Below are 274816 nucleotides of genomic sequence, written 5' to 3'. Positions count from 1 at the left end.
CATGGATTGCGAAAACTTCAAGCCTTCGTTCGAGTAGGGACTGCACAGACTCACCTGTCTCACAAATCTCACCTTGGTTGTCAAGGACTGGTGTCCTTCCCAGAGGATTGGCTGTTGCCTGCTAGTTATCCTTTCTTCAACTTCAGCGACTGCCGAAGCTCGAGCTTCTTCCCAAAATACTGAACAATCTCACCTCTCTCGACAATATAGAAATATCGGAATGTGACAGATCACTTCAAACCTTTTCTGAAGAGGAGGAACCAAGGATGCTTCAAAATTTTGAAGTTTTGGGATGTCCTCTCACTGGTGGTTTTGTGTAAATTTACAACTCTCTCTGTTCGTCAATGCAAAAGATCCATTCACTTCGATTTCTTAACAGTCGGATATATGTCGTTTAAGTTCTAGCATATAGCATTCTGGTCAATGGGGAACCTTCAGGATATATTCGAGGATTAAGACAAGGCGATCCACTCTCTCCGATTTTGTTTTTAACATGTGCAGAAGGGTTTATCGGTATGAGAAAAAAAAAAAAAAAAAAAAAAAAAAAACCTTAAGAAGCGATTGGTGGAAGTGATGAAGATTATCTTGGATTGAAGGCGGACTTTTGTGCTTCAAAGAGGAAAGTATTTGACCGTGGTGTGTAGGCGAGGGTTCATGGCTGGGTGCAACATTTCTTATTGCCAGCGAGTAAAGAGGTTCTAGTGAAAGCTGTGGCCTCTGCATTGCCCGATTTTGCAGTGTCAAGCTGTAAACAGCCAGCCAATCTATGCAAGGAAATACAAAGACTTCTATCAAGGTTTTGGTGGAGAGAAAAAAAAAACTCAGAAGGTAACAACATAGCAAATGCTTAGCAAGATTTGGATGGCGTGTTCTACAGTGCCCGGAATCTCTCTTGGCGCAGCCACTTAAGGCCAAATATTGCCCGGACCACTCCTTTTTTATGTCCGGAATCTCTATTCTGTTAAGTCGGATTATAAAAAAGCAAATGTTTTGAGTTGCAATGGAGAGCTAGCTAGGAAGGAAGGGAGGGAGGTGTGTGTAGGTGGAGGTGCCAAATAAACATCGACATTTAGCTTGAAAGCATTACAAAGCATTATGGCGGAGGCAGAAGCTGTGCTAGCAGCCAGTAATGTGTTTCTTTTGGTTTATTTAAAACTTTTTCTCTCTTTAGTTTTAGTCCATTTTTAACTCTTTTATTTTACGAATTAACGAAATTTCGATGTCTACAGACTGAAAAAGGCAGATTGAGTACTAGACTTTCGAGAAGTAGAATGTAGTTTTAGGGTCAAAGTGAAACTATAAGTTTTGAAAGGTATGTTCGTAATTAAGCCTCATCAGAATGATTGGAGCAGAGCCTCAAATACATGTAGTTTTGGGCGGCCTAATATTTGATACACAACGGTTAGCACAATATTCGAAGTCATTGGTGTTTTATTCAATGCAACATTGTGTGATGGAGCCACACACTCAATGACTTCTTATGCTTTTTAGGTTGGAATCTTATAAATATCGAATTTAATACTAATTTATTCCTCCACTTCTACGGTGGATAAAAAATAAAATAAAAATAAAAAGATCATCAAGACACATACATGGGATAATTTTTTGAGCCTATTTGGTTTTTTCAACATCTTGGTTGTTGATGCAAACGTTTCTTTTCGTATTTAATTAAATCTCAATTTTTTGAAAACAAAAATCTCTACTGATTACAAGAACATGGCCACTGATTTCTTTTTCTGGTCCAAATTTCTCATTCAAGAAAAAATAAATAACAACACAAAAGCCAAAACGAGCATAACAATTTTAATGAATCTCTTGTTTGCTCCAGCAAAACGATCTCGAAGAGTCGATTCTAGGCCGCAGTACATAAACAAAAACGAACAAAAGACGCATATCCATACTCCAGCTTCAAAGGAGCTTCCACTCTGCCGGGATTAACCTGGGATTTTATGGCAGACTAGAGAAGCCACCAGCAGACGCACAACGCTAAGTGCAACATTTCTGTTTGCTCGACCAAAGCTATCTCAATGATTCAATTATATGCTGAAGTAAAAGACTACCAAGCCGAATGACATGATTTACATGTAAATAAGCTGGCCTGAAGGGAGAGAGGAGGTACGGAGGCTTAAAGAAGCTAAGGCCGAAATAAAATGGTCTACTGAGGTGTTTGTCCGTGTGGAGGTGGCCCTGGTGGAGGTTGGGGCATACCAGATTGACCCCTAGCCTGCAATACGCAAGACAAGGACACATTAGCTTTTACCCAGTTAATGATGAGATTTATGAAAATTTCTGTACCACCGAGGTATAAACTATTGTCTTCTTACCTGGTAAGGATTATACCCCGGATGCATGGGAATTTGCCCAGGTTGACCCCGATTGAAGGTGCCACCCTGAGGATACATTTGAGGTCCACTGGCATTTGTTGGACCCTGCATGTTTGGCATACCATTTGGAAAACCTCCACTGCTTGTAGGTAGAGATCCCGAGTGCATTGGGTTCATGCCCATAAAATGACCTTGTGGCAATGGGTGACCCATCTGATTCATTGAACCTTGAATTCCCTACAGAACCAAACTATTAATTATCACCGACTATGAGATTTTCCAGGAGTACATAGTCAACAAGGATCGTTCTGAAACCGAATGTAATCTTTCCCCATTTCTTGAAATAAGAATATGTCTAACTTTTATGGCAATATTCCAGGCAGATCCAACTTATAAAAATAAGATGTGAATAATGTAATAAATAATTTTGTGAAAAAAAAAAAAAAGGCATACCATTGGCATTGAATGTGAGGTAGGAACCGATGAAGGCATAGACAAAGATCCCGGCCCTGAAGATGGCATACCAAGTGGGGGCATTTGGGGTGGCGGTCGATGTAAATGAGGATGTGGCAGCAAGGGTAAATGGGATGGAGGCTGCAGCTGTGGCATATTTGGAGGTGCCATAGGCATAGGGGGCATTTGTTGCGGGTGACCTTGGTGTTGGTGTTGCTGTTGTGGCATCTGTTGAGGATTTTGCTGATATTGTTGCTGCTGATTCACAGCAAGAAGAGAGGGGTGGGGACCAGGTGGGAGAGGAGGAGCACCTAAAGGCATCGAAAGTGCATGAGGTTGTTGCTGCTCCCCCTGATTTGATGCATCAAGAGAGAATGGCATAGCAACTCCAACACCAGGAATAGTTCCTTCATTTCGAGTCAACCCAGGAACAAGTGGTCCAGGAGTTGGTGGTCCTTCGGGTACTGGAAAATTACCAGTCATGCGACCACCAAAAGCAGGGTTTTGCTCACCATAACCTGAGAACATAAAAATGAGATGATGCACTGATCAATTCTGGATACGTTTACCTTAAACTACAAATTCATATGCAGGGTGTGGGCGGGTGAATTTTTGTGCGTGCACGCACTTATATGTGCATTTTTCTCTATAATATCACCCTGTGTACGTAGCATATAGAGTGTTAAGAGCATGACACACCCAAACTTGAAAAAAAAAAAAAAAAAAAAAAAAAACATCCTAATATGCTGACAACATTAGTTATTTTTTTAAGTGATAATAAAATACCCTCAAAGGGAAATGTTGAATCAAGCTTGGTATTGCACAAGTCAAACTTAAAATTCTTAAAATATGACTTCTATTTGATAAGATAACGCTATATAGTTTCCCATTTTGATTTTGGGGTAGGCATGCAAAGTACTACCTTGATTTTGGCCGGGGTTAAATTTATCCCGACCAGTGTCTCCTGGCCTATTTCTGCACCAAAACTTCGTAGTGTGGTCATTGCTACCACTGCAGAAGAACAATACAAGTAAATGAAGCCACTCCCAATCCAAAATAGTAATTCAGATAATTGTGATACTAGCTTGTTGAAAGTACGTCAATATTATTCCATTTCACAAATCCAAAACATCAAGATCCATATGCTTATTGGTCCTTGACCAAATATTAGACACATCTAAACAAAGCCCAATCACTACAGAATTCAGACTTTGGTAAAGGTCGACAAATACACAACTTATGCTAAACAAATAAGAGCCAATCCATAAGTTAAGCAAAACAACTCAGGGCACAAAGAATGTTCTTATACCAGAAACATGCCTCCTCTGACAAATCACAAGGTTTCAAAATAGGTGGTTCCCATTGATCTAAACATCAAGCAATTTTTGTACGGAATTGCATTACTGTCAAATAGCAAACTCACGTTATGATGTGTTATGCTCCACTTTCATTTAAAAATTCAAAACAGCAACCTCACAGCCAGCAAAGTGATTAAGAACAAACCCAATAAAGTTTCTGCTCTTCAGCAGTTTCCTATATGGTTAGTTCCCTTAAGATTCATTAACACAGAAAAAGAGAAAAGAAAAAAAAAATCACCTGAACATCTTTGGATTACCACTAAATCCTAGAACAAAGAGCTATGTCAAAAATTGAATGCTGTAATGAGATAGCTTTTGAGGCATCAGTATTCACCAATAGAAAATCAAAGGTAGGCCACCTTAGAAGATCATTTATAAGTAAAAAACCTTAATTTGTAAAGTGAATTGGTTTTGGGAGCATTCCGGTTTTGGCAATTTTCACAATTCACATCTATAACATAAAGTTTTGAAAGGGGGTAGATCTTAATAATTAAAGAACGGAAAACATGTTAAGAACACAAGTAACACATACCTGCAGAGAAGATAACCAATAGGATGCCAAGCGAGATCCCACACACTATGATCATGTGCATTAAGAATTTCAACCTGGGGAGTTTCATGCCTGTGCATCAGGATAGTTTAACTTTCAGAAACTTCCAAGTTATAACAAAGATCCATATGAACATAATAATAGTAATTCATACTGAAAACTTGAAGATATCGTCATTTTCTCCAGTCATCTAAAAGGACATGGAATGTAATACGGCTCTGCAATAAAGCAATTTATATTTCACTATTATTAACTCATAAAATATTTTACTAATATTTTCCTTCACTTAATTACTTCCAGCACTTTCTGTGATACTTAAGTTCCAAGAAACAATGATACTGTCTGCTCTCCCCTCAAGATGGATCAGTTACATATAGGCTTCTTGAAAAACAGATTACAGTTTCCATATATATGACTAATTTGGTTCAAATGGTTGCTCATAATCTTATAGAGTTAAAAGTTGGGTTTCGTTACTTTCCAAATCATTCATTTCCTTCTAGAAAATACATACGTGTTGCAACAAAGACAAGTAGATAAAATTAAGAGGTTTAGAAAATAAATACGTGAATCATGATGCATGGATTAAAAGTAAATTATAAATGAAACTGAAAAGATCACAGAAGGTACTAGAATTGAGCATATAATTTACCCAACAAGCCAATGGTAAATGGATCCATCAGAACTCCCACTGACAAAATATTCTTCATGAAACGGATGCCAAGCCAGAGCTGACAAAATTTCAAAGAATGATAACCATAAACGTTAATTAATATATTGAACACAATAGCTTTGACCCTCCATCGACAAGGCATGAGCATTATAAAGATGCAAGGGAAATGGAGGAAGTTATCCAGACATGTAAGTTGCAACCGACAATAGCTAAATCACTATGAAGCTCATCCATGAGACATTTAATACAAGTCAACAATAATGACAAACGGTACTTATAACAGAATTACAAATAATACAAGCATTCAAAGGGGATGAACAAAATGGGATACTTGGGACCAATAATGCAAAATTTTGAGAAAATGGATTATAAGAGGTTGATGGACGAAATGGAGGTAACCTATAAACGATAACATTGGATGAAACTTCCCAGGTTCAAATTCCTAACATTTGGGCCTGAACATCTCTTCCACTGTTTTCAAATGTTTCTCTCTCTATTTTTTGTGAAAACTACTTCTTTATCTTTAATGTCATGTGTTTCCTAACAAGAAAAAAAAAATGTATACAAAGATAAGAATATTAAGATGGATTGATCAGGATAACTAAAAAAGATAACTTGAAACACCAAGATATTCAGGAACCATCGAAACACTTATAAATGAAAAGATAAAACGCTAAGGTGATATGAGAAGAAACTTCACTGACCAGTCACGTCCTTTCGATGCCCGCGGAAGGATGCAAGTTCCTTCATGGCCCTTATGTCATAAACCTGAGAGCATGGAGTGCAGCAATATCATCAGCCATAAAAGGAAATTATAAATTTTCAAAGAACAAAAAGATCCATTATCAATTTATGTGACAGTGCAGAAGAAAAATAAAATTGGCCACCAACCTTGATGATTTGATCCTTCGAAGCAGTTAGAACCCAGTTACCATTTTGGTTCCATTTAACGGAGAGCACCATATTTTTATGGCCATGACTGCAAAGACATGCATAACATTTTAAAAGAAATTTAAATAATAAATAATTCACAGGTTTAACTGCAATATTTCTCTACTTAGTACTTACAATGAACAGAGTTCTCGTCCTGACTTAGCATCCCAAAGTTTAACAAGATTGTCTTTCCCACCTACAGTATAACCCAACCATATTTAAGTAATCAAACACTGACTTACAAAAAGGTCGGAAGAGAATTTTTGCAAATACCTGAAACTAGCAGAGATTTAGTAGGGTGCCAGTCAACACTCTTCACATCCCAACCATGGCCTGCCTGAGTTCAAACCACATAGAGAAATTCTAAGGTTACTCCATGCACTTCTTAAGCACGCAAATCCCAAGACGTCAACAACTTTATGAAGAAGCAAACTCAATGCAGTTATGAATCTAAGATAATCTGTTCTCAGATTTTCTGCTTTGAACCCAATAAAGTATTCTAATAATAGATCAACAATGTATCCCGGGTACTGAGAACGCGACATGCTTTATGCATTTAGATGAAACTAATCAAAGCAGTCCTAAACTTACAGACTGGGGATCGCTTCTTAAACAAGATTTTGTGTCATTCGAAGTTAAATTTTAGTCAAAACCCCTTATGTCTAGCTAACCCAACTTTACACCCTAGTAATACTTCCTGATGTTTAAGAGGGAGGGAGGGAAACAGCCATATTGGCCGTTCAAACAGCTAGGGATCCTGCAATGCAAGATCCCACTTAGAAGCTTTATTACTCAAAACACATACTGAAATAGGTAAGCATGCTCTCCATTCACAAACATTTGAGGAATGCACTCTTCATTTCACGAACTTGTGATTTTCAACCAGCCATACTATATGTTTAACTTGGTTGATATGATGTATCTCAACTCAAATCATACTAACCAAAATTATTTAAACATATAGCAACTCCCACTTATCAACAAAACAAAATGTAAATAAATAGACAGGTCCTAGCAAACGTCAGTTTACTGGGTGTCAAAATACGTAATCCGGAAAACAAGAAATCGCCAGAAACAATCTAACAATTCGATGTAGAGTATATTTCTATCACAACATTCCAATCCACTGTCAAAACCAGAAAATTTCTGGCAGACAACCAGGGCTACCAATTATGATAAAGCTGTAGGTTGAAAAGGACATCTAGATCCTAAGGTTTTCCTTTACTAATCAGAATGGGAAACGTATATAAAATAATAAATAAAGATAGAAAATATTAAATTAAGAAGAATTCACATAAAAAATGGATGTCTATGTATTTAGAGCTTTGGATGAAGGGTTTGCATGTCTTTTATTGTGCAGATAACAACATATCAATGACCTCATACAGAAGTACTTGGATTGAACTAGCAAACCATGATCAACAAGCTCAGTCTATATCCATTGTGTAGTCAAAGCACTTTACCAGTCAATGTGCGCTCTTCTTGGCACCGTGCAAAGTCCCAAACTTTAACAGTATTATCATCAGAGCAGGAACAGAACTTCAAGTCAGTCTTGCAGAAGCTGTTAAACCAGCCCAGTTAACACATGTCTCGAGCAGAATGAATAATATTACACATACGTGAGAATTTACCTTAAGTCACGAACAGATTCTTTATGAGCAGATTTATTGGCCTTTACATTATTCATGTTGTTCTGCCAGTACCTAAAGAGTACAGCCATATTCATGAACACATTAAACTATCACATTAAACTATCATAATTTTCATTTAATGGAACTTATTAAAAATTAAAATCTAATCTGTAATTACTTTATTGCACCGCCATCATCACCAGATACCATCCAATTGTCATTATGACTCCATACCATAGACCTGATTGCTTGATCATGAGCCTAAAGATCGAAAAAAAATAAATCAGCTCTCATTCTGCCATCCATTGGACAGCAATTAAAAGAAATTGACATCTAATATTTTCTTATTTCTTTTTCTTTTTCTAGAAGAAATGATAGAATTGTACTAAAACAATAGAAGGAATTACAACAAGGGGATAAGAAATCCACCAACTAGCAAAACTAGTTATGACCTCTCAAGTAGGACTACTTTAAAAGCAACTAAAGCTGAACCAAATTTTTTTTACGGCTGCTAACACATTCATCATTATATAAGAAAGAGAATAATCCCTGAACTCATTCGAACTGATGCCCAGAGGGCTGCCCAGTATCTTACTTTACCCCATAGTTCCTCTATACTCCCACTCCCTTATAATCCTCAATAATTCATCTATTAACCTCAAGAATTTAACCTGAAGAATCATTTCAAAATTAAATGACTGTCCATTCCAAAGAGTGAATTCCCCACTTTGAGAGCCAGTAATAAGACGCCTTCCTGTAGGAGTCCACTGGGGAAAAAAAAAAGACGGGACGAGGTTAGCAAAAATTAGAATGAAAGCTCAACAAAAAACCAATAAAATGACGTAAAAAAAATTCTATTATCCACCAACCAAGTTGAATATTATAAACCCGTTATCTTCGAAATATGAGAACACTAACGGTTTTTTTTTTTCTTTCTGGTTCATGGCCCCAAAAGGAAGACAGTCTAGTTCTTTTACATAGGAAAAATAACTGGATAAACCACCACCCATTTTAAAGTCTTCACCCACTAATTTTTATATTCCTTGCATTGTAACGGTAGATAATAATGTGATGGATAGACTTGAAGCTTAGAGAATTAGCAACAGCAAGTAATGTTACTACGTTACTTTTTTCTACACAGCCAAGACAGTAGCATGCAATCCAACATGCAAATATTCAGAAATTAGTATCAAGCATTTCAAATCAAGTGGGGTCTGTTGGAAAATTAATCCCCATCATTGTAGCAGGCAAACCCGATGGAAGAAATAAAATGGAACCAAGATGACAAATGAGTAAAATGCAGCAAGAAAGAGCACCAAGATTTTTGTGGTCGGCAAAAACCGCCTACGTCCATGGAGAGTGTTTCCATCTTCACTATAACCAGAGGGAAAATACAACCATAAAAGTAAAACAGTTCAAACCGTAAAAGTAAAACCGCTCAAGAGTTTAACACCAAAGCCCATATCCAATAGGATACACCCCTTGTACGCCCTCTGTAAAACCCATGTAGATCACTTTCACCCTAGAGAAATACCCTCTCTAGTAACCCAAGAGTAAACCCACTCTTGTAACACACCCCAGAGTAAATCCATTTTTGTACCCCATGCACTCAAATAATTCCCATCTGAGCCATACTTCAAATGACCAAGGCCTCCACTTTTATATAGGCCTTAAGAGAAGCCTCTGGAAATCGCTAGCCACTTCCTTGCACCAATGAACCCACTTGCTTTAGATACATGAAATTTAACCTAGTTGTTCCACTAATGGAACTCTCTAGAGCCACCCATAATTATCCGCCAATACACCAATGCATCAGTCAAATAACCACTGTATTAATTACAGTGCAATGCCAAGAACCAATCACGGTACCACATGCATTTACCACGTCTAAATTCAAGGGAATTTCAAAAGTCATGCACCGCCACTAAGGAGGGACGTCATTCCCAACAGGGTCTACATGTCATTGATGTCAGATGTCAATCAAACAACAATACCGCAGAAGTGATAGTTGAATAATAAGATTATTCATTATTCAAAAGTGGTTTGACAAATCCCAGCTAGTAGTCACACCTCCATCCACAATGGGGACTCCCAAGTTCAAATCTCCCTCCAAACAATATAACTCCAAACTCAAGTAGAAAACATCAACACGCTCAATGAAGGATGGAACAGGAAAACAAGACAAATACAGAAAGAGAATTTAGATTTTCTTTTGACCAAATCTGAATCATAGTGAAACTTACCAAAACACGATTAATAGAACAACGATTCTTGTTTAAAGATGTGTGCACAAACTTTGCAGCAAAGCTAGTGGATGGATTATCTGTGTAGGCAACTGGTGGCAACATCTGCACCGAAAACACAATATTCAAGTAATACGAACATATAAACCAAGTTCAGACAAAAATTGGACTACCATCACGCTTCCAATTAAGAATTTCTTAAACACAGAGAAAAAATGAAATAGAAATAACAAGGACTACTGACATCAATTGCTGCTGCAGGTGTGGGTTGCAATACCGTTCTATCCCTTGCATCACGCTGCCACATTCGAATCTGAACACAGTGACAAATGATTTTAAGATACTTGATCGCTAATATAATTTGCAAGTTGAAGAGACAATGACAACCAGAATCCTTAAAGGCTCTCGACACCTAAAAATGAAACAGATATATCCAAAGGACAGAACGTAGTGATATTTTGTGAGTTTAACATCTGTGTAGGAGTTTATTAATTTTAGTGTGGTGTTTGATACTCTGATATGCACTTCATAGGGATTCTGGTTGGGTCGTTGCAGGGAGATCTGTTGGACCATTTTCTTGCCCGGAACAGATGTTAAAACCATGGTCATTTTAAAACCTTCCTTAGCAGAGATACCACCATATCGCAGGACATAACTTTTAAGATAATTGGTTTGTATAACATAGAAAAATTAACATATAAATGCACACCCAAATTACATGTACCGGTCAAATTAAAGGATGACTTCTTGCTGAAATGATAACTGTAGGAAAGTCAATGAGAGATGAACAAAAGATAATGCAAAAAAATGAAAACTTTACCTGCATATATCGCACGACAGTGCTAGTATAATCAACTGCCCTCCTGTGTGTAAGCTTTCTCATCCTTTTTCCAGGAAAACTATCACCATGAGCTGCAACAAACAAACCATTTTCTCACTAATTTTAAACAAATGGAATTTTGATTAAATTCTGCACTAAACCTCTAACAAAATTAAACCACTAATTTCAAATATTGTTGACGCCTTCGGCCTCACTGGGGCACCCTTGTAAATTGCAAACCCAAAGAACTTCGGGATCCAAAACCATTTCTAGGGGTTTAATTTACAGATTATTTATTCAAAGCATGTAGCTTTAAAACCGTAAATCCAAAGATGAAAAAGTAAAATGCAACCAAATTCTTGTTTAGGTGCTTCCATACCCTTCAAATTCTTTTATTTTCTTCTCCATTAATGTCCAACCGGAAACCAAAAAGAACCACAACAAAATAGCAAAAGATAAAGGCACAATTTGGTACCAACCATCATAAGGAGGAAGAGGAGGAGCCAGCCCAGGTTGGTTGTGATACTCTGGAGGCATATTAGTTGAAGAGGCCGACGGCTGACGCATCATTGGGGCCGGCGGCGGCGGGCCCCTATGAAATTCTCCACCTTGCTGCGGATGTTGCTGCTGATATTGCTGGTGTTGTTGGGGATGCTGCTGCTGCTGATGTTGTGGGTGCTGCTGCTGAAGCTGCTGTTGGTGGTGTTGCTGTTGTGGATCAGGGTACATCATTGTCGCCCCAATTCAAAGAACTAACCCTCTGCAGACGGAAAGTACGAAGCTGAGAGAGATAGAGAGAGAGAGAGAGATCAAATTTGAAGGAAGAAAGCGAGAAATTTGAGCATTCCGAATACGAAAGCGAGAGCTTGTTGTGCTCTTCAGGCGGGGTTAGGGCAGTGAGGGGTTTTCAGTTAGGTCTCTCTGTTCAAGCGGGTTCATGGAGTCAAATTGGGCTGAGTTTTGCCTTCACAAACATCCAGAGCCGTTTGGTTCCATCCAACGGTGGAAATTACTGTTCGACGCGGAAAATGAACATACGCGTGGATGTACGTCGCGGGAACTAGGACCAGAGATTTTTCAATGTTACTATAATACATAACGGTAAGTTTCTTTTGTAAGTGTTCATTAATTTGTATAATAACGTATGGTGTACGTGTTCACGTTTTAGGTACGCTAAAACATTTCTCTACTAATAGAGATCGTTAGTAGACGAGTTTCGAATGATGAAGAATTGAACCTACTTAACTCTTAATCAAATGATAGCGTAATTGAGTGGGGAGGCTCAACTTTGAGTTCTTTTACTTCTTTTTGCCTTGAATGCTAAGGACTTCAATTTTTTTTTGTAAGTAGAAAACTAACTCACAAAATGAAAATGATTCAAAGAGAGGATTTTGTATTGAAATACTTAATAGCTATTATCCAAGGGGAGGAATTTGTAATGAAATACTTCGTAGCTTTTATAAGAGAAAATTATAAATGGAAAGCTACGTAAAAGGAGAGAGCAAATAAAATCAAGAGCTTTGCCAAAGAAGACTTGCTTTGTTTCTTTAGAGATCTTGGAGAAGGTATGGTACTTCTTCACCAAAACTATTTGGTATGAGAGATATTTGGAGAAGGAATGATACTTCTCTTTGAAATGCTTTTAAAAAAAGCTTGCTTTCTTTGTAGAGGTTTGCTCTTTGAGAGACTTTGAGGGCTCATTTGGGGAGCTAAAATGGGATTGAGCCTTTGATTTGATTAGTAGAGACATATAAGACGCAACTTGCAACTCATATACAAGGTTAGGCTAAATAACTCACTATATTGTAGATTTATAACTCATCATGTTTAGTCTTCACATTTAGACACAACAAACAATAAACTGGACTCAAGTCCATTTTAATTGGTTACTACATATTCTAACCAGTCCACCAAACAAACCTTGAGAGAATTTATTCGTAGAGAGGCTGGGCTTTCTCCTTTGCCCATACTCTTTGTTATACAATGCTCCATGATGCCCTAGGTCTTCACCTATCTTCATCTTTTATTTGGTGTCCAAAATGATAAAGCTCTTGCATTCACATGATTTTTACTGCAAATTGATCATAACAAACTAATATGGGCTATCTCACAACAAGACAAAGTGGCTTTGCAAAATCCATGTGGACCATATATATTACAATAAGCTAAAAGCTTAAGGCCCGATGCCTTCCTTGATTACATGAGCAAGTCCAGCAACAACAACTCTAGAATTGGAAGACAAATGCTTCCACCACAGCAGATGTGCCGTCATTGCAGATCCACCACCACCATCAAGAGAAAGAATTCATGAACAATTTTCGTTTATTGTCAATAATTTTGGTTATTTTGAAATATTCGTTAAATTGAGAATATTTTTGTCAAGTCAACTTCTCCTTTGAACTGGTGGTTGATTCAATTTAACGGAGATTTTTCACATAAATATCAAAATGGTTGAAGGGGGATAATTTCAGAACTAAAGTAAAGAATTATGACAACTTCATAGATTATTTTAGCTAAAAAGCTTTTCTAAAATGCATAAACCATCTCTTTGTGTCAGATATCCAAATAATTGGAGATGGTTAACTTCTTGTGTCTTGCTTAAGCTAGTAGACAGCTGGACTTATATTTTCTTAGATGTAGATAAATTGTTAAGATTACAATTCATTTCAGCTGGATTTGTTGATGAAAGATCTTCATGATCTCTTCACCCAAAAAAAAAAAAAAAAAAAAAACGATCTTCATTAACACAAAAACATTGGATCCAAATTCAATTCATTTATGAGGACTGGTGACAGCTTGAGTCCACCATGCCCCACCTCAACAATAAAAGTGAATAAAGTGATAGAACGAGAAATGTTAATGGAATTTTTTCGAAAGTGAAACTTTTTATAAATTTTTTGTCATTTTACATATTTTGCATAATGTTTTATAAAATTGTAGAAAAATAACGTTAAATTGTAAGACCATCTTCAATGGTTAGGCTAAAAGCTAAATTTTTTAGCTCGGAAAATTTAGTTTTTAGCTCAGAAACAGTTTTTCTGCTCCAACCATTTTAACCTAAAATTTTAGCCCGGGATTATTAAAGAATGAACTTAGGCTATTTTTTTTGTTAAATTAATTTTTTTTAAATAAATATGTAGACCATCGTAAATTAATTTTATAAACATTTTAATCTAAAAAAATTTAAATTCCGATAAATATTGGGTAGAGTCCACTCCGATTTATGGGCTAAATTTTGGGGGGAATTTGGCATTGGTTTAGCATTTAGCATTTAGCCCAAAATTTCCCCTTGGGTTGCAGTGCAGTGGGTTTGGGGAGAAAATTTGAAGGGTAATTTGACTTTTAACCCACCATTGGAGTTGGTCTATGTGACAAAAAATTTCACTTTAAAATAGTCTTTTTAAGCATTTCTCGTGACAGAAGATTGGAGCAAGCACACTAAATTCTTTATCACAATGTTTCTCTTTCATGGATTTAATCAAGGAAGTTTTAACAAAACACTTCCGGTACTGTTCACTTTTAACAAAAAACCACATTTTTACCTTTCCCTGGTACTATTCACTACACTTTTATTTGTCATTTTTCATTAAAACTAAAGTTTTTTTGGGACTTTTTGTTAGTTTTCCTTTTAATCAACGGCAAGATTAGGATTATTTTTTTGAAAAGTTAAAAGTTGTTTCAAACAATTATAGGCTTTTTTAATTACGCTTGATAAGAAATTAAAAAATGCTTATAAATTAGAAATGCGCTTTTCAAAAAGCACTGCCAAGTTTTTTCTTATTAAGAGCAGCTCCAGCGGGAGGAGCTGCTGAAGGGACGGGCTAAGGAACAGTGGGCCATTGCCCCAGGGAGGAAGTCCAGCGGGAGCCGGAGCATTGCTTCTTTCTCAAAAAAGTACTTTTCAACCAAATTAGCAAAATTACTTTCTAGAAAAGCAAACAACAAAGGGTCCAAAATCATAATGGCTGGAATATTGTTAATTCAATATTCATTTTCATAGAATACCATTATTTTTAAAATTATAACCTCCATTTTTTATACAACAATATTTTAATTACATTGATGTAAATGCCTAAACGGGAGATTCAAAATTAAGTACAAAATGGAAGCACATTGGCTATGGTAACCAAAAATCACATACTTTTGTGTTATGTTCTTGCATTGTTGTTTTGGTTTGGACAAACCACTTTGGTTATCCATTGCATTGATCATAGAGGAAAAAAGTGAGAGTCTTTATGGATTCTTTGTCAATGTCACCTCATAATTTAACGTTAATTCTCTTGTTAATATTATAAAATATTATGTCAAAAACATGATGTGGCAAAAAGTCTATGGAAAGTCACATTTTTAAGAAGGTCTCATTAGACCATATCCAAATAGAATGTCAAATTATAATAGTCAATTACAATTGATAATTGATGTGGCAATCTGGGTCTTATGTCAAATTTTGCACTTCCAAATCAAATTGTCAAATGTTATATCTTATTAACATAGAGCTTTAAAAGGTTGATTTATTAAAAAAATTGTTAAAACAAAATTTTGATCAGTGAAATGTTAGTGGAATAAGGGACTCCCTTATTAAAATGAATTAAAAATAAATTTGATGTTGATGTTAAATTTGACTCTTATTCACAAAAATTTCAAATTCAGTCAGCAAATAATACTGATTGAAAAGAATTTTTACGTCAAATATGTACAGTGACATTTCCACTTAGAATTTGACATCTTTTTTAGATATGCTCTTAACATTTTTCTTGAAAAAAATATATTTTCATAAAAAATAAAATAAAATAAAAAAGCTTACTTACACAGATGACTTGCATACGACAATAATTATATAAACCATTAAACAACAGAGCAAGACTAAACAAATAATAATATAACCCAAAGAATAAATGATAACCAATAAATTAACATATCATAGAATTTGCCAGTTTTTGTTTCACAAATTAAAAATTGCTGGAACCATAACAAGAATGACACGAGCATAAGACACACGCATACAACAATTATCAAATTCTCATGCTTATTGAAAAGAAAATTAAAAATTTTGGGAAGTATCGAATTGCCTCATTGTTAAGGTCTTTCTTTTAAGAACAATGCTTGACTATTCAAGAATGAGAAGAAACTTTCGAATCACAGAATTTCGTGCTTATGATTAGAACTGTTCATATATAAATCATTTGTAAAGATAAAAAATGAATTAAAAGTCAATCTATTGTTAGCAAATATGTAGTTTGTAATGTTTTTACCAATTCGTTCATTTATTTTATACAGTTAGATGACTACCTTAGTTTTAATTGGTTTTTTTTGTAGAGGTAATCTTTGTAAAACGGTTTGTAATATGAATAGTTCTGATCATTAACATAAAGTTTTATGAATCAGTAACGTAAAGTTTTAAGCGTGAACTCTTAGAGTTAATTATTGTTTTTTTTTTAAATTCATTGCACTTGCTCGGTTTAATATAAATTAGCATATAATATCGTTTTTAATAAAATATTGTGATTCTGAGTAAGTGAAAAAAATGAAGCTACAATAAAAAGTCAAAAGTTACCGGCGTCTTTAGACTTTAGGGTTCATACTTTGTGAAAGTTAATCGCGTCTTTTAATCAAATCAAGATGGTGGGCCCCAATGTCAGCAATCAGCGATCACTCCTCATTTCCACCCCCCACCCATCTTCTTCTACCTACCTACCTACCTATATATCTCCTAATCGCCACCGGTCACTCCTCATTTTCCACCACCGCAATCCGACGGTCATCTTCTTTTTCCCGATCAACCCATTTATTCTCCGATTTTTCCACCACCGCAATCCACCGGTCACTCCTCATGTGTTATGGCTGTCGCCTGCCATTTAATTTTAAAAGAAAAAGACACAGTTGTGATAATTGTGGACTTGCGTTATGGCATTCATGCAGCAGCGAAAAATGTCTCAAGGCTTCGACGGCACCAAACCCAAACAAACCTTATCGTGTCTGCGACAACTGTTTTGCAAAACTTCGCAAGGCCACTGAAACCAACTCTTCATCTGGGTCTGCTAGTAGTAGAAGAGCAAGTATGAATCAGGGATTCAACGAACTGATTGAAAACAATTTTAAAGAAATGGAAAGTGAATCTTCCAAAAGAAACAAGAAAATGGATTTCAGCAGCAATCGTGTTGTTCCCATTGCAAATGGAGTTTCTGAGAGTCGAGCACCCAATGGGACTAAATCTTTCAACCCAGTGTTCCGATCATCCAAAAAGTTTTTCTCAGCTCTTTCGGGGTTTACTCTTCCAAAAGTTGCTTGTCTCAGTCGGAGGGAAGAAGTTCTAAAATTAAAAGCTCAGGTATGTTGCTTGTCTTTTTATAATAATTTGTGTGTCGTTACTTTGTGGGCGAATGAGATATTCTCTTATGTTTTCTTCCAGTTATCTCCTTCATTCTACTTTACCATGGTGATTACCTTTTTATTCTGTTTTTTTCTTGCATTCACTGTGCAAAATTACATGGATGAGGTTCTGACTTCGTTCTTTCAACTAATCGATCTTATGGTGTAGGTTGAAGATCTTACTCGTAAAGCTCAACTTCGAGAAATTGAGATGGAAAAAACTGCCCAACAGTTGAAGGAGGCTCTGAAAGTAGCAGGGGAAGAAACTGTGAAATGCAAAGCAGCAAAGGAAGTAATTAAGTCGCTCACAGCCCAAGTAGGTTTCATTCTCATGTTTATAGTGAGCATGCATTCTGCATTTAAACAGTTAAGTGTTTGCAAGCACATGCACATGCACTAATTTATCTGAATATTAAGACCATCTTAAAAAGAGATGTCAAATTTTGAACCTAAAATTTAAATTTGATAGTTTATATGGTATTTTGACATATTTTCATGTTTTGTTCTCCATCAGATATATCAAATTAAACTATTATTTTATTACATTATTTTATTTTCTTAATTTTTGTCTTATACTTTAAATTTTACATATACATAATTCATAATAAAAGTCATATTAATTAATACTAATACAACAAATCCAACAAAATGCAACCCCTTAATTGAAAGTAGAAGAAATAAAAATCCAACTCAATAATCATCACCTCTAAGACTTTTCATTTTAAGTTGGGAATAACGAATCACTGTATTTTACAAAGCAGAAGATGAGTTTGAAAAAATTTGGGGCATGTTCACAAAATAACAAAGGATACCTGTTGAAGAACGAATCACTGTATTTTACAAAGCAGCAACGTTGATTAAATTGAAACAAATTTGCTGATTAAAAAAAGAAGAAATAGGTAGTGTTTTAAACAAACTCTACCGTTCAACAATCAATTGCTTAAATTGAAACAAATTTGCTGATTAAGGGTGATGTGCCTAATATGGAAATATAAATGTAGGATCGGTAATGGAAGTTAGAATTATTATGTCGGTTGCAAGTCTTCTATTGAATGCAATCTGAATTAATACCTTGTTTCATTTATCTTTAATATTAGAAAGCCAAAAGGAGGGTTTGGTATCTCAAGGCTTCACCAAAAAAAAAAGGGAAAATTTCTTTACCAATTGGAACAGCAATTGTATCGAGCAGTGAGAAAATTTCTGACGTGCCACGGGCCACTTCTAATCACACTGAAGTGGCACATTCAGAAGCAACAGCTAGGCATAAAAACAGAGGAACAAAAACTGTAACAGCTGAATGGATTGAGCAAGATGAGCCTGGTGTATATATTACCCTAGTTTCCTTGCCTGGAGGTGTCAATGATCTCAAGCGTGTTCGCTTCAGGTATGCCCCTTTTTCCCGATTACTTCATGCAACCCAAATTTGAACAGAACGTTCTCAGGTATCGAAAATAAATGTGTTTGTGTTTTCCAGTGTGGATTGAATGTTGATATGTATTTCAATCACATGTCAGTGTTAATCCATCGTTTATTTTCCTCTTCCTAATAGTAACGTTACTTCAAGGGATCGTATATGTTATGTCCTTTGCTTACAAGGCATGTGTGTTCCAAACTATATTTTTAGTACACTGTCAATCATATTTAATTGACGATGACTAACTTTCAAGTGCCTCAATTCTGTCAGTCGAAGGCGGTTCAACGAGAAACAAGCAGAGCAGTGGTGGGCGGCAAATAGGGGTAGAGTATATCAGCAGTACAATGTTCCGGTGGTTAAAAAATCCGGAGGAGCAAAAGCTGAAACAGCACAAGGGGATGAATGGGTTGAGCAAGATGAGCCTGGTGTATATATTACCCTAGCTTCCTTGCCTGGAGGTGTCAAAGATCTCAAGCATGTTCGCTTCAGGTATGCCCTTTTTTCCCGTTTACTTCATGCAACCCAAATTTGAACAGAACGTTCTCAGGTATCGAAAATAAATGTGTATGTGTTTTCCAGTGTGGATTGAATGTTGATATGTATTTCAATCACACGTCAATGTTAATCCTTAGTTTATTTTCCTCTTCCTAATAGTAACGTTACTTCAAGGGATCTATATGTTATGTCCTTTGCTTACAAGGGCTGTGTGTTCCAAACTATATTTTTAGTACACTGTCAATCATATTTAATTGACGATGACTAACTTTCAAGTGCCTAAATTCTGTCAGTCGAAAGCGGTTCAGCGAGAAACAAGCAGAGCAGTGGTGGGCGGCAAATAGGGGTAGAGTATATCAGCAGTACCATGTTCGGGCGGTTCAAAAATCCCAGTATTCCGACGAGGAGAGAAGGGTTAGCTCATTGAGCTGCTAATATCAGTCATATGTTATTATTACATAAGTGGAGAAAAGTTTCTTTTTTTAAGTGTCCATTAACTTGCATAATAACGTATGGTATACGTACTTGTGTTCCAGGCACGTTAAAACATTTCTCTACTAATAGAGGCCACTAATAGATGAGTTTAAGATAATGGAGGATCGAACTACTTAACTCTTAATCAAATGATAGCGTACTTGAGTGGGGAGGCTCAACTTTTAGTTCTTTACTTCTTTTTGCCTTGAATGCTAAGGACTTTAATTTTTTTTTTGTAAGAGCATCTCTAAAGGAGATGCCAAAACAGCCGCGTAGGCATATAACGGTAAAAAATGACATCAAACTCTCTTCAACCGAGCCTTCAATTTCTTACGTGGCGTTGAGTCAATTGAAGACAAAACATTTTCCTGTTAAATTTGACAACATATGTAAAATTTATTAAATAGTTTTTTAATAGATTAATATAATATATAATAAATGTTGTGTTTTTCAAGTTTTTGATTGGTTGTGTCAATCATTGAACCCCACAAAAGATTAAAAAATTTAATAAAGAACATTATTACTTGACATATCGGATGAAACAAAATATTATATAAAATGTCAATTTGCCACATAAGCTATTAAATATCATTTTGATGTTTAAAATTTGACACATCCTTTGGAGATGCTCTAAGTAAAAAACTAACTCACAAAATGAAAATGATTCAAAGAGATGAATTTGTATTGAAATACTTAATAGCTATTACACGAGGGGAGGAATTTGCAATGAAATACTTCGTAGCTTTTATAAGAGAAAATTATAAGTGGAAAGCTACGTAAAAAGAGAGAGCAAATAAAATGAAGAGCTTTGCCAATGAAGACTTGCTTTGTTTTTTAGAGATCTTGGAGAAGGTATGGTACTTCACCAAAACTATTTTATATGAGAGAGATCTGGAGAAGGAATGATACTTCTTCTCTTTGAAATGCTTTGAAAAAAAAGTTTGCTTTCTTTGTAGAGGTTTGCTCTTTGAGAGACTTTGAGGGCTCATTCGGCGAGCTAAATGAGATTGAGCCTTAGGGATAAGATTTGATTATTTAAGATATGTAAGATGAGACTTGCAACTTATATACAAGGTTAGGTTAGATAACCCACTTTATTGTAAATTCATAACTCATCATGTCTAGTCTTGTCTATCTCACATTTAAACACAATAAACAATAGACAGGACTCAAATTCATTAATTGGTTACAATATATTCTAACCAGTCAACCAAACAAGCCCTGAGAATATTTATTCGTAAAGAGGCTGGGTTTTCTCCTTTGCCCATACTCTTTGTTATATGGTGCTCCATGATGCCCTAGGTCTTCACATATCTTTATCTTTATTTTGTGTCCAAAATGATGAAGCTCTTACATTCACATGATTTTTACCGCACATTGATCATAACAAACTAATATGGGCTATCTCATAACAAGACAAAGTGGCTTTGCAAAATCCATGTGGACTATATATATTACAATAAGCTAAAAGCTTAAGGCCCGATGCCTTCCTTGATTATATGAGCAAGTCCAACAACAAAAACTCTAAAATTGGAAGACAAATGCTTCCACCACATTAGATCCGTCATCACCACCAAGGAAAAAAAACCCACGAATAATTTTCTTCTATTGTCAATAATTTTGGTTATTTTGAAATATTCGTTAAATTGAAAATATTTTTGTCAAATCAATCCCTCATTTAAACTGGTGGTTGATTCAATTTAACGGAGATTTTTCATATAAGGACCAAAATGGTTGAAGGGGGACAATCTCAGGACTGTCCAACAACAAAAACTCTAAAATTGGAAAACAGATGCTTCCACGACAGTAGATGCACCGTCATCATGGATCCGCCACCACCACCAAGAGAAAGAAGCCACGAACAATTTTCGTCCATTGTCAATAATTTTGGTTATTTTGAAATATTCGTTAAATTGAAAATATTTTTGTCAAATCAACCCCTCCTTTGAACTGGTGGTTGATTCAATTTAAAGGAAAAATTTTCACATAAAGACCAAAATAGTTCAAGGGGGACAATCTCAGGACTGAAGTGAAGAGTTAGACAGCTGGACTTATATTTTCTTACATGGAGATAAATTGTTAAGATTACAATTCATTTCAGCTGTATTTGTTGATGAAAGATCTTCATTATCTCTTCACCAAAAAAAGAAAAAAAAAAAAAAAAGATATTCATGATCACAAAACATTGGACTCAATCCGTTTATGAGGACTGGTCACAGCTTGAGTCCACCATTCCCCACCTCAACAATAAAAGTGAATAAAGTGATAGAAGGAGAAATGTTAATGAGACTTTTTTAAAAGTGAGACTCTTCATGAACTCGTTATCTTACATATTTTGTATAATATTTTATAATATTGCAGAAAAAATAACGTTAAATAGTAAGACGACAAAAAATTTATAAAAAATTCCATTTTAAAATAGTTTTTGTAAGCATTTCTTGTGATAGAAGATTGGAGCGAGCCCACTAAATTCTTCATCACAATGTTTCTTTTTCATGGATTTAATCAATGGCATGATTAGGACTATTTTTTGAAAAGTTAAAAGTTGTTTCAAACAATTATAGGCTTTTTTAATTATGCTTGATAAGAAATTTAAAAATACTTAGGACTCGTTTGAATGTATTTTTAAAATAATTGAAAAAGCTTTTGATGAAAATATTTTTGGAAACAATCCTTAGTAAAAATTTTAGTAAATTCTGGAAAACCACATAACTGGTGCTTTTGGAAATAAAAAATATTTTTTTAAAAATCGTTTTTAATCATTTTAAAATCACGTCCAAACGAGTCATTATAAACTAGAAATGCGCTTTTCACAAAGCACTACCAAGTTTTTTTTTTTCGTATTAAGCATTGATTCTTTATCATAAAAGTACTTTTCACCCAAATTAGCAAAATTATTTTCTAGAAAAGCAAACAACAAGGGGTCCAAAATCATAATGGTTGTATATATTGTTAATTCAATATTCATTTTCATAGAATACCATTATTTTTAAAATTATAACCTCCATTTTTTATACAACAATATTTTAATTACATTGATGTAAATGCCTAAACGGGAGATTCAAAATTAAGAACAAAATGGAAGCACATTGACTGTGGTAAGCAAAAATCACATACTTTTATGTTATGTTATTGAATTGTTGTTTTGGTTTGGATAAACCACTTTGGTTATCCATTGAATTGATTATAGAGGGAAAAAGTGGGAGTCTTCATGGACTCTTTGTCAATGTTACCTCACAGTTTAATATCAATTCTCGTGTTAACATTATAAAATATTGTGCCAAAAACATGCTGTGGCATAAAGTCTATAGAAAATCCCACTTTTAAAAAGGTCCCTTTGGACCATCTCCAAAGAGAATGTCAAATTATAATAGTCAATTATAATTGATAATTGATGTGGCAATCTGAGTCTTATGTCAAATTTTGCACTTTCAAATCAAATTGTCAAATGTTATATCTTATTAACATAGGCTTTAAATGGTTGATTTATTAAAAAAAAACCGTTAAAACAAAATTTTGATCGTCGAAATGTTAGTGGAATAAGGGACTCACTTATTAAAATTAATTAAAAATAAATTTGATGTTAATGTCAAATTTGACTCCTGTTCACAAAAATTTCAAATTCAGTTAACAAACAATATTGATTGGAAAATATTTTTATGTCAAACATGTACAGTGACATCTCCACTTAGAATTTGACATCTTCTTTGGATATGCTCTTAACATTTTTCTTGAATAAAATATATTTTCATAAATAAAAAAAGAAAATGCGTGCTCACACATGACTTGCATAAAACAATAATTATATAAACCATTAAACAACAGAGTAAGACTTAACACATAATAATATAACCCAAAGAATAAATGATAACCAATAAATTAACATATCTTGGAATTTGTCAGTTTTTGTTTCACAAATTTAAAATTGCAGGATAAACATAACAAGAATGACACGAGCATAAGATACACGCATACAACAATGTTCAAATTCTCATGCTTATTGAAAAGAAAATTAAAAATTCTGATAAGTATCGAATTACCTCATTGTTAAGGTTTTTCTTTTAAGAATAATGCTTGACTACTTAAGGATGAGTAGAAAATCACAGAGTTTCGTGCTTATGATTAGAACTATTCATATTATGAATCATTTGTAAAGATCAACTCTGTAAAAATCGAATTAAAAGACAATCTATTGTTATCAAATATGTAGTTCGTAATATTTTAATCAATTCGTTTATCTATTTTATACAGTTAGATGACTAAACGACATTAGTTTTAATTGATTTTTTTTTGCAAAAGTGATCTTTATAGAGAGGTTTGTAATATGAACGGTTCTTATCATTAACATAAAATTCTATGAATTAGTAACGTAAAGTTTTAAGCATGAACTCCTACTCATCCTTTAAATAGTTAATTATTGTTCTTCTTTTAAATTCATTGCGCTCGTTCGGTTTAATATAAATTAGTATATAATATCTCTTTTAATAATACTGTGATTCTTAGCAGGTGAAAAAAATGAAACCACCCTAAAAATTCAAAACTTACCTGCGACTTTGTGATAGTTAATCGTGTCTTTTAATCAAAACAGGACGGTGGGGCCGAACGTCAGCAATCAGCGCTCCTTTTTTCAAAAGTCCAAGCCTAAAATTCAAGTAAAGCACAATGTTTCTCTCTCTAAACAGAAAATGACATCCACTTCCCCCAAAAAAAAAAAAAAAAATGACGTAGATGATAATTTTGTAAATGAAACGAATTTGGAGAGTTTTTTTTTTTTATATATTTTTTTTCAATTAACGGATATTCAAGCCTACATTATTAGAGAAAGGAGAAGAAAAAAGTAACTTTCAAAGAGAATGAGTTGTCGTTGTCACGTTTGGAGTATAATTGTAGTTGTTTAATCTGAATTGAGCGAGAATATTTGTATGTGTTTAATTTTCTTAAACTTTTAAAAATTAGTCGTTCTTTAAACTTATTTTATTTTAAAAATTAAGATTATTAAAGATATTTTAGGAAATATATGAGAAGATAGTAATTGTCTTTTAAATTATTTTACAGTGAATGAAAATTAAAAAATATAAGATGGGTAAGAAAATAATAGGGAAACAGCAGCACCTAGCTTTGCAAACAAGCCTCCGTTTTAAAAGCCATTTTCTCTGTCACAAACAAACACAACAGAATAAAAAACAAAAACGAGAAAACACTCGCTTTTGTCAACACATCCAACAAACCCCCATTTCCCTCATCTTCTTCTACCTGCCCATATATCTCCCAATAGCCACCGTCACTCCTCTTTTTCCACCACCGCAATCCGACGGTCATCTTCTTTTTTCCGATCAACCCATTTATTCTCCGATTGCTAGAAAAGAAACAATTCATTCTTCGACATTTCTGATTAGCCCTAATTTGTACGGTCAGTTCTGTCCATTTCTTTATCGAATTTGAATTCAAACCCTAGCGTTGCAAAACCCCCCGAAAGATATCAAAGAATTCAAATTTCCGGTGATTTTTCATCTGGGTCGATGGCGGATCTCGAAAATAGGGTCGAATTGGCGGGTAAGCCCAAACCCACCTACTTCTTCAATCGATCGCTTACCATGTACCCAACCACCATGGATGCCCCCAAAAAGCCCCATTTGCAGGCCTCCATCGATCACCACACCAATTCTTTCAAGAAATTCTACAATTCAATCGAGACGGTGCGGTCCGCCAGCAGCTCCTTGAAAGGGAAGGTCAAGAAGCTCTGCAATTTCTTCGAATCGGAGAAACCTATGTCTCGAAACCCCGATGAATCGCAATCCCTGACGGTCAAGCTAAGACCGTCGAAATCAATGGCCATGCCAAAATCCATGGCGCCCGATTTCCGGATCCTGTCAATTTGGCTGCCGGGCACCGATGATCGGATTGTGGTGTATTTCACGAGTTTGAGAGGAATTCGGAGGACATATGAAGATTGTTATGCTGTGAGGATGATATTCAGAGGGTTTGGGGTTTGGGTTGATGAGAGAGACATATCAATGGATTCGGCTTATCGAAAAGAGTTGCAGAGCGTTTTGGGTGAGAAGAATGTGAGTTTGCCACAAGTATTTATAAGGGGAAAGTATGTGGGAGGTGCTGAGGTGATCAAACAGCTGTTTGAAACCGGTGAATTGGCAAAAATTCTTCAAGGGATTCCCACTCGGAAACCCGGGTATGTGTGCGAAGGTTGTGGGGATGCACGGTTCTTGCCCTGCGTGAATTGCAGTGGGAGTAGGAAGGTGTTCGATGAAGATGAAGGAATGCTGAAGAGGTGCTCCGAATGCAATGAAAACGGTTTGATTCGGTGTCCCGATTGCAGTTGTTAAATTGTCAAATGCCAGTTTACCCCATAATCTAGACGCTCCTCTGTTCATGAATAAATACTCGAGAATAGTTGATGGTAATGTTTCATGATTTGTGGTTTCTTTTTTGTTGGTTGATTGTGCATCTGTGGGGAATGGATGTTCATTCACTCTTTGAACTGCATTTTGAATAACAGGGTTTATTATCGAAATGCAAATTGGTATGGGTATGTCTGATTGTAATATACAGTGGGGCGAGGTGTTTCTGCCCTCCCAAATGCTAATGTAAATATTTAGTATTGTGCTATCATCGCAAAGGTTGCGATGACTGATGAAATGTATTGAGATTGGATTTATTTATGTCTTAATTATTTACTCTTGAATTTCTTTGGCATTTAATAAAATCTAGTGTACATGTATATGTGTTTTTTTTTTTTTTTTTTTTTAATTTGTGGATGTGTTGATGATGTGATGATCTATACTAAATGGAATGAGGATTTGGCCTTTGTGTTTGGATTCCCATTTTATTGTGAATTTATTCACTCAGTTGCAATGGGTGTGATACAGAAAGAGTTTGAAATTACATAAATGTGCACACTAATCTCGCAGATATATGAGTCCAGATATCAAGGGTACTTATGTTGTTCTTAGACTGTCAATCAAAGACTGTAGAGAGAGTATGACACAAGAAATTACCTGTGTAGGGTAAGACTAGGGTGGTGTTTTTTTACCAGATTATTTCGCTATCAATCATGAGCGTACGTTGAGAGTGATTTTACTTGATTAGGGGTTTCGATTTTAGTAGATGACTGTATATGGGGTTACATTTACTTTGTGGTATGTGTATCTGTTATTTTCCATCTAAGATTATGGGTTTAAGGTAGGCTAGGGATTTGATCGGGATTTTCTTGCGAGTCTCAACCCCCTCCACCGATGACCTCGAACCGCACTTCTAATGAGCAAGAGGCCTTCAAGGACCGTTCTTCCCATACTGCTGTGTATGAAAAATCATGTAACGGTCTATGCTTTTGTTTAGGATATCCTGACTTCACAATTGTGCTTGTTGGAGTCTTTGTTATCTAATTTCTTTACCTGTTTATGCGCATATTTCTGGCCGAGGTATGATTACTTTTCGTTCACCGGATTCCGTGGTTGTCATTTATAATTTAAGTTTGTTCATGACATGTATGCAACTGTAAATTTTGAGCGTTCATCTTATCTTATGTTCTTTGGTTTGCTGGCATTTAGAATGTATCTTTTGGACATCCAAACTATGCTGGCATTTGGTTTGGATGTGGTTTTAAAATATCTGAAAACACTTTTGGTAAAAATATTTTTATAAACAATCCTTAGTAAAATTCTTAGTAAATCTTGGAAAAATACTTAAAGTGTTTTTGGAACCCCAAAACATTTTTTTTTAAATGAGCTTTTACTCATTTTAAAATTGGACCCTCAAAACTCTTTTACTTCTCTTTCCCTTTTTTTGTCTCTCCTTCCTTTTCCTACACTTTCCCTCCCTCCCTCCCTCCATCGGAACCAGTAAGGCTGGTGAACTTGCCGGCCTCCGAAAATGCTATGTATTTTCCCCATGAATTTTAACTTCTAGATCTACCAGTATGTTTTTTGAGATGGAAGATAATTTTTCTACGCCCATGGTTACATTGAGGGAGGGGGAATCAAAGGATCTAAGTGCAGTTCAAATGCAAATGATGTTCACTACTAAAATTACAAGCTACAAAATTTAGATATTTGTCCTCCTTAGAAATTTAGCGTAACTAGAATGTGGCTATGTAAGATCCCATACCGTCCAGGGATGAGGATCCTGTAAGCCTTATATGTATATTCTCATATCTACCTAGCACGAGGCCTTTTGGAAACTCACTGGCTTCGGGTTCCATCGGAACTTCGAAGTTAAATGAGTTTGCGCGAGAGCAATCCCAAGATGGGTGACTCACTGGGAAGTTCTCGTATAAGTTCCCAGAAACAAAATCGTGAGGGCGTCGTCGGGTCCCAAAGCGGACAATATCGTGCTACAGTGGAGTAGAGCCCGAAATGTGGTGGGGGCCCTGGTCGGGATGTGACAATTTAGTATCAGAGCCAATCCCTGGCCGGAAATGTGCCGACGAGAACGTCGGGCCCCTAAGGGGGTGGATTGTAAGATCTCACACCGCCTAAGGGTGATGATCCTGTAAGCGTTATATATATATTCTCATCTTTACCTAGCACGAGGCCTTTTGGAAACTCACTGGCTTCGAATTCCATTGGAACTCCAAAGTTAAGCGAGTTCGCATGAGAGCAATCTCAGGATGGGTGACCTACTGGGAAGTTCTCTTGTGAGTTCTTAGAAACAAAACCGTGAGGGCGTGGTCGGGGCCCAAAGCAAACAATATTATGCTACGGCGGAGTCAAGCCTGGGATGTGGTGGGGGCCCGGGCGCTATTAGTTAGTTTTGTGTTGTTTTTATAGTTTCTAAATGTATGGATGATGGTGGTATTTATCTTGTTTTGTTTGTGCCTTTGGGGACTTCTTATCCGCTTTTGTATTTTTATTGTTTCTTTCCAATAAAAATTTGTTTCTTCATAGAATAAAAAAAAATTACAAGCTACTAACGGTGATACGTGGACAACACTTCTTTCTTGCGTTTGATGAGCATATGGGCAACAATCTACGGGTTTTATTTTGGGTGTTCTATTTTGAGATTTTGTGTACAAACATTGAGTGTTGCATGATGATATTAACTTCTCACGAGAATTGCAATATGCCAAGAAAATGTGCTTCTTGTATTTTAGGCTATTGTTTAGATTCTTTCTAATATCACTCTTTTATGCTTTCATAAATTCTTCGAAGATGAAGAAGAATAGAGAATTATGAGCGTTCTGAGTTTGAGATTACGTGAGAATCTTAGGGCATGTTTACTCAACAAGAATGAGAAATGAACTGAACATGAGAACTTAGAAATACGAAAAATAAGGCAAGCGGATATGATCAATTAGCTCCCTTAATTGATGTGATTCTTGAATTTTATGTACTTTTGTTACTGATTATAAGGGAAAGATAAAACTTTTCTAATTCCTTGTTTGTTAATAAACATAGGAGAAGGTTAGCATCAACTTGTTCGATACGGTGACATATTGTTTAATTGAATAAAGATTTATTATCTAGACCCAGCGTAACATCCTACCCTCATTCATGATTTGATAGAATTATAATAAGCCGTGTTCAAGCGTTTATCATTCTGCTCAAGCTTGACATAATTAACTTATTTTGAGCTCGAGTTAGGCTTAGCTTGCTTCTTATACAACTAAACTCTAGCCAACATAAAACATTCAAGCTTGATACCGAAATAAAACTGTTTTGAGCTATCTACTATAGTAAGTGCGTTCCGCCTTGTAACAAAATATCGCAACCTGGGGACACATTTTAGTAATAAAACTAGCAAGGGTGCCCGCGCATTGCTGCGGGAATGAAAATTGTATAACACATAGAAGTTCTAAAAAAATTATATACGTATATACAGTAGACAATACTATTTACATACATGTGCAAATTTATTTACAACTCTATCAACAATAAGGAACAAAATAGGTGTCCATGGGCAAAATGAAGTCTATGGTTGTAAATTGTCAAATTCCATACATGTCAAACTTCATTTAGGAAACTGAAACCATAAAGAATAAAGTGATAAACACGCAAAACAGTTCACAATATGAAACCGTTGCTTCACTAAATAAGCAGTACCAACAAAATCATGCTTGTTTTGCTGCAAAAGAATAAAGTAGAAAAAGGGAAACAAAATATTTATTTGTTGTTTTATTTTATGTGGAAAAAACTTGGAAGGAGAAGCGATAGTGAAAAGATCATATTTATTTCAAATTTTTAGACAGAGAAAAATAGTACAGAAACCAACAATAAAGGCACATTCTGAGAAAGTATTGATGAAAACACACAGTACACATACCTGCTTAAACCTTTCCTCCTTTTGCTCAGCCTGTCTTTGGAGTAGATTAGACAAAGGGAAAAAATTGTGTTGCGCAATTTAGAACCTGATATAACAAAAGCATAACAAAAAAAAAAAAAAAAAAAATTCCAGAACCTGAAGTGCCTTTTGAAAGCTTGGTCCTGCTTTGAAAATCTACAAAGGGAAAAATTGTAAACCCAAATTAAAGCTTCTTCTCTTACTCTAAAGAAAAATGGAAACTTTATATGAAAAAAAATTGAAATTCTGCGTAATCAAAAGTGGATCAAAACTCTAAATAGATTATCTTAACGTGTAGGAGATCATTGTTAGAATTTGAAAACAATTGAAACTTCATTTTAAAACACAGACTTAATCAATTGATTTATATTTAAATGGAAAGAAAGTAGTGGTTAGTTTTACCTACCATTTGTTTAGTGTCGCTCAATTTCCAATTTGTATTAAAAGCTTGAATTTTTACTTTCCTTCCATTCCCCTATGCATAATAGTCCAGTAGCTCTTGTTTACCTACAACAAATTGAAAACCATTTGGGGAAAATAACTAAGCCTTCTGTTATTAGATTCTTGGTAGGCAAAGCAAGAAATTTACACACAACAAAACTATTAAAACTTTAAAACCCAATTCCCAAATTAGGTTCTCGACTGGCTAATGATCATATTGGATATAAATTATCATCCCAAACACTGCAATGCTTGATTTTATTTTTTTATTTTTTTATTTTTGGAACATTCTAGTTAAATCATTATTTAACTGAAGAATACAATTCGTAGAACAATAATTAGTAGATAAAACTAAAGGGAACAAAATACCAAAATTTGCAGTTAACAACATAGAGCTAAGTGAAAAATACAAAAAATAAGGATAGGAAAGCAACCAAAATGTGACTCTTACCTGGGTTTGGTTATGCTTCTATCAACTGCTGCCCTTAACTAACGAAATAAGCAATCTCTTAACGTAACACATTTAGTCATCAATCCCTTACACACACACACACACACACACACACACACATACACACACAAAGATATTATGTATTACATTCTAATTTTTCTTTACTCACATTTTCATTCTATTTCTTCAAGTGTGTAAACTTACACTAATTCTCCATAATTTTCAGTCAATTCCATTGTAATTAAAATAAATATTGATTATATATGCACTTATAAACACACAAAATTCAGTTTTTCATACGAACGCACATACATCAAATCAATGTTCCTACTGTATTCATTTAATCAAATGACACATCAAATATAATAATTAAATTATACCTCTAATTTATAACCTTTTTATTTTGCTTCATCTGCAGCTAAAACCAAAATTTAGACAATCCCCAATATAATTCTATCAAATACCAGATAGCAACACCATGTAAAAGTTATATTGGGTGTCCACACCCACACTTATACTTTACAAATAAATTTGAACTTTGAATCACTTGGGCTTCAAAAATATTTGCACATAAATTTGAAAGAAGATGAATAAATTAAAGAAAAATCATATCTACTGGCAATTCAGACTGACCAAGAGTTGTTATCGAGCTCTGCCGAAGACAACTCTGCATTGTTGACAAAGTCTAGAACAACCTGGAAATTTAAAGAGATCAAATTTAAAGCCAAATAAGCAATCATTTACTAAAAATCTTCACAAAAAAGTGCTAGTTTCACAAATAAATGAAACCCAGATTAAATTTCTTGATAAAAACTAAGAACTTCAAAGCTTAAGAAAACCCATGAATCCAACCATAAAAAATATGCAAACTTTCACACTGGCAAACCATTCATAAACCAAAAATGATATCTTAAACAAAACACATGAATCCAACTCAAAAATGCTCAAATTTAAAACAACCGACACAAATAAAATATCAAACATCGTTCATTGTCTCTCTTCGCATTTTAAATCACATAGTGTTGCCCAATATATTATCATATTAACATTTCATATACTCATGCATTAGATAAAAAATTATATCTATGTTAAAATTACATGGACTGCTTTATCATGGTTTAAGAAAGCAACCACAAATCTTAGTATCTACATGTTCCTCAAATTATCTAAAATACTAAAACAAAACCCTCACTTCTCACTACATGTTTAAGATACATGAACCCATACAAACCTCTTCACCATTCACCAATACCATTAGTGCTCAAAAACCAAAAGAAAAAAAAATCATTAAATAAGATGGCTACTAACCAAAGCATCCTTTGAACAAATTAAGAAATTCAAATAAAATTATTAACGAATCTCCGATAATATCCCGCCAAACCAATGAAACTTCTCACCTCAGTGACGGTTCGTGGTTGCTCCCAACTCTCCACAGCTGCAACCTTCTGAGGATCAACAAGAATACCTTGAGCAGAAATGATGTGCCCCAAAAACGCAACTTGATCTAACCAGAACTGGCACTTGCTAAACTTAGCATACAATTGGTGTTCTCTCAACCTCTTCAACACCAAAGTAAGATGTCGGACATGCTCCGCTTTGGACTTAGAATACACCAGAATATCGTCAATGAAGACAATGACAAATCTATCCAGGTAAGGCTGGAATACCCGGTTCATCAAATCCATAAAAGCTGCTGGTGCATTCGTCAACCCAAATGGCATAACCAGAAACTCGTAATGACCGTAACGAGTCCTGAACGCCGTCTTAGGAACATCATCCCTACTAATCTTCAGCTGATAGTACCCAGACCTCAAGTCTATCTTAGAAAATACACAAGCACCTCTCAGCTGATCAAACAAATCGTCGATACGAGGCAATGGATAACGGTTTTTAATCGTCACCCGATTCAATTGTCTGTAGTCGATACATAGCCTCAAAGTCCCATCTTTCTTCCTCACAAACAACACTGGAGCTCCCCAAGGTGAAGTACTAGGCTGAATGAATCCCTTATCCACTAATTCCTGTAACTGCACTTTCAATTCCCTTAACTCAGCAGGAGCCATACGATAAGGAGTTAAAGAAATAGGATTGGTACCTGGAAGCAACTCAACATTGAAATCTACATCTCGATCTGGGGGTAAACCAGGTAAATCCTCAGGAAAAACATCAGGGAAGTGTCTAACCACTCTCACATCTTCAATTCTGCTAGGAACGGTCTCCTCTAGCACCACATGAGCTAGATACCCCTGACAACCTTTAGACAACAACTTCTTTGCTCGCAAAGCTGAAATAACACCGTGTCTTACCCCACTCTGCTCACCCACAAAAGTAACTTCAGGTAATCCAGGACGGTGAAACGTAACTACTTTCCCGTAACAATCAATGTTGGCACGATAGAAGTGCAACCAATCTGTGCCCAAAATCACATCAAAATCGACAATATCTAACGGGATAAGATCAGCGGGCATAACAACACCCTCTACTATCACTGGACATCCTGGGTACATACAATCTACAACACATCTCTCTCCTCTAGGCATAGCGAATTCTAAATCGTACTCTAGAGGTGTGGGGTGAGGTTGCGTTACTTGAGCAAATGTATGAGAAATAACGGAATGTGTAGCTCCACAATCAATTAAGACTCTAGCAAAATAACCAAGAATGTTTAACGTACCCATTATCAAGTCCGGGTTGTTCTGAGCATCCTGCAGGGAAATATTGTGAATACGCCCCTGGCCCTGCTGTCGTCCGTCGCGACCTCTGCTCGCTTGAACACCGCGACCTTGAGCTCCACGCCCCTGACTGGGCTGACCCATCTGTCTCGAAGACCCTGCACTACTAGTGGCATTCTCACCCTGTTGATACTGTCCTCCCTGGTACCACTGAGAACCACCTACCGGAGCTGGAGGATACGACATGTAGTTGCTGGGATACGGGGGATAACCACCTTGTGAATACGGGTCCTGGGGGTACTGATACAGTCCCGGGGCATAGGGAACAGCATCACCCTGGTAGTGGTAAGCACCACCTCTACCTGCTTGACCATAATTACTCGGACCCTGGATTTGCCGAATCGGTGCAGGTGGCGGCATAAAGGTCTGCTGCGGCTTCTGCTGCTGACTCTGGGGACAATTCACAGCTATATGTCCCGCCTGTCCACACGTGAAACAAACACCGCTGCCACGCCTGCATTCGCCGAAATGTCGGTTATTACATCTACGGCAAACTGGGGGTCGGTTTCGGCCACCATCACCTTGTCTCTGGCCTCGAGCACCTCCATAAAACCTACATCCACGTCCTTGTCCAGAGGCACTGAAACCACCACTAGATGAACTTGAACTTGCACCACCCCTTTTGAAGTTCTAAGTTTGGCGAGGTCCAAGCGACACTTGACTTTTCCCCTTGTCATCTTTCTTTTCATCACTGTCACTCGACATATTCTCAGAGTCCTCTACCCTCAACAATATCTCATAGAACTCCTGGTAGGACTCACAGTGAGTAGTAGTTACCATAGAACGCCATCTCTTCTTAGTGCCTAATCGAAAACGACGAAGCATCTCCGCCGGATTACCAGCGACATCAGGATAGTAACGAGACAAATCAGTGAACTTACGATAATACTCGTTAGCCGTCATCTTTCGCTGTTTCAACTCAGTGAATTCCTGTTTCTTACGATCGATATACTCAGGGGGTACAAATCTCCTCTGAAACACATCCTTAAAAACATTCCAATCGGTCCTCTGAGCTGGAGTCAACCTACGAAGTTCTTGCTCCCACCAAGCTGCAGGCTCCATCTCCAGAAACCACGAGGTTGTCTCAACCCACCTTTCCATAGGAAGGTTCCCCTGGTTATGCAACACACGGAAAGTCTTCTCTATGTGTTCCAACCAACGTTCTGCGCCTTCATGACCCTCGTTACCTTTAAACTTATCCAACTTCAGGTTATACATAGTCTCCAGAGGAGTCCTCTGGGGAGGGCGCATCACTGTTTGAAGGGCTGTGGCAATCACTTCCCCCAACTGAGTAAGATCAGGGAAACTAGGCTCATCTGAGTGACGTGGTTCCCGACGAGGCGGCATGATTCTGACAGAAGACACCAACTATTAGAATACTCACAAAGACACAGGACTGCCAAACCTAGGCTCTGATACCAAGCTGACACACCCCGACCGAGATCAGGGCGTGCTGGCCGTCACACGAAGGTGACGTAGCCATGTGCGCGTGCGGAAGCGATTAAGATAGTAATATAAAAGTACTAATAATTAAAAACCTAATAGCATACAAAGTACTAGTGTATGTGAGACACAATTCAGAGCAAGTCTACAACAGTCCAAAGGAAAAGATACGACATATATACACCCGAAGGTGACCCTACAATGGTGAGTGTCTGTCAGAAATGCCGGGACGCCCTCTGGGATAAACCACCGAACTTGCTAGACCACTAGAACCTGGAGGGGCGCAAAAACAAAAGCGTGAGTGGGCAAAAACAAAGCTCTTTGAAAACTCTTTAACAAAATACATTCTAACCCCTCGCCGTAAAACCTGTATACTTCCCAGAAAATGAACATATATACATATGTATAGGTATGTCAATCATGCTCCACATATGCCATTCATGCTCACAATATGCCATTCATGCTTGAGAATATGCCACAACAAAATCTCATCATCAAATATAAATACTCAAGCGTAATTCACATCAATAACATATAAACTGGCAGCCGGGAGTCACCTAACGTGACATGTACCGCTGCATATAGAGCTCCAATCTCAACTCAACATCTGAATCTGCACACGAGTCGGAACCACCTAACGTAGTCTGTCCGACAGGACTGGGTGTAATATATACGCTCTAGTGCTACGATCACGTGAAGACTGTGCGAATAATCGCGGGTCACCTACGAGTCGGAACCACCTAATGTAGTCTGTCCGACAAGGCTTGCACCTAACTTGGATCCAAGGCGAGCGTGTGGTGCGGGTGAACATCACGTGAAGGACTCTGCCCCTCTCTGGGCGGGAGCACTAACACCGAGGGTGCAGATTATGAGCTCTCTAAACATCTCAAATTACTATTGCATAACAACATGAATACCGCTTACCTGGCACTTACCTGTGCGTCCACAGCACCAAATACACATTTATATATATGTATGCCACTACTCATACATGCGATGATGCGTAAACAACATTCATATGATGCATGGCATAAAGCAAATAACCTTTTCTATTTAATTTCTGGGAATTAATATGTATATAGGTATATACGGAAAACAAAAGCCCACTCACTGATAAATAGAAGGGTCGTAGCCCCCCTGCCTTGAGTGTGTACGCTCGTCCTCGGAATACGTATCACCTATACGCGACAAAGTTATGAAAACATTAATTTAAAAGCACCTAAGCAACTTCTCGTAATAACTTCTCATATATTGCTCAAAATGGACAATTGAATATACCAACGTGATCTACACAACCTCAGGATCACACCCATATTTTTAAAATAATTTTTTGGACCACGCACGCGCCCCCACGCGCCTGAATAGGCACGGACCCACGCGCCCCCACGCGCGGCCACGTGCACTGCACACTGACGGCGTCAACTGACGCCGTCAGGAATATTCCGTTAACTGACGGAATATTCCGTTAACTGACGCCGTCACTGCCGTTAGGAATATTCCGTTAAACTTAACGGAATATTCCCCTTCCTTCTCCGGCCAGTCGCCGTCGCCGGCGCCGTCGCCGGCGCCGTCGCCGGAAAACTGGGAATTTTTCAAACTTTGTTTTCTCCTTCGTTTTTCAACCATTTTTCACGATCTTTATACCAAAATGAAGCTTAGGACTAGTAGAACAACGTTAGACTAGTTTTAAGGCCTAAAAACCATGAAATCTCACCTACAACAACGATCCAAGTTCGGCCAACTTTGCACAGGACGATCCCGACGTCCAAATTCACCCAACGAACCACTCCCAAGCTCCTGGGAACCTCACAAACACAACTACAAGCTTAGAATCTCCTAAAACAAGCTAGATTAATTTTGCATGAACAGTGTTCAAATCGGCCAAGGCGATATCGACGTGAAAACGTCAAAGTTCTTACCTGGAAATGGCACCACTGGACTCCTCTAAGCCTCACGAGCACGATGATGGTCTTGGTTTCTCGATTGGTGGAGATTTGAGTATGTTTGTATGTGTGTCCGTGTGTAGAGGAAGAAGAAGAAGATGGACTCGGGGGAGAGAGAGAGAGAGACAGAGTGAGACAAAGAGTGAGGGAATGAGGGAGGGAATCCCGGGAGAAAAGAGAGTGTATGAGTGTGTGTGGTCCCACCACACCACACAACACACACTAATGGGATAAAAACGAACTAGGGGTATAATCGTAATTCTCCAAGTACGTTAAAATGAAATTTGGGACGGGATGTTACAAAAAAACTCACCAGAGATCGTTAGTTTTCCGAGAAGAAAACGGCTGTGAATAATCGGTGAGACAAAGACACGAAGGACAGATAGGGAGAACAACGAAAGCGTGGGAGAGAGAAAAAACCTAGGCTCCAAAATAAGGAAAAGCTGAAAATGGTGAGAGAGAGAGAGAGAAGGGAACCCAAAGAAAAGGCAGAGTAGAACTGGAGCGAAAGAACCACTGATGACAGACGCGTGGTTTCCAAGGGTAGAATCGTCATTGTACTGTAGAAAAGCTAAAAGATACAGCTGATGGGAAAAAATTTGGAGGGCATTTTCGCCACTCCACTGTCCGTGAACAGTACACTGGCGTTTGGGTTTTAGTATAGAAATAATATGTCATGAAATTTTCAAACATAGTTCTTTGAGATGATCACGTAGTCGTTTATTTTTTTCTTATTATTGTAACTTGGTAAGATGCTAGGGCTGCTACTGCCTGTGAGACCTGATTTCTCTCTTTAGTTCACCTTCAAGAATCGATTTTGTGTTGCTTATTTGGTGTAAATAAGTTGTAAAATAGGTTGTTTTTTGCTTTCTTCTCTGCTACTTTGCTGCTTCTGTCGAAGTTGCGACTTCACGAGCAAGTGAATGTGCGACTCTTCAAAAACAACCTTGTTGAATAAAATCTAGTTATGCATTTTCGTTTTAGGCCTCAGTTTGTATTGGGATGATTTTCAGTTTAGTTTGAGTTGTTTGGTAAAAGGTAACAACTTCTCACGAACTTGAACGGTCAGATACACTAACGTTCATTGCTTGTTTCTTTGACGAGCCGAGCTTTAACTAATCAAACAAAGATTAAACCTAGTGCAAGTTCAAGTTGTTTCGAGCCGATTTACAATCCTAATTTTTCACGTTTTGAATGAATAACGATAGCAAAGTATTTAAATACAAGATTTTACACATCAGTTATATATAAAAGGAAATTGTTGCTATGAGAATCAAGTACGAATCCCTCTATATTATTTGGGTAGCACCATTTAAACACCAGTTTTATCATATATCCTTAATTAATTTTTGTCCATCGATCTTATTCAATGAATTCGATATAAGGCAAACAAGCTTCTAGAGTTGAATCTATACTGCATTGGGAAGTTCCTCCTCCAATTCAGTGTCGTTAAATTTCCTTCTCCTTAATTATTTCGTACTTTTGTACACTTCTGTGTAGTTAGCCTGAAAATCCATACCAAATTCAAAGAATTTGCAACTATAGAAATTAAAGAAAACTAATGAAAGAGGTTTGAAAATTTTGAGTTTTAACGATAAAGACAAAATAAAGGGTAAAATGAATAGTATCAGGTTTGACTTTTTAGTGTAAAAATATGGTTTTTCATTAAAGTGAACAGTATCGCGAGTTTTTCGTTAAAACTCACTTAAAAATTATTAGTGCTATTATTTCGCTTTTAAATTATTTTTATTATCTTCAGTTCGTGTTTTGTAGTTCGATTAATATTATGCTTAAATTGAAAATTGATTTTTGTTTCTTGGAGTTAGGTACATGGATGGATCCATATAGAGACCCGGGAGGTCTTGAGACCCTCTGGAAACCTGAAGAAACACTTGTGATCGATGTTCGGGACCCTTCAACAATTTGGGCAGGTGCAGCGGACAGGCTAGTTGCCTCTATGGATGTGCATGCAGTGCTTATAAAGAAGAAGAAGAGGTTTCTAATTTTTGTTATCCACCCTTTCTAGGGGTCTAGAAAACTCACAGAGGCATTTCAGCTTTCTCCTGGCCACAGTCAAACAGACTCACTAGCTTGGAGCCCGGGACCTCCCTGTTTTTTGTATTTTAAGAGCCGAAATCTGCGCTCTTACCATTTGGTCACTTGATGTGATTGATTAATTTTGATTATTCAATGAACCAAATTCAATAAAAAATAGTGTTATGGAACCAAACTAGTCTAATATTTTTTTTTTTCGAACTTTTATCTTGAGACCCTCCGATCTTGAAATTCTGAATCCGTCGCTAGTTAGGTATACTTTGGTTTTTAAATATACATCACAAATGTTTTTCTATAATATAAATAACATCTCAACGGAAAACTCGTGGACCCGCAATTCCAAAAGAGATTGAAAAACAAAGGGTGTGCTAGCAACACATCATTTTTTACTTCTGATACATCATTGTTAATATTTTGTAAATTGATCTTTTTAATTTATCTAATTCGATGATCGAAAATCCAAAAAACATACAAAAAAATAAAAAGAGATGTTTGAATATCACGTCTCAAAAACAAAACAAACTTGTTCATTTATTATCCAGGGCGCTGCACTTGATACAGTACCCAGGGAAGGACCACTGTTGCCCCGCTGATTGTGCAGTGAGTATCCCTGTCTTCATTGCATGAAAAGATCCAATTGATATAGTGTCCAGGTTACAAGCACTGGGGAATATAATGTCAACTCCATCGGCAATAGCGCCATCAAAAAGCTCGAATACATAAATATTTTGAATCGGTGGTGTGAATTGGGTAGAGGGACGTCAGTGGGTGACAGTTGGTGTCAGTTTTTATTAACATATATTAATAGCTGTGTGTCATTGAGGGGTGTGTCGGTTTTAAGCGACGTGATCAGTAATTGCAGTGAAGAGCGTCTGTTTTAAGCGACGTGATCATTAAGTACAGTGTGTCAGTGAGGTGTGTTGGAATTGCTCAGTGAGGAGTGTCGGTTTTAAGCGACGTGATCATTAATTGCAGTATGTCAGTGAGAAGTGTCGGTTTTAAGCGACGTGATCGTTAATTGCAGTGTGTCAGTGAGGGGTGTCGGTTGAGCAGACGAAATAATGAATTGGTAGAGAGATGTCAGTGGGTCACAGTTGGTGTCGGTTTTTGACGACCGACGGAAGGTTTTCTCCCGTAATAAAAGTCCTGTCATCCCCCATTTCCTCTGTGCGCCCCCTTTCTTTCCCTGCTTATTTTTCTTCAGTTCTCTCTCTCCTTCTGCTTCCAGGAGCCTTTGTCATGGATGAATATTCGAAGAACAACATTTTTAGGAACAACAATTTGAAGAGGAAGAGTTCGAAACTGGGTCGTTTTTAAATTATTTTTATTTATCTTCAATTTGTGTTTTGTAGTTTGGCTAATTCCCTCTTCGCCGTGCGTCCATTTCTTCTCCAATTTCAGTCTTTCTCCTTCTCTTCCTAGTAACTTTTGCTATGGATCAACATATCGAAAATCAACTTTACGAGGAACTCCAATTCAAAGAAGAAGAGTTCGAATCTGGTTTATTTTTAAATTATTATTATTATTATTATTATTATTAATTTCAGTTTCTGTTTTGTTTTATTAACTAGTATTATGTTTAAATTGAAAATTAATTTTTGTTTCTTGATTTTTAATTGTTTGTTCTATATTAATAAGGGACACCTCAACAGAGACGCGGACCCTTAATTCCCAAATGGATAGAATAGCCTTGTTCATTTGATTCGTCTGGAAAATGCATTAGTGATAATTATAGTGTTTTTTCAAAATATGTACCGACGGAGTTAGAGATCACAGAAATCTTCCGTTCACAAGATATTGACGTTTGATTAAGAAACATGACAATGAAGTTTTCTGGAATAGAATAAAGATATATATATATATATATATTTTTTTTTTATTTTACTTGAAAATAGTAGAATAAGTTAATGATTATAATAATAATTAATTAGTTTGAGTTTTTTTTTTTTATGAATTTAGAAAAGTTTTTTTTTTTTCAAGAAGAAGATGTAGCGAAAATGTCTATGATCCGTCACATGATGTTTCAGATTGCGGAGCATGAGCACAAAGAACATAGAAATAGTTAGAAAAAATTATTATACTAATAGAGCAGTCGATGAGTACTACAACCCTCCTCTTGATATGAATCTTGCATAGTGGATTGAGTTGCTGGCATATTACAATAAAGAAAAAACAAAGGTAAACGTTTTATGGTTTATTTTGTTATATCTTTAAATTTGTTCAATAAAGTTCCTTATTTTTTAGGAGATTGCCGAAAAAAATAAGATTAATCGGCAGTTGAAAACAATGGACCGTACAACTGGTTCAAAATCTTTTGCAAGAGTGCGATGAGAATATATATGAGTTGTACATTTAAAAAAAAATGTTGTTAATTTTAAATTTATTATATAGTTGTTAGTAATTTTATTTTTAATGTGAAGTTTGCTTAAAATTGTTTGTTTTTTCATTGACTTATAATTAAAGCTGAATAAGCATGGGAAATAGATAGATCTTGTTTCTTTTTTTTTTGTCATTGTCATACACAAAAAAATAGAACTTGGATTGATGAAACATCTCAACGTATAGGGATTTTTTTGTGTTAATATTTCATTGTTATTAATTTTTAATATCTATAATTAATTTTTCTGTTTTATGATTGTTAAATTTTTATTTTTAAAAATTGTATTGCAAGAGAAGCATGGAGAGTAATATTCTATCTTTGATTAAGTCTGACTAATTAGACAATGCTGAACTTAAGATCCGAGTTTATGTCGAGACGATGGGTCTTGAGAGTCATAATGGAGTCAGAGGATTTGGGCATGGAGTGACTCTCAGGACCCATCGTCTCAACATAAACTCGGGTCCTAAGTTCATCGTTGTCTTCTTGGCCAGACTCAATCAAAGATTGAATATTGCTCTCCATGGTTGCCTTGCAATATAATTTTTAGAAATAAAAATTCAATAACTATAAAATAGAAAAATAAACTATAGATATTAAAAATTAATAACAATGAAATACTAACAAGAAAAAATTAATTACCCCTGTGCGCTGAGATGTTTCATCAATCCAAGTTCTATCTTTTTGTGTATGACAATGATGAAAAAAAGAAATAGGATATGGCTACTTCCCATGCTTATTCCGCTTTAATTATATGTCAATGAAAAAACAAACAATTTTAAGCAAACTTCATATTAAAAATAAAATTTCTAACAACTAGATAAATTTAAAATTAACTACATTTTTTTTAAAAAATGTATAACCCATGCATATTCTCGCCGCACTCTTGCAAAAGATTTTGAACCGGTTGTATGGTTCATTGTTTTCAACTGCCGATTAATCTTTATCTTTTTCGGCAATCTCCTGAAAAATAAGGGAATTTATTAGACAAATTTAAAGGTATAACAAAATAAACCATAAAATGTTTACCTTTGTTCTTTCTTTATTACAGTATGCCATCAACTCAACCCACTGTGTAGGATTCACATCAGGATGAGGGTTGTAGTGCTCATTGATTGCTCTATTAGTATACTATTTTTTTAATTTATTTCTATGCTTTTTGTGCGCATGCTCCGCAATCTGAAGCATCATGTGGCGGATCATAGGCATTTTCGCCATATCTTCTTCTTGAAAAATAGTACTTCCTTAAATTCAAAAAAAAAAAAAATCAAGCTAATTAATTATTATTATTATAATCACTGATTTATTATACTATTTTCAAGTAAAAAAAAAATATCTATACCTTTATTCTATTCTAGAACACCTCCTTGTCATGTTCCTTAATCAAACGCCAGTCTCTCGTCAATGGAAGATTTCTGTGATCTCTAACCTCCACCGCTACATATTTTGAAAAAGCACTAGAATTATCACTAATGCATTTTCCAAACGAATCAAATGAACAAGGTTGTTCTGTCCATTTGGGAATTGAGGGTCTGCGTCTCCGTTGAGATGTTCCTTACTAATACAAAACAAACAATTAAAAACCAAGAAACAAAAATCAATTTAAGCATGATACTAGTTAAAATACAAAACTGAAACTGAAATTAATAACAATAATAATTTAAAAATGAACCAGCTTTGAACTCTTCCTCTTCGAATTGGAGTTCCTTTGAATGTTGATCCATAGCAAAAATTACTAGAAGGAGAAGGAGAAAGACTGAAATCGGGGAAGAAAGGGACACAAAAGGAAGATGGAATTAAACAAAAGTGCTTGCACTGATGAAATGGGGAAGAAAGGGAAATGAAAGCACAGATGAAATGGGGATGTTAGGGGTTTAAATATGGATAGTAAGTTGGCGTCGGTTAAAATCGACAGTAACTGTGCTGACGTCGAATTAATTGTACGTGGCGCCGAATTAAATGAAACTTGTGTCAGTTTCAACTGACACAACATCTGACACACTTGATTCGAAATAAATAGAAGTCACGTCGGTTAAAATCGACACGTTGTCTGACACACTTGATTGAAATGCACGTGGCATTGAAATAAATGGAGCTTGCGTCGATTAAGACTGACATGATTTTTCATTTGAGGGATTAGAAGAGGATTAGACAAGAAGAAAACTCATCCTTTCTAATCTATTATTTTGAGGAGGATTGAAATGGATAAATTTTCTTCATAAGTAATCCATCTGCTACGTTCTAAACTGTCATAATTTTTCATTTCTCACCTCAATATACCTTCAAACTAAGGAGTTATTCCTCCAATCCATTCCAGTACAATCTTACAAACCAAACGAGCCCTAATGACCCTTTTGGTGGACCGGATCGGACGGGACATGAGCCATTAAATTGAATACGAGTCCATGCCGTTCATTGATGGGGTCAAAATATAATTTGGACGTACAAGATGGGTATCCTAGATACCAATATCGTAGATACGGTGGGATATGAAACCCATCCTCACGGGTTACGACTTACAAGCGAAGGATGCAAGGCTAGTGTTTCCTTAAGTAATTAACCATTGTTAGTTAATTAGAATGTTAGGAGAAACTAAATAGTTATTGGAGTCTCATTATTTACCACTTCACCATACTATGTATCATTGTATTCAACTTCAACACAGAATTATATAACCAATGAGTTAAAGCAAATAAAAATGAATTGTGATAGATTTTTACTTCGTTTTAGCGGTGTTTTCTTCGATTCTTGCAAAGCGGGAAGTCTTTTATCATTGCTTTCCACTAAGATCCATAAATTCTAATAATTACAAATGTAAAAATTAATATTTAACAAACAATATTAACTATTAGAGAGAGGGATAACAGAGGGCCTTTGACAAGGACTAGTAAATACTTTTAACCACTTGAAATACAAATTTCGTTTGTCACATTTTTAGTTTAGAGATAGATGTTAAATAACAAGATATTTGATTCAACAATTTTCATGTGAGTAGGAAAACTAATAAATCTGCATTTCCAGTAAATCTTTTGAGTATACGTAACCTAGTTATCTTCAAAGATATATACATATAACCAACTCACTACATTTTTCGTCAGCAACCAACCAAGAAATTATCGATGAAGAAATAGCCAAAAACTCCCTCTTTCCACTAGACTACTTCCCTATAAATTGAAGTTTCTTCCAAAATAATCTTAAGGTTTAATTTATCTTTTTGTCAATAATGTTCTTTTGATTATATGGTTGTTTTCTCAGTAAGAAGGGCATTAAATTGATTATTATTATTATTATTAAAAATGCAACATAAACTACACCACACTATTTTTCAAAATAAAAAACGAAGTTAAGACTTGAAATTTGACAAAAAGAGAAAAACATAGAAGTTTGAACAATAAAAATTACCAAGAGGGTTAGTGAGCAATCTAATATGCATGCAAGGTAACACAGCAACAAGGAGCAACTTTGTTAAATGTGTTTTGGTTAGTAGCTAAACATGCGATTAAAGTGAAATCGGCAAGGTCAAGATGTCATATAATAGTAGAGTTTTTTATCGCAAATGATCTCAAAATAATATTATAGATTATTGACAACAATGGAAAACGAAAAACAAATTGTTCACAAGTTGTTTGGTATAACCTTTCCGGTGATAGCTAGCTAGTAGGTGCCCATCTACGATGCCTTCCGATATTGCAGCAAATCCAGCTAACATATGTAAAATCTGATACAATTTTTATAAGTGTTCGGATATTGATCAGTGCAAGTAATCCGGGTTTGGCGTGTAAAACGTGGGTTGATGCCGATATTTGATGCCTTAGTTTGTACGTAAACCAGCCAGAGTTGGCAAATCTTGGATTTTTGCAGCATCTTTAGAAATTATTCGGGCGAGAAGCTAATCCAAATCTGTTAGTGCGCATGAAATGTGCATAGGATCCTACGTGAGCTTGGAAATTGTGGTTAAGGTATCGAATTATGTTTAGGTTAGCTGAAGCTTGTAATTTGTAAGGTGCAGTTAAAAAAATGGAGGGGAAAAAATACACCAAGGTAGGTAGCGGTGAAGAGATTTCGAGTATAAATTAGTCCTTGCTAGTTATGATTGTGATCATCGAAAAAAATGGCTAAGCATGGAGCTCTCTTGTGTTCTTATGCTTTCCCTATTCTTATACTCACTATCAGCTTCTTCTGCAAAGCCATTGGTCAAGAAGATAGAAAGGTTCACATTGTGTACATGGGGTCACTTCCGACTGTTGAATTGTACTCATCGTTGTCTCACCACCTCGGTATACTAGAAAGAGTTGTCGAGGGAAGTTCTGCTGCAAATGTCTTGGTCAGAAGTTACGGAAGGAGTTTCAATGGATTTGCTGCCAAGCTCACCGAGCGCGAAAGAGAAAAGCTTGCTAACATGAAGGAAGTGGTCTCTGTGTTTCCAAGCAGAACTTACCAACTTCAAACAACAAGGTCTTGGGACTTTATGGGTTTACCAGAGAACGTCGCTCTAAATACCACCGGTGGCAGTGAGAGTGATATTGTTGTCGGTGTGATTGACACCGGAATTTGGCCTGAATCCAATAGCTTTAGAGATGATGGTTTTGGTCCTCCTCCCAAGAGTTGGAAAGGTGCTTGTGAAGGTGGCCAAAATTTCAATTGCAACAACAAGATCATCGGAGCTCGATATTACACATTAGAGGAGTCTGCAAGGGATGTAATAGGTCATGGAAGCCACACTGCCTCAACGGCAGCAGGTAGTGCCGTGAAGAATGTGAGCTTTTATGGACTAGGCAATGGTACTGCAAGAGGAGGAGCTCCTGGTGCAAGAATCGCCGCGTATAAAGTCTGCACTGATCAAGGATGCACTTCGGAGAATATCTTGGCTGCTTTCGATGATTGTACTGCTGATGAAGTCAGCATCATTTCAGTTTCAATTGGATCTGCTTCCGCGCCTCCTATGGAATATGATCCTATAGCCATTGGCGCTTTTCATGCAATGAAGAAGGGGATAATGACCATACAATCTGCTGGCAACAGTGGCCCTGGAGAGGGTACTGTATCAAGTACACCACCATGGATTTTTACGGTTGCAGCATGTAGCATCGATCGTAAATTCATTGCCAAGGTTTTTCTTGGAAATGGACGTACATTGGATGGGCTAGCCGTGAATGCTTTTGAATCAAATGAAACAAGTGCACCTTTGATATATGGAAGAGAGGCTTCGAGTCAATGCTCAGAATACCCTGCACAGGATTGTGCAGATGGCTGCCTAGACCCTGACAGAGTCAAGGGAAAATATGTGATGTGTGATAACTTTGGAGGACTAATTGAGGCTGATCGAGCTGGTGCAAGGGGTGCAGTTTTAAAGAATGCAAGAGATGATGTTCCTTTTGTTCTCCCACGATCTATGAGCGGTGTAAACAACAATGATTATAATCTGGCCAAATCCTACCAGAACTCCACCACAAATCCTCGAGCAAATATAGTAAAAAGTGAAGTCATAAAAGATCCTACTGCACCGAGGGTCGCTTCCTTCTCTTCGCGTGGTCCTAATCCAATTTTACCAGAAATTCTGAAGCCGGATATTTGTGCCCCAGGAATAGCTATTTTGGCTGCATATTCTCCAAATGCTTCTGCCTCAGCCAGCCCTTATGACGAGAGGCGCGTAAAGTACAATGTACAATCTGGAACCTCCATGTCTTGCCCCCATGCTGCTGGTGCTGCTGCATACGTTAAAGAATTCCACCCGGATTGGTCTCCAGCAGCCATTAAGTCAGCTCTTATGACTACAGCTTGGCCCATGAATGATACAAGCACTTCCCCAGGCGAATTTGGTTATGGAACTGGACATCTCAATCCTGTAGGTGCTAAGCAGCCGGGACTTGTGTACGATGCTTCTAAAGAAGATTACATTAAGTTGCTTTGCATGTTTTATAAGGATGAGACTCGAGTTAGACTCATCTCGGGAGATAACAGCACGTGTCCTACTGGCTCCGACAAAGGAACACCAAGGGATCACAATTACCCTTCAATGCTTGCTAATGTAACATCAAGGGCATCATTTAAGGTTGAATTTCCTAGAAGAGTTACGAATGTTGGCCATGCAAACTCCACATACAAGGCAAGTATCTCCAGGAATTCTGAAAATGCCGACATCAAAGTGGTGCCTGAAGTCCTTTACTTCAAATCCTTGAATGAGGTGAAAAGTTTCGTTGTGATCGTTGCTGGACCAGGCCTGTCCGTGGCTGGAATTGTGACTGCGTCACTGACTTGGTCTGATGGAAATCACCACGTTACTAGTCCAATTATTGTATGGGGAGTGTAGCGCAATCTTGGCCTTAACTGCACTGTTTGTAGTAATAATATTCGGGACTTGATTGTTGCATTGCATAGCAAGCAAACTTTCTGATTGTATGCGAAACATTCTTCATACTAGTCAAGTTCATAAAATAAAGCCAAACAATGAGAATTTTACGAGAGAGAATCAATTATATTTGAATTAACATACGAAATTTGAATGTAGAATTTCTGTTTCTGAAGTGTAGTTAAGCGGCCAGTTATTATGTGTTTCAGAAGGGAAGTATGCTCATGAATCATGATCTCTCCTCTACCGCAAACTTATTGAACTCGAGAGCAAGTTTCAAATCTTGATCTTACTTCCGTTTCCGATATAATCTTGATCTTCGATTATATTGCAGTCCACATATTTCTTGTGTAACCATACAAATTTATTCAATTATATGAATTTGAACAAGGAAGATCTATGAAGATGACTTAAAAAATGAACATACCTAAAAGAGTAGTTAGCGCCGTATTAAGTTACCAATTAGTTAGCGCTTGAGTGCTCTTGTATATTAGACATGAGTTTTAGTTGAGAGAGAGACACCCTTGTTGTTGATAAACATTGCAATGTTCACAATAATAATCTTTTTGAAAGTTGTGGTATATTATTGATGACCACAAATGAACCGGTAGGATCATGAAATTACTTTGTGAAACGGGTCTATACAAGTGATTAGTGTCATATTAAGTTACTAACTGTTTAGTGTTTACTGCTTAAGCTCTGGTGTGTGTGGGAAAGACTTAATTTTAAATATAAAGAAAAATATCAGCATATCAGCGTATAACATATACACATGATCTCGATAGTTAATGGAAATCCATACAGCTGCAATTCAGATGGAATTGACCTTCTTCTTGGATTTAGTTGCCAAGTATAAACTGTACACAATCTGAATTGTATTCAACATTTGGATTTTGTTCATCCTGCGTGTAGAAAGAAAGAAATTTTCATGTCCATAAAAACTGTGGTCAAGGGATAAAATCCATTCCTATAGGAAACAAAATCTGGATGTTAGTGCAATCGAGACTTTCGTTGTGATTCATCAAACCATAAATTACTCGTCACTGGTTAGAATTGTCATCATCGAAACAAAAACAATGGCAAAGCATGGATCTCTCCTGTATGCTTTCTCCATTATTCTCGTGCTCGCTGTGAGCTTACTGTCTGAAGCCACTGATCAGGAAGATAGAAAGACATATATTGTCTACTTGGGATCACTTCCTAAGGATCGGTTGTTCTCGCCATTGTCTCACCACGTTGGTATTCTTGAAAGCATTACAGAGAGCAGCTCTCCATCGAATCTCTTGGTCAGAAGCTACAAAAGGAGTTTCAATGGATTTGCTGCCAAGCTCACTGACCGAGAAAGAGAAAGGCTTGCTAACATGGAGGGAGTCGTCTCTGTGTTTCTGAGCACAACTTACCAACTCCAAACAACACGTTCTTGGGAGTTCTTGGGTTTCAGTGAGAAGGTCAAACGAAACCCCACTGTCGAGAACAATGTTATTGTTGGTGTCATCGACAGTGGGATTTGGCCTGAATCAAATAGCTTTAGTGATGAAGGTTTTGGGCCAGCTCCCAAAAAGTGGAAAGGAGTTTGCAAAGGTGGCTTCAATTTCACTTGCAACAACAAGCTCATTGGAGCACGGTATTACATTGATTCCACCGCTAGAGATGAAGTAGGACATGGAACTCATACTGCCTCAACAGCAGCAGGCAATCCCGTAGAGCGTGTGAGCTTTTATGGACTAGCGCAAGGCACTGCAAGAGGAGGAGTTCCCTCAGCGAGGATTGCTGCATATAAAGTTTGCGGTTCAGAAGGGTGCAGTGTAGATGGGATCTTGGCTGCTTTTGATGATGCCATTGCCGATGGAGATGACATCATTACAATTTCAATTGCAAGTGAAACTGCTCCCCCGTTCCATGAGGATCCTATAGCAATCGGTGCTTTTCATGCAATGGAGAAAAGGATACTTACCTCGAATTCTGCAGGCAATTATGGCCCTGCAGAGCGTTCTGTATCAAGTGTAGCACCATGGATTCTTTCAGTTGCAGCAAGTAGCACAGATCATCGAATCATTGACAAGGTTGTTCTTGGAAATGGAAGGACACTTGTCGGTAGTTCAGTGAACACTTTGGAATTAAATGGAATGAGTTATCCGTTGATAGAAGGAAAGGATGCGTTAAGATCAAGTGGATGCGTGGACTGTGAAGACGGTTGCCTAGACCCTGATTTAGTTAAGGGAAAGATTGTGGTATGTCGCCAGGCAAATGGCAGCATCGAAGCTCATCATGCCGGTGCAATAGGTGCAATTACAAGCACTACCGGATCTGATGTATCATTCATTGTCCCACTACCTGCCACAAGTTTTAGGAGCAAAGATTATGATGTGGTGCATTCCTACCTCAACTCCACAGCTAAACCTCTAGGGAACATACTAAAAAGTGAAGTCATAAAAGACCTTGCTGCACCCACTGTCGCTTCCTTCTCTTCGCGGGGGCCTAATAATATTTTACCCGAAATTATCAAGCCAGACATAACTGCCCCGGGGGTTGAAATTTTGGCTGCATTTTCACCTGTTGCTTCTCTGACAGATAGCTCTGAAGACCTGAGGCATGTAAAATACTGTATACTATCTGGAACCTCCATGTCTTGCCCGCACGTAGCTGGTGTTGCTGCGTATATCAAGACATTCCACCCCAACTGGTCTCCAGCTGCCATCAAATCGTCTATCATGACCACGGCTGGGCCTGTGAATAACACCAGCAATTCCACCGGTGAATTTTTGTATGGTTCTGGACATATCAATCCTCTAAAAGCTGTAGATCCGGGGCTTGTGTACGAAACTTCTAAGGATGATTATATTAAGTTGCTCTGCTCGATCTTGGACGAGGCGAGTGTTCGACTTATATCAGGCGATGACCACCCTTGCTCTGCAAAGACCGGGAAAAAATCTCCTAAGGATCTCAACTACCCTTCAATGGCTGGTACTGTTGCACCAGGGACTTCTTCGTTTTCGCTTAAGTTTCATAGGACAGTTAAAAATGTTGGCCTTGCAAACTCGACATACAAGGCAAATATCATCTCAAAGTCTGGAGTTGACATCAAGGTGGTGCCTCAAGTTCTTTCCTTCAAGTCCTTGAACGAGGAGAAGACATTCGACGTGACAGTTTCCGGAAGAGGTATGCCATATGGATCACATGTATCTGCGTCGCTGGTGTGGACGGATGGTACTTACAGTGTTCGAAGTCCAGTTCTTGTATTCAGCCTCTAAGCTTCGTCACAAGTGATAGCTAATGTGGATTCACTGCTCCAAACAAAATATATTTTCTGAATGTATTTCATACGTTTTCATCTATTTAGGTTGAAATAAACATGCCTTTGTTGTAGGCCTATTTTACTGATGAAAAAGAGGGAAAGAGGGCCGGCGGCAAGGAGAGGAAAAATAGAGAGTTTAAGAATTATGTGGTATGATTTCTCACCCCTTTTGCCTTTATTTATGGTGACAAGGAAGAGAGGATCTTTGTGCCCTTATTTATGGAGACAAGGAAGAGAGGATTACACAATCACACAACTAATGGAATTGGAATTACAACACTCCCCCTTTGAATGTGTAAATACTCAAATAGATGACACATCAGGTCTTCAGTGAATGTAGAAATAATTAATTAACTAATAATAAAATTAAGCACAAATTATTGGCACAGTCCGCAACAACGGCGCCATTTTTTTGGTAGCAAGAATCTAATCTCTTTAGTCTTAACGAATTTGTATTTACAAAACAATTAACACCTTTAATCAAAGAGTCACACACGCCCACGGGGTGAGGAGTTTGACCAATGGCTCTCCTAAGAATAACTCTAAAAAGAGCGAGTGTTTAGGGTTTGTATGAGTAGCAAAAGCTTACCAAAGTTTGGTAGAGATGAGATATTTATAGGGAGGTGGCCAGCCTAGGTGGAGGGTTTTGCCCTACACGTGGTGGTTTCCCATTATCCTATGTTGTGTTGTCCGTGGGATCGATAAGGAAATAATATTCTCAAGATATTAATTAGGAGATAATATCTTGGGATGATGATAGAAGCATCCTTGATTGGTTGCGATGAGGATTTCTTGTTTGAGTCAATCTTCAATTGAGAATGTATTAAAAATGGGATTTGGTGATTAATCCTATTAAGCACTGTAGCTTGAAAACCTGTTTGTAATATGTAATTTGACTTTCTGAATTGCTGAGATTTCTCTACTCTAACTCGACGGTTGTTCGAAACGAAACTAATGTCTTGGCCACGGTAGTATGCTCGCCCTTGCACACAAGTCTGTATTCCCTTCTACTAAATTATTGTCTTGTCAAGGTATATATTAATGCCAACGTTCTTTTCCCCTCTAGTTTCCTAGGAGCTAGAGGATTCAAATTGTACAAGTCTTTAAACTTTTAATGTTGCTATCGGAAAATTAACAAGGAAATGTTAGAAAAACAGGGAAGTTCTGTGCCTACAAGTAGGAATGTGTTTCGATTGGCATCAAAGTTTCATCATCTTTTTTTTTTTTTTTTTTTTTTTGGGAGAGTGATTTCCAACATCGATTTTCACGTTCTACACACGCCTCTTAATTATGGCCTCGATTCTCTTCTGATATGTTTGATCCAATGCCTTGAAAAAAGGGACGGTGTGCAGAAATCCTGTCCCTTTTTTTCACTTGCTATCACATTTTCGACAAGGGTGGATGTTTTAAGGCTCTTGAGTTCTGGGCACCAAAATTTCATGTAGAACCTTATATCTAAGAGAGTCTATCGACGAGTACGAGAAGACACGGAAAAATTGCACTACATTCGCTTATGCTTCCATCCAAAGTTCTTAAGAGAAGATTACCAAATACGAAATACCAGAGCAATGTAAATGTTGATGGATGAACTCCCAAATTTCCCAAACTGGACACTGCTTTAAGTTTCATACATAAAAAATGAAAAATAAAATCGAATCCATCTGCATGCCACGAAGTTAAAATCCTAAATTTTTTACCTACAGATCAAAAAGAAAAAAACTACAGTAATATACAACCGAGACTCGCTTGACAGAGCTATCGATATAATGACTTCTACGGTATAACATACACACAATCGATCATGGTGAGTTGCAAACCTCGGCATCATAAAGGTCACGTAAGTTTCATTTCCTTAATGCCGGCTATTGATTAAGAGGCACGCATTCAAGCTCAATCTCCAGTATACCCCTCTCAACATTCTGCAGCCTGAGAGAGATCTGCTGTCTTACTCTCCCGTCTACTAGGTTGATGACACCATCTTTTACGAGTGTGTTTTCTTTGCTGGCTACCCACTTTCCAAGCTGCATCGGCTCATTGATCGTGGATTTCTCATAAGCTATAGCAGCACTCACCAGAGGTTGAATATCAATCTCGGCCTCACCCATATAATCATCAGCTTTGAACGTATCTTTGTCATACACCAGCTGAACGTAACGATAGAAACATTACTAGAAAATTTTATACAATACTGAGATGCAAAGCACATAAACATCTTCATCGATAGTAAGGGAATGCTAGTATACGACTCTATAGATTATGCGTATATAACAATAATAAATCAAGTCAAAAACAAAAGCAGAGAATCTTATCAGTTTCTTATGGTAGGCTATGACTTTTATACGCTTTCTGTAACCGTGGAGGAAATTTTGTGCACTGGGGAATTCAATTTTACAACCGTCCCAAACTAAAGGGGAAAAAAAGTTTCTGAAATTTATTGAACGCTTCCTTTGACATTAGTGCTCAATATACAATTAATTTATGTACGAACATTTTAGGAGAAAATCATTTTTAGTTTATCAACTGCAACACCAGAAAATGTTACCCTGTTTAAAAACTTCACAAATCTGGGCAACTAATGAACTACGTTATTAAAGTTGGCCACCTGATGATGCACAAAATTGAATCTGCATAACTTTGCTGATTAAAACACAAACAAAAATATAAAACAGCTCACCACGCAATGAAGGCAGCACATCTTTATCATTTATAGGTAAATAACCTACTGTCTTGCATTAAATAGCAATCTCAACACGATACACATGAAATTTGAATCTATAATGTAAAAAATAGTGCATGGGGCGGACTCGATGTCATAGTAATTTCATAGGAACCAAGTAAAACTTACCACTTTTAGAGGAGGTATGTGATCAGGAATTGACAGCATCAGGCTCTCATTCCATACGGGATTAAGATTGTTCTTTATGACACGCGTCTTCACTGACTGCAACAAATATTTAGGGAAAACTGCATTTTAAGTTTATTGACAAGGTTGAATTCATGTCAAAACTATAGCTTAAGTAGAAGAAACTTACTTGGTGACCCAATGCAAGGATGACGTAAGGGTCACTTGTCATCATATCCCGTACAACTAGGTTGGTTCCTTTAACCACATTCACCTTGATTAATCCAACAAATTCGATCATACCTGCCTATAATGTACACTTGAAGCAGTAAGATTATATGCATATCAACCAAAATTTCAAACTTATACAAAAAACTTTGATTCCTCCTTTGTGATTGTCATGGATTAAAACTATGGCACAACTATTTCTGGTTCACATTTAAAAATAAAAATCCTTTTTTTCCAAATAAAGAAAATAGACATGGTACTATATAACCTCGCTCCAAAGGGAGCAAGGGCATCAAAACGACTGAGAAATAACAAAATAAAACAACACAGTAATCAAACAAAAAGGCCATTACCATTGGCATTGAGTAGCCCTTCTTTGCGGTCTTATGTTCAGAGTCTTTTCTTCCCCAACTGTTACGAAATGCCTGCCCAATACGGTTTTTCGTTGGTTGTTTCTCATACTGTTTCTTATCTTGGGTAGAACTAAAAGTTGAATTGCTAGGAGGTGATCTCTTATTAGGTGGAAAAGGACATGACAACGGTTCATTGGGGTTCAAGAAGTCTAGCAGCTCATATTTTCTCCTGCATATTCAAGAATTAAATCTCAGATTTAGAATGGTATATGTTTCAAAACAAAGTAATGAAAAGATTTTACTTGAATTACCTTATAAAATAAAAGCGCTCCTCTATAGATGAATCTGGTTTTGGTTTACAGAAATTTTCTGGCAAGCAAGCCTCATACTTCTTGTTTACAGTAGTATTTCCTCCCATACTTGCCAAGATATCAACTTCATCGTCTGACCATTCATCTAGCTTCACTGATACAACCTATCATATTTCCAGATCAGATTAGAATCTCCAAATTCCAATACTCTATAGTCAAAGTTTCGCATCATACAGTCTTTCTGGTAAATCCAGAACAAGGTACAATAATCCATACCTTCGAAATATGCACTCCAAGGCTTCTATGTACACCAGAACACTTTATACAAATAAATACTCCAAAGCTTAAAGATCTGATATTGAACCAATCAGTACAGTCAAAATACAACGTAAGCAACCAAAACAGTCATAGCTTACATACATCTAGGAAGAGGCAGTCAAAGTGAAAAACTCAAAACATGAGGTTGTTTCATTTACTAAATACCAATATCATCAAGAAAGTTGGGGTTCCACCATAAAACTAATTGACAATATGGCGAGTTGCCCAATTACTTGTAAGCACATGCAAAGTCCCTTTCTTTCCTAATGTGGGATTCATACTCTCAACAGTATCATCCAACTCATAAGTTGTGAATATCTCAAACCTCAAATTATTGCGCAAAAGATATCAATATTACCAACAATTCTAAAATCAATCGTCAAATTCACAACTACTCATTAAGCATCATTGTGAAAACATGTGTCATTACTCATCACAAATTTTCCTTCAATCCACGTGCAGGACCCACTCTCAAACAGTGAACATGCATGAAATTTGCACTGTCCGCATTGGGATATATACTTAACTCAAAATAGAGCTCAATAGGATGAAAAGAAGATTGTACAGATAATAACATAATTAATGGTGGACAGGAAAAGGACCATGTAAGATACTTTTTTATTGAATACCAGGTAAGACACTTAAACACCTTCTATTAGTTCGAAGTAACTTCATAAAATGTTTTCTTCAGTTTTTATTAAAACTGGAACAGGATAGATGGTAAAACATTCTCTTCATGCAAATATGATACTCACACCCATTTTGGATCTAGAGCTCCACAATCTGCACATGACCTGTTGGCAGATTGGCGCAACAAAATCTCCAGCCTTTCTTGTGGACCTGTTCAATGAACTATAACGGTTACAAAAGATACGATGTGCTCTTATTACAATGTCACAGGGAGACCCACAATAAAGAAAGGAAAATCATCCCAAAAAAAAAAAAAAAAACAAATCGGTACATCAGATAGTAGAGAGCTTGGTTATGCAGAACTTATTTTTCAGGATTTAATTTTACTGGTACATGATTTTTAGGTATTTATAACCACAAGTTGGGTTCTCAAAGGCTGGACGTATCCCCCTCATTACCAGTTACCACTAACACTTTTCACATAGTAAACCTTCTATTTGAACTTCATATTCACAGTCTTTTGTCTGATCTCCATGAAGGTAAACTAGAGGCATCAAATAACAGGATAGAAAATGGAGGTATCGGATATCCCCGAGCTATCCATATACTATATCTGATCCACTGCAATTTGAAATGTTTCTTGGAGCAATCATGTTGTATGTTAAAAGCCAATATCATAACTTTGAGTATCATCTATTCAAATGGCTTACTGCAATTTTGAGTGAATAGTGACACGCCACTAACAGTTAACTACACTAACATGTCATGAAAATTAAAATCTTTGCAAGTCAGAGCACACACGCATTCTTAAACACGCATTTGATGTAAAGGATAAAGAGTACCAGATAATGACCGTTGATCACTAGGGCATCTCCAAGCCGGTGCGTCTGAACATAAGAGATCATACAGGCAAGAACCTGATCCTACAAATGAAACATGTTAATTTATTGATGAAACGCAGTATAAATTCATCTGTGCAACACCGTGCAATCAATTCATCAAGTTTTGTACTCTTGAAAAGTATGTTTAACATCAAGAAGGTACAACATCACCAAATGTTGCCATTAAACAATTTTGAAACCACGTAAAAGCATCAAAATTCTGAGGAATTAATGTAGATTTTCACTTGAAAGTTCCAATATAAGATATGACCTGACCAAAACCATTTGTTTCATTTCAAAACACAAATTTATTACTTTTCTTTAGCAATTAATTATCCTGCCCTCACAAGGTAATATATCATATCTTTTCCAAACGCTTTAAATTTTTATGAAGGTTATAAATGCAGCTGCAAGATAATTCTTCTCAACTATTAAAAACCATTCCTAAAATATAACTTATACCTGAAACTTTGTTGGGAACAGAATTATCTTGCTGGGTAGACATCTCCATCCTCCAATGATTCAGACCCAAATCATGAAAAAAAGTGCTACTTTCTGAGGATACCCATTTAATCAATCAGCAATTCCTCTGCATCCAATTCCACATTAATTAAATATATATACCCATTTAATGAAAAGGGGAAATCAAAACAGATATGAAACAAAGGATTTAAAAGGGTTCTTACAGATTGAAATATAGGCTATCAAAAGAAAAGGTGGAATGGGTTTTTATCTGAAACAAAAAGGGGCTCTTATAGGCAAATTGGTAGACCATACATACAGTTTTCAAAAACAATCCACCAAACAAAAATCTACCCAGATGGGTCTTCACAGATTGAGAGAAATTCTTGACATCAAACAGATTGAAGCTCAAAACTTTGGGTTATTTGGATTGAAAAACAAAGGGGGAAAAGGGAAGAAATTGGTGGGTGGGCCAAGAAAGTGAATAATATTATCTTTTGTGATAGGATTTTGGAGAAAAGCCAAAGCAGAGATTGAGGGTAAGAGGATGGAAATGATGGGAACAATGTGCAAAGTGGGTTTTGCCAAAATATTGTCAATCCTTCTATTTTCTCTCTTTCTTTAATTTTGTATATAATAATTACATTTGAAAGATACAGTTTTTTGTTTTTTTTTCTTGGTAAATCAGAACGGAGCCTCTAAACTGAGTCTGGCATGGAAAACAAATAAAACAAATAAAACAGAGTTTGGCCTATCTTCTAAAAAAAAGAAATATAAAAAATGAGCATCGGGAATGAAGCATTTTGTGGTAGTTGGGTTGTTTATCATGCATTCATGAGGCAAACATGTATCCACGTTTGGTCCTACCAAAAAGATCCAACGAAAAATAAATAAATAAATTGTCCTATCAAATCAGGTGGTCCAATGGTTAATGTGAATTTTAAATCCGTATTACACACGATACATTTTGGATTTGATTTTTGACGCGTGTGAATTACATGATGGCCTTCAATAGAGACTAAAATGCCTCTATGAATCTCCAAAAATGATAAATTACAATAACAAAGCCGTTAGTTGACCTTTCTTTTTTACAAAAATAAAAAATAAATAGTCCTACCACATGGACACAAAAATTAAGTGAAACAACACGTTTATATTAAAGACCGAAAAATATGGTAACGTTTTTCTTATTTTTGTAAAAACGATATTGGGTAAAGGAGAAAATCGAACTCCGAACAAAAGAATCGAATGCCAGGATAAATGCTACTAATGCTATTAATAAGGAAATTAAGTTTAAAATTTAAAGTATAATACTTGGTCACTCAAATGATGATGAATATGAGTTTTTACTCAAAATTCTTCGTTGCTAATTCATGATTTTCGTGTTTATGATTAAAACCGTTCATATTATAATTCATTATATAACTATAGCCTTTGCAAAAAATCAATTAAAACTAAGGTCAGAGGAAAGGAATTTTTAAAAGTATTATGAACATTCAATGTATTTGCTATAATAGATTGACTAAATGACCTTAATTTTATTTTGTATTTGCATTACATGTTTACTTATAGTTGGCTTTAGTTTTGTTTAGTTTATCTTTATTTTTGTTTATGTTTGTATATTTAGAAAATTATTTCGTATTTTTTGCTTGCAGGATAAGATTGCAGACGACCAAAATGCCGAACTACCGAACTAAAGGTACTGTTTAGTACGCAGACGGGACAAGACAGAGGTTCCGTGTATGTTTGGTACGTGCAAGGACGGAACAAAATGGTTTTTCCGCGCCTGCAAAAAATAGAAAAACCCAACCCAAAGTAGACAAATAAGAAATCTTTCAAACCGATTTCGAACAAATCGTCGGGAAAAACCAAGTGGGTACCTCTCGATTTCGAAACTTTTTCAGTAAATTTTCGTTCTTTCCGGCCTTAAAACCAAATTTATCCCAAATATTTTACAGCATAACAACAAATGGTAAAGGAAGAGTAATTAAGTAGTGAGCTCACGAGATGTTGTACCTTGCCATGGAAGTGGTGCTTGTTCTTGAAAACGGCGTTGTAGTAAGCGTCCATGCGAACTCGATTGGAGAGCTTCTCCTTCTGGTGGTAGAGGAAGGCGTAGGTGCAAAAGTAGTTGGTGAAGTCGACGCCTTTCTCCACCGGGGTGCCGTCAGCGTCGCCATTGCTGGTGCCGCTTTGGTCCCCGCCACGGGCGCCGTTTCTGATAGCTCCCCATGCCCTCGGATGGAAGCAAGGAGGAAGAAGAAGGAGACAGAGAGGTTATAATTTTGTGTTCCACGAATGTGAAACGAGTCGTTCCAGAGGGTGAGGCGGAACGAAAATTCACCCAAAACTCGTCCCGTGGAACAACACGTTCCACCCGTTTTAGGCGTACCAAACTTGAGACGAAACGCCTCGTCCCACTCTGTTCCGTCCCATCCCACGTACCAAAAGCTCTTATTCACTGCATATAAAAGATTACAACCTGAAGTTCCACTACTCGTCTAAGAACAAGAGATTTTTCAGCGGTACACAAGATAGTACACCACATGTCAGTATACAAATAATGAGATATGTGTGTTAAAAAATTAATAACTTAAAAAATAAAATTTCTCACCACCACTCCTATTAAAATACATGATGTACTGTTTATGTTCCCGTTGCAACTAAAAATTTCTCGTCTAAGAACAATGTTGACCTGGAAAAACTGAAGGGGAATTGAAGATGTTTGGAGACATCTTTTGACCCCCAATGTTGAATAAGAGTAAAAGGGGAGAAATGTTGTACCGCTACTTCTGCCTGCCCCCAGGTTTCAACCGCGTCCACCGGTGAAGAGTCGGAATAAAAGTCCACCCGTTACTTAGACCTTATGCGGCATGGCCTACTTTAATGCACTTCCATCGGTGCCACTTAGTACTACAGCCTAATTGTATTCCTCTTATCTTATAAATAAGAAGTCTTAGGTTCGATTATCGTCTTGAACCACATTATTGCTAATCTATTATGAGGCTAAATCCACCCTTTTTCCCCCCCCCCCCCTCTCTTTTAATATAGATAATTCACTTGCTCAACAAAAAATTATGGACGAGCTGTACATTTTGTAGCGACTGCCAACAGCAATGAAACCGATTCTAATCTTAGAGCCGTGCAGAATGCCGGATTCAATCATTCTGGTCAATTCTCGCCCAGCCTTCGATGGACGTTAAACCTAAAACCTTCGGCAGATCCTAAATTGAATCACCCCTAATTGTATATGTGTCGGAAATTTTGCAACGGTACGAAACCAATGTTACAGAACACACCAGACTGCGAAACCAAATCTGTAGAACACAAGGGCTTATGCATACTCATAGGCTCATAGCACAGGTGTTGGGAAAATAATTGGGAGTTTTAACAAAATGCCCACAGTATTGTTCACTTTAACGAAAAACCACATTTTTACACTAAAAAATCAATCCTAGTATTATTCACTTTACCCTTCATTTTGTCCTTATCATTAAAACTTAAAGTTTTCAAATCATTTTTATTAGCTTTCCTAAAATAATTTACGGAGATCAAACTGGGATATCAAGGAGAGAGATAACGCTGGAAACAATTTCAGACATGAGCGAAAATACGAGGACTTGGAAAAGCCGCAATCATGGCGGAATGAACAGTCACGACTCAGAAGAAGATTTCTTTTCCTCGGCTCGCCTGCTTTCTAAGAAAATGATCCAAGGATCATTGACAAATGCAGTCATCGCATTTGAATTCTAAATAATAGATTCGCACCAAATACTGCTCTTCAATCCCTTACAAACCCGCCTACACTTGAAGTACTATTCTACCACACTCCCACTAACGATCCATATTCATCTTATCGGCATTAAATCATTACACAAGACACGCATTACGCTCGTATCCAAATCAACGTGTCCCCAGAAACATTTTACATAACCACAACTCCAACAACAACAAAACCTTTTCTCACCAAGTGGGCTCAGCTACATGAATCCTAGAATGTCATTGCGCTGTGTAACCACAACTCCAAGCACAGAAAATATATAACACAAAGAACGTCAAATTCAACGCATAACCCCATCGGCAGAAGATCATTTCCACGGTATTGGCTGATCAACATTAGCGACCATCAAATTTGTGCTCAAAACAAATGCAATCGTGTTTCATGCCTCAAAAGTCAAACCCTAAACACTACAAATATTGGAACACCGACGAGTAGTCGAGGATCCTACGCCTGAAAAGCCTACTATACGAAAACATAACACATTTTCGATTGAGCCTACTAACTACAAAAACACAAGACATTTTCGATGGTGAATACCCGAAAAGCATTATATTTCATTACGATTAAAGTGAAAAATCGGCATATATAGAACAGGCAAGTAAAAAAACAATTTCAACAAATAAGAACCGGGCATTGGCTGAAGCATATATTAGGTGAAAACTGGAAAGTAATTCATCAGGCCAAGAAAATCTCTAGGTTTCCATAAAATTGTAGATTAAACAAAATAAAATTGTAGATTAAACAAAATTGAAACTAAATAGTCTGAAACCACATATAACGATACCCGAAACGACAATTAAACACGAAAGAGCAAAGAGACCTAGGTGTTGGTAGCCCTGGTGTAGATCTGCTGGCTGGCGTGGGCAGAGACCATCCTGATCGAGCCTCTAGCCATCAACTCCCTGATGGCCTTCCTGGCCAGGGAACCGTTGATCCTGAGACGGTCGGAGAGAATGGACGGTGTGATGAGCTTGTACTTGGGTGCCTCAGTGAGGAGCTTGTCGTAGGTGCCCTGGTCGAAGAGCACCATGTTGTTCACCTTCTCCTTCTGCTTTCCCTTGCTCCACTTCTTCTTCTTCTGCTTGCCTCCTCCGGATTTCGCCGGCTTCGACGACGGCGGCGGTGCCTTGTCCTTCTTCGGCGCCTGAAAAATCAAAAACGAAAGATTGTCAGAGGCATTTACACAAACAGATGGTTGGCAATCGGAAGATGATTGGGTACGTGCTTACCATGGGATTGGATTACAGCGACAGGGAAGGGAGGAGAGAGGAGGGATCGGATTACAGCGGCGGGGGAAAGCGAGAGAGTGAATGAGGAAACGATGCGAGTGGGGAGGTTTTATGACTTAGGGTTTCATTGGGTTACATGCCGACGACGTCGTTTGGGTATTTTTGTTGTGGGCTAGTGAGTGATGGCCCACTTGTCAAAGTTCAACATATTTAGGCCCAGGTCTTTTTTATTAGAAAAAAAATAATTGAAGAGAAATTAAAGAAAATAATTTATTATTGCTCGTTTGAAGACAAGTAATTAAAATACGGATTCTCACTCAAGCTATTTTCTTAAAGGAATTTAGAATGGCATAGATTTCATAAAACTTGTTCACTAACCCCATGAACTAAACTTGTTAAGAGAATATGCAAAGCATTTGTATCTTAGTTTGTTAAAAGTTATCCACACATTCGAGCTCTCGAATTCGATTTTCTCTCTCTCAATAACGCTAAACATAGCATATTTATTTTTATCTTTTATTTTCACGTGTCTAATTTTATGTTCAGCTACTACTTGTCAATGTGATATGACAAGTGTCTAATTTTCACGTGTTTAATTTTCACGTGTCTAATTTTCACTTTTTAACTTACTACTTTTCTTAGGCTTCCTAAGATTAAGTGGGCCATTAAAATTTAACCCTTAAGTGGAAGAAAGAGGGAAAAAAAACCCAATTATCCTTGGCAAAACTAACCTAGAATAAATAAGAGAAGTTACTGCTAATTTACCATTTGAATAGAAGTTGGCAATAGTAATGGTAATTGGAGTTAGCCTGTTAAGTAAAGACATGAACAATTATATCCCCTTAAAACAATTCAACTATATTCATGTGATAATAATAATAACAGTGTACAATATGTACAACAATATTTACGTAATTAGGCAAAGTTGCGCCTATATTTTGAAAGTACGTACTCTACTATGATATAATAGATAAATTAACTTGTGCAACTAATTTTTGCGCAATATCTAAGCAAAGTTATACCTACATTTTATTTCAATGAAAGTAACTAGCATGACCTATTTATTTATTAGTCAGATTCACCTGAACTAACTTTAATTGTGTCGAGCTATGCCAGAAAAATAAAGCATGACCGACTTATTATAATACAAGGCTTTATGATAGGGATATTTCGCCATTGACACATAGGTCCACGCTTCATAAGCAATGACCATATCGCGAAATAATCGGCATTCTTGCCATGTTTGCGAGATCATCCCCGACGACATCTTTGCCACAAACAACATGACCTTGAACCATGCCAACTCAAGGATGATGTCGGGTGGTGATATAGGATGTGACTCTCCCATGGTTACAAATGAGATTTGAGAATGAGATATGTGAGTGACTAGCACTATATATAAGATGTATTTATATTAAGAATGTGTTGAATATAGTCGAAAAGTATGTGGAATTTGATAAGTGAATGACCAGCATGGCCTATTTATTGATTTGGTTGGTCCAGACACAACTCAAACCCATGTGAGCTGACTTTAAATGAGCTGAGTCGGGTTAGAAAATAAAACACGATCAGCTCATTTAATACCAGCCTTTATGATCAGGGTATTTCGCCATTGACATAGAGGTCCACACTTCAAGAGCAGTGGCCATATCGCGAAAAAATCAACTTGTAACATATATTAATGAAGAAGAAAAACAAATGTTAGAATAATTTGAGTGACCACTACTAGTGCTAACAATGCATTACATTGAGAGGAAAAAAGAAAGTTATGTAATTGTAATCCTCAGTTAAAAGTATGTTCGTTTACACTCCCTTCAGTGTTTATGTTGTGATCCTCCTTTTGTTTACTCAATCATTCAAAGTACAACGAAAACGAGTGAAACAGAATAAAATGAATAAAACGGAAGTGTGAAATCACCACCCGAAAGGAATCACAAAGATATTGGAGGTTTCTTTGATAAAACATACAACTTATCCAACCTCTTGATCTGACACAATACCAAACAACAACAGTTTCAACAGCACAAGCACAATACACCGCATCTGATTATGTATAACGATACAAAGCAAACAGTTTCGCGGAGGTTTTAGATAAGACGCTCGTTTCTTTTTCCCTTTCTGCTCTAGTAGTTAAAATGCTAGGTTTTTCCGTACGTTAGAAGCAGAATTAAGGACCAACATCCTTTATCTGTAGTTAAAATGTTAGGTTTTTCCGTACACCAGAAGCAGAAATAAGGACCAACATCCTTTTATCTGTAGACCTCGACCTATTCCACGATTAACAAGTTATTTTCTGTTAATCCCTCACCAACTGTCGGAAATTCTGGTGATAGCTTCCATTCTCCATCAACCAAGAACTTGATTTCATACCTTCAAAATAAAATTACGGGTCGGAGTGAAGAAAGGGAGGAAGAGGAGGAATAGTTGAGTGATCAGGTAGGTACCTTCCCGGTCTCAGCATTAATGTTGTTGAGAATGTAGTGAAAGAACCAGTGTACTCTGGAGATAAATCCTCTCCTTGACTCCATCCATCAAAAGTGCCCATAACTTGCACACTCTGTTATCAAGACAAAAACACTCTTGTCATCATTTTCTTTGCAATGAAGAAGAAAGTGACCCGAATCATCGTATTCCAGAAATTCACTCATCTTTACCACACCCCGTTAGTTGAGGAAAAGGAATTACCCAGTAAAAGGTTTATATTTACCTCAGCCATGCCGCACCAGAATAGGGGAACCTCCTTGGATTGTGCAGCACCAACGCCCTTTATCTGTTCCTTCAACTTTTCATGTACAGCTTCACACATGCAAAAGTACTTTGGGTTAAAACAACGACATGACAGCGTTTTCAAAGAACTCCGATATAAGTTGGGAAACAACAATTCTGAAGTTAAAGCAGGGGCTCCCCACCCAAATATCTTGCCAATGTTTATCCTACTTCCAAATACCAAAGTTCAAAAGATAAGATGAGAACATAAGGAATAACCCATGTACTATACAGGATAAAAAAAATAATCTCTTTCAACTTAAGAATCCCAACCATTTGCATGAAAACCGTATTGACTCCAAATGACTAATGCCCAGGAGTTTTACTCAAGAGGTAATCACCACCACCATTACCAAGTAAAGCCTATTTCTTTTCCCCAAATGCCAAGAGTTAACCAACCTTCTTCCTTAGGTTTCCGCTCTGAATCTTAACTATTAAGTAGTCCTCTCTCCCTTTGTCACTCCTCACCCAAGTGGTCTTTGTTCCTACATTTATGTTTCTTATTACTTTTCACTAAATGATTGTAACCTGTATATGACTTATTTAGATTGTTCAGATACAGATGGTCTGAAAATGAATTTAAATATTGATTACAAATATATTTTTGGGAAAAACAGAAAATCAGAGAGAACATCTCAAGGGACGTATTCATGCAATGGCTCAATTACATTGGTGGAGGAGATGCACCTTAGGAAACATCATGCTATTGAAAGAGAAGAAAATACATACTCATCTTTGTGCGGAATCATTTGTTTCATGCTATATAATGCTTCTTAATAAATTTTATCAGTTATCAGAAAAGGAATAAAGTTTTAGCAGAAAAAGGAAAGAGAGTGAGTAATAAGGAATAAATAAATCAATCTAGAGCAAGTTACCTTCTAAACGGGAAAGAAGGTGGGATTGAATGTATTTCCCATTAATCTTTCTTGAACCTTCAGGAATGACAGATTTGGTGTTTTCTTCTGCCAATTTCACCAAAGCCTGCCCATTAGAACAACTGAAGGAATCATGCCATCACAAGTCTTCGACTTTATTGAATCATGGGGACCGTAATGCATGATAAAAAAATGTTCAACAAGTGCTGATGGGTATGTTATTAACTTATTAGTAAAGCGGTTGTCGTAAAGGTTAAAGGTTTATGATATATAGATCCTATGTATTGATGTTTGAAATTCTTAAAGATTAATTTATTTTAGCAGAATTCAATCAAGATGGCTTTTGAAATCAAGCAACTATAAACATCTAACTAAATGCATTTTGGCAGCGGATATGACTTCAAAACCGGGACTGGAACTACTTGCTCCTTCCAAATAGTGCTTGACCTACAGCCATATTTTGTATCAAAAAAAGGGATTTGTAGAATGTTAAAGAGGCCAAACATGAAAGAAAAAATGCCTATCTTGGGACTCAGATGACTCACATGTGATAAAAATACAGATCTCTAGGGACTTAAATAGTTAAATTAGTCACAAGTGTTAACATATGTTCATGCAAGATGTGCAGACAACCAGCACTTGTAAAATATGTTACCTGAATTTCAAGTTCCAAGACAGCAAGTTCACTTTTGAAGTTAACCAACGCATCCTCCTTTATATGCAACTGTATAAATGACAATCAATCTCAGATGTCAAATCTATGACACATGATAGAACAATCTAGACTGACAGACCAAAGAAGATGTATATGATGATTGATGATTAAACAAAATAACCTTATACACGTCCAAGATGTCTCCATTTAACAGCTCCATGAATTATAGTTATAACTTATATGCACATTAATTTTCTCGAAGAGCTTAAGACGAGCTATTGGGTGAAGAAAATAATTGGAAACAAAAATTCATGCAATATATTTTGTGTCATTTTTCTCATAACCCAAATGATGAAAGTGGTGGAAGCATCATCACCTTTCAGTATATTCAATTCAACTACCTTCAAATTTAAAATGAGATTATGAATAGGTGAACCTTTATGTATAAATTTGTTAATACTCATATGCTAATGCTAAACAAGTCAACAACTCAATTTTAACATTCACGCTTCATCTCTCAGTTATAATTTCTTTTCCTCCAGTAATATGGTTTTTATTTTAAATGGAGTATTTACTCATAGCCATGGAGTGTCATTGAAAAGCACTGGACTCAACAAGTTTTTAATCTACTTTCCTGTTTTGTGAAAGAGTCTTTCACTCTTCAGTAGAATTAACGCATACTGCTGCTAGAATGCATTCCTAAATGCATATTATTAACCCCATCAAATCAATTAAGAAATCAACACAGATGGCAACAGCATAAAAGGTAGGCCACTCCCATAAAATGATGACGAAGAATTTAAATGACATATTGAATCAGATGTCAAGTTATAGAAAGGCCAATGCTACGGATACATACAAACCTGTCGTTTGAGAAACCGATTTTGTTGATTGGCTTCACTTAGTTTTTTGACGAGCTTTGTTCTTTCAGAATCAGCTAGCAGTGACTGCAACTGATAGAGTTTTAAGATAAGTTAGTTCTTGAGATCTAATATATTCCTGAAATATCAAACAAATTTATGCCCAAAGTGAAGTCCAAGATCTTAGTATTCCCCAACCTTCCCTCTAATAATATTCAAAAGTCCTTTTATTTCTTTCCAGCCTTAACAGTTAACACTACCATATACTTAAGAACAAACGGAATCTAGGTAACTATTGGAGTTAACACCTTTTCAATCATGTGTTGACATTAACAATCTAACAATTTTTCCTTTAGCAAAAAGCAAACGATGCGCTATTTTCATTTACTTCTGAGCAACAGAAGGGTTGAAAGCATGAATCCTTAACCAACACTGGAAATGGTAGGAAAATCAAACTTTATCCAAAAATCAAAGTATCAAAATTTTTAGTGTAAGAAACGCCTAAAAAAACAGATACCAAATTATATAGAACTTTAACAACTAATTTAAGCTGCAAACACTTTATTTTCTTCACACCAATCCAAATTATCAGGATAGTTTGAACATCTGAAATTCAAAAGAAATATATATTTTATATATGGAAATTGAAACAACAACAACAACAACAAAGCCTTTTCCCACTAAGTGGGGTCAGCTATATGAATCCTAGAACACCATTGCACTCGGTTTTGTGTCACTTCTCCCATTAGATCCAAGTACTCTAAGTCTTTTCTTAGAGTCTCTTCCAAAGTCTTCCTAGATCTTCCTCCACCCCTTCGGCCCTAAACCTCTGTCCCGTAATTGCATCTTCTAACTAGAGCGTTAGTAGGCCTTCGTTTCACATGTCCAAACCACCATAACCGATTTTCTCTCATCTTTCCTTCAATTTCAACTACTCCTACTTTACCTCGGATATCCTCATTCCTAATCTTATCCTTTCTCGTGTGCCCACACATCCAACGAAGCATTCTCATCTCCGCTACACCCATTTTAGGTACGTGTTGATGCTTTACCGCCCAACATTCCGTGCCATAAAGCATTGCCGGCCTTATTGCCGTCCTATAAAATTTTCCCTTGAGCTTCAATGGCATACGACGGTCACACAACACGTCGGATGCACTCTTTCACTTCATCCATCCAGCTCGTATTCTATGGTTGAGGTCTTCATCCAACTCTCCGTTCTTTTACAAGATAGATCCTAGGTAGCGAAAGCGGTCGCTCTTTGGCACTTCCTGATCTCCAATCCTCACCCCTATGGAAATTGAAAAAGAAAAAACTAACTATATCTGTCTATTATCTAGTACTAACAAGTGTGGGTTCATAACAATACAGATAAAGCCACCGGTAGCCAAGAATTCTAAAAAAATAGAAAAGGAAATTCATGCATTTAAATGCTATCAAGGATTTATAACACAAAAAAGATTGGACCAGTTCCAAGATCCATAGTGAGAGATTATATCCAATTCTAGATATTATCACGAACCTGTGCTATAAAAAGTTATGGATTTTGATGATGAAAAATATAACCATGGAATTTAAGGGTGGGAACATTTTCCTTTACTGCCCAATTTACCATGTTAAACTAATTAGTGGCATGAGTACCTCATTACTTCTCAAAGGCTGAGAAGGAAGTTCCTCCTGCAAATCTTTATTCGCACATTCATCATTTTCGCTAAAGGTTTCTGCATGTGCTGATGATGATTCATCCAAACTAGTGGGAATTGAATGTATTCTCCAGAAGACATGGTTCAGGGGATGCTTCCCAGTAGAAACTTCAGAACCCATCAAGATCAACCTCTGATAGCTCAACTTTAATTTCCCAGTAGTTACAATGTGTGGAAGTGGATGGATATTTCTCCATTCCAACTTTCTTGAATCTTTTCTTGACATCCACAGTACTCGGTTGTCAAGGCAACACCTGTCGAGATTATGATGAATGATGATAAGAAAATGAAATTCATAACTACTTAGCGACATCATCAATGCCATGAATATGAAAGACTACGGTGGAGATTAAGTTATCAATATCATCAATGCTAACTAAGTATATTGATAGTGCAAGAGTAAATCATGCACAATTAATGTTTCCGATAAGCGTCAATGCAAATGATCTGTAGGTAAAAACAGTGCTTGTTTAGTGATTTTTCAACTACCACATGGAGGAACCAACTGAATTTATCCATAAAAGTGAAGAAAGCTTACCGCGCGGTGCCTATCTCCATGTTGATTGATTCCATCTGGAAAACCGTTACAACGAAAAAACACGATCATAATTTTTGCTAGAAACTTGAACAACTCAACAATTCTCTAAAATCAAAGAATTAATACTTCTCTGTCAAAGGAAACAATAACCAATGACTGTAATTCGTGTCCAATTGTTCTAACTTTAACAGCACAATCTAATCAAATTAAGCAGCACACTGTAGAAAAATGACAGTACTTGAACCAACACCCACTACCCACAACACAATTATGGCTCGTTTACTAATCCGTAATCTCGAAATGCGATAAATTCATATAAAATAGTTTCTTTACATGAATTAGAGAAAACCCATCAATTGAATAATGGAATTGAGCTCAAATTTCAACTTTGGAAAATCTACACGTAAAAATGAAAAGAAATTGATAGGACTTACTGTACAAAGCTGGCGCGAAGAGTAGCAACTCCGGTTGAAACTAAGGCGGAGGTGGTGGCGAGGTAGCCGAGAGACGGTTGGAGGAGAAGGAGCTAAATTGAATAATTAATGGGGAGTTGGATTGAAGAGACGTTCTGCGACCAATAAAATGAGGCCACACATATAATCACAACATCCTAATGACAAAAGAATAAAATTACTAAACTCCACCTATTTACCTGAAGAATTGTAGAGGGAGCGAGAAGGGTGGCAAACGGAGGTAAAAAGCGAGAATTGAGTGAATTGTGTGGTATAATTTCTTATCCTAGGAGGATTTATTAAGATTAACAAAATTACATTCTTAAAATTAAATTAAAACAGCAACATAAACTGTTATTTTAGAGAACCGTGTTTGTTGTAGTTAATATTGTTTAGAGCAACTCCACTCCATTACGATAATAATTGCCCAAGCTATCGGGCAATAAACAATTAGTGCTTCTGTGAATACTAATTGTTTAGTGCATCTCTACCTCGTAAATAAATTGTCTAGACAATTGGCATTTAAAAATTATTTTTGTTAAAAAAATTATGTTTAATTTTGGATATGTTTTTTTAACCAATCTAATCACACCACTTGTTATTGTTCAAAATTGCAGTTTTTCTGAAACAGTATGATTGGGTGTGTATAGGAAATATTGTTTTTAAAAAAATTCCATTTTTCTGTATTTTTAACATTATTTTCTAACCAAATTAATGTGGATAGTTGGATACAGATTTTTTTTTTCTTTTTTTTGTAATCGAACAGTTCAGATTGTACCACATGGTTGCAAATTTTTTTCCTTTTTTAAATAATTTTTTATCTCTACAAAGGACGGATTAATATGGACAGTGAAAAAGTTTTGGTCTCATACACTGAGAATTCATCGACGTCGTCGACGCCGACTCATAGGAACACCACCACCAACGCTCTGACTCCGAACAAACGGATAAAGACGAGCATGTTGGTGGCCGATCCGATACCCGCCACCATCACTGCCGGTAGCAGTGAGAGGAAGACGAGCATGCTAGTCGCGAGGGTTACAAGATTTGCGCTGATTGGGAGTAGAAAGGATCCGAATTCGAAGTGAATTGATCCAGAGAGGATCCTTACCTCAAAATTAGTGAATAAAGTAGTTAATTGGTTCGAGAAGGGTCAATTTGACGTTGCAAGTACAAGTACGCAACCCCGCACCCCATCCACTAGGATGTTAGACCACAATAATCGGGGTATTATCGAATCACATTCTTCTTCCGTTAAATATGTGTCTTTGTGTATCCACACAAAAACAAGTCTCATTTGCAGCATGCCATACACAAGTCTCATATGCAATTAAAGCATGAACAAGCAAAGAGAGTTTGCTTCCTACATTCCCTAAACTACATGGCCAGAAGAGACTCGTAACCACGAAAAGCGACTGACCTGCTAACTAGATAAGATGATCGAACGAAAGAGTTGAAGATGACAGATTGCTGTCACTGTTCCTTCCATATCCTTCCGGTCACCCTAAGCTTCAATTCCTTTCGGTCTCCCCCTGAGAAGAAGAGAGCCATGTTGCGCTGAATAATGAGACCATCAAAACTGTCACGAACCTTGCGATGGCTATCCCTAATGCTACGCGGCACCCCCTGCCAAATCATCTTCCTCCCGTTCCCACCTACTTCTAGACTGTAGCTGTAGTTCTTTGCCTCATTATCATCACCCATGAACCGCAAGAATGCTATGTAGACGGGAGCCATCCCGAGCTGGAAAGCTTCAAAATGTAGGCAAAAATACTGGTTGAAGCAACTAAAAACCTGCAGAATGGAAAAGATAGCAAATTTCTAGTTATGCTTTGTTTGTGTCAAAGACGGATTTTGGAAAAGATAGCAAATTTCTAGTTATGCTTTGTGTTAAAAAGGGGACCAGCTGGTGGCTTCGCCATGACAGTCCACCCTTCCAAAGGCTGGGAAGACTCAGAGAGCATTTCAGAGACAGATTTTTCACTCTTTGTTTTATCAATCATCAAAGTTTTTAAGCTAAATGGTTTTGAGTTGGCTGAGGATTAAATTGTAAGGGGGTGAAGAAGGATAATGGAGAACAGGAAGAATAAGGCAAAAGTGAATAATACCGTTAACATCCAAGTGGCGTTTTCAACTTCTTGTGGATTTGATTTTACATAGCGATGGTTGAAAGTGCTGCCACTGTGCATGTCGACTTTGTGATCATCTTTTAAATGGGCCACAAGATGAGGAATATCTCCAACGACGGAGCATTCAGAACCAGCATAGGGGCAGTTATAGGGTCTATGGAGACACTGAGATTCATGCTTTAGCTTGCTGTAATAAGGGTATATGCCCATGCAACCAAAACTCTGGTATTTACAAGGAAGTTCCAGAGAAGCAGCCACCTTCTCCAACGCAAGACATCTGATATTACCAAGCTCATGCCGGCAAGTGGGGCACCGGTTGTGAACCCTTGGTTTGCAACCAGAACATAATGTGTGACCATTTGAACACTGCAAAAGGCGAGAAAGCCAATTAGGTAACAAACAACAAGCATCTAATTTGGAACATCAAAATACTTGTTAGTATTTTGATGGTATAAGCATTGAAAACACACAAATACAATTTGACGGAATGGATTTAGAAACAGTCAACTGGCAATAAATCCACTAGTGTTGACTAATCGACAATTATTTCCAAAAGTAGTCGCTACTAACGCAAAGAACAAAGTTGGGGTTCTATTGAAAAGCTTCCCATCCCTCAAAAGAACAATTTTTCTGTTTTTTTAATAAATATTGTAAATAAATTTGATAAAAACCTATGTTACATGAATAAATAAATTCAAACTTTCCAAAGGAAAAAGTTAAAGAACAGAGAAAAAAATTTACATCAAACGAGGGACTCCACAATAAAATTATGTAATTACGATATAGGTAGACCAAGATACATAATTCCTTTTTCATTTTAAACTAGGGCCTTCTAATATGTTATTGCTTAAAAATACTTACATCCACCAAAGACCAAATAGATTTGAAGGAAAAAAGCGAACTCAATAAAATCAAACAGCTCAAGAATATGCACTTGGTAAGGGTTAGTAAGGAGTGAAACAAATAGTGGCATAGCAGGAACCTGTCCACAAAGTTGCAAATGATAGCACCTCGTCTACCAGTTTCCCAAGAGAACCCCTCCCACAAATTCAAAACCTCACGCTTGACGCTACTTTAAACTAATGAATTATTAGCATCGGTCAGGGATAAGTGAAAAAGCACGCTAGTTTCAGCTACAATATCGTGAATGAGTGAGTAGAATTAATACTAGAATGAAAACGAAGGGAGTGGGTTTGACTTCATAAGAAGCAAAATTATTAAGTAATCAAACCTGATGGATTGGGGGGTACATAGCATTTAAGCACACAGGGCACTCCAGCAGCTCGCGAACACTGCTAGAAACCGTCACATTAGGTTTTTGGGGCATTACAGTAGCATCAATTACACTTTCTCCAACATCCAGCATGTCCTCACTTTGAGGAGGATCAATAACCTCAGATTTGGTCCGGATGTCATCAAAAAATGGACTACTGGATGCCATGCTGGCACACACAGCTACTTATCTGAGCCAAACATACAAAAAAAAGTTAAATATATAGGTGATGCAAAACAATAAGCATTGTACGATACACCATGTTTAATTCATGCACCAAGTTCTAAATGATCCAATCTAAAGGATAACCATAAGTAGAAAGAAGTACCAAGTGTGTCCTTAAAAGCAAAACTTTTTTCCCATTACACTTTCTGATTTTCTTTTCAAGCTCCGTCCACATGCTATCAAAGAAGTCCAGACTAAACTCAAAACACGACAAACATGACTTCTTATATTCGAATCCAAAGTTTAAATCGCAATGGCAGACAAGAAACCCTTTTAAGACCGAGGTGTAAATACCATAAAGATTTATAACCTTCACCCTTAGATCAAGTGGCATGTGAAAGATGAGGGAGAAGTAAATGCCGGTTTCCTTATAACGATTAACACTATGTTTTTGGTGTTTACATTTCACACGAGTGAACAGCGCTCGATTGGACGCCTACTATTCAAAACATGAATGAGAAAAATCGACAACAATTATGCATATCGTTCTTAGGATGTAAATGGAAGGAACCTACCTATCAACCTCCCAGTTCTCATATATCAGAGAATTGAGAGCCTCAAAATCCTGAATATATTCAAGTAATTCAACTACTTATGATCAAGCAGATCGAATTCAAACTTTCAAAACTTAAGCAAATACAGAAACATATATTCTTCAAGGAAATGTACATCGCCACGATTCAAAATTCTAAAACTTTAAAATTTGTAAAATCATGAAATAATTCAACAAATTAACTGATCAATGCAGATCGAAACAAAATCAAAGCAAATGGGTTCGTCTAAATGCTACAATCGGACTCCAATATCGAATGCCCACATTGATATTCAACGTCAATTCCACAATAGATCTAGAAAATTCCAAAACATATTCAGAGAAAAATACAAACTTTTCCACCCTAAATTACATAAATTTTAAATGGGTAACCATAAATTAAGAACCCATTAGAGAAAACTGAAAAATAAATAAAACCCAACAAATTTAAGCTGGAAAAGATGAAAATATTATACCTTTGAATTATAATCAAACGCCCAATGCAGAGAGAGAGAAAGAAGGAGAGAGGAGAGGTCTGGTAGGTGGCCGGCTATGGGGAGTTGTCCCCTGCAGGCTGCAGTAATATAATAAGGGGGGACGCGGAAATGGGCGTTTGCGAGTTCAAGGAATTTCAAATTAAAGACGTTTGAGAGAGACAAGAGAGAGAGTGGGGGACGGAGAGGAGCGTGGCGTTCAGTAGAGAGAGAGAGAGCGATTTCTCGAGGAAATAAAAAAGGGTAAGGTCAACTGTCGAAGTCGAAACCGGAGGCGAGTGGGTCCCCGCTGACTGTTCTCGTCTTATTTCCAAAGCATATAAAAGTTTTTCCGGAAAAAAAAAAAAAAAAAAAAAAAAAGGTCCTTTCAAATTGGGATTTAGTTGAAAGAATCAGCAGGTCCTCCAGCTGAAAGCCTATCATAGCATGACATGTGTTTAAGATGAAAGAATCAGCAGCTTCTCCTGCTGAGAGCCTATCACGGCATGACACGTGTTTAAGTCTTAAACACGTGTCATGCCGTGATAGGCTCTCAGCAGGAGGTGCTACTGATTCTTTCAGCAGCTGAGTCTTGTTCTTCAAATTGGGTAAGAAATTTGTGCGAATGTACTCATTTGTTTTTTGTTTGGTTTTCCTGGGACAAATGTTCATTTTGATGAAGGAGAAAAACTTCAATAAAACTGTTTGATTTCGAAAATTACGTCGTGACGGGCTAGTTTGAGTCTAGTGAAACAAAAAAAAAAACACACACACATAAATCTCATGCATGCTTTTGTAATTATCAAGGTGAGAATTTTATAAAATCTCCTTTATCAACATTTCATGATTCATTCTTTATTGACTTGACCTCAAACATAGAGATCATTTCAAAACACTCAAACATAGTGATCATTCACTCATATATATAACCCAAGGGGCTTTACATTATTGAGTGATAAATAAGGAAATTCCCTTTGTCAACCATCTACAAAAACTTATCAAAAGTACCTAGAGTAACTAAACAATTTTTTAATGATTGATTTTAGAATTAGAGACATAATGGTAATTTTATTCTATTTATTTATTTAATTTTTTTTATACATAGATAATATTTTATTGAAAGTGATCAGAATGTAATATTATTAAGCTCGTCATTCATGAAACTCAAATATAAGACCTCTCATTTAACACACATTTTTCATTTTTGAAAGGCTTTTTTAGCCAAAATGATGCATGTGATTGTATAACTACTTACTTTGGTCTTTAAGATTTGAAATGATAGAAGTGGTCCTAAGTTTGTCTACCATCAATCATTTTGGTCATTCAGTGAAAAATCTTTGTTAAGTAAAGACCAAAAATACCCTTAATTTAATGAACTATGAGCCAAATTGATATGACAAGTTTGAGGATATTTTTGTTATTTTCTTCTTATTTAACAGAGATTTTTTTATTAATGGCCAAAATGATTGATGATAAATAAATTTATGCACTATTATTATTTTAAATCTTATAAATCAAAATGAAGAGTTATGTCAAACTCAAAAGTTATCTTCTTTTTTTTTTTTTTTTTTTTTTTGTTTTTTTTGGAAAAAAGATAATAGTGTATATAGTATACTACTGAGGAATGGCAGAGTATTTCAGTTTCCTTTTTTCAAACTCTGATGGTTGTCCCTGGAAATGCAATTTGAACTGCAAAGGGTTTCATGGCCACACAAACAAAAAGAAAAAGAAATGAACTTTTGAGGGTATGCCCGTCTGAACTGAATCCACTTGTCATATACCACCTGGCTGTACGTGTTATATATATAGGTAAAGAGGGTTATCATGTTCCCCATTCTCTGGATTGAATCATGTTGGGCAAGAAATATCACACTATATGAAGTTTAACCTCAAATCAGAGAATCAATCTCTGACTAATTACATAACATACATGAAAGAATGCAGCAGATGCACTGAAAAATCGTAATCTGACAAACAAATCATAGTTTGACAAGTGCGTATAAATTTTTCATTTTTATGAATTTAATAAGTTATATTTGCATACGTGTTAGACTGTGATTTGCAGTTAATGATTGAAGAATGACTCTTTACATGTAAGGAGTCAGTATTTATACGGTATATCGTACACACACAATATACAAAAAGTGCAGATTTGACTTGTGATATATGTGACTTCCTAACTACACAAAGTGTTGGTCAATCTACAATCGAAATTAGGTCATATCTTTCACTTTTTCAGACTGCCAAAGCTCGTTTAAGTCCAGCTCTTTGCTCTGGGGTCAGTCTTGTAGGAAACCTGATCTCAAATATGATCTTCAAATCACCTCTATTGCCAGGCTCTTTAGCTATTGGCATACCCTCCCTGGAAACGACGAGCTCGTAGCCGGGGTTCACAATGTTAGTAACCGGAATTGATAAATCGCGACCGTCAAGCGTGGTGAGGTGCACCGTGGTTCCACCCAATGCCTCGGCCAGTGTCACCTTTTTGTTCACAATGAGGTCATTGCCATCTCTCTTGTAAGTGTTGTGTGGTTTCTCATCAATCACAAACACAAGGTCAGCTGGCAGGTGACCTAGCTGCTCATTTCCTTTATCTGGGAATGTAATCTTGGTTCCTTTCTTCCATCCTGGCTTCACATCAATCGTCAATATTTCTTGCTCCGGCACTTGGCGCCTGCGATTTTCATTGTCCCCAATGGAGGAAAAACGAAAAGCAAAGCAAGTCAGCTGATATTTACGTAGAGATTTCTACAAAATAATATCATTGACACTCTAAAATAGTTGGTCATGCTGATATTTACGACCATTTTGAAGTGCTAATTACAATCCCGTTTAGTAATAACAACGACCATAATCGAAACTGTATCAGTTGGGAATAACATATTCAACTAACAAGCAATGAATCTACAAACAAAGAAAATATCGATTGTAAAAAATGGTTACCCATTAGCATCAACCACACTCCTTGAGATCTTCATCTTCCTTGTTGATCCGGAATACAGCTCCTCAAGGCTGCAGGGCAATTTGCTCTCAACTGCTTGTGGTTTCTTTGGTGTGACACCTTCACTATATGACCGAAAAATATTTTCACCTCCACCAAATCCTCCGAACGTCCCCCCTCCATCGGATGAAAACCTCTTGGATTTTCCAGGTCCCGATGACCCAAATCCGAATGGACTACTTCCGAAGAATTCTGCAAAAATGTCCTCCGCGTTCCTAGGATTAAATCCATTGGATCCACCTCCATATGAGAATCCACCACTTCCAGGTGGTGGCATATCTTTTAAACCTTCTTCACCATCTTGATCATAAACTTGTCTTTTCTGAGGATCACTCAAGACCTGAATTCACAAACCCATTTCATTATTTTATTCACACTACTAGCTAGGGCGAAATGAAATCTTAACTGCTTGCATATATAGATGAAAGAGCAAAGACTGTTAGATACTATTAAAAATGAACCACTTAATTAAAGAAAATGATTTCCGCACATTTTTTTTTATCTTTCTACACACGCTTGTTCATGTTCAATTTGAAATCTAGAAATAAGTTGAAGTGTGTAGGATGAGAAAAAAACATGTGGAAATCCCTCATATATAACTAAGCACAATTTAGGCTAATGCCCCCATTTGATTGTAAATATATGCAGATGTTGAAATGATCATCTTATGTTCTTTACACAAATTTATATTAATCATCGTTCATATTACGTTCTTCTTTAGCATAAATACCCGTCACTATGTGCATAGAGAAGTTTTGTGTGCATGAATCGACATTGTCAAAAATGTATTTGACATGTTACGGACACAATTTTGTTGGTGAATATGATACTGTAACCTTAAAATTGCATATTGACAATAAAGAAAGGACATCTCTTTTCATAGACGGATTGTAGAATAATCAAACAAATGAACGTGTAACATGCAGAAATAGGAGAAAGGAAGGAAGGAGAATGAATAATTACATGCCTCATAAGCCTCAGAGATCTGCTTGAATCTGGTTTCTGCTTCATTTTTATCATTAGGGTTCTTGTCAGGGTGCCATTTCATGGCCAGCTTCCTATACGCCTTCTTTAAATCATCTTCTGTTGCGTTCTTGTTCACCTTCAATACGCTGTAATAATCCACCCCCATTCTCTCTCTCTCTCTCTCTCTCTCTCTCTCTCTCTCGCTCTAAAACAAAATTACATAAAGATTAATTGTGAGAGAGTCGATCTGCAGAGAGGAAAATGGTTAGGTGATTGGTCTTCTTCTTGAGAATTCAGAAAGAGAGAATATGACTGTTATGTCATGGTTCCTGAGGAACTTTTTCCCTTTTTTTAGGTTGTAATGACATATTAAGGATATATTTTGTTAAGACAATGTTTGATGGATGTCTTCCAATGTGCCTCACATACAATGATGGCTAACTCCTATTTACAAGGAAGGAGGATGTGGATCATTTTTTGTTCTTTGACCAAATTAAAAAAAAAAAAAAATCGTTTTGTTTATGTTTTATTCTACTTAACATGGGCTCGAATTGGTTGGAGTAAGCTATCTTGATAAACTGTTTTGTCCAAACTGTCTTTTTGCCAAAGATAGATTCGAGACTCAAGAGCCGTGTATGTGAGCGTACCGCTATTAGATGCTACCACCAAATAGTGTGAATGTGTGTTAGTGTATGTAGATTGTGCCTTTAGCTAACTTCTCGCAATTAAAAGCCGATTACTCTACCATTGAGTTGGCAACCCAAATAAAATACTTAGAATGTGTGAATACAATCGGAATCCTCAAATGCTGAGAATTTATATTCTTGTTCGTTATGAATAAACATAGGTTTCGATCATTCCATAAGCGTACAAATCTTGAAATAGAGAGTAAATGTCTGAAAGCTAACGCAAATGCTTGTAAAAAGGAGAAACGTACACTTAAAAGCATTGGGAAGCATTGGAGAAGACAAAAGCAAACTATCTCAAGCCAAAAATTTGGCATATCGAACTGGGGACATGAGTATCGGGCTAAACTTAGAAGTTGGATTTCTGGGGAAGAATGATCAGTCGGGAAGACACCAACCAACCGGTAATCATACTACAACGTAGCTCGAAGGTGTTTTTTCGAAGAAGAGTGAAGGAACTTGACTGCAAAATCACTTACTAATTTGTTGAGAGAGTTAGAGGTCTTGAATAGGGAATGTTATACTAACTTGGCTGTGAGGTTACTGTAAAAAACAGTAAAATTTATGTTCATGTAATTATTGAATTGCTCATAGTTTTTATTTAAGTTCAGTTTTGATGAGGGGGTTAAACTGGCAATTTCCTAGTATTTTGGTTGATAATAAGAATTTTATTAATAGGTAGGTTAGATCAATACTTTTGCATACGGAAAAAAATATAGGGAGTCGCTAATAGGGAACAAATATTGAAGGGGTACTGGCATATATAAGCTTAGTTGTTTTGCGGTTTGGACAAATAGCGAGGGTTTTTGGTTATATCTTATATAAAAGTTCTCAATAATGGGTGTTAATAGGTTTCGCAGGTTGATCTAAAATAATCCGTTAAATAACCGGTTCACTTATTAACAACTCGACCTGTTAAGAGCAAATATTAATTTTAACGTATGAATCATGTCTTGTTAACGAGTTGGATTTGAAATGTCAGGTCTAATAGTAGCCCATCATCACTACCAAACAGGGCCGCCACAGTAGCCCAAACATGTTAAGTCCCAACCACCCAATCCAAGTTTCCAAGACGTAACCCTCCCCCTCTGGTCCCTCTACTCTCTCTCTCTCTCTCTCTCTCTCTCTCTCACAGCTGCTGCCTTCTCTCTTCACTCTCTCCTCCATTTCCGATTCCGCAAATTCATCCTTCTCCGATTCCGCAACTTTGCCTTCTTCTCGGCGTCATCATCTTCGGTCCCATCTGCTTGTTCTTCTACTCCTCTTAGCCTCTCACACTCGCAGCACCACTCGCACACTCACACCAGGTACACCTCTTAAACCCCTCTCTGTATTTTTATCTTTCCTGATTGATAACTTAATTTGGGTATTATTAATAGTTTAATTTAGATTTTGATTGAAGGTTTAACTCAGGTTTATAATTGGGGTTTTACTTATGTTTTGAATTAGTTGGGTTTTGGTATTTTCAGCTCCCCAAGTTTTTCACTTTCGTTGTGGATTGTTGTTTTTTGGAATTAATTAGCTTTGGGTTTTTCATTTTTCTCAAATTCCCACCTGATTTGGCTTCCATATAAAAAACAACAAATCACCTAAAAAAAGTAGCTCCCATTTGTATTAACTTCAGGTGATTTGTTGGTTTTGTTTGGTTGCCCGAGACGACGGAGAATAAGGGTTCTATTTGCTTGTTTCTTTTTAGTCTTTCTGATTTCCATAGAAATGAAATTGAGTGTGATGATTTGAAGTTTATATCTTTGACATTTTCAGGTTAAATTTGGTGATAGCCATGCCGGACGTGCACTCCCTTGTGAATGATTTCCTTATTAAGCTTAAAAAGCGGTAAGTTGTTCTTTGGCGCAAATTCATAGACTACACTGGCGCAAGCTGCTTGCTCAAGAAACTATACTGGTTAATAGGTATATTTCATGATTCAGAATTTGATTGCAAATTTTTGTGGTTGCAGTAAAATTGAGGGCTCGCAGGCTACTGCAAAACAGACGGCTGAATTGATTCGGTCGGTAATTTCAGCACAGCGGGTGCCCTACACAAATCAAGCTGGAGCATTGATTGATGCTGTGAAGGCTGTTGGGGAGCAGCTGATTGCTGCAAATCCTATTGGTAATGTTTTAAGGAGTAAATTTTTTTCATTAGTACAAAGGTCATTCATGTTACTTGAACATCTTCATCTGTAATATCTTAAAAGACACAGGGCTGTACATTGAGATCTCATCTGAAGAACTTGTTACTGTTTTAAAAAAGTTGTGCTTTGTGCTAGTCATTTTGGAGGAAACATATAGCTTTCAAATTGTAGTAAGATGAACTTCAAGTACTTTTGCGATCATGTTCTCGCCACCTGTCAAATTAGACTTTATCTTTGTTAGTGATATGAGCATCAGGTTTGAAATGCAGATTTAACAACAAACTGTATTCTTTAAGTAGCATAAATGCAGATATAATATCAAACTGTCTTCTTTGTGTAGCATAAATCCAGTGAGTGGTAGTGAGTATAACTTATGTTAGCTAAGTCTAATGATCAAATTTTCTAAAATTCACTGTGCATTCAAAATTTTATTGTGTTGCCATTTTTTTGGTGTATACTCATGTGTTATGAAATGAGATGATATCTCCTTTTAACCAAAGAAAACAAATGATATATCTCCCAGGTATATTGAGGAAAGTACATGATGTATGCATTTGATTTTAGATATATTTATCTTAGGAGTTAGGATATACGGAAAAATCTTTTTCTTATAATATGGACGTAGAGCTTTATTTATATATTTTTTTCTTTTCATAATAATGTTTTGCGCATATGATTGCAGAGCTTGCTGTGGGTAATATTGTGAGGCGTGTTTTGCACATTATTAGGGAGGAGGATCTTTCTCTCACTACTGCTGCTATGGCTGGGTTGAACATGACAACTGTTAGTGATGATGAAGATGATGGTGACCATGACAACCATTCAACTCTATCTGCTGCTGTTGTTGCAGCTGCTGCAAGAAGCACACTGCGTCCACCATCTTTGCAAACACTGCTTGAGGACATTCCTGATGTAGCAGCTGTTCCTCATACTTCTTCATCTGGGGGTGATTCTGAAGAAAAAACCAAATGTATGATTTTCATTCTTAGCATCATTGAGAAACTTCTTTAGATACACCTTTCATTTTCCCTTTAGAAATATAAATTTAAAAAAAAAAAAAAAAAAAAAAAGCCTGTTTACAGGATATACACATTTGATATCTATTTCTGATCATAAATGTGGTATTTGTGTTTGAAAAGTAGTCAATGAAAAATTGGTTTCCCTAGCCGTCGGCCTGTGGTGGTGGAATTGAAGTTATTACCTTTTAAAGGCAGATTACACTGCTGTATGGCTTATAGATATTTGTTTTCTTTCACAGCTGCTGATAAAAGTTCAAGAAGTCGGAAGCTGAAGCATGATGTTATTGAAGCAGTCAATGAACTTATACAAGATATTGGCACTTGCCATGAACTGATAGCTGAGCAAGCAGTAGAGCACATTCACCATAAGTATGTATTTACCCCAAGCCTACGCTATTAAGTTTGTTTCACTGTTACAATTCATTTTTTGCTTTCAAATATAAAAGCATCCTTCAGTCAATTTCACGTAAAATATGCATATTTAATATAATAATGATTTTGCGTGAGATTGCTTTGTGCTAATGTTCTAACTTCTAACATGCATATAGTATCTCATTCTCGCATATAAGTTGGTTAAACTTTTTGGTGATTTAGTTTAGGGTCAGTATGGTTGATGCTCTAAAATTAACTTCTCTGGTGTTCGACATAGCAGCGGTAGAAAACTTTTCAAGTTTAGCTACTAAGCATAAATTAGTTTGGATCCCGAATGTGCTTCCATCAGTCCTGATCTTTCAAGCACCCTTGTGACTGAGTCAGTCACATTTTATTTCATTAGTTTGTGTTCATACTTTGTATGAGAAACGCAAAATTACTTTATTCCTTCAGTTGGTGTTTATATTATCAATTGCATTTAGTCTCTAGGATATAGGCCTAAATCTGAATTCCTGAACCCTTAGAAACCCCATAACCTTATGCACTCCAGTGGCACTCTTTGGTAATCACAAAATTTTGACTGTGGGGCAGTTACAAAAATATACTAACCATGAATAAACACTACCTACTGATTGGTAGACCAGCCGATTATCACCACAAATGAAAATCTGGGTCCGACAAGTTCTTATGCTCCAAAAATTCCTGCCTCTTTTAGTCAGTACTTAGAATTTAGTACCATTTCAAAACTTTCTATTTCTCTTTTGGCAAAATTGAATCAAATATATCTTTTACATAGTTAAACAATTTGAATAGAGTGAAAAGCTGAACTTAGAGACAGTAGCATAATAAAGTTTGGGGTTTTTTATTGGGATGGTATGAAAGATTTTTCCTCATGATCAATTTTCTCGTCATATGAAAAAATATAGTTATATTTCTCCAGAAAATAATTGGACAGGGCAAAGATTGTAAATCTTGACAAAATAGGAGATTGCAAAAACTTGAAAAAAATGAGACCTCAATGAGAATATTTGCTAGTGGCTTGTGATTGATTTTAATTGATGTTTCGTTGTGGCTATTTAAATCATGCTGCTAACTGTGTTTCTTTTGCAGTGAGGTTATATTGACTTTAGGTAGTTCAAGAACTGTACTGGAATTTCTTTGTGCCGCAAAGGAGAAAAAAAGATCGTTTCGGGTTTTTGTTGCAGAGGGAGCTCCAAGGTTAGTGTAAAAGTCCGCGTATTTGTTACAGTGGATAGGATCCGTACTGATGATTTTGATATTTTTATTGGTCAGCATTAATGTTGTTATTAATTCCTTTGTATTAGGTATCAGGGGCATCTTCTTGCTAAAGAACTAGTTGCAAGAGGTTTGCAGACCACGCTGATCACTGATTCAGCAGTTTTTGCCATGATATCCCGAGTCAACATGGTATGATGTGATCAGTGATCGTAGTATTTTTTTTCCCCATATGAAAATCTACATCCTTGTTCCAGCTTCATATTGAATTTTGTGATGTTAAAGGTTATTGTTGGCGCTCATGCTGTCATGGCCAATGGAGGGGTCATAGCACCTGTTGGGTTGAATATGGTAGCACTTGCAGCGCAAAGGCATGCTGTCCCTTTTGTTGTACTTGCTGGCAGTCACAAGGTAAGTTAATTCAATCACTGTTTGGCGTGACTTGGAGATTTTAGAGACTTGCTGTCATTCATAAATTGGGTTTCTTTTAAAATCAAGACGAGAAGCTGAAGAAGTGGGTTCCACCATTAGAGAATTTTCAATGAATAGATTAGCACAAGATAAACATCTTTTGCGGTTCTAGGAAATAGAGACAATTAAAGGAGAGACAAAATTGATGTTGCTGTCACAGGGTTATTTTTCTAAAGTCGGCTCTGTTAAGTATTAGTTAACTTATTCAAGTTTTTAATGGCTGCTTCCTAGTCTATTGTTAGCCTTGTGTTTGCTTGTTTATACTACTGGGGATCAGATCCTATGGATTTTGTATGTGGAGTTGGTTTTAACTGAATTATTAAATCATTGAACTTGGCGTCATTTCATCTGCAGCTCATTTCTTGAACTTTAGCCTTAAACGTTTTCTTACTCCAAGTCTTTGCATGGTGGTTTACATGACAGTTGTGCCCTTTGTATCCTCACAATCCTGAAGTCTTACTGAATGAGTTAAGATCTCCTTCTGAGCTGTTGGACTTTGGAGAGTTCTCGGATTGCATGGATTTTGGAAGTGGCACTGCTTCTTCGCTGCTTCAAGTTGTCAATCCTACGTTTGATTATGTGCCACCAAAGCTTGTCAGTCTATTTATCACTGATACGTAAGTCGACTAATTTCATGGACCAAGTGGAACTGAATTCATGCAAGGTTAAAGATTTCACCTATTGAATTTCTAGTCTATTGTTTGTAGGAACCAATTGGAAAAGGGAAATTAATATTCTGGCCAGATCTAATCATATTCTAGTCTCTTGAAGAAATTTAAAATTCTCATCTTGAGTGTTCCGCACTTAATTTGTTTTCTATTTCCCTACCTCCTAGCTAGTTTGTAAATTACTACTGTTATTCCTTCACAGGGGAGGGCACAATCCGTCGTACATGTACCGGCTCATCGCTGATTATTATTCTGCTGATGATTTGGTGGTCCAACGAAGGCCTGTATAGGCAGTTGAGTTCAGCTCCCACATGTTTATCATATTCTTGGGTAAGTTTTGAACTTATGAGTCTAACTTTAGTCTCACAACCATTGGTGGGTATCTGGTTTATTCAGGTAAAGTAGAGCACTGATCTAAACTGAAATTTTTAACAGAATAGCTAACAGTAATATGAGGAACCTGATCTAAACTTTTTGTTTTTATTTTTAAAAATGGTGCCTTCTGGTGTGTGTTTGAAAGTTCGCTTATTTTCTTTCTTGGGTTGAGGAAAAGATGCAATCAAATTAGGACAATTTCTGATGTATGGACCGGCTTAAATGTACTAAATCTTCGCAGATATTCCTGTTGGGTGTGCCTCGAGTTTCTTCACGAATGTTTATTTACTGTATATTGAGCTAACATTGTACCTGTAAATTCTAGTTTCAGGTAGTACAGAAAGCTATAATGGTAATGGATGGATGGAGCGGAAAATGAAATTAAACTGTAACCGTGCTGAACCATGAGGAGCGCTATCATCGTGCTGGAGGAGTAGCAATACGAGGTATGATAAGTAAGTGAAACAAAGAGAGCCAATTTTGTGTATGTGGCCATTTAGGAAGTGTAGAGCTGTATCGATACAGAAGTGAATCGACGGCGGTGATTTTCTGTGATTGTGGAAGGACAAATGGAAAGGCATATTGTTTCCCATAACAAGATGGATGTTGTGTTGCATATTTTATCTTGTTGCAAATTGTTCTTCATGCCCCTGCTTCTAGATAGTGGATGTCAAATATTTTCAGTTGACTACAAGTTTTCTAACAATCTGTCAAAATTGAGTGGCATGCGCTCAGCTTTCTCTTCCTTACATATCCTCGTTTATTTATGGTCGTTGAATCGAATAAATCAAACTAGAATCGAGTGGCTGGAAAACGAGGGATGTGCAAAAGATGCAAAATTAGTTCCTTGTATAGGAGTTTTCATGAAATTTAAGTTAAAATCCTAACAATCCATCAAAAGAAAGGATCATCCTACTTTGAAACTTAAGTACAGTTGTAAGCCATTTGGCGAATATTTAAGAGAATCACGTACTGTCATGCATTATGACTTTCTCAATAAATACTCTCAACTCAACTAATTTCCAGAATAGTGCAGCCTAGGTGGAACAGACCAATCAAATTGTATTTAGTGTTTATCTAGTTGGATTAACGTGGACTATCTCGTATCTTTAAAAGATGCAAACAAATATAAACTAGAAATTATTACACACCAGTTTAGGACCATTTGATGTTAAAATTCTTATCAACCATTGGTTACTTGCAAGTGGGGGAATGCAACTCTCCCCACGTGTATTTTACGAATGCACAAACCTAAAAAATTAATTATTTTTTGGTTGACAAATTAAAGTAATAATTATACTAGCAGAGGAAGAATAATAGTAGAATTTTAATATAATTAAACCTTGAGTTTTGAGTGATAGTAGAGTACACGTGACATGAGGAAAAAAATGAAAATATGGAAATGAAAAAATGAAAAAGTTGCTAGCATTTCTGAATAGCGGATGACAATAAAATTTTTTATATAGTTCTTCGTATACGATATTCTGGATTTTTTTTAACTGTTAGATATTTAATTTTGAATAACGAAAAACTCAAAACCCAGGAAAGAGGACGCGTGTCCAATAAAATCAAGCGAGTAACGCAAGTTCCACATACTCGAGGCCACTCCGTACACACGCACCTCTCTCCGCCCATACAAACGATTTCATATTCCCTCCAAACGCCCCACTCACACACCCACGCACTCATCAGAGAGAGAGAATCTGAATGGCTATCGTGAAAGGGGATGGCGTCGTTCCGGGCAGCGACGGAGGCAGCGGAAGGCCGGGGTGCATAACGAGCCACGTGGCAGAAGGGAGCGTGGAGAGCTTCAGGTTCTACCTGTGCCGTCGTACAGTCATGGAAATGCTGAGGGACCGAGGCTGCAACGTCTCTGACTCGTACCTCAATCTCTCGCTCACTGAGTTCCTCTCCGAGTTCGGCCCCAACGCGGACCATGAACGCCTCAGCGTCTGCGTCCCTCTCCGCTCCAAGCCCTCCAAGAAGGTAACGTTCTTATGTATGCGTTGTGTTGTGTTTGGTTGCCGAGAAAAACAGGGGAATGGAAGGAAAAGAAGATGTTTTCCGAGGAAAGATGACACCTTTTTTTTCCAAGTTCTGATCTTTTTTGTTTGAAATAGAAAAAATGGCAACCAGAAATTGTTTCCTTTAGTAAAGATGACATTTTTTTTTTTCTGGATTTTTTTTTGTTAAAAAATGACACACTTTCTTCGAAGTTTCTATCTTTTCGTGTGTTCGACGAAAAAAAATGTGGAAAAGAAAATGTTTTCTTAGTAAAAGTGGCACATTTTTCTCAAATTTCCAGTTTTTTGCTCGACAAAAGACAATATGGCATCAAGAAAATGTTTTTCAAGGAAAAGGATGACACCTTTTCTTCAAAGTTTGCATCCTTTCTATTACCGCAGCTGCTGGCATTGATTCTTCAAACATCCGTCATTGATTCTTCTCCGTGAAAAGAAGTTCATGACTCCTTTAGTTCAACGTTCCTACCGTTTTTGTTCACAAAAAAAGAAGAGAATTTCTCAAGTTTGAAGCTTTTAGAGAGTAGTCAGTATTTCTGATGCAGAAAATACATATCTTTGGTGTAAACAAAGAAATACAGTTAACAGATAAGTTTGACAAATTATGTACAAGTCTAAGTTTGACAAATTATGTACAAGTCTGAACTTTCTAAGTAAGTGCTTATAATTGCTCAGTTGTCGGTTGTTCGATGGTGGCTCCTGTGATCCCGATTGCCTCGTGGTGCCAATATTATTTAGGTTCTGTATTAAATTTAGGAGCAGAGAAGTGAATGAGGACATATTCTGGATGAAATGAACAATGCTTCATGGAGCGAAAATTTTTGAGTTTGATTGACTTTATTTTCTTGTTCGAAGTTGGAAATTATCTCAAAGGAAAGGTTCTTTAGAACCAAAGAGTTCGTAGTGGTAAGTGAAATGTAATTTTATCAGTGTCTCTCTTTTCCAATGTGACTCGCACGCTCCCATTGCAGTATCAATGATGCAACTGAATGTTGAGTTTCTTTGCAGATTGTTGTCATCTTTTGTGGAACCGACGAGATAAGGAAACGCAATATGTGCGGTATCTATGCTGGCCTCCCGAACAAAGCAAGTATTCACCAGCTGATTCTTGTCTTACAAAGTAAAATGAACTGCTATGCTCGGAAAGAACTTGAAAAGTATCCGTTTAAAGTTGACACTTTCCATGTAAGTTAACTGATAATTATTCTTCAATTTCATTGTACTTTACCATTTCCTAAGTTTCTTAAGGACAACCACGTTTGGTGTCGAGGCATTTAATGCTTGTTTATGCTGAATAACAAGAAATATCGGTCATCTGGATTTCCTCGGAAACAGAAAACGTACAAGTTTTCAGTTCGAATGGTTCTTCTTAGTCTACTGGTTTTCTTTTGATTTTGATTGCATAATTCTGGGAAATGGCTCTCATATGGAGATACACTTCTTTGTTTTAATGATTGTGTTTTCATCTTTCTGTTCTTTCGGGTGAAAGTTCAAGGATGGCAAAACAATGAGTATGTTATCCTTGCTTTTCTTTCCCTTAATAATTGGAGTCGAGCATAAGTTCAGTCAGTCCTACGGTTTCTTCTCTACTTTTTCTTTGTCCATTTTTCCCTAAATAACTTGTGCGTTGGCTTCAGATCTCGGACTTGCTGGTGAATATCACAAAGCATGTTTCACAGCCGAAGCTTGAGATACTTGCTGCTGAAGAAAAGAAGAAGCTGCTAATGAAATACAACTTGGAAGACAAGAAGGTAACTCTACATGTACTATTTATTTATCCTTATGTTGGAAAATAACCTTAATTTGTTGACTTCGTCTTGGCGGAGTATGTCACTGATCAGTACATGCCTATTAACGAAGTGTGAAATACCTTGTGTGTTTTGTCTATCAAAAGAACATGACTTTTAATGGCTGAAAATTTACAGCATCATGATATCGAGATGCATGGCTAACTAGAACAGTCGCTTTACGAGTGATTAGTCTTTACTGCTTTGATTGACAAGGAAGCTAACTAGTTGCCGGGTGACGTATAGCTCTCGATAGCTGGTGTAAGAAGTGCTTTACCCTATTAGCAGGGAACAAGGTGGCCATTCAAACATTTTGATCTGAAAAAACTTGTGTTGGTAGCACGCACCAAAGGAAAAAAACCATCCAATCCTGAAGCAATTTTCCCTGAAAATAGCTTTGCAGTCAAAATCTTCTTACCTTGCAGTCAAACTTTTGTTGGCTGCTAACATATAACTGGTTTTTCAGCGTTTGATTGAAATATAATTGGAGTTGTTGACTTAATGAATAACTGGAGTTGTTGACTTAACGAATAACTGATATGAAAAGCAGGGAGTCTGGTTGGCTTGCGGTCGCCCTTTAAGATTAAAAGTGAGACGTGACTCAGATGCTGTCTAATTTAGTTTTCTTATGTTTCTTCCTCAGCTCCCTCTGATGCTGGCAACTGATGCAACTGCACGATACTACGGATTGGAGAAAGGGCACGTGGTAAAAGTCAATTACAGCGGTGGATTTGCTGGACCACTTGAAACTTACCGCTGCGTCGCTTGATTCTTGTACAAGATTTACATGCCACTTTATGCAGTGATGAGTGCTGAGTTACAAAAACAAGTTCATATCTTAGACAGGGTTTCGACCGAGATACAAAGATTGGTGTTGGTTTATTGGCTTGGTTTTAGACAGTACTAGTCATGGTGGTGGTTGAATTTGGCATCCTATCTGAATGTGATCCGTACATTCATCTATATAACTTGGATTTCTTGGTATTTTTGTCCCAATCCACCACTGTAAATAATTTTAAATTTCACTATCGTTAAGTGATGATATGGACAATTGTTAAAGTAAGTTTCTCTCAAATCATCTATAGAGCTTTGAATTTTCATATCGATGCAGTTTAGCTAAACAAATTTACAACTTAAACATGGTAGGAGTCAATTTGGAAAATTAGAGCTCCAAAAACAACAATTAGTAAATGCCAACTTTAATATTTGTCCAACTCATCATTTAATACTAAAAACACCATCATATAATGTTGGTATAGTCGCCGTCGATGACCTAACGGATGTCCAATAAAAGTTTTAGATAGTTATTTAGAATGTTTTAAAAAATTGAGATTAATTTGAAATCATTCCAGAAAATTGAATAGTTATCCGTACTTAATCTAATTTTTTTTTACTTTTCCAATGACAGAATGTAAAGTTGTAGAAGTAAAAAGTTTTTTATATAGGCACATTTGTAATTAGTGGTAGTGGTCCATGGGTGTGCCGATGTTATCAGTATGGGAAGGTGACGGTCACCTTTGTCATTTTCTATATGCCAAGATCCCAATAGAAATATCCTAGTCTATCCAAGTATATCCAAGTCCCGACAAACATTAACAGTGTTTATCATGCATCCGAGATCATGTGTTTAAATTCTAGTCGCCCAATATCGTTTTACGTCTGTAAAACTAGGTTTTATTGCACTAGTTTATAGTAACATTGTTCAACTTCAACGTTGAGGACTAAATTTACACACGGTAAAAGTTGAAAACGTTGTAAACGATTTCAATTGTTCATATCTTTACTCAACAATCTAAAACATCTACTATATCCAAGCACATTACGAAAGAATCTCAGTTTAACTCGGGATTTATTTTCGCAATCTCAACGTATAAATTTCTTACTAGCCGAAGAGACGGATCCGGAGTGGACTGGTAGGCCAATACTAGCTAGACACGTGGCTCCCGCCCTTCGTACATGAAAATATTACTAACAGAGGTCTCAAATATTGCCTTGAATATGTTTAAAGAAACACACCAGCTAATCTTATGACACTTTGGTCTTGAAACATGGATATAATATATGCATGCAACTAGTGTTACAGAGCAGATTGGTTTACAGGATACTCCCCATCGGTAATGTTGTCCGAAGGCTGAAGCTCCTCGACCACTAAGACTATATGGCTGACAACGAAAGGAAATCTCCACGTTATCAGTAAATCCATACAGCCGTGTATGTGAAACGAATTATATTATTAATAAGCATGGGAGAGATAAAGGAAGGAATTACCCTTGTCGAATTCTGAGGCGCACACATTTCTTCACAGAGAGGCTTCAACCTCCATAGTTCCACCATGATCTGGACCACTGCTAGATGCGTTTTCTGAGGTACCCATCAGAAGACTGTTTTTAAACTGGTCCACAGAACCGGGCTCAGGGAATGGGCGACAACTTTCAGATCCTTGGCGAGGAAAGCACTGCTTGTTCTTCAGACTGTCGGGAAAGCATTCATTTGACAAGTTCACCAAGCCTGCTGTTTTGTGTTCACATGACAACTTGGTAGAAATAGGTGATTCAGATGTGTCAGACTTTTTTCCCGATGAATCCAAGGGTCTATGGAAGAGCAAATGAGCCACAGTTCGATCTATGGGATTGGTCTCTGTTTCCAAATCTGGTATTTTACCAAACCTACAATACCATAGGATTAACAGGAAAGTGAGTGATGATTCACAAAGACAAAATGATTCTTACCCTTGACCCAAATATGAAATTGATCAGTCAGTCCACCACAAATAGATAGAGCAATACAGAAGGCCGAACATACAAGGGCTTTCGAATATAGTCAAGAAGATGTAGACATAAACGGTGATAAAAGAAAAGAACTACATAAGTTTTTTCCATTTCCCATTTACTTTATAAGAGTGGAAAGGAGGTACGAAAATGGTGGACAAAGGATTGTAAGAACCACCAAAGAGGTGGACAGACAGTGAAACATGGGTGTGCAATATTTCGAGACAAACCTGTTAGCACTTTTGACGAGGTGAGATTCGATACAACCATTTGCCCACTAATGCCCTATTTCTTTATAAAATTTCCTAGAACTGACCTTTCTACCTGGGTTTCTGTACAAGAATCTAGCTGATTAAATGATCCTTTTTTTCCTCACACACCCCCAACCCCGCTTCCTAAATGGAGTGTATCGTTAACATTCCTATATTGCCAGGATTAATACCAAGTAATGAAGGGGAATGAAACATGTTATGTTCAAACTAAAATTTTAACAAGTTTAAGACAGTCATGACTCACGTCCATTAGTTTCATGAATTTTATAAGGTTCTATAACCTAGGATGACTGTTTCCCCTTTCTTTTCCAATTGTTTGAGTAAATTTTTGTTCTTTCACAGTTTGGAGAGAATGCGATCATCCAACCCAAAACCAATTTGCAATGTGTGGAGACCCAAATTTTTTTAAGAGAATAGATTTGCATCCTACCATGTCCACGGACAATTTTTTACAGTTGAAGTCCGTTGGGCATGCCATATCATGCTAAAATATGAGCATCGAACCCAAAGAGAGAGGCCCAAGATCATTTAAGCATGTATGTTAAACTTCCATCGTCCGACGTGGGACAGGCCGCCTTAAGGATTTAAAATGCATGTAGGTAATCAGCATACAAAGGATAACCACTTGAGCTAAAACAAAAATGTAAGACTATGAGAACAAAGAAAACTCGTTAACCTGCTATGACTATTGATTTCCTCCTTTGCAATGACTTCACCCTCAACCTTGCTACTTTTGTTTGAACTGCTAGTATCACTAGCATAATGCCTCCGCATTGCACTTTGAGCCAACCGGTACAAGCTATCCCGTATGCAAATTCTTATTTTGATGTCCAACTGTAAACGTTGCTTTTCCATTTGTAAGTTGTAACTAAATCCAATTTATTTACCCTACCAGGAGAAGAATCCAATTTGAAAGTGAGCATACCTTCGATATAATATATTGAAGCCTGTAAAGTATTGTATCCTCCGCTGAGTGATCATCAATTGCTGCAGAAACAATAGTGGAATCATCTTGTTCTACGGTTGAGTTCGGGTCCAGAGAAGGAAGAGTACTTAAGCCTTCAACTTCCAGATCAGCTCTCTCAAAATGCTGAATTTGATTTTCTTGAGGGCCTTTTTGAGTGCTAGACTGATTGGTACTAGAGATTTGATGACTAAATTGTTGTTGTTGCTTCTGAATGGCAAGCATTGCCTGTAGTTGCTGCCGCCTCCTTAACTTTTCAATTTTCTCTTGAGGAGACATGGTTAGAGGCTTTGCTGAGGTATCTACTAACTTGTTTATAGCATTTGCATTCCCAGAAGAAACTTCATAACCAGAAAACAAATTTTGATGCTTAAATTTCCCAGGTTGAATGTGAGATGACACATGCGTAGATGGATTTGTGAGGTTCCCATACGTAGACTGGGCTGCACATTGGTTTGGGATATGCTGGTAGGGTAAAGGCTCGGGTCCTTGAAGCAGTCTCTTCTGCTTGGGAGCTGTAGAAGGAGAGGATTCTACCATGATGCATTCCAATTGGTTCTCAAAATGTCCAGAAGGGGTTCTTGATGAAGGCCAAGTACCATAAAAATCTTGCAATGATTTCTCCTCACTTTTTTCCTCCAACTTTTTACGACACCTCATTATTTTTTTCTGCCCAGAAACCTGCACAATCAAGGGAAAGACACTATTAACCCAATTTGAATGATATGAAAAGTACAAACTAATAAATTATGTTTGTTATTTAATCAGTCAAGGTTTTTCTTTCCTAGATAAAGTTATGGCATCAAAGAAAATGTTCAAAATATTACATAACCATATGAATCCATAGAAGAAAGAGAACATTTCCTTTTAGTTGGATCATTAGAATGATTATGACATTTCTACAATTGATGTTACGCACATCAGACTCTCTGAATCTCAGTCGATGAATTTTTTTACTACACCTCTTTAACAATTTGGTTCTACCTCCCGGCTGAAGAGACTTCCATTACGCAACGTTGACACACCGTTTGCATTTTAAAGTGATTTCTTAGTATTCCCCCATCTTAAATGGTATTATATTTCAAGGCATCAGACAGACTCTACTAACTCTCATAACTTATTTGCCTCATCACAGGACCTTGACATATCAGAACATAAGAGAGAAAAATTGAAAAAATGGTAGTACCTTATCAGCTGTTTCATTTGGGGAAGAAGAATTTTCGGCATTCAAGGAAGATTTTGTCAGAGTGCTTCGTCCCGTGTCCACATCTGACTGTGAAAGTCAAATACAATTATGAGATCACTTTCTTGATTAGGTGAAAGACATGAATATGCGAATGACTAATCAAGTTTAGATTAACCCATACCTGTTCCTTTTCCATGGTCTTACTTTTACCTCCAGCATATTCTACATGATCAAGTGCGGCATGTGCATTCTGCAGACCATAACTTGCAGAATAATCCATCTTCCCATAGCCTGGGGTGATTGACTGGTTATCTTTCTGGATATAGTCTGTTTTAATTTCCAAATACTCAGAAGCATTCGTTACTGCACCTGATGTGAAACTTGGTGAGTCTGAAGAAACAGGAAAGGCCTTGATTGGACTGTCAGCTGCATCTCTAGTGGAAGACCACAGCTCGTCAGCATTACCAAGACTTACATTGCCAAATATAGTGTCATCATTGCTGCAAAATCATCAATTGTTTATGAGACTACAGAGTTGGATGGATACCATTAATAGTATTTAAAAAAATGTAAGGTAGAATAACGTAAGTTATGTAGAGGAATGGAGGGAGGAGTATCATAACCTATTAATATTTCATGGTCTGAAATTTTAAATGTATTTAGTACTTTGTTTTGTAGATGGTATGCTTCAGTTTGTGAGCTAGTACATCAGTGGAAAAGGAAAGATGGGGTACTTGACAGTAAAATTGCCACAACCAGCTGTCATTGAACACACCATTTTTTTTTCTTGGGTGTTTGACAATGCCATGATGATGGCTTCTTAAACTGCTCCAAGATGGAGACGAATAATAACAAAGAATAAAAGATTTTCTATTATACTTCAGTTGAGAAAACTACTGAAAAATAATGATAGCCATGAAACTGTACAATTAGTTTTCCTTTAATTAGTTCTGCAGATCATGCCAGCTAGTCAATTCTGAAAAAAATAAGTATACGATGCAATTTTTGTAAAATAGAAAAAATAAAATAAAAATAATTTATATCAGAATGTTGTCGAGACTCCATTAACAAAAAAAAAAAAAAAAAGAAAAAAAGAAAAAAAAGAAAATCATGTCGTCATAAATTACCTAAAAATCCGGTCAAGATCATCAAAACTTCCAATGTTAGCCCATCCGTAGTCAACAAGATCACCTTGTTCTTTACCTTCATTCGAATTTTGAAAAATTTCACCATCTTTATCCAGTTGGATTGCCTCAGCTGTTAAAAAGGTAAATATTTTATAAGAAGCACAAATATTGTTAAAACTAGCAGAAATAAAATGTAAGATGGACAAGAAATTCAGCACTTCTAATTAAACAATCTGAAAACAGAATCACAAGAAACAATTGAAACAACAATCCACCTCCCCAAACACAACAAATAAAGAACTACTTACTTATCACGGTGCTATTTAGCTTCTTTGTCATTTTTATAAAGACCAAAATCCCACATTTTTTATAGAATACAAGATGAATGGATTAAGTGGAAGAGTGCACTGGGTGTGTTGTGTAACTATTGTATGACACTAAAGCCGAAGGGAAAATTTTATAGGACACCAATAAGGTTAGCCATGCTTTATGGCATAGAATGTTCGGCCGGTCAAACATCAACACGTGCAAAAAATGTGTAGCAGAAATGAGAATGCCTCGTTGGATGTGTGGGCACACAAGAAAGGGCAGGATTAAGAACAAGGCTCTTCCGAGATAACGTAGGAGTAGCCATAATTAAAGATAAGATGAGACAAAATCGGTTAAGGTGGTTTGGACACGTGAACCAGAGACCTATAAATGCTCTAGTTAGAAGATGCAATATGAGACAGAGGCTCAGAGAAAAAAAGGGTAGAAGACCTGGGAAGACTTGGAAAGAGACTCTAATAAACGACATGTAGTACTTGGAGCTAGCGAAAGACTTGACACAAAACCGAGTGCAGTGGCATTCTAAGATTCATACAATGGACCCCACTTAGTGGGATAAGTTTTTGTTGTTGTTGAATACAAGTACATGTTTTTGGCTATTGAACTTCATGTATTTGAAATTTTAAACTTGCAAGGTAAAGACTCACGAAAATCACCTTGACTATTATTTAAACCATATATTCTACCAATGTTATTCCCCATCAACTCAATCAAAGAATCAAAATCTCATATTAAACAAGTGTGCCACACCATCACTAATCTTCGAACAGTTTGATGATTTTGAGTATTTCACGTGATTTAACAAGTTAATCACAGATAGTCCAATTACATTAAGAGCAAACAACAAATGGAAAGATTGATGTCCCAGAAAATAACAAGGCTTAACTAAAAAAAGACTAAGCATTTAGTAAACTATACAGGTCCCCAAGAAAGAATAGAAGGATGGTAAGCAAATGGAGCTGAGATAATGCCTAACCTTTAAATAGGATACAATGAAGCATAACAAATTAACCATAGCCTGAATGAAAACATTGATTTCCATTGTCAACCGGAAATGTACACGGGTTAACTGACACTGGATTATCTATTCCCTCTGATGGTCTTATCCAAACTAAAGATGCTTTATGATTATAAATAAATAAATAAATCTTAACTGTAGGTGATAATTTCAGTTAAGTTGTTGGGTGCTTCAGTACCTATGCAATGCTGTTCACTTTTGGCAACATTAGCTAATGATAAATCTGGCCACGAGTCCATTCCAAATTCAGAGGTAGAAATTCCTTCACTGGTGTCAAAATTAGGACTGCTTTCCAACATTCTGTCTTGCAAGTCAATCTTGGGCCCATGGGTCTTCTGTTCGGTAGGCTTGATGGTGTGAGATTCTTGTTTCCATTGCTTCTTGTTACGATAATCCTCACTTGCCTCGTTGTAAGGCACAATATGATCATCACTCTCAACTGCCTCACTCCATATTATGTTTGCAAGCTGAAAAAAATAAAAATCGTTAACATTAGCAAGAGGCATGACAAGAACAATATTTAAATAGTATAATTGAAAAGTTGACAAACAAATTATTTAAAAGAGCACTGGAAGTATTAATGATGATTCTGTCAGCTCAGTGGCTTATAACTACTGGAAATTGCATACATATCAGATATAGAAAGACAACATCGAAAAGTGCATGAGGATTAATGTACACTCCACAAATCTTTTAAGATTCTGGCACTTTAACACATTGTACAAGAATTCCACCAGCCAAATAGAATTACCAAACAAGTTAAAAGCACAAAAGATAAATATCATAGCTCAACAAGCTGCAGATTCCTAATTTAAATCGAAATAAAAAACTAGCATTATCCAAGCACTCTTGCATGAAAACCATAGCTATTGCATCCAAGCATGTCTAAACACCTGATAAGCTTACACCCTTTTTTCTCAAACATATTGCGATTTTGCAGTTCCAAATTACAGCTTTCATAATTGTCATCATGGTTAGGTATTCTGTAACTAGCACAGTGTGCATAATAGCTTTTGAGATAGTGTGATTTGTAGCTTTCACAACTAAGATTTCATTTTTCTTTTTGATTACATATACCGCATTTGAAACTTTCCTTACACCTTCTTCACTCTCATATTTTCTAGTTAAAGTATAGAATTAGAGCCTTAAAAACCCACATTTTTTTTAAGAAATCTATATACCCTCAAAGCTCAATGTCACATCTATAATCCCACTCGGTGCATCGTTTCCAAAATTCTTGTTTCTCCAATCTTCAATTCAATATATAGAGTTCTAGTTCAGCTCAATTCTTGTTTCTTCGCCTTGATTTCACTACACCAGCACCACGGAACTCTTCCTACATCATATAAACTCATCTTCTCCCCTACTTTTGATGACTATGTGCTCGTATCCGCACACGAATTCAAATTCAAATTGTCGCTCCAAACATCTTAATAACATAACTAACATTCCGTCTGTTCAACAAATAAACCACCTCCTGAAATGTTCATCCTTGGACTCACTCCACTGTTCTTCAATCGTTTTACACAAATATATGCGAATACCTAATCAACTTTTTCTTCGCACGATTTTCATAAATTCATTGTTCACTAATAATCATTTCTTCACCTCTGTTTCTCATTTGCTAGATTGTAACAAAAAAAGTCAATTACTGTAACAAAAATTCAAGAAAATATAACTATTTAGCCGTCGTTTTTGGCACCAAATTGTTCGCCAAAAAGCAGAGAAATTCACCTAAAATACAACAACAGCAACGGAAATTCATATATTTTATCTCAAAAACTCGAAAAAAAAAAAAAAAAAAAAAAATCATTTCACATTCAACACAAAAAATATAAATTTACAATCTTATTACTTAATAATGCAAAAATAAATAAATAAATTAATTAATTAAATTAAGAAGAAACTGTATACCTCCTCGTCGTTCCAATCAAACATCTCTGAAGAAGCCACAGTTAATCGCAAAACCGAAACCGGATTCAGATCGACGCACACAATTTGGTCTACACATCGCCAAGAAACTTCACACTGTCAGCATCCAATCAAACCTTCCAACGCGCCCAGAGCGAGAGAGAGAGTGAAAGAGCAAAAGCACGGCCACTCAGAGCGAGAGAGAGAGGGAGAGAAGGAGTGTGGAGGGAGAGAGGTTTCGAGGGTGAGGGAGAGAAGAGAAGAGAAGAGTTTGGCTTGTGCCGGGGGAAGGAGAGCGGGTGGAGCCCAAGTCACGTGAACCGGTGAAACTTGGGGACACGAGTGATGGGAAACGTATCTAAACTCGTGGTCAGAGAGAGGGGTGATCTAATGCTGCGACCTGATTGGCTAGAGGACTTTTAGGGGTCCGGTTTTACATTTGCATTTCGGATAAATTCCATTTGCATTTGCATTTCGGTGCCCTTTTTTAAATTATTTTAATTTGGTGTGGGTCGCGCTGGAGGTGGTTTGTGGTGGACGCTGGGTCTGGACGTCGCTTTCGAAAGTTGGGCTGGATTGAACCGAAGCCACCATTTTTGTCCACGGCTCTTTGGATCCGGCGCAAGTGGGGTGGGTCAGTGCGGGCAGTCATCCTAACTTTTGGTTAACATTGCTATTTTAAGAAACACTCATATCTTCTTTTATCAATTTAGAGTTCGTTTGAAAATATTTTGAAATAGCTAAAAGGATTTTTAGAAAAAAAGAATTTATAGGTTTCAAAAGTACTTGAAATACTTCTGCAAGAACCACCACTTCTTTCAAAAACCACTTCAAGTGCTTTTTATATTATTTTAGATTCAGCTGCCACCTTTTTTTTTATTTTTTATTTTATATATATATAAATTTCAATTTAAGTCAATTATAGTTTTATAATTGCAAAAATATAATTTGATCTCTAAAGACAACATATTGTTTTTTTTTTTCTCCTCCTCTTTCACTAGTTCACTTTGTATATTTTTTGTTTAAATTTAATGGTTTTTTTTTGGGGGGGGGGGGGAGATTAAAGTTGGGATATTGGGTAATTATAAAAATTCAAGGGGTTGACTGGCCAAAATTAAATTTTAGAATAAAATTTATCAATTATAAAAATTCTAGGCTATAACCGGCTATAATTAAAATTTAGGAAAATATTAACAACTCCTTACAAATTCGGAAGAAAATCAACAAATGCTTAATATTTTATTACTTTAAACAAATATGCTTTTCCACATTTTGTTTTGTACCTATTCCTAAGCCGCATCAAAGCATATTTTGTTTTGTGCTCGACCGTCCGATTCCTTGAAGCCTGTGGCATCTTTGCTGCAGGTGCATGACATAAGATGTGTTTTTTTATATTTAAAATTGAATATAAACAATATCTGACGAAAACTACGATGAACGGATATGATTGGAGGATCTCAGGATCCTCACAAAGAAGGATCTCTCAAACCAAAGAGCTTAACCAGAGAGATAAACATGCTAGAACACACAACTCCAACATAATTTGTTTCGGAAAATGTTATAACAAATAGGTAGATGCAACGACGGCAAATTTCGGCCCTTTGTCAGAATCATCCTTGAACACAAGAAACTTTGCAAGGTTTACATACAAAGATGAAAGATCCCAGCAAAGTGCCTTGCCTGATCAGTATCGTAGCTCCTCGAAGACGGGGTCTATATTTTGCCCCCATTCCCCGTAATACAGCTGCAACAGCTTCTCAGCTGGTGCTACACCTGCAATACATAATTTAAGGTTCAACGTAAACACACAATTTCCGCCAAAAAGAAAACAAAACACCAAATGAAAATTTAGTGATCGTCACGCTTAGTAATGGAAAATCAGCTTAGCTTAGCTCCCAATCCCATACCGGTTCTCGCCACCTCCACCACCCCATCCAAAAATCCCGATTCATTCAAGCCTCTTCTTTCCAGGCCATCCTGCACAAGAATAGACGGATCCTATGAGCCAGCCGCGCACGCATACACGCACACTTAAAGCAGTAAGAGAAGTCTAATTTACCTTGGCAAACTTCACCACATTTTCGGCAACATGCTGCAGCAGTCCTCCACGAAATGGCGTCTTTAGACCAGTTTTGGGTACCTGCAACATGTAATTTTACAATCAGATTTGGGAACTTAACCGTTGTACAATAATGCAGAAGAATGAGCTTTGTTGTGAAGCGTTTGACATCACCTTATCTCTCAGCATCTGTCTTTCTTCGGTGGTCCAATCAGCTATCATGTCCAACACATTTTGTAGGGAAACTTCATCGTACAATAAACCAGTCTGGGATTTTAAAGAAAGTCACAGGGTACGTAAGAGCCACAAAGACATAACTGAAATACCGGTAGATACAAAAATTATAATATTTGTTATATCTGTTATCAGAAAATAACGTTCGAATGCCTCTGGCTGCTTAGATATAGTTAAGAAGAACAAATGAACTAGTTTGATATGAGGAGTCGAAACGCATATTACCCAAAATGCTGGCAAACCACAAAATGTCTTCCAAGGCCCTGAACCAGCGCCCCTCATCTCCAAGTATTTCCTCAGCCTAACCTGAATGGGAAAAAAAAATCAGATAATTAGGCAATAACATCAGAGAAGCAAAAACGAATGATTAGATTGTTGACGCACGTATGTATGAAATGAACCTCAGGATATATAGTTCCCAAATGCATCTCCCAATCACTTATGGTTGGAATAACTTCACCCGGAATGCAACAACGCTTTCCTGCCATAAACTCCTGCGTGAATATAGCCATAAACTCCTGCAGGAATATAGCCATACTATGTCGTTAACAAAACAGTAGCTTGGCACAGAGAGCTTGCAACTACAGAAGAAAGCCTCAAATTACAAGACTAGCTATGAAAAGGATAGGCGGAAACCCGGAAGGTCATGTCAGTACAGTCAAAATAGTTTTTGTTCCTGTAGACAAAGTACATGGGAATATCAAGAGCATAATCAACATAGCGCTCAAACCTGCACAAGAAAATAATATAAAATCGACTAGATACATTCGAAGGTTTGTACAACTATGAAAGAAAAATCAGCATTTGATAAACATGGACCATAGAACAACAATGCCAAACCGAATAGAACAAATACCAAACACAGCAAATTTAACTGCATAACAAACAACGAAAAAATAATAAGTGGATTAGGCAAAAAAGGAGACCAGAGCTATCTATTCTGAAAGATATTGGATTATTTATGCACAAGCTTACAAAGTTTCAGAGGAAAATAGCAAGAACTTCTTTCGTAAGTATAAAGACAATCTTACCCAAAGGAGTCATGAAAAACAAAAGGAAGCATGCCTGTACGATCCTTGTCCACATCATTATAAATTTCACTGTAACAAGAAGTTGAATAATCAATACAGATGCCATGTATCGACCAAATAATAACGACTCCACTAAAAAGAGAAATAATAGAATGCATTAGATGAGAACAAAACAGAATACAGAAACCTTCTCGTGAAAAGAAAACCATTTGGCTTTCCTTCAGTGAAAGGTGAATTTGCAAATAGAGCTGTTGCAATCTGTTTCATTTGTTGAAAGGTTAATAGACACCCGAAAATAAACAAATTTTATACCAAAAACAAGGGATCATAATCCTCACAGGCTGCAAAGCAAGACTAGCACGGAGTTTCCTTATCATATCTGTTTCCAAACTGAAGTCCAGATTAACCTAGAAAAAATGAACAATGATGGTGCTCACGAGTTTAAAAGATCTTCCGTGACCAAATCAATCACGTAGCAAGAACCTCCTTTGATTAGTACAAATCGTCATACCTGTACACTACAAGTCCTGAACATTGAATCAATTCCTCGTGAGCCGACTTTGGGCATGTAATTTAAAAAAACTTGATATCTTTCCTGAGCCAAAACATTTTATCAGAAGAAGTTATAACAACTTTCGGCAGTCAACAAGGCATGTTTCAACATTTGCTATCTCAATATAAGAATCGAAAATGCATCTCCATATGGTTGTACGGAGGATTATACCTTGGGCATCAAAGGTATGTCTTTAATCTCCCATTTAGGCTGATAACCAATATCAAGCAATCCAATTCCTATTTCCTTGAGAACCGATTGAACCTAGTAAAAAATGTACATACAAACAAGTTAGCATCCAAGAGGAAGTAAAAAACAGAGAACATTCTGGAAGTGGCCTTTAACTAAAAACGATTTATGAATGGATTGTGGCATAGTTGCACATGAATTCCAAAGTACAAATATCTTTACTGACCTTATAAAGGTGTGAATCAACTTCAGCATGAATTTGATGCAGAGTTTCAAGGGGCGCACCGCTATGCTCGAACTGACCTCCAGGCTCCAGCGCTATGCTTTGGTTACCCTACACAGCATTGTCACATTTTATATAAAAATCATGATAAATGGCAAGGGTTTCTCGTTAACTGATTAAACATATCGAGTCATACGAGAATGCACAAATTACAGGCATATTTAAGCAATATTATACCTGTTTAAGTGCAATAATGTTGCCACCTTCAAAATTTTTATCCAACCAAATCCCTTAGCAATCCCATTAAGCAACTCAGCTATTTGTTCATACTTCATTGGACGTAAAGTTTTTAGGTCAAACCCAAACCTCTCATGTTCAATTCCAATCCCAACTTAGCATTTCCCTTGATACCAATTAACCCTATGCAAAACTGTACAATTTTTTTGCACAGAAGGAAAAAAAAAAAAAAAAATGTGTGGGGGCATCCGCCCTCTAGGCTTATAGTGGCTCCGTCCATGGATGCGGCAGCTTTTAACTACCTGGATTAGTTCTGGGGCATTTGAAAATTAAGAAAGTGTGCTTATACCTGTTTAGGCGTCCGCTTGGCCCACCTAAACCTGTCTAGGTCGCGACTCTTACTTAAACAGAAAATAGATAACTTTCATTTTGTATTTTATTTTTTCAATCAAATGTGAGACATGTTGAATATTAGGATGAAAACTCATTATATGTTACTTTATAATATATATGTCATTTTATTTTGCAATTGATATTTACAATTATTTTTCTTCAAGTATAAATAAGCACTTATATGTACAAGGTATAATAAAGTTACTTAAATTCGCATAGTCCGCCTAGACCTCCGTCTCAACGTTAGACCTCAGCCCGCCGCTCGACTAGCGCTTACAGTCTTTTAGAACCTTGAGTATCTCATATATAACCACCAAGTTTCTTGTCAGTTTCCTAAAATATGGGATTTTCCCGCCATAAATTCAACAATTCAATGAAAACCATCACAATTCCAAGCCTTTGGTGCTGAAATTCAATGCATCAGTTAAACAAAAAACCCAAAACTTCCAACCAAAAAGAAACCATTTGCAGAAAGCTCAGAAGCAATCAAAGCACCATGGCTGATGCTTTAAAACCCTAAGAGTCCGTTTGGTGGGCTGAAGGGAATTGAGTCTAAGGAATAAGATTGGATTGACAGAGACTTATAAAACATGACTTGTAACTATATAAGGATAAATTAGATAACCCGCTATATTATAAACTCATAGCCCATCATGTCCTGTTCTTATCACGTTTGACGCAGCAAATAATGGACTATATTCAAATCTATTTTAATTTATGAGAAGGAAGTAACATCCAAACGGAGGACAATAAGCTTAACGGAAGGAAAAGCTGAGAGAACACTTGAATCACCTGAAATTAGAAAAGCCAGTGAAACGTTTGCATCCTTAAGTCTCCCACCCAGATCGCCCCCTGAGCTTCACTTGCACATCACGGGGTCTTTTCCCTTTCAAAGCAACCCTTTCCCTCTTGGGCTCTCTCCCTCCCTTTTTCATTTCCCCGTTGCTTCCCCTCTCTTTCAGTAGCACCCTTTTCTTAAGTATAAAATTTTGGTGTTCGCACCTCATGACTCATAATATGCTTTTTTATTTGTCTTTTTGCTTGAAGTTGTTCTAATTAATAAATTAAATTCTGTTTTAATTTTAATTTTTTTATTTTGTTTATAAAAAACAAATTAGTGATTGCATCACAGCAATCCACCTTTTGGGAAGTCGATAAGACTAATAAAGACTCCTTGTACGATTTAACAATGTAAAAAATCGAACTTAAAATGTGTTGTGTGGAATATAAAATCTGAAATTTAGAAAAGGATCCTCTCCGAATCTACTTTATGAGAATCCTAGAAATTCCTATGTCCTAACCGTTTATCATATAAGATCCAATTCCCTGCAAATTGTCTTTTGGCATGTGGGATGCGATGCAACGACTTACCTGGTGTGCCTTTTCCATCAGTCTTTACTCAATAAACCTTATTTATTTCTTCTCAACTAATATTAATCTCTAGTTTGAAAAAAATGCCTTCTCACTTTTCTTTTCTCTTCTTTTACATTGCAGGAATATACTTTCCAGATTCTATACAGCTAATGAATTTTCATATAAGCATTAGCGGATCTAGAATCGGAACCCCGAGGTTTCTAATTCAAAGTAAAATAAATTTAGATTCAAACAGAAATCGGTAAAAAATTTCAATTTATTTACCGAGGTATTTCGTCGAATATTTGGTAAGCTTATTTTCGTCAGTCAAATTATATTACGCACATGTCAACAAATACGACATATGCCTAAGTAATCTAATGAGCGATATTGAGAGAATTTGTCGAGTGTCATCAATACAACCTATTGAGATATCACCTAGTAGACATTACTTCAAACATTTAATAGACACAAAAGAAACTTATACCAAACATTTATAGTGTCCTAAAAAAATCCTTTCACATATATAATTTTCAAACTCTAAATAATCATGAAACCACCTTAATCCCAATATACATTCGTGCGATCAAAGATATGTACATTATATTATAGTCAAATCCAAATAGCAATGTCTCCGTTTTTGTTTGGACCACGTGTGCTTGTACCTTTTAAGTTAATATTTAACTCAGAATGAGGCTACACTTTAGTGTTATCATCAAGTGAGTCTAAGAAGAGTGTCACCATTTCATCAATCGAGAATGGATCATATGGACGTTCATGGCATGTGCATATACATAATCGTATATGACTAGCTTGGCTATCAATTATATAAATTGCCATGCAGAGTTGTGGCAAAAAATTTGCACATAAGCGCATCGTCGTTCCTTAAAAGGATCATGGTACTACGGTAGTGCTTAAGATCTCAATTCGGATCTTCGTCTCCCTTGTACGAAGTAAATTGAGGCATAGTGAACCCGCGAGGTGGATCTGTCTGCTCGATCTCATTCGTGAATGGTGACATGCTTATGTTGGTTATGTCTCGTCGAAACGCATCGTTAGCAACCTCGTTGCGCTGAAAATTACGCAATCGTTTAGTCAGGAGCCTATCAACTTCTTCTTGAATTTGCCTCTACTGGGGTAGTGGAACTTTCAGTTGCCCCCATCGTGACCTATTGATTTAGGCCACTCTTCCTTATGCTCCACTCGTCTATGTCGTGGCTGCAATTTATGTGGTATGTTCCTAGTAAGCGAGCAGGTAACTCGCAGACTGCTGGTTGAACTTGAGCCGGATTGAATGACTGTTTCTCTTCATCTGTTATGTTGCTTACTCTGATGTGAGGTGGATGATGCTCCTTATAGGCATTATCGCAACCCCTATCGTGAGTGTATACGTGTTCGCAGGCTTAGTCAAGAATGCACGTTCCTCTGCGCGCTAATACGAGAGTATATGCTATCTTGGGGGCCCAATCGGGAATGTACAATGCTCGAACGCTCAGTTTGTGGCTGGTTGAGTGGCTGATTGCTAGGACACTGCTGGAGAGGTTTGTCGTATGCCCTTGTCCTTCTTCAAGACACCTCGCCTGAGGCACGTTGCACCTCTGTATGCTGCAAGAGTTGATTCACCAAAGTTGTTTGCTGCGCGAAGGCGTTTGTCAACTCTATGACTTGTCGGGATAAGTATTGTTCGCCATATTGGATGGAAAGGCTTGGATGATAGGTTTCTCTATAGGTGGTAGACTCCGGCCCCGAGATTTGAATTAATCTTGGGCCGATTTAGGCTGCTTGGAAGGCCATAGGAGCAGGCTGGGCCACATGAATGGGCTGCTCGGTGTGCGGTGCACATGGGTGCGAGGCTAAGGCTCGGCTTAGCAACACCTTGGGTTCGCGTCAGGCTTGAGTGGCTCGGGCTGTCTCACCTTGGGCTTGGGCCCGTGTGGGCTTGAATGACATGGCTTGGGATGTGGTTGTGGTGTCGTGAGCCTTGCCGAATGTGGCTGCTGTGGTGGTTGCCATGGTGGTACCCCGTAAGGATGGTGCCGCTCCACTCATCGTTTTGTTGAGCCTTGTAAATCGTTGCGGTCTTAATCCTCGAACATTGGAATTTCCATTCATTGAGGTTTCCAAATATCTTGCCATTATACTTTTCTTTTACGTTTTATCAAAGAATTTTTAGAAAAAAAAAAAATCCAAGAATAAGAACGTACAAAAAATCTACAAATGAACAATAAAACGAAAAACCTTGAATGCGAAAGTCTTCTACGAGCGTTTGATCAAGACTCTCAATGAAAACACCAATTTGTGGATGCAAATTTTCGCCTTCTTCGGACAAAATTGCATCTACAAAACAATTAATACCTTAGGTCAAGGCCAAGAGCCTCACGCACCCATGATGAATGAAAGGGCTTTGGCCGAAGAACCTCCGATGCTAAAGTTAAAATTTGAGGGAAAAGTATTTAGAGAAATTTGGAGAATTTAGCAAGAGAGTTGGAATTGAGTTTTGGAGAAAATGAGGGTGTTTATATAAGGGTGTGGCCGGCCCTTTTAGGAAGAGATAGACAGGCCACTTAGATGGTTTTTTGGGTGAGATTCATGATTTGTAGCTAATTAATTAGCTAATTAATTATAATTTGAAAGGAAAGATTTGGGAGTTACCTTGTGAAGAATATTTGATGAGGATGGATGAAATAGGTATTGAATAAATACCTATTTTGAGCACTTTTGACTTGATTGAGGGACGGTTGTCCACTGCTCGCGTGTAGGAGTTTTGGTGTTCATCGAGGGTAATTTTGTCCTTTTTACCCTAGAATCCACGTGTCATCTCTATATTCTTCTTGATTATTTTTGGCTCCACAACCATAGTTGACACACCCCGACCCGGAATGTCCACTAGGATCCCGAATCGAGCTGTGCTGGTGTGATAGTGTATAAAATGTGAATAAATTTAAACTTAAAAGTGCCTAAATACACAATTATGCGGTGAGCGGGTATGGACCCATTTTACAGGTGATACAGAGCATAAGACAAGTACAGTGAACGAAGATAATAATTATACCATCAATATAAGCCACCAAAACTGGGAGTGCCACATTTCCTCGTCGATAAAGAACCATGCTACTAGAACTTGGAGGGGTGAAAAAAAAATAGAAAGTGTGAGTGGTCAAAACAAAGATTTTCAAAATCATTTCCATTATCAAAGGTAGTAACCACTCGCCGTAAAACTCGAATAGTTTACAGAAAATCATACTACGTATAAGTATGAAATCAAATGTATAACAATAGTAAATCCAAAAGTATACCACGACATAACATCTCGTTAGCAACATAAATAATCATGTGTTTGATAATCCATACTAGCATGCAAGTCAGAAGTCACCTATGGTGACATGTACGATTGCACCCATATCTCCTCAATCAATGCTAGCACATAAGTCGGAGTCGCCTATAGTGACCTGTACGACTTGTCCATCTCTCATCAACCAATGCTAGGCAATAGCTCAATAACATGCTAGCCAATAGCTCATCAATATGCAATAACATGCTAGCTAATAGCTCATATTATCAATATGCAATAACATGCTAGCTAATAGCTCATCAACATGCTAGCCAATATCTCAATAACATGTTAGCCAATAGCTCATCAATATGATAGCCAATAGCTCAATAACATGCTAGCCAATAACTCAATAACATGCTAGCCAATAACTCAATAACATGCTAGCCAGTAGCTTATCCATAAGTATACTTGCACATGAGTCGGAACCACCTAAAGTGGTCTGTACGACAGGTTGGGTGTAAATAAGTACGCTCAAGTGCTACGATCACGTGAAGGCTGTGCGACAAATCGCAGGTCACCTGCTAGTCGGAACCACCTAATATGGTTTGTACGACAAGCTGACACCTACCTTGGATTCAAGGTGAGCGTGTGATGCGGGAGGTGAATGATCACATAAAGGCTAGGCCCTGACCACGGGTGGGAGCACTAACACCGGGGTGCAGGTTTATGAGCTCTAATATATCTCAACACAATCATACTCATTACCATCATTATCACCAAAATGTACTTACTTGAATCTCACATGAGCGTCCGCAGCATCATTTGACACTTCAAAGCATTCATAATAATAAGATTCAGGTAATATACATATAAATATGCCATGATACAATCTAAACCCAACATTTCATAGTGTTTCCAAATATATATAATATAACATAGCGTGAAATGCATAATCTGTAACACCCCATTTCCAAACTACTTAGTTTTAGGAATAATTATTAGTGATAAGCTCAGCTAGACACTAGTTTAATTAACTATCACTACTTACATTTCCTTACTTCAATTTCTCGATTCTTCATACATTAATTTATAACCAACATTTAACCACCAACGTATAAGGTTAAAACTCACATTTTACACCAATGTCCCTCAAATTGTTCAATTCCCAAAACAAAGCTATTGTCTCAATTATTTAATCTCACATCTTGTATGGCTGCATCTAACGTCTCGTTAGACTGCCTACGTACCCTAAACAGGGATTAAGCCATTCGCAGTTCACATTAATTATTTGCATGTGACATGCATAAATAAATTTAGTTTGTGGAACTATCAATTATATACATATGATAAGAAGGACATATCCACTCACCTGGAGTCTATGCTATGATTCTCTAGCGCACGCATCGAGGCGTCCCGAATGATTGGCGCCTGTGACCAATTATCGAATCACATCTCATAACTCTTATCAATAGAATATTTAATTCACGTAAAACACATCCTCAAGGACATTCTAAAATAGTTCAAGACCCATTGACCACAAGTTAACTGTCGATCAAAGATCGACGGTAGGTTCTACACCCTGTATAGCTCGACCCAGAAGTTTGCATATCAGATTCCCAATTTGCAACTCCCAAAGATCCATAATATGCTTCTAGAATAACGTATTAAAATTTTATTATGATTCAACGGTTGGATTTCCACCAATTGCCCAAAACCAAGTGGTGGTTAACATTTATTTTACTAACTTACAAATCCAATTCGGGGAAGATCCGTAGGTCGGATTCCCGATCCATAAATTCCTATGATCTTAAAATATTACGTATCATAATGTATCCAAGTTTGGTGACGATCCAATGGTCGGATCGTTGATTCACATTTTTATCAAGTAACGAATTTAGGTTCCAACGATCAACCTACATCATTCAAATATCAAAATTGATTTCAAGACATTCGACATAGCCTAAAAATAGCATTGGCGGTCCACTGGCCACGCGCCGCTGCACGCGCCGCAGTGGGTGGTGGTCGGCCGCCCCGACTTGCCTGAAAATCTAACTATTTCTAAAAATTCTCAAACTTCATAGAAATTAAGATCTCAATGAGTGGAACAACTTTCATACCTGCCACGAAGTCCAAAAGTGGACGAAAGATGGTCAATTTTGCCCACAAAGTCGGCGGGTGCCTAAAGCTTCCCGGTGTCGATTCGTCTTCTATAGTGGTCCAATGGGGTCAAGGTTGGTTGGGTTTTGCTCCTGGGATATGGGCTACAAAGCCCAAGTGGTGGCATCGGCCATCATTTTGCCGATTTTCCGGAAAATCGAAAAAAGTGGCCAGAGCATTGTTGATTTTCATTGACTTTCGTGGCCTCCAACCGCCACATACCATGGTCAAGCAAGGTGGTTCTTGGGTGAGTTTTGTAGAGGGGAATGAGAGTTTCAAGATGGTGATGGTGGTATCGAAAAAATCCACCGGAATTGACCGGAATCGGCCTTGGAAAATGGGAGCTTGTGGTGGGTGTGGGTCGACGGGAAGGCTACTTCCCCTTCTTTTTTTTTTTTTTTTTTTTTTTTTTCCCTTCTTCTTCTTTCCTCATTTCTGATTGGGCTTCACCGCACAAAGTGGGGATTTAATTTAATTAAATCTAAACCTTGAATAACCAATTTCGAATGTTCGTAACTATACCGTTATAATCCGGACTCGTAAACGGCTTTTGCCTATGCCTTCGTACCAACGAGTACTACGAGGATATGCTAAAAAAATAAGTCTCACATCTCCCAAACCGATGGTCAACGGAAGTCAAAGTCCTTACCTCTAGGGCATTTTCGTAAATCTACGTTTTAAAATTAATAAAAACGTAAAATTTGAAACGGGTTGTGACAATAGTTGCACGTTTTGATGAGTTAAAGAAACAATGGTCATGAATGTTTAGTTGAGGGACCATTGCTCCTATTGAGTTAAAGTTAATGGACCATTACTACAATTTTCTCAAAATTTTTAGTGCAAATTATACTGATAGTCTCCATGATTTATTTAGATTTGCAATTTCGTCCTCGTTTTTTATTGCATTTTTATTGTATATATTCGCTTAAGTCTAATATTTTATCACTTAAGTTGAAATTTTCATCACATTTTGGGTACATCTTCTCATTTAAAAGTGTTAACTACATTGTAAAAGATGAAAAATTGGTATAGAGGAAGAGGAAGATGATAGAGAGAAACAAGAGAGATTCTAGAGAGAGAGTTTAGAGAGAGAAATAGGATTTGTATTAACTGACTAAATGAATATTACACAATTGTTTTTATAAGAGAAATCTTACCTACGTTAACCAAATACTAACAAACTTACTAACTGTATTACACTTGTACCCTTAATACTCCTCCTCAATCTCAACTGGGGTTTCCTAGTTTGAGATTGCAACAAAGTCTCAAATAGCAAACACTGAAATATGAACAAATGGACACACTACAGATTACAGCAATTGAGGTTGCTTTTGCTCCTCATGTTCTTCTCAATTGCGGTCCCACAAACATGAACTAAATCCATACTTAAAACTGACAGGTTTCCATACTCAAACATGCTACTTGCTCACTAAACTGACAGGTATTCACAAATTAAATCCATACTCAAGAACGGTACAATTTCATCCCATTATCATCACACATCACTTTTACAGATACAACCTTCCAAAGACAGAATGTTCTCCAATATTTCTTTCAACATACTCAGATAGATTATGGAACCATTCTGTATGCAGCAGCCTCCATTTCCGTCTAAGGGTCATCACCAAATCAATTCCATGGGCACTATATCGAGTTGTCATTTGGTCAATGGAATCCCTGCTCACGGAAATTTCCACCATATGCCCCTAAACTTATGTATCAAGACACCCTCAAGCTCACGGAAATTTCCACCAAGACGGTATCAAGACAGATGGTTTTGAGTCCTGTATCAGTGTCCAATAAAATACAACAAAAAAGCTACAAACATGAAATTGAAAATCCGAGTAAACTACGAGGACTATTCATATTTAAATTACCCTTTTCTTCCCTTGTTTTACAATAATTGGTGGGAGTAAGGGAAACTATTAAGATAATTAAAATGGTATACTGTTCATGTGTAACGTACGAGGAATCTCGACAACATGATTTGTGTGAGGTGGCCATTACCTTCAATGGTGAATACCATAAGAAAACCTAGCAATATATAAAGGGTCACGCACTCGGACTAGTCTCTCACTCACATTTTATTTGCTTCTTTCCTTCCTTTCCTACTGAAAACCAAGCAAAAACAGCATAGCAGTTTACGATGGCAAGCCTCATTGCTCCAGACCACTTCTCTCCTCACGACGATGCAGAAGCGCTCAGAAACGCATGCAAAGGTACTCTACTCTCTCTAACTATTTTTTAGCCAATCTACACTGTGATATAAATTTAAAATCATACCGTTCAGATTCTTGAAAGAAATTATGAAATGACAGCCAATAAAAGTGTCCAAATGTGTTTCCAGCCCGATCTTGACCCCCGTGTGTGTGTGTGTGTGTGTGTGTGTGTGTGAGACGTGTACGCATGTCCCATACTTCTTTTGTTTGGTCTTTGATCGTATGAATGTTAACCTAGGTAGGTTGGCGATTTATTCAATTTTTCTTCTTCCAAGTAGATCATCACATGTTTCTCGCTTAGATTTTAAGTTTGATCTCTCAAGTTTGGCCTAATTTATTCTAAAGGTAGAATAATTTTACGATCTAAAGTAATCTTAGTGAAAAAGAAAGAACAACTCCAAAACGGAAGAAATTATTAATTAAATGTCTTCCAAGTCCCGGAGAGATCGTGTGTGTGTGTGTAAAGAAATGTATATAAATAAAGAATGGAAGAAATTATTAATTAAATGTCTTCCAAGTCCCGGAGAGATCGTGTGTGTGTGTAAAGAAATGTATATAAATAAAGAATGTCGTATTATTAGAGATTGCCATTTTGCAACCACCTATTAGTGCCACACCAAAACTCACGTAATTAAGCACCACCTCATTTGTGGATAATTAGTAGATATGCTAATTAATATATTCCTAAATACCACAATTTTAGTTGATTTCTTAATGTGAAAGATTTGCTATAAATATTAGACATTGTAAGAGCAAGAGCACAAGACAGACACTAGTAAGAGAGGAGTCAAACCAAGAAAATTATCTACAACAATGGCTACCCTTATTGCTCTTGAAAACTTCTCTCCCGTCGACGATGCTGAAGTTCTTCGAAAATCTGTGAAAGGTTTAATCATTTTATTCAGCCATTTAATTCTTATTTTAATTTACATGCAGATGTTTAATATTGTGTGTGTGTGTGTGTGTTTTTTTTTTTATTGAGAATTTATATATATGGTAATTTTAATGTATATTATTCATATTTTTGTGTACTGTGTAGGATGGGGGACTGATGAGAAGGCTATAATCTCTGTACTGGGACATAGAAACGCAGCACAGAGAAAGCAAATCAGGCTTGCTTACGAGCAATCTTATCAGGAAGATCTTCTAAAGCGCCTTGAGTCCGAGCTCTCTGGGGATTTTGAGGTTTTTTCTCCCTTACTTTCACCCTTAATCGATATATACCATTGCTATTTATTTATTTTTTTTGAAATATTCATAAGTCGAAAATAATTTAAATATTTTTGAAAATAAATACATGAAAAAATGTGTTATGTTTTGATTGTTCTTGTGTATCACAAAACATAGAAATCTCCGAAGGGTTTTGTCCTTTTCCTACAAAGATATAGGAAGAGGGTGGAAAGGAGAATATTATCATGATGAGAGCAGCATTTGAAGGTTCATAGAGAACAAATCAATGAGCTGTCAATAAATTATTAATTCCAAGTATTATTTTGTTTAAAATATCAATGGCTTAGAACATATATGGTCTCATCTCTATTAAAGAACGAAAAATATGATAAGAATATTATTTTTTAATATTAAGTTTTTTTTTTTTTTTTTTTTTTTGGTTGTGGACTGAATTGTTTTGATGAGATTAAAAGGTACCACTTAAATATAAGAGTTTTGAACATTTCAGTCAGTCTATAAAAATGGGAATCTAAACTTTGGAACTGACCTAACTCGCATTGTGTTCAAATTTTCTGCATGAGTTATGTTAGTTTTGTATCTCTTGCTTGAGCAATTTGTGTTATATCGTATACTAAAACTAATTTCATTTGGGGATATGGCAAATGTAGAAAGCGATGTACCGTTGGATCTTGGATCCTGCAGATCGAGATGCTGTTTTGGCTCATGTGGCCATCAAGAAATCTGAGTGTAACTACAATGTCATCATCGAGATTGCAACCATTCTATCTCCTGAAGAGCTCCTTGCAGTAAGGAAGGCTTACCAAGTTCGCTACAAGCACTCCTTGGAGGAAGACTTGGCTACACAAACCACTGGTGATATCCGCAAGGTACGACAAACATTATTAACGGCAAAGGAGTTTTTTTGGCAAATAGTGTGACATGTTATGTTATCGAACTATTAACTTGGATTACGTGAGAGTCTACTTTACTAATGGACAACATAATAAGTTGGAGAATTTGCCATTGTTTGCCTCCTCTTTTTGGTATTAGGTGAACTATTATTTTGGTATTTGTGTTTTTCTAGAATTGTGTTCTGAAAACTGTTAGAATAGAAGAATTGGTAATGGTGTTTGATGGTTTTTGGTCAATGTCACAGCTTTTGATTGCTTTAGTGACTGCGTATCGTTATGATGGTTGTGAGATCAATGCAAAACTGGCCAATTCGGAAGCTGATATTCTTCATGATGCTATCAAAGACAAGGCTTTCAATCATGATGAAGTTATTAGGATCCTCAGTACTAGGAGCAAGACTCAGCTCATGGCAACCTTTAATCGCTACCGAGATGACCATGGCACTTCCATCAGTAAGGTACGTATGAAGGCCTTATGTCGAAGTTAGAGCATCCAACCCAAAACTAATTACTTACAGAGACTTCTATCTACTAAGAGTCTAAGATTCAAGAATGCCGAGTTTGACTTCTAAGTTTTCTTCTTTTTATCACAGAGTTTGTTGGAAGAGGGTGGTAATGGTCTCCAGAAGGCACTGCATGTAGCCATCCGATGCCTCAATGACCCCAAGAAGTACTTTGAGAAGGTTCTTCGCAATGCAATCAAGAGGGTTGGAACTGATGAGGATGCTCTCACTCGTGTGATTGTGACAAGGGCCGAGAGGGACTTGAAAGACATCAAAGAGGTTTACTACAAGAAGAACAACGTTTCTCTCGACCATGCTGTGGCCAAAGAAACTTCCGGGGATTACAAGGACTTCCTCCTTACTCTGCTGGGGAAGGAAGATTGAAAATCTTCGCCGAGCAAATTAGCATGATCAAGCGCTATGAGTGCTCTGTTTTTCTATTGAGTTTGATGACTCTCTTTATTTCCGTGTTTGTGTTTCCTTGTGGTGTGACTATCTACCTTACCCTTGTGTATGTTTGTTGGAGTTTAAGGTTTCTATCAAGACTTTCGTTCTCGTTTCGGATGTTATGGAGTACTAATAAAAAATTGATTTACCTAACCGTACTCTTCGAGACATTTAAAAAAAAAAAAAAAAAAAAAAAAAAAAAAAAAAAAAAGTAGCAGGTGTGTGAACACAAATCGCAGAAATTTATAATAATTAGTTGAAAAAAGGTGTAGCATGTGTGAACACAAAACACAACACACAGTTTTCAAACACCACACAATTTAATTTATTATTTAGACCAACCCCGCAAAAGACAAATAAAAAAGCATATCATGAGTCATGAGGTGTGAACATCAAAATTTTATATTAAAAATTTTTGAGAAAATTGTAGTAATGATTTCTCAATTTTAGCTTAATTAGAGTAATAGTCTATTAACAAAAAATTCATGATCATTGGTCTCTTAACTCATCAAAATGTGCAATTATGATCATTTATTTCAACTTCGTCAGAATTTCGTCAAAATGACTCATGTTAGAATGACTATTTTTATAATTGGGTTAAAGTTAAGGGACCATTGTTATACTTTTTTTCATTTGGTTTTTCATGTTTGCCTCTTGTTTCATCCTCACGTGTGTGACACATGATTTATTTTGACGAAAGTTTTAACGGAGTTAACGAAAATGACATAGCTGCACGTTTTGATGAGTTAAATGAACAATGACCATATATTTTTAGTTGATGGGCCATTATTTCAATTGAGTTAAAGTTAATAGATCATTACTATAATTTCTTCAAAAATTTTAGTGTAAATTGTACTAATAGTCTCCATGATTTAACTAGATTTGCACTTTCATCCTCGTTTTTTATTGCATTTTTATTGTATATATTCGCTTAAGTCTAATATTTATCAATTAAGTTGAATTTTCCATCACATTTTGGGCACATCTTCTCATTTAAAGGCACCTATCGTGGATGAAATTTCTATTAGTTTGACGGAATAAAATTACGGTAACATTATAAAATACAACAAAAAATCTACAAACATTAAATTGAAAATCCGAGTAAACTACGAGGACTATTCATATGTAAATTACCCTTTTCTTCCCTCGTTTTACGATAATTGGTGGGAGTAAGGGAAACTATTAAGATAATTAAAAAGGTATACTGTTCACGTGTAACTTACGAGGAATCTCGACAACATAGTTTGTGCGAGGTGGCCATTAACTTCAATTGTGAATACTATAAGAAAACCTAGCAATATATAAAGGGTCACGCACTTGGACTAGTCTCCCACATTTTACTTGCCTCTTTCCTTCCTTTCCTACTGAAAACCAAGCAAAAACAGCATAGCAGTTTACGATGGCAAGCCTCATTGCTCCAGACCACTTCTCTCCTCACGACGATGCAGAAGCCCTCAGAAACGCATGCAAAGGTACTCTACTCTCTCTAACTATTTTTTAGCCAGTCTACACTGTCATATAAATTTAAAATCATACCGTTCAGATTCTTGAAATAAATTATGGAAAGACAGCCAACAAAAGTGTCTAAATGTGTTTCCAGCCCAATCCTGACCCCCGTATGTGTGTGTGTGTGTGTGTGTACGTGTACGAATGTCCCATGCTTCTTTTGTTTGGTCACTGATTGTATGAATGTTAACCTAGGTAAGTTGGCGATTTATTCAATTTTTCTTCTTACGAGTAGATCATCACATGTCTCTTACTGAGATTTTAAGTTTGATCTCTCAAGTTTGGCCTAACTCATTCTAAGGGTAGAATAATTTTACGATCTAAAGTAATAGTAATATTATTCATACCATATTTTTATATCACATTTCTATACCACCTTAGGTGGTATTTTATATGGACAACCACATCATTTGAAAAATTTGCAAAACCCAAGAAAATGAAGGAGAAAGACTTCTCGTATACCACAATTATCATTTAATTAACTAGTTTTTCTTAATTATTAGTTTATTAAATAATGAACTAAATTTAAAAATCTGATTAATCCAAATGATGTGGTTGTCCACATCAAATGCTACTTAAGATGGTATGAAAATATGATACAAAAACATAGTATGAATAACATCTCTCCTAAGGTAATATTAGTGAAAAGAAAGAACAACTCCAAAACGGAAGAAATTATTAATTAAATGTCTTCTAAGTCCAGGAGAGACCATGTATATATATAAAGAATGTCGTATTATTAGAGATTGCCATTTTGCAACCACCTATTAGTGCCACACCAAATCCAACCAAAACTCACCTAAGCACAACCTCATTTGTGGATAATTAGTAGATATGCTAATTAATATATTCCTAAATACCACAATTTTAGTTGATTTCTTAATGTGAAAGATTTGCTATAAATATTAGACATTGTAAGAGCAAGAGCACAAGATAGACACTAGTAAGAGAGGAGTCAAACCAAGAAAATTATCTCCATCAATGGCTACACTAATTGCTCCTGAAAACTTCTCTCCCGACGAAGATGCTGAAGTTCTTCGAAAATCTGTGAAAGGTTTAATCATTTTATTCAGCCATTTAATTCTTATTTTAATTTGCATGCAGATGATTAATTGTGTTTTTTTTTTGAGAATTTATATATATGGTAAATTTAATGTAAATTTCATATTTTTTTGTACTGTGTAGGATGGGGGACCGATGAGAAGGCTATAATCTCTATACTGGGACATAGAAACGCAGCACAGAGAAAGCAAATCATGCTTGCTTACGAGCAATCTTATCAGGAAGATCTTCTCAAGCGCCTTGAGTCCGAGCTCTCTGGGGATTTTGAGGTTTTTTTTCTCTCATACTTTCACCCTTAATCGATATTTACCATTACTATTTATTTATATATTTGAAATATTCATAAGTCGAAAATAATTTAAATATTTTTGAAAATAAATATATGAAAAAATGTGTCATGTTTTGATTGTTCTTGTGGGAACCGGATCCCCTTCGGGCTCAAATAAACCGAGCTTGCTGAGTAAAAAATCTGGGCTATTGAAATTTGATCTAAATGCTACAATTATTATAACTTTTAAAGGATTCTTTGTTTGTAGCCGTTGGATTAAATTTCAACGGCCCATATCCTTTACTCAACAGACTAACTTTATTGGGTTTGGAGGGGATTCGGTTCCGTTCTTGTGTATCACAAAATATGGAAATCTCCGAAGCGTCCTTTTCCTACAAAGATATAGAAGAGGATGGAAGGGAGAATATTATCATGATGAGAGCGACATCTGAAGGTTTCTAGAGAACAAATCAATGAGCTGTCAATAAATTATTAATTCCAAGTATTATTTTGTTTAAAATAACAATGACATAAAACACATGTCGTCCTATCTCTATTAAAGAACGGTATTAATGTTGTACGAAAATATGGTAATTAAGCATATTATTTATTAATATTATGTAAATATTTTTTTTGAGATTTCTGTTGTGGACCGAAATGTTTTGATGAGATTAAAAGGTACCACTTAAATACAAGAGTTTTGAACATTTCAGTCTATTCATCACTTTTGTATTAAATATATAGAATATAAAAGTTTTTGCCTCTCAAAACTCTCTACATGGATGAACTTACATGGTATCTACTTTCGAACTCAAATTTTTTATTTCACAATGTAATATTTTAAATTACGCTAAACTATGAAAATGGGAATCCGAACTTTAGAATTGACCTAACTCACTTTCTGTTCAAATTTTCTGTATAAGTTATATTAGTTTTGTATCTCTTGTTTGAGCAATTTTAGTTATGCCATATACTAAAACTAATTTCATTTGGGGATATTGCAAATGTAGAAAGCGGTGTACCGTTGGATCTTGGATCCTGCAGATCGAGATGCTGTTTTGGCTCATGTGGCCATCAAGAAATCTGAGTGTAACTACAATGTCATCATCGAGATTGCAACCATTCTATCTCCTGAAGAGCTCCTTGCGGTAAGGAAGGCTTACCAAGTTCGCTACAAGCACTCCTTGGAGGAAGACTTGGCTGCACACACCACTGGTGATATCCGCAAGGTATGATAAACATTATTAATGGCAAAGGATTTTTTTTGGCAAATACTGTGACATGTTATGTTATTGAACTATTAACTTGGATTACGTGATAATCTACTTTACTAATGGACAACATAATAAGTTGGAGAATTTGCCATTGTTTGCCTCCTCTTTTTGGTATTAGGTGAACTATTATTTTGGTATCTGTGTTTTTCTAGAATTGTGTTCTGAAAACTGTTAGAATAGAAGAATTGGTAATGGTGTTTGATGGTTTTTGGTCAATGTTACAGCTTTTGGTTGCTTTAGTGACTGCGTATCGTTATGATGGTTGTGAGATCAATGCAAAACTGGCCAATTCGGAAGCTGATATTCTTCATGATGCTATCAAAGACAAGGCTTTCAATCATGATGAATTTATTAGGATCCTCAGTACTAGGAGCAAGACTCAACTCATGGCAACCTTTAACCGCTACCGAGATGACCATGGCACTTCCATCAGTAAGGTACGTATGAAGGCCTAATGTCGAAGTTAGAGAATCCAACCCAAAACTAATTACTTATAGAAACTTTTATCTACTAAGAGTCTAAGATTCAAGACTGCCGAGTTTGACCTCTAAGTTTTCTTCTTTTTATCACAGAGTTTGTTGGAAGAGGGTGGTGATGGTCTCCAGAAGGCACTGCATGTAGCCATCCGATGCCTCAATGACCCCAAGAAGTACTTTGAGAAGGTTCTTCGCAATGCAATCAAGAGGGTTGGAACTGATGAGGATGCTCTCACTCGTGTGATTGTGACAAGGGCTGAGAGGGACTTGAAAGACATCAAAGAGGTTTACTACAAGAAGAACAGCGTTCCTCTCGACCATGCTGTGGCCAAAGAAACTTCTGGGGATTACGAGGACTTCCTCCTTACTCTGCTAGGGAAAGAAGATTGAAAATCTTCGCTGAGCAAATTAGTATGATCAAGTGCTATGATTGCTTCTGTTTTTCTATTGAGTTTGATGACTATCTTTATTTTCCGTGTTTGTGTTTCCTTGTGGTGTGACTTATCTACCTTACCCTTATCTATGTTTGTCGGAGTTTAAGGTTTTCATCAAGACCTTTTGTTTTCGTTTCGAATGTTATGGAGTATTAATAAAAGATGTATGTCAGCTTTTTAATCAAGGGTTGGATTAAAAAGAAGTTATATTTATAATCTCGCAACAAATTTCGATTAATAGCAAGCGAGGAAAGTAAAAAGATGTAATGAAATTTCAAAACTCCTATGCCTGATGATGAAATATGAGGAGACATGCTGAGGAAAAATATATGGGTGTGAGTCGTGTGACTTCTATAAATAATGTTCGTCTTGTTCTGTGTTTTAGTCCTACACTGCACCGAATGTTTCACTAAATCAGTCCAGTTTAGTGTAGTCTTAGCCAGTCCAACTTAATCCTTAAAGTCGGTGCATCAAACTCACCCTAGGGGTGCGTTTGTTACCTCTCCTTAGGACAAACTAGCTTGGACTGACTTAACTGGGATTAGAATCCTATGTTTGGTAAGGTCTTATAAATGGGACTCGCCTCGACTACGCGGCCCTCCCCGCTTTCTAAACCCCGATATCGTATCCCATACTTTCTCTTGGTATTAAGCAGGACTAAAAAGAAATTTGAGGCTGAGATCCAAACCCCAGCTTTTGCTTGCTAACAGCGACATCCCGTCCTTGAGCTTACTTCTTCTTCTGCGGAATCGTCACCATGGCCAGCAGTTGAGGGTGCTCATTCTTCCCTTTTACCAAAAAAATCCCCGATGGCTAGCTTTCGGGATAAACAGACAATTTCTAGAAAATCCTTGGGCTTTGCTTTCTTCTTCTACCCATCTCTAAAAAAACCCTTTTCTCTGTTTTAGGTAATGCTCAAAGTTTCTTTCTTTTTCAAAAAAGAAAATAAAAAATTTGGGAAAATCAATGGAGTTAGTCAAATAATTGATAGAGATGATGGTTGATTGGTTGTATAGATTATAGAGTTCAAAGGAAAGATAGGAAGTATCTAGGTTTTGCTGGAAAAAGGGACAGAAAATGAGAGATGGAACGGAGCTAAAGAGGGAGAAGAGGAAAGAAGTTTCTAGAGAAGGGTACAATATTTTGGAAAGAAAGAAAGAAAAATGTTGAATTAATAATAAAATAGGGTAAATTACATAAGACTATCTCAACTATTGTGTTAGTCACAGTTTCATACCCCATCTTTAAAATATGGCAATATCACACCTCATCTTACGAATTTGTTATAATTTCATATATTCCGTCAGTTTGTCTGTCAATTCTTCCGTTAGATAGTGACATGGCTTGAGACGGGACCCGCTCTCTATTAAAAAATTAATAAAATATTAAAAACTAAAAAAAATAATTTTTTTTTTCATGGGGGACCCACCCTTATCCCCCTCATCCTCCTTCCTCGCTCCTTTATTCCCCCAACCCAAAACTAGAACCACCTCAAACCCAGATCCCACCCACCCCAACATCTCCCCTCACCCTCCCCGACCACCAAATCGCCATCTTGGAAACAATCCAATCGAGTCGAGCTTGAGAAGTAAATTGATGGATTTTTGAGATATGGTGTGAAAATCCAAGTGGGTTTCACTGGAAATCAAGGATTTGAGAGAGGTGAAAGCAGACTTAATGAATGCTAGGTCTTTGAGCTGCCTGAGGGTTCGGGATCTATGAACGAGGAACGTACGGAAGTGGGTTCAAATCACTCAGGCGGCAGAGTCTCTAAGACAAGGGGAGTACGGAGAGTGAAAGCAGTGCGAGACAGAGGATGACTAGTGGTGGAGGGAAGATTCGAGGGCTTCAATGTGGGAAAAGAGGGAGGAGGCAAGTTGGTCATATGGTGGTTGTTAGCGGAAATGGTGTTTTGGGTGGTGGGCATTGTGGGTGTGGTGAGGATTTTTGGGGCGGATATTGTGGTGGGGAGAGTAGGGATCTGGTGGGGTGGATTGGAGGAGCTGAGAAGTGAGTCTATGACTGGTGGTGGTGTTGGTGGTGGCAGGTAGGGGTGGTGGGTTTGGGTGCAACGAGTGTTGTAGGAGCTGATGTCGTAAATCGTAGTGGTGAGTGAGAGGGATGTTGAGGCGGGTGGAATCTGGGTTTGGGGTGGTTCTAGTTTTGGGTTGGGAGAAGACGGGAGTAGGGAAGAAGGGTTAGGGGATAAGGGGTGGGTTCCCCATGCCCAAAAAAAAAAATAAAATAAAATAAAAAAAATTTAATTTTAAATATTTATTTAATTTTTTAATAGAGAGTGAGCTCCGTCTCAATCCATGTCACTATTTAACGGAAGAATTAACAGACAAACTAACGGAATGTATGAAATTGTAACAAATTTGTAAGATGAGGTATGACATTCACATTTTTTAAAGATGGGGTATGAAACTGTGACGGACACAATAATTGAGGTAGTTTTATATAATTTACTCAATGAAATATTATTGGAAATGTATTAAATAATATAATATTATAATTTGTTGATTAGGGTAGTCTAACTTAGGGTAGTCTGAGCTAATCCAACTTAGTCCTTAAATCTACGAGCCTTAGGACGGACTGGCTTGGACTGGCTTAACTGGGATTATAATCCTATGTTCGGTAAGGCCTTGTGCTACAATAAATGGGACTCGCCTCAACTACGTGGCCCTCCTCGCTTCGCTAAACCCTAATATTTTATCCCATACTTTCGCTTGGTATTAAGCGGGAGTAAAAGGGAAATTGAGGCTGAGATCTAGACCCTAGCTTTTGTGTAGTATCCCACATCGCCCGTGAGGGCGTGGTCTTTGGGCCTTATATGTCCATGCCTGCATGTACCTTTCAGAGAGGCCTTTTGGAGCTGCGGCTTGCAAAGACAAAACCGTGCGGTAGCCCTGCTGTCTGCGACCTAGTCCAGGGCAGGGAATGCCAAAGCGGACAATATCTCTGCGAGGGAAGGCGGGATGTGACAATTTGGTATCAGAGCCAGACTCACGGTCGTGGTGTGCCGACGAGGACGTCGGGCTCCCTAAGGGGGGTGGATTGTAGTATCCCACATCGCCCGTGAGGGCGTGGTCTTTGGGCCTTATATGTCCATGCCTGCATGTACCTTTCAGAGAGGCCTTTTGGAGCTGCGGCTTGCAAAGACAAAACCGTGCGGTAGCCCTGCTGTCTGCGACCTAGTCCAGGGCAGGGAATGCCAAAGCGGACAATATCTCTGCGAGGGAAGGCGGGATGTGACATTTTGCTTGCTAACAGCGACACCCAGTCTTTGGGTTTCCTTCTTCTTCTTCTTCTTCTGCGGAGTCGTCATCGTGGTTAGCAATCGGGGGTGCTTGTTCTTCATTTTTCCCAATAAAAACCCCGATGGCTAACTTTGTGGACAATTATGATTATTCAAAGACAAAATATCAAAAAAAGGTAACACCTCACAATCTTATAAAAACACACGCTTTCATTTTTTTATACGAACTCTCTCTTTAACCCCTATTTGAACTAAATTAAGATGAACAAAATAAAAAAATAAAAAAAGGGGATATTTTGGATGTGGTCCCTAATCCTTAACATTCTTTGACTAAAACCTTAATGTTTTTCAAAGTTTGATCAAAGTCCTTTGACTTGTACACCTCGTTACATTAGTATTAATATTTTTATTTTTTTAGTTTTGACATTAATTGTTTGATATTTTATGAGATTTATAATCCTATAAATTTAGTCCCTCATTATAATACTATTAGAAACGGTTACAATAAAAAAATTCAAACATTTTGTGACATCCCACATCGCCCAGGGGAGTGATCCTTATATGTATATTCCCATCCCTACCTAGCACGAGGCCTTTTGGGAGCTCATTGGCTTCGGGTTCCGTAGGAACTCCGAAGTTAAGCGAGAAGGAGGCTTGAGCAATCCCATGATGGGTGACCCACTGGGAAGTTGCTCGTGAGTTCCCAAAAACAAAACTGTGAGGGAATGGTAAGCGCAAAGCGGACAATATCGTGCTACGGTGGTGGAGCGGGCCCGGGAAGTGATCCGTCCCGGGCCGGGATGCGACAATTTGGTATCAAAGCCTAACCCTGGTCGCGTGTGTGCCGATGAAGACGTCGGGCCCCTAAGGGGGGTGGATTGTGACATCCCACATCGCCCAGGGGAGTGATCCTTATATGTATATTCCCATCCCTACCTAGCACGAGGCCTTTTGGGAGCTCACTGGCTTCGGGTTCCGTAGGAACTTCGAAGTTAAGCGAGAAGAAGGCTTGAGCAATCCCATGATGGGTGACCCACTGGGAAGTTGCTCGGGGCGGACCACTTCCCGGGCCCGCTCCACCACCGTAGCACGATATTGTCCGCTTTGGGCCCCGACCATGCCCTCACGGTTTTGTTTCTGGGAACTCACACGAGAACTTCCCGATGGGTCACTGATAGGAGCATATTCATGCGACTTAAATGGCTTGTTCTCGTGCATTTACGTTATGTTTCTTTAGTTATTTTAGTACTTTAAGCTATTTTCGTGTGTTTGTAGGTTCTAAGGGCAAAGTATGCAAAAGGATGCCTTTTGGAGCCTTTTGGAGCAAATTAGAGATTGGAATGGATATCATATGCTTGGAGCCAAGAGGATGGACGAAATTGAAGGATTCCTAATCCATTGCAGCCACATGCACATTCAATCATTCACACCAAAACCTTGCACATGCTTTCCCATTTCATTATTCATTCACTTTGCAGCCACCATTCCCCCTTTAATCCACATGCTCTCCCATTTCAGATTGCATTTTCACTCACCACAAACAAGTCACATGCATTCATCAACATATCTAGCTGTCATTCACATGCATTTCATTCATCATTTCCACCCCCACATGTCCCTTTAATCATTCAAACATGCAGCCACACCTTCATCCACATGCACCATTCAAACATACACCCAAACACCACCAGAAATCATCATTGCCGTGGGTACCTATCCCATTTCAGATTGTCATTCCACTTCATTGCACATGCATCTTCATAATTCAACACATGCATTCATTATTTATTTACTTTGCATCCTTTAATTTAATCACATGCACATTCAAACAAACACAATCATTCCAGCCATACCTTGCATTTTCAGATTGTTCCTCCATCATTGCACCACAATGCAGCCACTTGCACTTGCACTTGTTCCTCTGACATTTCAGCCACTTGCACTCCCATTCTCTCCCAAAACCGTGCACATGCATTCTCCTTGCATTTCCAGCCATTCCACATGCTATTTCAGCCACATGCACTCATAATCATTCAACCAACTTTGCACATGCATTCATCATCATAACCTAGTTGTCATGTTCCCCCCATTTCACCTATAAATAAGCATCCATTGCATTCATTCTCATTCACAATTCATTCACAACAGAAATTGGTCCCTTGGGGCCGTGCCCTTCACAAAGTCCATCCTTTCCATTCATACACTCATCCATTGCAGAAATATAGACCATCAAACCATCCTTGTGCCGTGCTCTCCCTTACAATCCAAACACCATCCTTCCATTTCCACCACTCCCCAAACCATTCACACCATCAAACTATCCCTATACCTTGTGCTACAACGAAGAGGAAGAGAAGAGTGCCTAAACGTTCATACAATTCAAGTTTGAGTTGTTGGAATGTTTAGGTGTTTCTTTGATTTCAAGGTTTAATGTCAATACTCTTTGTTTTGTACGAATGAGGAATGGAAGATAAGAGGGCCTAAACATTCATACAATTCAAGTTTGAGTTGTTGGAATGTTTAGGTGTTTCTTTGATTCTCTTTGTTTTGTACCATGAGGAACTAAACCCCCCTTGGTTAGGGGGTGATTCGAATATATGTTTATGCTTGCATTTTGATTTGAATACTTCTAATTGCGTTTCATAAGTTGTGGTTTCAATTCGTTTAACCGTTTGATTGATAACTTATTTATGTATGTTTATTGAGAGTGCACACTTAATTTTCATGCATGAATATGACGCTAGAATATAAGTAAGTTTCACCTAATAGTTACGAACTTATATTCACAAGTAGTGGAGGTTGCTTATAAACAATCGCGTTAAACGAATTCTTGGCATAAGTTTCATGCAATCCATAGTAACGAATGCCTCGTCAACACTTATAATTTTCATAGAGCGTAATGATTCTTGCTTGTATCTCTTCTATGCATTCATGTTGAGGACTTGTGGGGAATGTTTTGAATTGTCGTATGCGCTAACCCATCCAATTCAATAACGTTAGGAAGATTTGAAGGTTAATTAGTGCATCACGGTTAACCCGGGGTGTTGAGTTTCATGGTTTATTGAAATGCAATTGGAAATCATTTTATTATGCAAGTGTAACATATGTGAAGATGAACCCCTTAGCTAGCCATTCATTCATTCCCATCCATTCTATTCTATCACAATTTCATATTTACATTATTACAATCTGTTCATTTAGTTAGTTTCGTCAATTTTAAACCCCCATTTACTTTCTTGTTATTTAGTGCTTAGAATTTGTTTAGTTTATGTTTTAAAGTGTTTTGATTCAATTTATTTCCCAAAATTCGTCCAAATTCACCAAAGTGCTCAAAACTGCCCAGAAATTGATTTTAAGGCAGTTTTGAGTGTTTTGGGTGATGTTTGAGTCTTTTGGTTTGTTTTAATGTTTTAAGTGTTTAGTTTTGCATTCTTTGAGTCTAGTATAGTGTTTCATATTGTTATTTTACGTTTTTGAGTCAAATCCAAGTGGTTAACAATCCCTCCTAATCCCCGGTCCAGAACGATCCCTACTTATACATATACTACAATTTGACGAAAAGAGGGTTAATTTATGCGCGTATAAATCACGCATCAAATTTTGGCGCCATTGCCGGGGATTAGAAAATTTGCTAATTCCTTGGATTGTTTTATTTTCGGTTGTTTTTATTTTATTCCAGTTTCGTAATATTGTTTTGTTTCTTGTTCTAGGTACTAGTTTATGACTCGGAGTTCTCATCCGATTCGTGAACATATCCTGGAGTGATTGGGATCTTCGTCCAGCTGCAAGACGTAAAAGAAAGCACTACTTGGGAGGCAACCCAATACATTGAAAAAAAAAAAAAAAAGATAAAAAGCATGGCAGAAAAATGTAACTTTCACAAAGGTTGTTTGCTTGAAGCCCCACTCCTTGGCAAAACTCTAGAAGCGGGAGGCATCGGGGCGGAAGTCATCGAGGCGGAAGGCATCGGAGCGGGAGGCATCGAAGATAGAGCATTCGAGGCCTCAATGCTTGGCCAAACGCTGGACGAGCCAGGAAAAATGTGCCTCTGGAAGTAAGCCGCAAGCTTTTGACGGTCAGTTTGACGGTCACTTTGCATCCGACCATTGGATTCTTGCAGCTCATCAAGCTTCCTCTTCATGCCCGTCGAATAGTTGTTGGCAAGCACGTGCAAACTTCTATTCTCGTGCTTAAGCAGTTTGATCTCCTGCTTGAGACTTTCCACCTCTGCCATCAACGATTCAACCTGACGGGAGCGGGCAAGCAGGCGTTGGCCCATGTTGGACACAGAACTCGCACACTGAACACTAAGTGCGAGGGACTCTTGAACGGCCAACTCATCGGACCGTCCTGACAGCAGCCTACTATCTTTTGGAGTGAGGAGGTTCCTAGCTACTATTGTAGCTGTTATGGCGTCCTGCATCACGGAGTCTTCACCTGTAAGAGGACCGTTAGAAGATAAGAAAGAAGGGCGCCATACGTTACCTTGACGCGGCGCGCCCGTATCACTGCTAAGACTCAATTCTAAGCTAAGGTTCGATGGGTTTGCCATTTTTTTCGAAAGTGTTCAAAAGAGAAGGGATGGATGGAGTTAAAATTTCAAAGGGCCGGAGACGATGTTCAAGAATGGGAAATCTTCAGAGTGTGTATGTTGGCGATGATCGATACCTCTATAAGAAGCCAAGGCGACGCGTCCACCGATTCAAAACGCCGAAATTTCCGGCGTAATTTAGGCGACGCTTTCTCGGCTTTTCAGAAGACGTGTTCAATTTTGTCAAAATATTTCTTCTTTTCAGAAAACACGTGGAGGCCATCATCGCAACTACACATCTTTAGCCGACAAGCGCAAAGTTCGGCGACGCTTTCTCTGCTTTTCAGAAACCGAGTGCAGCTTTGTCAAAAGGAGCCGCATCCGCACTACTACGTGTCGTTCAGAAAGCAAAGGGGCGTCGTTCAGAAATCGAAGGGGCGTCGCTAAGAAATCGAAGAGGCGCCACTATTTCAAAAAGCCGGATTTGCAGGATCAAAACGTTTGTCAACATGGGTAAAAGAACAGTACCACCACTTGATATTATCTCTATATATGTCGACCTTCGTCTTTTATGGCAAGGCAAACCTGAAGAAAATGTCCAACTCTTCCGCACCTCTGAGGGCGCTCTCCCAGCAACGCCTTTTGAAATACTCAATTTTTTCTCCCCCAAAGAAGATACCAGAAACCTGGAGTACAAATAAGGCAGAAGGAAACGGTCGATCGAAGCATGTGGAGACAACCACAACAAATACATGTGCTGCTTCATTCGCCGTTTCTTCAAAAGCAAAGGTATCTCATATCATCAAGGTCAAAAGCAAGAGTATCTCATATCATGCTCTTTCCCTGTCTTTTCCTTTGTCCGTGTTATTACTCGCATGGCAAAGTAAACGAGAGCAATCAGAGGCACTTGAAATTAGCCTTCCGATCTGCAACCGACTACCGGGAATCTATTCCTGGTTGCTTACCTAGTATTGCTCTCGAGTAGTCATCTTCAACGGTTGATACACTGCCAGAGAAGGGCCGGCTAAGACGGGTGACAATGAAACATCAATCTTTCCAATTTGTGTTCAATACGAATTGGAAAGATTGAACAAAGAAGAGGAGTAAGCTCAGACCTTCGGGGGGAGACCAAAAGAATCCTGCTGCCCAGTTCAAGAGTAGCACAAAGGAAAATCAACGATGGGAGGAACCCCTGTGGAATCAACAAAATCAAGCATCAATGCAATCACCAAGGAGAAGATGGAATTTACATTCCACAACCAGATTTGCGTCCCTAAACTCTTCTCTTTGTTATTTACATTATGCCATGTTTAGTATGTTTAGTTGCTGTTTTTATGTTTACTTTTGTTTGGGGTGATTTTAAGCTTAAAACATTGAGGACAATGTTTGATTTAAGTGTGGGGGGGGTAACTAATGTTGTTGATACAAATTCGTGAGATTTTATCACCCATAACTTCAAATGTTGTTCCTTACTGTTTTAAGGTGTTTTTAAGTTGTTTTAGAGTGTTTTAGTATGTTTTGGTTTTATAACTCCGAAAATACCATAAAAATTTGAAAAAAATTGTTTTGAAAAGCCTAAAAAGAGTGTTTTGAGTCGTTTTTGTGTGTTTGTGTCTTAGGGTACCTTCCAACACAATGATAAGGATTTGGTTTGTAATTGCATGACTGTTAAAAAGAGTTTTAAACATAGAGAAAAGTTTGATTTACTCTTGGTATATGCTTGGTTATGGTTATAATGTATGACTTCACATGCAATCATAAAAGAAAAATTCATTTTTGTAACATGCTTGAAGGAAGGAACTCAAACAAACGCTACATCCCTGTGAGACTCGAGCCATTACTTTCTTTGGAGAGTTATTTTCTGTGATTCTTTGTTTTCTAAAGTTGTTGCATGATCTCATTATTCCTTGCTTGGTTGCTACTTAGAATGCAATTGTATCATGATAGAACTAAATGCTAGAACTTATATCCGTTTCATTCAAAGCATGACATTGAATTGCATAATATATATCAAGATGAAGTTGTTGCCACCATAGCCAAATAGCCTTACTTCCCATATTTCGTATATATTATTTTTAACCCCGTTGAGCCTCGTTTAGCCTATTTTCTTTGCTAACCACATCACCCCTTACCTAACCTAGAGTAGGACTTTCTTATACCCTTGTTCTTGAAGTATAGTGAGCATGACTTAAATGAATTCCTTTTGATTAATATGTTGCAGAAAATAAGTGTGGGGGAAGGGATTTTTGTGTGTATGTATGTGCCTAAGTCTTAAAGGAGGCACGGGAAAAAGAAAAAAAAAATGTGAGAAAAAGAAGAAGAAAAGAAAGAAAAAGAGTGAAAATAAGAGAGAATGGACTCACAAGTGTGATTGTTGAAGAAAGGGCCCAAAAAGTTTGAATATGGCCCTAAGTTTTGTGTGACTTCCCCTTGGGTGTTCAAAGTTGACTTCTGCGTTCTAAAGGGAATTCTAAGTGCCTAATTCAATACTTTGCTCACTATTGCTTAAAGAACATTTGTTTTCCCTATCCTTTCATTGTTAGCCAACTCCCAAGCCCCGTTACAACCTTTGACTTCTATCTTGATCGTTATGTGTTCAATAATGTGGAGTTTGGAATTGATATGAGCTTATGGAATCACTGGTTCTCGTTCTAAGTAGTAGCATTCCATTCATGAGATCATATATATACATGTTAATAATTCCAGAAAATGCTTTCCTAGTTATAACATATGTGAGTGTTCGTCTACATGTTTACATCAATCTTCTCACATATACCTAATGTAGGGAGTGTAGTAAGAAAATCTGTGTGAAAAACGAGTGCATATCTTGTAAGGATTTGAGCAAATTCTCTAAGGCATGTTACTACATTCAAAACATGGTTTTAAATGCTTAATTGTGAAATAATATGTGGTGACTATGAGTAAGAATGTACTTAAGTGTGAAGATGACAAAAATCTATGGGACTAATGATTTTTAACTTGTCATGTGCATTGGAAATCCCTGAAACGATTGTTGGAAGGTTTAGGTTGAGTTTTTCTTGTTTAGTGTCGTTTTGTTTTTGGTTTCTTTTGTTTTGTTTTGCTCGAGGACTAGCAAAAGATAAGTGTGGGGGTATTTGATAGGAGCATATTCATGCGACTTAAATGGCTTGTTCTCGTGCATTTACGTTATGTTTCTTTAGTTATTTTAGTACTTTAAGCTATTTTCGTGTGTTTGTAGGTTCTAAGGGCAAAGTATGCAAAAGGATGCCTTTTGGAGCCTTTTGGAGCAAATTAGAGATTGAAATGGATATCATATGCTTGGAGCCAAGAGGATGGACGAAATTGAAGGATTCCTAATCCATTGCAGCCACATGCACATTCAATCATTCACACCAAAACCTTGCACATGCTTTCCCATTTCATTATTCATTCACTTTGCAGCCACCATTCCCCCTTTAATCCACATGCTCTCCCATTTCAGATTGCATTTTCACTCACCACAAACAAGTCACATGCATTCATCAACATATCTAGCTGTCATTCACATGAATTTCATTCATCATTTCCACCCCCACATGTCCCTTTAATCATTCAAACATGCAGCCACACCTTCACCCACATGCACCATTCAAACATACACCCAAACACCACCAGAAATCATCATTGCCGTGGGTACCTATCCCATTTCAGATTGTCATTCCACTTCATTGCACATGCATCTTCATAATTCAACACATGCATTCATTATTTATTTACTTTGCATCCTTTAATTTAATCACATGCACATTCAAACAAACACAATCATTCCAGCCATACCTTGCATTTTCAGATTGTTCCTCCATCATTGCACCACAATGCAGCCACATGCACTTGTTCCTCTGACATTTCAGCCACTTGCACTCCCATTCTCTCCCAAAACCGTGCACATGCATTCTCCTTGCATTTCCAGCCATTCCACATGCTATTTCAGCCACATGCACTCATAATCATTCAACCAACTTTGCACATGCATTCATCATCATAACCTAGCTGTCATGTTCCCCCCATTTCACCTATAAATAAGCATCCATTGCATTCATTCTCATTCACAATTCATTCACAACAGAAATTGGTCCCTTGGGGCCGTGCCCTTCACAAAGTCCATCATTTCCATTCATACACTCATCCATTGCAGAAATGTAGACCATCAAACCATCCTTGTGCCGTGCTCTCCCTTACAATCCAAACACCATCCTTCCATTTCCACCACTCCCCAAACCATTCACACCATCAAACTATCCCTAGACCTTGTGCTACAACGAAGAGGAAGAGAAGAGTGCCTAAACGTTCATACAATTCAAGTTTGAGTTGTTGGAATGTTTAGGTGTTTCTTTGATTTCAAGGTTTAATGTCAATACTCTTTGTTTTGTACGAATGAGGAATGGAAGATAAGAGGGCCTAAATGTTCATACAATTCAAGTTTGAGTTGTTGGAATGTTTAGGTGTTTCTTTGATTCTCTTTGTTTTGTACCATGAGGAACTAAACCCCCCTTGGTTAGGGGGTGATTCGAATATATGTTTATGCTTGCATTTTGATTTGAATACTTCTAATTGCATTTCATAAGTTGTGGTTTCAATTCGTTTAACCGTTTGATTGATAACTTATTTATGTATGTTTATTGAGAGTGCACACTTAATTTTCATGCATGAATATGACGCTAGAATATAAGTAAGTTTCACCTAATAGTTACGAACTTATATTCACAAGTAGTGGAGGTTGCTTATAAACAATCGCGTTAAACGAATTCTTGGCATAAGTTTCATGCAATCCATAGTAACGAATGCCTCGTCAACACTTATAATTTTCATAGAGCGTAATGATTCTTGCTTGTATCTCTTCTATGCATTCATGTTGAGGACTTGTGGGGAATGTTTTGAATTGTCGTATGCGCTAACCCATCCAATTCAATAACGTTAGGAAGATTTGAAGGTTAATTAGTGCATCACGGTTAACCCGGGGTGTTGAGTTTCATGGTTTATTGAAATGCAATTGGAAATCATTTTATTATGCAAGTGTAACATATGTGAAGATGAACCCCTTAGCTAGCCATTCATTCATTCCCATCCATTCTATTCTATCACAATTTCATATTTACATTATTACAATCTGTTCATTTAGTTAGTTTCGTCAATTTTAAACCCCCCTTTACTTTCTTGTTATTTAGTGCTTAGAATTTGTTTAGTTTATGTTTTAAAGTGTTTTGATTCAATTTATTTCCCAAAATTCGTCCAAATTCACCAAAGTGCTCAAAACTGCCCAGAAATTGATTTTAAGGCAGTTTTGAGTGTTTTGGGTGATGTTTGAGTCTTTTGGTTTGTTTTAATGTTTTAAGTGTTTAGTTTTGCATTCTTTGAGTCTAGTATAGTGTTTCATATTGTTATTTTACGTTTTTGAGTCAAATCCAAGTGGTTAACAATCCCTCCTAATCCCCGGTCCAGAACGATCCCTACTTATACATATACTACAATTTGACGAAAAGAGGGTTAATTTATGCGCGTATAAATCACGCATCAGTCACCCATCCTGGGAATGCTCTCGCGTGCTACTCGCTTAACTTCGAAGTTCCCATGGAACCCGAAGCCAGTGAGCTCCCAAAAGGCCTCGTGCTAGGTAGGGATGAGAATATACATTTAAGGATCACTCCCCTGGACGATGTGAGATGTCACACATTTTGATTGAATAAATGGATAAAAACTATTTAACAATAAGAAATAATAAATGGCAAAAGAATGTATCCATAGTGTTAAAAAAATTGGTACATCTTGCAAAAAAAAAAAAAAAAAAATGATACATTTCACATATAACAAAGTGGTACATTAATAAAGAAGGATGGGTACATTATAAATAAATTAGGGTACAAATAAAAGATTAAAAAATTATGAATACAAATGAATATTTAAAAAATATGGGCGCTAAAAGAAATTAATATATGGGTACAAATTAAAACTAAAAAGAAAATACTACAAATTTAAAAAAATGTTGCAAATTAAAAGTGGGTACAAACTAAAAGTATAAATATATGATACAAAGTTTAGCCATAAAACATAAACATACCCTATGTAATTTTTTTATCATTGACTAAATATGCAATGTCATGTGATGGTAAACACATGGATACAAATACAAATAAAATTTTAAAAAAATATGGGCACAAAAAGAAACTAATATATGGGTACAAATTAAAAATGAAAAGAAAATTAGTACAAATTAAAAAAGGTTTGCAAACTAAAAATAGGTACAAACTAAAAATAATTTAGCCATAAATATAGATATACTAATTGTAACATTTTTAACACTAAAGGAATATATTTTAAAATAAAAATATTTTATTATTCAAATAATTAATGATGTTATTAATACCCTAGGTGTGACATCCCACATCGCCCAGGGGAGTGATCCTTAAATGTATATTCCCATCCCTACCTAGCATGAGGCCTTTTGGGAGCTCACTGGCTTCGGGTTCCGTGGGAACTCCGAAGTTAAGCGAGAAAGGGGCTAGAGCAATCCCATGATGGGTGACCCACTGGGAAGTTGCTCGTGAGTTCCCAAAAACAAAACCGTGAGAGAATGGTAAGCCCAAAGTGAACAATATCGTGCTACGGTGGTGGAGCGGGCCCGGGAAGTGATCCGCCCCGGGCCGGGATGTGACAATTTGGTATCAGAGCCAATCCCTGGTCGGAAATGTGCCGACGAGGACGTCGGGCCCATAAGGGGGTGGATTGTGACATCCCACATCGCCCAGGGGAGTGATCCTTAAATGTATATTCCCATCCCTACCTAGCATGAGGCTTTTTGGGAGCTCACTGGCTTCGGGTTCCGTGGGAACTCCGAAGTTAAGCGAGAAAGGGGCTAGAGCAATCCCATGATGGGTGACCCACTGGGAAGTTGCTCGTGAGTTCCTAAAAACAAAACCGTGAGGGAATGGTAAGCCCAAAGCGGACAATATCGTGCTACGGTGGTGGAGCGGGCCCGGGAAGTGATCCGCCCCGGGCCGGGATGTGACACTAGGACCTTGATTATAAATTGAAAATGAATAGGATTTTAATCAATGTAGTAGCAAAATGAAGGATGTGAACCTAATTTCTTCTTAAAAAAAACAACCACACCCCCCTTATCAGCATCCAACCACCGCAGGAAATCTGAGCAAAAAAATCAACTTCTCACCGTGGTAGCATACCCCCCTCTCTTTTTCTTTGCTCGAGTGGGCAAGTTAGGGTGTTGGACGACAGACCTCCATGTTACAGAAGGGTTGAATGGTGTTACCGATAACTCTCGTGATGAAGCTGATGTGGCTGAAGGGTTATTCAGTTGGATGAGTTGAGGTGATGGGTTGTTACCAACGGCATGGGAATTATCGACTGTGCCAATGTCGACAATGGAGGTATTCAGACATAGGTGTTGGTTAAATTGGGGCTTGTTTGCTTAACGTCTTTATGGGGGGGAGGGGGAAGGTGTCTTTAAGAAAGGAAAGTGTTATTGGCACTCCAAAAATTTCATTTTACACTCCTTACAAATGTATTTTTCTTTTCAAATATAGAAAGTTTTGGAGCGTAGAATGAGATTTTTATTTTCAAATACATATTTGTTGGTGATGATGAATTTGCTGATCATGTACGTGATGCTTAGTCAAATATGTATTTGACGTTGTGGAATTTTTTTGAGAATTGGGTTTTGTCTTTTCTAGAAGTGTTTGATTTGGCATTGTGTTCAAAGATTGAATTTTGTGTTTTCTGACAAGGGAAAAGTTGATTTGATTTGACATGGTGTTTTTGAGAAGTAAGAAATCAGGCACCAGGATGGTGTTCTGATACCATCTTAAGAAACCAAAGGAAGATTAAAGGGCGAATTGACTTGGGTTTGAGTAATAGATAATTGGGTGAATGATTTTCTTCAATTGCCTAATTCTTTCTGTACAAGGTATTGTATACAAATATTATAATTAAGCACATAGCCACTATTACGGCATGCAAGCCGTGATCCACAATTTATGGCATTTGACTTATGCTAGAAGAGGTAAATTATAATGATTATAATATTAGATTAACTATGATAACATTTTCCTAATTCAGGAAGACATTATCATAATCACAATAATATTATAATAACTACAATAATTATTTCCTAATACTCCCCCTCAAGTTGGAGAGTGAAGATCTTGAACTCCCAACTTGTCGCGTAGTGTCATAAACTGGTCCTTTCCCAAGGCCTTTGTAAATACATCTGCCAACTGAAAACGAATGGGAACATGTGAAAGACTAATCATTCCAGCTTGTAGTTTTTTGCGGACTATATGGCAGTCGATTTCTATGTGCTTTGTACGTTCGTGGAAAACAGGATTTGCTGCAATGTATAAAGCAGCTTGATTATCACAATACTATGGTGTGAGAGCTACTTGCGGGACCTTTAAATCTTGTAATATATATCGTAGCCAAGTTAGCTCCAAATATGTATTGGCCATAACTCAATATTCAGCTTCTGCTGATGATCTAGACACATTGGTTTGTTTCTTGGACTTCCATGAGACGAGAGAATTTCCAAGGAAAATGCAATACCCTATAACTGATCTCCTTGTGGCACGACAACCTCCCCAATCTGAATCACAGAAGGCTTTTAAGGAAAGATTGTTAGAGGCAGGAAATAGTAGGCCTTGACCAGGTGTGCCTTTGATGTATCTAAGGATTCGTACAGTAGCATTCCAATGTGGCTTTCGAGGCTGGTGCATGAATTGACTAAGGGCTGGTTTGGTATTGTTGTGCTTTGAAAAAAAGTTGCTTCTGCTGTACTGTGAGAATAAGCAGCTATGAAATAAAGCAGCAAAGTGTTTGGTAAACTTTTTCGTAAAAGTGCTTTTGAAAAAAAAAATAGTATTATAGTGTTTGGTAAACTTTTATGTAAAACAGATGTGAAAAAAAGCCAGTTTTTCAAAGCTGGGTTTTGCAACTTCTTGTTTTTGGCTTTTTTTCACCCAAAACTGTGAAAAAAAGCTGAAGCTGAATGTTTACCAAACACAAAAACAGCTCCCAGCTTTTTTTGATACCAGCTTTTTTCAGAATCACCTCAGTACCAAACCAGGCCTAAGTGTCCGAACGGAGTAGACTATATTTGGCCTTGTGACAGTGAGATGAATTAACCTCCCAACCAGTCTTCAATACTGAGTTGGGTCATTGAGAAGTGCTCCATCTGTGGAGGTGAGTTTGAGATTCTGCTCCATTGGAAACTTGTCTGGTCGTGCATCTGTAAGTCCCGAGTCTTGCAGAATGTCTAATGCATATTTTCTTTGAGACATGAAAATACCTTTCTTGGAACGTGAAAATTCAATGCCCAAGAAATACTTCAAATCTCCAAGATCTTTGATGCGAAAATGCTTGAGAAGAAATGTTTTGAGATGTTCCATCTCTTGAAGATCATTACCTGTGAGAAGTATGTCATCAACATAGATAAGCACTGTTGTGAATGAAGTACCTTGTGTCTTGGTGAAGAGGGAATAATCAGCCTTTGATTGATGGTATCCTGCTCTTTGAATGGTGGTTGAAAAGGTAGAAAATCAATTTCTGGATGCTTGTTTGAGTCCATAGAGAGACTTGTTGAGCCGACATATAATGTTCTCCCCCTGTCGGCGAAGATCAGGAGGAGGCGTCATGTAAACAGCTTCATGTAAATCACCATAGAGGAAAGCATTCTGGACATCTAATTGGTGAATATACCAATAATGAGCGGATGCAACAGTAAGGAGACATTGCAGGGTTGTGAGTTTGGCGGTAGGAGAAAAGGTCTCCTGATAGTCGACTCCCTCATTTTGAGTGTAGCCCTTAGCAATGAGACCAGCTTTTAACGCTCAATGGTGCCGTTAGATTTGTATTTGATTTTGTAGACCTACTTGCAATCGATGGGTTTATGACCTAGAGGAAAATGAACCATACTCCAAGTGTGATTTTGTTGCAAAGCTTCTAATTCGAGACATGCATGGCATGTTGCCAATTAGGATCTTGGATAGCTTGAGCATAGGAAGTGGGCTCGGTCGGACCTGTAATATTAGCTAGAAAAGCGAAATACATAGGAGAGAAACGAGAATATGAGAGAAAATCAGAGAAGATAACGAATACCTGAAGGACGAGGCGCCAGGTTAGATAGACTAACGTGGTTGGACATGTGGTAGTCTTTATGCCATGCCAGAGGGTGTGTAGGATGGGTGGAATGGCGCGAAGGTGCTATGGTGGGTTGAGAATGGAGGGATACTGTCGGGCCAATATTAGTAGGGGGTGTGGTTGTATTAGGAGTAGGTGAGCTTGTATGATCAAAAAGGGCTGAGGGACTAGTAGAAGATGGTGTGTCATTATGATAATGTGGGCTAGCAGTAGATGGTGGGCCAACAGAAGTGGGTAATGGCTGAAATGGAGTGTGTTAGAAGGCACGGGAGGTTAAAGGGTGATAGGTGGTTGATGTGTGGCAAGCATTTGGCATGTGGTGTGTGGAAGACACGAAAAGTTAGGAATTGACTGGGGTGGGGCCACGGCTGGCAGATTGAGGCAGGGTGGGGTGTCAGGAGTGGGGTGAAGGTTGATTGGGCTTAAGAGGTCGTCAGGTGGGGCAAAAGGCAGTGGGCCAGTGGCAGATGGTGAGAATGGTAGGGGCATGTGCTGCCGTGTGTCAAGATGTTGTAAGGGAGTGGCAGATGGTGTGGAGAATGGAAATATTTTACATCTCGACTAACAAGGAATGTGTGAGAGTCCAAATCGTAGAGTGTATAACCTTTTTGACCAAGAGGGTAGCCAATAAATATGCAATGTTTGACACGGGTGTCAAACTTGTGAGTTGGCTGTTCAACAGTGGCATAACAAAGATAGCCAAAAACTCACAATTGAGTAAGAGATGATGGTCGGTTGTATAAAAGCTCAAAAGTAGATTTGTTGGATAATAATGGTGATGGTATGCAGTTAATGAGATTTACAGTTGTTAAGACACAATCACCCCAGAAAAAGAGGGGAAAGTTGGATTGGAATCGAAAGGCACGGGCAACAATGAGAATATGCCGATGTTTACGTTCGACAACCCCATTTTGTTGTGGAGTATATACGCATATGCGTTGATACTCAATGCCATTATTTTGGAAAAAAGCTTTCATGGATAAGAATTCTAACCCATTGTCAACTGTGATTGCTTTAACATTAACATTAAATTGTGTGTGTGTGAACAGGAAAAATTCCTGAAACAAGAAACAAGAATAGCATGGCACAAAAATAATATTTTGTGTGTTTTATGATTTTGGGGTTACGATCTCTCTCAAATTTGGTCCTCTGATTCTATCTTCGTAGGGTGTAGGTTTGTGGATGAGTTGTTAATCCAAAGGGCCGTCGGGGCTTGATCTAAGGATGAACAGTTGATGAACGGATCTTCAAGGGGCGTTGGGCTTGATCTTGAAGAGTGGGTGTATAGGTTTTTGAGGTTGTTGATCCAAAGGGCCGTTGGGGCTTGATCTTAGGATGAACAGTTGATGAATGGATCTTCAAGGGGCGTTGGGCTTGATCTTGAAGAATGGGTGTATGGATTTCTTCAAGGGCTTTTGGGCTTGATCTTGAAGGTTGATGGATGAGCAGATCTTCAAGGGCTTTTGGGCTTAGTCTTGAAGAACGATTGGATGTGTGGATTTGTTGAGGTTGTTGATCCAAATGGTCGTTGGGGCTTGATCTTAGGATGAACGGATGATGAATGATGAACACTTTCTTCAAGGGGCCGTCGGGGCTTGATCTTGAGTTGGTGGGAGTTCTTCAAGGGCTGTTGGGGCTTGATCTTGAAGGAGGATTTGACGAAGAACGAAGAGTGCTTTCTTGATCCTTCGGGATTTTCTTGAGAGCTTTAGAACTTTAAGGCTTCAAGGTTTTGGTCCCCCCGATTCTATCTTCGTAGGGTGTAGGTTTGTGGATGAGTTGTTGATCCAAAGGGCCGTTGGGGCTTGATCTTAGGATGAACAGTTGATGAATGGATCTTCAAGGGGCGTTGGGCTTGATCTTGAAGAATAGGTGTATGGATTTCTTCAAGGGCTTTTGGGCTTGATCTTGAAGGTTGATGGATGAGCAGATCTTCAAGGGCTTTTGGGCTTAGTCTTGAAGAACGATTGGATGTGTGGATTTGTTGAGGTTGTTGATCCAAAGGGCCGTTGGGGCTTGATCTTAGGATGAACGGATGATGAATGATGAACACTTTCTTCAAGGGGCCGTCGGGGCTTGATCTTGAGTTGGTGGGAGTTCTTCAAGGGCTGTTGGGGCTTGATCTTGAAGGAGGATTTGACGAAGAACGAAGAGTGCTTTCTTGATCCTTCGGGATTTTCTTGAGAGCTTTAGAACTTTAAGGCTTCAAGGTTTTGGTCCCCCCGATTCTATCTTCGTAGGGTGTAGGTTTGTGGATGAGTTGTTGATCCAAAGGGCCGTCGGGGCTTGATCTAAGGATGAACAGTTGATGAACGGATCTTCAAGGGGCGTTGGGCTTGATCTTGAAGAATGAGTGTATGGATTTCTTCAAGGGCTTTTGGGCTTGATCTTGAAGGTTGATGGATGAGTAGATCTTCAAGGGCTTTTGGGCTTAGTCTTGAAGAACGATAGGATGTGTGGATTTGTTGAGGTTGTTGATCCAAAGGGCCGTTGGGGCTTGATCTTAGGATGAACGGATGATGAATGATGAACACTTTCTTCAAGGGGCCGTCGGGGCTTGATCTTGAGTTGGTGGGAGTTCTTCAAGGGCCGTTGGGGCTTGATCTTGAAGGAGGATTTGACGAAGAACGAAGAGTGCTTTCTTGATCCTTCGGGATTTTCTTGAGAGCTTTAGAACTTTAAGGCTTCAAGGTTTTGGTCCCCCCGATTCTATCTTCGTAGGGTGTAGGTTTGTGGATGAGTTGTTTATCCAAAGGGCCGTCGGGGCTTGATCTAAGGATGAACAGTTGATGAACGGATCTTCAAGTGGCGTTGGGCTTGATCTTGAAGAATGAGTGTATGGATTTCTTCAAGGGCTTTTGAGCTTGATCTTGAAGGTTGGTGGGAGTTCTTCAAGGGCCGTTGGGGCTTGATCTTGAAGGAGGATTTGACGAAGAACGAAGAATGCTTTCTTGATCCTTCGGGATTTTCTTGAGAGCTTTAGAACTTTAAGGCTTCAAGGTTTTGGTCCCCCTTGTGGGGATTATTCTCTTCCATTTTGGGAGTAGAGAAATGTATTTGTGAATTGGTTTCTTTGGATGATGAATGATGAACACTTTCTTCAAGGGGCCGTCGGGGCTTGATCTTGAGTTGGTGGGAGTTCTTCAAGGGCCGTTGGGGCTTGATCTTGAAGGAGGATTTGACGAAGAACGAAGAGTGCTTTCTTGATCCTTCGGGATTTTCTTGAGAGCTTTAGAACTTTAAGGCTTCAAGGTTTTGGTCCCCCCTTTGGTGGGGAGTATTCTCTTCCATTTTGGGAGTAGAGAAATGTATTTGTGACTTGGTTTCTTTGGATGATGAATGATGAACACTTTCTTCAAGGGGCCGTCGGGGCTTGATCTTGAGTTGGTGGGAGTTCTTTAAGGGCCGTTGGGGCTTGATCTTGAAGGAGGATTTGACGAAGAACGAAGAGTGCTTTCTTGATCCTTCGGGATTTTCTTGAGAGCTTTAGAACTTTAAGGCTTCATGGTCTTGGTCCCCCCTTTGGTGGGGAGTATTCTCTTCCATTTTGGGAGTAGAGAAATTTATTTGTGAATTGGTTTTTTTATTCCTCTTGATGGAGAAGCCTATTTATAGGCTTTGAGAGTGAATCACCACCATTCATTTTTTTGGTGAAGTGAGTGGAGGTTGTAGGTAAAGTGAGTGGAGGTTGTAGGTGAAGTGAGTGGATGTTGTAGGTGAAGTAAGTGTGTGAGGTTGGTGAAGTAAATGAATGTTGTAGGTGAAGTAAGTGTGTGAGGTTGGTGAAGTAAATAGATGTTGTAGGTGAAGTAAGTGGATGTTGTAGGTGAAGTGAGTGGAGGTTGTAGGTGAAGTAAGTGGATGTTGTAGGTGAAGTAAGTGTGTGAGGTTGGTGAAGTAAATGGATGTTGTAGGTGAAGTAAGTGTGTGAGGTTGGTGAAGTAAGTGTGTGAGGTTGGTGAAGTAAATAAATGTTGTAATTTTAATACATTGGTTAACATTTATTTTACTGAAATTTCGATGTCTACAAATGCCCCCACTTCAAGGCGCGTCGTAGACATGTGCTTGTCACGTGTAGAAGATGCGTTTTGAAGTCCCTTAATGTAGATGTCAACCTAAGGGCCGTCGAGGCTTGATCTTGAATTGGGCTGGAAATTTCTTCAAGGGCCATCGAGGCTTGATCTTGAGTTCGACTGGAAGATTTTCTAGTTTCCTCCAATTGTTGATTTTCCACAAGCTTAATCTTGAACTGGGCTGGAGGATTCTTTTGGTCTCCCCCGAAGGTCTGAACTTAATCCTTTTATCTGGAGTTGAATTTGATTCAAGGGTGGTGAATACTTGATTTTCAATCGGACTTGTGATTTCTTCAAGGGCCATCGAGGCTTGATCTTGAGGTAGACTGGAAGATTTTCTGGTTTCCTCCAATCGTTGATTTTCCACAGGCTTAATCTTGAACTGGGCTGGAGGATTCTTTTGGTCTCCCTCGAAGGTTTGAACTTACTCATTTTATCTGGAGTTGAATTTGATTCAAGGGTGGTGAACACTTGATTTTGAATCGAACTTGTGATTTCTCGGAGATCAATGGACATGCTTTATTTTATTCAGTGTATTGTGCTAAATATAGATAAAACATATATATATATCACCAAGATGTGTTATTTCCTTTCTTTTTTTTTTTTTTTTTTTGTTTTTTTTTTTTTGGTGATTTTGATAATGATTTTGCCGTACACAGTTTATGCTCTTGCGGGTCAGGAGCGTTTGGTTGTCACCTTTTAGGCTCGTGCGAACGAGGAGCTTTCGGTGCCGTTTGTAGTTTCAGCTCGTGCAGGTAAGGAGCTTTTGGTGCCGTTTGCAGTTTCAGCTCGTGCAGGCAAGGAGCGTTTGTTGTCGCCTTTTAGGCTCGTGCGAGTGAGGAGCTTTTGGTGCCATTTGCAGTTTCAGCTCGTGCAGGCAAGGAGCGTTTGTTGCCGTTTGCAGTTTCAGCCCGTGCAGGCAAGGAGCGTTTGTTGCCGTTTGCAGTTTCAGCTCGTGCAGGCAACAGGCAAGGAGCGTTTGTGGCCGTTTGTAGTTTCAGCTCGTGTAGGCAAGGAGCGTTTGTTGCCGTTTGCAGTTTCAGCTCGTGCAGGCAAGGAGCGTTTGTTGTCGCCTTTTAGGCTCGTGCGAACGAGGAGCTTTTGGTGCCATTTGCAGTTTCAGCTCGTGCAGGCAATGAGCTTTTGGTGCCGTTTGCAGTTTCAGCTCGTGCAGGCAAGGAGCTTTTGGTGCCGTTTGCAGTTTCAGCTCGTGCAGGCAAGGAGCATTTGTTGTTGCCTTTTAGGCTCGTGCGAACGAGGAGCTTTTGGTGCCGTTTGCAGTTTCAGCTCATGCAGGCAAGGAGCTTTTGTTGCCGTTTACAGTTTCAGCTCGTGCAGGCAAGGAGCGTTTGTTGTCGTTTGCAGTTTCAGCTCGTGCAGGCAACGAGCGTTTATTGCCGTTTGCAGTTTCAGCTCATGCAGGCAAGAAGTGTTTGTTGTCGCCTTTTAGGCTGGTGCGAACGAGGAGCTTTTGGTGCCGTTTGCAGTTTCAGCTCGTGCAGGCAATGAGCTTTTGGTGCCGTTTGCAGTTTCAGCTCATGCAGGCAAGGAGCTTTTGGTGCCGTTGTGGATTTGTCAAGCGATCTGGGAGAGGCGTTCCTTGCAATCTTCATAGGAATGAGCCTTGACCGAGTAATTGAAGAAGTCTTCTGGGAAGAGGTCACACATTGTGATGGGGATGGACGATCTTTGTGTCAAAATTTCATTATCTCCAACACTTTCACATTGTTCTGGAGGTTGACAAGAGCTGTTTTGCCCCCTTTTCGACTGATAAACTTGTGGATAAGATGGTTGCTGCTTGTCCAATTTCTTCGAAGCGATCTTCGAAATGCATTCATCACAATCTTCATAGGAAGGAGCCTTGATCGAGAAATTGAATAAGTCTTCGAGGAAGAAAAGATCCCGCATGAACGATCTTTGTGTTGAAATTTTCTTATCTTCAACATTTTCACATTGCTTTGGAGGTTGGCGAAAGCTGCTTTCCCTCATTTCTGATTGGTGCACTTGCGGAGAAGACATATGTTTCTCGTGCAGTTTCTTCGGAGTGACATGAGTCCATCCTTCAATTTCACTTGACTTGGAGCATGCCCCCAACAGTCGAGGTGAAGACTTTGAGTCGAAAGAGCCAGAAGTGACATCTTTCTTAGGGATTTCATCTTCAGTGCCGTTCTCTTGGGTTTGTTGGCATGAAGATTTGCCAGTGTGGACGATGATGCGCCTCCTTACTTTTAGTGGTCCTTTTGTGTCGACCTCTAGGATTGTTTGGCGTTTCATCCTTGAAAGAATCAAGCTTCGAACGTCGCCTTTTTCTGCTAACCCATCGAACTTTTCTTCCTTTGGTGTTGTCTTCCTCTTTCCAAAAGGCTTCTCATTATCTTCAAATCTTTCCGAAGCTGATCGTCGCAGAGGAGAGATAGCTGTGTTGCTTTGTTTCTTAGGCTTTAACAACTTTTCAAAAACAGAGCTTTGGGATGTTGGCGCGTTAAGCCTCTTGAAGACAGAGGTTCGGTCTTGACTACCAATGCGATTAAGCACTGAAATTCTGGAGCTTGAATGGCTCATCCTATCGAAGACCGACGTCCGAGGGGTGAGTTTAGGCTCTTTTTGGTTTTGTTCAATGCTCACGCTGATGTGTTGAGCGCTAGCTTTCTTCACTTTGCTTGAAATCTTCACAAGTGCATTTGGTGTGAAGCCAAGTCCGGCTTTGTTGTTGTCAACTCCGTAACCATGCTCCTTCAACTTCTTTTGAGTTTTGGTGAGGTTACGTTCTTTGTCATTGACAGTGTTTGAAACCTTCTTTCCAGCCGCCTCAGAAGAAGCGAAGTCGTACCCGGCCTTTGACATGAGTTTGTAGGCGTTTGGGTCGAAACCTTCCTCGGTCCTCTTGGTTGGAAGAAAGCTTGATTCCACCTTCTTTGGTAGAGCTTTTATGAAGCCTTGTGGTAGTCTTGCGGCCTTAGCACCCCCTAGCTGTGTCAGAGGCAAAACTGCATTCGTCTTGAGTAACTTTACATTATCCGTGTGCCACTGTGTGTCGGCTTTTCTTGTTCCAGTTTCGAATGGAGATTGACCATTCTTTCTTCTTGACATCGGGATATACCGGAATATGGGTGCGTTCGGTCCTTCAGACGGCATCCTACTCCCTTTGGTTGTTGCAGGTTTAGCAAACTCGTCACCGTCTTTGCTTGAAGATGGCACGGCCTGCTCTTTTTGCTTTTTAGGCATGGCTTGCCACTCCTGCTTTTTAGGTGCTGCTTTGCCCGTGGATTTGATCTCTTCTGGTAGAGCTTCGGGTACCATGTCTTCGTCCATGTAGAACTTGGCGTCTGCAAAGTGTGATTCGGCTTCGGTGAATGGCTTGGTGTCACCTTGGATCACCTTCACTCCTTCTCGGTAAAATTTTAGGCATTGGTGAAGGGTGGACGGCACTACCCCATTTGCGTGGATCCAAGGTCTTCCTAAGAGCAAGATGTAGGAAGTTCTTGCCTTACTTCGGGTTATGATGCCCGAAATATCACCACTTGCGACGATGATGTTCTTGTTCTTTGCTTTGATTGCAGGAATAGCTTGATCCTTTCTTGATGCCATTTGCGTTTTTCGATGATTTGAGGATAGAAATGAGAGGTAGAGATGTCCCACTGGGCGTGCCAAGGAAAATTCCTGAAACAAGAAACAGGAATAACGTGGCACAAAAATAATATTTTGTGTGTTTTATGATTTTGGGGTTACGATCTCTCTCAAATTTGGTCCTCTGATTCTATCTTCGTAAGGTGTAGGTTTGTGGATGAGTTGTTGATCCAAAGGGCCGTCGGGGCTTGATCTAAGGATGAACAGTTGATGAACGGATCTTCAAGGGGCGTTGGGCTTGATCTTGAAGAATGGGTGTATGGGTTTGTTGAGGTTGTTGATCCAAAGGGCCGTTGGGGCTTGATCTTAGGATGAACAGTTGATGAATGGATCTTCAAGGGGCGTTGGGCTTGATCTTGAAGAATGGGTGTATGGATTTCTTCAAGGGCTTTTGGGCTTGATCTTGAAGGTTGATGGATGAGCAGATCTTCAAGGGCTTTTGGGCTTAGTCTTGAAGAACGATTGGATGTGTGGATTTGTTGAGGTTGTTGATCCAAAGGGCCGTTGGGGCTTGATCTTATGATGAACGGATGATGAATGATGAACACTTTCTTCAAGGGGCCGTCGGGGCTTGATCTTGAGTTGGTGGGAGTTCTTCAAGGGCCGTTGGGGCTTGATCTTGAAGGAAGATTTGACGAAGAACGAAGAGTGTTTTCTTGATCCTTCGGGTTTTTCTTGAGAGCTTTAGAACTTTAAGGCTTCAAGGTTTTGGTCCCCCCGATTCTATCTTCGTAGGGGGTAGGTTTGTGGATGAGTTGTTGATCCAAAGGGCCGTTGTGGCTTGATCTAAGGATGAACAGTTGATGAACGGATCTTCAAGGGGCGTTGGGCTTGATCTTGAAGAATGGGTGTATGGATTTCTTCAAGGGCTTTTGGGCTTGATCTTGAAGGTTGGTGGGAGTTCTTCAAGGGCCGTTGGGGCTTGATCTTGAAGGAGGATTTGACGAAGAACGAAGAGTGCTTTCTTGATCCTTCGGGATTTTCTTGAGAGCTTTAGAACTTTAAGGCTTCAAGGTTTTGGTCCCCCCTTTGGTGGGGAGTATTCTCTTCCATTTTGGGAGTAGAGAAATGTATTTGTGAATTGGTTTTTTTATTCCTCTTGATGGAGAAGCCTATTTATAGGCTTTGAGAGTGAATCACCACCATTCATTTTTTTGGTGAAGTGAGTGGAGGTTATAGGTGAAGTGAGTGGAGGTTGTAGGTGAAGTGAGTGGATGTTGTAGGTGAAGTGAGTGGATGTTGTAGGTGAAGTGAGTGGATGTTGTAGGTGAAGTAAGTGTGTGAGGTTGGTGAAGTAAATGGATGTTGTAGGTGAAGTAAGTGTGTGAGGTTGGTGAAGTAAATAGATGTTGTAGGTGAAGTAAGTGGATGTTGTAGGTGAAGTGAGTGGAGGTTGTAGGTGAAGTAAGTGGATGTTGTAGGTAAAGTAAGTGTGTGAGGTTGGTGAAGTAAATAAATGTTGTAATTTTAATACATTGGTTAACATTTATTTTACTGAAATTTCGATGTCTACAGTGTGGACAAAGGAAATGAAAGTTTTCAAAAGGTGTTGTGTCTTAGATTTAAATTGCATAAGAAATATCCATGTGCATCTAGTAAAATCATCCACAATGGTAAGGAAAAATCTAGCCCCTGAATGCGTGGGAATTTTATGTGTCACAATGTAACAAATCAAATGCTCTATGAGTTGAAATTGAACTTAAGGGAAAAGGAAGCCTTGTTTGTTTGGCCATGGGACAAATATCACAATTATTATCAAAAGAATTGTTATGCGAAGACAATAAAGGAGAGATTAATTTAAGGCGAGAAGGAGAAGGGTGACCAAGAGGCATGTGCCATAAGTTGGAGGGATGTGATACTTGGCAAGAAACTGGTGTCCGCTGTACTGGAGACATGTAATAAAGACCACCACGTTGTTTACCCGAGCCAATTATCTTCCATGTAGCCAAGTCCTGCAAGACACAAAAAGTGGGAAACAATATGACACAACAATTTTGAGAATCAGTGACTTTGCTAGCAGACATAAGGTTTAAGTCGAAGGATGGGACACATAAAACATTATCTAAAGTGATGTTAGAATTAAATGGTATAATGCCAATGGAAGTGATTGGGGCAGTAGAACCAGTGGGTAGATTGACTATGGGTGTAGGTGATGAATTTAGTGAAAAGTGCGGAATCAGAAGTGATGTGGTCTGTAGCTCTACTATCCAAAATCCAAGGCTTGGTGAATATAGAATTTACCGAAGGAACAAAAACAGAAAACAGACCTGGAGTATTTGCATAAACATTATGATTACCGGAAGCACAATTGTGATTTATCATATACACAATATGAGCAAGTTGTTGTAGGTGGTCACTGGAAAGGCCGTGCAATGAGTTGGATGGAATGGATGGGCCCCAACTGGAAATAGGGGTTGTTAGTGCAGAAACATTTGCTGCATTGGCAGCATGTGAGAAGGCAGGTTCCCTGCGGTCCGTGCTGGTAGCATGAATTGGCTGCATTTGTTGGCAGCATGCGCTGGAAGCATGCTTCGGCTGATGACATATTTGTTGGTGATGATGAATTTGCTGATTATGTATGTGATGCTTAGTCAAATATGTATTTGATGCTGTGGAAAATTTTTGACAATTGGGTTTTGTCTTTTCTAGAAGTGTTTGATTTGGCATTGTGTTCAAAGATTGAATTTTGTGTTTTCTGACAAGGAAAAAGTTGATTTGATTTGACCTGGTGTTTTTGAGAAGTAAGAAATCAGGCACCACGATGGTGCTCTAATACCATCTTAAGAAATTAAAGGAAGATTAAAGGGCAAATTGACTAGGGTTTGAGTAATAGACAATTGGGTGAATGATTTTCTTCAATTGCCTAATTTTTCTGTACAAGGTTTTATATACAAATATTATAATTAAGCACATAGCCACAATTACGGCATGCAAACCGTGATCCATAATTTGTGGCATTTGATTTATGTTAGAAGAGATAAATTATAATGATTATAATATTATAATAATTATGATAACATTTTCCTAATTTAGGAAGACATTATCATAATCACAATAATATTATAATAACTACAATAATTATTTCCTAATACATTCTCTTCCCCCATAACCACCATTGTGAACATAAAACTTGACAGGACCAGCTAACCTTTGTGGTTAGCCCAGATTCTAGCCAACTCTTTAATTTAGTCGTTTGAAGGATTCATATTTTGTTCAAGACTCGGTTGCAGTTATTGTTCTTGATCCACTAAAGGCTTTGAGTTTGAATGATAAGGACAAAATAAAGAGTAAAATAAATAGTATCAGGATTGACTTTTTAGTGTAAAAATGTATTTTTTCGTTAAAGTGAACAGTACCGTAGGCTTTTCGTTAAAACTCTTTTTTTTTCAAATCCATATGTTCAATATTTGGTTCCATTTGTTAATTCCAGATCAAAATACAAATCAAGGTTACTTTGATATTCTTCCAGTTTCTGATATTGTGCCAGTTCTAATTCCAATTGTCTCGTCTCGCCAAACTTAAGAATTTAGCTAGCCCACCCATAAAAAGTTTTCTAACTACGGCATTGCTCAGTCCAATATTTTTTTCCTCTAAGTTGACGATGCATGTCGTTTATGTAAGTGTTTCCACAGACCTTTCCAACAACATACGCATCCCATTAAAAACAAATATGAAGGATTTTTTATGTTTTTAATGTTTAATTAGTCAATAATTTATTTTCTTTCTGGCAGCCAATCAATAATAATTTCAAAGTTTTCAAAGGTAAAAAGATTACCTTTGAGATCCCATTTCTTCTGACTTCTTGGAACTCAGCACATACAACAATGGCAAGAACTCGTTTCCTCTCGTTGACAACTTTGTTGTTGCTGCTATTCCAATACTGTTTTGGATACATACCTATCTTAATAACGGGTTCCGTAGCAGCACAAACCAACATCAGCACAGATCAATCTTCTCTTCTTGCCCTCAAATCCCATATCACTATTGATCCTCAAAACATCTTGACCACCAACTGGTCTACCTCCAATTCCGACGTTTGCAACTGGGTTGGCATTACTTGCGGTGCACGCCACCTTAGAGTGACAACCTTGAATCTCTCCTACATGGGTCTCACTGGCACCATCCCTCCCCACCTAGGCAACCTCTCATTTCTTGTTCAATTGGAATTCAGAAACAACAGTTTTGGTGGTACCTTGCCCCCGGAATTGTCTAATCTACGCAGGCTGAAGTTGATTAGCTTTGAATTCAATGACTTTGAAGGGACCATTCCATCATGGTTCGGGTTGTTATCTAAACTTCAAACCTTCAATTTGTATGGTAATCAATTTTCGGGTTCCATACCAAACGCTATCTTCAACTTATCTGCACTTCAAGTACTCAATCTAAGAAGCAACCAGCTATCCGGTACGTACATACGAACCAATTACCATACAAGCTATCAGGTTCCATACCATGTATTTATCTGCTAGTTTTTTACTTTTTTCCTTATTCCTTTTCTGCGGCCAATACATATTACAAACCCTATACTTTGATAGGTACCATACCAAGAGAAATCGAGAGGTTAACAGTGTTGCAAGAGATATTACTTGGAAATAACAATTTCAAAGGTATGACTCAATCAGCTTGTTGCCATGATTATATAACATACTCTGTTGGTTCATTTTTTAACTACGGGGGTCTACATATTTTACTTAAGTAACAGGTAGCATAGCAAGAGAAATTGGGAACTTAACCATGCTCAAGAGGATATACCTTGATTTTAACATGTTTGAAGGTAGGAAAGACTCAGCTTTGTCATTTTTAAGTATTATTAGATTAATGCGGGTGAAATCACATTTTTGTAAACAATGCTCATTGTACCACATTTCTCTGTTAGGGTGCACTGATTAATACTAGTAGGTTTCATAGAGGTAATTAACAAAATGTGGTACGCATAAATGTGACTTCCCCAGCATTTTTCGCATTATTATATTTTATATTTAATATTATATAGAAAACCTATATGTGATTCTTTTTTTTTTTTCCTCAGAAATTCCAAACTTGATTGGCAGTAAAGATGAGGTGGAGAGGTTGTATGTGCAGGCTAATGCCCTAAAAGGCCCTATTCCTTTGACTGTCTTCAACATGTCCTCTTTGACAATTTTGGCTCTAAACAGAAACAACTTAAGTGGCAGTTTTCCAGACAATATATGCCAACATCTTCCAAGTATCCAGGTGTTAAATTTGGCTTACAACGAGTTTGATGGTCCACTTCCACACAAGTTATGGCAGTGCAAAGAGCTCCTTAGTCTGGTATTGGACTATAATAATTTCAGTGGAAGCATACCGAGAAGTATTGGAAACTTGACCCAGTTAACACGGCTTGGTTTTGGCAACAACACCTTAACGGGTACTTAATTGCCAAGTCCATTTATCTTAATTAGAGCAATTTATTTCCTTGTTCCAGTCATGATCAGTTATTTTTCAATGATAGGGGTGGGGTGCTGTTTTGAATTGTGAATGGTTCGAAACACTCAAATACAATAATTAATATTCGATTTAAAAAATAAATATCAAGTATTTAATTACTCAATTACTAACATATGGGCACACACAAAGTGTGTGAGAAATTTTTTTTTTTTTTTTTTTTTGTTTTAGTTTTGAAATAGAAGAAGAGAGAAAGAGACTGATAAAGAATGTGGGAGTGAGAAGTTATTTATTTATTTTCAATTGTGGTTCGAAATACTCAAATACAATAATTAATACTCGATTTAAAAAATAAACATCAAGTATTTAATTACTCAATTATAAGTCCATCTCACCTTACTAACGGATAGTATTTGGAGAGATCATTAGTGTGGAGTTACTTTTTGATTTTGTCCAATAATATTTCAGTTTTATTGTTCAAAAAATACAATAAATATGTTATTTAATTTTTCTTTAGCTTTAAAAAGCATGGAATATGTGGCCTTTTTTTATTGATTCAAATCATAAAGTAAGTACTCATTAAAAAAATAATAAATATTTTATTTGATTTTTCTTTAGCTTTAAAAGCATTGAATATCTGGCATTTTTTTATTAAATTAAATCAGAAAGTAAGTAGTTTACAAAAAAAAAAAAAAAAAAAAAAAAAAATCAGAAAGTAAGTACATTAAGTACTCACTAGATTTCATAAGAGATGCACACCTATTTTTACTTCTCACACATCCTTTGTTATTTTATGTCCGTTGATCTTCTTCAATTCATCCTATCCAATTGCCGAAAATTAAAAGGACGTGTGAGAAGTAAAAAGAGGTATGTGGATATCACACCTCATTTCATAATTCCTAAACATAGCGTATCCTACCATCTTCTCTACATATGCCCAATTCATTGTCGTATTTTTATTTTCTTTTTAATGATCCAGTGAAACTGTGGAGTTAATACTATTTTAGGAATGCTAAGGCTAAATAATTGAACTTGTGTGCTAATACTAAATGTGGCAGGTACCATACCATATGAAATTGGCAATCTTCAAAGTCTACAGTATTTGTCACTGGATTTTAACAATCTCAACGGCCCCCTTCCATCCACAATCTTCAATATGTCAAAGATGACAGTACTTTCAGTTGTTGGTAATCAACTCTCAGGTAGCCTCCCAGCAGACATAGGCCTTGGAATTCCGAACCTACAAAGTATATATTTAGGAATGAATAAACTCAGCGGAGTCATTCCCAATTTTATCTCCAATGGTTCTAAGCTCAATCATGTAGACATTGTCGACAACTCATTTTCCGGGTTTATTCCTAACAAACTGTGTGCCTTAGCAAACCTTGAGTATCTTAGCTTATACCAAAATAATTTGACGGTTGACACTTCAACTCCAGAAGCAAACTTCCTTTCTTGTTTAGGTAATCTTAGAAATCTTGGGGTACTCATCCTGGGGCGTAATCCTTTAAACGCGCCTCTTCCTATTTCTTTTCAGAATTACTCTACATCGCTTCAAAAAATTTCTTTAAGCGAAAGCAATTTGAAGGGTAGCATTCCCAATGATATTGGCAACTTGAGCAGCTTGATATCCGTAAACCTGGTATCCAATCAATTGAGCGGGTTAATTCCAACTTCTATAGGAAGACTAGGGAGTCTCCAAGGTTTGTATTTGGTTGATAACAAGTTACAAGGATATATTCCCGATGACCTTTGTCAACTAAACAAACTAGCTGTATTATATTTGAGTCAGAATCAACTGTCTGGTTTTATACCTTCTTGCTTAGGTAATCTATCTGCAAATCTTCGAATTCTATCATTAGCGTCCAATACGTTAACTTCTACACTGCCATCTACATTGTGGGAACTTGAACAAGTCTGGTTCTTTAACTTGTCATCAAATCTTCTAAATGGATCTCTGTCACAAGATATCGGCAAGTTGAAGGTTGTGTCATACATGGATCTATCAAGCAACAATTTATTTGGTGTTATACCAAGCAGCGTTGGGGATCTTCTAGATTTAACTATTCTCTCCTTGGCAGATAATAATTGTGAAGGCCCTATTCCCAGTTCATTCGGCAAATTGAAAGGCCTGATACGGTTGGATTTATCCAAGAACAGTTTGTCTGAAGCAATTCCAAAGTCGCTAGAAGCACTCTTGAATCTGAAGTACCTGAATTTTTCTTTCAACCAACTCCAAGGGGAAATTCCAGAAGGCGGACCTTTCAAAAACATCTCGACTCTATCATTTGTCTCAAATAAGGCGTTGTGTGGTGCAGCTCGATTCCATGTCCCACCATGCAAAAACAATACACTTCAACCAAATTCAAGGAAAGCTGGTTCATCCAACTTGAAATATATTATTCCAGCAATAATCATAGCAACAATATTCCTAGTAGCCTTTGTATTGATATTTATACTGCACAGGAAAAGGAAAATTGAAGATGCAAAAGAGGCTACCGTGTTACCTCAATCTCTTTGGAGAAGAGTTTCGCACCTGGAACTTCTAAGGGCGACAAATGGATTTAACGATAGAAACTTACTTGGAAGTGGGGGTTTTGGTTCAGTATATAAAGGGACACTCTCAGATGGGATAGATGTTGCAGTAAAGATTTTCGATTTGCAGCTAGAAGGGGCTTTCAAGAGTTTTGAGAGGGAATGTGAAACGCTAAGTAATATTCGGCACCGAAATCTTATCAAAATCATTAGCTGTTGCAGCCAATTGGATTTCAAAGCCTTGGTACTGAACTATATGCCTAATGGTAGCCTTGAGAAGTGGTTGTATTCTCAGAACTCTTCTTTTAATATCCTAAATAGGTTGAATATAATGGTAGATGTTGCATTGGCATTGGAATATCTACACCATGGTTATTCAGTGCCAATTGTCCATTGTGATTTGAAGCCAGGCAATATCCTACTAGATGATGATATGGTTGCACATGTTGCGGATTTTGGCATTTCAAAACTCTTGGGTTTCGGGGATTCCATGACCCAAACCATGACCCTAGCCACAGTTGGGTATATGGCTCCAGGTGATCTACTTGCTAGTTTAATGTCTTTCAATTTTAGAATCATGAAGAACTGGAACTTCTAACTTTCTTTGGTATATTAATATTGCAGAGTACGGGATGGATGGAATTGTTTCTACGCAAGGGGATGTGTACAGTTTTGGTATTGTAGTCATGGAAACATTCACAAAAATGAAGCCTACGAATGAAATGTTTGTTGAGGAAATGAATCTAAGGCAATATGTTGCAAATTCACTGTCATCAGATGCAATAGCTGAACTTGTGGATGCCAATTTACTTGTAACACAAGAGGAAGATCCTGACTTTGTGACTAAGATAGATTGCTTATCGTCCATTATGCGATTAGCTCTTGCTTGCTGTGCAGAGCTACCAAGCGAGAGAATAAACATGCAAGAAGCTGTAGCCACACTCAAAAAAATAAAAATCAAGTTTTTGCAGGATGCTGCAAGAAGTGTGCAGTTAAACCGTCCTCTTGTTCATGCACTTTGATGGAGTTCTTAATGTATGGGTCCTCGTGTATGCATTTTGATTCAGTTTCAGTCCTTATTTGATGCATTTGTATTTGAAACAATTTTATATTGGCTTGAAGTTTATAGTGGAGAGTCCAGACTGATTGATCAAACATTATTATTTCATCAAATGTCACCTAAGCACTAAAAGTTGTAGCTAGTAATTCATGTTGTCAAGGCAGAAAGAGAAACGAAGCCTTTTGAAGGAAGTATTAAACCAAAATTGTCTTCTTGATGAATCAAACCAAGCTTCTTGTCAAAGGAGAAAGCAAACCCACCCGTGAGTCCTAATGTGCAGTCGAGAAGAGACTAAGAAAAAAAGCCCGAGCATTTTCAGTACCATCACAAAATAAAAACAAGAAAAAATAAAAAAGCATGATTTGTTACATTTGCACGAGTAAACAATTTCCAATTCAAATGTTTTTTGTATGAATGATCTTTAAATTGGAATTAAGAATTTAACGATTTTGATTTTGAAATTTATACGATGAAAAAAAAAAAATGTTATTTACAAAGGGTGAACTATTCAATCAAATGAAATTCAACATATTTCCATGCCAAATATACATATCCTGAAATTTTGTGGGGCCTTGGTATTGTAACAAGAAACTCCATTGCTTAATTTGTTTGCACAACTGTAGTTGAAAACCTTAATTCGTTTCCAAGTGTGGACATAGTTGTAGGACTCGATTCATGAACTCCAAAATAATGAGGCAAATTCAGATTAAATATCAATTTTAATATATGTATTAAGAAAATAAATATCAATTACCAAGCTCAAACCATTTTATTTGTGAGTCAAGACATTTTTAAGCATAGAAATATTTGTATTTTTTCCTCTATTACACATGACTCACAGACCACCGACTCCAGTGCTGGATTGTCATTGATGCCAAAATTATTTTCGAATCGCTAGAAAATGTCATGTCATGTTCAAGAATGACATAAAAAATAATAAGAGGTGCAACTTTCTCATCTTTAATTATATTTTTCGTGTGAGTTTATTGTTGTTTTACATGCATACATTGTAAAGTTAGACAGACCTTAGAAGAAAATTCATCATCTAGTATGTTTTTTTAAAAGTAACTGTTGGACAACGAACTTTTCACCGGAATATTTGATCGAACGATCGCTGCAAAAAGTTTGCCGGTCGGAAAACGTATTAGAATTGTGACAATTATATAAAAATATGATATTTTAACTTCTTTTTTCTTTAACTTTTTTTTTTTTTGACAAAAAGATAAAAGTGACACTTGGTGCTTAAATGCAAAAGTTTAAAAGATGTAGTCAAATTTGGATTTGAGAGACTTAAAAATCTTAGTGTAGCCAATTAAAAAATTTAAAAGAAATTTAAAATCCATTCAAATCTAGGTGTAATCAATTAAAGGATTTTAGAATCATTTAAAATCTAGGTGTAGTCAATTAAAAAATTTTAAAGGATTTTAAAATTCATCCAAATCTAAGCGTATAAAAAAAAATTAAGATTTTAGAGTATTTCAATAAGCTGTGAATTTTGTGAAATTTGAAAACCAAAAGTATATATAACCAATACTAAAAAAAATTCAACCTCATTTTCTAGAATTTCAAATCATTTGACCACAATCTACCGCAAACCATTCAAATTCTTTAAAAAATTTTGTAAAAGTTTTTCTTAAATCCTATCATTCTTCCCTTCACTCGTCTGTTCACAGTTCACAGTAACAAATCCAAATCCTTCCTCTTCAGGCTTCACACTGCGAATCCTTCCCCTCCGCTTCGTTCCAGGCTTCCAATTTCGTGCTCTAGTTCGAATGGTTTCTCTTTCTCTTTATTTTTGTTATTGAATCCCCCCGAAACCTATGGGAATGCTAAGACCGTGCTCTCTCTCGTCCTTATACGCCCGACTCCTCTCTCTCTCGGCGTCATCTGAACGACTCCTCTATTGCGTCCGCATCTGCTTGACCCTTCCGGCGTCAGCCACCACTCTCCGCTGCGTCGTCGTCTGATCGACTCCTTTCTCGCGTCCTCGTCTGCTTGACCCCTTCGGCCTCAGCCAGCACTCCCCGCCGCGTCGGCTGATCGACTCCTCCCGCGTTCTCATCCTGCCCGACGACCTCGCCAGACCATCGCACCGACCACTGAAACTCATGTCGCAGATAACTGTTGATGTTTACGAAATCATGGATTTTGTTTTTCACAGATGTGAAAATTGTTGGTATTGACAAGAGTTTACTAACTCAATACCAAAATATGTGGGTGATAGGTTTACAAACTCTATCACACTTCTCACTTTCACTCTCAATAAAATTGGACAAAGAAATAGAGAAAGGAGGGAAGCTACAAGCTTTGGCAAACAAGGCACTTTGATATTAAAAACAGATTGCAAATACACTTCTAAAATTGAATGACTATAGAAATTATAGCTTTAATTTGTGATGTATTATTTTCATATATGCAATGTACAATGGTTCGGGTATATATGAGGAAAAAGACTAAGAAAAACAAAAAAAACATTCCCCTTAAAACAAGGAATAAAACAAGGAATAAAACATGGAATAAAACAAGGAATAAAACATTCCTTAAATCAAGGAATAAAACATTCCTTAAATCAAGGAACTCATTATTTTCAACACTCCCCCTCAAGCTGGATCGAGGAGGTTCACTGAGCCAAGCTTGCCCAATAACCGATGAAACTGAGATGATGCTAGTGCCTTTGTAAAAAGATCTGCTAGTTGATCTTGGCTTCGTGTGAACATGGTCCGGATGATTTGCGTTTGAACTTGAGCTCTGATGAAATGACAATCCACTTCAATATGTTTGGTTCTTTCATGGAACACAGGATTGGCAGCAATGTGCATGGCTGCCTGATTATCACACATAAGCGTCATTGGGGTAGAACTAGGAAACCCTAAGTCTGAAAGAAGCCCTTTAAGCCAAATGAGTTCACAAGCAGTGGCTGCCATGGCTCGATACTCAGCCTCTGCGCTAGAACGAGCAATTACCTGTTGCTTCTTACTCTTCCATGTGACAAGGTTTCCACCAACAAATGTACAATAGCCTGTGATTGATTTCCTATCAATTGCATTACCTGCCCAGTCTGCATCTGTGTAGCCACTAATGACAGTGGACTGATTGTTATGCATTGTAATTCCTTGCCCAATTGAACCCTTAAGATAACGAAGGATTCTCTTAACAAGGTTAAGGTGATCAACAGTGGGAGAGTGCATGAACTGACTAGCCAAGCTCACTGCATATGTGATATCTGGACGAGTGATAGTAAGGTATATGAGCTTGCCTACTAATCGTTGATAGTAGCTTACATCATGCATGGCTTCTCCATCTATGCTGAGCTTCAGTTTACAATCAACGGGAGTGATAGCAGGCTTGCAGTCAAGCATTTTTGCTTCTTGAAGGAGGTCCAATACATATTTTCGTTGATGTAGAAACAGTCCTTTTGAAGATGTTGCCATTTCGATCCCCAAAAAATACTTTAACCTTCCCAAATCTTTGATAGTGAAAACTTGATGTAGTGAGAGTTTTAGTGCCTCAATCTCCACGGTATTATCTCCAGTGATGATAAGATCATCAACATAGATGAGGACCACCAACTTCCCCTTAGTGCCAGTTCTTACAAATAGCGAAGAATCAGCATTACTTCGCATGAATCCAGCCTTTTCCAGAACAGAACTGAGCTTGGCATACCAAGCTCTTGGTGATTGTTTCAATCCGTATATTGCCTTGTGCAATTTACAAACCATGTTGCCTTTAATACCATCATAGCCTGGAGGAGGTTGCATATACACTTCTTCCTGCAGCTCGCCGTGAAGGAAAGCATTCTTCACGTCCATTTGGTAGAGTGACCACCCACAATTGATTGCAACTGACAGTAAAACCCTGACTGAGTTCATCTTGGCCACCGGTGCAAATGTTTCCTTATAATCTACACCAAGGGTTTGGGTGAAACCTCGAGCAACAAGTCTAGCCTTGTGTCTCTCGATAGATCCATCAGCTTTGAATTTAGTCTTGTAAATCCAACGACTTCCAACCGCCTTCTTTCCTGGTGGTAGGTGAACTAGGCTCCAGGTGCAATTCTCTTCCAGTGCACGAAGCTCGTCTTTCATGGCTTGGTTCCATTGTGGGAGAAGAAATGCTTCTTGAAAGCTTCTTGGTTCATAGTGCTTATCAATTTCACTGAGAAATGTAGCATGAGATGTTGAGAACTTACTAAAGCTGATACATTCATTGATTGGATGTCGTGAGGCATATGTAACATAGTCCTGCAACCTAACTGGAGGTTTTCTGATTCGAGGAGGATTTCTTTTAATCACCTGAGACTCTGTAGAGGGCGGAGAATGATCAGAGTAGAACTCGTCTTCACTCTCACTGGCAGTAATTTGGTCAGTTTGAACTTCTTCACAATCTGGACTTACAATGACTGATCTATTTTCCAACATCGGATAATTAAAGTTTTGAGGGAGTGGGAACATGTCAACTAAAACCTCCCCCTGACTTGTAAAATAGGGATAGTCTTCTTCGAACTTCACATCTCTTGAAACTGTGCACTTCTTAGTGACTGGATTGAAGCACTTGTATCCCTTTTGAGTGGTCGAGTATCCCATAAACACACACTTGGTTGCCCTGGCATCTAGTTTGTCACGGTTCAAGGTTTGGATGTGAACAAAACATACACAACCAAACACCTTGAGATGTGTCAAATCTATTTTCCTCCCCTTAAGAACTTCATATGGAGATTTAAAACCTAGCACACGACTTGGAAGTCGATTGATGAGATAAGTGGCAGTAAGGATGGCAAACGACCAAAATTTCTTTGGAACGTGCATGTGAATCATGAGAGCACGAGTTTTTTCCAAGAGATCTCTATTTTTCCTCTCGGCTACTCCATTTTGTTGGGGAGTCCCCACACAGCTGGTTTGATGTATGATACCCTGAGAACTTATGTATTGAAGCATGTTGTTGGATAGAAATTCAATGCCATTATCTGACCTTAAAACCTTAATGTTTGATTGAAATTGCGTTTTAACATGCATGTGAAAGTCTTTGAAAATGGTAGGGACTTCACTTTTTGATTTCATAAGATATAGAAAACTTGTTCGAGAGAAATCATCAACAAATAGAACAAAATATTTAAAACCTTCCATTGATTCAGTTGCAGGTCCCCATACATCGGTGTGTACCATTTCAAAAGGTTTACTTGTCCTAGACATTGAATTACCAAAAGGTAGCCTAGTAAACTTAGAAAATTGACAAGTATCACAAGTAGGATAAGGGTTACAAAAAATTGGAAACAGTTTCGACAAGACAAGTTCAGAGGGGTGAGCTAATCTCTTATGCCAAAGTTGGTTTTCATCTATGGACTTTGATTGAGCTTGAAGAGCCTGAGTGAAACATGCATTCTTGCACAGGTAGTAAAGTCCATTTATGAAGACCCCTTCACCAATCATCTTCATGGTGAGAACATCCTGAAACATCACTTTATTTGGTGAGAAAATAGCACGGCAGTTTAGGGTGTTGGTGATCTTTCCAATTGACAAAAGTTGGAAGGGAAAGGTTGGTACATAGAGGGCAGTGGAAGGTGTTTTTTTGAGAGAGTAAGTTTATTTCTCCTTTTCCCAAAACTAAGACATTTTTTCCATTTGCAATAGACACATGTGAGGGGCTTGAAATTTTTTTAAAATGATGTAAATTTGTAACTTTGTTTGTCATATGATCTGTGGCGCCTGAATCAATTATCCAACAATCAGTTTCAGTACTAGTTAATAGGGCAGTAGTAAAGGCTTTGAGTATACCTGATGCTTCTCCCTTTGGAACTTTCTCATTTCCAGCAAGGAATCCGGCAAATTGTCCCAACATAGCTGTGTGACTACCCTCTTCATTGCCTTGACCATGTGTGCCTCCTCCGTGTCCCTTACTTTGTAGGTAAGCTGCAAATTCATTGATCAATGACAATGGATTGGCAGTGAACTCCATGGATCCTTGTGAGATAGTAGGAGCGTGAGCATTAGCAAGTTTTGCCTTGAAATGAGGTTGAAATTGTTGTGAGGACCTTGTTATCATCCTTCCATCTTTGTTGAACTTAGGCTTGAGTTCAGGATGAAGTTCCCAACACTTGTCTTCCTCATGACCAACACCATTGCAATATTTGCATTTTAGATGTGTGTTTCTTCCCTTGTATACCTTGGCTTCTGAGTTCTTGTAATTTGATGCATATGCCCGAGTCTTCGTTAATCTAGGATTGGGATCAACATTCATAACCTTCTTCCTTGCTTCTTCTCGTTGGATAGTTGCACAAACATTGTTGAAGGTAGGTAGGTCTTGACTCATCAAGATGTGACTCCTTAGGTCCTCGTACTCAGAACTCATACTCCCTAACAGCTGATAAATTTTGTCTTCCTCAGCTCGTTTTAGGAGAATGGTAGGATCTGTGGTATGAGGGAGATATACATCCAACTCATTCCACATGGCTTTGAGACTCCCAAGGTGTTGAACAAATGCTTTCCCTTCTTGTTGAGCACTGGCAATGTCCTTCTTTAATTGGAAGACCCGTGCATAGTTGTTTTGATTTCCATACATATCCTGCAAAGCTTTCCAAAGATCATGGGCGGAATTGGAGTAGCTAAAAATTTCAGCAACATGTTTCTCCATGGTGTTGAGCAGCAAGGACATGACAAGTTGATCTTTGCAGAGCCATGCATTGTATGTAGAGGAAGAACGATCTGGAGCTTCCACGCTTCCATTTACAAACCCTAGCTTCCCTTTGCCTCCGAGAGCTAGGGAAACAGCTCGAGACCAAGGAAGATAATTGAACTCGTTCAAGAGAACTGAACATAAACGTTGATTGGTGTTAACCTCAACGTCTGAGGAGTTTGGAGAGAGATTGTGCCGGGTTTCCTTATCATGGTTGACAGAACTTTCTTCAGTCATGACTTAGACCTTGAAAGAAAGAAAAATTCGCAGCAGCAAGAATGGCAGAGACAGGTTACAAATGAACCTGCTCTGATACCATATAGAAATTATAGCTTTAATTTGTGATGTATTATTTTCATATATGCAATGTACAATGGTTCGGGTATATATGAGGAAAAAGACTAAGAAAAACAAAAAAAACATTCCCCTTAAAACAAGGAATAAAACAAGGAATAAAACATTCCTTAAATCAAGGAACTCATTATTTTCAACAATGACAAATCAGATGGGATTTGGATGACATGCTCTAAAGCTTAGCAAGATGGCCTATTTATACAAAACAGAAATTAATAAACAATGCAACAACACATGCAATGAATGGGGTGTTTAACATCTTTACACCCTTTAAAACACATGCAGGAACTTTGGACAGTCTAGCACACATATGCAGCTATCTTTCCAGCTTGCAATCAACACTCTTTCGGCTAATACATCACATGGCAGCACCTGCTGTCTTGTAATCAGCTTTCGGCTAACAGATGGAGGGAGCAATGATCTTTGTAGTTGCTGGAAACAACCTGGAAAGAAACTAACAGCTTGCTTTAACCATTAACAACCTGTTTTGATTTGATTTTCCAACAAAAGTCCCCTATTGTTTATTCTCTTGCCGCTTGATTTCGGCTTTGCTCTTTGGTACTTGCTCTAACCCTCACAAGATTTGCAATTTCTGCTAATGGTGATTAGAATTTGTGCTCTTGCCTTGGAATTCGGTTTATTTATTTATTTATTTATTTATTTATTTATTTTTAAAACCAATTTATCTGTGAATTTGGTGTTATGATTTGTGTAAATTGTCGCTGTTGTGTTGTGGGCGTTTAGCAATTTCTGCAAATTTTTTTAGCAAAATGGGTATATTTCGGTTTCCAATTTCTGCAATTTCGTTTACGATTACTGTTAGCTCGACATTTCTTCACATCTTCCAGCTTGCTTCTGTTTTGTATCCAATTCATTATTCGAATATGTTTTTGAGACCAAAATTCGGTTTGCTGATTACCTTTTTGTTTTCCTTCATAATTTAGTCCAGGGCATATAATCTGCAGCTGCACCAAACAATTCACTATTTTTGTTCTGAATAGTTGAAGATAAGCCAGTCAGCTTAATTCCAGAAGTTAGTCTAGTCTGAAGATAATTTGGTGCAACAAACGGACATTGTCCTGTCGACGAAAGTGGCAGAGTTCCCAAGCAAAAACAAGGGATTAGAAAAATCGTGAGTCTTCAGATTACTGAATAGTAGAGAAGTAGACGTGATATATACCTAGTCGATGGAATGTCCATACTTTTGTTTGTAACACTCAAATGTTGCTCGTAGTTGAAAGATGTTCCTTGTGCTGAGTATCCAAACAACATGATCATGATCGTATTGCTTTGTTTCGATGGCTTCATGTAACCTAGATGCCTCTGAATCGGCAATGCCTGTATCCACCAGCTGCCTATCGTACCTGTACGAGAAGCTGTGCCAACCAACAGTATCAGTCAATAGAATGCAACACTAGACCCAGTCCGAAACCACAATTTTCTGTTTTCAGTGAACGAAAACAAATGACATTTTCCTTTCTTAGCAAATTTTTTTGTAAAAGCATTTCAGACAAGTGGAGCTAACGGAATGTTTGACGCAAAACTAAACCTAATGGTTTTTTAGGATTCATACAATCTACCATACTTAATGGGATAGGGCTCGGTAGTTGTTGTTGTATCATTTCTGACAAGTACTGCTTAATTGCTTTAAAATCTTCACCCTTTTTTAGAATATTTCCAGACGAAGATGTTAGTAATCACTGAGAATTATAACAACGAAAATTTACCAAATATTTGAACCTGATATTCCTGACGTAGGAAAGTATGTTTTCACCTTTCTGATAGGTAGGGAAACGTTGAGGCAAATTGTGGACCTACATCTCATCTTTTAACACAGACTGTCAGAGAGGGAGAGGTAGATGAAGAGGAAGAGAAGTGCATCTTGCTCACTGCCATAAAGTGACAAAAATAAAATAAAAGTGTGTTGCCTTATTAATTTTTTTTTTTTTTTAAATTTGTGTAGTAATCAAACTCTTTCAAAGTAATTAATAGGGTGACGAGCATTACTATTATTATAGGGTGTGGTGAGTAAAAATATTTCCGAAGAAGAAAGAGAAGGACATTGAGTTGTGAAGTGAAGAAAAAAGAGAATTAAGTACATTTTGTTCCATTGAAGTTTAGAGTCAGTTTCAAAATGGATGATGAGGTTTTTACTTTTTCATATTGCATTCCACTTTTTTTCCTTGAATGAATTTACACCCTTTCATATTGATTATCGTTAATTAATAACGTGGAATTGCAAGACTCATCCAAAATGTCTTCAATGTATTTTACGGGACACGTACTGTTGGCATGTTTCAAAATGGGTGATGAGGTTTTTACTTTTTCATATTGCATTCCACTTTTTTTCCTTGAATGAATTTACACCCTTTCATATTGATTATCGTTAATTAATAACGTGGAACTACAAGACTCATCAAAAATGTCTTCGATGCATTTTACGGGACACGGTTGGCATGTTTGGAGGGTGAGTTCTGCTCCGGTACACGATCAATTAATAATCAATCTAAAAAATGTAACAATTGTTTTTTTTTTTTTTTTCCATCTAGAAGACTAGAACTATGCTCTGATCATTGATGACAACACCAAAGACGGTCAACTAGTTCCATTCGTGGAAGATAAGGAGGCAGCAAGTCGTTGATGATACTGATACTGCAATCTCGGACTGAGTAATTGATGAGTCCTCTTCTGATGGAACCCATTTCGTAGAAAGGGTAAAGAAAAAATAATGTTAAAAAAGTAGGAAGTTTTAACGAAAAATCTGCGGTATTGTTTACTTTAACGAAAAACCACATTTTTTTACAGTAAAAAGTCAATCCTGATACTATTCACTTTACCCTTTATTGTGTCCTTACCATTAAAATTCAAAGTTTTCAAATCTTTTTAATTAGTTTTCCTAAAAAAGTAAGAACTAAATTAACAATATTTTTCATTCATGTCTTTTGTTTTGTTTTGTTTTGTTTTTGTTTTTGTTTTTGTTTTTTTTTTTTTTTTTTTTTTGACAAATGGTATTATCTACATTAAAAAAAAGAAAGTGAACTTAGCCTTGATTCAAATTCACCTTCCGTGAGAATTGAACTTAAAATCTCACTTACAACTGGAAAAAATACCACTAAATTATGACCATTAAAATAAACATAAAAATTTAAATACATTGAAGGATAGCAAGGGTTTAGTGGACCTAATGGGCCTACATTAAAAGTGTGCTAAACAATACTAGGAACAAAAAGTGGCCCAAGGATCATATAAAATACCCAAGTTTCTAAAAAAAAAAAAAAAAAAAAAAAAAAAAAAAAAAAAAAAAAAAAAAAAAAAAAAAAAAAAAAAAAAAAAAGGAAGAAGAAGAAGAAGAGGGAAAGAAAAATGTCAGCCGGCTCAAATTTCATTAAAAAGCTGAAGAAAGAAAAAAAAAAAAAAAAAACAAAAAAAATGGCAACTTAGTTCCATTCGCGTAACCTTCTCTTTGAATGTAGTTTTCTCACCGCTATGTGAGTATTCTCTATATTCTCAAAACTTGTGGCTGTTGGTCCCAGATGTGATCAGAGTCGGCTGCAGTCCTCCTCTGTTCTTTATCTTCTTCTTCTTCTTCTACTACTTCTTTTCCTCCCTGCCTGTCATCCCCCATTGCCCTTACTCTTTCAATCCATATTGTTTTCGATCTGCGTCTCATCCTAAACTATCGACCGGGATTTCTTGTTTACTCAAATCCTTGATGTACATCCACTAGTGTTTTAAAAAATTAGTCTCGGGGCACGTCTAGGCGGTCTTGGAGCCAGAGCTAATGGGTTTTCGCCTCTGTTTTGTGAGGGTAGGCGTAAGGCAGTCTCGGGGCGCGTCTAGGCAGCTGAGGTGCACCCAAGCGTTCAGTTGGGCTTTTCTTTTCCATCCAATTCCAGGTCTATTTCTGCAGTTCCTCTATTTTTGCCATTCCTTTATGTGCCGTTCAAGTTGGAAGGAAGAAGAAAAAGAGAATTTCTCTCTCCAAATCCTAGTGGCAAAGTCTAACTCTAACTCTTTTTTATTTTTTTATTAATTATTGCCCATTCAAATTATGCCACATAGCATTTTGATTAGCCAATATTTATTTCTTGAAATTTCCTATAACTACTACACTCAGCCATCATTTCCTTTAAATTCCTTATAATAATTGCTCCACTCAATCTTTATTTCATTTTAAATTCCCTATAATAGCTTCACTTAACCTTTGTTTCCTTTTGAATTGCCTATAATTGAGACATTATGCCTTTATTTCCTTTCAAACTCCATATAATTGTGGTCATTCAGCCTTATTTCGGTTGAAGTTCACTATAATTGCTTACAATAAAATAAATGATTACAACATTTAAGACTATATGACATAATTTCATAATTTCCAAGCAACACTTAGTACTGAAGAAGAAGATATCATCTTTGGCATAGTTATATTTATATTTATTTTACAAAGTAGTATACTATATATATAATTATATATGCAATATATATTAAGTTATTTAGGTCCCGTTATTCTTCGCCTCACGCCTAGACGGGGCAATCCATGGAACACTTTGCCTACACCTCAGCCTTTTAATACATTGTCATCCACTTCCATGTCTCTCATCAATGGACTCTGATAAAACATACAATAATCAAATTGTAAAGAAAGTACAAAAACACCAAGCACAAAGAAAAGGCACACACAAGAACACAAAAAAAAAATTAGGGAATTGTTATTAGCACTCCAAAATTCTCATTCTACACTCTAAAGTTTCTATTTTTAGAAAGAAAAATACGCTTGTGAGGAGTGTAGAATGAGATTTTTGGATTGCAAATAACACTTCCCAAAAATTATAGTGGTTTGGCCAAAAATTGTCAACGTCCACTTCGATGATTTCCGAGATAGTTCACTAGTTTGAATGCCCCTTTGGTTTGCAAACCCTAGGTCCTAATATCTCTTACCCCTCACATTTTTGCAAAAGTGTGTCCTCTTGTGTCTTGTAAGCTCTCTACAATTTCATTTTACACGCACACAAAAAACCCTCCCAGAAGTCTTGTTTATATAATATCAAAATTAGGGTTACATAGGAATTTAGCCAGGAACTACACAACTAACCTTAATATATAGAACTCCAAAACAAGATAAGAAATGCGGTTTAACTGGTCGAGTAGCTAGGTTGACTGGTTACCGAAACCTGAGCGTGAAATCCTTAAGTTGTAGCTTCTCCCCTGCTTCTCTCAATTGGGTGTCCAACCAATCTCCCCTTCCAACCTCGGCTCTCACAATCCAATCATCTTTTCAAGACGAGGGTATCTTGATGACTCGATATTATTCGATATTTTTACGTTATTTTTAGTTACAATTTGTTTGTTATTTTGGAAGAATTTTGATTATTTACTATATTTTCATTGTAGGACATGCGGATCTACTTTGTGCAAAAAATGATCAAACGAAGGAATTTTGGAGTAATTTTAATGGAAGTGGGTTCGTGAGTCTTTCAAAACAATTGTATCAAAATTTCAGATTTTAATTCCAAGCCATTTAACCGTGGAGAATTAATAAAGGCCCTAGCGCACAGTACTCCCATTTTGACATTTGGGGCTTCATTGGGTTATAAATCGGTCAAAATGGTGATTTTTGAGGAAGGTTCTTTCTACAAAATTGTTGAGGACGTCCTAATCTTTTCAACGCCACCTTTTGGACCTGCTTTGGAGCAGATACGATCATAAAATGTGGAGATCTTTTGGCTGATCAGATTACCCCATTTGAATAGGATTGTGTTTCCTAGTTTATTATTTTATTTGGTTTTCTAGGTTTGTTAGGAGACCTAATTTAGGTAGGATTCAGATTTCTAAGTCTATTTATATGTTTATTTAGGAGTCCTGAGGCAATAGAATGTTTTTGAGGGATTAGACTTCGGTTTAGAGAGCTTTTGTGACACGCCCCAATCCCGATATCCCCACATACCAGGGTAGGCACGTGTTGGCCGACACCCGAGGGTAACAAAGCCATTCTAACATGCATACAAATAAAAGATATGTAATTAAAACAATTATGCCAAAGTAGGAACGTATTCAGAGCATAAAACTAAACAATAATAATATGAAGGAATTATTATAAAAAGGTACGAATCGAGGAATAGGTACTACTTCAGTCCTAACTCTTGAGAGGGCGCAAAAACCAAAAGGTGAGTGGACCAAAGTTTATAATAATAATAGTAATAATAGGAAAATATTTTGTTTCTGAACATAACAACCCCTATTTTGAAAACTCATATATAATACTACATATAGGCTTTATGAAAACCCTAGCATGCCATGTAAAACATTCGTAAACACATGTATGTAAAACCAGTGCTAAAAAATGGTGATATCGTAGCCCGAAGGCAAATACATGAAACATCCATAAATCACATCAGTGATGTACTCAACTAGGGGTATCATAGTCGTCCGAATGCAGTACATGTCCATCACCTGAAGGTGAAGCTGTACGACACTGGGTTATGCTAGTGAAGAAATCATGGTTCATCACCCGTAGGTGAAGCTGTATGACTTTGGGTTACACCATAAAAGAGATATATATACATCACACACTGACACTAGCCCCCGGCTAGTGAAGATAGGGGAATCATTATAATCGATCGAAGGCAGTACATGTCCATCACTCGAAAATGAAGCTGTACAACACTGGGTTATGCTAGTGAAGAAAGTCATGGTCTATCATCTGAAGGTGAAGCTGTATGACTCTGGGTTACACTGGAGAAGATATATACATGTATATAAACATCCTCAACTGTGTCCTATGGCCATAGACGTCTACATACCTGTGTTGTGTGGATGTGATGTATGATAAACCACTAGATAAGTATCGAAAACATATCCCAAAATCTCATCTCAAATCCGAAGCTCAAAAGTTCAAAGCCTTATCTTGTCAATCCATAATAGCTCATATTCATAAATCCGTAAAGTAAATCATAAATTATAAATATTTCGTAAAGCAATTTAAAGCAATCATAAATTCTTCGTAAAACATATCATAAAACATGCTCAAATCATGAAATATGAAATGCATGCTAGGCTAATATTTTATAAAAACATGTAAGTTAAGAAAGGGTCCACTCACAAATATTCCATTGCCCAAGAGCCACTCGATCTAGCGAGGATGGTGTCACTTCCCACCGATGCACCTAACCACATATAGAGGTCATTTAATAAAACTCTACTAAAACAGTCAAATTTGGGAAAACGGACAACAGATTAGGATTCGGCACGTCGAAAAACCTACGGAGGGACCTCGAGTTCCCCCCACGCACCGCCACATGTCAGCGGTTCGGAAGGCCACGCGCCACCGTATGTGTCGAGATGGATCATCGAAAAAGTTGTTGGCGTCACCGTGGTCATAGCCATGGACGACGGCAGAGCACAGTACCTCTAGCGGAGGTGTGTGTTCTCCACTCGTTGACCATGACGTGCATCCACGCGTAGGCCATGCCCTAACCTTGGAAGCTAGCTTGGGTCTGGGTCGGATTTGGGTTGGGCTGTTAGATTAAGCCTGGGCTATTAAGTTAATGGGTTTGGGCCAAATAATGGGTTTTGGATATGGGTTCTGGATTAATAGATTGGGCTTGAGTTTGAGCCAGGTTACATGGCCCAAGGGTTTAAGTCAGTTTTAGATTGGATTTTGGAATTGGTTATGGTTTGCGGGTCAGGTCGACCTAATTTGCTCACAGGTTGCCAGACCCAATGAAGAAAAGCATTGGTTTCTGGGAATTTCGACCAGGAAATTTCCCCGGCTCTGTTTTGGGGTCAAATCTCAACTAAAATTCACCATTTAAGAACCAAAATGAAGCTAGGAAGACAAAGATTCAAAATATACCTAAATAGAGTTGAGCTATGGTCGAGGTTGGCCGAGAAATGGCTCAAAAGCCATCAGACCTCGCCAGAAAAATCTAGAAAATGCTTCCTCGATGTATTTTTGTATCAATTCGTCAAAAAGTCACACATACAGTTTGTAAATCAACTCAAAACATAAAAAAGAGAAAGGATCGAAGGCGTTCCGAGTCTTACCTAGATCGAAGTTATTGAGAACCCCTATTGTTTTTTAACAGTGCACACAAGCTCGAGAGAGAATAGGGAAAGAAGGTGGTGGTGGTCTGGAGGGTACAAGTGGTATGTGTTAAACCCAACCCCAAATATTTGTAATTTCACAGTTTCCCTAAAGTTTTAAAGAAATTTGCAAATTGGTCCTTTATCCTAATCCAATTCGAACCTTCCCTTTAGATTCTCTTTCTTTCTCTGCCTGCCACGTGGCAGCCCACTAACCTTCTCCCTATCTCTCTCTTTCCTTCCCCCGAGTTAACCTTTTCCCTCTCTCAACTCATTTTCATAGCTCTCTCGAACTCTCCCTCTTTTCCTAATCAAACCCATACACCCACGCACACCCATAGAGGCACCCTCACGACGACTACAACACCCCTAACCCCGTCGACTAGACTCTCTCTTCCTCCTTCATCCCTGTGAAACACTGCGAAGCACAGAGAAACCCTAGCAACCTCCAAGACCCTTGAACGAAATCCTGGTTATCTTCGGCCACCTTACGGTACGTCATAGGTACAAATCCTCTTCTTCTCTCTCGTACTTTCCTTTTTGGGGTTAGATTGTAGGTTAATAAGTTGATTTGCCGTTGACCGGAGCACATGAGGCTCCGGTCTCCTTCCTCGGAGAGAAACGAAACCAGGCCCTTAGGCTGTTGTGACTTGGGCCTTAGCCCACTAAAACCTTAAACCCAAACCCTTTCCTTTTAAACCTAAAACCCTTTCCTTGGGTAAGGCTTACAAGCCCAAGGCCTGTTAAAAACCAACCTAAAACCCTTGAACCCCCTAGCCTTTAGGTCGTATGAACTTGGGCTTCTAACCCATAATCCCAAGCCCAAGCCCAGAGGCTAAGGCCTAAGGAACCCAAGCCTAGAAGCCCAAACCCAATCAAAACCCTAGCCCAGCCGCGCTTGAGCCTACGCATGGCCGGTGCGTGGGTGTCTGTAAGTACTGGCGCGTGGAGCATATTCACTACCATCCATTGCAGCGCTGGTGACTTTTTCAACGACCTATAGCAGCAAGTGACCGCCGAAGCCGTCACCTTGTGGCGGTGCGTGAAGGCGCTTAGGGCGGCGCATAACTGTACTCGAGGTCCTTTTGTATGTTTTTCGACGTCCCAAATCTCTTTATGACGTCTGTTTTCCTAAATTCAATCGTTCGAGTATAGTTTTGTTAATTGTACCCTTTATGTGCTTAGGTGCAATTATTAGCAGTGATTCTGTCATTCCTAATTCATACGGCTCTACGACAACGGAGTATCTGTGACTAGACCCCTACTAAAATGCATATTTTATTAGTAGAAATGCATACATGAAAAGCATGAAAAGCATGATTTAATGATTACATATTGTGAAACGTTTTATGAGTAAATTATATTTACACTCTATAATTATCATGCCATACTGAGAATATTTTGGAATACCATAATTTATCAGACTAATGTTCATTGTAGTATATATGATGGATGACTATATATTATTTATGAACATATTTTCTACACTTCTTCGTAGTATATATGATGGATGACTATATACTACGAAGATGTTTTTGAGATATATGTATCTATGTTTGGAAATAGTATATTTAATGTTTTGTGCTTATCTAGTGTTCACTATTATGCCTATGGGCGAGGGAGATATATGGTTGAGGGAGGCATATGGCTGGCAGGAGATTGGTACTAATACCACTAGTTAGCACACTATAAACGAGATATGTTTCATGAAAGGTTTTATGGCATGCTAGGGTTTTCAGAAAACCTATTACTTATTATGCTATGAGTTTTCATTAAACTTTGGGGGTTAGTATATTGAATAACTTTTTCAGTATTATATACATATATCAACTTGGTCCACTCATGTTTGTTTTGCGCCCCCTTAGGACACAGGAACGAGGTTTACAACCCGAACTACAAGGCTTTCCCCTACCAATGATATCGTGCCATCTCGTCTGCTTTGACATCATTGTAATAACACCTTCCGCTTGTATTCTGAATTAGATTTATGCTCTGAACATATCATGCATTATCAATATGTTTTCATTGTTGGCAGTTGAATATTATTTATATCACTATCTTCACGCAGAAATGAATAGTCACATCTTATTATCTTGCTACAATTCATAAACATCATATCGTGCACTAGTAGTTCTTTTCTAACGATACGTGTTAAAAATTTGTATATTGTTTTATGTAGTTTAAACGAAATTTATATGCATGATTTACATGTTCTTAGGATGTGCATTCATTAAATGGCTTGCATCACCTTCGGGTGTCGGCCAACATGTGGCCATCCCGATGTCCCTCGGACATCGTGATCGGGGCGTGTCAGTCTGAGGTCTCACCAGAGAGGTGAGGTGGTGTGGTGGTGATGTTGTACGGGTGCGGTGAGTGTGTGTCTCTCTAAGAAAGGGAGAGAGTGTTCCTCGGAAAGAGACAAGGGGGAGAGAGAGAGAGAGAGAGAGAGAGAGAGAGAGAGAGAGAGAGTTCTAGAGAGAGAAAGAAAGAATTCTAGAGAGAGAGGGAGATGTCACAGGACCAAAGGAACATCCCAGAAAATGGGGTCACCTGCCACGTGTCAGCCTGGGAGTGGTCCAAGGTGGTCCAAGGGACACATGGCCATCAAGAAATCTGAGTACAACTTGCTGTAAGGAAGGCTTACCAAGTTCGCTACAAGCACTTCTTGGAGGAAGACTTGGCTGCACACACAACTGGTGATATCCGCAAGGTAAGAGCATTATTAACGGCAGAGGATTTTTTTGGTAAACAGTCTGACATGTTATGAGAGTTCACTTTACTAATGGACAACATAATAAGTTGGAGAATTTTCCATTGTTTGCCTCCTCTTTTTTGTATTAGGTGAAGTACCATTTTGGTATCTATGTTTTTCTCAAATTTTGTTCTGAAAACTGTTAGACTAGAAGAATTGTTAATGGTGTTTGATGATTTTTGGTCAATGTTACAGCTTTTGTTTGCTTTAGTGACTGCGTATCGTTATGATGGTTGTAAGATCAATGCAAAACTGGCGAATTTGGAGGCCCATACTCTTCATGATGCTACCAAAGACGAGGTTTTCAATCATGATGAAGTTACTAGGATCCTCAGTACTAGGAGCAAGACTCAGCTCATGGCAACCTTTAACCGCTACTGAGATGACCATGGCACTTCCATCAGTAAGGTACGCATGAACCTCCTTACGTCAAAGTTCGAGCATCCAACCCAAGACTAAGTACTTCCAGAGACTTTTATCTAGTAAGAGTAAGATTCATGACTGCCGAGATTGACCTGTAAGTTTTCTTCTTTTTATGAGAGTTTGTTGGAAGAGGTGGTGATGGAAAAGGCACTGCATGTAGCCCTCCGATGCCTCAATAACCCCAAGAAGTACTTTGAGAAGGTTCTTCACAACGCAATCAAGAGGGTTGGAACTGATGAGGATGCTCTCAGTCGTGTAATCGTGACAAGGGCTGAGAGGGACGTGAAAGACATCGAAGTGGTTTACTACAAGAAGAACAGCGTTCCTCTCGACCATGCTGTGGCCAAAGAAACTTCCGGGGATTACAAGGACTTCCTCCCTACTCTGCTGGGGAAGGAAGATTGAAAATCTTTGCTGAGCAAATTAGTATGACCAAGTGCTATGAGTGCTTCCGTTTTTCTATCGAGTTTGATGACTGTCTTTATTTTCCATGTTTGTGTTTCCTTGTGGTGTGACTATCTACCTTACCTTTATCTATGTTTGTTGGAGTTTAAGGTTTTTATCAAGACTTTTTGTTTTCGTTTCGGATGTTATGGGGTATTAATAAAAGTTGTCTGTCAGCTTTTTAATCAAGGGTTGACTAAACAGAAGTTATATTTATAATCTAGCAACAGATTTCGATTAATAGCAAGCGAGGAAAGTAAAAAGACGTAATGAAATTTCAAAACTCCTATGCCTGATAATTAAATATGAGGAGAAATGGATATGCTGAGCAAAAATATTTGGGTGTGAGTCGTGTGACTTCTATAAATAATGTCTGTCTTGTTCTCTTGCCAAAAGTCGGGGAAAAAGTGTCTTCGTGACTTCTACCAGAAGAACAGGACGTAAGGACTAAAAACTTGAACAAATCTAAATCAATAGCATCAAAATCCGAGGAATCCTCCCATTAAATCATAACAAAGCTTGTGGATAAATCTCAGGATCTGTCAACAAAATAACTCGTTAAACGATCGCTTGAAATAAAAAAACAACCCAATTATTGGTATATGAATTACAAACTTATGTACGTGGATTATGTCATTAATTGCTTAGAGAATGTTTGAACTATGTCCTTAACTATTAGAAAATGTTAACAAATGTTTATAGGTAATCTAAAAGTTTCTTAAGCCTCTGTTAGTAATATACTGATATTTCCTTAAAGTCATATTCAACTGGAGAAAACTTGGGCTTACTTTCAAAATAGGCTTTGCTAATCTCATCCCATTTCATTCATTAACTTGAGCAAAGAGGGAGTGGTCTCACCAGCTTGAGTCTCTGCACGCTACTTTGAAGTTGCATCGAGACTTCTTCAAACATGAAATCAGTTTATTGAAATGCTGAAATGCCTCAGTGATTGATTTATTTATTTCAGTTTCTCTTAATGATAACACAACACACATACAGATAGCTATAACAGCCATGAAAAGGCCAAACAATCGAAAACAATTGAAAAGGGTAACACAGAGACGCTTCCAATTAATCCCGACAAACCCCAACTTTCCGTCCTGCCGTTTTAGTCAGCCTCCTTTTGCAAGCAATGTGAGTAGGAAATCCTTATAATTCCCATTAGCCGTCTCTTCAATTTTCTCAACTAAAGAGACTCCATAATGGTTCTCGAATTCCTCCTTGATCTCCACCATGTCCGAGTGAGCTCGGGTAACAATTACTCTAGTCAATCCCTTCTTGGTATGCTTATGGACATCAGTTCTCACTGAATCTTCCAAGACCTGATAAGCACAAGAGTTCAAGAATTTCATGCACAAGGTTGCTTGAGAGGTCATATGTAATATTGCATGAGTAACTTGATACAAAATTTGTGACTCTGGCTTACCTTGCTGAAATATTTCTCAGGAGTACACAGGCACTGCACTGTCTCTTTTAACCTCACAGCATGATCAAGATCCTAAACAAAATAATGTGACTTTAGAAAATAGATGCAAGTAGCATTCTGAATACTGGAAGTATTTCGGTTGACAAAATTTCTGGATAATGTTGCACAGCCAACTCTTTCTCCCAAATTATTTCTCTTGCATACGTAAGGTTGCATATTACATGCCGTCTAAGTAGGCCAAGAAAAGTTCAAAGAATTAGCTAGGCAGTTAAACGTTTCTCTTTGGACCTTATATACATACTTCATCAATGTCGTGGCCAGAAATTTCCTTGTAGTGTTTAGAGACTTCCTTGAGATGGGGCTTGCTCCTTGTTGATAGTATCCTGATCACCTCATCATCTTCATTGGGGTGCCTCTTATCGACATCCTTAATGGCATTAACAAGTGTTTTGGCCTCAGATTTTGCAGTGTCATCCTTAACCTTTGTTCCTTCATACCTATAGGAACTCACAAGAGCAACCAAGAGCTGGACAAAATGAAAACGAAACACCAGTTAAATGCCTTCACATATTCATTTCCTACACACACATATTACAATTCATATGCTCAAGGTCCGAATACGAAGAAAATGAAGAAAATAAATGAATTTCAAATGACTCATTACGTGTAGTTTTTAAACCTTATCTTTGTGCAATAGTCGTGCAATAAAATTGAAAAAAAAAAAAAAAACCAACGAAGTACAAGGCCCATATTTCTCAATTCTCACTTCGATCTATCTCAGGTCACAATTATCAAATAGGCACTATTATCCCACAAACGAAAGAAAACTAAGAGACAACATGCAAGTGCTGAGTATGGAAGATGAAATTTACCTTGCCTTCAGGGCCATCAATGTGGTAGGCAACATCTTCTTCAATGGAGTGATCAAAGAGGGAATGGTAGGCCTTCCTAGCTCCTAATAGCTCCTCGGACGATCTCGTGCATGTAATCTCAACAAGAATACCATATGATTCTGGACCTTTCTTCAAGGCCTCCTTTGCCAAACGAGCATCTCTTTCCCATGGATGCATTGTCCATAGGACCACAGCATTCTGACAAAATTCATAATAAAGAACATCATCACTCCTATTCTCATCATTATGCACAAATTTGAAGACTAATGTTTCTTATTAGACTAATGTTATAAGTCAAATTATTGGACTATGAATAATTCACACATGCAAACATGACTTTAGTTTACCAAATGAGATTATGGGGCTGCCGCGCGCCCTTTTGAAAGGACAGATTTGCAATAATGTGTTGATTAGTATCAATAACATGTTGATAGTTGTCAATATCGCTTTGTTATTGATTTAGTATCAACGTGTTATCGTCAATCTATTTTTAATAAAGGGCGGACGTCCAACAGAGAGATAAACTAGTGTGTGTTCTTATTAGCATTTTTTTTCTTTTCTAGCTTTATCAAGTTGTGCAAGCATGTTAGATACATTGGTAGGACACCACAACAGACATACAGACATATCTAACCAAATTTGGAATGACAATTAGAAGTGAAACCAATAATTGTTCCAAGAGTGAATTACACTGAGGGAGTGCACAGTTGGTTTGGTTCGGTTGATAAATAATCTCTTCTTGGCAAATAAATAAGAGGTCTCAGATTCGAATCTGCCTCTATCAGAGTTGAGGGATTTGGAATTAAGATGCAGCTTAAGAAAATTAAAATGAAAATACCTTAAGAATAAGATAAAATAAAACGACCAGAAAGTTACCTTAAAACGCAAGAACTCATGCTTTAGAAGCTTGATATGGTGATCATCCCAGCGCTCGAAGGAACGTTCATCTTCCTTGAAAAAGTGGGGAGTTGTTGCTTTCCTGAAGGATTGCCTTTCCTCAGGATGCGATTTTCCCAATATTGCTACCAGTGCCTTCTCATCAACTCCAAGTCCTGCCTCAGTTAAATTAACATATATTATTTTATTTAATTAATTAATTAATACAACCTCTTTATCACTAATTTTAATAAGACAAGTGAAAAACTCATATTCACGTCTAATTAACTACGAATTCCACTATGATGTGTTTATATATTTACTTCATATCAGAATGAGAAGGAATTGGGATAAAAAGGAATCCAAATGCGAAGTCTAAAAATTACTATTTGATATAAAATTGTGGAAGAACTGAGTTTTTGTAGCAACAAAAGATTAGTCCATAAACTGTAAATTTTTGTTTTTACAAACAATATTGGAGTGGCGGAAATCGAACTGGGACCTGAAGGGTGAATGTTCTTGATATACTTAGCTGTTTTCAGCTGTAAAATTAAGCAAATGGGGAAAATCAATTTAATTCACGTACATGTGATTGACTAATTCACTAAGAAAAAAAAAATTTGAATAAAAGAAAAATCACTCTAAAGAATTAGAAGAATTAAAATTGGAACGTAAGCAAATTGTAATTGTAAGAGAATTAACGAAAACAAATCGTAATTGTAAGAGAATTAACACGTTGAGATTGAAATGATAAAATGAAATAGAGGAAAATTATTATTTAGAGGGAACCTGAGAAAGCCTTGGTGAGAGTTTGCAGCTCAGGAGTGAGAGCCATTGTCTTGTCTGTGTTGATTCTGTTGATAGAGATCTTCTTGCCGTGCCGCATTATATATGAAACCGAAAAGTTATATTTGTCATTTCGAGTCAAGGGTACTTTAGTAACTTTAGCTATATTATAAGTCATTACACTGTATAGTAATGAGATGTAAGGAATTGATTAAACGGCAATGAAACAGACGTAGTCGTATTTTACAAATTTATATAAGTGTAAATATGTGTCATTTATTCATGTGGCGTTTCTAAACCGTGCATCTTTAGCCGCAGATATGGTGTATATTTTAATTCCCATGGTTTTCACCCCTAAAATTTTGATTTTGCCTTCAAATAAAGAGGAATGCTAAGAGGACTCTTTATAGGTTCTCTTCACCTCACAGTTTAACGTTAATTCTTGTACTAACATTATAAAATATTATATAAAAAACATGAAGTGACAGAGAATCTATGAAATGTTCATTTTTTTAAAAAGTATTGTTTACATTTCTCTTAAATCAATTGAGTGGTGAAAGAGTGATGGGAAAAGGGTCAAGATTGAATCACAATAATTGTGTCATAACCATTCAGGACTCTATTTTCATATTCAATGATGTTCACATATAAAATTACAACACTGTTTAGAATTTAATGCATTTTTTACAATTTTTTTTTTTTTTAACGAGTTGAAATCTCAACGACGATTCTCTAGAGATTTTAATAAAATGTAGTCATAATACCGTATTTATTGACAAAACTATGAAACGGTGAAAACCAAATACATTTATTATGAAATACATTGAAGCCCAATTTCAGTTATTGCATTTATTGTCATATTGGCCACTCAAAAAATATGTGAGAACGATATTTATAAAAACTTTTATTCGTGAGATGAATAATATCTTTAATAGTGAACTTGATTTTGAAAAGAAGTTACACCTTAACGGGTAGAACAACTTATACCCAAATTGGGTTAAAATTCGAATTCTTTAATTTGAATGTAAAGAAATGCATATACCATCATAAGAAGAAAAAAAATTATACCCAAAAAAAAATATTAATAAAATATTTAGGAAAAGCCTAATACGTGCAATTATGTTAGAGTGTTACTATGCTCACCTCCTATTTCTTTTTCACTCACACATTAAATTTGTCATCTATATTTTAATCTTATACTAAAAGGTGCAATCATCTTAGTGCTAATATCGTCCAGTCTTGTGTATTTAATGTATTTTTCACGTATGAAAGTGTGTTGTGATGTTGAATGAAAAAGAATAATAACATATATAATATATAATTATATATATTTGGTGTTATAGATAATTTTGTTTCAACAAGTGTAGACACACAAAGATGGAAGGTGTATTATAAGACTCCCTAATGTGATAAATGTGACAACTTACAAGTTAAAAATTTGTTGGTGACCACTGACATATTGTTAACAACTCAATGCTTTCGTGTCTTAGTTCCCATGTGCGCACACACAACACATACACGACGCATGCCTTTTCTCGAAGGGAAATCCGTCTAGCAAAAATAAATAATTCGAACAACTTATATCGTGCTTGCCATGAATTTAAATTAGATATTATTATGGCCAACTATCCAGGTAAGGATTTGATGTGAAATATATCCTGAATTATTTATGCATGAGACTCTTTAATGGTTGTTTGGGAATCATGTGATGAACATCTTCTCTAATTGTCCTATATATGCATGGATCACATGTGGTTCCTAAACTATTGAACAAAGTAATATTATAATCACACGTCCCAAATTACTTTCTCCACATCTTTTTAATTTTTTAATATTTTTCTATCAAGTGTTATTGATGTGTAGAAAATATTAAAAAAATTAAAATGATGTGGGAGAAGTAATTTGATGTGTGTGAATATAATCTCTCTTGAACAAATCAAACAAATATGAAGGGTTGAAAATCAAACTAAGTCAAACAAACAAATTATAAAACTATGAATATTACTCAATTAACTGAAATTTTAAAAAACCCACTACAAATTAGTCGAGACTGCTACATAATTCATAAGACTATATTTTGAGTTACTTATTGTAAAATAATGAGTACAAACACTCCAATAAAAAAATTAACAAAAAAAAAACTAAAGCGAAACCGGATTAGAAATGCTAATTCTTGTCTTCCAACATGAACTTCCTTATAGCAAAGTTATATACATACATGTATATCATTATACCTATAAATTGCCTTTTTCTAACTTATTTTTTCTGCAACATGTAGTGCTTTTGCTCTAACCATTCATTTGAAATTCCTAATTTTCTTCTTTTTCACGTGGGAAAAAGTATAAAGATAAGCAGTATCCATATCACATTAATTCTGACGTAAAATATTTTAGTTCAGAATCTTCCTCTCGAGTGAAGAAGCTCGTCGGATTTTTCTTGGCCACCTGAAAGTTGAAACGCAGGCAGGCAAGCACAACTAACAAAAGCAATTATGTAGTACCGTAGGGCAGCCTAATCCATTTGTTGAAACATATGCATAATTGCATCCACATATAGTTCTACGTAAGAGTCAAAATGTGCAGGCACAGCTCGGGATAGACATCGATCTGATGTGTTCATATTATTAAAAAAAGTTTCAAGAAGTTGGCTTGCAACGTAAACCTAATTAGCAATATATCAAGAGTAATTTAACTATATATACACGTGCAAGATTTCTCTTTTTTAGGTTTGAAATTTATTCTCAACACGTCCCGTCACATGTATGAATTTTCAAACCTAACACGTGGATAATACAAATTTGGTGACATAGAGTATGTATGTGCGTTGGGATTCACAAGCGGGACAACATGCTCTGCTTATAAGCACATTCAAAGTTTCTCTTTCCCGACATGAAATCCACTCTATAAAATATGTTCATATTAGTATATAGAGATATGTTAAAGAGACTCTCTTAAATTGAGATTCTCCATGACCTCTCTAACACATCATATTTTTGATACAATAATATTCTATAATGTTGACACAAAAATCATGTCAAAAACATAAAATGAGGAAAAGTTTATAAAAATCCTACTTTTGGAATAGTCCTCTTAGCATTTCTCTTATTAAGAACTGTGGGGATATTGTGATCAAAACTGATTGATCCTTTGAAAGTTGGAACAGGCTGTCTTATCTCTTGTCCTATTATTTTTAATCATTGTACTGTTTGTTTTCTTAAGTATCACGATATGTTTTCATAAGGATTTTGTGCTAATCTTGTCCGGTAAACTAAAGTATCATATTAATCCTTACGTACTTTTTATTCCGTTTAAATCCTAACACAACCTAATTTAATATATTTCCCACACCATCCTCAATTTAAGAGGTTATTGACAATAGGTAACATTTTCAAACGAGTCTTTGAGAAAATTTTCAAGTAGATGGTCAAATCGACTAAGTAAAACAATAAAATTATTAATAGACCAGAATTAACTCAAATTCCTAAGTAAAAGCAATGGATGTTTTTGGTCTAAGAATGCTCTGAAAATCAAAGTTAGTAAAATTTGCTCACAATGTATGTGTTATAATTTGCTCACTTAATACTACAGTCTAATGATACTTCTCTTTACTTATAAGTGAGGTTTTAGGCTCGATTCTCAATATAAGCGAATTTGAATCACATTATCTTTAACCCATTGTGAAGCTTAGCACACTCCCCCCTAATGTAAATAATATCGTTTGTTATAGAAAATAAAAAATAAAAAAAGAGTCTTTCTTTTTCTTTGTATTAAAAAAAAGGCCAACTAGTGAGTTTTCCATGGTAGTCCATCCTTCTGGGGGTCAAGAAGACTCCACAGAGGATTAGAGGCATTTTAGTCTCTTCCTGGCCACCACGTGTGATTTCTAGCGCTAGAGATCGAACTCAGGACGTGCCGTGTAGAATACGAGCCTAGACTTCGTCAACAACCTCTGGACAATCCGTGGTGGTTATATGTGTTAAAACTTAAAAGAGTTGAAGGGTGATTAATTGTGTAAGTAGTCTTCTTTCTTAGTGTTGTTCTTGTAGATGTCAATAAACAATTAAACTGCCAAACAGCAAGCCAGGCAGTTAAACAGACATAAAAAAAAATAAAAAAATAAAAAAAGCTATGTATGATCAAAATATCGTTACAAAGTTAAACCTAATTAAATCCAACTTGAAAGAAGTAAAATCTAATAAAGTCATTAGAACCAAAACCAAATGTTAATCGAGTAATTAGCACTCTTGCGGAGGAGTAACGAGAATTTGGCAACCGAAAAATTAATAAAAGTTTGTGGTCTCTGTGTATAAAGCACAAAGTATCGTGTGCGGCTATATTTTGGACAAACACCACTTTTCTTTTGCTAGGGTTGCCCTATTTATTTTATTTCCTTATTGTTTTTTTTGGTAAACTATTTTCCTTAATTGTTTGGTAACCAAGAAAAATCCTTGTAGCGGTCGCACTAAGGGGTGAGTTCAAACCTCTTCTTTGTGTAAATTTGAGGGTTATCAATATAATTTGATGAAAATGACCACATTTTTAATAGATTAAAATCAAAGATCAAATAAGTCAAATTCAAAAACGGAAACCGAAAAATACGTATAAAAAAGTGATTAAATGAAATTATTTTTTAACGCAACGATATGTTTACATTAAAGGATGCGAGGAAGTGACTCCACACATTATTCACGTCATTATTAAACAAAATTTCTTACAATTAACGGTTAAGTCAAATGTCATAATTTCACAATGTACAAATACCAAATTGTTACGGTTAAGAATACATGTGTAAACCGTCCTAAAAGGGAAAAGTTCAGGTACTAAACGGAGTTAAATAGCCTCAAAATATTTAATAGCAAATCGGGGTTATTCTTGTAAATTCAAAATATATAAAATTTTGGGGCATCTTTTCATTTGGTCCGAATTAAGGCAACTATGTGAGTATGAAAAGATGATGATACAAAATCTTTGATTTTCCAGCGAAAGTTGAGGCGGAGGACGAGCAAAAAAACAACGAAGAGAACAAGAAGGAAACGGCTAAATGCGGAGCTTCTTTGGTAAAGGCCGTACCTCGTCACTTCCCAAACAAAATGCTTCGTCTGGAAGCTCAGCTTCAGAGAAAGATTTCAAGCTGATGAGCGGATCAATGGGCAGTCTCAAAATACCAGAAGCTGTCCCTCCTCCCGACCAAGACTGTCAGAGACTTAAAAAAGCCTTTGATGGTTTTCTTCTCACTTGCTCATTCACATGATCCAATTACAGTTTATGATGGTTCTGCGTCCTTAACTGCTTTATTCAATTGCGTGTAGCCAAGTTAGCTACAACAGCGTGCTTCTGTCTTATTGTAGTTTAGATAGAGTGGATTAGAATTTGGCTATGTTAAAATAATTGTTTTATTCAATTTTCTTGGTTTATGAGATTTCTGAATTTTGGATGGGATGAGTTTGATTTCTTCATGTGGTTAATTGGCAGAAACATGTGTGGCTTTTTGCATGTCTATCATCTTCTCTTATTCTCTTGCTGAAAAGCTGAGTAGGATAAATTTTCTATAAAATTTTCTGTTATTTTTCATTATGTTTTTCGAAAAAAAGTAATCAAATTCTATCATTTTCTATTATTTTTCATTACGTTTTGGAAAATAAATTTTGTTTGTTGAGACTTGGAGTATTTGAAGCCTGAAGTCTTGATGCAAAACCGAGTGTAGTGGCGTCCTAGGATTCATACAGTCGACCTCATTTAGTGGAATAAGACTTTGTTGTTCTTATTGTTGTTGCTGCTGTGATCATAAATGAATTTGCTGCTGCTATTGATTCATGAATACTTGTTTTTCTATATATATTATCTATAGTAATCTTAGGTGTTGGTGTAACAGGATTGGGAACAGATGAGGACGCTGTGGTATGGATATTAGGACACAGGAATGCTAGCCAAAGGAGGAAAATCAAAGACACGTACCAACAGCTTTACAATAAATCCCTCCTTGATGATCTCCACGCTGAACTTTCCGGAGATTTCAGAGTAATTTTCTCCAATATTTTTTCGGTTTTAAAACTCGTATCTGTATTCATCCAATTGCAATTTTAAACCTTCATAAGAATGTTATGTTCTTATTGTTTATGTTGATGTTATTCCGTCGGTTTATTCGTAACCATTCAAGTGATGATGTGTAACAGAATGCAGTCCTTTTGTGGACATATGATCCTCCCGAAAGGGACGCTAAGTTGGCGAGAGATGCACTGAGGACGAAGAAGAAAGGCGTAAAACACCTAAAAGTGTTGGTTGAGATAGCTTGTGCATCATCTCCTAACCACTTGATGGCCGTGAGACAGGTCTACAGTTCACTGTTCGATTGTTCTCTTGAGGAGGACATTGCCTCAACCGTTTCCCTACCCATCAGAAAGGTAAAAACATATTTTCCTACGTCAGGAATATCAGGTTCAAATACTTGGTAAATTTTCGTTGTTATATTGCTCAGTGATTACTAACATCTTCGTCTGGAAATATTCTAAAAAAGGGTGAAGATTTTAAAGCAATTAAGCAGTACTTGTCTGAAATAATACGACAAAAACAACCGAGCCTTATCCCACTAAATAGGGTTGATTGTATGAATCCTAGAACGCCACTGCACTCGGTTTTGGGTCAAACCTTCAATTAGCTCCACTTGTCTGAAATGATAATACAAAAAAATTGCTAAGACAGGAATATGTCATTTGTTTTCGTTCACTGAAAACAGAAAATTGTGGTTTCGGACTGGGTCTAGTGTTGCATTCTATTGACTCATACTGTTGGTTGGCACAGCTTCTCGTGGGTTTAGTGAGCTCGTACAGGTACGACAGGCAGCTGGTGGATACAGGCATTGCCAATTCAGAGGCATCTAGGTTACACGAAGCCATCGAAACAAAGCAATACGATCATGATCAAGTTGTTTGGATACTCAGCACAAGGAACATCTTTCAACTAAGAGCAACATTTGAGTGTTACAAACAGAAGTATGGACATTCCATCGACCAGGTATACATCACGTCTCCTTCTCTACTCTTCAGTAATCTGAAGACTCGCGATCTTCTAATCCCTTGTTTTTCCTTCGGAACTTTGCCAATTTCGTTGACAGGACATTAAGAGCTGCGGCAATGGTGATTTCGAATCTGTATTGATTGCGGTGTATTGGTGCATAGCAGCACCTGCGAAATATTTTGCAGAGGTTAGTTCATTCCCTCCGCACCAAGTACTTATATCGAGTATGGTGTTTGGTTCTTTAAATTCCATTACTGATGAACGTGTTCGGTCGGATTCTAGAAAGTGTTCATATCAATTTTAACCTCCGTTGTACCGGAAAAGTTCTTAAACGACCTTTCGTTGTTGCTTGAACCACAACCAGGTCATCAAAGATTCCGTTGTTGGACTTGGGACGGATGAAGATTCTCTGAATAGAGCCATTGTCACCCGAGCTGAGATCGACATGATCAAAATCCGAGAGGAGTATTCAAAAATGTCGAAAACCAGCCTTGTCGATGATGTTATAGGCGACACATCAGGAGACTACAAAAACTTCTTGTTGACCTTGATTGGAGCAAGAGTCTAAATTCATTCTACCAAGAAGCTTAAGACCTCGATTGAGTTTATAATAAAAGTGTTATGCTTGTGTTAAGAATGCTGAAACTTGTCGCCTATTTTCGACTCTATCGACTGTTTGTAAGTAATTCGAAGATTGTTTCGCTTTCATTGTCAAAGGAAACTGCTTTGCATAAGTAACTGAGGCTCGTATGGAAGCACTTCCAAGTGCTTTTTCAGAATTCACTTGCAATTTTACTAAAGATTGTACAAAAATATAATATAAGAATTGAATGAAACAAAGCGATATTCCCTTCGTTTAGATGCCATCTAGAACACTACATATTGCTTCAAAAATGATGGAGGCTAAACTTTCGTCAGCGGTACTAATGACAGTGATCGTCTCTCTGACTTCTACAAGAGCTTGGTTTGGATGGTGGACATGTACTAGAGAAGCACTTTCTGATTCAGAACCACTTGGTGCTTCCCCAAGCGTTGCCTTGATGCCCCTGGTTGATAACACCATCAGAAGCTTTTCCAAACTGGGTGAACCCCAATGTACCAGTGGTCTACTCTCCGAGGACTCTAGATTTCCAGATAACAACCGTTGTCTGCCATGATCTACGAAGAACTCCCCGTTTAACCTTGTCATTTTCATATTGCCCTGCTTCAAATTCCTCCATTTGAATTGGGTAGCCAAATCTGTTGCGATTTCTAATTCTGAATTGTCCTTCAAGCTTGGTATACACAACGTTTCATTAACGCGGTAGTGAAAGGTCGAGAAGGAATTTGTTATTGAAGAGCTATTCGGCTTCAAATCTTCAGGTAACTACTTGAGCAGAAAATAAACAGAGGAGGACTTATTAAAGAGATGAAATCTCATACATCAAGAAAATGAAAATCTACAATGCATAAAGACATGCAAGTACCAGAACAACTTTTGGTTCCAATATCTTCAGCAACGCTTCAACTTTCTGCAACCTACAAAAAGCAGATATCCCGATATAAGCTTGTGTACCTTGTTTAACAAGTTGCTATAAGGGGTTTTTTTTTTTTTTTTTTTTTTTTTTTTTTTTTTTTTCATTAAGAAATAAGATGTCAAGTTACAATATGAAATTATGTATCAATCAAGATTCGTGTCAGTTTCAAAAGGAAGAGAAACCCTACCTTATCCCAGAGAGGAAAGAGCATTGAAGAACCTTCATTTCCATTGGCTTGAAAGGTAAGAGAGCCAGCTCAACATCCGGTCCACTCTGCAAATCGGGCAGTGACAATTTAAGTAAATAGTTGCATAAGGTGAAAATTCTTAACATTTATTTCCATTTTTATGAGAAATTCCTTAAAACGGTTTATGCACATTTGATATGACACTTCAATTGTTAGTGAAAATATATAGTAGCACCTCAAGAATGAGCAAGGAGTTCTGATCCCCACACCAGCGCCGGAGCAAATGAACAGCTGGACCAAGCCGCAGATTCCAGTGAGGAGAGAAAACTATGCATGGTTCCTGCCAATTCATCCTATCACAAATGTCAGTTTTTTAATTTCCAAAGGAGAGATCATAGAAAATATACTGATACCTTCCATTCCCTTTACCCTTTTAATCATGTCAAATTTCATACTAGGTGAGAGTAACAACCTTTGGACTATCTACAGCAGGTAGTTTCCCCATGTTTGACTTACGGTGCAAAAAAGAAAAGAATAATCATATACTATACAATATTCCATATTAGTATTGAATGTGATAGCGAAGGAAGGAAAACAACTCCAGTTTCATTTCAAAGTTTCTCCACCTATTTGAAGTGAAAGCTGGCTCAAAGAAATAAAAATTGATAAAATTAGCAAAGGCATTAATCTAACGTGATTTCATTTAAGAAGTCAAAATCCCTGGGGGACCAAGTAATTTCATTGAAGCTAAGGTAAATAAGTTCAGAATATTGGCTTCCCCATCAATGACCATGGAGAAATATTCTAAAAAAAAGAGAGACAAATGTGAAACTCACAATAATTTAGGTGAATGAACTGTCGGAAACGCATGAAGCTTCTTCTCATTTATGAGCATGACATGTGCAAACAATGGCTCACCACAAAACAGCTGCAAGATCAGTTCAAAGAGTGACTGCAATGTCTTAAGTTGGCAATTCAAAAAACTAAATGAAAGCTCCAAGCACATTGCAAAGGTTAAAAAGCTAAACATTTACCTTTTCTTGCCGTTGTTTGCAAAGCCATTCGGGTACGATGTTAGTGAAAGCCAATAATTCTTCAGCTACAGAAGAAATAATATAAATAGGAACCTGAAAGAGACAAACATTTCCATATATGAAACTTCTAATACTATCAATGTAGCATTTTGTCACATCTCAGTATGAAGTATTATGTCTCAGTATGATTGAAAGTATTCTTCATATCTCTATTTCACTTTTAAAGAACCCTGTTAATTATACATCTTTGACACAAAGCAATTAACTTTGATACTGCTGATAGTACTTAAAGCAGTAATGCAAGTCAGCAAAGTGTAAAGTCATCCCTACTTTGCAATGGTTCCAGTTTATGATTACAGATATACAAAATACCCACCAGTATCAAACTCTTGAATCAAGAACTTGGGCAAGCAAAAATAATCAAGCAATAAATTGCACACAGAAACAATCAAGTCACACGTGTTGAAATCTAGTCTCCAAGTTTGTTTCTATTCACATAAACCACACTAGCACAGAGCATGCAAACTATCCATGTGATAGATGCATAGAATGACAGCAATACATGTACAAGAAGTAAAACAAAAACCATATGATGACACCCAATTTGCGTAGGAATAAGTTTTAGACATGGAGTGTAGCTCCGAAACTAATGTCTTTTGAAAACTGAAGAGCTAACACACCAAATCTCAGTTTTTAATATATGTGGATTTGGCAAGGAAGCTTGTAAAAGACAAAAAAGTTACCTTCAAATTCAAAACATCTAATGAAGATGATATCTGTTCCAACAGCTGCAGAACAATCCCAAGTCGACTAATAGGAATAAGGACTGAGCCTCCAGCTTTTACAGAGTCAATTACACAGGAGCATATAAAAGTTAGCTTGTCCCTTTCCTCCAAACTGTCATCAATATTAAGTAAAGACATGGCTAACTCTTGACAATCACTTGCATTATCGAAGTCACTCTCAACATGTTCCGCAGCATCCAAGAATGAGAAATCTGAATATATCATCGTATCATTCCCTTGAAGAGCATGGTAATCAAAATTCATTGCATGAGCAGAATCAAAGATGGAACTTGAAATAAATCCAACACTCCCCTTGGGACTCTTTATCGTCCAATTACAAGAGCCTATTTCTAATCCCGAACTGAATGCCTTTAATATCAATGTGCTGTTGTAGCAAGTTTCCTCTGCATATTTAACTCTTAGAAACTTCTGCATGCAGTCCTTCACATCAGCTGCACTGAGAAGAACTCTTCATTACATTCTTACACATAGAATCTTGCTACACAGAAATTCCAGATAATTTGAGGGGTAACAGACAACCAAGTATATCAATATGAGGGGTAATGATCTTGTCAGACTGTTAAATTAAAATTGTCAACTTGAACACATGATTCCAAAGAACGATACACCATCTGATAAATGGTTCAGACCAAAGTCTAGTAACATAAAATGTCAAATTGTCAGACAAGATAATATTTCCCCAACCTACATCCTAAAAATATTTCATAAATTTAGTTGGGAAATCGTCAAAGAAATTAGCTTCTTCTCCATCACCTTCCAATAGAGATGCTGATGATTGTTTACAATTCCAGAACACAAAATTACAGCGAGGTTATATAGACTGACTTAAAACATGTATATGTACAACAGCACAGATAGGCAGTTGGCATATTCAACCAAGAAAATTTAACTTTGAAACAATCAACATTAACCATTTGGATGCAGTATTAAGTACCTGTACAAGGGCATCCAACCACCCAGCTCACCCCCATCTTTGCCTAATACCAGCTGTCTCAACGAAGAAGGAAGAAGCTTAAGCACTTCCCACTTCATCCACTGAGGAAAAGATGACTCCTCAGGTCCAAACAACTGCCTGATTTCCATATGCATTGAAACAAGATCCTCCATCATAAGTTGCCCAAGTCTTGCTGTTGCTTCAGTCACATATATCTGACACATTTTAAGAAACAACAAAGCTAAGAAATCAGATCCAACTCCATGAAAATACTTACAAATTGAAGTTATAAACAAATTCCTTAAACACCAAAATGACAGTAGGAAATTAGATTATCTTATATTAAATTTAAATCACATTATACCTTAGCAGAAAATCCCTTCATCTGAGTAATAAATGGTAATCCTAGCATACCCATCGGACTTGATATCAATACCGCATCAATAAAAGAGGCATTCCATAGGTGTAAGTTGTTGACAGTTTTGTACCAGGGAACTGCGCAAATCAAATCATCAGCATCCAGGGACTTTTCGACTTTTTGTCTCTTCCGAAACAAGGGCTCCTCCAAATCTAACAAATCACTACAGTTTAGGGAATTGGGACTCTCTTTATCCAAGTGACTAGCTTTTGAACTAGAAGGAATAGGGGAGAAGATTGTAAGAGCAGAAAGGTCCAATGGGCAATCCAATAAAATGGTATAACCACATATATTGAGTATGTGGCAGGGTGGGAGATGGTAACCACCACCTTTGCTCAAACATGTCTGCACAAAGGAACATAAATACTAATACCCATAAATAATAATCCCAAGATTCAAGCTTTAACATTTATATATGAAGAGTGCATATGTATGTAAGTATTGAGAAAAAACTAACAAGCTTCATAGGCACCAAACAAGCAGTGGAGAGAGAGGATGTTGAGACAGAGCAAGTACCTGTAAAAAATTCAAACAAAACATTCTTAAACTACAAAACTCAACAAAGCAAGGAGGGTAAAATATCACATTCTTCAACCAATGACCTAAACATACTCAATTACAAAAATAAAAAGAAAGAGAGACCATTTGAATTAAAGCATGAAATTGGAAGCCTGGCTGAAGCGGAGGGGAAGGATTCGCACTGTGAAGCCAATGAAGGGGAAGGATTCGCGATTCAGTTGCAGTGTAAAGCAGTCGTGAAGCCAGGAATTATCGAGGGGAGGGGCGGAATTTAGAAGGATAAAAGATCCCAAAAAAAAAATTAGACAACCAAATCCTTTTTATATACTCTGATCCACCATTACAAACCAATAGACATTATCGATGAACTTATAATTTGGAAACCCATTTGATAGAGAATTCAGTAGCAACAGAAAATACCTAGGACGTCAGCTTCCTCTTAAATAAATAATCTCTCTTACCAAAAACAAATGGACTATCAAAATATCAACAAGTTGTAGCTGTCCCAATAACAAAAGGCTCCATTAATAACCGAGTAGAGAAGTAAAACATGACACCCAAGATGATAGATATGGGCAAAGCTGGCAAAGCTCGATGGTACACTGACCAAAAAATAAGAGTCCACTCTGAGCCCCCAAATAATGGCAAGATAACAGGCATACATAGTCATAAGGTCATACGTTGCAGCTCTGCGCACAAGAACACTGTAGAAAAAGATATCCCCTAGACCAAGTTTAATACCTTTGTACTGAACATTTTGCTACCTCCCCTTCATCTCTATTACCCTTACTTTCCTCGTTTGCTACCTCAACATCAACAATGGTATAATCAGAATTACCACCATTTCATTCTCATTCTGATTCACATTGCCCCTGGGGACTGATTCGTCAGATAATTCATTGAGGCATTAAATCAAACACATGGAGTGTGTATAAAGACTAGCAAAAAGCAGTACGAGAGACAGATGGAGGACGACTATCAAACACCTGGACATAGGTGGAGGAAGACAATAAAACTTTGCCAGCGGCCCACTCCTAATTCCGTTGTTCAACAGCAAAGCATCAGACGCCTAGGGTTTCAATATTAACCGATCAATCAAGCAATTGTAAATCCCCAAATGAACAAAAAAAATCAAATCTTTCAACCCGAAATCGTACATGAAACACAAAATTCAAATACCCAAAAAACCCATTTGCGCAAAAAAGAATTGAATTGGAAAAGAATGAACCTTTGAGGAAGGATTTGGATATGCTGCTGTGAAGACTGAAAAGGAAGGATTTGAATATGCTGCTGTGAACTGTGAACGCAGAAGAGTGAAGCGGAAGACTGAACTTTTGCACTTAAAGCACGAGGTGTCCCTTTTTTTGTCCAAAAAAAAAAAAGGTTAAAATATCATATTTTCAGTTTAAGTACTAATAGAATAGTCAACCAAAATAATTCAATAAGAGCTACGTTAACTCAAAATAATTAGAGAATTGTCACTCAATTCTACTACATTTTCTGACCAGCAAAAATTTACAGCGATCGGCCGATCGCCGATCAAACTTTCCGGTATCAAGGTCAGTCCAACAGCTACTTCTAAAAAACATACTAGGTGATGAATTTTCTTCTATGGCTCTAGCTTTACTGTGTACGCATGTAAAACAACAATAACCTTACACAAAAAATATAATTAAAGATAATAAAGTTGCACCTATTACTATTTTTTATGTAACAATGACATGACATTTTCCAGTGACTTGAACAAAATTCTGGCATCAATGACGGTCCAACACTGGAGCCAGTGGTCTGGTCTGTGAGTTATGTGTAATGGACGAAAAAATGTAAATATTTCTATGCTTAAAAATCTCCGGACTAACAAATAAAATGGTTTGAACCACAATAAGTGGTGCAGTGATAAGGGTGCGGACTACGGCTCTCCAATAAACAAAAACATGTGGGAGGTCCCGGGTTCAATGCTCCGAGCTGGTGAGTCTGTTTGGTGTAGTCACGAGCAAGGAGATAGCCTCTTTCTTCATATTTCGACTTTTATGAAGTTTATTTCTTTGCTACAGCTGATAAAAATCGTTGTTTTGAACGATACATATGTAGAAAGCCTACCCTTTGTTTCTAGTATTTATTAACGGATTTGTTCCTTCTTTCCTTTTTTTATTTCTATAGTGGAGATAGTCGCACGTAATGACAGATCACGGCCATATTATTAAAAGCTTGTGGTCATACCCGAAAGAGATGGATATTTGTGGCTTGCCACTAGTTATTCCCATTTTTTTGTCGTATAAATTTCAAAATTAGACCGATCATGCTTTTTTCTTTCTTGTTTTTATTCTGTGATTGTACTGAACATGCTCGGGATTTTTTCTTAGTCTCTTCTCGACTGCACATTAGGACTTACGGGTGGGTTTGCTTTCTTCTTTAACAAGAAGCTTGGTTTGATTCATAAAGAAGACAAGTTTGGCTTAATACTTGCCGCAAAAGGCTTTATTTTCTCTTTCTCCTTTGACAACATGAATTGCTAGCTTCAACTTTTAGTGCGTAGGTGATATTTGATGAAATTCAGTCTGGACTCTCCACTATAAACTTCAAGCCAATATACAATTGTTCCAAATACAACTGCATCAAATAAGGACTGAAACTGAATCAAAATGCATACACGAGGACCCATAAATTAACAACTCCATCAAAGTGCATGAACAAGAGGACGGTTTGACTGTGCACTTCTTGCAGCATCCTTCAAAAACTTGAGTTTTGTTTTTTTGAGTGTGGCTACAGCTTCTTGCATGTTTATTCTCTCGCCTGGTAGCTCTGCACAGCAAGCAAGAGCTAATCGCATAATGGACGATAAGCAATCTATCTTAGTCACAAAATCAGGGTCTTCCTCTTGTGTTACAAATAAACTGGCATCCACAACTTCAGCTATTGCTTCTGATGATAGTGAATTTGCAACCCATTGCTTTAGATTCATTTCCTCAACAAACATTTCATTCGTAGGCTTCATTATTGTGAATGTTTCCATGACTACAATACCAAAACTGTACACATCCCCTTGTGTCGAAACAATTCCATCCATCCCGTACTCTGCAATATTAATATACCAAAGAAAGTTAGAAGTTCAGTTCTTCATGATTATAAAATTGAAAGATAATAAACTAACAAGTAGATCACCTGGAGCCATATACCCAACTGTGGCTAGGGTCATGGTTTGGGTCATGGAATCCCCGAAACCCAAGAGTTTTGCAATGCCAAAATCCGCCACATGTGCAACCATATCATCATCTAGTAGGATATTGCTTGGCTTCAAATCACAATGGACAATTGGCACTGAATAACCATGGTGTAGGTATTCCAATGCCAATGCAACATCTACCATTATATTCAACCTATTTAGGATATTAAAAGAAGAGTTATGAGAATACAACCATCTCTCAAGGCTACCATTAGGCATATAGTTCAGTACCAAGGCTTTGAAATCCAATTGGCTGCAACAGCTAATGATTTTGATAAGATTTCGGTGCCGAATATTACTTAGCGTTTCACATTCCCTCTCAAAACTCTTGAAAGCCCCTTCTAGCTGCAAATCGAAAATCTTTACGGCAACATCTATCCCATCTGAGAGTGTCCCTTTATATACTGAGCCAAAACCCCCACTTCCAAGTAAGTTGCTGTCGTTAAATCCATTTGTCGCCCTTAGAAGTTCCAGGCGTGAAACTCTTCTCCAAAGAGATTGTGGTAACACGGTAACCTCTGTTGCAACTTCAATTTTCCTTTTCCTGTGCAGTATAAATATCGACACAAAGGCTACTAGGAATATTGTTGCTATGATTATTGCTGGAATAATATATTTCAAGTTGGATGAACTAGCTTTCCTTGAATTTGGTTGAAGTGTATTGTTTTTGCATGGTGGGACGTGGAGTCGAGCTGCACCACACAACGCCTTATTCGAGACAAATGATAGAGCAGAGAAGTTTTTGAAAGGTCCGCCTTCTGGAATTTCCCCTTGGAGTTGGTTGAAAGAAAAATTCAGGTACTTCAGATTCAAGAGTGCTTCTAGCGACTTTGGAATTGCTTCAGACAAACTGTTCTTGGATAAATCCAACCGTATCAGGCCTTTCAATTTGCCGAATGAACTGGGAATAGGGCCTTCACAATTATTATCTGCCAAGGAGAGACTAGTTAAATCTAGAAGATCCCCAACACTGCTTGGTATAACACCAAATAAATTGTTGCTTGATAGATCCATGTATGACACAACCTTCAACTTGCCGATATCTTGTGACAGAGATCCATTTAGAAGATTTGATGACAAGTTAAAGAACCAGACTTGTTCAAGTTCCCACAATGTAGATGGCAGTGTAGAAGTTAACGAATTGGATGCTAATGATAGAATTCTAAGATTTGCAGATAGATTACCTAAGCAAGAAGGTATAAAACCAGACAGTTGATTCTGACTCAAATATAATACAGCTAGTTTGTTTAGTTGACAAAGGTCATCGGGAATATATCCTTGCAACTTGTTATCAACCAAATACAAACCTTGGAGACTCCCTAGTCTTCCAATAGAAGTTGGAATTAACCCGCTCAATTGATTGGATGCCAGGTTTAAGGATATCAGGCTGCTCAAGTTGCCAATTTCAATGGGAATGCTACCCTTCAAATTGCAATGGTCTAAAGTAAGTTGTTGTAACGATGTAGAGAGATTCCAAGAAGAAATAGGAAGATTAGTGTTTAACGGATTACGTCCCAGGATGAATACCCTAAGATTTCTAAGATTACCGAAACAAGAAAGGATGTTTACTTCTGGAGTTGAAGTGTCAACCGTTAAATTATTTCGGTATAAGCTAAGAACCTCAAGGTTTGTTAAGGCACATAACTTGTTAGGAATAAACCCGGAAAATGAGTTGTCGGACATGCTTACATGAATGAGCTGGGAACCATTGGAGTTAAAGTTGGGAATTACTCCGTTGAGTTTATTCAGTGCTAAATATATACTTTGCAGGTTCGGAATTCCAAGGCCTATGTCTGCTGGGAGGCTACCTGAGAGTTGATTACCAACAAGTGAAAGTACTGTCATCTTTGACATATTGAAGATTGTGGATGGAATGGGGCCGTTGAGATTGTTAAAATCGAGTGACAAATACTGTAGACTTTGAAGATTGCCAACTTCATATGGTATAGTACCTGCCACAATTAGTATTAGCATATAAGTTCAATTATTTTGCCTTAGCATTCCTAAAATAGTATTAACTCCATAGTTTCACTGGATCATTATAAAGAAAATAAAAATACGACAAGGAACTGGGCATACGCAGAGAAGATGGAGGAATACCCTCTGTATATATTTAGGAATTATGATTTGATTCAATAAAAAAATGCCACATATTCCACATATTTTTTTTTAACAAAGATATTATCTAAACTAAGGGGCTAGGCTTAAGTTGCTATTCCTTGCTTTTAAAACTAAAGAAAAATTAAATAACATATTTTTTTTACTAGTGAGTGCTCTATAGGAAAGAGATCCTCTCCGGATCCCTTCCACCCCACTTTAAAAGTTATAATAACTTTAGCATTTCGATCAAATTTCAAAAGTCCGAATTGTTTGATGAGGAGGATTAGGTGTATACGCACTTTATGATTTGGTTCAATAAAAAATGCCATATATTCCATACTTTATAAAGCTAAGGAACAATTAAATAACCTTTTTTTTTCAAACATAAAACATGTAGTAAAATATTAATGGACAAAAAAAAAGTAATTACTCACTAGTGATCTCTCCAAATACTATCCGTTTGACATTAGTTAGGTGAGCTAGACTTATAATTGAGTAATTAAATTACTTGATATTTATTTTTTAAATCGAGTATTAATTATTGTATTTGAGTATTTCGAACCATTCATGATTGAAAATAGCACCCCACCTTTATCAATTGAAAAAAAAAACTAATCATGTGACAAAAAAAAAAAAATTAAATTAATCATGATTGGAACAAAGAAATAAGTTACTCTAATTTAAGTAAGATAAATGGACTTGGCAATTAAGTACCCGTTAAGGTGTTGTTGCTAAAACCAAGCCGTGTTAACTGGGTCAAGTTTCCAATACTTCTTGGTATGCTTCCGCTGAAATTATTATAGTCCAATACCAAACTAAGGAGCTCTTTGCACTGCCATAACTTGTGTGGAAGTGGACCATCAAACTCGTTGTAAGCCAAATTTAACACCTGGATACTTGGAAGATGTTGGCATATATTGTCTGGAAAACTACCACTTAAGTTGTTTCTGTTTAGAGCCAAAATTGTCAAAGAGGACATGTTGAAGACAGTCAAAGGAATAGGGCCTTTTAGGGCATTAGCCTGCACATACAACCACTCCACCTCATCTTTACTGCCAATCAAGTTTGGAATTTCTGAAGAAAAAAAAAAAATCACATATAGGTTTTCTATATAATATTAAATATCAGATATAATAATGCAAAAAATGTTGGGGAAGTCACATTTGTGCATACCACAGCATGTTAATTACCTCTGTGAAACCTACTAGTATTAATCAGTGCGCCCTCTTTCTATGAGAAACGTGGTACAATGTGCATTGTGTACAAAAATGTGATTTCGCCAGCATTAATCTAATAATACTAAAAAATGACAAAGCTGAGTCTTCCCTACCTTCGAACATGTTAAAATCAAGGTATATCCTCTTGAGCATGGTTAAGTTCCCAATTTCTCTTGCTATGCTACCTGTTACTTAAGTAAAATAAGTAGACCCCCGTGGTCAAAAAATGAACCAACAGAGTATGTTATATAATCATGGCAACAAGCTGATTGAGTCATACCTTTGAAATTGTTATTTCCAAGTAATATCTCTTGCAACACTGTTAACCTCTCGATTTCTCTCGGTATGGTACCTATCAAAGTATAGGGTTTGCAATATGTATTGGCCGCAGAAATGGAATAAGGAAACAAGTAAAAAACTAGCATATAAATAACATGGTATGGAACCTGATAGCTTGTATGGTAATTGGTTCGTATGTACGTACCGGATAGCTGGTTGCTTCTTAGATTAAGTACTTGAAGTGCAGATAAGTTGAAGATGGCGTTTGGTATGGAACCCGAAAATTGATTACCGTACAAATTGAAGGTTTGAAGTTTAGATAACAAGCCAAACCATGATGGAATGGTTCCTTCAAAGTCATTGAATTCAAAGCTAATCAACTTCAGCCTGCGTAGATTAGACAATTCCGGGGGCAAGGTACCACCAAAACTGTTGTTTCTAAATTCCAATTGAACAAGAAATGAGAGGTTGCCTAGGTGGGGAGGGATGGTGCCAGTGAGACCCATGTAGGAGAGATTCAAGGTTGTCACTCTAAGGTGGCGTGCACTGCAAGTAACGCCAACCCAGTTGCAAATGTCGGAATTGGAGGTAGACCAGTTGGTGGTCAAGATGTTTTGAGGATCAATGGTGATATGGGATTTGAGGGCAAGAAGAGCAAACTGATCTGTGCTGATGCTGGTTTGTGCTGCTACGGAACCCGTTATTAAGATAGGTATGTATACACAACAGTATTGGAATAGCAGCAACAACAAAGTTGTCGACAAGAGGAAACGAGTTCTCGCCATTGTTGTTTGTGCTGAGTTCCAAGAAGTTAGAAGAAATGGGATCTCAAAGGTAGTCTTTTTAACTTTGAAAACTTTGAAATTATTATTGATTGAGTGCCAAAAAGAAAATAAATTATTGACTAATTAAACATTTAAAAAATAAAAAATCCTTTTTTTTTAATGGGATCCGTATCTTGTCGAATAAATCTGTGGAAACACTTAAATCAACCACATGCATCGTCAACTTAGATATCTTTTTTAATATTATTATATTTGAGTCCTAAAAAGATCTTGAGTTTGGGTATTTTGATTTTTCTTCTCTAATGCAAAAGTTTATATTCTTAGATCTATATTTTTATATTTTGAGTTTTAAGATTTAAATGTTTGTATTGGAGAGAAAAAAAATATTGGATTGAGTTTTGACAATTTAAATATGTGCATTAAAGATGGTTAATTAGATTCAAAACTCAACCCTCATATTGAAATCTACATTTGAATTTCACTTTAAGCAGACACTCAAATATAACTTTTAAGTCTTAGGTGCATTAGATACCATTTTACTCATGTTTGGACTTAAATATAAAATATGAGTCATAACTTTCTGGTGCATTGGAGATGCTTGCATTCATAGTAATAGAATCCTAAGACCAAAGAATTTTTTACTTAACCCTATACCACATAGAATTATGACGCCTTGTATTATATTATTATTATTATTATTATTATTATTATATAATGATGTATTTACAATAAGGGGTGATGAAATCTAATACCTTTCAATGATATATGATTAAAACTTAAGAAACCATCTTCTAGTTTAGTGCATCCTTCACATTCAAATGGTCGAGCAAATTATATGTACAGTGATTCAACTATAATAATGCTTCACGTTGTTGCAAGTCCAAATCAAAATGAATAACAATAATTGTGAAATAATTATGTGCTGATGTTGATTTGTGCTGCTGCGGAATCCGTTATTAAAAAAGGTCTGTATGCACAGCAGTATTGAATAGCAGCATAATTGTCAACGAGAGGAGAACCGAGTTCTTGCCATTATTGTATGTGCTGAGTTCAAAGAAGTCAGAAGAAATGGGACTCAAAGGTAGTCTTTTTAACTTTGAAATTATATATTGATTAAGACTGCCAAAAAGAAAATATATCGTTGACTAATTATAAGTTTAAAAAAAAAAAATCCTTTTTTTTTTTTTTTTGGTTTAATGGGATGCGTATCTTGTTGAATAAATCTGTGGAAACACTTAAATCAACCACATGCATCATCAACTTAGATATCTTTTTTAATATTATTATATTTGAGTCCCAATAAGATCTTGAGTTTGGGTATTTTGATTTTTCTTCTCTAATGCAAAAGTTTATATTCTTAGATCTATATTTTTATATTTTGAGTTTTAAGATTTAAATGTTTGTATTGGAGAGAAAAAAAATATTGGATTGAGTTTTGACAACTTAAATACGTGCATTAAAGATGGTTAGATTCAAAACTCAAACCTTGTATTGAAATCTAAATTTGAATCTCACTTTGAGCAGAAACTCAAATATAATTTTTAAGTCTTAGGTGCATTAGAGATCATTTTACTCATGTTTGGACTTAAATATAAAATATGAATCATAACTTTCTGGTGCATTGGAGATGCTCACATTCATAGTAATAGAATCCTAAGACCAAAGAATTTTTTACTTAACTCTATACCACATAGAATTATGACGCCTTGTATTTTATTATTATTATTATTATTATTATTATTATTATTATTATTATTATTATTATTATTATTATTATTGTGATATAATGATATATTTACGATAAGAGGTGATGAAACCTAATACTTTTCAATTACAATAAAGAAAAATACTACCGAAGTATTTAGTAACTATGACACCTTATATTATTACTTGTGAAATATTACTATACATAGCTAGGTGTCTCTAATTCATTGTCCTAATTATATATATATATATGATAGAAAATGATATATGATAAAAACTTAAGAAACCATCTACTAGTTTAGTGCATCCTTCACCTTCTAATGGTCGAGCAAATTATATGTACAGTGATTCAACTGTAATAGTGCTTCACGTTGTTGCAAGTCCAAATCAAAATGAATACCAATAATTGTAAATAATTCTGCGCTGATGTTGATTTGTGCTGTTGCGGAACCCGTTATTAAGAAAGGTATGTATACACAGCAGTATTGGAATAGCAGCATAGTTGTCAACGAGAGGAGAAGCGATTTCTTGCCATTATTGTATGTGCTGAGTTCCAAGAAGTCAGAAGCAATGGAACTCAAAGGTAGTCTTTTTAACTTTGAAACTTTGAAATTATATATTGATTAAGACTGCCAAAATATATCGTTGACTAATTAAACGTTTAAAAAATAAAAATAAATTCCATTTTTTGTTTTGTTTAATGGGATGCGTATCTTGTTGAATTAATCTGTGGAAACACTTAAATCAACCACATGCATCGTCAACTTAGATGGTTAGATTTAAAACTCAAATCTCATATTCAAATTTAAATTTAGATCTTACTTGGACTAGAAACTCAAATATAACTTTTAAGTCTCAGGTGCATCAGAGATGATTTTACTCATATTCAAACTCAAATATAAAATATGAGTCATAACTTTGTGGTGCATTGGAGATGCTCGTATTCATGGTAATAGAATCGTAGTTGTAGGACCAAAAAATTTCTGATTAAACCCTATACCACATAAAATTATGACCCCTTGTATTTTATATTATTATTATTATTATTATGGTTATTATCATGTTTGTGATATAATAATATATTTATAATAAGAGCAAATTGAACCTAAGATCTGTTATTTACTAGTGAAGAAAAATACTTTGAGGCCGAAGTAAATAGTGACTACGACCCCTTATATTATTACTTGTAAAATATTACTATATATAGGTATCTCTAATCCATTGTCCTAATTATATATATATATATATATATATATGATAGAAAAGGATATGTGATAAAGACTTAAGAAACCATTTACTAGTTTTGTGCATCCTCTACATTTAAATGGCGGCCCACTGATGCGTTATCGAGCAAATTATATGTACAGTGATTTAACTATAAAATGCTTCAGGTTGTTGCAAGTCCAAATCAAAATAAATACCAATACTTGTGAAATTGTTGGAAAATATTAATATTTAAGATTATTTTTATTAATACCACAAGTCAATCAAGATGTAGGCCTGATTTGGTATTGAGGGGATTCTGAAAAAAACTGGTATCATAAAAAGTTGGAAGCTGTTTTTGTATTTGGTAAACATTCAGATTCAGCTTTTTTTCACACAAGAAGCTAACAAACCCAGCTTTGAAAAACCGGCTTTTTTTCATATTTGTTTTATATAAAAGTTTACCAAACACTATAATACTGCTTTTTTTTTTTTTTTTTTTTTTAAAAACACTTTTATAAAAAAGTTTACCAAACACTCTGCTGCTTTATTTCATTGCTGTTTATTCTCACAGCACAGCAGAAGTAGCTTTTTTTTTTCAAAGCACAGTAATTCCAAACCAAAGCTTAGTCATTCAATTTTTATCTATCTTGACAAATTGTTTATTTCTTTTCCTCGTAATAATATTCGTGTTGCGTTTGGCTCAAATTATTACTAGTTAGCAACAATTTTGTATGTGTAACTTTGTGAATCCTACAATGAAATGGCAGCAACCATTTGTGACTCTGCTTTCCGTAACGGCGAGGAAGTCTTCGTTCAAGAGTTGCATGCAATTGTGCATGCTTTATCTTCTATGTGTTGAATGGTAAATAGAGAAAAGGGTTGCACGCTATAGGCTAGGTACAGCAAAGGGTTTACATATGAAGTGTGAACTATGCTTTCTCTTCTGCGCATTAAATGGCAGATGGAGAAAAGGCTTGCACACTATGGGCCAAGTACAGCAAAGGGTTTTAAATATGACATGAACTAAAGACCAATTTGGTCTTAGTTGTTGGCGTGAGTTTAATGGGGTTGAAATAATAGAAAAATATATATAATTTGGGATGAAATTATTATTTTGGATCAATCAGTCTGGACTCCACTGTAAACTCCAAGCCAATAATTGTTTCAAATACAACAGCATCAAATGAGGACTCAAACTAAATAAAAAAGGCATGAAAAGACACAGCATCCATTAATTAAGAACTCCCTCAAAGTGCCAGAAAACGAGAGCGGTTTTACTGCACACTCCTTCCAGCATCCTTCAAAAACTTCATCTTGATTTTTTTGAGCATGGCTACGGCTTCTTGCATGTTTATCCTCTCGTCCGGTGGTTCTACAGAGCAAGCAAGAGCTAATCGCATAATAGACGATAAGCAATCTATCTTAGCCACATAATCATGATCTTCCTCTTGTGTCACAAGTAGATTGGCATCCACAACTTCAGCTATTGCTTCTGATGATAGTGAATTTGCAACCCATTGCTTTAGATTCATTTCCTCAACAAACATTTCATTCGTAGGCTTCATTTTTGTGAATGTTTCCATGACTACAATACCAAAACTCAGTGGCGGATCCAGGATTTTAAACTCAAGGGTCCTATTTATAAAGGTCAAAAAATTTGTAGACAAAAATAACATTGAAAATCTAAATATGATATATTTCATTCAAAAATTATATGCAAACCACTAAGTTTAAAACACCGGTCAAATAAAACTCTCCCCACACTCCCACTATCTTTCTAGCCAAACACACCATTTTTCTCTTTTACTAGTTTTCAAACATCCATCTTCTCTCTCACTAAGAACAGAGTTATCATACCTCCACCAACCGCCTCCCTGCCCATTCTCCCAAAGCCATGGTAGCTCCATCCCCAAATTTCACCAACCCATGACAGATCATATCCATCTTACTAACCTTATGAAGGAAATTTCACCCATAAGAAAAATTACTAAGATGGTTGAAATAATTTGGAGAAATTTTGGCTTATGTACTGCCTCCGCCAGACGACAGAGAAAGGTTGGAGGATGGGTGGCACCAATAGATGAGACCATGTAGAAGCAAGGAGGAGAGAGGCAGGAAGGGTCCTTATTTTCTTTCTTCTACGTGCGCGGTCATCTTCTTCGAAAAGAAGACAGCCACTGCAACCTGCAACCTACAACCTGCACAGACCTCATGCTCCAGTACGAGGGGTCCCCAAAAAATTTATAGCAGCGACTTAGGATCGCCGACGGGTCCTAGGAGCTTCTGGGTCCCTATGTGGATCCGTCCTTGCCAAAACTGTACACATCCCCTTGCGTCAAAACAATTCCATCTATTCCATACTCTGCAATATTAATATACAAAAGAAAATTGGAAGTTTAGTTCTTCATGATTACGAAATTGAAAGACATTAAACTAGCAAGTAGATCACCCGGAGCCATATACCCAACTGTGGCTAGGGTCATGGTTCGAGTCATGGAATCCCCGAAACCCAAGAGTTTTGCAATGCCAAAATCCGCAACATGTGCAACCATATCATCATCTAGTAGTGTATTGCTTGGCTTCAGACCACAATGGACAATTGGTACTGAATAACCATGGTGCAGATATTCCAAGGCCAAAAAAACATCTACCGTTATATTCAACCTCTTTAGGATTTTAAAAGAAGAGTTTTAAGAATACAACCACTTCTCAAGGCTCCCATTAGGCATGTAGTTGAATACTAAGGCTTTGAAATCCAATTGGCTGCAACAGCTAGTGATTTTGATAAGATTTGGTGCCAAATATTGCTTAGCATTTCACACTCCCTCTCAAAACTCTTGAAAGCCCCTTCTAGCTACAAATCGAATATCTTTACTACAACATCTATCCTATCTGAGAGCGTCCTTTAAATACTGAGCCAAAACCCTCACTTCCAAGTATGTTGCTATCATTAAATCCATTTGTCGTCCTTAGAAGTTCCAGGTGCGAAACTCTACAAAGAGATTGAGGTAACACGGTAGCCTCTGTTGCAACTTCAACTTTTCTTTTCCTATGCAGTATAAATATAGATACAATGTTTACTAGGAATATTGTTGCTATGATTATTCCTGGAATAATATATTTCAAGTTGGATGAACTGGCTTTGTCTTCCAAAGAGGCCGGCCACACTTAGAGAAAAATAGCCAGCAATCTTCCTTCCTCTAAGTCATCCATTTCATCTTCACACCTCATCCTTGGTGTGGAGACTTAGAGACACCAAACTTTTGGTGTTCTTGAAGTTCCTCTCCTCAAATCCTCAAGGAGCGAAGGAGAAGCAAAGAAGCAACCATCCAAGGAGCAAATGAGGTGACTAGAAGGCCCTCCACTTAGGTGAATCCCTAGTGTAAACAAGGATGAGCTTTCAAGGGTAATGAAACTCAAACTCTCTCTTCTCTTTAATTTGTTAAAGAGTTTTTTGGTTCACCATTCACTAGGCTTTGAAAGTCATGGGTTTTTTTTTTTTTTTTTTTTTTTTTTTTTTTGAATTTTTTTGAATGCATGCCTACTTTAACGTGTTATTAGTTTGCTTATATATTTCAAATGTTTTCACATGTTCTTAGTTAGGATAAATTTTTCTTTCAAATTGAGGGTTGAAGAAGCCACTTTTGAAGAGACTGATAAGCAAGTTCCTCTTATGGCTGCTATGATTGCTCATACCACTAATTGTGGGTATGATGGTGGTTCTTCTTTTGGAACAAAAAATGGGATGCGTCTACTTATTTCACAAGAAGTATCTCAGCCTTTTGGATTCCCTAATTCCATGCCCTCTAGCAATCAGTCGTCACTTTTTCCATTTGGTTTTCCTACACCATTGGCTTAATCTTCGCTAATGGGATTTGGTACTTACTATAACTTCAGAGGAAATAGCTTTAAGCTTGAAGGTAAAGGCAAGCGATTTCCATCTGGCTCTAACTATCAGAGCACTTCTCAAAATGGTGGTGGATTCAATGCTTTTGGTTTTCAACCACAAGTTCCTCAAGTTGCAGTGGTGTGGATCCATAGAAAATTATTCGGAAGGTCACATGTAAAAGTTCACAAACAATTTTTTAGACATACAATAATCTTAAAAATTAAATCATAATTTCATCATTCATAGTTTATATAACAAATAACAATATAAGTTACAAAAATTGAAAACGCTGCATTATAGCTTCATTATGAATGAAAGAAAAAAAAAAAAAAACATCTCCCTCAATATAAACCACAATGCTATCCCTCAACCATTGATCTCCTATTTGGTTATGCAATGGACTTTTCGCAATATTCCTAGCAGAAAAAAGACTTCCACTGAAATAGTAGCAATCGATATAACCAAAGCTAATAGAATTAGCTAAAACACATTATTATATACTCTATTCCTCCCCATCTCCACTTTTTTGTTTGTTTCAATACGACCAATTTCTTTTGTTGTACCATAGATTGGGCATCAATATTTAAGCCTCACTACTTAGGCCTGATGTATGTAACAAGAGAGAAAACCCTTGTTCTATAAAAGGGATCATTCACCCTCACTTTAGAAAAGGAGAAAATGCTAGCCTCTCTAACAACAAGCCTCCATATACAATGTAACTTTCATTTTAAATAGTGAAACCGGATCGACACTAGTGTGGATGTAACCCTAACTTAGGGTGAACCATGATATATCGTTGTGTTCTTGTGCGTGTGTGTGATTTACGGTCAGATTTAGTGGTCCAAGATCAACCCGATTATGTGCATCAACATCTTTTAATTGAGAAAATTCACTACTTGAATGCGTATCATGAATATGATGCCCAAGTTGATCTTGAATTGCCAGGAGTTGACAAGTAGAATCAGAATAAAATTATGAAATCCTACCCCCGGATTTCACTATTTAAGTTTCATGGAATTGAGATCCGTTTGGGTGGATATTGAGGCAACTTGACGTCAAGAATGTTTTCTTGCATGGTTTCTTACAAGAGGAGGTATAAATGACTCGACCACCAAATTTTAATGATGATGTTCATCTTGTTTATGTTTGCAAGTTGGAGAGGTCGGTTTAAAACAAGCTCTTTGTACCTAAAATGAACGATTTACCAGATTTCTTCTTCAATTGGGGTTCAAATCGTCTTATGCATATCCCTGCTGTTTGTTAAGCATAATGGCAAGTTGTCATTGTCTTATTATTATGAGTTGATGATATAATATTAACTGGTGACATGGTGATGTTCAAGCTGTTGCTACTCGGTTGTCTTAAGCACTTGACATGAAGGAATTGGGAATTCTTGCTCACATATTAAGTATCAACATTAAGGTTGGTTTGTCACTCAGTCCATGACTCCATATACATTACAGATTTGCTGTAAGCTTATATGTTAGATTGTAAACACTGCATCACTAGTCCGATATTGCCTATTTTGTCAGTTCAGGTTTGTCAGTTTATGCACAATTTTCATGAATCTCATTTTGTTGCGAAACTGTTACTACCACTCCAAAAATCATCATACACTTCTTAAAAATGTATTTTCTTTTAATTGTAGAAAGTTTGGAGTGGTAGTAACAGTTCCACAACAAAATGAGATTTATGAGAATTATGCATAAATGACATTAAAGTTAATGGTATGATTTATTTCTTATTGATGACACATAACATAGTTTGCAAAGTTAGTTTACAAATTTAGTCTACCTAGTATTACCCTAGTTTACAAATTTAGTCTACCTAGTATTACCCTTAGGTCCCTTACGGTATCCCGAGGCACTTTGCATCTTGGTCTCTATTTTCGGTATGGATTGCTTGATTTGAAGGGTCATACCGATGTTGATTGGGCTAATGATCCTAATAGTCATCGATTAACAATTGGCTTTGTTATGTCCCTTGGCTTTAATGCAGATATGATAAAAAAAAAGTTTGGGTAAATTACACAGAACTACCTCAACTATTGGTCATGAACAGTTTCATACCTCGTCTTTAAAAAATTTCAATGTCATACCTCATCTACGAATTTGTTACAATCTCATACCTTCCATCAGTTGTCTTCCAATTTCTCCGTTAAATGCTGACGTAGCTTGTGACGTAACACACTTTCTATTAAAAAGCTAATAAAATATTATTAAAAACTAAAAAAAAAATCATTTAATATTTTTTAAATATTAAAATAATAATAAAACCCACCCATGTTCGTCTTCCCCCTCCCTCCACCCTCTTCTCCCCTCGTCCCATGCAACCCAGAAAGAAAGAAGATGAAGAATGAAGATGATTTTTTTTTTTTTTTTTCTTCTTCTTCTTCCTTCTTTTTGGGTTGACGGGGAGTGGGGGAAGACAAACATGGGATGGGCTTTTTTTTTTTTTTTTTTTTTTTTTTGCCCCCTTCTTCTTCTTCCTTTCTGGGTTGTAGGGGGTGGGGTGAGGAAGATGAACACGGTCTAGGGTTTTTTTTTAAAATTTTTAATAACTTTTCTTTAATCAATTATTATTTAATAATTAAAAAAATATTAAATGATTCTTTTTTAAAGTTTTTAATAATATTTTTTGAGTTTTTTACTAGAAAGTGTGTCACGTCAGCATTTAGCAGAGGAATTGACAGTCAACTGACAAAATATATGACATTGCAACAAATTCGAAAATACGGTATGACATTGAAACTTTTTAAAAATAAGGTATGAAACTGTTAATGACCAATAATTGAGATAATTCTACCCAAAAATTTTTAAAACTCGTTTGGATGTATTTCTCTAAAAATATTTCTAGTCATTTTAAAAGGATATTCGATTCTAAAACAAAATCACCGATGGTGAGCCCCTTTTAACCGTCTTTACATGGACCGGCAAAGAAAAGACTCGGTGGCGGAAAAATGAAGGAAGACGCCGCATCACCACCACCACCACCAGAGGACTCTTCCTTCACGTCATGCAAAGACGTTCCCAATCTCCTCTCCTCTTTCGTCGACACCTTCGTCGATTTCTCCGTCAGCGGCGGCCTCTTCCTCTTGCCCCAAACCCCCAATCATCCCCTTCCCGCCTCCCCTCAAAATCACAAAAATGCCCTCACTGCCTGCCACAGCTCCAACGATCCCCTGCCCTTGCGTCCACCACTCCAAACCTATTACCCCCCGCAGGACCGGTTGGTCGCGATCGGCGATCTCCACGGCGACCTGGAGAAGACCAAGGAATCGCTAAGGCTTGCTAAATTGGTTGACCCGGAGTCGGGTAAATGGGTCGGAGGGTCCACCACCGTGGTCCAGATTGGCGACGTGCTGGACCGGGGCGGCGACGAGATTAAAATCCTCTATTATCTCGAGAAATTGAAACGAGAAGCCGCCAGGTGCGGCGGCACGGTGATTACGATGCACGGCAACCACGAGATCATGAACGTGGAAGGAGATTTCAGGTTTGTGACCCGCAAGGGTTTGGATGAGTTCAGGGTTTGGGCTGACTGGTATGGCATTGGGAACCGAATGAAATCGCTCTGTAAAGGGTTGGGAAAGCCGAAGGATCCCTTTGATGGGGTGCCCTTAGGGTTTAAGAATGTGAAGGAAGAGTTTGCTCATGGGTTTAGGGCTAGAGTTGCAGCATTGAGGCCATCGGGTCCAATTTCGGCGCGGTTCTTGTCCAACAATGTGGCTGTGTTGGTTGTGGGGGACTCTGTTTTCGTCCACGGCGGGCTTTTGGGCCAACACGTTTCATATGGTCTGGAGAAGATCAATGAGGAGCTGAGGGAGTGGATTCATGGGTTGAAGGGAAGAATCGCGCCTGAGTATTGTCGAGGTGCTAATTCTGTTGTTTGGCTGAGGAAATTTTCGCATGAATACGAGGATAAATGTGATTGCTCAGCACTTGAACATGTTTTAGCTACCATTCCGGGCGCAAAGAGGATGATTATGGGTCATACAATTCAAGAGTTTGGGATTAATGGTGTTTGCAACGAGCGAGCAATTCGGATTGATGTAGGGATGTCAAAGGGGTGTACAAATGGCTTGCCTGAAGTTTTGGAGATCAAGGGGAATTCGGGTTTGAGGATCTTGACCTCAAATCCACTGTACGAGAACAAGAAAAAATCTACCGTGCATAATGAGATACCCGCATTTTTGCCGCAAGGACCGAAACAAGTGGAAGTGAAGGCTTAACTCTTTGAGTATTTATCCTAAACCTGATTATTCCTATTTAAAACAGATATGAATTTGTATTCTGTTAAACTATTATTCAGTTGTCTCTGGCAGTGTAGATAATTAATTATCTATAGTTCAAGTTGGAAACTGAATCAATACTGAAGCTTTGGTATTTTTCAATTTGTTACTATAGCTATTTTGTTTCTTCAATGTGAAACATTAGTACTATCCCTTTCCATGTTTCTACTGTTTGTTAAACTTTCTGGCGTTGCTTGTGCTTGCATATTCTTCTTCGCTGTCATTTTATCTGACCTATAGGCTGTTTTTTGATGTGTTGTTGATCAGTCGTATCCTGACTTAGGCATATCTGCTGGAGGATAAGGCATTGTCTTCTTGATATGCTTCCATATTGATTCTGATCGTTATCTCTGTTGAAACATTAAACTTGAATGCTCTCTTCAGCTGGTTTTGTTCGCAGTTTTGCTGTAGTGATTGATTTCAAAATAGACATCGTCTTGAAATATGGTTGTGTTTGAGTTCAATCTAAGCAAGCTTCAGAGATGTTATCTTGAAATAGGAAGAGTTTTCAAGAGCATGCTGTATTGCACTTATCCTTGCAGTTCTTCATCTGCCATTATCACTCGTAGCCATCTTTGTTTGGAAAACTGCCTCTACCTCAAGCTCGCCTGCAAGCTCCTGCTCACCAGGTATTAGAAAATTATAAGAAAGTTATAGAACTAATGAATGCGATAGTACCTGGAGTTGAGTTCATTCAAATTTAGTGATGTCTGTTTAAGCTGAAACAGAAATGAGTTTGGGACTTAACCCCAGATAACTCTTAAAGTGTCGATTTGCAAAGATAGAATGCAGGACATGGACACGGAAAGTCTTTGTAACTTTACCTTCATTAATTCCTGGGGCGACATTTGTTTAATGGATTGGATCGATATATTCAACCATTTAGTGGAGACTAGAGATGATCAATGAAGTTGATAACGAACCATTGATCGTCCAATTTTCTTGCTTGGACCTCTAGACTGCATTTGGTAGCTCCAGTAAGTCGGCATACGGTTTTCTTGTTTTTGAGTTGTGAACAGGTAATAAACAGAGTTTGTTTGAAGTTCTGCAAGTGTTGTATGAGGAAGGAACAGAGCACAGGTTGCATTCTATAACGTCAAAACAAATTCTAAGATCTTAGATTCTTGACTATAACAAATGTGCTTAGTTCAAATTTTATTTAGGAGTAATATTGAGGACCCATTTGGTTCGCGAATTAAGGGATCGTGAATGAGTATGAAACACTTAATTACTTTTCATTAAAAGCAGTCCCCGCCTACAGCTACCTAGGTGGTTGGCTACCGCCACAATAATCTTTGGGCGTTCAAAAAATAAAAGGTGTGTGCTTAGACCCGCCTAGAACCATCTAAGAATCCGCCTAGGTTGTGACTTTCATTTAAACAGAAAATAGTCAGTTTTCTATTTTCTATTTATCTTTCAAATAAATTGAAAGAAACTTATTAAATACTTGGATGAACATTAATTATATGCTTGAAAGTGAATTTGAAAAAAATTACCATATTTACTACTAGTAATATTCCTCTTCACTTGTAAGTGAAAAGTCTTAGTTTCGATTCTTCCCGAACGCGAATTTTGGACCAATAATTATGGTTAGCCCATTATGAGGTTTATTACACTTCCTAACTTCTTAATGTAAATAATATCGAAGACATTCAAAAATATTTTTGTGTACTAGTACAGACACTCAAACTAGACATTGGAAAGAAAATAAAAGGTGGTTCCTAGTTATCGTTTCCCAGCATTTCTAAACAAGGGGATGGAACGTATACGAATATGCATTGCATGGGACCTTTTCCAACATGTAAAAATAATAATTAAATTTAGCATCACTAACCTTTTTTCCTCGAAGCATCACTAGTTATGCTTTGGTTTGTAAACTTTAACATCCAAATGCCAAAATGGGACCAACTTACAGTAAAGCCTTTTACTGAGATTATATGAACAAATGATTGAACCAAAATATATTTATTTTTATGGGACCATGTATCACATGTTATGTTTTCACAAAAGATTCTTAGACCTCGTTTGGTTTGTAGAATTGATTGAAATAGATAACTCATATTATTCAAGTTCAAAGTGTGTTGAAGTAAAGAAATGAAAAACTTGTGTTAAACTTAAACATAAAAGATGGATTATTGATTAAGAAAATTTAATCATTTCAATCCTCCAACAAAATGGTAGGATCCGAAAGGGTAAGTTTCTCTTGCTTGGTCCTCTTTTAATCCCTACAAAATGAAAGGTATATCGAAGGTCAAGGTGAATATACCTTGTATATAGGTACAAAACCGCTATATGCAAGGGATAGGTCTCATTTTGAGGGGATAAAATAGGACCTGGATTCTACCAATTTGTAGGAGGATTGAAAGTATAAGTTTTCTTAACGAGTAATCATTGCATATAGGATTGAAGGTATAAATTTTCTTCTTATACCCTAGACCCTAAACCTTCAATATGCCTTAAATATAATGGGTTATCCATTGTAATTCAATCCCAAATATCAAATATGCCTTATTATATTGTTCAGGGAGTTGATAAGCTAATCTGTTGGGATGAGGAATAAGTAATTCAAGGGAAATAACTTATTTTGTAGTTGATAGCTAATTTTGGGATCTTGATTTTTTCTAACCGTCACGTGCGAGTTTAGAGAGTAAGGCTATCGTTGTAGTCCGACAACTAAATCCTATGTGTAGTTCGACTCGCCTAATCCGTTTTTATCATTTCATTAAAAAAATTAGTGTTATGATATTTTTCTTCTTAGTGTTAGAAAGTAGAAAATGTTCCAACTCTCAAGTTTAAATAAATCCTCTAGCGTTGATAAAAGAAAATGTTCGGTTGATAGTCGCACACCGGCCAAGTTATATTTCAACAGAGTTGAACTGAAAAGCCTCAAATAAGTCTTTCCCAGCATTAATTCCGGTTGGCAAAATTGGAAAAGCAAAAAGCTAAATAGTACTGGTAACAGTTAGGGATATAGAATCCCATTCAATAATAATAATTATCATTGAGCCGCAAAAGCAGGTGAGTATGGAGAATTTTTTTCCAATGTTAATATTTAAACGAGTATTTTATATGTTATAAAATAAGTGAAAGAACACGACAAAATATATTATTTTTTTAGCTGGTATTATGACATGTTGGGTATCATTTAATACTCACTGCTGCAAGCCTGCAACGTTGCATCATTCTACAGTCCTAGCACCGTTTTGCCAATATTAATGTCAAATCCTCAATTAATCAACAAGGACTAAGCCTCCCAAGCAGCTCATCAAACATGCTATATATAACAAGGCCCGAGGAGCTGATAAAAAGCACCAAAACGAAATGATACGTTTGGATTAAGCACTTTTGCACTGTTAGTATATCCAGCGGTAGCATTAGAAAGTGCTTAATTCTCAATGCAGATTCCTGTTGCTTTCCAAGGGGCTCTTCTGGCTCTCTGGTTCTGCTTCTTTGCTGCAAGCTTCTGCTATACCAATGGGGAGACCATTGAGCTAGCTGGAGAACAAGCGGGAGCCAAAACTTTTTCAGGTAATCTATATACATATATAGAGAGTTTACTTTAAGAAAAACAAAGTATTTCAAAGAAACATTAAAATGACAACAATTTAATTTAGTGGTTATATGATTTTGTATTTACATGGTTTTTAGCAATGTTAATTTTTTTTTAAAAGACCTAAATAGTAAATACTACACGGTTCAAAACATTGGAATACATTGCTAAGTGGACCGCCAATTAAATCTCCCTATACTTGCGTGGATATATAGCAAAAAACAATTTCCAAACTAATGTTAGTTCCCTTTACCATTAGTCTAATGTGTGATTAAGTAGTAGTTCTTTAATAATCATTTTTATATAGTCTTCGTTATTAGTTAATCATACATTTGTTTTTTTCCTCTTACGTAATAATCTTATGCATGTCTCTGTGTCTATACTATGTCCATAATGAAGAGTTGCAAAAAGCAGAAGCCGCAGAAGTCAATGAAGAAGAGAAATTTAAAGTGCTTGCACACAAGCCCTTCTTCAAGAAGCCACCTCTACCCAAGATTCCCATTGTAAAGAAGCCATTTCCACCAGAGCCCTTTTTCAAGAAGCCACTGCCACCCCTCATCCCAATCTACAAGAAGCCACTCCCTCCACCAGTTCCGGTCTTCAAGATTCCTCCCTTTAAGAAGCCGGATTATCCGCCGGTTCCGGTTGTGGAAGTAAAGCCATTTCCGAAGAAGCCAATTTTCCCTCCACTTCCAAAATTCAAGAAGCCAATTCTACCACCTATTCCTGTTTACAAGAAGCCACTTCCTCCACCAATTCCAGTTTACAAGAAGCCATTTCCCGATCCTATCTTCAAGAAGCCGATTCCAACATTCAAGAAGCCATTTCCTCCACATCCATTCCTTGGGAAGCCATTTCCTCCCATTGTTCCCTAAAGCTAGACTTGCTAGTTTTCCCTTCCAAATAAGAGATGAGTAGCGCAGGAAGGTATTTACGAGTATGTAATAAAGTCCTACATGGATTGTAACTTTATTATCTTGAGATTTTGTGTTGTGTTGTTGTACTTTTGGTTTTGCTGTTATGTAAGTACTTTGTAATACAAGCTTTGCATTAATAAATTAAAAATATATATTACTTTTCCTTCAGTCCAAAGGATCAACTTCAACCCTTAGGAATGAGATCAGGAGCACATTGGTGTTTCCTGATATTAGTACTCATATGGTGAGTGCCAAAGAAAAGAACGAAGTACCTGCTAAATTTAGCAAGCAAGCAAAGAACCATTTTTTTAATAATGAAATAAATATGAGCTACTTCATTTATTTATTTATTTATTTTTTTTTTTGTGTGAGATTCAGAGAGACAGGTCAGCAGCTCATACTATCCCAAAACTTGCATCTTTTCACAACATGTGTTAAATTTTATTGCAAAAGACCAAGGTACAAGTAGGAATGGAAGTATTTTGTAATATGTTTGCTTAATTTCCCAGTGTAGTATTTTCGTACTCTTCAATAATTAGAAATTCTGTTGCAAGCTAAAATGTTTGGTGCACATGCTCAAGCATTTGAGTCACCTTGAAAACAAGGTTGCAAGCTTGAACGTCTAGTGCAATGAACGGGAAAATAGAATTAGAATCCACTATAATTACACTAAAAATTAAGAAAACTTGGAAGAAGTTGAGGTTTTACCATAAAACCAATTGGCAAATAGGGAGTAGCCTAATTATTTATAAACACAACCAAGGTCCATTCTGATGAGAGATTAATACTCTCAAAACCACCTCACGTGTGACAAATTTTTAAGCCTAACACGTGAACAATATAAATTGAATAATATAAAACACGTGTAACTGTTAGGCTTCACACATATGATAGCCTACTACTGAAGCCCATATGGGCAATGCATGGGCTTATTCCTGATTTTACGCATTTCCAGTTGAAGCCCTTTCAGTCATATGTTCATCACTATATTGTTCCCCCTTGGTAGGACATTGTAGGGGCACGTTACATTTTTAAACTAAACTTGTCAAGATTGGATCCCTTACATTATTATTTAAGAAAAATTAATGAAAATGGCTTGAAAACTTTGAGTTTTAACGATAAGGACAAAATAAAGGGTAAAATGAATACTACAAAGTTTGACTTTTTAGTGTAAAAATGTAATTTTTCGTTAAAATGAACAATACCACAGACTTTTCGTTAAAACTCCCTATTATTTATCACTTAACATCCTCAACTGGCAGTCATACCGCCGATTTTTCTCCCAGACAAGCACATGCCCTTAACCAAACTTTTGGGAGCAACACTTTGAAATCTTTGGTTACCAGTGCAGTTCAACAATTAGTACTCTACTGAAAGGAACCTAACTTCGAAGTTGATCGTATAAGTCAAAAGTTTTAACTTTAATGTACTAAACTGACATCCAACTCACATTTTCATGCTCACCAGTCAAAGAACATATACAAATTTCCCTTCCAAGGTGTGTCATTTCTCACGGGCTACACTACAACACATATGCTATCCATTCTTGTGTTTGAGAAAACGAATAAATGGTTATGTACATAAAAATTTCGAAGTATGTTTCTCGGGTTCTTTACAAATTTCTTTATGTAAAAGAAAGACGGTGCATCAAGTGAACCATCAAACGGAAGATGCGTCTTCAGCCAAACAATACTAGCATGACTCGATCGACTAACATCTTTTATTGCTTTAACTTGTAACTCAAGGTATATATAGGTTATTCAACTATAACAAGGAATTAACTTGATCACATCATCAATGTTGCTACTACGCTACGGAAGATTGACGTTATCAAAATAGGATGAGTACATATTTCCACCTACCTATGTACTGCAGAACCAATCTGAACGCAGCTATATATATCTATTTCTGTCTCTAGGCCTTGCTATATGTGTCAATACCTTGCACTGCGAGAAGCTTCTGACTTGGTGATGAAACACGTAAAAAGCAGTTACACCTGATTTTCCACATCGAAAAAAGAGGAGTATTGGGGGAGCTTGAGTTTAAAAAGATGATGAAGTAGTTAAGGGCGGTGTGTGGCTTGACCCTGGTTCCATGCAATTCAAGGGACGTAGACAAGGGGGGCAATAAGCAGTGCTAGCATTCTCATAGTTAAACTCCACCTGATTGCACTTCTCATCTAATTCATCAAATTCCTTGGCATTCTGAAAGGAAGTGTCAATTCAATGTAAGTTAAAAATTTGGACAAACTCAAGACTATGAAAAATTCAATCATTCTTAGTTGATAAAAAAAAAAGCACCCTAGGAAATACTTAAAGATGGCTTTAACCAAAGCAAGTTAACAGATTGATTCAAGAAACATGCTGCAATATGTAAGTGTTGTTTCCATCACAATTCACTAAATATACAAAAATAATTTCAGAAATATACCTGAATAGATAAAAGGTGGAATGCGGGAAGAAAACGCATCTTGCAGTATGCATTAAACATCAACGTCAGCACCAGAAGTGGAATTGTGGAAATGGATGCAGCTGGTTTTGATTTCAATCCGAAAAGACCAATCATAGTGATTTGCATGAGAATTATTGCAACGAGAATATAATGATGGATGTAAGGCCAATACTGTCCACATGTCTCATAAATAGTCTCATAAACATCGTCAATCTGCAACATATCAGAAGTCTGTAACACTTGTACTTGATATCAAAGTGCACAAAATAAGTTTTTAAAGTCAGAGGTGCAAATATATACAGTACTTGTAGTTGAACACAAGCGGTCTAACCTCCGGGGCGGACCCCAACCCAAAGGCACTAGATTGACTATTAGACTGCCTGTTTTGACCCATGTTCCCCTACGGTAAGGTTGATAAGGTATTTTGGCACATTCCCTTACAACTTGTGCTGCTGGTAGCTTTCTAAGAGCTATGACAAGTAACGGTTTCAAGCATCGAAAAGGTGCCAATAAAATTTCTGACAACTGAACCTTAGGCTGCATCTAAATGCGAAAATGTTTCTAGAATGATAAGTATTCGACACCCTATATTGAGCAGTGGATAAATGTAGCTTTTACATAGATTTGACTTCCAATTACATAAAAATAAATTAAGTATATTCGCAAGCACTTTTTGAAAAGAAGACGAAAATCTTGGTCTCGTTGTTTCTCCGAAATTTTGTTTAGATTACAAATGTTAAGTGGGAGAAGAAATGAAAAAGCAGACCTAAAAAACGAACCAAAAGAATTTAGGAGCAGTGAATTTACATGAACAGACGTATTCACAGGAACGATAACAAAGACTTTGATAATGTATGCAAAATTGGGGAAGTTAACCTGATTTATGAATACAGCATAGCCGAGCAAGAAGTATACAATCAAAAATGGGAGCAGAAGTGGTGCCACAACTGCATATACTGTACCGATCAGCACAGACAGCGAGACTAAAGGAATGATTCTGAAGTAAGGTAACGAATAAAGATAAGGAGTTTTCTCTTTTCCACGACCATATGTACAGGACCTTATAGCATCCCAACAAAGCAATCCAGGTTGAAGGATCTCCAACGAAAACCCCGATAGCCCATCTGTCAAAATATATGTCACAAAGAAATCTGCCTGAAACATAAAAAATAAAGTGGAAGTCAATAAAGAAAAAATAAAAAATAATCTGAGAATCCACAACTATTTAAAATTTATACAAGGTTAAGAAAAAAGCAACACTGAAATATCTTTGAAAATTATGAAGACAGTCAAATAAAACGATACGTAAACTGAATATTACAAAGTTTAAGAACAACTCACTTGAGCAGAGACAGCTCTAGCAAGGCGACTGGGGAAATCTTTTGGGTGAGTAAAAGATTCACCAATTTCATCTAATAAAGAGCCAGATAACAAGCTCCAAAAGAAGACGTTTCCAACTAGGAAATAAAAAACCATGTTGCATGCTTTTATCTCCTCCCTGCTCTTTGAGATACATCCTGATAGTTTAGCCAATCCGAGCATCGCAAATGGAACAATGTAGATAAACAATTTCAGAACGGCACTCGGAAGATATCCCGTTATGACAGAGCTTAACCCTGGTCTGTACATATCAACATTATCTAAGATGTCAAAATCATAAACACTAGCTATAACAAAAGCAGTACAAAGTTTGCTTAGAGAAGCTCTGAATTCAGAACCATGAATATTCAATTCACTAATATACGAAAATTCTAAGGACAACTTTTTGCTTCATTGGACGGCTGGAGTCTGGACTACTTTCGTTACAAGGCTAGCTCAAGAGAATATTTTTTGTTAACCAACAACAAACTTCCAACTGTTAAATATAGCATGTATTGGCTTCTATATGAAATCGATGAAACTATTTTTCTTTCAAATCTTTATACTAGTGATTTCAATGTTTAATATAATGTTCCAAAAGTTATGAATTGATAGTCAGATTGCTGCATTAATTAAGGCCAAGGTTCTAAAAGACGCTAGGCGCTAGTCGGATTTAAGTAAATCTATTATATTTTGTGTAAATAAGTGTGTTTATACTTAAAATATATATATAATTTCATTCTAAACTACAAAATAGAATGACATATATTAGAAAGTATTGGAACATAATTAAAACATGGGGAACATGCATATAATGTGTATTCATTTAAGCATTCAACAATTCTGTTACAATTTATTAAAAAAAAATGCAAAATGAAAGGCATCTATTTTCTGTCCAAGTGAGTCACAATATAGGCGGGCGCCTCAGCAGCTCTAGGCGCGCTTTCTTAATTTTCAAATACCTAGGCATTAATCGGAACGGTGCCCAACCGCCTAGCACCTAAGCGGGGCCTAGGCGGTGCTAGGCGGAGATTTTTAGAACAATGATTAAGGCCTATATTCCATAAGTCAAAGATTCAACAAGCACTCATGATTTTCAAGCAAAAAGAACGACAGGAAAATCTTACATCAACTGTAAAGCCATGGCAGGAGGAAACCATTTCTTTAATTTCTCAAATTTGGCAATTCCTTGGACGGCAGTGACTGGGATGGCAAAGAAAATTGTAAGAAGGGAGGCTGCAACAATAACTCCAAAATTGCAGAGTGGTAAAACTCTGACTGGGATTGCCAAATTTCTCCATGATACATCCCTGGGCTCTGGAGCGTCGTCAGTGATCCAAAGAAGCGGATTGGAGTGCTGCTGAGAGTGGGCAACTAGGGCTGCACCCAACCGAGACTTAAATGTAACAAAAGCGACCGGCAACTCCTACAAATATAAAAGAACTCAGGATGGTTATTGTACTAACTTATGGAGTCTAGTTTGCTTAAATGTATACGATTATGTAAAAATAGGGGAGAAAATGATTCTGGACTGTCAATAATGAAGGGAAAGTAAGCTATGGGTATGGAAAGAACTATTGAAAATCAATAACATTAGGCCTTTTTTAGTGGAATAACAATAGGCTGACGACTTGTGACATTTATTTATTTTTGTTTTGTTTTGAAGCGGAAAACAACGAGGAGCGTGACAAGATGGTTATAATTGTTTGTGTAAGGTGTGTGTGGTGGAGAGAGGAGAGAAAGCAAAAGGAACATATTCCTTATAGCAAGTAGTCTACTAAAATAATAAAAATTATTTGGCATGTGCATCTGATAGATATACAAATGAATAACTAGAGAACATACATGTTCCCAAACTATTTTATACGATGGGTTATTAAGGCGAGTAACACTGATAATCACCTTTTCGTGGAGCATATCTTCACACTGTAATTGGTGTATCTTGTGATGAAGTTCTTCAAGATTTTCCTCATAGACTAATATTTTCTCTGAATCTTCATGGGATGGATTCAAGAGCAAAGGGGTTTTGTTATGTTTCTTGACCACAAACCGCTTTCTCAAGTCTTCTATCTTTTTTTCAATGGATTTTGCCTGGTTCTACAATCATAAATTGTTTTCAGTTACAGCAATGGCTCACATTATAGTATCTTGATTAGAGGACGATCAAATATATGATACAGTAAGACTAAAAGAAGGATAATCAACCATAAGAACTATAAACGTTAACAACAAATCATAGTTCCACATTTTAACACTCGACAATTTACCATAAAAATACAGAACCATTAACCCTCATCAAGAATATGAACCATTGTCCTTATTACTATGTGTTTAATCATTAACCCTCCTCGCAAACAATCCCATGATATGTCATATTATCAGGAAGGCATAAACACGTACAATTATCAGGAAGTAAATTCTCTAATTTCTAATCTCACATTCGAAATATAAAGAACGGAGTGCAAGGGATAAAAACATAGTAAACTGATGCAGGGAGCTAATGTGATGAAAATGTTCAAGCCTTACCATCAACTCCTTAAATTCTTTTCCATCATACAAAATCTGATAAGAATGATACACATACGGGTAATGCTTAGAGAAGAACTTATTTACACAACACCCACGAGACTTGTGTTCGCTGCAGAAAGGAATTTCCCGAACCAGAACACTAAACTGATTAGGCTGATGCCTAATGTTCAGAAGTTGCTGAATCCTTTTAGCCAAAATCTCCTTATATTCCTGAAGAAGAAACGATGCAGGAAGTCACCTGTTACGTAAACTCATCTGAGTGTTAAGGGTCCAAGAAGCAAACATTATTAATTACAAATAGCTTCTTATTCTTAGAGACTAACTAATTCTTGACTATATGGATTGTAAGAGTGTAACATTCACCTTGTGCAATAGGTATACGCCATAGAGAGATATAAACCATAGACATGAAAAGTGCACCCAAAGCCTGTGGAAGTTGGAAAACTTGGTAACGAAAGTAATTGTGACAGAATCCAATCAACTGCAAGACTAAGACAGTCTCACCAGTTGGAACCCGGACTAATGTTAGATATTGAGAAAGAATCTAAGGTATGGTTGCTCATAGCTGTAAGACCGCCATTATAGTTTACTGGAACAAGTACCGCCAATCCAACAAGGGAGCATACCACAAAGAATTTGATACTACAAAGAAAAAAAATATATCAAGATATAGTTAATTACAGTGTTCACATTTCATATAAGTACATCCGTAGCCATAAAAGAATTCTTACAATTTGTAACTATACAACAAATGCTTTACTCAAAGATGCCAAAGAAATAACTGAAATAACGAACCCAATCAATCTCAAATTATCATGGGTTTGATTTCTCCAACCTCTATTTTGTACACACCAATATAGTTCTATATATTGGTATTGTATATAGAACGAGAACTATATTAGTCCGTATAAAAATCTGCCTTTTCTCCTCATTAACTAATGCCTTAACTTTTTCTTTGAGTACAAGCGATGTTCTAAACTAATATTCACTAGAAGGAGTGCGAGAGTTTGAACGCGAAACGCAGTTGGTTGAAGAGGAACGCACTAACCACCAATTCACCATTTGCACTAATGCATTAACTTTTCTTTCAATAACTTGTTTTCACATCATATTTTATTAAATAATGCATTTTTTTAAATCTCACATATATCTTACAGAAGCAGAAAACGTTAGTAAGAATAAAACGAACATTAAGAATTCAAGATTAAGCGGAACTTTCACTTATGTATTTAATTATTATCCGTGTTACACTAAGTTAATCTAAATTAAAAGAATCCGGTTTTGAGTATAGAGAAGACCACATCCTTCTAGCCAACTAATATTAAGTGGACAAATCAGTAAATATGTCATAGGCATAAAAATAAAACGAACCCGAGTTTGAAGAGCCTAATGATGATAAGTGCGTCGAGGCCATTTGATCGCAGGATTTCATCCTCGGAGACGCGAAACGCGCGGGAAATCCATGTAACAGAAGGAAGGAAGCGGCGGAAACCGACGGACGACGAGGCGTAATTATCATCGAAGTCGGGAATGTGGCGGTGGCTCTGGCGGTGGGATTCAGAGAGGCGGCAAGGATAGTAAATAGGGGCATTTGAGGGTTGTTTCTTGAGGACGGAGAAGAGGGTGAGGATGAAAAAAGCCAACCCTATGTTTATGGCCGCTGAAGCTATCAGGCTTTCAGGGTTCATGATCTCTCTATCCTAGTTATAGATTGATTTGGTTGGAGGTTGGAGGTTGGAAGAAGAGTGAGAAGAACTCTGAGGGAGGAGAGAGAGGGGGTTGATGTGCATGCAAATGAGAGAGAGAGAGAGAGAGAGAGAGAGAGAGAGGTGAAGAAGTTGGCAGGTCTGGTGGGTACGTGGCGGAGTTTCATGTGAAAGATGACGCATATAACTGATTGGACGTACATATGTTGGATATGCGACCGATCGAGTTTGTTTGCTGCTTTTGAGGGGTTCAAGTTTGAACCTTGTAAAAGAAAATTTGTAAATTACTATTTTCTTTTTGGGAAATAGCATTAATTATCTCATATTATTGATTCGAAAAAATTACAAAGAACAAAATCTTCATCAACCCAATTTTGCAAGAGACCTCTAAATGAAGAATAAAAGTTTCAACAAAAAGAAAAGAACAAATATGGTGCCAAATAAAAATGAATCCTAACACATCAATGCAATTTGAGATACATTGATTATATTATGGCCCTAGTCCTTATATATAGTGTAGTATTATATCCATGTGAGTCTATTTCGTCCAGACCCTTGGGTAATTATGCTAAGGACATTGTGTGTTTTAGCCTTAGCATGTTGTTAATCAACTTGTTTGTGTCCCGTATCACACAAATAGTCCATTGTTATAACCATCGGACACTTTGGGTGTATACATGCTAAGGACACCGTGAATGTTTAGCCTTATAACTTAAGATTATTTTCAAAAGAGATGTCAAAAGTGCCAAATAGAATATAAAAACAACAATTTTTTTCCAACCGATGCGCGCCACCCATCTCAGGCGTTTCTTTTGACAGCAAAATCAAATCCTTTCCAATTGAATTATTTAATAAATGGCTCTCACATCCACCAATCACATGATGTACCCGGATCAATTTGCACAATTTTCTTACAATTTTTATAACAATAGGACCTAGAATATATAATAAAATAATAATTTGACTCATTCTTTGGAAAAATGAGAAAATACCTGTTTAATCTACATGTATCTGTATTGTGTTGCAGGATTTATGAGGAGTATATGTTTGATACACATCCACCTGTATTATGTCACAAGACTAACGAGAAAGATTGTAGGGTAATGAGTGGCTATGAACAAATGGTGGTCGCTTTCGACTCTAGAGGAGTTACAAGAAGCATCTATATATATATATATATATATATATATATATATATATATATATATATATATATATATATATATATATATATATATATATTATACTATCGAGGAGGTATTCTCTACACCTGTATCGTGCTATGTGATTTGCAAGGCACGTTTACGAATTTTTATATTAAGTATTGTCATATTATACTGACAAAAAAAGACTAATACACTCGAGATCCGTTGTAGAATTTTTAACAAGTATTTTTACATTAAGTACTTAAAAGAGTATTATTCTGTTGTAGTTATATTTTACGGGAGAGTCCATTGTACCCTTTGATTTGAAATAAAGGAAATTGATCAATGTTTTTATTTAAAGGGAGAATCGTGCTTTCTCAACTCACGTCGTACATCATTGTGCCATATTTCAATACAATATAGGCATTGGGTTTGGAGGAGGTAACAGTTTGATGACCCTAGAAACGACTCAGCCGAGATAAGGCAAGTCTTCTTTCATAGATGATGCTTGCAATGCGGTGCTTCCACCAAGATAATTACATTTGAATCCAAATGGTTTTACAATTTGGGTGAATTTTTATGAACAAAATTACTGATGACACGTCCCAACTCAGATATTCAAACAACACATGGATGATACGTGTTGGCCGACATTCAAGGGTGACAAAAGCCATGAGTGTGTGAAACCGTGGGGATATAACAGAATAAGCAATTCAAAAACTATGCAAGCAGTAACATTCACAAAGCAGATGCAACACAGAACAAAACAGAAGTAACTGTAATCCCATTTAAACACAAAAAAATAGAGCATTCAACAGTCACAAATTTGAATAAAGATGTGTAAATATGTTCAAAGCATACCATTACACGGAAGTGCTAGAGAAAGTACGACATCAAGTAACAAATGATCATAAAAGGAAGCCATACTCAAGAGGACAGATGCAAGTCACTGGTAGGGACACGCCTTGATGCTCGGGTCGTACTCTTCATCGCTATGTCCTGAGGGGGCGCAAAACAGAAAAGGTGAGAGCCGCTACAGGGCAGCGGCCCAAAAGGCCACGCGTGGGGGAACCCGAGGTCCCTTCTAAACTCACATATTTTTATAAAATATCAGCCTAGCATGCAATTCATATTTCATGATTTGAGCATGTTTTATGATATGTTTTACAGAGAATTTATGATTTCTTTAAATTGCTTTTACGGAATATTTATAATTTATCGAAATTACGTTTTACTAAAGGTTATGAATTATTGGAATTGTGTATATGAATTTCTATGGATTTTGAATATGTTTAATTTTTCTTGTTTACGAATATGAGATTCCATGGATTTATGGATATGACTTACTATGGATTTATGAGACGAGGTTTGAGCTTTTGAGCTCCGGTGATTTGATATGAGATTTTCAAGGTATGTTTTTGGTACTTATCTAGTGGGTTAGATGTCTATGGCCATAGGACACAGTTATGGAGTAGTGTATATTATACCCCCAACTTCACTGCCATAAGCAGTGTCGGACAGCTTCACTAGCCACAACTAGTGTTAGTGTGTGATGTATATATTTTCTTCTCCAGGGTAACCCGGAGCTGTACAACTTCACCTTTGGGTAATGGGGCCACCATGTTTCTTCACTAGTATAACCCAGTGTCGTACAGCTTCACATTCGGGTGATGGACATGTACTGCCTTTTGGCAACTATGATACCCCTAGATAGTACAATATTGATTGGATTCATGGATTTCCCTTCGGGCAATGATTGCACCGTTATTGAGCATGGTTTTACTCATGCTTGTTTTACGAATGATTTCATGGCATGCTAGTGCTTTCTAAAAAACCTATTATGTAGTATTATATATGTTTTCAAAATAGAGGGTTAGTATGTTCAGAAATAAATTGGTTTTTGTATTATTAATATTAATATAAATTATGGTCCACTCACTTTTTCTGTTTTGCGCCCCTTCAGGACATAGTGACGAAGAGTATGATCCGAGCATCAAGGCATTTCCCTACCAGTGACTTGCATCCCTCCTCTTGAGTATGGCTTCCTTTTATGATCATTTGTTACTTGATGTCTTACTTTCTCTAGAACTTCCGTGTAGTGGTATGCTCGGAACATATTTACATATCTTTATTCAGATTTGTGAACGTTGAATGCTCTATTTCTTTTGTGTTTAAATGGGATTACAATTACTTATGTTTTGTTATGTATTGCATCTGCTTTGTGAATGTTACTGCTTGCATAGTTTTTGAATTGCTTATTCCATTATATCCCACTTTCACACACTTATAGCTTTATCACCGTTGGGTGTCGGCCAGCACTTGTCATCCAGGTGTCATTTGAATATCTAGATTGGGGCGTGTCAACTAAGAAAAGATATTTTTTTTTTAAAAGGGCTCGGATTATTGAAAAAACAATGTGAGGTGATTCCTGTAAAGGTGTCCCTCAAATAAAATTATTTGAGAAAAATAAAATTATTTGAGGGATCTCATAATTAAAGGAGATTATTTGAGAGTTTGTAAAAGAAAAGGTTGATAAGATGAGTGTTGACATCGGAATTGCGATGGTCAATAAAATTTGATCATTTGACTAGTAAAAGCTCACTGGTCCATTTGACTAGTAAGCTATCCAGTATTACGATTTAGTGGTATTTCTATTCATATAAAAGTGGGAGGTCTTAGGTTCGAATATCGTGGATGACGAATTTGATACCAAATTAGACTGGCCATTGTGTGGCTTAGCCGAACTCCCTATCTCCTTAATATAAAAATATCGATGTACTTGAAGAAAAAAAAAAAATCACGGATCCTACACAACACATGTGGCACCTGACTCATCGAGCAAAGTGGGCTATTAGAAGTAACACTTGCCAATATTTGAAGCTCCGTAAACAAAGCACAGCAAGTCTAAGAAGAGGGCAAATCAACCTTGGTCCAAAATTTTCAATCATGGGTTAATTCCTTAAACCAAATATTTCGATTTAATCAAAAACTAAATTAAATCAATTAGCTTGAATTAAACTAAATAAAACTCACTCCCACAAATTACGGATTCATATTGAGGATACAAAGACTCGATCACTTACTTATAAATACTAGACTCATTCTTAAAAATGTAAGCTAGAAAAAAGAAGCAAGTTCAAGTCTTTGGAGAAACCCAGAAGGGTATCTAGCAAAAACTAATACAAAACACAAGAACACTCATATTCTCCATTTCGTGAAGAACCAATAAGTACAACAAATACATGTGTCAATTCATTCACCACCAAAGTAGCAGACTAACCACCACGTTAGTGTTGCAAGCATGTCTATAGCCCATGAAGTGTTGCACGCCAAATGCCGTGTTTTATACATATATATATACGCATAACAAATACATGGTCCCATTTTATTCAGAATCAAGTCCCGACAACCCTTAAAGAAACCTCAAGCCTATAAAATCATCAATATAAATAGTATTTGGGACATGCATGCATGGAAGTAACTAATTGGAAAATTTAGTCCAAAGTTTCAAAACAATTTAGTGTGGGGACTCCATTTAGTATTGAAATAAATTGAACACGGAATCGGTTTGAATTCTAATCCCTTACCTTACTCCATGGTGTAATCCAAACTTTCATACTTTTCATTCAAACCTTTACATTTCACACAATAATAATGCGAAGAAAGTCCAAACGAAATTTGTCATATTTGGGTGATACACGCGAACGCTCTACAAACAATTTGAAATTCAAGTTCGAAAGTAAAGCACCTAAAATCAAATCACAATAGTATCTAGAATATGTATTGAGTCTTTTAAAAGCAGATCTTCTAGAAATTGAGCGACTGCCATAAGAAACAATTAGTCAAACTTCGAGAATAACTCCTTACTCTCTAGAATTATGCTACTTGCTTGTTATCTTGTGCGTATGCTTTAGTGCATGTATAGTTTTTCATTAATGAGTAGGGAGATTTCAACTTAGATAGGGGACGCAGTTATTCTATCAAGGGGTTTTAATCATTATGAGTGGGAAAAAGTAGCTTGCTTCGTAATTACTGACTATTTCTGGGTTCTGGTTCTTTTCAATAGTGTTGTCCAGATTTAGAGAGTAAGACTACTATTGTAATTCGACAACCAAGTCTTATGCATAGTTGGACTCACCTAATTCATTACCATTCTTTTATAAAAAAGAAAGAAAAAAAAAAGATTGTTTTTTTCCATTAAAAACAAAGTATGACAAAATTGGAAAAGAGAATTTATTAGTCAACCACGTGTAATAGAAGTGAACAATAAAGTGGTTGGACGGGACAAAACTTATATACATATTGTTGTAACACGTTATGATGAAAACCGGCTCTTCTCTTAAGCCTATTATGTTTGATTGATGTTGCCGCTCAAAATTGGTAGATGGGTCTATCTTTATCTGGATCCTGCTAAAGCTGAAAAACATGAGACATAGATAAAAAATCGTTTAGATCCGGACCGGGCTTTTGAAAGCTCATGTGACCATAGGCTCATGCTTCCCCTCGATTTACCGAGATTTCCCCCGTTGTTTCAGATTTGAGAAAGGTTCGAAGAGGACCCGCACGCCAAACGAATCCTCTGTAAAAGAGGAGGGTGTTGATGGTCCAGATGGTCTGGAATGAGTAACGACTTCATTCCCCGAAACATTTAGAAGTCAGAGAAAATGAGCGCGTCTTCCAGAAATGGTGGATTCATAGTATAATGTCCTTCTTGACGTAGGTTAGGGTTTCCTATATGTTTTCTCAGTAGTCCACTTTCCCCTTTCTGAACATAAATTCAGCATAATCACATACAAGTATATGTAATAGTTAGGTTCGTGGGTCAATGCAACGTCCTCGACTCTTGTGTTACAGTCTAATTGAAATCATCCTCCTTATATATTAATATTGTATAAAATATATAACTTGTTAATGGGCATGGTGGTCAATCAACAGCTTGCTCACCATAGTCGACACTGCTCAAATATTTTTTTTTTCTTGATTCAATAAAACTCTCATTACTACGGTTGAGATTTCTTAAAGAATAAATATAAAATCAAGAAATGCTAAGGACATTCTTTTAGAGTGAGAATCTTCTTAGATTTTCTATCATCTTAAATTTTTAAAATAATATTTTATAATGTTAGCATGAGAATTGTGCTGAAAATATTAAGTGGCGGAGAGTTTATAAAGACTCTCTAAAAAATAAGAACCTTATCGGCTTTTCTTTATAAAATATCCACTTGTCAAAAACAAAAAGTCAACACATTCACAAGTGGCATCACATCACAAGTGGCACATGTGAATGCCATGTAAACAATTTAAGGTTCATGCAATTATGAAAGCTAAACACCCAAATCAAAGTAGTAGAGAGAATAGACTGAGTTTTCCACTTTTCCCAACTCAAAAATAGTTCAAAACAGTAAAATTACAAGGAAAGTGCTGAGGAGACTCTCCTAGATTTTATATCACCTTATAGTTTTAGGTCAATTTTCATGAAAACATTATAAAATATTACGTCAAAAACATCAAATAGCAAAGAGTTCTCGGAGAATCACATTTTGAGAGAGTCACCATCAACAAAGGAGATGTCAAATATGCTAAATAGGACTAAAAGTCATTCAGGTGTTCTCCAATGGAGATGTTATATATGATGTGGCAGTTAAGTCATTTGACTCTTTACCTTCTAGCTATCTTTTTTAACAACAAACAAAGAAGCAGTAAAAAATATTTAATTTAACAATAGAATAAAAACTAAAATCAATTTTAACTATTTTTTAATAGTTAATGTAACGTTTTTTTTTTCTTTTTTTTTTTTTTTTTTTTGGCCAAACGAACTATAGGCTCAATATAATAACAAAATAAATATTTGACTTATTCATCGGAAAAGAAAATATTTAACTTTGTATTCAATTGGCCACATTAGCCATCAAATTAAATTTTGACATATTATATTTGACATCTCATTTAGAGATGCTTTTAGTATTTCTCAAATTACTAAGAGAGATGTTAAGATGACTCTTCATGGATTATCTGTCATATCACAATATAACGTCAATTTCTATACCAATATTATGAAATATTGTATTAAAAACATGAGTTGATTTTTTGAGTCTCCTTAACATTTCTCAATTGCTAAAGTGAAAGAAATGAGAATCAAAGCAATTTGTCAAAACTCAAAGTAACGAATTCACAAGTTCCCATAGAATATTTACCAACCAGATATTTGGATTCTTTCTAGTAAACTACTCTGTAAAGCGAGAAATTTTTAGTTATGACGGGAACATGAATAATACATCACATGTTTTTATGTACATAGTGAAAAATTTAAAGTTTTAAGTTATTAACCTTTTAATACACATATCTCATCATTTATATAGAAACACGTGATGTATCATTTCGTGTAATGGTCACACTGAAAAATCTCTTAGTAAAGCAGCCACACACGTAGCGGTTGACCCACGAAACCTCACAAGCTCCCCTTTACACATTCAAAGCCACATTAAAGTTTATAAAGCTCCGGCGGTTTGATGCAAACATAAACCTCAATGACGTATTTCTTTAAAAAAAACATATATATATATATATATATATTATATAATTATTTTTTTGTAAAGAATACAATTATAGTATAACAAAACCAACAAAGCAATCAAATGGAAAAAGAATGAGAGAACCAAAAACAGGCGGAGAAGTAATTGCCAATGTTTGACTGCTTCTCCTGCATTCCACCATTTTCTTTCAATGGTGTAAGAACAACAACTAGAAGGGGGAGATATTATCATTACATTAATAACCAATTAGCAGCCTAGTCAAAGCAGACTGACGCTGACCCTTTTGATACCTCTTCACATAAATCCAAACTACAAACTTCCAAGCCTTCTTGCCATTCACTATTTCCCCATTCAAGACGGCCAAGAAATCAACATTTCAAGTCTTTTTACCTTTGCAAGTCGATTTCAATACTTTTTCCTTGTATCTTCTCTGTGTTCCCATTCGTTTATATATTTCAACCATTCGAACAGTCTGTAGCGTCACAAATCTCTCTCTTGGGTGTATCCTTGTTAATTTGCTCTGTTTCTTTGCAGTGAGGAGAGAGGAAGAATATGGAGGAGAAGAGAGGTTTTAGAGAACTTGTGATGGAGATTAAAGCATTGGTGATTGAGGTGAGTTCTTTAGCTCAAAACTCAGAAGCCCAAAGAGAAGTGGTGACTGAATTTGTAATCTTGGTTGGGAAATTAGCTCCAATTCTTGATGGATTAATGGAGAATACCAAGTTTTTTAATCACCAACCAGTGAGAAAAGCTGTTGAGTCTCTTGGGTCAGAGCTCAAGAGAGCCAAGGCTTTGCTGAAAACCCAAGAGACAAAATCATTTGTTAGACAAGTTGAGGATGTAGTTCATGATCTTGGGAGATCATTAGGGTTAGTACTCTTGGCAAGTCTAGAAGTGTCTGCAGATTTGAAGCACAAGATTGGGGGCTTACACAAGGATTTGATAAGTACACGGTTCGATGTGAGTTCGTTTGCGAGCACTAGTTATGGTTCTGGTCTTGTTAGTGAGTTGGAAATGGAAGTGGAGGTGGAAGAGGAAATACAGGAGGAGAAAAGGGTTTCTTTTGGTATTGATGATGTTTCTTTGCAAATTAAGTATGGTGATGATGAACAGCTTAAATTTGCACTTTTGGAATTGAATGATTTGATTGGAGACAAAAGGGTTGGAGATGAATGGATTACTAATGAAGGTGTTATTCCGATTCTGTTTAATCGGTTGAGTTCGAGTGATTCAGATAATCGGCTATGTATTATTCGATTGTTAAGCAGCCTTGCTTCAGATAATGCTGATAATAAGGTAATTTCTTCTTTTTGTGTTCATATCAATCTTGATTTTAAATTTATGATTTCCATGTGAATTTGTTATCTCACTTTATAAAGTAGTGTGCAGGAGAAAATGGCAGACGTTGGTTTTTTATCTGCGATCGTGAAATCATTGGTACGAGATGAAGAAGAAAGGAAAGAAGCTGTGGGGTTGTTGCTGTATCTCTCGGATCTTCAGTCAGTCAGGCGCCGGCTTGGGCGGATTCAAGGGTGTATAGTTATGTTGGTTGCCTTGTTAAATGGGGATGATCGTGTCGCCTCACATTACGCAGGGAAGTTGTTGAATGCATTGTCTAGCAATACTCAGAATGCACTTCATATGGCAGAGGCCGGTTACTTTGAGCCGCTAGTGCAGTACCTAAAAGAAGGTGATGCAAAGCTTCCTCTCACTTTTGCAGCTCCTTTTGTTTTGATGATTATCTAACCACAGGGCAGTAGAATCTAAAACTGTAACCCTGAAAAACTGATTATTTGTGTAATTTGCTTGAATCTGTGGTTTATAGCTGAGTGAAATTAGTTTTTTTTTTTTTTTTGTTTTTCATATGCTTAATTTCAATCAGGGTATTAGCCAAACGATAATCACAGTTCACCTCGAATTTGGATTTGACCTCCCGTTTATGGTCTTAGCGTTCAAGCTGAACCGGCAAATTTAGTAGGATACAATTTCGTTGTAATACATCTTACAGTGATACAGCTGAGGCATTCAGCACATAAATGTGTCTTTGTATAGATCAACTTTGTTTTGTCAATGAACATTACAGAGATCATGGTATTTTAACCTCCATTTTCTTGTTGGTAAGGTTTAACCTCCACCATCCTGCAAATTCCGGGGCACTTAACAAACTATCCATATCATGTCTTTGCAGGTTCGGACATGAGTAAGATCCTGATGGCAACAGCACTCTCAAGGATGGAGCTCACAGATCAAAGTAGAGCTTCCCTCGGGGAAAATGGTGCGATTGAACCCCTTGTCAGAATGTTTAGTGTAGGCAAGCTCGAAGCCAAATTATCTGCTTTAAGTGCCTTGAAAAATCTGTCAAACCTGACAGAAAATATCCAGCGGTTGATCAGTTCAGGCATCGTAGCATCCTTGCTTCAGCTCCTTTTTTCTGTGACATCAGTACTGATGACTCTTCGGGAGCCCGCATCAGCAATTCTTGCAAGGATTGCTCAATCAGAATCTATTCTTGTGAACTCAAATGTGGCTCAGCAGATGCTCTCACTTTTAAATCTCACCAGTCCGGTAATTCAAAATCACCTATTACAAGCACTTAATAGCATTGCCTCTCATTCCAGAGCAGGAAAAGTTAGAAGAAGGATGAAAGAAAATGGTGCCGTTCAGCTTCTCCTACCCTTCCTGATGGAAACCAACATTCAAATCAGGAGCAGTGCCTTGAATTTGTTTTACACTCTTTCAAAAGATTTAACAGAAGAGTTGACAGACCAACTAGGAGAAACCTATATCAGAAGAATCATCAATATCATCTCAACATCAACATCTGACAGTGAAAAAGCTGCTGCAATTGGCATACTTAGCCATCTTCCCATTAGTGACAAGAAGGTGACGGAGTTATTAAAGAGAGAGAATTTGGTACCGATAATGGTATCCATAATGAATCCAAGATCCGAAGTTGTAACACAGGAGACATGCTGGTTAGCAGAAAGCATTACAGGTCTATTGATTCGGTTCACAAGTCCTTCTGATAAGAAATTACAACTGTATTCAGCAGAACAAGGTGTAATTCCTTTGCTTGTAAAGTTACTCTCGAGTGGATCGCCTGTTGCTAAATGCAGGGCTGCAACGTCACTAGCTCAATTTTCACAGAATTCATCATCTCTAAGGAAGTCGAGGAAATCAAGGTGGTTGTGCGTTCCTCCTTCTCAAGATGCTGTTTGTGAAGTTCATGATGGAAAATGCTTTGTGAAAAGCACATTTTGTTTGGTCAAGGCAGGTGCTATCCCTCCTATAATCCAAATATTGGAAGGTGATGAGAGGGAAGCGGATGAAGCCGCACTGAGTGTCCTTGCAACCCTCTTGCACGACGACATTTGGGAAAACGGAAGCAATTACATAGCCAAAAAGTCAGGAATTCAGCCCATCATAAAAGTCCTCGAATCCGGGAGCATCAAGGCTCAAGAGAAAGCACTGTGGATATTGGAGAAGATATTCGGAGTTGAGGAACACCGAGTGACATACGCGGAGTCTGCTCAGGTAGTGCTGATTGATCTAGCGCAGCATGGTGACTCCAGATTGAAATCAACCACTGCAAAATTACTGGCGCAACTAGAGTTATTGCAAGCTCAATCTAGTTACTTTTAAGGCAATAGTGCCATATTGATGTAGGGAATGTTGTGCTTGTGATTTTACTTATACATAGACATCATACATCAATTTTCTTGAGTATCTACAAACAATTAGTGGCGACACAAATTTGACTGTTGAATTTGATTCAACTATCATTAGTTACTCAGTTAAAGTCGTTAGATCTATTTTAACGGTCAAATATATGTTAGCGCTAAATGTTTGTAGATACTCAAGAAAAATTGATCAAATACTTTTTAATTGGTATACATCTTCCTGTTGTGCTCATTATGTTGAATTCTGTTGATATGAGCATACTTACCCAAAATTATAACATGAAATGAATGTGAGAATGCAAGCAATCATGCCTTCATCTCCTGATGGAAATTCTCTCCAAGGTCGGTCCAGTGTGTTGGGGCCTATGGATATGGACATATCCAGCCCATTGAGAGATGGGTGTAATGGGTTCTAGTAGAAAAATAAAATTAAAAAATTAAAAAAACCCCATACCCATTTGATCCCATCCCTACTTTCCAACAAATCTTACTTTGAAGCCTATCATGCTATCCAAGTAACAAAATGCATTAGCCATGCTAAATCCCTTCCTCACAATATATGAATGCCTTCTAGTTCAATGCTAATTCCATTTTCCCTATCCATATAAAATTATATAGAATAGTATGACTAGTTTATAAGACTTAGCTAGTTCTATAAACATGGGACAAATTATATTGTTGTTAATTGATTGCTTTTACGTTTTAGCACAATGAGTTAAGATATTGGAGTATGCTAAAATGTTATCGTTATGAACAAGGGCAAAGTTATAGAGGCACAAGGAAAGGCGGCCGCCCTTACTCTAGCCAGAAAAGAAGCAGGAACGACTAGCCATCCCTCTAGTCGGTTGGAAAACGTGCCAGGATTACTTTGTATTTTTTTCTAGGAAATTAGCAGGACTACTTGTTTTCTCCAAGCCAAGACAACGTCATTTGGACCTGGTAATAAAAAATCATAACTAGGACAAAGTCGTTTCATAAAAAAAGTTTTAGGCCTTTAATGAAAAAAAAAAAAAAAAAGAAAAAAAAAAAGACAATTATCCTTCATATTTGTTTTACTGGTTGCCCAATTCCCAGACCCACAAATGAGAGAGCACCAACTCTATTTTCCTCTCTTCAAACCCTCCAATTCCACACTAAATCAAAGCCACCATGGAGCTGTCCAGCAGCTGAGTGAGACCACCGCTTCAACGCCAACCATGAACCACTTGTTCGTTGAGATGGGCATCGACTACGACCAACACCGCAACATGAGTCAGCTCCCTTTTGCCCATTTAACTCTCCTTCCGCTTGTTTTTGCCTTGATTGGTGATTGCCCATTTGAGAATTTCATCAGTTTAAGTATCAAAATTGTAGACTTGTTTAGTTTGGTAATTTTGAAGTGTTAAAAAATTTGAGCTTTCTTGGTTTGGCAATTTGGAATTATAGAAATTTGAGGTTTTTGTTGAAGAAAGTGGTTTGTTCTGAAGTTTGATGAAACTGTGTGGTATGACTGTGACAGGCAGGACATTACTTACAGTTCAGCGTTTCGAAGAGGTAATATGAATCTATGATCCTATGCCTTTCTAGAAATTAGTGGTAGGAAAGTTATATTGTTAGCATACTCACTGCGGATTTTCGGTTATTATATGTGTTGTTATTGAATTTTAGTTTTGACTAGAAATTACGCCTGCGCGTTGCTGCAGGAACCAACTGTTTCAGGCGTAATCGGATGAATAAAACATATTTAAGTTGAATAAATTCAACACAATTATGAACAAACAGAATGATACGTGAGTGAATGAGGTCAATAAGACGAACAATTTTGCTTTTATATACATTCAAGTGAGCTGGCATATAAACACATTGTACAATGAATGAGAAGAAACTGAACGTCTTTGATTAGAAAGATATAGTTTCCAAAAAAGTTCTGTTTCCTTAAGAAACAGAAGAAACACGTAGTTCACACATAATATGTGTCCTGCAGTGTAGGCAACCATTTCAACAGGTAATGGCAAGAAAAGAAATTAAAATATTTGGCATACGAATGCAAGCTTACAGAAACTTTGTTTTTGTACACTTTCTTCTCCCTTCAATGACAATTTGTTTCTTATCCAGAAAAATAAAATGAGCAGGTCAATGATACTCACATGCGCAAAATGCTAATCCTATGGTCTAAAGCTAACTAAGTTTATAAGTGTAAAATCCCTAATTTCACTGTATTTGGATTGATCATAGTTCGTGACTTGTTAAACTTGATATCTCCTTGTACACTTTGGGAACTTGACAGCTTAAAGAAGTGCTCATAAAAGCAAATTACACTATCTACTGAAAAACTTAAGAGAAGGGACTCAATTAGTCAACAAACAGGTGCCTCACACATAAATATTAAAGACCAAAGAGAGAAAACCAAGCCGAACTCTTCAAAATTCGTTGGCACACATGCTTCATTGGCTCAATTGAATGTATAATGCATACTTAGATACAACAATTCGAGCAATAGCTCAGAAACAGTGCTGAAATTCCATTAGCACTAATCACACACTGCCGGAACAGAGATCCTAGCAAAGCTATACCAATTAAATGACAAAGACTAAAAACCACAAACAGGAAAAAAAGAAAAAGAGTTATCAGACAACATGATTCAAATATAATTTTATTAGGGTTGGTAAAAGCACAACCCATCCAGCACTTAGAACACACAGTGGGATTTAAAAGCAGGTCTTTCTTGATTAGAAGCTCATATGTCTTGCACCTAATTTTCAAACACTCAAGCGTCAGTGTCTTAATACTTCTAACCCACAGTCCAAAACAGAAAGAACCTCATTTGATGAAAATGCCAAAATTTTCTAAGAATGGAGTCCAAAAATTTATAACATCAACTTCATGCGGGGACTTGGCTAAAATTTATTTTTAAGCATCCAAAAAGCCATTAAACTAAACATAGTTAGTTCTTCGTACCTTTGTATGAAGATCACACAGGAAAACATAATGCATTGCTACATGCTAGGTTGGAATTTCGGGGGCTAGATTAGAGCCACACTTGAGTTCGACATCGAAAGTGAGGCTTCGCTGGTGTGTTTCCACACCACATGCTCTGCAAAAGAGACAATCTCATAATCAAAAACACATAAATAAGAAATATACAATATATATATAGCAAGAGAAACTTAAGAAATGAAAAGTTCAATCAAAGTGAGTGAAGTGAACCTTTTTTCTTTTTTTAACCCAAAGCATTGAAAGTAGAACAAACCATTCTTTTGTCCTGTTTCTCCCCTCTTCTTGTGTTCCCCACTCTTTTTCACCCTTTGAAACAATAACTGATAAGGAAAAATAAAAAATTACTATTGAATAATCTAACAAATCATTTAGCACCATCGGTTGCCAACTTGCAATTTTGAGTCTGCTAACATTCCAAAATTATTATCAGCAAGTCTCCATATAACCTTTTTGATAGTGGAGAGAATTATGATAGTGGAGAACATTTCAAAATAATTATCATATGAAATGCACAATGTTACAAATAAAATTGATTAATTAGCACACCAAAAAAAATGATAGTGGAGAACAGGAAATAACTATAAAAAATTAAAAATGTCAATAGACCAGGAGAAAACTACTTTAAACAAAATGAAAACTCAGAATTTAGGATAAAACGAAGGAAAGAAATCAAACAGAAAAGAAGACAAAAGAGAAGTAAAAAATTAAAGCAAAATACCTGAAGCTCGGTGAGATTCAAGCTTCGAACTGAAAAAAAAAACATTCAATGGTCAACACCCAACCACTAATTAATTAAGTGGTGATCATGAACATGTGAATAAAATTGTAGAGGTTAATTATACGGAATCTTACCGCCAAAAAATAAAAAATAAAAAAACTAATTGAAATTATGTGTTGTGCACAGTGATATCGAAGAAGAAGAATTTCTATTTAAATTACAGATTTTCAATCAAATGCGGAATATACAAAGCAATTTTATTTCTGATTTGAATATAACCAACTAAATCCCACGTTGTATCAGTATCAATGGATCCAACATGGTGACCATCTGCCCCTCAAGTATTCATGTCTGCAAACCCTCGTCTAAAGAAAAATTCATCCAGAAATTAATCACTGAGTATGCAAGGTTGGCATGCATATTCACGTTTAATCGTGGCCATGATGATAGGAATTAAAAAAATACGAAAACAGGAATGATGTACCTTTACTTAGATTTCAGGATTCTAAAACCTGTTGCTGAGATTTGAGAAACATATGAAATGTGTTTCATGATTTCAAATTAGATTTGCATAAGAGTTCAGAAACGCAGACATCCCTTCTTTGCATTCCCCTAAATGCTTAATGCTAAACCCTAAACCCTAGGCTTTCAACACCAAAACACCCAGATAGTACCAGAATTTTGCAATGTGCAGGGAATATACTAAAAAAACTTAAACCACAATCAAGCACCATCTATCTAAACAAAATCAAAGAACCCAAACCACACACAAAATCTCCAAAATCAATTTACCCAACCCCTAAATATATAATAATAATAATAATAATGATTCTAGTAGAAATTCGAATCCACTACAACAAAACACAGAGCTAAAACAACAAAACACAGAATACCAGGTATTGCTGGATGTAGATATCCAAAACAGCGGCACCCATCAATTGATCTAATTACGTATCCATTCCCTATCCATGGCATACAAAGTATGTACTCCCTGTTTACATGTTATAAAACATTTAGTAGACCAGCAATCAAAATTAACAACCCTAATTGTTGTATACACCAAGCTCTCCAATTGAAAATGTTTAATTAAATTTTCCAACTTAAAACCCTAAATTAAATTCTACAAATTGAAATAGCAGAAACAGAATTAGAGAGAAGGAAGAAATCACTGACCTTCGAGTTGTTGAAAGCTCTGATGGGTGTTTCTTTTCATCCAGCCCTAAAAACAGAACCCACAGTTGTAATATAATATCCAATCATTGGTCAAGAATCAAATTAACCCAGCCTGTGTATAGAAAAATTGAACAAATTTAGACATTTATATGTATGTATATTCCAGTAAATGCATTGAACCCTAAATTGCAAAACTACGTCAGACTGATTGAAGAAGAGAAACAGAGAGGGAGAAGGAGAGTGAGTGGGACGGAGAGAACCCTAAAAACAGAACCCTCTGGCAACCTAATACAAAATCAAGCCAACAAATTCCATTTCAATTTTAATAAAACAAATCGAAAAAGAATAATGAAAACCAGAACGAATTACAGAGGAACTGATGGGTTTATGCATCAGCAACGTGATAAAACCCAGAAACACAAAACATAATATGTATCAGCTAAAAAAACCCAAATAAATAAATAAAACACTCAAATTTCTATGTAAAAGCGAACATATTTTGACCCCAAAACAAAGATGTCATATATGGAGGAAGAGAGAAGCGATAGAGAGGGAGATACTAACTCAACCCCACCATCTCTTTGCAGCCAACACACTCATTCCCTCAACCCTACCCTCAAATCTTGTACCCAATCAACTCTCTATGTCCCCCTAATCGTGCACCCACCGTCACCTTCTCTCAGCAACCAACCCCTTCTCCTCTCTCCCCCATATCACACCCCACCCTGTGAGGGCACTGACAGCAGACCACCTCCCTAGAAACCGGCCCTAAAAACCCATACCCATACCTCCCTTACCCGTTCCCTTTAACCCTTGCAGAAAATCCTCTCATCTCTCTCTCACCCTTGTCCCAGCTCTCTGTCTCTGCAAATCGAAGAAAACAAACCCTAAACCAAATCCCTAAAATCCCGCCTAAATCCTCCCACACTTCTCTTGGACACTCCCTATCTCTCTCTGCAATTCCTAAAACAAATCTCCTAAATCCTATCTCGGACACCCCCATCTCTCTACAAATCGCACATACAAAACCCCAAACCTAATCCTTGAAATCCCACCCAAACCTAATCCCTGAAACCCTTTCTCTTGGACACCCCATACCACAGAAAATGAATCTGAACTTTAGTTAATAAAATCGCAGGCCGCCTTCTCTCTTCCTACCTTTTAACAATTCACCAGTAAGATTATCTCAATAAAAACTTGTATTAGCAAATCCAGTGACGAATGATGTGAAACTGAAGCTGTGAAAGCTTATTTTGAGAAAGAATGAAAAGCAGTCTTTCTACAACTTGAAACCAAAATTTAAGTGAATGGCCCTGTAACCAAGGTTATTGAACATGATTAACTATCCGCAATATGACGACTATCCACTACCCTCAACCTTGTAACCTGAATCAAGCTGGTTTCACACATACCAATAGAAAACCAAAATATCAATGTTTGGGGAAGTTACCTTATTTGAAATACCACTAAAAAACAGAGTATACTTTTAGGCAAATATTGTTTAAACACCCAAACATAATTCATGATATGTGCCAAAAAGAAAATAGCTCTCGATTAGATTTCTTTTGTTCACGAACTTTCTCCCTGACAAACTCCTGAGATAAAACCAAAAAAGAAAATAAGTCACAACTGATGCAAGTAGAGGGGAAGGAGGCAGAGAAAAGTAGGAATTTATGAGTACACCACTCCTGTTTTAGGTTCCCAACTTATAAGGATGCTAACTTCATCATATAGGACTACTGTTAAAACGCATTTCTTTCCGAAATTAAATTAAGAAAAAAGTTCGATACTCACATGCCACAACACAATGTTACATAAAGTAATCTTACCATCACAACCAAATTGACACAAAACTTCAAACAGTCCTTTTGAAAGCGAAAGTCAAGCGATTAATCAAATACTCATTTTCCGAAAAAGAAAAAACCCAACAAAAATATATAAAAAGTAAAAGTACCTAAGTTCCCAATAGTCCAATCCATCAGAAAAATACAAACTTGCACATGTTTGAGTATAAGGACCATAAGAAAGAAGCAGGGGATGCAAAATTTTGAGAATGGGTCTAATAATACTCATCAAGTACAGATAATCAAAGTTAAAAGGAGGTAATAAAGGTATAGAAAAAAGAAGAATATATTCTACAAATGAATGAAACAAAAGATGGTGACACTGGAATGGAAACACTTCAGAAGGCCAGAGGAAGAGGGACAATACTATAGCAAATAAATTGATAATGCTTGTGCTCTCCTCTGTTCTTTCCCAAGTCGATCCTACAAACAAAAAACTTAAAAAACGATGCCAATCAATGACAGCTAAATTATCCCCATCCTGAATCTTTTATAAAACAAAGCACCAAGAAGATTTCAACAATAAATATTTCATACGACATTTAACATAACAAATATATTAACTTTAGATTCTAGACTTCAAATAGTTAACATAACAAATACAAATTTAACCATCATCTCTCTTATCCATTGCCTTTTCTACTATAAATGAAACCGGATATTAAATAACTGACCGTTTTACATTGGCAGATTGCAATTTCTTTGGAAATTAGTCATAAAAGTTAATACATTTCATCTCTCCATTTCTAACTTATCCTCTTATCAACTGTTGTGCACCCTAATCTAAAGAATGGAAATTTACCCGCCAAATATCAAATTGGATATCTAATAACTGGAAATTTTCCATTGGATATCTAATACATTTCAATTACTCAATTTCTATGCAACCCCAAATCCAAATACCGTGTGGTGCTCCAAATATCAATGCAAAGATGCAAACTTTTTTACGCTACAACAACAACCATACAATTTTAATAAAACCCACAAAAACCAAGTAAATAAGCAGATTTTTGGCAAAAGCGCTTAAAATACACTCACCAGAAGCAAAAGTGGAGGATGGGATTGAAGCCATTGCTGTGGTCCTCCTGGAGCTGCAGCTTAACATCTGACACAGCGGTGTTGGCGGAGGAAGAGGTAGTGCTCTGGACAACCTGACCTCTCTGGCGGCGGTTGTGAGGCAGTTGAAATCTACCGGCCTCGGTTTATCCATTGCTGTTTTTTTTCATTGGATCTCCCATTCGGTCTCACTGTTGTTATATCCGTTTCTGTTCTTCCTTGTCAATTAGGATCTGCACCCCTGAAAACCCACAAAGACATTAGAAATGGAACCCACTGCATATCTTATGAAAATAGCGTTGAGCCTTGAGGTGTCCTCACAAACCTAAGGTATGGCGCAGTTGGAGTTTTCGACAACATGAGGAAATGTGTAACCCCCATAGGCCCAGCCACATTAAAAAAGTCTCTAAGATTGTTCCGCCTCTTCTCCTGCAAAAACATTGCGGAAAAAGCTCAGCTCTTTACTTCAGATTCTTACTTCTCATTTTCATCAGCTCTTCAAATCAATTAAAATATAAACAAATCAAATATCATAAAGCATTGCAAAATATATTAAGACCGGAACGAATATTTGCATACCTTAAGCTTAAAGGCAGTGTAGGGAAGCACCAGTTTCCTCAAATCAGCTTGAAGCTGCTTCAGAGGACCAGGCAACTTGCATCTGGAAAACACAAACCTCCTTGGGATTTTATCCCCTGTGATATGGTCCATATTAGCCTGCTTCTTCGTCAAAACTGACTTCACAAACACGTTCTTCTTCTGTTTTCAAATTTTCAGAAACACAACAATCAACTACTTCTCCGAGATAATTAACAAAACAAAACAAACAAACAAACAAAAAAACCTCTTTGATTCAGTTTTCCAACAACCAAACAGAACCTAAAAATTTCAAGCTTACATTTTTTAAGGTAGCCATGATAGCGTTTGCAATTTCAGCTCCGTAACTTTGTGATTAATACTGCAAAAAATTAAAACAAAAAAATTAAATGCATTTAGAGTAGAGAGAGAGTGAATTTATGCTAGGTATTCGTCAGATAATTAAAACTAATTGAAAAATTAAACAAAATTACCTTTGGGCGTTTAGGGTTTTGGGGGATCTCTGTCTCTGTGTGAGGTTTTAGACGAAGGAATGAGATGACTGAACGCGCGAGGCAAATTAGGTTTGTTTATTAGGCGTATCCGAATCGTCTAATCATACTAAGGAAATCAAGATGCATCCAGAACACATACAGTCAAACTGGAATGCGCAGGGAGAAGCGGAAGAAGAAAAAGAAGATCGAGAGGGGGTAATTGATAGCTTACATGACACTGGTCGTGGTCGGAGTTGACAGAAATCAACGAAGTCCTGTGCGATTTCATCGTTGTGAGCCGTGAGAGAGAATACGATGGTCACATCACGATTTTATCACCAGAAGGTCGACTGTTCCAAGTTGGAAAATAGAAAAATTAAAATTCAAGAACAATAAACTAACAGAAACCAATTACAGATGAGGAAACAGTCAAATTACCTCAACAAAAATCCATGATTATTCCATAAGTGCTGATTCTATGGGTTTTGAAGGGGGAAAGTTTTTTTATTTGAGATGGAGGATGTTCGATCTGGGGATTTTAGGTGAGCAGATGGGATCTGAGGGAGAGAGAAAGGGGAGGAAGAGAATGGTAAAGTGACGATCGCACCCTGCCTTTCCACGATCATCAACACGCAGGTATCATGATCAACGGCAGAGAGAGTCAGTGGCAACCTCGTAAATAAAGTGAAATTCGGCCCAAAACACTGTTCATTTCTACAGTGCAATTTTGCCAGCTTCTTTAGACTAAAGTAATTGGAATTGGTGTAATAGGAATCCTTATATGATAACCTGCTGTTACATTTGAGCATATGAAGCTAGAGATCGAGCTAGAAGTGCCTCGTTTATTCCAAATGTCGCTGGATATCAAGAAGGTAAAATCAGCCTTTCCTTAGTAAAGTATATGCGCTTTTTGAATATGAATTCATGAATTATCTAAAACATATCTTGTTAAAGTCCCACATCGGGGTTCAAAGAAATCCAATGGGTTTAAATAGGATTACCCTACTTTAACTAATATCAAGATCTTTTGTGGTAAAACCCCACACCTGACGGATTAGGCAGGTGTTAAAGTTGGAAACAGTATCAGTGTCGTTAGAATGAAGCGAACTCGGCGATCTAAAAATCCAACATATCTTACCCTTTCAAAATATATACATTTGCCACTAGTTATGAGGCCTAGGGAGACGCAAGAACATGACACTACTTATCAGATTATTGCCTACCTGCTATACTCTCTTCAAAATATAGTAAGCAACATTTTCTGTTGGTAGTAACATGGGGTGATATTTTCCATTACCTTTTCATGTATGAATTTGTGGAGAAACTGTTTCTTTTGAGCTTAGCTCAATTCATTGTGAAGAAACAATCTAAACTTTAACTTGTCAGTTATCAGATGTTTAACTACCTGCTATTCTTTTTCCAAATCCGCAAAAAACTACAAACCAAACCAAATTATTGGATCCGACTATCTTAAAAGGCCATTGGTTAAGCTTGCATGTTTCCGAAGGAATGATATATAAATCCAAACTCAACAGCATTGTTTCTTCGTCACGAAGCAATGAGATTACAAGTGATTTTTTTTTTACATTTTTTCAGTGATAATTTTTGAGACTGAACCACTGAATCCGCAATGTAAAAATCAAGCGATATTTTATCGAAGTCAAGAGATCCCATATATTGGATTTTGGGACGGAAGAGTGATTGATACTTTGGGTAGAGAAACAAGAGAAAATGTGAAAATGAAAAATTAAATCTGAAATTGATTTTATGGAGTCCTGATTTTAAAATCTGTTTTTTTTTTTTTTTTTTTTTCCTTTCTCTTTTTGAATATCAGTTTTCTTCTGAAAAAAATAAAACAATTATTGTTGTAATTAATATTTATTATGTGGCTGTTCACTTTAGAGTCAATATGTAATATGTAATTAGTTAGGACATTTTTTATGTAAATCCTACACTTATAAATAGGCACTCAAATAGGAACAAAAATACATTTTGATTTCTCCTCCCTATCTCTTTCGTTTTTCTCTATATTTCCTTGTTCTCTAAAATATTACGGACAATGAATTGATTATCAAACTAGTAGAAGTCTTTGCCGCTAGTTCACAATATAGTGGCATTCTTCTAGCATTTTCAAGATAGAGATGCAAATTTGAGATGTAAAGGTTAGATTTATATCTTATTTTGCATTTTTAGAATGTGTAAATATGAGTTTTAATGGAGAAATGAAAATTTGAGATTCCAGGTACTTTTCTCTCATATAGAGGGGTCCATCTCCTGAAGGTGTAAAAAAATTTACATTTTTACGTTTTTCAATTAAAATGAGTGTTTCACAAGACTTTCCTACCATTGAAAATGAAAATGCTCATTCCAAGATATTTTGCTATTGTTTAGAGATGCTCTTAGTCATTAGCTCACATCTCATAGTGTCTTGACGCAAACCCCCTTCTCCTATAGAAAGAACTAGGAGAATGTCACAAGTGATGCATGTGCAGTGAGTCAATAAAATTAGTTATTTGTAAATGAGTCATATTACTAAATTAGCCCTGGTCTTGTTTTGGATGTGTGAGAATTAAGAATGAATATTTTGTGGAATCTCCAAGAGAGGAAAAGTGGGATGTTGTATTTCCAGGATTGGATTTCACATTCGAATGAACCTCATAATCTTAAGAAAGTAGGTTTTTTTAGCTATGGGCCTATGGTTTCGCTACTATTTCGACACTAAAAATTGTAGGGAAGGTGTTTGATATTGTTAAAAGAAGGACAGAAGGGCCCAAGTTGCATTTGAGTTGCATCTGCAACTCTCCAGCTGTGTTGAGTTGCAGCCGCCACTTTAGTTGCTTGTAACTAGTACAAATCAATCAATCTATCTTGTAACTTGCATCTAGGGCTAGTTGTTTTATCTGTTCTAGGGCTAGCTGTTTTATCTATTAGTTCCTTCAGTGGTATGTTGCCCTAGTTTGTCCAAAGGCTTTCAGCCTTGCTCGATCTCTCTATAAGAGCCCCCACTTGTAAATCAAACATATGATGAAATACATACCAAAAGTTTAAGCAAGAATTCAATATGGTATCAGAGCATGAACCTTAATCGACCTACCTTTGATTGATTCACCATTGTTATTCTTTCTTCTATTTTTTTTTTTTTTTTTAAATTATGGCAGAAGACAATCCGATTATTTCAAAGGCTACCAGTTCCTCTACTTCATCTCTCAACGTAGTTCATGGTGAAATCATTCCAAATCAAAAGCTATGCTCAGTTTTGCTAAATGAATTCAACTACCTTCCTTGATCTCGGGCTGTGACTCTTGCCCTAGGAGGAAGATCGAAGTTGGGATACATCAATGGTAACATTGAACCTCATGCATCTACCTCTCCTACGTACGATGCATGGATGTGTAATGATCAGTTGGTCATGTCCTGGGTTCTCAACTTCCTGGAGCCCAAGTTATCTGAGCTTTTTAGGTACTCAAAATCTTCACATCTTCTTTTGGAAGCCATCAAAGAGATGTATGGAAGCCTAAACAATGCTACTCGAGTTTTCTAACTAAAAAAGAACCTTGCTAGTATGAAGCAAAGTGATCAAGCCTTTGTTCAACACCTTGGGAGCTTGAAGACTATGTGGAATGAACTCAATCTGTATCGTCCACATACTACTGATTCCGCTATACTCTTGAAGAGAGCTGATGAAGACAAGGTTTTCCAACTCCTAGCTAGTTTGGGATCTGAATATGAAAACCTTCGCAGCCATCTCCTAATGACTCATGAGCTTCATTCATTTGTGAGTGTGTGTTATGCTGTCCAACGAGATGAAACTTGCTGGAAAGTGATGGAAGTTGATATCAAGCATAACTTAAAGGCTAGAGCTTTCTCTGTCAACCACAAGCTTGGAGACAAGCAGCAGTTCAAGGGAAAAAGATCAGAATGGCATGAATGGAAGTGCACCTACTGCAATGAAAGTGGGCATGTGAGAGAAAAGTGCTGGATTTTACACCCAAAACTGAGACCAAAGTTTGAGAAAGAGAACAAGTTCTCCAGAGATGCCAAGGGTCCCTCAACACCCAAAGCATACCATGCAACCAGCACACCAACTGATGGACTGGTAGACTTCACCTCAAATCCAGCTGCCTTGATTAATGAGTTTGCTGCTTATATCCAAAGAAAGAGAGGAAGTTTTGAGAGTGAAGACAAAGCAACTAAGAATCCGACAACTTTACTTGGCCAGTTCGCCAATTTTTTGGTAGATTCAGAAAGTGTGCAGAAAGGAGATATCCCAGGTATTATTAGTGCTCTCTTAACAGCTCTTAATGTAAATACTTTTCATGATTGTTGGATTATAGACTCTGCTGCCACTGACCAAATGACCTGTAAATCTTCTAGCTTGCATGATTTTAAGCCTTTACAAGAAGCTAGATGTGTGTCTATAGCTAATGGTAAGGGGGAGCGTGTCTTAGACAAAGTGAAAATCAGTTTAATGGGTGATAGGGTGAAGTCAACTGAACTTTTTGTTCCTTTTTTTTCCCTTTCCAACTTCTGTCAGTTGGAAGAATAACAAATACCCTAGATTGCCTTGCAATTTTCACCCCTCACAATGTTGTTTTTCAAGATCAAGGAACCAAGAAGAAGATTGGTGAAGGGTTCTACTTGAATGGTTTGTACTATCTATCAAAGGATGTCAATGTTGTCCAAGAGTCTATTGTCAGCTTAAGCATCGCACAAGAACACCAACTTTGGCATCAACGTTTAGCTTACCCCTCATAACCAATATTGTATATTTTGTTTCCAAATATTTGTAAAGATTCCCATGATTGTGAAACATGTCAACTCACAAAAGCCACTAGGCTTCCTTTTGTAACATCCAAGTCTAGAACTAGCAAGTTATTTGAAATAGTTCATTCTTATGTATAGGGTCCTTCTAGGATTGAATCAGTTGAGGGTTATAGGTACTATCTTATCTTTGTTGATAATTACTCTAGGGTTACATGGTTGTATCTTTTGAAGTTTAAGAGTTAAGTGTTTGATGCCTTTAAAGATTTTCACAAGCTAGTTACAAATCATTTCTCTACTAAAATACACATTAAGGTCAAACAATGGCACTAAGTATACATCCAATATCATGTCAAATTATTTAAGCACACATGGCATATGCACCAAACCAGTTGTGTGGGTACACCACAAAAAAATGGTGTAGCCGAGAAGAAGAATCGAGATTTATTGGAAAAACCCCAATCTCTAATGTTTCAAGTGAATGTGCCTAAAAGGTTTTGGTCTCAAGGAATGCTTGCAGCCACCTACATAATTAACAGCTTGCCAAGTAGTGTGTTGAACTCTAGGTCTCCATATGAAGTCATGAAAGGAAGAACCATTGATCTCTGACACTTTAGAAGATTTGGATGCATTGGTTTTGTTTATATTCAAGTTGCTCACCGAGACAAATTGGAACCTCGAGCAACCAAGTGTGTGTTCATGGGCTATTCTAGCTCTCAGAAAGGTTTCACATCATTTGAAAATTTGCAAAACCTAAGGAATGGAAGGAGAAAGATTTCTCGTATACCACAATCATTATTTAATTAACTAGTTTTTCTTAATTATTAGTTTATTAAATAATGAGCTAAATTTAAATTTTTAATTAATTCAAATGATGTGGTTATCCACATCAAATGCCACCTAAGGTGGTATGAAAATGTGGTACAAAAAACATGAATGGTATTACTCATTCCATATTTGTTAGAGTAATGGAGTTCAGCCACGTCATAAGTATCCGTCAAACGACATAAGGACATTGGTGCAGTTTCCTTAAAAACGACATAAGAACACTTTCCTACCAAATTTAGGAAATTAAAAAGGAAAAATGTAGACAAATTAGAAACTGTCTTTCAAATTTCGTGGAAATATCTAAAAAACCTAAAAGAATATTTACTAATTCCTATATATATACCTACACGATCCATCTATTTTGTTTACTTTTGCAAAACTTGGTAACTCGTTCTGCTTGTTGAGAGTTCAGATTTCTTCGTGTTCGTGTTTCGTGATTTGTGTGCGTACGTAGGTAGAAGGAAGAGTGAAGATCCGACGATAATGGTGAAGTCAGCGTCCAACAGAGAGTGCGACGAACAGAAACCGCGTCGACCCAAAAGTTCCACGAAGCTGCATCACGGAACATCGTTCAAGAAGTCGAAACCAAGCAAGGGTTTTGAGGGTTTTGAGGATGACGTGATGTTTTATATCGAGGAGTTTATGCCGGAGGCTTCAGAACAATCTACTTCTACATCTTCCACTTCTTCCACGGTGATCGATCCAGTTAGTGCTGCCGTTGCTGATGATGTCGATAACTTCTTGGCCGACAGCATTGATTTCGCGGCGGAGGGTGTTTTTGGCGACGTTAATTTTGATGGGTCCGACGATGATCTTGTTACTAATTACTTGACGGCATTGTTTGATGATTGCAACGACGTTCCAGATTCGGTACAGAGCTGCCAAGATGTTGATGAGCTGCTGGAATAATATCTTGATTTCCCCTCAGTTGGCGTGAATTATTAATTAGGTTTTGTTTTAATTAAGGGGTAATGTTGATAGTTCATACTACCACTCATACTGTTTTTATCCAATTCTTAATTAGTTTTTTTTCTATCTTGTACGGGCTTGAGAAAATCTTGGTTAATTTTTTTTTTATTTGTTTCCACATCCTTACATACTGCAAAACACGCAAATTCTTGAAAATTAATGAAAAATACATGTACGAAATAAAAAATTTTACATCTAACAAGTGAATAGGGTTGCGATTTATGGGGTAAATTCTTTACAAGAATTAATCCTCTAATGCGATCTCTAAAAATGTATGGAAAGGCCAAAATATGTGCGATTTATGGGGTAAATTCTTTACAAGAATTAATCCTCTAATGCGATCTCTAAAAATGTATGGAAAGGCCAAAATATGTTTGTGTGATCAATGGATGTAGAAGCTTGATTTTGATCAAACAGACATCACAAGATTACTTTCTGTGGTATGTCGTAATTTTGTTTTGGTGGTAAGGAACTAGCTCGTGTGAGTGGGGCTTGATGATTTTTCACAAATATGATAAAGAATCTGGAAAGTGCTTTTTGAATTTGTGGTGTGGCTGGAGGAAGTTGACGAAACTAAAGTTGGAAACTGTAATGCAATTTGGCAGAGCTTTGGAATTTCTTATTGGTTTTCTTTCTCTCGGTGCTTTTAATCAGAAGTTGTGTGAGCAACCCACTTGAAGCTTCGTACCCCAATTGTATGCACATTGGAGCTTTCTTCACAAACTAGTTACAATTATACACAACAAGAGATAATGCTTTAGATCCACTTATCTCTTTGTAGAATAATTTGACTTTTCTTTTGCATAATTGAACTTTTGATTCATACTTGTAAAAGTTTGGTGTCTACAAATGTCACAACTTCAAGGTGCGTTGCACGTATGTACTTATGTAGGAGGTGTGACTTGAAGTTACTCTTGTTTTTTAACTGTCGTATACTCAAGTAGAGTATGTCAAGACTTTTATGAATCAAGTATTTTCACCTCAATAATCCTTGAATATTGGTACAAGTCAGATGATTATTGAAATGCGTGTTAAATATTCATAAGATAATCGAAGATTTTTCAGTTTTTAAGAAGTATCAAATTGAACTAAAAATAATAATTTAAAACAAAATTATTAGTCCCTAGATTCAATGGCACGATGGCCTTAAAATTTTTATAGGGAACTTCTACATCCAAAATAAATTTTAAATTTTAAGCTAAAATTTGATTTTAAAAGACAACATATGATTGGATACTCTAAAGGCTAAATCTCTCTAAAATTCAAACTTTATCTCACTTACTATCTGAAACTCAAACTTGGAGATAGACTAAATGCTTAATTACATATATACTCCCTTTAATCCCCGAAATTGTCCAACTCTATCAAATAATAATTTAAAACTCTCGCGTTGGCAAGAACATGACCAACTTGTCTTGAGTAGCCCCAAAAATTGAGAGAGGATCCTCGCCGAATCCTCTAATCACATCTATTCATCGTACATCATACAGCCAATTTTTGTCAGTACTGTTTATATTCAATTTTAAATAAAAAAATTTACAACGATTTCTGATTACACGATGTACGATGAACGGATGTGATTGGAGGTTCCCCGAGATCCTCACAATGAGGATCCGACAAGAATCCTCCTGGCAAGAAATTAATGAAAAATTTAGAATTAACTAAAAAATTGTTTAGATTGATCTAAAATAAATAAACAAAAATTGTTTCCAATTAGATAAAAAAAAGTGAGCTCTTTGAAATGGGTTTATTTGACTGGCACGAGGTTTTAAAGCCCATCCAGTTTCGGCCCAAAACCCCATCGGATCACGCATGAAAACCCACCGCGTGGACTTATTTTATTATTATTTTTTTGGTTGGAGACCTACCGCGTGACAGCCGTGACTTGACGACCAAGTAATTGGATTCCGAGTGGAAAAAGGAAAGAGTGAGACACCTTCTGGCGAGCGTAACTGCTCTGAGAAATTCAAGAGAAAGAGAGGGGTGTTGGGTCTGTATCCTCACTGCTCTGAGTCTCTCTTCCCTGCTCCGCCGCCGCCGTTTAGTATCAGTATCCGTCCGGTCAGTTTGCTTTTTTCGAATTTCTTCTTCTTTTTACTCATATTTTCTTGTGTTTCATCGTTCTGTTTAGGATTTTCTTCTTCTTCTTCTTCTTCTTCAGATTATGTACGTAGGTTTGAATTATTGATTAGGGATTTTTTTGCTTTTTCAGCAGTCTAATTTCTTACTTTCTAATATTGTTCCTAAAAAATAACATTGTCGAAAGTAAAATATGTACAGGAGGGTCGACATGCATAGCGTATAACAGATATTAAACAATAAGCATTGTGTGCAACATGTTCACATAGTGTTTCGATTGCCATCAAGGCCGGCTTGGAATGCAATAAATTTCGAGAATGGGTGCGGTAGACGTGATCAGGAATTTATTTGCAATCAAGATTCATGGCTATAATTGTTTTAATTTTTGGCTGGATCAGTACAACCTAATTTTGTGGCAAGATATCATCCATAAGTTTGTAGGGATGGATTGTGAATGTCATCTAATAATCTCATGTATATAATTATATGCTGCTTGCTTAATGCTTATTTCTCTCCTTCCAATTTTAATTGCTTGGCTTCCCGTACGGGTTTTGTATTTGAGTTTTTTATTTTTTCAATTTTTTGTTTTTGGTGACTTTATCTTCTTCTGATAAATTCAGTTCGATCTTGAAGTCGTCGTGCTAATTGTGTGTGTATAATGTTTTGTTGTAGGTCAGGCTGTTAATTGTTTGCTCCAACTGTTTTCGTACTCGATCCATCTTCATGATGGCCGATGCTCATGAGACTCCTGATAAGAACATTGAGCTATGGAGAATTAAGAAACTGATCAAGGGACTTGAAGCTGCAAGGGGCAATGGCACCAGTATGATTTCTCTCATCATTCCTCCCCGTGATAAAATACCTCGAGTTACGAAGATGCTTAGTGATGAATTAGGATCAGCTTCGAATATCAAAAGTAGGGTGAATCGTCAGTCTGTTCAAGGTGCAATTACATCAGCTCAGCAGCGGCTCAAGCTCTATAACAAGGTTCCTCCAAATGGCCTTGCTCTGTTTACAGGAACCATTGCTACCGAAGATGGCAATGAAAAGAAGGTCACGTTTGATTTCGAGCCTTTGAAGCCGATCAATGTGTCTCTTTACCTCTGTGACAACAAGTTCCATACCGAAGCTCTGAATGAACTCTTAGAATGTGGTGAAAAATTTGGTTTCATTATCATGGATGGTAGGGGGACTCTTTTCGGGACATTGAGTGGTAACGTAAGGGAGGTTCTTCAGAAGTATCGCATTGACCTGCCAAAGAAACACGGAAGAGGTGGGGCAATCAGCTCTTCGATTTGCTCGCCTTGGAGAGGAAGCACGCGACAACCATGTTATCAAGACAGCAGAGCTTGCCAAAAGTTTGTTTATTGATCCAGCCACTAACCAGCCCAATGTTAAAGGATTAATACTGGCTGGATCAGCTGATTTCAAAACTAAGCTTAGTGAGTCGGGTAAGTTTGATCCCCGTCTGCAGGCGAAAATACTGAAAGTGGTGGATATTTCTTATGGAGGAGAGGATGGATTCAATCAGGCTATTAAGCTGTCTGCTGAATTTCTGTCCAATGTGAAATTTATACAGGAGCAGATCTTATTAGGTAAATACTTTAAAGAGGTTAATGAGGATACAGGAAAGTATGTTGTTGGCGTAGAGGACACACTAAAGGCTTTGGAGATGGGAGCAATTAAGACACTTACTGTGTGGGAAAATCTGGAGATCGATAGGTATGTGTTAAAGAATTCAAAGACTGATGAGATTGTTGTGAAATATTTCGACAAGGAGCAGGAACAAAATATGAGCAACTTTCAAGATCCTGCCAGCCAAGGAGAGCTAAAGATTCAGGAGAAGATGTCACTGTTGGAATGGTTTGCTGATGAGTACAAGCGTTTTGGTTGTGCTCTTGAGTTTGTCACAGGTTTTGGGGGTATTGGAGGGCTTCTCCGCTACCAGCTTGATATAAGGTCGTTTGATGAGTTTGGTGATGATGAAGTTGATGAGGATGGAGAAGTTTACGATGTTGAAGAGGCTGCTTATGATTCAGAATAGGAATTACTGAACTTTTCCCCAATGCTGGTGCAGGAAAGCAGGGGTGAAAAAGCCTGCACCAGCACGCATGGGGCAGTGGCGGCTGCTGCTGCTCCTGAGGGGTGCTCCAAAACAATTTCAGGCTCGACCAAGGTTTGTAATTTTTCTTTCTCTACATCATATTATTGTGTCCTTTGTAACGACTGGTCCACTTATCATGTTTTGTATCTTGAAGGACATTGCATTATCATCTGATTCCGAAAGGCTTAATGTGATTATTGCATCTGGGTCACAAAGAGGTGGGGGTGAAAAAGCCTGCACCAAAGTTTCAACTGCTGCTCCGGAGAAGTGCTCCAAAAAAATCTCAGCCCTGACCAAGGTTTATAATTATTCCCCCTCCATGTCATATACAACACCATATCTTTTGTAACCACTTGCCGCTTAATCATCTTTTATTTCTTGATGGTCACCACATTGTTATCTGATCCTGAAAAGCTTGATATGGATATCATTTCTGGATTACAAACGGGCTGATGTATCATTCTGAATGAGGATATTGTGCTAAGAGGAGATTCCTTTGGATGATCAACAGTCAAGACCTTGTGAAGATATAGGAGCATGTGAAGGATTGTGGTGATATCAGTAGTGTTTTTTGTTACTTGGTATGATAATTGGTGGTGGTTTTCTTTCCATTTAAGTTAGGGTTTAAGCAGATTTATGTCATTAAGTTCCCTTCTGGCTCACCATTGAGATTGAGCCGAGCTAAACATTTATATTCTTGAACAAATATTATTCTGTCTACTTGTTATGAAATGCTATGGTAATATCTTTCCAGTTACCCTTCTCTTTTGACTTGTTCTCAAGGAGCTTGACATAGGATGTTAGAAAATCAAGCATATAATATGGAATTTCTATAGGGTAAAACTAGAGGAATTAACGAATCCCGGACTACCATCTCGTTATTACGAGCCTTCTTTGTTCTCAAGCACGAGTGCCACCATTTGTAGGACTGTAACATTTGCCCTAGCACGGGGATCAAACCGATGTAGTTCTCTCTCGCCTTCTCCTTGTAGAACTGAACTTTAGGGAGAGAGATATGTGAAGGGTGTCAGGGAGAAATTCCAAAAGGAATTTCGGCTTGAGGCTGTTTAGAACTGATGCTCTAACCCTCTCCTCATGGCCTCTATTTATACTGATCATGCCAGGCTTGGTGTTGAAGGATTGGCATGGAGAGCAATTTTCTGCATTCAAGTTTGCTCAAAACTTTCGACATTCAATGCGTTAACCGATTGTAATTTGAATTTTTAAAGCTCTGTCGGGCTCAGCTTAACACATTTGTGTATTATATGAATTCAGATTGGAATTACATTGCTTCATTTAGTTTCTTGTTGTGTACGTTTTCTTGGACTCCCTTTGCAAATTTTCGTTGTGTTTTGTTTGTTAATTTATGTGAGTACGCTTAACGCATTTGCGTTTTGGTGAGGGAGAATGGCAATGTTGTAAATAGGTAAGAAATTGGGTAACTTTGACTTGGTATGCCCTTTAAAACTTGCGACTAAAAGGAGACGAATTTACATGAAACAAATTTATTGTCACGTGGCGTCTCAATTCAATAATACATTACTATTGTATATGACAACTCAGTATTGGATACAAAATGCCATATAACGTTGATTTTCAGTATGCCCGGAACACCAAGTCTTACAGAACAAGCGGTTGATTTTTTTTTTTTTTTTTTCTTTCAAGTATTCAACCACTTGTATTGTGACATTTGATGTACCCAACTATTTGTAGTACTTTGGAAGGTATTTCGATGGTGCAAAATTGAAAGAATAGTTAGTAAAATGCCAATTGTTTCTATTGACCAATAAAGGCAAAATAAAGGATAAAGTGAATAGTACCATGATTGACTTTTTAGTATAAAAATGTGATTTTTCATTAAAATGAACAGTACCAGTAGCTTGTCGTTAAAGTTTTCTAAAAAAAATGCCAATTGTTTCTGTTAACATGCACTAGAATATGATATGTTTATTGCCAACTAGATATTTTGTTATTTTTGTTTTTAAAACAAAAAAAAGTATCCAAATTGTTATTAGAACATTGCAGAGAAATGTTAATTGGATCCTCCAAATGATATAGCCTAATTGGTGATGGAATTGAAGGGTGAGGGGTAATGATAGAGAAATGAGATAGGTTTGGTGTTCAATTTCCTTGAATAATCACCAAGAAATGCTGTAGTAAGAGAAACCTAAGAGTTGTTGGTCTAGTGGTCAGGTCCTTGGTTTGCTCCCAGGTGATTCTTTCCCACGGTACCCACATAGCAAAATGCTAGAGTTTTTCACTTCCCAAATGTTATGGGTCGCCGCAGGGGGGGGGGGGGGGGGGGGGTGTTTGCGCCGCCAGTGATTAGTCAGGTCAAAGACTTGGATACGCTAGTTTAAACAAAAATGCTATGGTAAGAGATCGAAACTAGCTGGAAGTATGAGTAAGTCAATTAGTCAAAGGATAAATTCAATGGAATGAATGATTTTTTAGCCTTTGGTGTGCGAAGATACAAAATGTGCTAGTTCAACAAGGGTTGCTTAAGGTGCTAAAGGGTTTGGAAGCCTTGCCAAAAGATTGGTCTCATAAAGAAGAAGACGCCTTAGACCGAGGACATAGTGTAATCATGTTGTCACTATCTAACAAAGTTCTTCATGAGGTGGATGATGAGACTACTACAGCTGGTTTATGGCTTAAGTTGGAGAGTATATATATGACCAAATTCCTAACCAAACGTTTGTTTTTGAAGCAATGTTTGTACACTCTCCTCTACATATGAAGAATTAAGAGTATATAAGGATTCTTTTGTTATGATTTGTGAAAATTTGCTTGGTATAATCTGTCTATTACTGTTATGTCAGTTGCCTCTTCATCAGTTTTTTTGTTTGGGGTATTGGTATGGTTTTGGCTTTTAGTAGAGTTCTTAATGAGGGCAAATTTGTCGAGTTCTAAGAAATTGGGATAGCGAGACACCACACTATTTTGAAGACACCACATGCAATTGCACTTGTGTAAAACTCTATTGTAGAAGGCAAGTTGCATGCTTTCTAACGTTATTAACAGATGAGGCCGCGCCTGATATCTAGGAATCTTTCTATTTACCAAAGCCAAATCACATTTTGTTTTAACACTAAGAAAGATGCACTGTTAATGCCTAAGTACCATGTTAAATATGGTGTTTCTATATTTTCGTCTGTGCTTCGGGTTACGTTCCTGTGTTTGGTTTGTGGTCCAAGTTGTAGCATCATGAATTTCTTGACCATAACGAACATATGGCAATAGCATGACCGGAAATAGCTGCCGGAAAATGCAACGAGTAATCAAGAAACTAAAACGCAACCTGTAATCAAGTAACTAAGCAACTAATGACGTCCATCCCACAACATTACATCTTAATTCATTTGCAAGCTAATATATCGTAAAGATTGTCGAAGATACAGTTGTGTCAATGCTACAGAAGGATTTCACCTACTTTAGAAACAGTCAGCCAAAAACATGTAGAGTTCCTATGGTTTCTGCATACATTTGGGACCCTACAGAAAAACTCTCAAATTAATTTCCAAACCTCAGAATCCACTTCTTCGTCCGACAAGCGCCAACAAACATCCCCACACGGCACAAGTGTGGCCGTTGACGTTTAGAGAGACTATGCTTCTTTACTACTACTGGCTCACAAGCTAGTCATCACTTGCAGGCTCACTAGCTACCAGAGCATCATAATCTGAGGTGTATTGCGGCGTTCATGAGTGGCATCCATACAACGAAAGGACTGCACTTGACTCGAGTAGATTAGCAGATCTGAAGATTACACAAAATAAAATCCAAATGGGACCACTGTCGAGCACTACCCTTCCAATTCTGTTTCGTCAGAATTGCTTTCGGGTGGCACGCTAGCTTTAGCATCTGTCTCCCCATTTGAATGGTTCTCGAATGATGATTCTGTGTTCTGCCCATTGGCAACAACATCGCCTTTAGTGTCTTCTTCCATATTGCTTCCATGCTGGGCATTATCCTCTGGTGCCCCTTCGGAAGTTTCAGGCATATCTGTATCCATGGGATGGTGCGCATCTGTATCAATCGGAAGGAGTTCACCTACTTGACCTGAATAAGGCATGTACTGATGAAACTTTACCTGAAAAAAAGAATTAAGAAAATTCCAGTCAATTAGTAAATTTTGAGTTAAATCGCATGGACCTTTCACTCTACTGAACACAAATAAAAAATGGCACGGTGATGGCAAGTCAAATTTGTTGAAATTTAGCAAATACAGACACAAATGAAGGCTTAGAAACGTTTAAATAATATATTTTAAAATTTGGAGGGTAGTTAATTTTAAGGGCATCAGATATAGGGAGATGACCCCGATGTTTAAATAATAAATACATACGAAAGTGAAAGGCTTAGAAACCTTGAGATTGAAATTCATATTAGGAGACCAATTTATAATTTGATTTTAATTGCATGGGATTGAAATTCATAAATACGGATGATACACTTACGCAGGTCCAAAGGGCACTCCACTAATCAAGATATTTTTAATATTTACCGGCTCACCATCTGCTCCTCAAATCAAAATATGACGAAAAAGGAAAATTGAATGCACCACAGGAAAGCATACCTCATAAAGCTGCTGGTAGATACCAATCATCTCATCAACACTGCTGACAAGATGAATAGGACCAGTTTCTTCAACGTGACGCTCAGTGTTTGATGTAATCTCATTCAAATTAAGGGCAAGGTGATCAGGTCTCTGAAGTAGACGTTGAAATGTAGGCTGAAGTTCGTAGCATTGTTCAAACAAAGAACGACGGCAAAACACATAAAGACCCAGTCGGGCACGAGACATTGCAACAATCAATCTCCTAACATCACGAAGGTGACCCACAATGCGAGTACGCACAAGAGAGAGCAGTATAAAATCATTTTGCTGACCTTGAAATTTATCAACTGTTGTAACCTGATAACAGTGCACAATTAAAACATTATTTTACCAATGAGATCACAAAGGTCAACAGAAACAATAGTTTACTAAAGCGATCACACAGCGTAAAATTGCAAAGTTAGCAGAGCTAATGAGTAAGGATGAATGAAACTTATTTCTGTCAGAACTGTCAGAAAGCCCAAAATGCCTTAACAATACCGTATAAGACACTTTACAGGTCCCTGGCCATTTGTTCCAAGGGATCAACGAGAACTAAACTAGCCTACAGAGACACCAACTTGTTGACAGACCTTTAGATTTCACAAATGGACTGTTCAATTCTTATTTCTTTAACATCTACTATGTTTGTATTTCATTAGTGTGCCTGATGTTCAATTTGATACATTCGCATTCTAACGCATTTTAAAGGTCAATAACATCTGCAAATTGCATAGTGAAAGTGGTGATCTTATTCTTACCTTGCTGGGAGGGCCTATGAAGTCATAAGGAGCACAACGTCTGTTGATAACATCACGGATTAAAAGCTTCTGGCCATTGTAAGTGGTCAATATGGAGATTTTGCTTGCAGGGTACCCAAGTAGACGCATATAAATGTAGACACTGACAATGTATTCTGCTTCCCCCACATTTTGGAAGAAATAAGGTGAAGGTGTAGATTCACCTCTGCCATTGTAATCTGGCACATCCACCAACTGGTATTCATAGGAAAATCCAGAATTTGCTCTATGAAATATGGCACCCTCCTTTACATATGGAAGGTCACCCAGATCTCTGTATCTCCAGTTGTACAGTTTGGCTATACTTGGCCTGGCTCTACCCTGGGCATTAAGTTCAATATAAGGAATGCCCAAACGTACAAACCTAGTAAAGAGACTCTGATCCATGTGGCTGTATTTTTGGAATGCTATATTCTTAACAACAGGAGGCAACTGGTGATGATCACCAATCAGGATACAGCGTTTAAGCCGAGCATAACCATCTTCCTGCCTCTGGAGCAACATTGGTATGAAAGTTTCAATCTCCAAAATTTGAGCACTTTCTTCCATGAGCAAGTTGTCATACTTGAAACCTAACCCAAGGAAATCCTTTCTCTTTAGAGCTGCATGAGTGCATGTCATGGCAACTATCTTTGCCTGCTTGGTCATCAGGTAATTTGCTCGATCAGCAGTAGACTTCAGTAACTCAAATGCCCTACACTCTTCAAGCTCTTGAAACATGGTCTTCAGATGACGAAAGCAACCCTTGGCTGCCCGCATATCTTTCTCAAATGACTCACCAGTAAAGACTGGTTTCGGTGTGTTGGAGAAGAAATCCTTGAAGGGAAAACGATCTTTAACGAATGATGTTTTATCTTTATTCTCCTTACAAGCAGCAAGGAATTGCTCCCAATGCGAGTAAACATGAAGCAACCAAAAGTACCCAGCAGTTTCACATGTATAACCTACATCCTCAGGCAACTGGAGTGATCTAGCCAGCCTTTCCACTTCACTTAGCAACTCTAAGCGCCGCACAAGCATGGCATTGACACGGCCTTGTCGGCTGAAGTCCAGATCAGTTGCTAGCTCTTGCTCTCCTTGCCCAAGTCGAAGAAGATAGCGTGCAGGCACATCCCTCTAAAACAGCAAACAGGGAAATATTAAAAACTTGTGACAACATAGAAAATAGCTATAGGCAGGAATTAACACCCTAAAAGATAGAAATATGAACCTGCATAATCTTCTCAAAAAGGTCATTTAGAGCCTGGTTTGAATGAGTAATTATCAATGTTCTCTGAGACGGACAATTATGATAAAGAACGTTCAGAATTTGGACAGCGGTATCAGTTTTTCCTGTACCAGGTGGACCCACGACCATTGTTAGTCCTGGCTGAATACCTGAGATGATTGCTCCGACCTACACAACAAGGATGATTAGAAATTATTAATACAGAGACTAAATGGCACAAACATTGCTTCCTAATTAAAAGTTTGTTACTTTAACTTCACAACTAAAAGATGGGAAAAATATCTAAAAGTAGAACAACCTACAAATTCATATATCATATTACTAGTATGGTGTTACCATGTGATTTGAACAGAATCATTGAAACTGTAAAAAAGCTTAATTACCTATACCTTAATAATGTAGTTTCTTATTAATGGTTTCTTATTCATCCAAGGATTTTACATCAATTTTACAAGTTGGTATATTGCAATAAAAGAAAACAGACTGTACATGATCATAATATATAGCTGCACAAGGTAAAAAAAAGGAATAACTACCTGAGTGGGTGTAAATTTAACAGAGTTCTTCCTTGGCTGATCTTGGGGATACGGACCTGGGTCAGGAGGTGTGTATGCTTCAACAACAATTTTTTCTTTCTCACTATCGGAATTATCCATGGGGACATCATTAGTAGATTTCTTATTCCCTGGAAGAGCATTGGTGTTGCTTCTCATCGTCTTGGGAAGTGTTATTCGAAAAGGAGGCCTTGGATTCAAGTTTTCTGTGCCATCTGGACTAATAAAACAAACCTAAATAGTGGACATGTAAACAAGAAAGTCTTTAGTCAGATCACCCTCCAGGAGAACAGACAGACAAACAAAAAATTCCAGAGACATCAGAAATAAAGACAGTATATAGGCAAACCTGATCATCTGGAAAACATTCTTTCAAATGGTCTGCATCAAGGAAAGTATCTTTAAAATCCACAGTTTCCAAAAGATCTGGCATATTAGTCCATTGTGCAGCAGAAGGATTACCATACCCCAGAAAAATGTTGTGCAACCAGTCCGGAACAATACAATATTCATTCATAAGATCTCTAATGGATTCCAAAATTGCTTTAAAGTTATTTTCCTTGGGCTTTCTCCTCATCAATATATTGAATGTCCCATAAACATCTTCTGCGCCTTTTGCAGCAATGTTGCTGACATCCATGTGGTATTGTGCTGTATCTAAAGCAACGGTCACAGTTCTCAGTTCTCCTTTTGGAGGCTTCCACTCATCCCGTTTAATCCTTCCAGTAAAATCGTTCATTAGAGTTCCCTCATCATCTCGAATCTCAATGACTTCACATCCCCGTACATACTGAAGACCAAGCCTCTGGGGCACGTTCGCCTTGCCATCCTCTTCTGCACTTAGAGGCTCAAAGGAAGGACGAATAGAAAGTAAAAAAAGGACATCATGCTCTTTAAGAGCATTCCATTCTGATCTCATCTGTCCTCTATAACTAGAAATGCTAAAAGTAATTTCTGCTGTCACAGCAGCTGGCTTGACTTCTCCAATATTTGGCTGTTTTACCTCACTGATCTTAAAATCTTTGATCGGCACTGCCATCCTTGACCAACCACGAAAAGCAGTTTCTCCTTCATTATTAATGTATGCATGAAGATGCGGAACAACCTCCTGAATATCCTCACGAATCTCATATGTTGATTCGAGACGAAAGAGATTGAAATTTCTGAGGAGATAATCATGTAATGTTAAAAATTGTAAGTTCAGTTTTGGAAGGGCCAGACAACCTTCTCCAGAGTAATTGATGCTTGGCACAAGGCTTTCATCCCACATGATGAGCTCATTTGGGTACAGTGGAAGGGCATTTATTTTTTCCTTTTGAGACTGTTGCTTTTCAAAAAAGGAAACCATGACTTCAATAAGGAAATCAACCCTTTCAGACCATGGATCATCCCTTGAAACCAGCTTCAGCTGCAAAACAGAAAAATATATCAGTAAAACAGAAGTTTACAATATCCATAGTGATGAGTTCATAACTCAGCACACACCCGAAAAGAAAAGAGAGAAAATGGAGAACAGTAAATTGGAAAGCTGACATTCCTCAAGCAAGTAATTAGCTAACTCAGAGACAAAGGAAAATACAGATTGCAACAGGTATGTCCTCAAAACAGAAAAGGCATGGACAGACAATGTTCACTTGAGTACTCACTAGCAGAAATAAATACCAATCCAGGGAAAAAAATTTCAAACTATGGAATCTTAACTAGCATGCCTATCAATGTCATACATACCTTTGAACAAACCAAATTCTTCAATTCACCAGGAGAAAGAACAGACAATTTCTTTGAGAGATCATTGCGCTTGTCAATCGAACCAATGTTAGCCAATGCAAGCTCTTGCAACTACAAGCAAAAAGGGGAGAAATATTCAGAACACTAGCACCAATCTATAGAGGAAAACACAGAAAAGAATGCAGCAACTCCTTTAAACCAGAGTCTCTTTATTTCTCTGATTATATACAGACCTTAGGAACCTTTTTAAATGCAAGTAGCTGGAAAGATTGCACGCGTTCGTAATGAGATTGAAGCACCTCATCATCTGTCAGTTGTGTCCCAACATGATCATTAATCTCAAATCCTTCATAAAACTGCAGCAAGTCAACCAACTGTGCAAAGAGTTTCCCCTTCTCGTGTCTATACAGAGCACTCAAGTGGCATTTGGCAACTACAGCCACATCAGAAACAAGCGGCCTCAAGTACCTACAATCACAACAAGATAGAAACAATGTACAATCACAACAAGACAGAAACAACGTAATAAATAGAGAAGAAAAACTATAGGGCATGAAGGACTGAGCTCTAACTCTCATGATCCAAACATATAACGGCAATAGGATAAAACTTACTATCAGTTCAAAAATTAAGCATCAAACAGAGCGGGGAAAGGAAATGAACATATTTGCAAAATATACCTCCTTGTTGGTAGTTGGCTTAAGAGGTCAATAAGAAATTCCATAAACCTCTCACAGTACAAAACACAAGCATCATCGACACGCATAGCATCAGCAAGGTGATAATCTTCATTCATAATAGGATCCGGGGCTAAAACCTTGGAATCAAGTATCTAGAACAGGCACAAAAATAAAATTAAAAGTTTCATTAATTCCTCAGTATTGACAATCAAAGACCACAAAGCACTACTCAGAATTTATTGGTGTGAAATACAACCTCGAGGAACTCTTCAATGAGGTTTCTCAAGAACTGAACTTCAAGTGTAGTTGAAGGGTCAAATGGCTCTCCGCGTTTTGCAGCCTCTTTGGCCTCCCTCTTGATCATCCTTTTCCATTTCCTGATCAAATCAGGATTAAAACAAAGTTCCATCTGCGAATGAAAATGAAAATCAAGCACAATAAAATACAGGTCACATAAAAATTCGGATGATAACAGAAACATATTTTCAAAATAGACAACATATGTGTTACCTGAAAACGACCGTAGGACAGACTGTGCCAAGATTGCAAACTTGCTAACCTAAGGACAGTATCGCTCACGATCTCATCTTCCAAACTCTGTCACCAAAAAAAAAAAAAAAAAAAAAAATCAGTATTGTATAATATTAAGTACTTTGCCGCATCACCCAAATCAATTGAGTACTTCACTACAATATTCATATCCTTAAACGAAATAAGTGCATCAAGACTTAATTGTATGTTTATAACTACATTCAGTGATTAATCTCATTACACATATGACCAATATACAAAACTGATGCTGTGTCAAGATAACTGAACCATGTGTGCGAGCTAAACTTCTACTAAGGTCAAATCATATACTATTAACAATAGATGATGTGCACAAAAGGTATCTTATCTCTTTATGTATAAAAGATAAGATGTGTCAGCATTGAAGCCAAAACCAGAACTTGAATAAATTTTTATGCTCAGATAAATTTTATGACGAATAATTTGAAAGTATAAAACAAGCAGACAAGAACAGCAACCTACAGTTGACAAAAGCAAATTATGAATGTTTCTAGACTTACGAAACGGACTGTCCAGACTAACAAACTAGAGAAAGGATAAATACACTGATGCTTATGGATGTAAAAACTAATATACCCCTCTATGGGAAGTAGCCCGCCCACAAATCTTTCTAGAACTAGACATATCGGATAAAGTATAAAACCAAACATTAGGATGCTACCATACCTGAAAGGCATTAATCATGAACACTAAATAATTTGTCTTCTCAGCTATGCTTAACTCTCTTCCCTGCAAACATAAAAGCATCAATTTAAGTCTGAAACATAAAACACCTGAAGAAGTCATTCAAATTAAATGTATCTCCTTAGTAACCTCTCCTCCTCTCCTAAAAAAACACACAAAAAATAAAAAATCTAGCATACATACATTATATTTATGGCCATATAGCAACTTTGTTGACCTTGAGTCAAATATTAGCATCTATCAGTTTCTGAATCCTCGATGACCAGATGGTTCATCATACATCATGCAAATTTGATACTGTTTATACTTTAAGTAAGCTACTTGTGTATATCTCAAAGCAAGCACGAAACGAAACAGCTACGAAGTGGACCACAATTGATTAAAATGCAATGAGCATGGCAACCATGTCCGTAATCATATACAGAACAAATGAATTGTGCACCAGCAGGTAAGCTTACCAAAGGTCAACATATAAAAACCAAACAAGGTGTGATTGCTATGCATGAACGCAACAAACTTATGGAGAGAATCACCGGAGTATTGAGTTAGAAAAACAATAGAGATTTTGTAAACTTCTCCATTCCACTTTTCAAAACTCACCAGGAAAAAGTTTTGGGACAAAATCATATGAAAAAATAGACAGGAGAACAGAAAGTGGGACACTACTATGAGAACATGCCAGCACAAGCCAAAATCCAAAAGCACTATTGGGTGAGAAGGTAGCTTAATTGTTGGAGAGGGTTCGCTTGTGCGCCTCCCTTTGGGGATCAGTGTCATCAGAGATTCAGAGTTTAAGGAGAGCTCATTTTCTGTTATATTTTCAAATGCATGATGTTATTTCTTAATATGTCTTCAAAGCGTTTTGTGGTATTTCTGATGTAGGTAAATGATAGTTTGTTTTGGTTTTTCCTCTCGAGGATATAGTGTCCTTGATAATGTTTCATCATCATGAAGAAGGAATCACACAAACCACTCCAACTATATTAATATACCAATACTATAATGCACAAACTATGATTGTCACTTAAGTTTCATAGCACCAAATACACGTCACTAATACTGATTTTCTTGATAATGAAATTAGGATTAAAGTAGAATCCTTTTCACCATTATTCATACATGAGGAAGCAATCCTGTTGACCATTATTCATGCATGAGGAAATATGGCAATCAGATAAAACGAGCACAAACCGATTTAAGCCGAAGAACCCTCTCAAGGAATCCTTTGAACACATCTTTCCGGTCATAAAAGCACGCCCAAGCTGCCACATTCTCTCGAAACTGCAATTCCAAAGTTGAGATACACAAGTTCAATCATAATTGTTAGTTGCAATATTACCAAGAAATGCATAACCATTAAACCAGTTTATAAATGCTACATATCAATAATTTCAACGTTCAGGACCAACTTTTGGGGACCAACTACCAGAAAAATGAAAGAATAGTTCCACTATCTAACCCGAAAAATAACTACTTGGATTAGTTTTCTAGCCAACAGCTTCTTAGCAACCAGAGATACCCTAATCTCAGTACAGAAACATCAAAATTACAATTACAAAACACAGTACCTTCTCATTGACAATGAGAATCATGGACATAACGTGCTCGAAGGTCGCGGTTTCGGGGTCAAAATTTGGCCACAGATAGTTCTCCAAGTACTGACTGACCTCCAGAATCATCACCCTCTGTGACGGGACGGCCCTTCTCTGACCCTCTTCAACTGACAACTCCGTCCGATAAATCACCTTCACTAGCTCCGGTTCGAAGGGCTTCTTGGGCTTCGACGCGTCTAGGGTTTTGGACCAATTATCGGCGGCAATCATCGTGAGCCGGTCCCGCTGAATCTCCGACAGGGTTATCGAGCTAGGAAGCGCCGAACCGGGCTTGGCCTCGACCGGGTACTCGAGCGGGTACTCGGCGACATGGTGGCGCTTGAAATCGTACGGCCCTGTTCCATACACCTTCGTCATTGCCACTCGCTCGCTGATCTAGAACCCAAGTTAGGTTTTTGGGGTTTTAAAATGAGCTGAGGTTTTTGGGAAAATTAGGGCTTAGATATTCGGGTTTTTGAATCTTGGCTCTGTTTGTGTTGGGGAGTGCTAACTTCACAATGAGTGTTACGAAAGACAATTTATATAGCCAAAACTTATCCTTTAATGTGGAAGCCATATTTGTGTGCTCACACTAAAATGCTGAGTTTTCTCGACTCTTAAAATGAAGGTTGGTTTGGTATTGCTTGATTTGAAAAAAAGTTGTTTTTACTGTACTGAGAATAAATATCTGTGAAATAAAATAGTATAGTGTTTGGTAAATTTTTTTGTAAAAATGCTTTTGAAAAAAAAAAAAAAAAAAAAAAAAAAGCAGATGATAATGTTTGGTAAACTTTTACGTAAAACAGTTATGACTATTTGAAATGACCAAAAAGGTATAATACTAAATGTGTTATGACAAGCCACGACGTCGTCATTCGTTGGTAAAAATCTTTAAAGTTCCCATACTCTTTGGTTGTTGGTAAAAATCCTTAAAGTTCCCATACTCTTTGGTTGTCATCGAAAAACACTGACTTGACTACTGGAAAGTAAGTTTCAACACCATGGAAATATAACTAAAATCTTTGAATCCTAAAGAAACTTTTAAGTAAATATTTTTAATCAATACAAGTTATCCGTAATGGGAGTTTGATTGGAGCTCTTTGGCTTGTTTTACTGGTGATTTCATTTAATTATTCTATTGTTATAAGAGTTATCATTGATGTGGGTTTTCTTAATTTTCTTTCCCACCAAAACCGAATCAACTTCGTGGATCCAGTTGCCGTCGATTTTTCCGGTGACAAGTCATAAAATTCAGTTGCTCTGTGTGTGGTATGGGTGGGTATTGCATCAAAGGGAGGTTTATTTCTTCGCTAGATTTTTTTTTTTTTTTTTTTTAAAGAACTATGACCATAATTAATAGGTTCATATATACCGATTTTAATTTTTACCCAATGAATCCAGATCCATTCATTAGCTTGCAAAAGTTGCATACTTTGTTGTTGGTGAATGAATCGGCAAAACAAAAGTAGCATACTTTTGTCCAGGAGGGTTTAGGCTTTCAAGTTTATATTGTATTTTATTTTGGGGGTATTTGAGTCTTTTTAAGTGTGATTTTGGCTAAATTTGAAATTATATAGAAAAATTGGTATTTATGAAATTGAGGATTAAAGTTTAGCCATTTATGATAAATACTTGTCACAAAATTAAAGATTGCTGAAGGTAAGATCTCATTTATAAATTTATAAATAAAAATGAATACTACTAAACTATAATAATAACTAGCGAAATTCATATCATTTGATTTATAAAATTTGATTTAAAAATTTAGTCTCTTTAGCATTGCCCTACATTTAATATCTCTTAAAAGCCAATTTTTTTCCTAAGAACATCTCTGTGAAACCCCGTCCCAAATTTAGTGTATTTTCATATTAACGGATTTATGAAATTACCGAATTACCCTTGGTGTATTTTCATTAAATTATTCTTATGTACTTATCGCCACAAATGCATAGGCGTGCATGGATTCGAATTTAGAACTATAACGAAGATTTTACGTTTGAAACATCAAACGTTTTCGGATATTTTTGTGTTTCGTCTTTAGTGACCTTGTTTTGTGAGTCACTAGGGGCCACATGTCCCCTCCTTTCTTTTCCATCCGTGACCCCCTCCCCTTTTTTTTCTTTTTCTGATTTTTTTTTTTTTTTGCAAGGACTCTATCTCCCTCACTTTCTCTTCTTCTCTCTAGCTCTTCCCGAGATCTTTCTCTCATTCTCTCTGCGATCTCACTCTCCTCTCTCTAAACTCACTCTCACCACTACAACGATCCCAAGATTTGGACGTTGAACCTCGAAACCTAGCAAAAAACATGGCACCTTAACCATGACAGCCACGGTGCACCCTCACCCGACGAACTTCGGCAATTTTTGTGAATTTTTCGATGAAGGTAAACTTCTAGAAACTCTTAGGATGTGTTTTAAAGATAGATCGAAGCTTGTTTTAAGTAGTACATACATGTTAATCGTAGAAAATAGCTTGGAGTAGCTTTTCCTAGTTTTCCGGCGAGCACCACCACTTTCGAGGCATTTTCCAGCCAAAGCAGGACGAGTCAGCCATCATGCAAGGTACCATTATCTTCATCTTGTTGAGTACTACAACTTTGGTTTTTGAATCACTCGATTTGGTTGAATATTGAAAAAGTTATAGGTGTTTGAAGTTATGCCCAGAAACCGGCCAAACCTTGGCTTGAAAACAGGTCGAACCCGACCCACCACCTTTGTCCAACCTAATTGGCTAGCCCAATCCATTAAACCTGAGACCCAAACTAGGCCTTTGGGCCATGCAAATCGGGCCTTCGGCCCAATGAACCCCAGGCTCAAACCTTAGGGAACCCAAGCCCAGGCCACACGTGAGTGACGCGTGGGCATGTGTGTGGGCGTGCGTGAAGGGCCGATTATGCCGGCACGTGGAGCATAGGCGCCTCCGCTAAAGGTATTGTGCTCCATCGCCGTCCACGATGGCGCCAGAGACTTTTTCGGCGACCCATCTCGGCGCGTGGTCGTACTCAAGGTTCCTCATTATGTTTTTCGACGTCCTAATTCCATTTATGACATCCGTTTTCAGAAACTCAATTGTTATGATAGAGTTTTATTAATTGGACCCTTTATGTGCTTAGGTGCGATTATTAGCAGCGTTTCCATCCTTCTTATTTCGCACGGCTTTTCGACAAAGGAGTATCTGTGAGTAGATCCTTTCCAAAATGCATGATTTACTATTAGAAATGCATACATGAAAAACATGATTTCATGGTTACGTTTTATGAAACGTTTTTGAGTAAATTAGATTTACACTTTATGGTTTTACTAAAAATATTTTGGAATACATACTTTATTGATTTTTACGTTCTCTGTAGTATATATGATTGATGACTATATACTATGAAGATATTTTAAAATATGATGTTTGAGCTACTGAACTCCTTAAGATATATGTACTTATGTTGGAAATATTATATTCAATGTTTTTGTGCTTATCTAGTGGTCATTATTCTGTCTATAGGCGAAGATACTTATGTTGGCTTCAACCTGGTGATGTAGTGGCCTACAGGTAAGAAGATATTCATATGTTGATGCACAAAATCGGCGAGGACTTTGGTACAACAGAAAGTGTCAAGTTTGTGACCTTCGCTAGGTTGCTCTGGTCATTAGTGTGGATAAGTATGTAAATGAATAGAGATAGGGAAGCAAATAACACAAGATGTACGTGGTTCACCCAGATTGGCTACGTCCACGGAGTAGAGGAGTTCTCATTAGTTGTGAAGGGTTTACACAAATACATAGGTTCAAGCTCTCTTTTAGTGAGTTCTAATGAATAGTTTAGTACAAATGACATTAGGGATTATTGTGGGAGAATGATCCCCTTTTATAGAAGAGAGTTTCTAGCTTTGTTCTGACATTGACACGTGTCGTGTTGTGATTGGCGTCTGATATCGACACGTGTTGCGCTGTGATTGGCCTCTGATACCAACATGTGTTGTGTTATGATTGGCCTCCTGGTTGGAGGAAAAGTCTTGTGGGTCCTTAACGGTATACTTTTGACCGGTATTTAGTAGTTTCGGGATTGGTCAAGTATGGTAAAAACAGTGCTCCCCTAAGTTCCCGAGTGAGGGAAGCTCCTCGGTTGAAGACTTGCAAGATCCAAGCCATTGAGTAATCACGAAACTTCTAAATACCGAAGTGTGGTGTCGTCTTCACTTGCCTTCTCTATCTTGTAAGTAGATGTGGCATCTTCTCTTGGAAGTATTTTTCCTTCATCCATGAGTGGTATCTTTAGTTGGCGTTGACGCACAAGGTAATGTATCATTTTCATTTGAAGCTTACTTGTAGTTTCGAGTTTGGTCAAGTGCGATATAAACCATATAGTAGGAGTCCACCAAGTCTCTAAGCGAGGAGATCTATCGAATGAGGTGACAGACAAGGTAAGCAATCAGGGTTCCAACCAATCAGTCTCAGATCGGTAGGTTGATCTTGGGTTCCGGCTGATTGTACTCATTATCCCTGTCTCTCATTCAGCAATAAGGATAAAGAGAAGAAACAGGGAGAAGAGATGATATGAGGTACTCTTGTTTTTGGAGAAGACGGACTAATCGGCACGTGTTTTGTTGTACTTGACTTTCCACATGTGTATTCTTGAACTGGGCTAGAGGATTTTCTGGTTTCCTCCAAAGGAGCGAGCCAACTCGAGAATTTGAGGGTCAAAACAAGTCCGTCAAACCTGGAGTATGTTCGATCCTGATGATATAGGATACTTTTGTTGTTTGACAAAGTAGTAGAAGTGGTATGGCGAAGCTTTGTTCTTCGACAACGGTGTTAGCAAATGGTTGTTGATGTTTCTCGATCTCTTCAATTAAAGCAATGACGCCAAGCTTGGATTTTTTATTTTGTTGAAGTTTGTATGTTGAAACTTCGTGGGTGGACCCTGTAGGTTGAAGTAGTGCTCCCTTAATTTCTTGAGTGAGGAAAACTTTTCTGTTGGGGACTTGAAAAATCCAAGGCATTGAGTAGTCGCGAAATTTCTGAGTACCAAGGTGTAGTGGTATATAGTAGGAGTCCTCCAAGTCTCCGGTCGAGTGAGGTGTCTTGCTAGTAGACAATTTTCCAAACAAAACTTCACCATTTTCCTTTCTAAGTGGTTGCCCAAAACTCCCCATTCATATATATTTGATATGAAAGTTGTTTAGGCCCAAAGAAAGAAAGGTCTAGGCTCATTTCTTTCTTTTCTTTTCTTTTTTTCTTTTTCTTTTTTTTTTTTTTTTTTGGAATTTTCGAATTTTTGAATTTTCGAAAATGTTTTTTTTTTTTTTTTTTTTTTTTTTTATGTGGTGAAGCTTTGATGTTGAAGTTTTGGTGTTGAAGCTTTTGTGTTGAAACTTTGTAGTTGAGAGTTGAACCTTTGTAGTGAAGTTTTTGATGTTGAAGCTTTTGTGTTGAAGCTTTGTAGTTGAGAGTTGAACCTTTGTAGGTGAAACTTTGGTGTTGAAGATTTGTTGGGCACCATAAATTGATTTTGTTTCACATTATCTTGATCAAGAGTGTGAAGTTTTTGAGAATTGTAGTTGCTCTCCATTGATGAAGCTTTGTTTGATGTTGAAACTTTGTAGGTGAAGCTTTTGTGTTGAAGCTTTGTTAGGCACCATAAATTGATTTTACTTCATACTATCTTGATCAAGAGTGTGTGAAGCTTTTGAGAATTGTAGTTGCTCTCCATTGATGAAGCTTTGTTTGATGTTGAAACTTTGTAGGTGAAGCTTTTGTGTTGAAGCTTTGTCGGGTACCATAAATTGATTTTGCTTCACACTATCTTGATCAAGAGTGTGTGAAGCTTTTGAGAATTGTTGTTACATTTCCTTTATTGAAGCTTTTGTTGGCACTATAAGTTGGTTTTGCTTCACACTATCTTGATCAAGAGTGTGTGAGGCTTTTGACATTTGTTGTTGCCCTTCACTTGTTGAAGCTTTTGTTGGCACTATAAGTTGGTTTTGCTTCACACTATCTTGATCAAGAGTGCGTGAGGCTTTTGTCATTTGTTTTTGCCCTCCATTTGTTGAAGCTTTGGTGTTGAAGATTTGTAGGTGAAGCTTTGAGGTTGAAGTTTTGTTGGGCATCATGAATTGATTTTGTTTCACGCTATCTTGATCAAGAGTGTATGAAGTTTTTAAGAATTGTAATTACCCTCCATTTGTTGAAGTTGTTGAATTTCCCAATTTCCTTTTTTTTTTTTTTTTTTTTTTTTTTTTTTGGAAAATTAGAAATTTGAAAATGTGGGAGAGACAACATATACAAATTTTGCTTCCACACTGTTGAGCAAGAGATTGTGATGCAAGCCACACTTTGTAGTAGTCGAAGGTTTGGATGAACCATATAAATTGAATTTGCTTCGAACAGTCTTGATCAAGAGTGTGTGAAGCTTTCTACGAGCTGTAGTGTTTGCATTGTTACAGAGGAGAAATGTCTGAAGCAGATGTACGAGGGATGAAAAGCTTGATCTTCGTATAACATGCACTGAAGCCGTTGTTGGCTTGCAATAAGACTTTGTTGGTGACTATAACTCTTGTTAGGCATAAGTGCTCCCCTAGTTGAGTTGTAAAGCTTGAGGGTTTTTGATTATTTGTGAATGCTAAGAGTTCATGTGTACAAGTTGTACCACTCGTCTTCTAGTTTGTGGAATGAATGGTGGGTTACTTTCATCACTCGGTTAGTGGTACGAATGTGAGTTCCTTTATCACCTTTCATCACATTTCATCACCTGGTTGGTGACACGAAGATGAGTTCCTTCTTCACCTGGTTGGTGGCATGAGAGGCAAGTTGCCAAATGATGTTAGAATACGGGTTGTACATTTCATCACCTAGTTGGTGGCACGAAGATGAGTTCCTTCTTCACTCGGTTGGTGACATGAGTGGCAAGTTGCCAAATGATATTAGAGTATAGGTTGTACATTTTATGACCTGGTTGGTGGCACGAAGGACAATATAGGTTGTACATTTCATCACCTCGATGGTGGCATGAAGATAAGTTCTTTCTTCACATTTCATCACTTGGTTGGTGAGAATAAGGGCAAGGTGTCGAGGCATATTGTAGTAAGTGTCGAATGACACAAAGTATGTTGAATCCTTTCGAAGCACAGTTGGCTTATGTATGGATGTGTTGGAATATATGATGTTTATGTTAATTGACATAAGTGATGCTTATGAATGTTTTGCTATGCATGAAGGGATCCATGCTTTCGATATGTGAACCATGTTGGTTGTAACACTTAGTATCACATACTTTGTGTCAAAGTACACATGTTGAAGCTTTGAGTTGGAGTATAGGGGTAGGTCAGCGTAGACCAAGTGTTCTAATGCTAGGAATGCAAAAGACTCAGAGAAGTTGTCTGAATTCCCTCTTCTTTAAATATTTGTCGAATGGTTTGTGTGACAAAAGATCTCAAGTGGTTGAGAGTCAAAACATTTGTAATGTGTATGCCTTCTTATAATAGCATTTCCTTCAGTACCCAGTCCTGCACTTTGAAAAAGTGAGGCTTGGCCCCATAGTCATAATAGTCAATGGTATGTTCACCCCTGGTTGTCTTGATACAAACTTGTATCCCTCTTGTTGTAATAGGCTTGCTGAGAGTAAAAATTCTTCCTCTTACCAAGCAACAAATACGTTTGGTGACTTAGCGAGTAGTTAAATGAGGTAGGAGATGATGCAATGGTGTCTGAATGGCCAAGATCTCCTCACTTGGTAGAACTTGACTTCTACTTCCCACTTGTTGATAGGGGTTAACCATATGGGGGTTCCCTTGGTATATCTTTACTTCGGCAGATGCGTGGCTGTAAACCTGTGCCATCACCCCAGAGTAAGTATTCCAAGTGTTGGCATTGATCATGTACTTGAAAAAACAATCACGTAGGCCTGCTGTGAAGGCTTTGAGGGCGGTCTTGTCATCTACCACAGCGCAGCAAGATTACTTATGGCTGAAGCGGCCGGCATATTTTCGTAGTGGCTCGTCCGGCTTCTGGCGAATATTGTACAAGTCATCTGTGGAATGCAAGCGATCTGTCTGGAAGATGTGTTGAGAGATAAACAGTTTCCTCAGTTCCTCGAATGAGTTAATTGTCTCAGGTGGAAGACGGCAATACCAATTTAGAGCTCCGCCAGAGAAGGTAAAAGGGAAGAGAAGACATCGTTCTTTGTCGGTGCGCATCCGATATGCCATGGTGGACTCAAAGAGGTTAAGGTGTTCAATCGTATCCTCCCTTCCAGTGTAAAGCTGTAAGCCAAGCTTCTGCTTCGTCTTTGTTTGGAGGGGGTGTCGAGGATCCTCCTTGTGAGAGGGTCAGGCCTAGGTTGGTTCTAGTCAGGTATTTCGGCTTGACGTTCGGCCTTCAACTTGTTTACTTCCTTAAGGAGTTTTAAGACAAGGGGGTCCTGAGTGGAGTCAGGTACTGCTGGATCATTCTTCCGTAAGTCTCCATCTCCTCTTAGAAGTAGGAAAGCTTGATTAAGGGCATGTGATTTTTCTTTGAACTCACCATACTGACTTCCAGGGCGAGCTTGTCGAAACACCCCCGAATCCCCCGTACCTTCATATTCCTCTAGGACATGTCGCTTATTCCCTAGATCGGTAGTTGGCCTGGGCCATAGGAGATTACTAAATCTTTCAGAAACCCTTGGGTCATTGACCTTCAAGCTTATATGGATGGGGTTCTCTCGACGTTGCCTCAGGAAGTCCCGACAATCGCGATAAACGACTTTTGATCCTTCCACTCCTTCTGCAAGAAGGTGCCTTCCTCCACTTTTCCTACTTCGGGTCGAGGCAGCTGGGTCGAGAGAGATCTCATGTTGATCAACACCTTGATGAGTAACTCGCTCCCCATTAGGAATATCCATGTTGAAGGCAGGTGATCCCCCGTGTTGGGGGCATCCAGGTGGTGGTTGACTTCCCCGGAGGCGATGAGTTCGTGTGTTTGCGTATGCCTAGCTTCATGGAGCATTCCGAAGAGTTTCTCATACTGCTCCTGGAGGATCTCATTCTTGTTGTTCTAAGCCTCTAGCTCATCGACTTTAGCCTGAAGAGCAAACCTATTTCGTTCCTTCTTTTGTTGCTTTGCACTAAGTGCGAGGGGGTGTCGTTCTGCGTGCTGTGGCTCCCTTCACTCCCCATGTTGGAGAAGAGTGCCTGGTCGAAAGAAAGTGTGCGAATGGTGGAAACCAGCTTGACAAAGCTGGAGAGAGTAGGAATAAGTGCGATTCCCACAAACGGCGCCAAATGTTGATGCACAAAATCGGCGAGGACTTTGGTACAACAGAAAGTGTCAAGTTTGTGACCTTCGCTAGGTTGCTCTGGTCATTAGTATGGATAAGTATGTAAATGAATAGAGATAGGGAAGCAAATAACACAAGATGTACGTGGTTCACCCAGATTGGCTACGTTCACGGAGTAGAGGAGTTCTTATTAATTGTAAAGGGTTTACACAAATACATAGGTTCAAGCTCTCTTTTAGTGAGTTCTAATGAATAGTTTAGTACAAATGACATTAGAGATTATTGTGGGAGAA

General features: G+C 37.2%; 27 protein-coding genes and 3 pseudogenes across 38 annotated transcripts; 15 read left to right on the top strand and 15 right to left on the bottom strand.

Moving 5' to 3' along the window:
• Positions 1-1727: 1727 nt before the first annotated feature.
• Positions 1728-11940, bottom strand: LOC137733980 (flowering time control protein FY-like). The gene is made up of 18 exons (XM_068473205.1): positions 11462-11940; positions 10983-11074; positions 10407-10475; positions 10163-10267; positions 8591-8686; positions 8098-8180; positions 7920-7991; positions 7752-7849; positions 6562-6621; positions 6424-6484; positions 6247-6334; positions 6060-6123; positions 5335-5413; positions 4668-4757; positions 3700-3788; positions 2778-3295; positions 2325-2561; positions 1728-2224 (listed from the first exon to the last, which is right to left on the bottom strand). Exons 1-18 carry the CDS (start codon positions 11712-11714, stop codon positions 2156-2158), a joined length of 2223 nt encoding a protein of 740 aa, XP_068329306.1. The 5' UTR covers positions 11715-11940; the 3' UTR covers positions 1728-2155.
• Positions 11941-16674: 4734 nt separating this feature from the next.
• Positions 16675-19790, top strand: LOC137733981 (PH, RCC1 and FYVE domains-containing protein 1-like). The gene is made up of 5 exons (XM_068473206.1): positions 16675-17310; positions 17521-17667; positions 18449-18735; positions 19036-19254; positions 19554-19790. Exons 1-5 carry the CDS (start codon positions 16813-16815, stop codon positions 19693-19695), a joined length of 1293 nt encoding a protein of 430 aa, XP_068329307.1. The 5' UTR covers positions 16675-16812; the 3' UTR covers positions 19696-19790.
• Positions 19791-24894: 5104 nt separating this feature from the next.
• On the top strand, positions 24895-26407 carry LOC137734664 (uncharacterized protein At5g39865-like). Its single transcript, XM_068473923.1, has one exon. The coding sequence runs from the start codon at positions 25254-25256 to the stop codon at positions 26073-26075; it is 822 nt and encodes a 273-aa protein (XP_068330024.1). The 5' UTR covers positions 24895-25253; the 3' UTR covers positions 26076-26407.
• Positions 26408-45580: 19173 nt separating this feature from the next.
• Positions 45581-47903, top strand: LOC137733240 (subtilisin-like protease SBT4.4). The gene has a single exon (XM_068472388.1). The coding sequence runs from the start codon at positions 45581-45583 to the stop codon at positions 47777-47779; it is 2199 nt and encodes a 732-aa protein (XP_068328489.1). The 3' UTR covers positions 47780-47903.
• A 991-nt stretch (positions 47904-48894) lies between these two features.
• On the top strand, positions 48895-51069 carry LOC137733468 (subtilisin-like protease SBT4.4). Its single transcript, XM_068472618.1, has one exon. The coding sequence runs from the start codon at positions 48895-48897 to the stop codon at positions 51067-51069; it is 2175 nt and encodes a 724-aa protein (XP_068328719.1).
• A 1613-nt stretch (positions 51070-52682) lies between these two features.
• Positions 52683-57920, bottom strand: LOC137735004 (probable ADP-ribosylation factor GTPase-activating protein AGD11). 3 transcript variants are annotated; one of them, XM_068474357.1, is made up of 10 exons: positions 57363-57920; positions 57139-57265; positions 56638-56712; positions 55921-56005; positions 55124-55199; positions 54848-55011; positions 54537-54765; positions 54146-54262; positions 53959-54054; positions 52683-53257 (listed from the first exon to the last, which is right to left on the bottom strand). In XM_068474357.1, exons 2-10 carry the CDS (start codon positions 57185-57187, stop codon positions 52976-52978), a joined length of 1173 nt encoding a protein of 390 aa, XP_068330458.1. In that variant the 5' UTR covers positions 57188-57265; positions 57363-57920; the 3' UTR covers positions 52683-52975. The 3 variants fall into 3 exon arrangements, with proteins under 3 accessions (XP_068330458.1, XP_068330457.1, XP_068330456.1); XM_068474356.1 differs by having other exon boundaries at positions 56638-56718; positions 57458-57918; XM_068474355.1 differs by having other exon boundaries at positions 56638-56718; positions 57363-57916.
• Positions 57921-61536: 3616 nt separating this feature from the next.
• On the bottom strand, positions 61537-62269 carry LOC137733967 (small ribosomal subunit protein eS25y-like). Its single transcript, XM_068473194.1, has 2 exons — positions 62149-62269; positions 61537-62063 (listed from the first exon to the last, which is right to left on the bottom strand). The coding sequence occupies exons 1-2, from the start codon at positions 62149-62151 to the stop codon at positions 61740-61742; spliced, it is 327 nt and encodes a 108-aa protein (XP_068329295.1). The 5' UTR covers positions 62152-62269; the 3' UTR covers positions 61537-61739.
• Positions 62270-64076: 1807 nt separating this feature from the next.
• Positions 64077-70121, bottom strand: LOC137735742 (protein PTST, chloroplastic-like). Its single transcript, XM_068475183.1, has 9 exons — positions 69980-70121; positions 69546-69580; positions 68946-69261; positions 67308-67397; positions 66445-66513; positions 65790-65895; positions 64856-64944; positions 64593-64705; positions 64077-64518 (listed from the first exon to the last, which is right to left on the bottom strand). The coding sequence occupies exons 2-9, from the start codon at positions 69578-69580 to the stop codon at positions 64416-64418; spliced, it is 921 nt and encodes a 306-aa protein (XP_068331284.1). The 5' UTR covers positions 69980-70121; the 3' UTR covers positions 64077-64415.
• A 1104-nt stretch (positions 70122-71225) lies between these two features.
• On the bottom strand, positions 71226-74850 carry LOC137734978 (E3 ubiquitin-protein ligase DIS1-like). Its single transcript, XM_068474324.1, has 4 exons — positions 74633-74850; positions 73358-73589; positions 72106-72492; positions 71226-71791 (listed from the first exon to the last, which is right to left on the bottom strand). Exons 2-4 carry the CDS (start codon positions 73565-73567, stop codon positions 71471-71473), a joined length of 918 nt encoding a protein of 305 aa, XP_068330425.1. The 5' UTR covers positions 73568-73589; positions 74633-74850; the 3' UTR covers positions 71226-71470.
• Positions 74851-76628: 1778 nt separating this feature from the next.
• LOC137735672 (uncharacterized) lies at positions 76629-78861 on the bottom strand. The gene is made up of 3 exons (XM_068475120.1): positions 78598-78861; positions 77573-77970; positions 76629-77303 (listed from the first exon to the last, which is right to left on the bottom strand). The coding sequence occupies exons 1-3, from the start codon at positions 78760-78762 to the stop codon at positions 76865-76867; spliced, it is 1002 nt and encodes a 333-aa protein (XP_068331221.1). The 5' UTR covers positions 78763-78861; the 3' UTR covers positions 76629-76864.
• Positions 78862-80401: 1540 nt separating this feature from the next.
• On the top strand, positions 80402-86266 carry LOC137734815 (uncharacterized). Of its 2 annotated transcripts, none has more exons than XM_068474101.1 (11): positions 80402-80589; positions 81047-81118; positions 81243-81397; positions 82102-82389; positions 82678-82807; positions 83921-84028; positions 84136-84238; positions 84332-84457; positions 84941-85134; positions 85388-85515; positions 85892-86266. In XM_068474101.1, exons 2-10 carry the CDS (start codon positions 81066-81068, stop codon positions 85473-85475), a joined length of 1245 nt encoding a protein of 414 aa, XP_068330202.1. In that variant the 5' UTR covers positions 80402-80589; positions 81047-81065; the 3' UTR covers positions 85476-85515; positions 85892-86266. The 2 variants fall into 2 exon arrangements, with proteins under 2 accessions (XP_068330202.1, XP_068330201.1); XM_068474100.1 differs by having other exon boundaries at positions 85886-86266.
• A 1001-nt stretch (positions 86267-87267) lies between these two features.
• On the top strand, positions 87268-90342 carry LOC137733427 (DNA-directed RNA polymerase V subunit 5C). Its single transcript, XM_068472578.1, has 4 exons — positions 87268-87546; positions 88590-88766; positions 89219-89332; positions 90012-90342. Exons 1-4 carry the CDS (start codon positions 87268-87270, stop codon positions 90135-90137), a joined length of 696 nt encoding a protein of 231 aa, XP_068328679.1. The 3' UTR covers positions 90138-90342.
• Positions 90343-91111: 769 nt separating this feature from the next.
• Positions 91112-99288, bottom strand: LOC137733402 (protein LNK2-like). 2 transcript variants are annotated; one of them, XM_068472555.1, is made up of 10 exons: positions 98945-99288; positions 97209-97497; positions 95686-95815; positions 94928-95058; positions 94740-94849; positions 94559-94645; positions 93334-94053; positions 93085-93242; positions 91637-92034; positions 91112-91530 (listed from the first exon to the last, which is right to left on the bottom strand). In XM_068472555.1, the coding sequence occupies exons 1-9, from the start codon at positions 98966-98968 to the stop codon at positions 91668-91670; spliced, it is 2016 nt and encodes a 671-aa protein (XP_068328656.1). In that variant the 5' UTR covers positions 98969-99288; the 3' UTR covers positions 91112-91530; positions 91637-91667. The 2 variants fall into 2 exon arrangements, with proteins under 2 accessions (XP_068328656.1, XP_068328655.1); XM_068472554.1 differs by having other exon boundaries at positions 94740-95058.
• A 1175-nt stretch (positions 99289-100463) lies between these two features.
• Positions 100464-107349, bottom strand: LOC137733538 (glutamate--cysteine ligase, chloroplastic-like; annotated as a pseudogene).
• Positions 107350-112650: 5301 nt separating this feature from the next.
• Positions 112651-121053, top strand: LOC137734852 (annexin-like protein RJ4). Of its 2 annotated transcripts, XM_068474158.1 has the most exons (10): positions 112651-112863; positions 113903-114048; positions 114702-114920; positions 115190-115402; positions 115538-115817; positions 117292-117366; positions 118586-118731; positions 119741-119959; positions 120229-120441; positions 120577-121040. In XM_068474158.1, exons 1-10 carry the CDS (start codon positions 112791-112793, stop codon positions 120868-120870), a joined length of 1878 nt encoding a protein of 625 aa, XP_068330259.1. In that variant the 5' UTR covers positions 112651-112790; the 3' UTR covers positions 120871-121040. The 2 variants fall into 2 exon arrangements, with proteins under 2 accessions (XP_068330259.1, XP_068330258.1); XM_068474157.1 differs by lacking the exons at positions 112651-112863; positions 113903-114048; positions 114702-114920; ... (1 more) ...; positions 115538-115817; positions 117292-117366 and adding an exon at positions 118344-118454 and having other exon boundaries at positions 120577-121053.
• A 29342-nt stretch (positions 121054-150395) lies between these two features.
• On the top strand, positions 150396-155534 carry LOC137733209 (probable LRR receptor-like serine/threonine-protein kinase At3g47570). The gene is made up of 6 exons (XM_068472365.1): positions 150396-150975; positions 151107-151178; positions 151274-151345; positions 151601-151960; positions 153036-155048; positions 155137-155534. The coding sequence occupies exons 1-6, from the start codon at positions 150396-150398 to the stop codon at positions 155532-155534; spliced, it is 3495 nt and encodes a 1164-aa protein (XP_068328466.1).
• A 5719-nt stretch (positions 155535-161253) lies between these two features.
• LOC137733530 (uncharacterized) lies at positions 161254-162475 on the bottom strand. The gene is made up of 3 exons (XM_068472674.1): positions 161729-162475; positions 161341-161475; positions 161254-161271 (listed from the first exon to the last, which is right to left on the bottom strand). The coding sequence occupies exons 1-3, from the start codon at positions 162473-162475 to the stop codon at positions 161254-161256; spliced, it is 900 nt and encodes a 299-aa protein (XP_068328775.1).
• Positions 162476-172281: 9806 nt separating this feature from the next.
• LOC137733528 (annexin-like protein RJ4) lies at positions 172282-174426 on the top strand (annotated as a pseudogene).
• Positions 174427-175237: 811 nt separating this feature from the next.
• On the bottom strand, positions 175238-178327 carry LOC137733314 (annexin D4-like). The gene is made up of 6 exons (XM_068472473.1): positions 178275-178327; positions 177486-177661; positions 176589-176807; positions 176018-176242; positions 175717-175788; positions 175238-175612 (listed from the first exon to the last, which is right to left on the bottom strand). The coding sequence occupies exons 1-6, from the start codon at positions 178318-178320 to the stop codon at positions 175403-175405; spliced, it is 948 nt and encodes a 315-aa protein (XP_068328574.1). The 5' UTR covers positions 178321-178327; the 3' UTR covers positions 175238-175402.
• Positions 178328-183151: 4824 nt separating this feature from the next.
• Positions 183152-185962, top strand: LOC137733131 (annexin D3-like). The gene is made up of 6 exons (XM_068472291.1): positions 183152-183492; positions 184143-184288; positions 184444-184671; positions 185069-185281; positions 185382-185471; positions 185649-185962. Exons 1-6 carry the CDS (start codon positions 183312-183314, stop codon positions 185850-185852), a joined length of 1062 nt encoding a protein of 353 aa, XP_068328392.1. The 5' UTR covers positions 183152-183311; the 3' UTR covers positions 185853-185962.
• Positions 185963-186074: 112 nt separating this feature from the next.
• On the bottom strand, positions 186075-192031 carry LOC137735018 (uncharacterized). Of its 2 annotated transcripts, XM_068474371.1 has the most exons (12): positions 191928-192031; positions 191441-191768; positions 190638-190696; positions 190127-190525; positions 189763-189977; positions 188766-189264; positions 188023-188115; positions 187825-187916; positions 187224-187341; positions 186989-187074; positions 186751-186802; positions 186075-186650 (listed from the first exon to the last, which is right to left on the bottom strand). In XM_068474371.1, exons 3-12 carry the CDS (start codon positions 190644-190646, stop codon positions 186141-186143), a joined length of 2073 nt encoding a protein of 690 aa, XP_068330472.1. In that variant the 5' UTR covers positions 190647-190696; positions 191441-191768; positions 191928-192031; the 3' UTR covers positions 186075-186140. The 2 variants fall into 2 exon arrangements, with proteins under 2 accessions (XP_068330472.1, XP_068330471.1); XM_068474370.1 differs by lacking the exon at positions 191441-191768 and having other exon boundaries at positions 191928-192019.
• Positions 192032-193376: 1345 nt separating this feature from the next.
• LOC137733268 (probable LRR receptor-like serine/threonine-protein kinase At3g47570) lies at positions 193377-198303 on the bottom strand. Its single transcript, XM_068472413.1, has 6 exons — positions 197724-198303; positions 197520-197591; positions 197353-197424; positions 196737-197096; positions 193862-195874; positions 193377-193774 (listed from the first exon to the last, which is right to left on the bottom strand). Exons 1-6 carry the CDS (start codon positions 198301-198303, stop codon positions 193377-193379), a joined length of 3495 nt encoding a protein of 1164 aa, XP_068328514.1.
• Positions 198304-208001: 9698 nt separating this feature from the next.
• LOC137734787 (shewanella-like protein phosphatase 2) lies at positions 208002-209502 on the top strand. Its single transcript, XM_068474070.1, has one exon. The coding sequence runs from the start codon at positions 208062-208064 to the stop codon at positions 209331-209333; it is 1272 nt and encodes a 423-aa protein (XP_068330171.1). The 5' UTR covers positions 208002-208061; the 3' UTR covers positions 209334-209502.
• A 3212-nt stretch (positions 209503-212714) lies between these two features.
• On the top strand, positions 212715-214022 carry LOC137735280 (proline-rich protein 4-like). Its single transcript, XM_068474694.1, has 2 exons — positions 212715-212921; positions 213343-214022. Exons 1-2 carry the CDS (start codon positions 212789-212791, stop codon positions 213816-213818), a joined length of 609 nt encoding a protein of 202 aa, XP_068330795.1. The 5' UTR covers positions 212715-212788; the 3' UTR covers positions 213819-214022.
• Positions 214023-215591: 1569 nt separating this feature from the next.
• Positions 215592-221887, bottom strand: LOC137733224 (CSC1-like protein At3g54510). Its single transcript, XM_068472377.1, has 10 exons — positions 221571-221887; positions 220704-220841; positions 220563-220626; positions 220197-220409; positions 219573-219767; positions 218798-219096; positions 217653-217932; positions 217188-217466; positions 216291-216524; positions 215592-216064 (listed from the first exon to the last, which is right to left on the bottom strand). The coding sequence occupies exons 1-10, from the start codon at positions 221885-221887 to the stop codon at positions 215903-215905; spliced, it is 2181 nt and encodes a 726-aa protein (XP_068328478.1). The 3' UTR covers positions 215592-215902.
• Positions 221888-229705: 7818 nt separating this feature from the next.
• On the top strand, positions 229706-233493 carry LOC137735135 (U-box domain-containing protein 43-like). Its single transcript, XM_068474521.1, has 3 exons — positions 229706-230879; positions 230973-231273; positions 231772-233493. The coding sequence occupies exons 1-3, from the start codon at positions 230136-230138 to the stop codon at positions 233223-233225; spliced, it is 2499 nt and encodes an 832-aa protein (XP_068330622.1). The 5' UTR covers positions 229706-230135; the 3' UTR covers positions 233226-233493.
• Positions 233494-234324: 831 nt separating this feature from the next.
• On the top strand, positions 234325-248730 carry LOC137733850 (uncharacterized). 2 transcript variants are annotated; one of them, XM_068473044.1, is made up of 5 exons: positions 234325-234514; positions 234762-234796; positions 242872-242972; positions 245259-246371; positions 248144-248730. In XM_068473044.1, the coding sequence occupies exons 4-5, from the start codon at positions 245663-245665 to the stop codon at positions 248596-248598; spliced, it is 1164 nt and encodes a 387-aa protein (XP_068329145.1). In that variant the 5' UTR covers positions 234325-234514; positions 234762-234796; positions 242872-242972; positions 245259-245662; the 3' UTR covers positions 248599-248730. The 2 variants fall into 2 exon arrangements, with proteins under 2 accessions (XP_068329145.1, XP_068329144.1); XM_068473043.1 differs by having other exon boundaries at positions 234325-234796.
• LOC137733851 (peter Pan-like protein) lies at positions 235665-242855 on the bottom strand. Of its 5 annotated transcripts, none has more exons than XM_068473045.1 (13): positions 242539-242855; positions 242101-242450; positions 241929-241988; positions 241610-241789; positions 241356-241459; positions 241013-241271; positions 240342-240397; positions 238131-239725; positions 237851-237948; positions 236958-236986; positions 236450-236559; positions 236201-236336; positions 235665-235994 (listed from the first exon to the last, which is right to left on the bottom strand). In XM_068473045.1, exons 3-6 carry the CDS (start codon positions 241944-241946, stop codon positions 241253-241255), a joined length of 321 nt encoding a protein of 106 aa, XP_068329146.1. In that variant the 5' UTR covers positions 241947-241988; positions 242101-242450; positions 242539-242855; the 3' UTR covers positions 235665-235994; positions 236201-236336; positions 236450-236559; positions 236958-236986; positions 237851-237948; positions 238131-239725; positions 240342-240397; positions 241013-241252. The 5 variants fall into 5 exon arrangements, 3 of the variants coding, with proteins under 3 accessions (XP_068329146.1, XP_068329147.1, XP_068329148.1); XM_068473046.1 differs by having other exon boundaries at positions 238131-240397; positions 242101-242168; positions 242333-242450; XM_068473047.1 differs by lacking the exon at positions 240342-240397.
• A 2535-nt stretch (positions 248731-251265) lies between the features above and the next one.
• Positions 251266-252905, top strand: LOC137733147 (eukaryotic peptide chain release factor subunit 1-3-like; annotated as a pseudogene).
• A 3287-nt stretch (positions 252906-256192) lies between these two features.
• Positions 256193-265826, bottom strand: LOC137735144 (uncharacterized). Its single transcript, XM_068474533.1, has 14 exons — positions 265254-265826; positions 264877-264966; positions 263668-263730; positions 262942-263028; positions 262688-262840; positions 262432-262583; positions 261985-262219; positions 261752-261862; positions 260373-261431; positions 260006-260257; positions 259452-259637; positions 258203-259357; positions 257421-257759; positions 256193-256934 (listed from the first exon to the last, which is right to left on the bottom strand). The coding sequence occupies exons 1-14, from the start codon at positions 265653-265655 to the stop codon at positions 256647-256649; spliced, it is 4572 nt and encodes a 1523-aa protein (XP_068330634.1). The 5' UTR covers positions 265656-265826; the 3' UTR covers positions 256193-256646.
• Between the last annotated feature and the right edge of the window lie 8990 nt (positions 265827-274816).

This window comes from Pyrus communis, chromosome 5, assembly GCF_963583255.1.
Source record: "Pyrus communis chromosome 5, drPyrComm1.1, whole genome shotgun sequence".
NCBI lineage: Eukaryota > Viridiplantae > Streptophyta > Magnoliopsida > Rosales > Rosaceae > Pyrus > Pyrus communis.
Note: the sequence above shows the minus strand (reverse complement) of the source record. Positions and strands in the feature narration are given on the sequence as shown.

Excerpts from the sequence above, each read along its gene's own strand:
- LOC137733980 (XM_068473205.1), bottom strand. The coding sequence starts at position 11,714 with ATGATGTACCCTGATCCACAACAGCAACACCACCAACAGCAGCTTCAG. Across the intron at positions 6,124-6,246 it reads CGAAGGATCAAATCATCAAG|GTTTATGACATAAGGGCCAT; the intron begins GTTGGTGGCCAA and ends CCATGCTCTCAG. Across the intron at positions 2,225-2,324 it reads CGGGGTATAATCCTTACCAG|GCTAGGGGTCAATCTGGTAT; the intron begins GTAAGAAGACAA and ends TGCGTATTGCAG.
- LOC137733981 (XM_068473206.1), top strand. The coding sequence starts at position 16,813 with ATGTGTTATGGCTGTCGCCTGCCATTTAATTTTAAAAGAAAAAGACAC. Across the intron at positions 17,311-17,520 it reads TTCTAAAATTAAAAGCTCAG|GTTGAAGATCTTACTCGTAA; the intron begins GTATGTTGCTTG and ends CTTATGGTGTAG. Across the intron at positions 18,736-19,035 it reads CTCAAGCGTGTTCGCTTCAG|TCGAAGGCGGTTCAACGAGA; the intron begins GTATGCCCCTTT and ends CAATTCTGTCAG.
- LOC137734664 (XM_068473923.1), top strand. The coding sequence starts at position 25,254 with ATGGCGGATCTCGAAAATAGGGTCGAATTGGCGGGTAAGCCCAAACCC.
- LOC137733240 (XM_068472388.1), top strand. The coding sequence starts at position 45,581 with ATGGCTAAGCATGGAGCTCTCTTGTGTTCTTATGCTTTCCCTATTCTT.
- LOC137733468 (XM_068472618.1), top strand. The coding sequence starts at position 48,895 with ATGGCAAAGCATGGATCTCTCCTGTATGCTTTCTCCATTATTCTCGTG.
- LOC137735004 (XM_068474356.1), bottom strand. The coding sequence starts at position 57,187 with ATGGAGATGTCTACCCAGCAAGATAATTCTGTTCCCAACAAAGTTTCA. Across the intron at positions 56,719-57,138 it reads TGTTCCCAACAAAGTTTCAG|GATCAGGTTCTTGCCTGTAT; the intron begins GTATAAGTTATA and ends TTTCATTTGTAG. Across the intron at positions 54,263-54,536 it reads AGGGCTACTCAATGCCAATG|GCAGGTATGATCGAATTTGT; the intron begins GTAATGGCCTTT and ends TGTACATTATAG.
- LOC137735742 (XM_068475183.1), bottom strand. The coding sequence starts at position 69,580 with ATGGAATCAATCAACATGGAGATAGGCACCGCGCG. Across the intron at positions 65,896-66,444 it reads TCTTGGAACTTGAAATTCAG|GCTTTGGTGAAATTGGCAGA; the intron begins GTAACATATTTT and ends TCTAATGGGCAG. Across the intron at positions 64,519-64,592 it reads TTAATGCTGAGACCGGGAAG|GTATGAAATCAAGTTCTTGG; the intron begins GTACCTACCTGA and ends TTTATTTTGAAG.
- LOC137734978 (XM_068474324.1), bottom strand. The coding sequence starts at position 73,567 with ATGGCATCCAGTAGTCCATTTTTTGATGACATCCGGACCAAATCTGAG. Across the intron at positions 72,493-73,357 it reads TGTACCCCCCAATCCATCAG|TGTTCAAATGGTCACACATT; the intron begins GTTTGATTACTT and ends CGCCTTTTGCAG. Across the intron at positions 71,792-72,105 it reads ACGCCACTTGGATGTTAACG|GTTTTTAGTTGCTTCAACCA; the intron begins GTATTATTCACT and ends TCCATTCTGCAG.
- LOC137735672 (XM_068475120.1), bottom strand. The coding sequence starts at position 78,762 with ATGGGGGTGGATTATTACAGCGTATTGAAGGTGAACAAGAACGCAACA. Across the intron at positions 77,971-78,597 it reads AGATCTCTGAGGCTTATGAG|GTCTTGAGTGATCCTCAGAA; the intron begins GCATGTAATTAT and ends TTGTGAATTCAG. Across the intron at positions 77,304-77,572 it reads AGTGTGGTTGATGCTAATGG|GCGCCAAGTGCCGGAGCAAG; the intron begins GTAACCATTTTT and ends TGAAAATCGCAG.
- LOC137734815 (XM_068474101.1), top strand. The coding sequence starts at position 81,066 with ATGCCGGACGTGCACTCCCTTGTGAATGATTTCCTTATTAAGCTTAAA. Across the intron at positions 82,390-82,677 it reads TTCTGAAGAAAAAACCAAAT|CTGCTGATAAAAGTTCAAGA; the intron begins GTATGATTTTCA and ends TTTCTTTCACAG. Across the intron at positions 84,239-84,331 it reads TGATATCCCGAGTCAACATG|GTTATTGTTGGCGCTCATGC; the intron begins GTATGATGTGAT and ends GTGATGTTAAAG.
- LOC137733427 (XM_068472578.1), top strand. The coding sequence starts at position 87,268 with ATGGCTATCGTGAAAGGGGATGGCGTCGTTCCGGGCAGCGACGGAGGC. Across the intron at positions 88,767-89,218 it reads TTAAAGTTGACACTTTCCAT|ATCTCGGACTTGCTGGTGAA; the intron begins GTAAGTTAACTG and ends CGTTGGCTTCAG. Across the intron at positions 89,333-90,011 it reads ACAACTTGGAAGACAAGAAG|CTCCCTCTGATGCTGGCAAC; the intron begins GTAACTCTACAT and ends TTTCTTCCTCAG.
- LOC137733402 (XM_068472554.1), bottom strand. The coding sequence starts at position 98,968 with ATGTTTGATTGGAACGACGAGGAG. Across the intron at positions 94,646-94,739 it reads AGACCATGGAAAAGGAACAG|TCAGATGTGGACACGGGACG; the intron begins GTATGGGTTAAT and ends TGACTTTCACAG. Across the intron at positions 94,054-94,558 it reads CAAATGAAACAGCTGATAAG|GTTTCTGGGCAGAAAAAAAT; the intron begins GTACTACCATTT and ends TTGATTGTGCAG.
- LOC137734852 (XM_068474158.1), top strand. The coding sequence starts at position 112,791 with ATGGCAAGCCTCATTGCTCCAGACCACTTCTCTCCTCACGACGATGCA. Across the intron at positions 114,049-114,701 it reads AGCTCTCTGGGGATTTTGAG|AAAGCGATGTACCGTTGGAT; the intron begins GTTTTTTCTCCC and ends TGGCAAATGTAG. Across the intron at positions 119,960-120,228 it reads CCACTGGTGATATCCGCAAG|CTTTTGGTTGCTTTAGTGAC; the intron begins GTATGATAAACA and ends TCAATGTTACAG.
- LOC137733209 (XM_068472365.1), top strand. The coding sequence starts at position 150,396 with ATGGCAAGAACTCGTTTCCTCTCGTTGACAACTTTGTTGTTGCTGCTA. Across the intron at positions 150,976-151,106 it reads AAGAAGCAACCAGCTATCCG|GTACCATACCAAGAGAAATC; the intron begins GTACGTACATAC and ends ATACTTTGATAG. Across the intron at positions 151,346-151,600 it reads TGATTTTAACATGTTTGAAG|AAATTCCAAACTTGATTGGC; the intron begins GTAGGAAAGACT and ends TTTTTTCCTCAG.
- LOC137733530 (XM_068472674.1), bottom strand. The coding sequence starts at position 162,475 with ATGACTGAAGAAAGTTCTGTCAACCATGATAAGGAAACCCGGCACAAT. Across the intron at positions 161,476-161,728 it reads ACAAGAACTCAGAAGCCAAG|CTTACCTACAAAGTAAGGGA; the intron begins GTATACAAGGGA and ends ATGAATTTGCAG.
- LOC137733314 (XM_068472473.1), bottom strand. The coding sequence starts at position 178,320 with ATGGCTCTCACTCCTGAGCTGCAAACTCTCACCAAGGCTTTCTCAG. Across the intron at positions 177,662-178,274 it reads TCTCACCAAGGCTTTCTCAG|GACTTGGAGTTGATGAGAAG; the intron begins GTTCCCTCTAAA and ends TAACTGAGGCAG. Across the intron at positions 176,808-177,485 it reads ATGAGTTCTTGCGTTTTAAG|AATGCTGTGGTCCTATGGAC; the intron begins GTAACTTTCTGG and ends GAATTTTGTCAG.
- LOC137733131 (XM_068472291.1), top strand. The coding sequence starts at position 183,312 with ATGCGGAGCTTCTTTGGTAAAGGCCGTACCTCGTCACTTCCCAAACAA. Across the intron at positions 183,493-184,142 it reads ACTTAAAAAAGCCTTTGATG|GATTGGGAACAGATGAGGAC; the intron begins GTTTTCTTCTCA and ends TTGGTGTAACAG. Across the intron at positions 184,289-184,443 it reads AACTTTCCGGAGATTTCAGA|AATGCAGTCCTTTTGTGGAC; the intron begins GTAATTTTCTCC and ends GATGTGTAACAG.
- LOC137735018 (XM_068474371.1), bottom strand. Across the intron at positions 187,342-187,824 it reads GTTCATTCACCTAAATTATT|GATGAATTGGCAGGAACCAT; the intron begins GTGAGTTTCACA and ends CATTTGTGATAG. Across the intron at positions 186,651-186,750 it reads TGGAACCAAAAGTTGTTCTG|TTACCTGAAGATTTGAAGCC; the intron begins GTACTTGCATGT and ends CTGCTCAAGTAG.
- LOC137733268 (XM_068472413.1), bottom strand. The coding sequence starts at position 198,303 with ATGGCGAGAACTCGTTTCCTCTTGTCGACAACTTTGTTGTTGCTGCTA. Across the intron at positions 197,592-197,723 it reads AAGAAGCAACCAGCTATCCG|GTACCATACCGAGAGAAATC; the intron begins GTACGTACATAC and ends ATACTTTGATAG. Across the intron at positions 195,875-196,736 it reads TAGCAACAACACCTTAACGG|GTACTATACCATATGAAGTT; the intron begins GTACTTAATTGC and ends TAATTGTGGCAG.
- LOC137734787 (XM_068474070.1), top strand. The coding sequence starts at position 208,062 with ATGAAGGAAGACGCCGCATCACCACCACCACCACCAGAGGACTCTTCC.
- LOC137735280 (XM_068474694.1), top strand. The coding sequence starts at position 212,789 with ATGCAGATTCCTGTTGCTTTCCAAGGGGCTCTTCTGGCTCTCTGGTTC. Across the intron at positions 212,922-213,342 it reads GGGAGCCAAAACTTTTTCAG|AGTTGCAAAAAGCAGAAGCC; the intron begins GTAATCTATATA and ends TCCATAATGAAG.
- LOC137733224 (XM_068472377.1), bottom strand. The coding sequence starts at position 221,887 with ATGAACCCTGAAAGCCTGATAGCTTCAGCGGCCATAAACATAGGGTTG. Across the intron at positions 217,467-217,652 it reads CTAGAGCTGTCTCTGCTCAA|GCAGATTTCTTTGTGACATA; the intron begins GTGAGTTGTTCT and ends TTTATGTTTCAG. Across the intron at positions 216,525-217,187 it reads ATGCTGTATTCATAAATCAG|ATTGACGATGTTTATGAGAC; the intron begins GTTAACTTCCCC and ends GATATGTTGCAG.
- LOC137735135 (XM_068474521.1), top strand. The coding sequence starts at position 230,136 with ATGGAGGAGAAGAGAGGTTTTAGAGAACTTGTGATGGAGATTAAAGCA. Across the intron at positions 230,880-230,972 it reads CAGATAATGCTGATAATAAG|GAGAAAATGGCAGACGTTGG; the intron begins GTAATTTCTTCT and ends AGTAGTGTGCAG. Across the intron at positions 231,274-231,771 it reads AGTGCAGTACCTAAAAGAAG|GTTCGGACATGAGTAAGATC; the intron begins GTGATGCAAAGC and ends ATGTCTTTGCAG.
- LOC137733851 (XM_068473045.1), bottom strand. Across the intron at positions 241,460-241,609 it reads ACACTGCCTTTAAGCTTAAG|GAGAAGAGGCGGAACAATCT; the intron begins GTATGCAAATAT and ends ATGTTTTTGCAG.
- LOC137733850 (XM_068473044.1), top strand. The coding sequence starts at position 245,663 with ATGAAGCAAAGTGATCAAGCCTTTGTTCAACACCTTGGGAGCTTGAAG. Across the intron at positions 246,372-248,143 it reads GCAGAAAGGAGATATCCCAG|GTAGAAGGAAGAGTGAAGAT; the intron begins GTATTATTAGTG and ends GTGCGTACGTAG.
- LOC137735144 (XM_068474533.1), bottom strand. The coding sequence starts at position 265,655 with ATGACGAAGGTGTATGGAACAGGGCCGTACGATTTCAAGCGCCACCAT. Across the intron at positions 259,358-259,451 it reads TTTTTGAGAAGATTATGCAG|AGGGATGTGCCTGCACGCTA; the intron begins GTTCATATTTCT and ends TTGCTGTTTTAG. Across the intron at positions 257,760-258,202 it reads TCATAGGCCCTCCCAGCAAG|GTTACAACAGTTGATAAATT; the intron begins GTAAGAATAAGA and ends CACTGTTATCAG.